This window comes from Molossus molossus, unplaced genomic scaffold (assembly GCF_014108415.1).
Source record: "Molossus molossus isolate mMolMol1 unplaced genomic scaffold, mMolMol1.p scaffold_m16_p_17, whole genome shotgun sequence".
In the NCBI taxonomy this organism is placed as follows: Eukaryota; Metazoa; Chordata; class Mammalia; order Chiroptera; family Molossidae; genus Molossus; species Molossus molossus.
In genome coordinates, this window is record NW_023425352.1 from 20,272,694 (window position 1) to 20,561,051 (window position 288,358).

General features: G+C 40.7%; 5 protein-coding genes and 1 non-coding gene across 10 annotated transcripts; 2 read left to right on the forward strand and 4 right to left on the reverse strand.

The window, feature by feature from the left end:
* Nucleotides 1-4,304: 4,304 nt before the first annotated feature.
* Nucleotides 4,305-14,279, reverse strand: GSTO1 (glutathione S-transferase omega 1). The gene is made up of 6 exons (XM_036265098.1): nt 14,117-14,279; nt 13,784-13,892; nt 10,327-10,549; nt 7,759-7,857; nt 5,875-5,981; nt 4,305-4,535 (listed from the first exon to the last, which is right to left on the reverse strand). The coding sequence occupies exons 1-6, from the start codon at nt 14,148-14,150 to the stop codon at nt 4,382-4,384; spliced, it is 726 nt and encodes a 241-aa protein (XP_036120991.1). The 5' UTR covers nt 14,151-14,279; the 3' UTR covers nt 4,305-4,381.
* Nucleotides 14,280-23,897: 9,618 nt separating this feature from the next.
* CFAP43 (cilia and flagella associated protein 43) lies at nt 23,898-121,071 on the forward strand. Its single transcript, XM_036265516.1, has 38 exons — nt 23,898-23,965; nt 25,826-26,079; nt 27,808-27,904; nt 33,366-33,533; nt 36,799-36,949; nt 42,858-43,017; nt 46,434-46,501; nt 48,277-48,408; nt 51,161-51,277; nt 53,588-53,668; nt 56,830-56,978; nt 59,269-59,372; nt 66,069-66,209; nt 67,335-67,507; nt 69,160-69,309; nt 71,361-71,491; nt 73,673-73,820; nt 76,333-76,425; nt 77,212-77,289; nt 82,408-82,533; nt 86,232-86,336; nt 87,375-87,491; nt 88,913-89,143; nt 90,662-90,868; nt 92,783-92,872; nt 93,142-93,222; nt 93,804-93,929; nt 97,463-97,582; nt 107,113-107,220; nt 111,060-111,146; nt 111,859-111,947; nt 113,894-114,107; nt 115,252-115,364; nt 116,350-116,509; nt 117,306-117,470; nt 119,655-119,735; nt 120,377-120,530; nt 120,905-121,071. Exons 1-38 carry the CDS (start codon nt 23,898-23,900, stop codon nt 121,069-121,071), a joined length of 5,004 nt encoding a protein of 1,667 aa, XP_036121409.1.
* A 4,770-nt stretch (nt 121,072-125,841) lies between these two features.
* Nucleotides 125,842-129,203, reverse strand: SFR1 (SWI5 dependent homologous recombination repair protein 1). Of its 3 annotated transcripts, none has more exons than XM_036265218.1 (5): nt 129,144-129,203; nt 128,547-128,913; nt 128,239-128,360; nt 127,245-127,652; nt 125,842-126,214 (listed from the first exon to the last, which is right to left on the reverse strand). In XM_036265218.1, exons 3-5 carry the CDS (start codon nt 128,332-128,334, stop codon nt 126,023-126,025), a joined length of 696 nt encoding a protein of 231 aa, XP_036121111.1. In that variant the 5' UTR covers nt 128,335-128,360; nt 128,547-128,913; nt 129,144-129,203; the 3' UTR covers nt 125,842-126,022. The 3 variants fall into 3 exon arrangements, with proteins under 3 accessions (XP_036121111.1, XP_036121110.1, XP_036121109.1); XM_036265217.1 differs by having other exon boundaries at nt 129,058-129,186; XM_036265216.1 differs by having other exon boundaries at nt 128,547-128,661; nt 128,781-129,186.
* A 38,526-nt stretch (nt 129,204-167,729) lies between these two features.
* LOC118632803 lies at nt 167,730-167,833 on the reverse strand. Its single transcript, XR_004960067.1, has one exon. It is a non-coding gene; the product is annotated as a U6 spliceosomal RNA (small nuclear RNA).
* A 5,971-nt stretch (nt 167,834-173,804) lies between these two features.
* Nucleotides 173,805-225,575, forward strand: COL17A1 (collagen type XVII alpha 1 chain). Its single transcript, XM_036265944.1, has 52 exons — nt 173,805-173,969; nt 179,335-179,397; nt 181,825-181,869; nt 182,867-182,971; nt 184,195-184,326; nt 187,213-187,260; nt 188,181-188,216; nt 189,293-189,340; nt 190,884-191,021; nt 192,172-192,330; nt 192,943-193,014; nt 194,749-194,820; nt 196,170-196,238; nt 197,226-197,387; nt 198,012-198,092; nt 199,417-199,461; nt 200,466-200,666; nt 201,162-201,368; nt 201,679-201,708; nt 202,069-202,095; nt 203,549-203,575; nt 203,675-203,737; nt 204,607-204,711; nt 205,478-205,540; nt 206,202-206,237; nt 206,859-206,912; nt 207,159-207,194; nt 207,674-207,709; nt 208,346-208,408; nt 209,599-209,634; nt 209,892-209,963; nt 210,753-210,779; nt 211,698-211,733; nt 213,718-213,753; nt 214,024-214,104; nt 214,987-215,022; nt 215,483-215,509; nt 216,443-216,496; nt 217,583-217,657; nt 217,965-218,015; nt 218,542-218,667; nt 219,173-219,310; nt 219,808-219,879; nt 220,188-220,328; nt 222,413-222,502; nt 222,602-222,712; nt 223,220-223,366; nt 223,646-223,990; nt 224,507-224,644; nt 224,879-224,941; nt 225,092-225,172; nt 225,508-225,575. The coding sequence occupies exons 2-52, from the start codon at nt 179,346-179,348 to the stop codon at nt 225,558-225,560; spliced, it is 4,248 nt and encodes a 1,415-aa protein (XP_036121837.1). The 5' UTR covers nt 173,805-173,969; nt 179,335-179,345; the 3' UTR covers nt 225,561-225,575.
* A 4,357-nt stretch (nt 225,576-229,932) lies between these two features.
* SLK (STE20 like kinase) lies at nt 229,933-277,946 on the reverse strand. Of its 3 annotated transcripts, XM_036265945.1 has the most exons (19): nt 277,171-277,946; nt 266,664-266,828; nt 264,555-264,603; nt 264,075-264,224; nt 258,440-258,512; nt 258,085-258,279; nt 257,277-257,358; nt 255,425-255,553; nt 253,719-255,083; nt 251,174-251,304; nt 250,853-250,976; nt 250,006-250,185; nt 247,431-247,523; nt 240,840-240,969; nt 240,089-240,213; nt 239,119-239,307; nt 236,494-236,619; nt 235,497-235,610; nt 229,933-231,912 (listed from the first exon to the last, which is right to left on the reverse strand). In XM_036265945.1, exons 1-19 carry the CDS (start codon nt 277,318-277,320, stop codon nt 231,766-231,768), a joined length of 3,717 nt encoding a protein of 1,238 aa, XP_036121838.1. In that variant the 5' UTR covers nt 277,321-277,946; the 3' UTR covers nt 229,933-231,765. The 3 variants fall into 3 exon arrangements, with proteins under 3 accessions (XP_036121838.1, XP_036121839.1, XP_036121840.1); XM_036265946.1 differs by lacking the exon at nt 247,431-247,523; XM_036265947.1 differs by lacking the exons at nt 229,933-231,912; nt 235,497-235,610; nt 236,494-236,619; ... (1 more) ...; nt 240,089-240,213; nt 240,840-240,969 and adding an exon at nt 244,462-245,147 and having other exon boundaries at nt 277,171-277,896.
* Nucleotides 277,947-288,358: the final 10,412 nt, after the last annotated feature.

Sequence of the window (288,358 nt, forward strand, 5' to 3'; positions counted from 1 at the left end):
AACAAGCTTCTAGGCAAAGAATGCCACCACAGAAATCATTTCTTCACTCTATTTAATTGAGTCTCTGTTTTGAGAATAGAAGTGGAGTTTGCATTTTTCAGTTTTGCAAACAATGTTTCTCATACCTATCTCTGATGGTGGCAATAACTGGAGAACATTCCTCTTAATATGTCAGAAGGCTAATTTACATTAAAGATGACTGATTGCTCAGCTATTATTCATTAAATTCAAAGAGTGAGATAAATGAGGAAAAAAGGTCTATTTTCAAATGGACCTAGAATCAGGACTTGTTGCCAGGAATTTAGGATCATAGGTAATCCTGTGTTCCAACGTCTTTGGGACATTTCTTTTTCAGTTTTGATATATAATTGACATACAGCTCTGAATGTTTTTAATGTGCACCACATAATGACTTGACACACATATACTATGAAATGATTACCACAATAAGTTTAATTAATATCTACCTCCTCATATAGTTACAAAAGGTATTTTTTCCTTGTGATGAGAACTTTTAGGATCTACCCTCTTAGCAACTTTCAAATACACCATACAGCAGTATTAACTATAGTTATCTTGTTGTACATTACATCCCAGGACTTATTTTACAACTGGAAGTTTGTACATTTTGACCACCTTCATCCAACTCCCTCCCCCATACCCACAAATCTAGGACATAAAAAATAAAGATTATTGTCAACTACAGTAGCCAGAGGAGGAACTTCATCTTCCCACTGGGGAAAGCAGAGTCAAAAGGAGACTTTCTGATTTCTGAGTCAAGCCCGATACCCAGCAGCAGGAGCTCCAAAGGCAGCAATGGCCTGAGCTCCAGGGCAGCCCACTCCCTCCCTCCTGGTCTCTTCTTCTCTGCAGTACCACAGCCTGGGCATCTCCAGGAGCAAAACCCCAGTAGACAACCCAATTATCCTGCTATACAACATGATCCACTGCTACTCCAAGTTCAAGGAGCTGGTGCCTAGAATCCCCCAGAACAAGAAGGTGAGCAAGATGGAAATCCTGCAACACATCATTGGCTACACCTTGAACCTGGAGATCACCCTGAACTTGCATCCCACTATTGTCAGCCTGGACCACTAACGGCCTTGGCAGAGCCAGGCATCAAGGAAGCCGCTGATCACCCTAAACACGGACATCAGCATCCTGTCCTTGCAGGCTTCTGAATTCCCTTTTGACTTCATGTCAAATGACAGCAAAGCGCTCTGTGGCTGAGTAAATGGTGTTTATGACTTTTATTTTTCTTTGCACAACAACAAATCCACAGGAACTTATTTTTCAACAATTTCACAAGGAAGACAAAAAGTTGAACGGGACTTTTAAAAAAAAAAAAAAAAATGGAAGCAAAATTAAGAAGGATCATATCATCTTCCCCCGGAAGATGGGGATTGTGATATTATTTATGAAAAAGACTTTTAATGCCCTTTCTGCAGTTGGAAGGTTTTCTTTATATACTATTCCCATCATGGGGAGCAAAAACCTTAACATCACAAGGAATTGCCCAATTTAAGCAGACTTTGCCTTTTTTCAAAGGTGGAGCATGAATACCAGCAGGATTCAGGATTCAGTTACTTAAATGAAGTCTCTGGTTAGAAATTATCTTTTTAATGCAAACTTACTGAAAAAAAAAAAAAAAAATATATATATATATATATATATATATATATATATACCCCTTGTGAACTCTAATTAGTTTTCTTATAGTGGCAGAGATGTATTTCTGCATACAAAGTATAATGAAGTACTTATTCATGCTAAACTTTTTATTAAACTGTTATTTTTTTTTTTAACTTAACCCTTTTATACAAAATAAATCAAGTGTGTTTACTGGGGAAAAAAATGGAGACTTTCTTTTTTAAGTACTTGATTCTGCTTTCCTATTCCTATTTCTCTGTACAGCTTAAGGGATCAAAGAAAAAAAAATTTTAAACATTTTGATATAGTTACATTTGAATGAACAAAGGCAGATTATCAAGATCCTGAAATCAGCCAAATCAAACATTTGTTAAAATAAAACACATTGAGTTTGGAAAAGAACGTCAACACTTTCTGTTAAATCCCTGTATAATAGTGGTGTGTCTAAAAGGTGCATATGTACTACCCTTTCCTGGCTCAACCTTTCTAAACGCTAGGAGCTGGTGAATAAAGACAGAATGGGGCAGAAGCACACCTAAGCTCTTATCTCTAGAAGGGTCTAAAATGACTGTAAGAGTTCAGGTTGGATTTGAATCTCTTCAGCATTGACTAGCTGGGTGACCTTGGGCAAATCACAGCAACTTTCTAAACCCTAGGATACTCGTTTGTAATCTAGAGTTAATGGTACCAATACATCAGGTGGTTTGGGGATGATTTATTCAGATACTGAATGAAAAATGCTAAATACTTAACATTCATCTATTACCTAGAAGGCATTCAACATTACCTATTCCTTTTATTATTATTAGAATGTAGCAGGGAAGACCCTTAGACCTCACAAAGACATCCCTGGGACCGAATTCCTCTGCCTGCTGTTGCCCTATAATGCAGCTAAACTAGTGGTGCCCAGGTCAGGGCTGAGAATTAGTGATCGTGGGTCGTCTTTACCTGTCTCCAGGCAAATCAGAAAATAAAACAATTTAGTTTATTTTCCCCTTTAAGTTCACGGTATTAGCTTTAAAGCTCTGTTCTTTGTTCTTGGATTACATAGTCCTAGTACTTTATGTTAAATTCTCTGATGAAACTGGTGAAGGTAAGTACTTGGGCTTTCTTTTAAAAGTATTAGGCAACACAAAAAGTTAGCAATCCTATTCTGGGCCCCGAAATTCGTGGGAAAACCCCAAAACTCAGAATTGACCTTAAACCTGTCTTCCCTTCAAACGCAATGCTGGCCAGACCGCCCCAGCCGGGGGCGGTGACCGGGCCACTCGCGGGAACACCCCGCGCAGCCAGGGACGGGATAAACTGCGGTGGACCCGCCCCCGGAATGCGACCCTACCCGACAGCTGGCGGCGGCTCCCAGAGCTCCAGCCAATCCTAAGCGCCTTGCTTTGGGGGCGCTCCGGCCAATCAGTGCCGAACTGCGTCAATGGGCGGCCGGGTAATGGGTTCCCGGGAACCGCAGTCGCTTTTCCCCACGGGTGTCCGCGATCTGGTAGTGGCTGTTCGTGGCGTGGCACCTCAGTGCCCGGGTCTACGTCCGTCTGAAGTCCGCCCGCAGCCGACCTGAGCCTAGAGAGCGGGCAGGCCGACCTGGCAGAGCCCAGTGCGCACGGAGTTTGGGCGACGTTAGCGGCCGAAGGCCCTTTGTGAAGTCAGCCGTTGTGGGCTGTCTCTAGGGCCTCCAGGTTGCCTGCATCACCAAGGGCGGGGTTCCTTTCGAGAGGCCCACCGGGCCCACCGGGCCCACCCTGGGCCTACTAAACTGACTCGGGAATCCAGCAGTGAGCCTTACGAGATTGTTAGGTGCTCTTACGTTTAATAATAAGTACAGGAAACCAGACAGTATTGGGGCCAGAGGGGCAACAGCCCCTTAATTCTGATAGTAAGAACAGGGTGTTGGGTGTGTTCTCCAGATATTTTCGCCAGCATTTTGAGCTCTCACTTAATCTTGGGACCTTAGTTCAATCATCTGTACAATGAAGTGAAGCTCTCCAACCTACCTTCACATGGAGGTGATGTGATGATGAAAATCAGTGAGAAGCCAAATGAGCTCTGGAAGTGTACGGAAGATGGCATTAATATTTCTGAATGGGGATATTACCTATTAATTAAGCTTTACATACTGCATTGAGGAATATGGTCTTCACAGTAGTTCATTACATGTATGGGACACCTGCTGTGTGTCCAGCATGGGATTTGGTACGGATTTGAAGGGTATAGAGATTGGATATTGTAAACCAAGTAGGAGGCTACCTAGTAACCTGGCTTTCAAGTGATGCAGGTCTGGTCTTCATTGGTGAGAATGGGAATAAAAGGAGTGAAATTCAGTTGATGATGGAAAGAATGAGGAATTGAAAGTTCTCAATTCACAATCTCAAAGACAAACTTGAAAGGGCATCTCTTGAAATGACCATGGGTTATCAAAGAGGAAATGTCCTATGGGCAGTTAGAAATGTAGATTAAAGTCTAAATCTCACTCGAGAGGATGATTTAGAGGTTTTCAGCATAGACTGACAGAAACCTTAGAGTCATTTGAGCATCCGAGCAGGAAATGTTTTTACATTTCTGCAGGAGGGCCTTAAGGAAATCCCACAGCTGGGCCATGATGTCAACTCAGAAAAGGTGATCCAAAGAGACGTGAGAACACTTGCTGAAGTAAAAGCATGTTATTATTCGTATTAGTGAAGGGAAATATCAGACACATCTTCTTTGTTGACTCCTGCCCCCATCAGAGCCCATAGTCACAGGCCTCCAGGCTGTTCTGCAAGTAGAGGTTTAAGAAACCTCGAAAGGTCTTCACATCAATGGGGAGGGCTGATACTGCAGGATCTTCCCTCATGGCTGCCATCCAGAGCTTAATTTTTGGAGTGTGATCTACACACCTAAGGGAGATGGAAAGCATAAAGGTAAGCTAGACTAAATAGGAAAGCATTGTAAAGTCTATGTGTCATCATTACCACTCTGAAATTTCACTTTGTTCTTTAATCTTTTAATGTAATTCTTTAAAAATATTTCTTAAAGTGCACCTAATCAGAGAATAAAGCGTACCTCCTCCTGTTGAGCTTCTCAGGTACTGCATTTTTTACAAATTGAAGGTTTGTAGCAACCCTGAATTGAGCAAGTCTGTTAGTGCAGTTTTCCCAAGAGCATTTGTTCAACTTTGTGTCTCTGTGTCACATTTTGGAAATTCTCAGAATATTCCAAACTTTTGCCATTATTTTTATATTTGTTGTGGAGATCTGTGATCACTGATCTTTGATGTTACTAGGGCAAGACCCTCCACCAGCAAAAAGATTACTGAAGGCTCAGTAATGACTGATGGTTAGTGGGTTTTTTGCAGTAAAGCACTTTTTCATTAAGGTATTACATTGTTGTTTTAAAAAAAAGACATAATGCTATTGAACAGTTAACAGACTACAGCATAGTGTAAACATAAATTTTATATGCACTAGGAAACCAAAAGATTTGTGTGACTCACTTTATTGAAATATTTGCTTTACTGCAGTGGTCTGAAACTGAACCTGCAATATCTCCAAGGTATAACTGTATTAGATTTGGAAGATATTGTACAAGTCTTTGTTTTATGGAACAGGAATCTTAAAGTGAAGTGACTTGCTGAGTTGGCATAACTTTTCCAAACTGAGAAACTGATAACTTTTTAAATGAGAACATGAAAGGCAACCCATCAATGGCCAGCTTGTGACTGAAAGGTGAAGGGATTAAGAAATACAAATTTGGCCCTGGCCGGTTTGGCTCAGCGGTTGGAGCGTCGGCCTGCGGTCCGGAGAGACCCGGGTTCGGTTCCCGCTAAGGGCACGTACTTCGGTTGCAGTTTGTCCCCGGCCCTGGTTGGTTGTGCGGGTGGCGGCCACTCGATGTGTCCCTTCACATCGATGTTTCTGTCTCTCTCTCCCTTCCTCTCTCTCCCTCCTACTCTATCTGAACAAAAAATGGAAAAATGTCCTCGGGTGAGGATAAAAAAAAAAGAAATACAAATTTGGTATGAAAACAGTCACAGGGATGTAAAGTACAGCAGAGGGAATAGGTTCAGTAATGTAATAAGTATGTATGGTGTCAGATGGATACTAGACTTATCAGGAAAATCACTTCGTAAGTTATATAAATGCATAATCACTATGTTGTACTGTAAATGGGAGGTTGACATATACTATTCCTATTATCATTATCCTAAATTATACACCAAATATTCAAATGTCTTACTCAGTTAACTCCAGTGCTTCCAACCGTTGAAACCAGGGCCAGATGAGGTAATCAATCATAGAAAGTGAATTGCCACCAAAGAAGGTTGTCTTCTTATTGGTCAGAACCTGAACATTAAACATCATAAGAGTACTTGTTATTTGTGCATCTAGTAAGACTCATCATCAAAGATGATGCAGGTGAGTTAAGCAGAGTGGTGAGCAGCAGCTTTTACCTTGACATATCCAAGTTTACTTTTTGTCTATTTGATCAGTTTAAGCTTTAGAATCTGTTAGTTTGGGATGAATCCAAATAATAATAAAAAAAAAATTGGAAAATGGAGAAAAACAAAATAAGTGACAGAATACAAGATCTTCGTAATGCAACAAAGAACAGTTATTCAGAATATAGAAAGAACTCCTGGGAATCAAGAAAAAAGGCAAATAACCCATTAGGAAATTGGACAAGACTTGCACTTCACAAAATAAAGGATGTCCAAATGGCCAATAACCAAAAGGTGCTCAACTACAATCTACCAGGGAAATGCAAACTAAAACCAAAGTGTAATACTACTACACATCCATCAGAATGGCTAAAATGAGTAAGACAAAGTTAGCTAGGCGTGGAACCACTGCTAATAGGAATGTAAATTGGTACAACCATGTTTTAACAGTAGCTACTAAAGCTGAGTGCGTGAATATTTTACAACCCAGTAATTCTACTTGGAAATGTGAACATATATTCACCAAAAGACATGTGTAAGAATGTTCACTGTAGCACTATTTGTAAAAAGACCCAAAGTGGAAATGTTTACTGTATATCAGGAGTAAAAAGGATAAAAAAAAATCATGGTACAGACAGACATACGCTAGAACACTATACAAAGAATAGGAGTGCACTACATGCAATATAGATGAACTTCTCAAACCTAATACTGTATGAAGAAGCCAGACCCAAAGAGTGCATATTATATGATTCCATTTGTATAATAAAAAATAAAACTAATACTTTTTTTTTTTTTTTTTTTTTATGGGTGCTGGTTCTATGGCTCTGTTCACTTTGTAAAAATTCATCAAGCTGTACTCTTAATGCTTTGGGTACTTCTTTGCATAATTTTTCAATAAAACAATTTACTTAAAATATACTGGAAATAACTGGATTGACTATTAACTATTAAATAAAATTTGAAAACCAAGCACAAACAATATGTATTCAAAATTTTAGGTGAACTGGTATCATGGTTTTGTCAAATGAGGGAAACTCAATATTATTTTATTTATCAACACCAAACCATTTATAAAACTTCTATAGTTTTTTTCAGGGTCTGCATTGTAAACTGATTGTTTAAATCTACCTGAGTATTTGGAATGTCTCAAGGCCAAGAGGAAGACCCGAAGGCCCGAAATGGCAGCTCTCCCCCAAAGGAGGTAAAACGCATCTGGACTTTGCCAAGTGTCTGTATCATTCATAGCAAACTCTTTGTGATGAGAAGTGTTTATTATATAATACTAAGTAAAAGAACACAGAATGGTGTCTATGCTCTGGTTACAGTTATATTATTATTTTTTAAATATATAGACAAGGACTGGAAATAGCATGGGAAAAAGAGAAAACAGGTGACACATTACTGAAATGCTGGTGAAGTTCCTTTTTTCCTTGTTATTTTAACATCAATGTAACAAAATGTTTTGAATGCGAGCCCATGACAAAATACTTTTAGGTGTTTGGGTTTATATCTTAAACACAGCTATGTCAATCTGTTATAAATAAAAATTTCTTATTTGGTATTATTACTAATGGCTATAAAGTGATCTGGGAAATGGGAATATGAAGAAAAGAGAGAAGAAGAGAGTAGATGAAGTGTATCATTTACTCCGATAAAAGCCAAGATACTTGATTGATTACCTCTTCAAGCTTGCTGAATTCTTTACGAAATTCTTCTTTTAGACCAGAGCGTTCTTCCTTATTTGTACTTCTAATAAAGCTTCCTACCAAAGATGGCACCTAGACAGAGAATAATTTCTTAGTTTATTAGTGGAAGGCTAAGTATACCAGCTTCACATAAAAACATGCCAGAGCCCTTATTGTCCCAATGTCAGAGTGTTCCAGAAACTTCAAGGGTGCACCCATTCCTGTGTTCACAGAGGTCATACACTGATCTTAGAAACAGTTTTGTAACCCAAGATGCAAATTTTATAGGATCTTATAAGTTACAAATAATAGAACCTACTTTGGCAATTTGAGCCAAAAACAACTTTAAAGGATATTGAATGTCTTATTGAATTGTCGGGAGGCTGAGCAAATAGGCTCAGAACGAAAGTGGAACATTCCAAAAGCATGCTCAGACTGGCCAGATGGAAAACACCCACTGTGACCTGAGCTGAAACTAGGTTACAGTTTATGCCACTGCCCGAAACAACTCTGCAGTAACTAATGCCACTAGTACCAACGCCACTTCTACTCTGGAATTTAATCTTGCAACCACCATAGCCCCTGAAAGCCAGGAGCTCTGCCACCAGCCATGTCATTGACAGAACCAGTGCCCCACACCAAGCCTATTTCCTCACATTGATCATTTCTGGATTAAACTCTACCATGTGTGTATCTGACAGGGAGAGCCTCGGTCCCGGGCCTTGGCCCCGGCTGCAAAGGGAGCTGGGAAAGAGAGTTTTTCTGATTTCTACCTTGAGGAGGACATGAAAAGACTGGTCAAAGGGGGAGGAGTCACCTGAAGACCTGACAGGTATAGTGTCAGGCTTTGTGATGAGGTGTTAGTGTGTTTAATACTTTGGTCTTTGGTATCGTCTCATTGCAAGAGGCAGAGGTCTACCCATCCAGTTTAAGTAAACAGGCACTCATACAAATACGGGAGAATCCCTTCAAATCCCATCCATGTCGGCACAGCTTGCCCTCATTGGGACTGAGGGTTTGCAGGCAGCCCTTCCATCCACATTTCCTGCCTGGCCTTTCATCATTGCTTCTCCTTAAATGTCTGTTCCATATTATTTTCTATGCATAGTCCCCTTTGCAGTGTTCTTAATTTCCACTTCCCTAAAACTGTATTTTTTATGTGGCTTTGGTTTGTCGTCTCCAATGATATATCTCCAAAGCTTCCCCACTTTTACTGTCTTAGTCTGTCTCAGTTCCAAGTTTCTAGGGGAGAAGATGACTGTGTAGGTGGGGACATTTCTGGTTTGCTGACCTGTGGCCAGGAGGGTGGGGTGATATGGCACCTAAGACCACCTCTTTTCCTGAATGTGAGCAGGAAAGTCATAGTGCGCATTTCCAGCTTTTAGCTCATTTTCTTTCCAAACAGTTACTTTTTAAAAAATTCTCCAACATCTTTCTTGTAAATGCCCTATTCCCTGTCTAATATCTTTGACAGTGGCCATCTCTACTATTCTTTTCCCCTCCATCCTGCTAACCCAGACAATTCCCTCTTTTCCCTCTTCCTTCCCCATCAATTTCCCTTTGCATCGTCTCCTTAAACAATACGTCTTCCCTATAAGTGCCATCTTTGCAGTATTTCTTCAATCATGTCTTTCTCTGGAGACAAGAGATTCCGGTGTATGCTGATATATGGCTGACAAGGTAACAGGATTATAGGAACATAACCTGACATTGCTTATTGTCTATAATTGGTCATGTCTTTGTGAATACTAACTGCTTGAACTAATCTACAACATTGATGCTAATTAAGATACAAACAGTTCTTCTACAGGAATGCCATTCACTCAGTCAGCTGAGAGCTATTGCCAACACGGAGGAGAAGCTCACTGCTAGACACTGTGGCTAGAATAAGAACTAACACTGAGATTTATCATGTGTTGGGCTCTGCTCTCGGTGTTTTAGATTAACTGATTTTTATCCTTAAGGAGGAAACAATTATACTCATTTTACAAATATTGACCTGAGACACAGAGGTAAAGCAATAAGTAACTTAGCAAGTTAAACAACTTGGAAGTGGCAGGGCTAGTCGCAAACCTAGGCAGTGAGCCAACAGTGACAGAAACACTGCCCTCACCCTCAAGGAGCTCACGCCCCAGTAGAACACACTGGCTGAGGGCAGGGAAATGTTAGTACTTGTGGGAACAGAGAGCTGGACACTCGCACAGTCTGGACAAGCTTCTACAAGGCAGCAGTCTCTGAGCAGATAAATGAAAGAGGATTTGGAGATAACCAGGCAAAGTGAGAAGGCAGAAGAGTCTTCCAGCAAGAGTGGATAAGGTGGTGAGTTTGAGAAAACTGAAAACATTCAGTATGGCTGGAATACAGCATGTCAGGAGAGTGGAGATGGATAACTTTGGAGAGGTAAACAGGAACTGAACAAGAAACGGCTTGTAGGACACATCAGGGCAGATGAGTATAATCCTGTTTTGTTTCCCTTTCCCAAATTACTGAACCATAAATGACCACTGATGTAGCTTAAAAAGACAAACATTTTTCAAATAGGAACTGACATTATACACACACCTTAGAAAATAGCTCAAAGACCATCTTTTGGCACGCTTTCTCATAGGGGTCATCTGGTAACAGCTTCTTCCCTGGATATGCTTCATCCAGGTACTCACAGGTGATGGCAGATTCACAGATCAGTTGACCCTGACTGTTTTCCAGAACTGGCACCAGACCTGTGGGATTCTTCTTAAAGAACCACTCAGGCTTATTTTTCAGGTTGATGTTGATGACTTCATGTCTGAAAGACACATAGAAGACAGTGAAGAGAAGGAAACCTTTTTTGAAACCTTCATTCCTGAATGAATCCTCACTGGTCCTACCAACCAGTTAGCTGATCAGACCCCAAATTTAGGAGTTCACTCAGCCTTAATTCTCCCCACCCTCTGCCCCCCTTCCTCAAGTCAAATGGTTCAGCAAGACCCTCAGCTAGACCTCCAAATCATACTGATTTTAGTCACTTCTCAGCATTATCATTGCTGCCTCATCCAAAACATTATCTGCCACCAGCCTCTAAATTTCTACTGTGGCCTCCCTACAATCCATTCTGCACACGTGGCCAGGTGGACCTTTGACAAAAGTAAATTAAATCTGGCCTCTCTCCTGCTTACAACCCTTCGATTGCTCCTCATTGCAAAGAGGATAAACTCTAAATCACTTTCTATGACATGCAGGGCACATTTGATCTTGTCCCTGCTTACCTGTTACACCTGTTTTCCTCTGGTCATTATGATCTGGCCATACTGGCCTTTCTTATATTCCTTGAACTTGCCAAATATGTTCCCACCTTAAAACAGTTGCACTTACTGGTCCTCTGCCTTCTCTGCCTGTCTACCCATTCTGAAGCTTCTGAGAGCCTCCATTACATGATTATCTTGTTTTACTTTTTTCATTAAACTGATATGTATCTGAAATTACCTGGATCATTTATTTATCCATTTATTATGTCAACTCCCTAAAATATAAGTTCCATGAAAGCAAGGATCTTATGTATCTTGTTCATATTAATAAACACATACACCAACACCTTTTTTTTCCCTATGTCTCCATCCTACTACAGTGGCAAGAACAGCATTTAGTTTGAGGATTTAAATATATAATCACCCATGGAGACAAAGGAATAGCCCGATTAAACATGTATGTGTGTGTGTATTAAAAGGTTCATGTGCCCTGGCTGGTTTGGCTCAGCGGTTAGAGTGTTGGCCCATGGCCCAGTGAGTGGCAGGTTCGATTTTGGTCAAGGGCATGTACCTCGGTTGCAATTTGTCCCTGGCCCTGGTTGGAGTCGTGCAGGAGGCAGCCACTTGATGTGTCCCTTTCACGTTGATGTTTCTCTCTCTCTCTCTTCCTGCCACTCTATCTGAAAAAAGTGGGAAAATGTCCTCGGGTGAGGATTTAAAAAATTAAATAAATAAATAATAAAAGGTTCATGTGCTGAGAGAATACTGGACACTCAGATATGAGAGTAAAATAAGGCCCTCTGCTAAAGAATTATCAACACTTCTGAAATTGTATACTATAAAAGCAAAAGGTAGATCCTGGGCTTTTTTTTTTTTTTTTTGCATTTATTTTCAGATAGAGTGGGAGGGAGAGAGGGAAGAAAAGAGAAAGAGAAACATCAATGTAAGAGAGACACACTGGTCACCACCCACACGATCCCAACCAGGGCTGCACCCGAGGTACGTGCCCTTAGCAGGAACCGAACCTGGGACCCTCTGGTCTGCAGGCTGATGTTCTAACCACTGAGCCAGCGTGGCCAGGGCTAGATCCTGGGCTTTCGTGATTAAAACAAAAGGTTCTCAGAACACATGGATTTGGTGGTAACTTGGCATTGTGAGTCACTAAGTCAACACACCTGCCACAACAAGTTGGAAGATGCACCTTTTAAAGAAAACCATGCTTTGTTAGGTTATATCATGTGGTGGAAATCTAATTCCTCTGATGAAAGTTTCCTGGGGCTCAACACTGGTCCATGAATGGAGTAGACCTCTGTCGTTTGCACTACCTGGCAGCTGTCACCGCTCTTCACCCCCTCCATACACACAGTGCTATGGTAAAAATCATTTCAATTTTCCTTTGGAAAACTCCTAGTAAGTAAGGTAGGGTTGTTTTCAACCTAGAGTTGCAGAGGGGCATGTAACCCAGGACTTGGGGCCCTGAAGTCCACTGCATTTTGCTGTTGGACTTTTCGATTATATGAGCACAAGATACGTCTTTTTTCAGTCCAACGTGAATTAGAGTTCTCTTACTTGCAATAAAAGAAGTATCACTGATATAGCAAATATTTGAATAAAATACAGTATTTTGGATAGATGTTACTAAATGTTGAGTCTTTTGCTATCTGTTCAGAATTAAATTTCATCCAAATAAGATGCCAATCTTAGTGAAGTGAGGACGAATCCATAATTTTTCTTTAGAATGCATTTTATATTTATTTTAGGGAAAAGAATTGCCTGCCTAGTTCTTCACCTAGAAAATTAAAATTCATTTATAAACTTTAACACATAGATGGAAAATTTCTTAAAAATGGGGGCTACGGCCCTGGCGGGTTTGGCTCAGCAGTTAGAGCATCGGCCTGCGGTCCAGAGAGACCCGGGGTTCAGTTCCCGCTAAGGGCAGGTACCTTGGTTGCAGTTTGTCCCTGGCCCTGGTTGGGTTGTGCAGGTGGCAGCCACTCGATGTGTCCCTTTCACGTCGATGTTTCTCTCCCTCCCCCTCCCATCTGAACAAAAAAAAAGGAAAAATGTCCTCTGGTGAGGATAAAAAAAATTTTTAAAATGGGGCTACGTTTTAAACTTCCAAACCAGGGGTATCTAATGTCTGTTCCACAGATTCCAAAGGTCATTGGAAGGGGGGTGGTTCCAAAGGGTATTTGGTGTTAGCAGAAAAAAAGCCAAGTGACTACTGCATAATTCCTGTGGCTAACTGTTATGTTAATAGCCATGCTAGTTTCAATGAGGCTTCAAAAAGACTGGATTTTAAGGCACAGACACTTCGACTCAACCAACAACCCAACCTATAGGATTATGTACGGTAGAGTTAACTCAACACACTGCCAAGAGAGTCAAGGTCTGAACTCTGTACTGGGGTTAATTATCACAGAATAACAACAAACAATATCAGATAAATCGAACATGAATGAAGAAGTCTGGTGAAAGCGAAAGGGCAGTGGACCAGGAATAAGGAGTCTACCAGCGGTAAAAGAGCAGCTGCCTGTCAGTAACTTAACTGGAGCCCATTTTTCTGATCCATAAAATGGTTAGGTCAATCTAAACGGAGTGTCCTAGACGGCTGGAGTCTATGGCACTTGCTGCCTTCCCAGGGAGAGAGTCCCTAACTTGCTATATCCTCCCCAAAAGGCTGAGAATACTAATTGATTTTGCAGTAAAGGGAGCTCCCGCGGCCCTGGTCTAGATGCCCACCCACGCCGCCCGCAGCAGCGGATTCCTGGCCGGCTCCCCGCCTGGCTTCTCACTTGATTCCCTTGGCCGTCAGGACGAGGCGCGTCCTCTGGGCGAACGGGCAGAACCTCATGCTGTAGACGCGGATCAGGCCCTCGGGGACCGGCCCTGGGGGCGCGCTTCCTGCGGGGGAGAAGCGAAGGCGGTTACCTCCCGAAGAGCGGCGGGGACCCCCAACCTCCCGCCACCCCCAGCCCGGCCGCGGAAAGGTCCCGGGCGCTGCCGCCCCGACCGTCCCCTGCGGGAGGCGGCCTTCCGGTGAGGCTCGGCTCCGGATCCGCCGCGCCGGGACCTGCGGCCGGGGGCCACCGAGATCACCCTCGCCTCTGGCGGCGGGCAGGCCTCACCCTTCCCCAGGCTCTTGGCTGACTCTCCGGACATCGTGGCGCAGCGCAGGTCGAGCTCGCTCGCGCCCGGTTTGCAGGCGATTCAGGAAGTAGTGGCCTCTCCCTCCCTCCTTTTGTCCCTTCCTCTCTCTGAAGCCGAATTGGAGGTGGGGTGCCAGCCCCGCCCACGCTGTTCCAAGGACCGGCGCCGCCCCCGGCGCCTAGAGCGAACCCGAGGACGGCGCCGCCGCCCGAGAGCCACCCGCTGCGTCCGGGCCCACGGCTGGTCTTCCCAGATTTGTAAGGGTCGTGCTTAAAACCCCGCAGCTGGCGGCGGTGCCAACCTACTGCGCTGGCCATGGGATGCACCCGTGTCCAGATGCGCGCGCGCACGCGCACACCCTCAGTCATTCCCTGACCCTGAACGACCGTGGTCTCTAGTCTGCCCTCCAAGAGGGTCCACGCCTGAGCCACACTTCCCATATTCCCAGCCCCTGCTGGGAAGCCCACTTAGGCCATCCTCTCGTGGCAATGAGCTGTCATAGCTCCCCCTCTGCTCCAAGACTTCCCCAACCTCAGGGCCTGGGCCCAGTGCTCGCTCACGGTTCCAGAACGTGCTCTCCGAGGGTTCCTGTCCTTGACGCAGTGACAGGTCGCCCAGCCACCTGGACAGCCTTTTCCTTTTTCTGTCAGAACTAACTTCCTGTGACTACTGGGACGGCCACTGTCCCTACTGTAACCATAGGACAGGTCCTTTTAATTATAACCCAATGGAAACAGCCCAAATCTGGATATTACTAACTTCAGATGGTGCTGTTTTCAAAAATCTATTAAACGTTGGGATTTTGAAGCCAGTAGGGCTCAGAGTCACACAAGTGGGCTAAGTACCTTTATTCCCATTGGTCTGTGAAAAATATCTGGCCAGAGTGTCTGCTCAAACAACCCCTCTTGGCTTAGGGTTAGAAAAAAAGGATTCCAGGCCACATAGTACAGATACAGGAAAATGGTAGTCAACGTTTTGCTCCTCTACCTGGATTTGAGAGCCAGTGACTCCTGTGCCATTTATTTGCAAGGCGGAAGTGGGGGGGGGTCTTTATTTTGATTAGCTCTGTTACGGGAGAAATAGAGTAGGTGATAAGCACACCTATCTCAGAGCCTTCCTGCCTAAATCTGTTCCTTACTCTAGCCCTGTATTTATTAGTTTGCTAGGGCTAGGGCAACAAATTACTGCAAACTGAGTGGCTTAAACAACAGAAATCTATTCTCACAATTCTGGAGGCTAGAAGTATCAAGGTGTAGGCAGCATGGCTTCCTTCTGAAGACAGAGAGAGAGAGAGAGAGAGAGAGAGAGAGAGAGAGAGAGAATATGAATCTGTTCCATGACCCTCCCTAGCTTCTGGTGGTTTGCTGGCAATCTTTGGCATTTCTCAGAGTACAGAAGCTTCACTCCATCAATGCCTTCATCTTCACATAGCATCCTCCTATGTGCGTATCTGTATCCACATTTCCCCTCTTCATAACGGCATAGTCATATTGGATTAGGGGTCCATCCTACTCCAATATGACCTTATCTTAATTGAACTAATTACAACTGCAATGAACCTATTTCCAAATAAGGTCACATTCTGAGGTCCTGGGGATTAGAGCTTCAACCTATGAATTTATGAATTTGTAATTCAACATGAATTTTTAATGAAACCATATGAATTATAACCCCTTATTATCCATGTGACTGCAGGCAAGTTCCCTCTGTGTTTCTGTTCCCTCACCTGTGAAATAAGGTGGTAAAAACCTAATAGCTCCCTTATAGAAGTTGAAGAGTTATTAAATTAGCAAATATATAGAAAGCAGTTGGAGCAGGTTTTGGCACAGAATACGTGTTAAATAAATGCTTGTTTTTTGTTTTGTTTTGTTTTATCCTCAACTGAGGACATTTTTCCATTTTTTGTTCAGACAGAGTGGGAGGGAGGGAGAGGAAGAGAGAGAGAGAGAGAAACATCGACATGAAAGGGACACATCGAGTGGCCCCACCCACACGACCAACCAGGGCCCAGGACAAACTGCAACCGAGTTAGAGGTACGTGACCTTAGCAGGAACTGAACCTGGGTCTCTCTAGACCACAGGCTGACGCTCTAACCGCTGAGCCAAACCAGCCAGGGAAATAAATGCTTGTTTTTATTGCAGATATTTAGTGAAAACAAGTTGACCACATTTTTGCTAAAGCATGAATCTTGCTTAACTCTTTTTCAGCAAAGTAACTTTTTAGAAGGTCTTTTAGCACATTAATGTATCATGCAAATTAACCCTGTAAATTTAAACTTGATCAGGCAACACCTCTGACTGGCCAAATTAAAAACTTTAGGTCAAGGTATTAGTTGAGAACTTTAACTTGGAATGGCCTGTCCCCTAATAAATATGAATAGTGTAATAATTTGTTGTAATGATTTCAAAGGTCCAATTCATTAATAAAGTAAATTCCTGCCCTGGCCGGTTTGGCTCAGCAGTTAGAGCGTTGGCCTGCGGTCCGGAGAGACCCAGGTTCGGTTCCCGCTAAGGGCACGTACCTTGGTTGCAGTTTGTCCCCAGCCCTGGTTGGGTCGTGTGGGTGGCAACCACTCGGTGTGTCGCTTTCACGTCGATGTTTCTCTCTCTCTCTCTCTCCCTCTCACTCTATCTGAACAAAATATCGAAAAATGTCCTCGGGTGAGGATTAAAAAAAAAAGAAAAAAAAAAAAAATAAAGTAAATTCCTCAAAGAAATAAATAGAAAAGAAAATAACATCCCAGAAAACAACAGTACTGTTAGCATTATGGTGGATCATGTCTAAGCCCTTTGTGGTTATGTGCATGATATGTAAACATCTGTACACACATTGCTGTTAGCCACAGGAAAAAACACAGTATTTCACATTTTTGCAGCTGTAATTGTCAACAATTAATCTGAGTGGGCTAACCTCAACTGATTCTACTGATTAAAGATCAAGAGTTAGAGGTCCAACAACTATGAGGTATCACTTCACACCTGCCAGAATGACTGCCATCAACAAATCATCAAACAACAAGTGCTGGCGAGGGTGTGGAGAAAAGGGGACTCTAGTACACTGCTGGTGGGAATGCAGACTGGTGCAGCCACTATAGAAAACAGTATGGTGTTTCCTCAAAAAATTAAAAATTGATCTGCCTTTTCACCCAGTGATCCCACTTCTAGGAATATACCCTAAGAAGCCTGAAACACCAATCAGAAAGAATATAGGTACCCCTATGTTCATAACAGCACTATTTACAATCACTAAGATCTGGAAACAGCCCAACTGTCCATCAATAGATGAGTGGGAAAAAATGCTATGGTACACATATACAATGGAATACTATGCAGCTGTAAGGAAGAAAGATCTCTTATCTTTTGAGACAACATGGAGGGACCTGAAGAGTATTATGCTAAGTGAAATAAGCCAATCAGAGAAAGACAAATACCACATGATCTGACTTATTGTGGACTATAATGAACAAGGTGGGCTGATGAACAAAATAGAGCCAGAGACATAGAAAGGAATATGGTTCAAACTGACAAACCTCAGAGCAGGGGGCCAGGGGAGATGGATGAGATGAACCAAAGAACTTACATGCATGTATGCATAACCAATGGACATAGACCACAATGCTGGAGGGGGAGGGGAGAGGAATGGGGAGGAAGGTGTCTGGGGGAGGAGGAGAAACATCTGTAACAAAAATAAATTAATAAAAATTGAAAAAAAGAAAAAAAAAAGAGCTAGAGGTCCTAGTGATGAGGAATAGTTTTCTACCTTCTAAGTACCATCTCTCTTTCCTGACGATATATACCCACTTGATACAACATTCTCTGACTTTTCAGGAATGTTACTTGAATAACTTTATACTTTTTAATATATAATACATTAATATTTATAAAGTATTTTTACAGAGTAAGTTAGGAATATTGAAAGTCACATGAAGTGTTTCATTGTTATTATTTTAATTAATTGTATTTAAAATGTCTTTTAAATAATTAAGGGCCCTTATCTTGTGATTACGAATGTTTCTTTTAAAATTAACATTCTATGACAGTCCATAGCAGGGAGAAATTGCTTTCATAAAAGAAATTCCATGCACAGAGACTGGCTGAATGATTGAGTGAAAGTATTAGTAGGGCCCAGAGTGAGGTCAAATGAAAAAAAAAAAAAAGCCATTATAATCCTCACAATAAGAAGCCATACAGCAATAATATATATAGGGGAATATTAAAAGTGCATTGAGAGTAGAATGGATAAATAAATTGTGGTATATTCATATAATGAATAACTATCCAGCAATGAAAACAAACTACAACTACAGCTATCAAAACAAATGCATCTCAAAGATATAGGACTGAGAAACAAGCCACAAAATAATATATATGGTATGACTACATATATTAACTTTAAAAACATGCAAAATGGCCCTGGCTGGTTTGGCTCAGCGGTTAGAGCGTCAGCCTGTGGTCCGGAGAGACCCGGGTTCAGTTCCCGCTAGGGGCATGTACCTCGGTTGCAGTTTGTCCCCGGCCCTGGTTGGTCGTGCGGGTGGCAACCACTTGATGTGTCCCTTTCATGTCGACGTTTCTCTTTCTCTCTCTTCCTCTCTCTCCCTCCCGCTCTATCTAAATAGAAAATGGAAAAATGTCCTCGAGTGAGGATTAAATAAATAAATAAATAAAAACATGCAAAATGAAACAGTGTATTGGTTATGGCACATGCATATGTGGTAGAGTTGAAAAGCAAGAAGTTATAAACAATTTAGAAGAGTTGTTAACTCTGGGGGAAGAAAGAGAAAGGAAGAGGACATGGCTTGGGAGGGTACTTCCCTGGTATCGGTTACGTTCTATTTCTTAAGCTGAAAGGTGGTCTCTGGACAATGGAATTGAGGTCGGAAAGCATGAGGTGAGAAGACATTAGGTGGAGACTATTGTCATTTGAAAACCTTCCTGTAGAATCTAAGTTTTTACTATATGCTATATTTGTAAAAAAATAAATAAATAAAATTTAAGAAACTAATTTTAAAAACAACAACAAAACCTTAACTGCTATTAAAAGGGATGAAGTAGATCTATACATACGAATGCAGAACCATGTTCAAGATATATTCTTAAATGAAAAAGGTGGTAAAACAGCTTAGAGGAGATAATTCCACTAGTGAACACACATTATCTGCCAAGTATCTGCTAAACATTCGACATGAAATACCTTTAATCCTCACAGTCACCCTAAGAATTAAATAAGAAACCATGTTACCATCTCATGGATGAGAAAATGGAGGGTGGAAATTACATGACTTTCCCAAGAGGAACATATTTTTGAATAGTGGAGCTGGCTTTTCAACTCTGGACTGTCATCAGAGTTTGGTCTCGACTACCGTACTCATCCATTCTAGGCTGTACACTTCTTCCTCTAATTGAGCAATATCTTTTTTTAAATATGTTTTTATTGATTTTTTTCTTTTTTTAGAGAGAGAGATAGAAACATCGATGTGAGAGAGAAACACTGATTGGCTGCCTCCTGCACACTCCCAACGGGGAATCAAGCCCGAAACCCAGGAATGTGCCTTGACTAGGAATCAAACCAGGACCTCTCAGTCCATGGGAGCTATTCCGGCTGGGCGAATTGAACTATATTTTAAAATCACTGTAGGCTGTGTGCGGTCCTGACATAGATTTATTGCTTGTGCTTAAATTTGTGGGGTGGATATCAATGGCTTGGAAGAAAATCCTGGAGATAACAAGAGAACATTCTTGCTACATAATTCAATGAAATGCTTCTGTTGGCACAGAGGGAAATGCTGGGGTGAGGGATGTAGGAGAAATGAATGCCTATGACTCTGATTTGAATAATTATTCAAGAGGGATTCTAAAAGTGGAGAAACTGTAGAAATAGCTGTCATTTATATTTTCTTTCTTATACTTTCACAAGAGTAATATAGGATAAAAATCTATTTCTAAATAAGTTTGAGTTCTTTTGTGATAAAAATTTAAATTTAAAAGAATTATTTCAAGTCTGGCTGGTATGGCTCAGTGGATTGAGCATCGGCCCATGGACTGAGAGGTTCTGGTTTGATTCCCAGTCAGGGCACATGCCAGTGGGGGGCATGCAGGAGGCAGCCAATCACTATTTCTCACATCGATGTTTCTCTTTCTCTCTCCCTTCCTCTCTCTCTAAAATAATTCAATAAAAATATAAATTTAATAAAGATTTCTTTCAATAAGTATAAAATAAAAATTCTGGGTGATGAGAAAGGATTCTGTTGCAGTTTCATTGGTAGGTTTTTCTCATTGTTATTTTATCTTAGATTTAAGCAAATACAATAGTATTCTTGTCTCCCTCATAATCATCTCTAAAGTACTTACTGACATTTTTAAAGGAAAAAATGCATTTTATTTAATGATCAAGTACAGAAATATAAATAAACACACACATAATATCTGAAACAATTTTACCCTTACCATATGGGATGCATTGTGAAATTTTCTGTTTCATTTTCTTTCATTAAAAAATTTAAAAAGCCCTGGCCAGTTTGGCTCAGCGGTTAGAGCGTAGGCCTGTGGACCAGAGAGTCCCAGGTTTGGTTCCAGCTAAGGGCACATACGTACCTCAGTAGTGGTTTGTCCCCACCCCAGTTGGGGTCGTGTGGGTGGCAACCACTTGGTGTGTCCCTTTCATGTTGATGTTTCTCTCTCTCTCTCTTCCCCTCTCTCTCCCTCCTGCTCTATCTGAAGATAAAAGCAAGAATTCCTCAGGTGAGGATTAAAAAAAAAAAAAGGCTGGTCATGACTTAGTAAACAGATCACACCACTAATATGTTCCTATAACTGCTCTAGAACACAAATTTGTGTTACTGATGCTAATTAATAATTTAAGGAAACTTGATACTTTCCCTTCTTAGAATTAGCTCACTATAGTAGTCCATGTACTCAGAGAAAAAAAATTAGCAGTCTTGTGACCGGGTAGCCAGCCTGACCATGATGTATGCTATCAGTGTGCATGCAAATCTCCTTCCTTCCCAGGCTCGGTAGCCGAAGGAAATACCTTGGAACTATGCAACAGAACCACATGTCTGTATTACACATTTTATGTAAAGCCCTTTTCATATACATTATTTTATTAGATTCTCATAACAACCCTGAGAAGGTAGGCAGGGAACATACCAGATTCACTTTACAGATGAAGTTGAATTTCAGAAAGCTTTAGTGACTTTCCCAGTTATCACCTACCTGGTAAGAAGCAGAGACAGAATAAGACCATAAACTTTTAGGCTGAGGGTTCTTTTCTCTAAACCACATAGTCCTAGAGTACAATCTGAAGTCAGATATTTTCCTACTTTATCTTCATTTTCTGGTGGACTCAAGTTTGTGTCATAGTGCGGTAGGCAGTTAGACAGACATGAGCCGGAGCAAGGATGATGGGCCAGGTACTGAAGGTCACCAGGGTGGAAAGTCCCCGTGCCCAGCAATGGACAAAACTGGGAAAACAAGGACCTCACCCCCAGGGTGATCTTTCCTCCTCTAGCATATCTCTGGTCATTTGGTTTAGACTCCCTGACCTTTCATATCACTGGTCATGTGGTTCCGACCCTCCCCTGACCTTTCCTCCTCTGGCATGTCGCTAGTCATGAGGGTGAGAGCCCCTTGAAGGGGGAACGATTAAGGGGACCAGAGAATAGCCCTTAAGTATTAAGCCCCCAGGACAATGAGGTTCTGAACCACATAAAATACATCTAGGCCTCAATTGTTTTTCAGCTCCAAGCCCAGAAAAGCTGCAAAATCAGACAAGCAACACCATCAACACCATTGCTAACACAGGACCAGCTGCATTGACCCATGACCCCCTACCCTGGTGCCAATCAATTAGTGGAGACCACAACCCTGGCAAGACACACCTGAAAAGCTGATGAATATTCTATTGAGGTCCTCTCCTGGGACCTTCCCTAAAATCCCCACCCTTAAAGCCCTTAGGACCGAGAATCCAGCTAGGCTATGAAGCAAGCCAGCTGCCTTTCCCCATTCCCTTCCCCTAGGCACGTTTTCCTCATCTCTCTCTTTCCCCTAAGCTCCAAGTGCCCTTCTTTTGCTCTGTAACTTGTTTTCTGATTCCATTTCTTCTATGGCTCACTTCTACCTCTGTGACTTTCTGTGGGAGACTTTTGCATGGCATCCATTTTGTTGCAGTCTGCTCTGCGTCTCTGGCCCCAGGGCGGGGTCTCTCTGCATACAGTGTCTGCATTCCTCTAGATAATGTTTACTCCATTCTTTTCATTCTTATCATTTGTTGCACTTGGGGTATTTACTGGAATTTGCTTCAGGTGGGATACTCATTAACTGTTTCACCTGTTTTTCCTCTATATATTATGTGAACTCCCCCTGAATAAACGAGACTTGATCAGAATCCTGTCTTGTCTCCATTTCTTGTGTCTCTTGTCCCTCCTCATCCTCACTCCCCCTCTAGAGTCCTCGTTGCTCAACCTGTGGGATGGGTCAACTTTCTAAATAAACTTTCTCTTATAGTTTGAGTCTTGGCTCTGAATTCTTTCTTGCCAGAACTCAAGTACCTAGGTTGCTGAACCAAGTTCTGGTCTGCCTGCACCACTACACTGCACCACTCCACCCCCAGCAGTCACTCCTTATCCTTTACCTCTCAGTGAAAACAGAACATGACCACAGAAACCACCTCTGACACTACCCATCCAACTAGGTGAGGACCCCAACGTAAGCTCTCATATAGCATGTTCCTTTTCTTCTCCATTCAATCTATAATTCTATATTTGTGTGATGAAGTGTAAGTCTACTCCCCACATACACACACACCTAACCAGTCTCTAAGTTCCAAAAAGGAAGGAATTTTACCCGTTTTGCTTATTATTTTGTTCCAAGTGACTAGCGCAATGAAAGGGAGATAGATACTCAGTAAATATTTGTGAATGAAATGAAGGTGAGACAATAGCAAGACAGGAAGAAGGGACTTAAAGAAGGGAAGAGAAAAGGAGAGGACTATGGCTAGGAAGGATCTGAAAGGGAAGGGGAAAAGCAAGGACAAGCTGCTGACCTTTTTGATCAGGTCGTTTTCAGAAGCTGTGCCTGTTTTAAGTAGCGGAGCGTACATCTGAAAGTGTAATATAGCGATGAAAAGCTTGGAGCGCTAGATTTAGACTAGACCTTGCTTTTATTTTTTTTATTAATTAATTTTTGTTACAGATGTTTCTCCTTTTCCCCCCACTGATTCCCCCCTTCCCCGCCCTCCCTGCCCTGTCCCCAGCTTTGTTGTCCATTAGACCTTGCTTTTAAATCCTACTCACTTTTGTAGCCTTAGGCAAGTTACTTTTCTCATCCTCACTTTCCTTATCTATAAAATGGGGACGACGGGGTAAATATTGACTGAAATAATGCCTGCATGGAATTTGAAACGTCTGGCTCAACCAGCACTCAATATTAATTCCTGCTATTGATATTTATTAATATTGCAATTACTTGTCACTGACTGGGTGCGTCCACTCCAGGCCTCTTTCCAAGGGACCCGCCCCTCGCTTTGCTCACCGCTCGCCCATTGGCTGATACATTGAAGTGCTTCCACCAATCCGCTCGGGCCTAGAGGAGAAGGCCGAAGGGACAGAGCCAATAGGCACAGGGGTTACGGTCTCCTGGATACGGTGCAAACAGTGGAGGCTGGGCGGGCCGGGCAGCCAGAGGCCTCGAAGTTACGGTTGCAGAGCTTAGCCGGGGTCTAGCGTTTGCTGCCCCGACCGGCTTTGAGAAACACGGCTGATGGCGCAAGGTCCGGAGCGAGAAGAGAGCACCCACAACGCCGGCAGCCACGCGTCCCTGTCCGTGAGGTGCGGCATCGCTGCCCAGCGTGATTTCGGTCTCGCGGAAATTTCCTTCCACTTTACATCCCTTTCCTGCGCTCTTCTTCCTCCCATTCTTTAGGCCCGCTGTCCCAGAAACATTGACCTCTTCTCTACAAACCCCAACGCCTTCCAGTAGATTCCCTCCCATCCCTTATTCAGCGACTTTCCCCATCTGGCTTTCCCTGCCCCAGGCGCTTTCATTTAACCCTACCCCGCTCTGGCTTACCCAGCATCATTCTCCTCCACTCTTCATTTCGGCCTCCTTTGGGGGGGGGAGGGGGGGGGCTCAATATTGCTCAGTATGGCCTTCAGTGATCCATTTTCCCCTGACTTCTCATAAATGTTCTTCCCCTCATCCCAGCCCAGTGACACTCCCATTTCATCCTGGTCGTTTTTGGTGATTTCCCCCCAAATTTAAGGCCGTCCATCTCTCCCTCCTAAATCCTAACCATTAACTTTGTATTTATTTGCATTCATGGTGGCCTTTGAAACTCATAAAGCACTGCACAGATAAAAGTGGTATTTCCTTCCTTCCACATTCCAGAGCAGCGATTTTCAACCTTTATCATCTCATGGCACACAAACTAACTACTAAAATTCTGTGGCACACCAAAAAATATACTTTTTGCCAATCTGACACCGGACAGCTATGGTTGTGTTGGCTGTTGTCATTCAAATGCAGTTTGAAAAAAAATGTTTTTCAGAACAATTTTTTTTGTTCTGTTTATTGTTTATTTTTAATTTGACAGTCTAAAGGGAGAGAGGTCAGTGACTCTAGGAAATAGTCAGGTATTGTATGTTTGCTTTTTTTTTGATGTATTGGGGTGACACTAGCCAACAAAATTATACAGGTTTCAGGTGCACAATTCCACAATACATTATCTGTACACTGTATTGTGTGTTCACCGAAGTACTACATGTATCCACCATGGCACACCAGTTGAAAATCACTATTCTGGGCTATTACCTGCAGTCTATTCCATACAGCTGCTCCTCAGTCCTATCTCTTCTCTCGAATCTCTTGAAATTTTTTACCACCATGTATCTTTAAGCATATCCTTAATATCTAAATAAAACTAGAATCTCCCATTATCTCAGACTCTCCTTACTTTTATCATATACCCACCACACACTCCTTACTTAAAACCATGTTCCTTTTGTGTTTTAACCTTTCATTCATGTTTGCTTAATTCCTTTATTTATCTGTATTTTTATATCTATATATGGCTACACATGCTTCATCTTTGTAAAGAACAAATTTTCCTACTCTGTTCACAACCACAAAGCAAGCTGCCCTTTTCCAAGTTGTTTTTTAAAGTTTATTTTTAAAGTCAAACCTAATTAGCCCTGGCTGGTTTGGCTCAGCGGTTGGAGCGTTGGCGGACCAGAGAGTCCTGGGTTTGGTTACCTCTAGGGGCATGTACCAAAAAATAAAATAAAATAAAATAAAACCTAATTATAAAAGAAAGGCCCAGGATAGACCCTGTTTTCTGTTAGAATCAAGCATCTCTCTCCCTCTCTCTGTCTGTTGTTTTCACTTTTTCCATTATAAAAGACCCCAGAAATCCTTCTGAGACGTTCTCAGGTTTGCTCAGAGAATTTTCTTCATTAAAAAAGTTCTCTGAAGAAGGCTCTTGAGACCTATGGAACTTTAAGTAGCACTTGGACTCAAACTGGCCTCACAGCCAATATAAGTGTTCTTTTAGCTCAGAGATTGTTTTGGGCAAAAAGGGGGTGAAAATAGAACAGATGTGTTTCAAAGATTTTGATGACCTTCTGTTTGCTTTGTCAAAAATAAGTGTTTGGAGTGTATTATATTGATGGTGATATATCTTTTCCCTAAAGATGGGTGCAAGGATTCCCTAAGCAGAATGTTCATTTTGTCAACGACAGCACCATTTGCTACCCTAGTGGCAATTTCATAATATTTCTCGATATTGAAACAAAACAAAAAACTATACTCCAGTGTATGAATGGAATTGTGGGCGTCCTGGCAACTAACATTCCTTATGAAGTTGTGGCTTTTTCTGACCGGAAGCTAAGACCTGTCATCTACATATACAGTTTTCCTGCATTGACCAGAAGAACCAAATTAAAAGGTATCTTGCAAGATTCTTACTTTGCCGTAACTGAAGGATATTGTTATAAGATATAATCAAACCTAGTTCTTATAAATGAAGAGTTTTTTGGAAGGTTTTTTGTTTTTTTGTAATAGACATTTTAAAAGAAGGAATAATGCTGATCACAAAGGATTTAATTAATTGGGCTTAGAGCCTTGCTATTCAAAGTGTGGTCTGCTTACCTTCAACACTGTCATCACCTAGGGTACTTGTCATAAATGCAGAAACTCTGCTCCCATCCCAGACTTACTGAATTAGAATCTGCATTTTAACAACATTCCCCAGGTGATTCATATATACATTATGCTTGAGAAGCACTGAGCTAGAAGACTCATTTACAGCACCAAATGCAGTTTGAAAAAAAAACTTTTTCAGAACAATTTTTTTTATTTCCTGATAGTTTATTGAAAATCTAGGTGAATTGATGCTGTATAACTTTGAAAGATAAATCTCTGAGCTTCAGTGTCCTTTTCCATGAAATGGAAATAATGGTAGTATGTACTATTGAAACTGTGGTGATAATAAATGGAATTGCATACACAAACACACACACACACACACACACACACACACACACATGTCAACCAACGTTATCTACCATATAAGTTATTATTGACTCATTCTTAGATACAGCTGACCCAGACCAGGCTGCTGCACATCTACCGGAGCCCATCTAACAAGACTTTCATTTAACACATCAAAAAACATGCATTTTAAAAAATTTTAAATGTAAAAAGAATATAAAATGTATACTCTTCATTTATGGGAGGAGAAATCTGCATTGCAAGGATAGAAAATTATTTAGTTAGGGCCTCTATCCCACAGAAAAAATATTTTCGCATTGAACGCTTTAAAAATATAAGTTGTTTTCTTTGCTGATTAGACTATGATAAATAAATTCAGTAAATGACAAAGCTTAGCATTATATTATTGTCAGTTAAAGTGAGAAGGGTCAAAAAGCAGGAAACAGAGCCGTTAAAAATACACAGAAGTAGCAATAGAGTAGCAATGAATGTAAAGTAGCAATGAATTCAAGTAGCAATGAATGTAAAGAAGACAGTCATAAGAAAAAGACAAAGCTTGCACCAATGGAACCATGCTGAAGAACAGCAGATAAAGAAGGAAGACCAGAGCCTCATATACAGGGACAGAAGCAGACACTTCCCTGTTACAGCATCCTCATGATGTACATTTTAACACATTGTTGCTAAGAGTTTTAAAGTCATGTTTTATTTTTTTCTACTGTAGGTACAAATGAGAATAGAAGTTTTTATACTAGTTCTAAGAACTGGATGATATTAAGCTAAGGGCCAGATATGGTCTAAGGTTTGGAGATATAAAAGTAAGCTAGAATTATTACACCTCCCTAATATATTTAAAGTTGTTTGAATAACTTTTCTAATCACAATGTTTCATATATTTATGGGATATTTTTTGGTTCTTGAGTTATTTCAAATCACACTGGGATATACATGGTACAGTATGCTCAGTCTAGAGACAGTGAACTAATAATCTTAATTCACTCTAATATTTTTAAAAAATGGATCTTAACTTTTGTTCATTATGTTAGAAATCAATCAGGAGAGCTCTTATTCCAAGAGCTAAATGTTTTTGAATTATGTGAAGTTTATTAGAAAAGGAAAATAAACTATAGACTGTAGTTACTCAGAATATAATTAAATACCTGAAATGGTTTTTATATTTTAGGCAATGTTCTTCTGGACTATATTTTACTTTCGTTCAGTTATTGTGGCACCTATCTGGCTAGTTATTCCTCTCTCCCAGAATTTGAATTGGCTCTCTGGTAAGTTCCAGCATCTTGCAGAATTCCTTTCATTTGGGTTACATTTGACGTGTAAAGAAATTTACAGAATCCTTTTACATTAGGTTATTTGTAAAAATCCTTCTGGATTTTATCAAAGGACAGATACATGAAAAATCTGAAACAAGGAAAAATGGAAGAAGTAAAAGTCCTAATTATAATGTTTAATATTACTTTTAGGCATAAAATTTAGCAGGGCACAAGCTATATGAGAGCTAAATTAATGATCATGTGTCTCTTTTTATTAATGTGTTATAATATTTCCTTTGTCAGGTAAAAATATACATTTATAAATACATAAACTTTCATCTTTTTTTAAATAGCACCTTTGAGGTGTTTGCATATTTCCCACTAACGTTGAAATTAAGATGGTCTCTGTATTAGAGCTCAGTTTGAAGTAATTATTTTTAGAGACATTAGAACTATTGCATGTTCAGAGAGTGGAAAATTATGCCATATTCTCCAGCTGTACAGGAAGTACCTGGGGATGAGACTTATCTGTGGTCTTTGCGGGGCGGTTCCATGTGCCAGCCTCAAAGCTGCATGCACTCTTCTTCCATCCTTCATATAAACACCTCCAGGGGAGTCCTATTAAGGGGACGTGCAAAATGTTCCGGGAATGATTGAGGATGCTCCTTACATATTAGTATTTCTTATATAAATTTGTAATAATCTAGGTTCCACAAGCCACATCCAGTTTATGTAGTTTCTTTAAAAAAAAGTTTAATTGAAGTATAAATTGACAGATAATAAACTGCATATATATAAAACTTTGTTTTGACTTATGAATAAACCCATGAAACCATCACCATAACCAAGATAATAAATATACCCATCACCCCAAAAGTTTCCTTGTGCCCTTCAGATTCTTCCTTATTGGCCCTTGCCACACATACCCTTACCCCTTCCCTGCCCTCTCCCCGACCCCAGCTCACTACTGATAAGCTTTCCGTCACTCTGGATTAGTTGGTGTTTTCTACAGTTTCATATACAGAAAGTCATACATTGTATATTCTTTTTTTTTTTCCCTGACATCTTCAATGCAACATAATTATTTTGAATGATCTCATTTTGAAACTCTCTTATGCTATGTGTATCAGTAGTTCGTTCCTTTCTGTTCCATGGTCTGGGTATACCACAGTTTATCCATTCACCTGTTGATGAATGTTTTCGTTTGCTAGGGCTGCATTAACCAAGTACCACAGACTGAGTGACTTAAAGAGCAGAAATGTATTGTCTCGTGGTTCTGGAGGCTAGAAGTTTGAGATCAAGGTGTCAGCAGCATTGGTTCCTCCTGAGGGCTATGAGAGAATCTGTTCCAGGCCTCTCTCCTTGGCTTGTGAATAACTCTTTTTACATTCGCACGTTTTCCTTGTATGTGTATCTGTCTCCAAATTTCCCCTTTTTATAAAGATAATACTCATATTGGAGTAGGACCACACTAAATGATTTCATTTAACTTAGTAAAGATCCTATTTTCAAATAAGGTTATATTCTGAGAACCTGAAGGTTAGGACAACAACATACACAAGTCAACCCAAAGAATGAATGGGGAACAGCCTTGTGAGGAGGGAAGGAAGAGGGTTCCAAGCAGAGGAATGGCATGTGTAAGGTCATGAGAACAAAATATGGCAGGTTTGAGGATTGACATAAGATGTTAATAGAGCATAATGATGAGAACAAGATATGAACTATGAGAGACAAGCCTGGAGGGACACTCTCAGGGCAGCTTATGAGCAGCCTTGTAAATAAGTGACCATAGAGAGTTTATCATCTAAATCAGAACACTTCTGAGAGTGAAAGAGGATGTTATTAATAATTAATAATGAATATAGAACAACAGGTCTAAACTGGGTTTGTCTTAAGCATACTGGAAAGGTAACTCATCCTATGTATAAGCCATTCTAATGGGCACACCTTATACCCTAAAAGTCATTGGGAAGCTATTAAAGTATTTTAAGCAGAGATGTGACATGATCAGAGCTACATGTAAGAAGATTCCTTCCAGTCATATCATGGAAGGTATATTGGAGGGAAATAAGACATGAACATCAGTTAGCAGGCTGTGGTGGTCCAAGTGAGAGATGATTGTGGGTGATGGGCAGAGGGACGGAGGGAAGTGGAGATATTCGGGAGGTGTCTAGAAGGCAGTTCCCTGGGACTTCGTGGCTGACTAAATATTGGGAATGGCGTTAAGGGCGAGTGACAGTTAAGTGTTATACCCAGAGTTGTGACCTAGGCAACTTTGAGACATTATGGTGGTTCAGAAAGATATCAAGGCAAGGGAGGAGGGAAAATGAATTGGGACAAGCTGAGTTGAGGGTGCCTGAGATAAATAAATGAAGATATCTAGTTGGCAGTTGATAGTATCAGTTAGGATTTAAGTTCATTTGCTGTCACAGAAACCCAAATTACCCTAAGGTGGTTTAAATAAGACAGAAGTTACTTTCTTTCACATGCAATAATCTGGGTATGAGATCCCCAGAGTCGGGCTAGTCTCGCACTAATTTGCTCTTCCACTCCTAGGGTGTTGCCCTCATCTCTAGTCTAAAGTGGGGGCATCACCCATGTACTTTTGAGAGGCAGTGAGAAGAGAAAAGGATCAGGGGAAGGCACCAACCTTTGTTGGAATGTATAGCCTGGAAGTTGCACACATCACTGACACTGATCCCATTGCCCAGATTACTGAATGCAATGTTGAGCTGCGAGGGAGGCTGGGAAATGTCCTCATGGTGGGTGACTATGTGCCTGGCTAAAAAGCAGGGGTTCTGTTACTTGGAGAGAAAAATGGAGAATAGATGTTGAGGGACACACAATATGCCTCTGCCACAGATACCTGGGACTAGAGCTCAGGAGAGAGGGCTGGAGGTAAACATTTGGGAGTTGTTAAATCAGGTTGGTAATCAAAAGTGACTAAGAACACCTAAAGTGGAACTTTGGACAAAACGTAGAAGAACACCAATAAAAAGGGACCTAAAGAGGAAGAGAAACCTCATTGGAGACCCAGAAGGAGCAGCCATAGAGGGAGGAGGTTTCCAGAACATGCCTCAGCCTGGGTTCCACAGAAATCAGAGCCTGTGGCAGAAGTTCATGAGCCACTTCTTTAACAGGGTGCCAGCTCAGGAAAGAGGCGTGCAGGGAGAGGGGAGGAAGGCAGGGAAGGAGGAGAGCCGATAAAGTGCACATTATTTTACCAGCCACCACTTGGTACCAGGTACAGTTGTTCGCTCCGTCTCACAGGTGGTCTTTTGAGAGGCTATATGAACTACTGTGAACATGGACAGTCCCAGAGCAATGACAGACAGTGGGTTAGGAAGGGGAGAGGAAGAGATGATAGCGTATTCATCAACCCCTGTTATCCCATCAACCAAAGGTCCACTGCACAAGGTATTAGCTTTTAGGTTTATTGTGACCCTCTGCATGTCATGCCCAGAGCCCATAGGGAAGCCTCTGGGCATGTGGAACGGACATGAGGTGAGGAACATGGGAGTGTACCTTCAGGAAGTTAGTTAAAGCCTACACAGTTGGACACCACCAAGTAAGAACAGGTTATCTAGGCCTCAGAAACAGTGGGAGACTGAGAGGTATGGGTGTCCATAAGTGGTGTGTGACAGAGAGTCCAAGGGTCATTCCAGAAGGTAGTCATAAGCAGAGTCAGATCCTGCAGGAGCAAAGTTAGGCAAGGACTTAGAAGTGCCTGTTGAATTTAGGATAAAGGTGGATATCTGTGGATCTGGGAGAGAGCTGCGTCAATGAAATGGGTAGGATGGGATGCGAATATTCTGGGATGAGGGGACAGCAGGAAAGAGGAAGAGGAGGCAATGAGTTAAGAACAAACCACTCGAAGCTTGGCTTGAAGAGAAGGGGAGAGAGACATGGATGTGTCAGATTAAGGGAGGGCTTTTTTTTTTTTTTAAGATGGTACAGGTGAACACAATCTAAGTATTGACAGAAAGGAGTCATGAGAGGAGGGTCTGATGATGCAAAAGAGAAGGAATAATGGATAAACGAATGTTCCTACAAAGGCAAGACCTGTAGGATCCAGAACACAGGTTGTGAAATTGGCCTTAGATAGGAGGGGCATGCTTTCCCTTGCAACAGGAAAGAAAAAGGAAAGAATGACACAGATCCTGACAGGTAGTAATACTTCATAGCAGGAATTTGGCAAAATTCTCAGCCTATGACCTCTATCTGTTTCATGGGAATCAAGGTCCTTTACTGAGAGTAGGTGGAGGGGCAAGAGGTTTCAGGAAAATGGAGAATATTAAAAAATACCAATTTAACCCGGCCGGTGTGGCTTAGTGATTGAGCATTGACTCATGCTCCAAGAGTCGCTGGTTCGATTCCTGGTCAGAGCACATGTCCAGGTTGTGGGCCCGATCCCCAGTGGGGGCATGCAGGAGGCGGCCAATCGATGTTCTCTCTCATCGATGTTTCTATCTCTCTTTCCCTCTCCCTTCCTCTCTCTCTCTCAAATCAATAAAGAAAAACAAATTTCTTTTTTGATGACCAATTTAGAGAATAGGAGAGAGCACTGACCAGAGAAACAGTAGGATCGGAGGTTGGATTGAGGCGCCAGTGGGTATGGTAACCAGGAATTTATAATGTCACTGACACACATCATCCTGTGATCTTTGTTCCTGTGTCTCCAGTAAGCCCTGGCTTTCAGTTGTATCCATCCATGACAGTTTTTGCCAGGCGTCTGAGGCAGAAACTCAAAAGATCCAAGAAACCGGCAATACCAGCAAGAGCAAGGTGGATGTGATGGACAGGGCATCTGTGTTGAGGATGGAAGGATGTGAGAGCAGGAGGAAGCCAAAAGACCAAGCAAGCTTAGTACATATTAGTTTCAGTTTCCCAGTCACAACTCTGAATGGAGTGCAGAAGGAATAATGGATAAACCTGTATGAGGAGATAGCTCACATTAATTTTTGTCTTTTTATTTCATCTAGCAAAGACCTTGATCACAGTAGGCATTTACGATATTCTCTCAAGTGAAATGAATTAATAAATTTTAAATTACTAGTACTATGATTTAAAAAGCTCAGTAAACAATCAGTTGGCACCTAGAACAATAGAGTATTCATATGTAATATAGAAATTTAGACACCTACATTTATTTTTCAGCAAATGTGATGATATATTCCATTTTCTAGAAGTGGATGAGTTAAATACAAATTTAATAAGTAGCATATGAGTCATATTTAATTGGTAGCATATGAATCATTTTATAAAAATAGTTATTTTGCTTTCTTTAACAGGTACAGTATAATGATAAGCATAATTATTTATAAATTTGATATTAATGTCAGATTATATGAATTGTATAGTAACTTAAGTCATAATTTATGTAAATTGTTTTCAAATAATTAGATACATGTTCTCAAGGTATGAAATTAAAATGAATTTTTTTTTTTTTAACCAAACACAATTTTTCTCTAAGGAACTGGGAATTGGGTGTCATTTTGTGCAAGAAGTCACAACCTGGTGTGGATGTGAGCCAGATGACTTTTAACCCCATGAACTGGCACCAGCTGTGCTTGTCAAGTCCAAGTTCAGTGACTGTGTGGACCGTTGAAAGAAGTAACCAGGAGCATTATCTCAAAGCAAAGTGAGAGACTTCATTACAATACAATACAATGGTGGTCTTTGTTTGCATTCATGTAATGCGATTGGATCAATTTGATGAATTAAGTGTCTTTATACATGCATCCTAAGTTATAATGTCTTTCTACAAATGTAATGACATTGGAGTGACTGCATTTCAAAAAGATCCTCTGTGACATGATTTCCCAATGAGTTTCTTTTTTTTCTTTATTGATTTTTAGAGAGGAAGGGAGAAGTAGGGAGAGATGGAAACATTGATGAATGAGAACACTGATTGACCGCCTCCTGCATACCCCAACTAGGGGTTTGGCCTACAACCTGAGCAAGTGCCCTGACTGGGAATCAAACTAGTGACCTCTTGGTGCATGGATCGACACTCAACCACTCAACCACAGGGCTGAGCCCCAATGAGTTTCTTTTTAAAAAAAAAAAAAAATTTCTTTATTGATTTTAGAGTGAGAGGAAGGGAGAAGGAGAGAGAGAGAAACATCGATGAGAGCGAACATCGATTGGCTGCCTCCTCCGTGCCCCTCACTGGGGATTGGGCCCACAACCTGGGCATGTGCCCTGACCAGGAATCGAACTGGCGACCTCTTGGTGCATGGGTCAACGCTCAACCACTGAGCCATACCAGCCGGGCCCAATGAGTTTATTTTATTTTGTTTTGTTTTGTTTTGTTTTATTTTATTATTTATTTATTTATTTATTTATTTATTTATTTATTTTTATTCTCACCCAAGGATATTTTTACATTTATCTTCAGATAGAGCAAGAAGGAGAGAGGAAGGGAGAGAGAGAGAAACATTAATGTGAGAGAGACACATCGAATGGTTGCCACCCACACTACCCCAACCGGGGCCAGGGACAAACCGAAACCAAGGTATATGCCCTTGGCCAGAATCGATCCTACGACTCTTTGGTCCACGGGCCAACACTCTAACCGCTGAGCCAAACTGGCCAGGGCCCAGTGAGCTTCTTTTAAATATCAAGTCCTGCCCTGGCCGGTTTGGCTCAGCGGTTAGAGCGTCGGCCTGCGGTCCGGAGAGACCCGGGTTCGGTTCCCGCTAAGGGCACGTACCTCGGTTGCAGTTTGTCCCCGGCCCTGGTTGGTCGTGCGGGTGGCAGCCACTCGATGTGTCCCTTTCACGTCGATGTTTCCCTCTCTCTCTCTTCCTCTCTCTCCCTCCCACTCTACCTGAACAAAAAATGGAAAAATGTCCTCGGGTGAGGATAAAAAAAAATAAAATAAAATAAAAAATAAATAAATATCAAGTCCTCCTAGAGCTTTTTCCAACATGGTTTAATTTTCCAAAATTTTATTTGCTCTTACTATTTCAAAACATGCCTATTATATAAAAAGAACATTTATGAGTTTTTGCTCCTATTATTTTGATGCCCAACTGAAATCTCAAAAATAAGAAACTTTTAGATATGGAAATTTTATATAAAGATTATACTTTCAGCCACATTATCTATAAACAAAAGGGTAGTTGCATAGAATAGATCATGGGGGTGACCTATTTAAATAGAACTGGGTCAAAGAGAAATTGTAGCCCAGGCCAGTTTTCTCAGTGGTTAGAGCATCAGCCCACACACCAAAGGTTCACAGGTTAGATTCCCGGTCAAGGTCACATACCTGGTTGCTGGTTTGATTCCCAGCCCCAGTCGGGACTCATGTGGGAGGCAACCAATCAATGTGTCCCTCTCATATCAATGTTTCTCTCTCTCTCTCTTCCTCCCTCCCCCATTCCTTTCCACTCTCTCTAAAAATCAATGGAAAAGATACCCTCAGGTGAGGAATAATAATAACAACAACAAAAAGTTTGTGGGTTTGATTCCCACTCAGGGCACATACCTAGATTGTAGGTTCAGTCCCCAGTTGGGATGCATACAGGAGGCAACCAATCGATGTTCCTCTCTCACATCAATGTTTCTCCCTGCCCCTCCCCCCACATCTGTCTCTAAAATCAATAATAAAAATAAATATCTTTGGATGAGGATTAAAAAAAGAGAGAGAAATTCTATGCCCAATGTTCTGGTGATACTTGATGATAATGGTGTCTTTGTTGAAGAGTTCAAAGATTCAAGATGCCCTTGAGCTGACTATACTCCCCCAAGTCAAAGACTAAGAGATGTTGGCCATATACATCTTTGAAACTATAATTTTTGAAAACTGCCTTCTTAAGAGAAATATAAATATGGTTAAATGTTCTAAATGGAGAACCCTAAGAGACGCCATTCTTTCCACTCAATACTGCTCATGTCACAATTTCATTTTTACAAGAACCCACTGAATAGCCAAATCTATCTCTAGACAGAGTCGATAACACTATACCTTTTCATAAAGTGGATATCTCTAGCAAATCCTTACCACGGTACCAGGGTACACAAATAATTTATCATACCCTTCTCTCTTTTTGCTTCCCTTCAATATCCTCTTCTAGTTCTGATGCTGAGTTGTATTTTTTTATAAACAAAGTGGGAGGCAAAGTGAGTGGATTTTCCAGTTCAGAAAGCAAGCAGGTCTTAAAAATACTTAAACCTTACACTTGAGTAGTAGATACTATTTTTTCATAATAATTTTACAAAATTATTCATTATTCATATTATATAACTAAGGAATTTTGAATATAATTCATAAAGCCATGAATTCTCCAAACTCATCTTGATAGCCATATTATGAGTTAAAAGTAGCTAAAAGTATGGTAAATTTTAAAATGAATTCTTGATATCAGAGGTTGCAGAGGTAGCAGAATACAGCCTATATGTATGTTTATTTTGACTCACAGTTGTTGTTTTTTTAATTTGAATTGGTTGCGAGCATCTAAAATTTGAGAGATTTCTCATAAGTATCCAGATAAAGGTATTTCCTCGAAATTTTGGAACCAGAATTCTCACATGTCAACAAACCCTCTTGGCTGGAACTGAGTGGTGCCTGCCACCTTTAGGGGGGAAAACAGTTTCCCATTTGCCACAATCACCACCTTGCCACACATCACCTGCCTGATCTTATCAACATTCAAATTTACAATCCTACTTTAGATGTTAACTTTGAAAATCCCTATGTATTTAATTTATAGCTGTGCATTACTTATCCTTTATGATATATATATTTAAATCTACTATTTGGCTTTTATCTGTTTTATTTTGTTTGTTTGTTTGTTTTTATTTAAAACACCTACGTATCTTGCTTACCACCAATAAACAGCATTCACATTAATGATTGGTTTCTGTTAATGTGATTATTCTGATGTTTCTTTTTCCTATAGGTCGGTAAAATTACCCATGGAAGACGGGTCATTTTTTAATGAAAAAGATGTCGTTTTCCCTGACTCGTTGCCCAAGGATCCTATCTATGGACCTATCCTCCCTCTGTCAGCCATTGCCGGGCTAGTGGACAAAGAGGCCGAAACTTTCAGGGTAATTACCTGCCATGTCTTCCTGTTTGTCTTTACATAATCATCCCATGAAACATGTAGGACGGAGAGAATCATCCTGGTTTTTAATCAAGATTAGCCTGGATATCATGAGAGATAAAGATGCTGGAGTTACGAGTTTGGGTGACTGGGAAGATAATGGCACTGCTAACTGAAACGGGAGCCCAGATGTGATTTCAGTTTTGGACATACAGAATTTGGGGTGCTGGGAAGCATCCAGATGGAGATGCCAGGTGGAAATTGGCAAAGTGACTTATTGTTAAGGAGAAGTCAGGGCTGCAGACACAGCTGTCAGAGTCATTCCCACAGAAGATAGTGGAAGCACGGAGGGGGAGGGGTGATGAAAAGGAGAGAGAGGGTAGAGAACCAAAGAGGAAACTGACTGCAGAGAGTTGAAAGGATAAAGACGAGTCTCAGGAGGAGTAGTCATAGAATAGGAGCAAATCCAGGAAAGAGCAAGTGGAAAACAGTAGAAGAAAGTTTCAAAAGGGAGTTTGTCAGCAATTGCACACTCATTCATTCATCCATTCATTCAACAACTTTATCAAATTCTTCCCATGTAGCAGGACCAACCAGGCATAATAATCCCTGCCTCTTAGTGCTTACATTTTATCAGGAAGACAGAGTAATAACACCAAAAGTAAAGAGATACATTAAATCATTGCAAAATGTGATAATTATTTCAATAGGATAAATGGGGGATGGAGGTGAGGATAAGATTAACATCTGCTAGTCAAGGAAGGCCTTTGGGGAGATGACACTTAAACTGAGATTTTAAGACCTAGGAGGCATTAATCATGCTATAGGTATCATTAAAGAGTGTTTAGGCAGAGGGAACTGTATATACAAAGGTCCCAGGGGAAGAAAATAATTCAGTATGTTTGAGGAGCTGAGAAAAGACCATGTAGCTGGAGCACAGTAAATGAGGGGGAGTGAGGTGTAGGTGATGTTCAAGAGGGGAGGCAAGGAACAGAGATGAAGGTAAGGAGCTTGATTCTAAGCCTCTCCACCCTGCATTATGCTGATGCTTGTGTTAAAGCTCCAGGCCAAAGATAAAAGAGCTAGAGGTTCCCAAATATTGTGGGGTTTTTGTTTGTTTGTGTTTTTGACCACTGCAGAGAATTAAGCTGTACATGTTTAAAATAATTCAGCGTGGTAGTTTATTTAAAAATCTCTGGCAAGCAAGAAAAAAGGTTGTATGCCCTTTGTGTTTCTTCTAAAGAATGACAATTATTCACTTTTTTTAAATTACAGAAAATGACTAATTCCTTTTAATAGCACAGAGCTTAGCCTTGGAAATACGACGACACTCAGCCTCAGTGGTTCAGCAAAGTAAACACAAATAAATCAGTCATCAGGGTTTACAACTTTAAAAAAATGTTTCTGTGTTTTGTATTTGATACCTAGTACTACAACTATTCAACTACCTCAAATATTTTTTTCTTTATAGGAGTCCTCAATCTTTCACATTTTGTACCAATATGATGAACCCTACATAGAACATTTAAATTCAGGCAGTTGTCCTTGTCATTTGAAAAATGCTATGGGCATGCCTTCCTTAAATATTTAAATGTAGAATTACCATTTTAAAAAATGCTCATAATTTAACAGACATCTTTATTTCCTAGGACTTTTGTACTCAGTGCATTTTAACCTTTTCCTAAAGACAGAAATTTAATGTTTAATTTTGACATCTCTAAGTTATACAGGGATTATTAATAAAGCCATATGCTTTGCATTTAATAAGAAATTAGCTTTCCCAATATGTATTCCTTAATTTATAAAGAAGGTGAGAAAAATGGCAAAAACATTAATTAATGTCTATACAGGGAGTGAAAGCATAAAACAGATCTCAAATATCTTGATTCTATTCCTTCCTTTGAATGGCATTTCTTGTGACCTGGGTACCAATGGCAAAGAATCAGTAATGACTTGATCTATATAAGGGGCTTAGGCACATTAAATAGTCCCGTGTCACATTACCCAACTTATTTAGGGCATTAGAAATGTATCTAGTTGTAGCATGGGGGAAATCAAAGGCAGATGTTATCTGGCCAGAAATTGGATTCAGAATAATTAATTTCATCTCAAGTGTCCAGTTTCCTTTTTCCATCTACCTTAAATAAAAGGGGGGGGGGGTGCTAAATAGGAATCTCTTTTATAAACTCCAGTATTCTGAAACATATTTGATGCTTACCTTTTCTAAAGTAATATTAAGTTGGACTCAAATTTTTCATGTTTGTTGTTCAAGTGACCAAAATGTTTGAGTCATGATTCCAGAGGACTAAACAAGGAGGTGGTGTTAGTATTTTTAAATACTATTGGCACCTTTTCTTTTACTATTCTCAAAATTTTCAGATTTCTACTAACATAATCCATGTAATATCACATTAATTTTTAAATGGCAGAACATATATATTCATGAAAGTCATAGAAAGACAAGCCCAGGTTTATCTTAAAGTAAGAAAAGATAGCCCTGGCCGGTTTGGCTCAGCGGTTAGAGCGTCAGCCTGTGGTCCAGAGAGACCTGGGTTTGGTACCCGCGAAGGGCATGTACCTCGGTTGCAGTTTGTCCCCGGCCCAGCTTGGGCCAAGTGGGAGGCAGCCACTCGATGCGTCCTTTTCACATCAATGTTTCTCTCTCTCTCTCCCCCTCCCACTCTAACTGAACAAAAAAATGGAAAAATGTCCTTAGGTGACGATAAAAAAAAGTATGAAAAGATACATATAATACTAGTTTAACATACCAAGACCAGATAATTCCAAGTTTTAATTCGCACCTGTTGCATATGCACAGATTCCCTGGTGGTGTGAGAACCAGATACATGTGTTAAGATTTTAAACCCACTGCAATACCAGGAAGAGGTCTGTCTTTTTTTTTTTTTCTTTTTATAGTCTAAAGTGATATGTCATCAAGACAACCCAAAAAACATTTAAATAATGGTGATTACATAATGGTGTTCAATAAGTAATTCTTTTCTATGAGTCAAATCTCAGACACCACAAAAATGTTATTAATTAGTAGCAGTTTAATCCCTTTGTTTGCCCAACTGGATGGCCACATTGTTATTTATGTTTTATTTTCTAACAATCTAAGGGTCTGAGGGCATGAAATAGACCCATTATACAATCAAAGTCAGTCTATCCTTAAAAAAATTATCATGATAGCCGGGCCAGTGTGGTTCAGTGGATGGAGCATTGTCCCACGTACTGAGGGCCTGGTTTGATTCCTGTTCAGGGCACATGACCCGGTTGCAGGCTCGATCTCCAGTACTGGGTGTGCAGGAGGCAGCTAATTGATGTTTCTCTCCCACATCAGTGTTTCCACCTCTCTCCCCCTTCCTCTCTAAAAAAATCAGTAAAAACATATTTTTAAAAATAAAATAAAAATTGTCATGATGATTGTTCATATATATGATTTCTGCTTTAGTCATGTTTCAAGGTCCATCCCAAATGATAATTCTCTCTCTCTACACTTCCTTCACTCCACCATAAAGAAGCAATTGCTTTCTTATGGATGTGCCTAGAATACTTAAGCACACCCCTCTAATCTGCCATGTTTTCTGATTCTGATATTTGTTGATACTAGTTCTTCCCTCAATAGTTGATTATCCTATTGAGAAGAGGAAATCCTTATGACTTGGTACAATGCCTGGTATATAACCAAACCCAATAAATGTTTGTTGAAATATCAATTATGCAACAAATGTATATAAGTTGAGAATCTAGTAGAAATAGTTACTTTGATAGTGTCACACCTGCTTTACCTTGAAACCACAAACCTTCCCCAAATTAAAAGAGCAGTATATAATATTTTAGTCAATTAATTGAATATTTATTAGAAAGGTGACTTGTGTATACTGGGAAGTTTTGAGTAGAAAAATCACTGCCTATATGGGTTTGAAGTGTTCCCCAACTGTGGAACCAATTCTAACTTACCCTGCTTTATTTTTCTCCATAGCACTTTTCAATACATAACATTCTATATATTTACCTTCTTAATTTATTTTTACTCTATTTATCTTCACCAGGATGCATGAGGGCAGAATTTTTTTTTTTTTTTTTTTTTTTTTTTGTATTTTGTTCACTGCTACATTCCTGTGCCTAGAATAGAGCCTGGAATGTAATAAGTATCTAATAAATATTTGTTAGATGAGTGAATAAATGAATGAAATAAGCATGGAACTCTCAAGGAATTTAGCAATCCTGGTAATTTGGCTAATGGCTTATTAAAAATGTTTTCTGTTCCTATAGGTGTCAGAATGTCTAAAGAAAACAAAGACATTATGTTGTAGCTAATGCAATTCTAAATAATAGTATAGCATAACAAAAAGCTCAGATAGTACTAAACATTATGTTCTCAATACAAATCAAACAAACAAATGCTCCATGTGTTTGGCTGGTTTAAATAGAAAGGAAGGAGTACCATATCATTGTATCCTGAGTTCACAATCTTAATCGTTGCTGGGTAGGTGGGGGGCAGGCACATACCCAAAGTAGCTGACAGCTACCTTGATGTCCAGGAAGGAGAGCAGGTGGTCCCAGGCTTACAAGAAGACCTCCTCTGTCCTCACAGAAAGGGGGAAAAGACCTCTGCTCTGCTGGACACAAGCATTTAATGCCACAGGAGACAGAATACTGAGGTACAGTCAGCCCTCATTTATCGCAGTTAATCCGTTCCAGACTCTACCGCGATAACTAGGACTCTCTATTTATACACAGTCGTCCCTGGCCACTTGGTGCTTCGTTGTCGTGACTTCACTCTATCGCGGGTTTTTCAAATCTAGTCTAGTCTAGTAATAGAATAGTAATAGTAATAGTAATAGTAATGTATAGTATAGTAATAGTAATAGTAATAGTAATAGTAATAGTAATAGTAATAGTGATGTATAGTATAGTAATAGTATAGTATAGTAATGTATAGTAATAGTATAGTGTATAGTATAGTATAGTATAGTATAGTATAGTATAGTAATGTATAGTATAGTAATAGTGTAGTGTAGCGTAGCGTAGTATAGTACTTGAAAAAGCCACAATAGAGTGAAGCCACGAACATCGAAGCGCCAAGTGGCGAGGGACAACTGTATTAGTATCTAAGGCAGCAAGCAACAGACTATGATGTGCTTTTGAATGGCTCCAAGCTAAGAATGTTTTCTTACACTTTCTAAAGGGTTGTTTTAAAAGAGGAAGGGGGCTGAATGTGACATGTGGTCCACAAAGCCTAAAATATTCACTACCTAGTCCTTTATAAGAAAAATTTGCCTTAGATTTCTGGCCCATGTTATTTTAGTCTCCAAAGCCAACTTTTTTTCTAGGTACATCCCGTAGGGTTTGTGCATTTTTCCTTTGAGTTTTCCATGGTATCAAAGTCATGTAGGATATTTTATGAAACGAATTGGAGAGACCACCAGAATCAGACAAGGAGCCCTCTTCTCATTTCCCATAAAAGCTAACTAAGTAAGGGATCTAGGCAGACCTCTCCATAGCCACTCCAGGAAAATCACATCCATGCCCCTTATAGAATCAGGAGGGAGAAATGTTGACAAAAGTCTTCCTCAAAATGGATGATTGTAGCTAGACAATGACATCTTTAGATTCAAGATACAAAAACAAAAAAGCCCACCAAGAAACAGTATAGAAGTTATTAAAACTCTGTGACACTAGAACTCAGAATGTGTTGGCAAGAATGCCTAATTTTTTCCTGCTGAATTAAAATGTAGAGAAGTAGAAAAAAAAGGAGATCAGTTAGCTCTTGGCAAATGGTGGGGCCAATAAATGTATGTATGTACATACTCATTTGTTTCCTCTTGGAAATTGTTTTGATGGGTACTTTTGTGGCTCTTAGGCCATAATTGTTGTCTTAACACAAGGTTTCTCATCTTTCCCTGAAGCCCAAAGATGATCTATACACTTTGCTTCACCCGACTATGCACTGCTGGACTCCAACAAGTGACTTATACATTGGCTGTGAAGAGGGTCATCTTTTAGTGATTACTGGAGAAAACTTGAATGCAACTGTGCTTGATAAGATAGATGAGAAACCACTAATGGGTGAGAAATGTTTTGCTTCATATTCCCAGAAGTATAGCCATTGGTGATGGTTTTACACTTGAAGATGAGTGATTTGTTTCCTGTTTTTCTCTTTCTTAGAGACATCTTTGATTTCTTCTTCTCCTTTATCCTATAGTTACCAAATTCTATTCTTTCTAGCTAGCTAATGTTTCTTAAATGTTACATGCTGTCGGCATTCTGCTATCACTCTATAATGCAGATTTCATTAATTCTCAAAATAGCTTTACAAGAAGATACATTTTTATCTCCATGATATAGATGAGGAAATAGAGGCATTGAGAGGTTAACAAACATGCCTGAATTCACAAAACTAGTAAACTGTGGAGCTGAAACCTGAACCAAGGCTGTAAGACCTCAGAGTCCAAGTTCTCAGCTACTATTTTCCATAATATGCCTCTTCTGTTTAATAAAGTAATATGTTCTTTTCTGACCTCTAGCCTCTCAACCCCTTTATCCATAAAGGTCTTCTAAGTCCAACTGCCATCTTGAACATTACCTTTATGTTAAGTGGTTAAAATTTCTAAGAGAACCTGATCTATTCTCTTTAGATCTGGTATCCATTACTGGTCCTCTGCCCAGAATTGGACCTGGGTCACAGAACGGGCTAGGTGTAGACACTTTGAGAAGGGAACCTTACCAGGGCAAGCTCCTCAAACCTCTCTATTGCATTCTGCATTTCAGTTGTTCTTATTATTTCACACCTTAATTTTTGCAGCAACCTAACACTGATTTCATTGACGTTAATCAACAACTGACTCAAACCCGGAAGCTCATCCCAGCCAAACTGCTCTTCTTTGAAGACCATTTTTAACATGTAACTCAAGGATTGCTCTACCTTGCTTTCAAGCTCTCTCTAATCTAATTCTACCTACTTCATTAGTATTAGTTCCTACTATTCCCCAGTACGAGTCTTCCATCCAGCCAGTCAATTCTTCCCATCATTTCAGACATGCCTCTTAGCTCATTCCCTTGTCACTTTGCTCTCTAAAACTCCAGTTCCGGGCTCAAACATCACCTCCTATAGCAAGTTGCCCCCAACTGCAGTGTCCCTCAACTATGCCCTCTCCCATTCCCTGACTCACACGTTATTGCTAAAACTGAGACCGTTAGATTTTACTTTTCTACCTCAGCCCCTCTTTCTTCCCTTTATTCTCACCTGTACCCTCCAGGCTTGGTTCACTCTCTAATCTTGCATTCCCACAGCTCTCAAATAAGTAGACCATTTTTCTGGCCTGCATTTCCAATGTCACCTACTCCCACTTGAGACTTTCACAAGTTCTCATCATTCCTGTGCTCTCCCCAAATTCTGCCTTTTGCTATTTGCAGTTATCTTTGTCTAGGATGTCCTTCCCTTTCTTGTTTACTGGTGAAATTGTCCTCCGTGGAGCCTTTCCTCTCCTTACCCCAACCTTCAGGCAAAATTAGGTACCCTTATCTGGGGTTCCTTCAGACTCACTGCTTTCTTAGAGCCTCATCTTGTGCTATTACAATGCCCCTTGTGCCTGTCTGTCTTTCCCACTAGTCAACTCTTTGAAGTCAGGGACTGTGTTTTACTCATCCATTGGCTCTAAATTTTAATCCCAGAGATTTCTACAGAGTAAATTAGCACCTGTATGTGTGTGTAAAATGAATTATAAAACAATGCTTTTCATTTCCAAACTCCTATCACACTTGTAGTATGTTATACCCAATTCAGGACTTAATCATGGCATTCACACGTTGTATACTATTTCTAATAATTTTCATGGTATAATATTATGCTTTCAAAATAGATATTTATCCAACCGCTACAATGTGCTTTACACTATGCTTTACAATTGACATAGATGGCAAATATATAATCTCATAATCTCTATTTTCAATTTCTATTTTAGTGAAGAGAATAAGGCAACTAGTTAATTATAGCCAGGTAGATTAGGGTGATTTCACTAAGGGAGAACTTCATGAAGTGCTGTGGGAATTCAGAGGAGGGAAACAGGCCAAGTTATTTTGAAGGTGGCATTTGAAATGGCCCTTGAAGGATAGGTTCACAGGCAGGGATAAGGGTATGTGGACTTTTTGGCAATGGTATCTGTGTAGACAAAAAACCTGGTGTAGGTGGAGACACAAGAAGTGGTCCAGTTTGTCTGGAGTGTCACGTTTTCACACAGGGGTAGTGGGGAACAAAGGATTATTTATAACAAACCTGACCTTGAATGTAAGCCTAAGATGTTTATATTTAATTCAACTGACAGTGGTAGGACATCAAAAAATCCTGAATAGGGAGATATACCCCAACTGGAATTGTACTTGGGGAGATTAAATGAGCCATCATTCAGGAAAGGAAGACCCTAGAAGCAGATGGCTATAAGAAGCAGGCTCCTAGACTAGGGGAGGAGTCATAAGAACCTAGGCTCACCCTGGACAGTTTTTCTCAGTGGTTAGAGCATCGGCCTGTGAACCAGAAAGCCCCAGGTTCAGTTCCCACTAGGGGCACTCACCTCGAATGCAGTTTGTCCCTGGCCCCAGTTGGGGTCGAGTGGGTGGCAGCCAGTTGATATGTCTCTCATATCGATGTTTCTCTCTCGCTCTTCCTCCCTCTCTCTGTCCTGCTCTATCTGAAGATAAATGCAAAAATATCTGTGGGTGAGGATTAAAAAAAAAAGAAGCTAGACTCTAGTGGCAGTTGGGCTGGGAAAGAAGAAACTGCTGGGAGGTGACTAGTTCTTGAAAGAAAGGACACTATCCTTAGCATCTGGCAAAATGCCAAGCACCTAATATGCAGCAAACAAATAATGTGATGGATGCCATTTGAATTTTTGATCTCATAGTTCTCATGGTTTATCTACATAACAAGGAATATGCTTTTGTTATTTCCCCTCAAGGACAATATATTTTTTTATTAAAGTATAATTAACATATAATATATTAGTTTCAGGTATAAAATATCCAAGGACAATATCTTATAAGTAACAAATGTTCTTATAGAACTTTTCACTTTCTTTTATCCACTGTGCTTTATTTACTGTGGTATAAATTTACATACCATGAAATGTACAAATCTTAAGTATAAAGCTTGATGTTAATAATATAGTTTTTATGACCTCTTAAAATTGCTAACAGTGCTTTCCTAATATATATATGTTTGCTAAATAATTCTACAATGTCATTTACATAGATCTGATGATACTGACCTTTAAATAACTCGTGCAATTTACATCACTAATCATGGCTAAGCAGCTTTTATTATTCATTGTTTAGGAAGCATCATAGCACATATTTTAATATGAAGTTGATCTTCAGAAAGAAAAAAAAGAATTACACAGAAATGAATAGTCCTAGGAAATCAAATGAGATAAATTACTTTGTATTGCACTTTTGTGTCGCCTGTTTTTCTTGTTTTTCTTTTCCAGAAGGTGAAAGAAATATTATCAGTCCAGTCACCATAGTGTATCAGAAGGGAGGTGTGCTAGCTTCTGGAATTGTAATGTATTTTTTTTTCCTTCAAAATGAATTGCTTTTACGAAAATATACAATTTCCATTTGCTGCCATTTACTATTATAAGCCATAATTTGGGATGTCTTGTTCTGTCTGATTAATTAAAATAGTTTTTTTTTGGCATGCTATTATAAAATTATGAAGAATTTTAAATATATGAAAAGTAGCAATCACAGTATAATGAACTAACATATATCCATCTCATTGCAAAGAGGCAAAAATAAAAATTTAAAAATCTATGCCTCCCCCAAACACCTCATATCCACCACCCATTTCCAGTCCTATTTGTGCACTTGGTGTTTTAAGTTTTCAGACACAAATGGAACCTTTTGTCAAAGCTTCAGCTTAGCCTCTGGTGTGTGCCTATTTAGCTTACCTATATCATACTGTTATTGTCCATGTTAGAATTAGTATCAATAGCCATCATTTACTTGGTGCTTATTTTGTGCCAGGCTTGTGTTATCTTTTTGTCCCTCACAACAACCCTATCAAGTAGAAACTAATGATGAAGGAACCAACTATTACCGAGTTCACTCAGCCTCAGTACATATGAAAAGGGATGAGACCATATCCATGCTGTGGTAATCAGGCTAAGTTTTGGAGCTGACCTACACTAAAATCTCAGGTCTATTGGTAACTGTCCTGAGACTACTGTTAGCTTTGTCTCTTCCAACGCCACAAATCACATCTCCAGGACCCCGAGGGCAGTAGTCAATGTTGTCAAGGTGAGAGATGTAGCTCCACCAATGAGAAACAATCCAGAGCTCATAAACCTACATTCAGCTTATAATACCCTCCTCCCCAGCTTGCAATGGACTACCCTCACCTCCTACATTTTGTCTACATTGTGGTCTTGGTGTTTTCTTAAAACAAATTTAAAGAAAAGATGGAGAATCTGCTCTGGCAAGTGATAGAGAATGATGATAAAAATGATGAAAGCACCTTGCATAAACATGCAAGTGTCTGAACCCAGCCATCTCACAAATGCTTACTCTTAATTATAAGAGGGATCTAATCTAGAAATTATGGATGAATTTGCCCAAAGCCTGTTCACTAGTGTAGAAGTAACTCAAATTCCTCTTGAGAGTAGTTAAATTTACCTAAATCTGTTCATAATCAACCAATCAACCAACCAACCAACTAACTTATTTTTATTGGATACTTGAAGAATATAAAGGAAACAAACAGCACACTCCCTATCTTTGGGTCATTTAGGGAGATAAGAAATGCACATAACAATGATTAAAGAACATACATTAAGACTAATGTCCTGCCCTGGCCAGTTTGGCTCAGTGGTTGGAGCGTTGGCCTGCAGACCAGATAGTCCCGGGTTCGGTTCCTACTAGGGGGACGTACCAAAAAAAAAAAAAAGAAGACTAATGTCCTTTGAAGTAGGGAGACTGCTGTATATACAAACTACACTATAAACTCTGCGCTATTTGTCTAACCTCCTGTATAATAAAGAGGATGATAAGAAGATAGATACTAGAAATTTTCAAAGGAGGAGAGGTCAGTAAAAATTTTAGGTAATTGAAAAATATGTCAAAAAGGAAATAAAATTGAAACTTTACCAGGAAACATGGTTAACAGTTGCCTAAATAAAGGTAAGAAGACAGGGCATTCTATATAATGTAAACATAACTGATTCCAAAAAATAAACAGTAGGTGGTTATAAGTCTTAGCTTGTCTGATAAGGAAAGTACACTATGCATTGACTGAGACTGATTTTCTGCATTTATATCATTGCTTTTGGTCTCTAGGATGGCTTTGTTTATTCTTTTATTATTAAAGATTCAAATTACACAGTAGAGGATTTTCTTCAGGTTGAAGAGCCTGTGGAACATTTGATGTTTTCTCCCAATTACAAAATGTTGCTGATTCAGACAGACAAGGTATGCTAGATGGTGATTTCTTAGAATGCAATTTTCAGATATTATCATCATTGCATGACAGGAATGAAGGATACAGTATGTGTCATAATGATACTCTCCAAGTCAGGACTCTTTTTTTTTTCTTTGGTACATGCCCTTAGCGGAAACCGAACCCAGGACTCTCTGGTCCGCAGGCTGACGCTCCAACTGCTAAGTCAAACCGGCCAGGGCCAAGTCAGGACTCTTTTAAGTTGCAAATGAAAAAAAAAAAAAAGAATTTAAAGGTTTTACTAATGAAGGAAGTTTTGTTTTTTGTTCGTTTGCTTTTGTGCATGTAACTGAAAAGGCAAGTTCACCCGAGTTCAAGAACTCCCATAAAACCACTGGCCTTATTTCTCTGCCATCTCTTGGCTCTGTTTCTTTTCTGCTATTTCCCTTCCCATGCAGAGTCACCCCTGTAGTGTCAAAAGAGCCTCCTATAACTCTAGTTTGCATTTCTATCTTTTTGTTGACCTTGATGGAAAGATACCAAATAGAAAAAATGTCCTTGAATCTAGACTCATTGTACTAATGTGGGCCGTCTCTCTCACCATGTGTCAGTTATTATGTCCAAATGGATTCTAAGCTCTGATTGGCCAGCCTACCCTTGGACCCTATGTAGCATTAACCTGCCCAAACATGGACTTAGATTTGGGTCATGAGTGGTTCTCTCTAAGGAAAAGATGGATTCTGTAAGAGAAAAGGGGAGGGGAATAAATGTAGGATAAAACCAAGTGTCCACATCAATTATACTGTTAGAAAGACTCCTAATTAATGGAATAACACAAGATTAGGAGCAGTTTATATTATTAGGCAACTATTTTATTTTTTATTTATTTATTTTTATTATTTTATTTTTGTTACAGATGTTTCTCCTTTTTTACCCCATTGACACCCTCCTCCCCATCCTTTAGGCAACTATTTTAGATGAATTAAAAACAAAGTTCAGCCCTGGCCGGTTTGGCTCAGCGGTTAGAGCTTCGGCCTGTGGTCCAGAGAGACCCGATTCGGTTCCCAATAAGGGCACGTACTTCGGTTGCAGTTTGTCCCTGCCCCAGCTGGGGCTGTATGGGTGGTGGCCACTCAATGTGTCCCTTTCACGTCGATGTCTCTCTCTCTCTCTCTCTCCCTCCTACTCTGTCCAAACAAAGAGTGGAAAAATGTCCTCGGGTGAGGATTAAAAAAAAAAAACAAAGTTCAATGATTTTCTGCCTAAAATAAATTTAAATTTAAACATGGAAAGATTTCAGTTTCTGATAATTACCAGAAGTTAAAACAACTGTACTATGTTTTAATAAATGACAAACTTAACATATTTAGAACAGGAAACAATAAAAAAAGGTAACCTAACAGAAGGGAGAAAGACCCAAATAGAACTTTTACCAAAAAAATATATATACTGACAAAGTAAAAATTAAATGAATATGTCTGACAGAAATTGGACACAGCCAAAGAGAGAATTACTGAACTGGAAAATAGATTAGAAGTTATCCAGAATATAACCCAGAGACACAAAAGGGTAGGAAATACAGAAGGGATGGTATGAGACATGATACAGAAAAAAGACCTAACGTATGTTTGATTGAAATCCCAGAGGGGAGAGTGAGACAGAGGCAATACTTAAAGAGAGATTTTTCAGAACTGATTAAAGACATGAATTTACAGATTCAAGAGGCCCAGTGAATCCCAACCAGGAGACATAAAAAGATATCTGCCTTAGACTTAACAAAGTAAAATTGTTGACAAACAAAGACAAAGAGAAAATCTTAAAAGAAGTCAAAGAGAAAAACAGATTATTTCAAAGGAATTCCCATTAGACTAACCACTGACTTCTATGTTGCAATAATGTAAGTAAAAATAGAGAATATATCTTCCATGTAGTACAGGGATCAGGAAACTATGGCTGAACCCCCAGTAGAATCTAAGCTCCATGAGGGCAGAGACTTTTGGTCTATTTTGTCCTCTGATGTAGCCCCAGCATCCGGAACAGTGTCTGGCACCGTGTATCCATTTAATATTTGTTAAAATACAAATGAAAGGTAAAATCAGTAAATACCTACCAGATTTTAGACTCTACAGAGTTAGTTTTTATATAAACAAAAACAAAAATATTCAAGTTTTTCAAACTTGAAAAACTTGTGATTAGTGGAAAGCAGACTTCTTATTGCTAGTTAAGTGACCATACCATATTACAGTTACTTGGTAGAGATGCATAACTTACAGGATAGATTTTTTTGAGAGGTGAATTGGGGAGCTGGGAATGATCAACAAGTCAAAGTGACAGCTTTGGCCATATCGTCAAAATTTCCACAAAGGGTTAATAAATGTTTTCATTAGTGTACACCATGATCTAGTGTGTGATAGGATTTAGTCCATCTTAACTTTTCTAGTTTTCCAAATTTTTCAAATTTTCTGCATCAATAGACATTATTTTTAAACTCATAAAAAAAGTTTTTGTTACATTTTATAACTTAAAAATGAATGCCTGGAATTGGAAAAAAAATAAGATTCCATTTATTGATTATTTTAAATGATGAATCAGTAAAAAAACAAATATATTATGCATCTAGATTTTAAGTTCCTCAAGGTTAGGGCGTTAAGGAGTTGGTTTCTAATATTCCATCACCTAGTCCTATACAGTGCCTTGCTCACAAGAGGCATTTAATATTTGTTGAACTGCTCACACAACAACTATATTAATTTTTCTTTTTTTTTTCTTTTGGCATATTTTAAGGGATCCATTTATATTTACACTTTTGGTGAGGAGCCAACCTTGGATAAAGTCCTAGAGGCTTCTGATGGAAAATTTCAGGCAATTGACTTGATCACACCTGGAAACAAATACTGCATGGTAAGGAATATTTTAGTGTCACAGGATTTAAAGATGAGATTTTGGAATTTCATGTACAACCTGATGCAAATAGGATATAGAGGGTATTCCTGAAGATGTGGTAGAAATACCAACCACTTTCATCATCAAATGTACTCCCCAGTTAGAATGACATCGCCATATTGGGATTCCATAATATTAAGTCTCTGCAAATGGCCAAAGCAATTGAAATTTTAGAGCCATTCTGTTTGTATTCACCAAACACATTTTCCAAGACAGACCTTTAAACACATTCATTGCTAATAAATCATCAACACTTGTTAAACTATTAGTATCTATCCCCTTTCAGAGTGATGCAGCCCTAACTAAGGATGAAAATGAAATAGATGCCATGCACAAAATGTGAACTTGATCTACTTAGGAAAAAACCTACCCTCTATATTTAGAAAAGGAACTTTTTCTCTAGTTGTTTACCTATTGTTTATCTCAAGAAACATATTTTACTTTTCATATGATTTATCAGCAAATCCATTAAGATTTTGGGAGTCTAGCAAATAAAAAATACATAGATTATGGACTAGTTAACAATTAAATTTCCTTCTAATCTTGAGATTCTGATTATAGGATTATTTCCTCTAGGTGTAAGCATTATGTATATTCTTAAGGTTATTTCAACTCAATTAAAAAATTCCATATAAGATTTTCACATTTAGGATTTAGATACCTGACCTACATTTTCATTTTACCCACTCCCTAGTAGTCAAAAACAGAACTTAAATCGTACCACATTGCAGTTACTTTAAGCTGCTTTCAGTCTTGATCCTATGAAGGAGTAAAAACTATTTGTAAAAATGAACAGTCTAAACTGTTTACAATCCAGCATAAATTGGAACCTCACAATAAGAAAAAAGCTGAATGAATTTAAAATCAGCAGTTCTTCTTAGCTCCATCAGATGGAGGTCATAGGGAAGGCTACTGCCCCTACAATTATAGGGACAGACAGGCAGATACAGAGAATCACAGCTGATGGAACAGATACCCAGAAGTAGAAACCACACTGGAGCCAGTACCTGGGGGGATTGCAACTGAAAAATATGCACATCTCAGACCTTATTTAAGAAATCTCATGGGAGCCCTGGCCGGTTTGGCTCAGCGGTTAGAGCGTCTGCCTGCGGTCCGGAGAGACCCGGGTTCGGTTCCCGCTAAGGGCACGTACCTCGGTTGCAGTTTGTCCCCGGCCCTGGTTGGTTGTGCGGGTGGCAGCCACTCGATGTGTCCCTTTCACGTCAATGTTTCTCTCTCTCTCTCTTCCTCTCTCTCCCTCCTACTCTGTCTGTACAAAAAAAAGAAAAAGAAATCTCATGGGAAATCCAAAGACAACAAGGTTTGTCTTTGGAACAAGCATACCAGAGGAAACAACCAAGATATTCTTCAGTAGAAGAATGGATAAATTGTGGTACATACATACAATAGAATATTATTCATCACTCAAAATAAATGAACTATTAAGCTGTGAAAAGACATAGAGGAAACTTAAATGCATATTGCTAAGTGAAAGAAGCCAATTTGATAAGGCTGAATGATTACTTCTACATGACATTCTGGAAAAGGCAAAGCTATGGAGAGAGTAAAAAGATCAGTGGTTTCTAGGGGTACAGTGGGGAGGGAGGGAGAGGTGGAGCAGAGAATTTTTAGGGCAGCGAAACTATTCTGTATGATCTTGCGATGGTGGCTACATCTCATTAAACATTTATCAAACTCACAGAATGCATAACACAAATAGTGAACCCTAATGTAAACTATGGGCTTTAGTCAATAATAATGTATCAATAATGGCTCATCAATAATAACAATGTACCACATTAATATTAGATGTCAATAATAGGAGAATTGTATATGTGGGGAAGGAGGTAAGTCTCTGTATTTTCTGCTCAAATTTTCTGTTATTTTAAAATTTCTCTTAAAAACAAAGTCTATTAATTAAAAAATAACAATGTATAATTTCCTATTTCAAGTTTAGTCACAAGGCAATAATCCCACTAAATTTTCAAGTGATTTTTAATCTCAATTATGTTACATAGAAAAAAAAATATTTTATTTTTTTAATCCTAATTAGTTGTTACTTGTCATATTAAAAATAGTAGTTAATATTTATTAAAATCAGAAGTATTGATGTTTAGATTGTGAAGTAATTATAATCCACATAAGTAAAATAAAATTTTATACTAAATAATCAGAGAGATAGACATACTAGAAAAGGATTTATAACATGCTTCTAAAGTAGTCTTGTTTTCCACTTAGAGTTTTTTTTGGTTTTTTTTTCTTTCACAGACAGTCACATATTCAGGGGAAGTTTGTATTTGGTGTATAGATGATGTTGCTTGTGTCAGCAAGATTTATCTAAATACTCCAGTAAGTATTAAAAAATGTTGAATTCTAATCCAATGCACTTTTGCATATTCACCTGTCAATAGTCTGTGGTAATACTTGGTACAGATGCCTTATTGCATTTTTACCATCTATATTTAGAGTAATTCTTGTGTATAAAGTATATTTCATAGCCCAGAGGATGGAACTTAAGGTACTAAATTGGTGTATAGAAAAGGACAAGTTTTTCTGTGGTTTCAGTTGCTTCTGGAATTTTAGTGGTTTATCTCTAATTTATGCTATAACTTCATGGCGGGGTCTCTGCTCCACATAGTCTCTCAGGGAGACAGGCTGATGGAGACTCCACCAACTAATAGCTCCTCAGTGCCATGCTATGGGAAGAGAGCGCTAGAGGGTCTTGAATCTGCAATTAAGTGCTTTTACTCAGAAACAAATATCCCTTGGCTATAACTAAACGGTCCCATCTAACCTCAAGGGGATTAATTAGAAATTAAAGAAAATTGCCATTGTAAGCAACTTGAGCCAAACATTAAAAAGTAGGAGTTTTGGTTCAATCAATTATAAAGTATAGAACTTGTCTGGCCTCAGGTGAGGGTCAATCCAGCAACTCAAATGATATTACCAAGGATCTTGTTTTGCTCTCTGTGTATTATGAGTTTAATTTCATGTTAGGCTTCATTTAGTGGTACCCAAATGCCAGAAGTGCCAAGCTCATATCAGATTATCATGAAAGAGAACCTATTACAGTGGGAGGAGAAAGAGAAAAAGAAGTTTCTCCTTTTTAGAAGGCTTAGTAAATATCTTCTAATGTTTTAATAACATCTCTGAACTAATCACTGTAGACAAGGGGATGAGAAATGCTAATTGGCTTAAGCTCTGCCCTGGAAATGGGGTTCAGATCTATTCTATTCAATCCTGAATATAGGAGAGAGTTTCTCAATGGATATTTAAGAAAGTTTCTAGTAGTTATGGGGAGGTAAAGTACAGCATAGGAATATATTTAATAACATTGTTAATAACTATGTATGGTGCCAGGTAAGGTATATGATTGTAAGGTATATGATTGTCTAACCTGTATACTGTATACCTAAAACTAATACAAAATAATCTTGAGAGTAAACTTTAATTAAAAAATAACAAATAAGTTTCTAGAAGGAGGGAGGCTATGTGAATGCTAGGTGGCAAACCACAATTTCTCACACCTGCCATAAAGTGATACCATTTTTTCTGCCACGTTCCCAGTTCACTGTGCATTTTACATAAAATAGTATTTCAAAAACATACAAGGACCAAGAAACAGTGTTAATTGTCTTTTTAAAAATTATCATCATTTGCTGTTTACACAGTTCTAGATGAGGTACAGATTTTGGTAGTAGGTAGGGAAATTACAATCCTTCCCATTATAAAACTGAAATCTCAATGATAAAACAAGATGAAGCATCATACCACATATAAGGTTACAAAAAGAAAAAGACACATAAGTCAATGGAAAAAATAAAACTAACCCCAAAAGGTAAAGATAAAAATTTTTACCTAAAAGATTGAAATGAGTAGACTCCATAATCTGCAACAAAGGCTTATATGTATTTGTTTCTATTAGAATTATTAGAGCTAAAAGAGGCCTTAAAATCCATCTTATCACACCTCCTTTTACAGAAGAGAGACATACAGATTTAGCAACCCACCCAAGGGCCTGTATAATTAGGACTTAACTTGTTCTTGGCCAAGGAGGGAAATAGGCACTATTAGAAGGCCTGCTTTCTGCCTTAGACATCTTCCCTTCACTTGACCAGTGGGGAGAGATTTGGACAACTTTCACAGTAAATTCGACAAACCTTCTCTAAGCCTCAAACCAGGCATGGTACATTCTCATGTGGTTCATCCCACACTGGGAAGAGTTGGGGGGTTTTCCACAGTGGAGGATACTGCTGCCCTGTGGGGAACTGATAAATGGATGGACCCAGTTATGCTGAGACCAGATCTCCCTGCCTATGCCCGTAACTGTGTTCCCCATGAACATTTTAGGTAGTGCTCTTCAGAGAACCCTGCCCAGAACCATGATAGCAGGACACCTGGACACCACCAGGAGCTTGCCTTAATGGCACCTGCAAGGGTACATATGACCCTCCAAATATTGCTGTACATTTTTAGCCTAGCCCACTATTGCCCTGGAATTGAGGATAATTTCATCTGATTATTTTGAGAACTCACACCACACACACATACTCACACACTTAGAGTTTTCATAAAGTCTTTCAGTTAAAAAAAAAAAACTATTTTGTTTTCAGTTTCACACTGAGATAACACTGAAGACTCAACCAGGTTAAGCCTTTGAAAATCCACTTTGAAAACTAAAATAAAAACTTGCTCAATTGGAAAACTGTGCATTTAAATGAGGCAGGACACCTGCGTTTTCATCTGAAGCTTTGTCACCAGCTATGAGATCCTGGGGCAAATTGCTGCTCTTTTCTTGGCCTCTATTTTTAATTCCGCAAAATGACTATCTGCTAAGATCTTTTCTATTTCTAACATTCTATGATTTTTGTTAAAAACAACCTAAAGACAACAAAGTTTATAGAGAAATGAATCTGATTTCTTAAGTGTCATGAAAGCAAGTTTATTCTCTTAAACATTATGCTCTGTAAATGATTGTGAGAAGAGCAGGGATCTGTGGTTCATCCTTTCGTGACTAAATACACAGTCCAGTGATAATGGTTATTTTCTGAAGTATTCCTCAGTCATACCAGCACCCCAGGACCTACCATAATCCAGCAGATGAATGGTGATTTTAAAAACCTATAACATTCTATAAAGATGTCCAAAAGGTGCTAGGAAATTATTTAAATTTCTTACTTTATTTTTCATGATTATTGGTGTAATTTTATAATCATTTAGGGATTAAAAATGAAGCCATGGCTTAAAGTTCAAGAAATTTCTTTATATTTTTATCATTCTAATTTTAGGATAAAATAATAAAATGTACAGATTCCTGTGACTTATGCATTCGAATAGCTCAGGAATGTGGAGTGTATGATTTGTCATACCACACAACACTGGCCGCTCTTGAATTCTGCAGGCTTTTCAAATAAACTGCAGATTCTGACGTGTAAGAGATCTGGCTTCGCGTGTTGTTGTTGTTGTTTTCCCACAGTGAAGTTTAGCATCTGGGGGTTTATTTTAAACAGACGACAGTTCTGGCTTGCTCTCCCGCCTCCCTCTCTGCGGCTGTGGGGGCTGTGGATGGCTCTGTCCACTTCATTGACATCCTGGATGCGGAATCCCCTCAGGCGGTTCACAGGGCCTTTCCCTCCGAATACGCAGTTCAGCACCTCCTGTAAGTATTGCCTGCTCCCGGCAGCAACTTTGTCAGACCTGTCTGTTGAGAATTTCAGCGAAGCCATCATTTCTTTACGTTTTAAGTTTTAAGTGTTTTGTTTTGGAAAGTAATATATTGATTCAGTTCAAGGTTCTAAAATACAGAGGGGTATGTAGTGAAAGGTGGCCTACTCTTGTCCCTGAACCCCAGTTCTCCTCTAAAGAGGCAGCCTGTTACCAGTTTCTCATGTCTTTTTTCCAGAGATACTTTATTATTAAACAAGCAAAAAGATGCGCACTTCCTTTCATTCTCACAAATAATTATCAAGCACTTAAGAGTGTGTGAGGCACTTCTATTATATTAACTTTATGAGATAGAGACTCGTATTGTCTCCACTTTACAGATGGGGAAGATGAACACAAAGAGTATAAATAACTTGCTTAATATTACACAGGTATAAATGGCAAATGTTGGGATTTGAACCCAGGCAGTGGGGCTCCAGATTCATTGCCTTCACTCTAGAAGGGACCAAACCATATACAATGTTCTGCATCATTTTTGTTTTTTGTTTTTGTTTTTTGACTTATTAGTGTATCTTGGAGAATATTTTCTATCCACACATAAAGGCCCTCCTTGTTCTTTTTTACACTGCATAGTATTTCATTATATGAATATACTATTATTTTTAAAAGACAATATATTGATGGGTATTTAGATGATATTTTGAAATAAGACTTTTAAGAAGACAGTACAGAGTCATTGGGTTTGGACTCATGTTGTTGTTATTATAATTATTATTTCTTTTATTAGTTTTCTTTTATGGTTTGTTTTTTTTGTTTGTTTGTTTTTTGAGAGAGAGAGATAGAAACATCGATGTGAGAGAGATACATCGATTGGCTGCCTCCTGCATGCCCTCCACTGGGGATTGAACCCACAACCCAGGCAATGTGTCCTGACCAGGAATTGAGCTGGGACTTCCAGTCCATGGGGCCATGCTTAATCCACTGAGCCACACCAGCAGGGCTCTTTTGTTAAATTATCATAACAGTGGTTCTTTTTTTTTTTTAAATCCTCACCCGAGGACATTTTCTCATTTTTTGTTCAGATAGAGTGGGAGGGAGAGAGAGAGAGAGAAACATCGAGGTGAAAGGGACACATCGAGTGGTTGCTACCCGCATGACCCAACCAGGGCCAGGGACAAACTGAAACCAAGGTACGTGCCCTTAGCGGGAACTGAACCCAGGTGTCTCTGGACCGCAGGCCGATGCTCTAACCGCTGAGCCAAACCGGCCAGGGCATAACAGTTGTTCTTAACAAGAACCGACATCTGTGCCCTGTCACAGAGTGTAGCTTATTGAATGTGATCCTCGTCCCACCAGTCAGGAAGGTATTATGCTTGTGCCTATTCCACAAATGAGGGAATTCAGGTTCAGAAGGGTTAAGAGAAGCACTTGCCAGGAAATGACCCAGCTACGCCTGGGGGAGCTGGCTTTCCATCATCTGTGCTGTCGCTGCAAGCATGCTGCCTCCAGCTCAGCGGGGAAGGATCTGTAACCTCCCTCCAGTTACACCCTGCTCCTCTGTACCATACCTTCTGTTGTTTCTTCTTTCTCAGATCCTTCTCTGTTATCCTAATTTTCATTTCCCCACTTATTCTAATTTTATGAAGGTTTAGAAACATTTCACTACATTCTTCCTCCTCCTGCCAGGTACTGGTCCTAAAGGGTACTAAAATGTATTCATCACTAATTTGAGAATTGCGTATTTCCACTTTAAATATCTAGAAAGCTTTATTGTCATATTTCATTCACTTATGATGAAATAGTTGACCATCTTTAATGAATCTTTTTTTTCAATATATTTTTATTGATTTTATAGAGAGAGGAAGGGAAAAGGAGAGAGAGAGAGAGAGAGAGAGAGAGAGAGAGAGAGAAGCATCGATGAGAGAAACATCCATCGACTGCCTCCTGCACGTCCCCTACTGAGGATCGAGCCTGCAACCCCAGCATGTGCCCTGACTGGGAATCAAACTGATGACCTCTCAGTGCATGGGAAGAAGATGCTCAGCCAACTGACCCACATCAGCCAGGGCTAGTGAATCTTCTTGACTGTGTTGAAATTTGGAAATAGCATTAGCCTAGAATGTAATGATTATGTTTATATGTAATCACTTGGCTTTTGTAAGGTCAGATCATATTAAAAATTACAGATGGTAAGAATGCTTTTGAATGGATCTCTGTGCTTTCATTCAATAAATGTTTACCATCTTATTAGTGAAACAAGTAAAATCAGATTTCTTCTTTTCTAGTTATGACCAGCGAGGAATGTATCTATTAGTTGGAACATCAGAAGGATACATCTTTGTTATCAATGCCACCCCCTCAAGCTTATTTGAGATTCTTGGATACGTAGGTACTACATAAAATGCTTATTAATTTAAAATATTGGTCACTTTGTTCCAAAGAATTTAAGGTGGTAAAAATGAGGCTATAGTGAGATAATTATCTGTGGCATATTTTCTAAAAGAGAAACATTCAAATAACTGTTTAAAGTTACTTAGGAGAATTCCTATGTCACATTTAGAGGTTTTTGATACATCCGCTTGTTACATAGTTAATACTAAATAAATGTTCTTGAATCAATTAGTGAACTAATGAATGCAATGGCCAAATATTTTAAAGTTATTACAAAAAGAAATTTGATTGTTTATCCCTGAAATATTTTTTTTAATAATATTTGAGACATCCAGTCAGGATGGCGGCATAGGTAAATGCGGTTTCGCCTCTTCCCACCACCACACCAAAATTACAACTAAACTATAGCACAAACATCATTCAGAACTGCCTGACATCGAGCTGAATCGAAGTCCCACAACTACAGAATTAAAGAAACAGCCACATGGAGACTGGGAGGAGGGGCGGGGGCGGGGGCACGGGCACGGACGGGCTGGTCCCACACCCATGTGTTGCGGATAAAAATCAACAGGGACGTCTCAGCTGGGAAGGTCCTCCCTGAGAAGTGAGGGGTCCCTGCACCATGCCAGGTGCCCAGCTCAGGGTTCCAGTGCCAGAAGAGAAGTCTGGCACTTCTGGCTGTAAAACCAGCAGGAACTGAGGCTGAGGCTTCTGGAACCCCAGGCAGCTTTCTTAAAGGGCCCACTCACGGACTTACTTGGACTCGCTCTCTCTAAACTCAGAAGGGAGGCAACTTGAAAGGCACCAGAGACATACAGGGAGGAACTGAGCTGTTTGGCCTTGGGATGAGGGCTGGAGAGGCAGCTTTCTCCCAGACAGACATGCTGGCGGAGGCTGATGTTCCTTTGGTGAGCCCTTCCCCCACGGGCTGGCAGACCGTCGCCATATCTGGGACTCCAGCAACCTGGCTCACACTTTTGTCCCTGCCCTACCCAAATTTCAGGCCCACCCAAGCTGTTTCCAAAGGCTTTACCATAGGATTGTCCTGTCTTGGATCCTGCTTCAGAGTTTCCTCAAATCTCTCAAACAAGCAGCATCTGGTCTCAGCAAAGGCCTGGCACTAGAAGCAGCCAGTCTTGGTTCACCATTTGGCTTTTCCTGGGCACCTCCAAGCCCAGCACAAGAAGCAGCCATCTGAAGATCACTTTGTAGCTTATACCAGGTGGCCCCGGATAGAACACAGGCAGTGCCCTGGCTGGTTTGGCTCAGCGGTTAGAGCGTCGGCCTACGGTCCAGAGAGACCCAGATTCAGTTCCTGCTAAGGGCACGTTCCTCAGTTGCAGTTTGTCCCCGGCCCTGGTTGGGTCGTGCAGGTGGCAGCCACTCGATGTGTCCCTTTCATGTTGATGTTTCTCTTTCTCTCTCTCTCTCTCCCTCTCTTTCCCTCCCACTCTATCTGAACAAACAAATGGAAAAATTTCCTTGGGTGAGAATAAAAAAATAAAAAGAACACAGGCAGTGGCTAACCTTGCCCCAGAGCCAGCACACCCAGTGGACAGCTTCAGACCACATTGAAGCACCACCACCCAAGCGCCTCCACAAGTAACACACTCAATGAGTGGACTCAGTGGGCACCAGAGCCCTGATGAAGTAAGTCTTGCTCTATGTGGTGGGCTCCTCACAGCTGAACATCCAAGGAAGTCAGAGACCAGTGGTCAGTGGGCACAGTCAGTCCTTGCAGCTGATCAGCCTGAGTAAATCCCTCCCATTGGCATGCCAACAGCAATCAAGACTCAATTACAGCTCTGGCTGGTTTGGCTCAGCGGTTAGAGCATCGGCCTGCGTTCCAGAGAGACCTGGGTTCTGTTCCCACTAAGGGCACATAACCTCAGTTGCAGTTTGTTTCCGGCCCTGGTTGGTCATGTGGGTGGCAGCCACTCGATGTGTCCCTTTCACATCGATGTTTCTCTCTCTCTCTCTCTCTCTCATCCTCTCTATCCCTCCCATTCTATCTGAACAAAAAATGGAAAAATGTCCTCATGTGAGGATAAAAAAAAGAAGACTCAATTACAACAGAAATGTGTACAGTCCACTCTAGGGTGCATCTCAAGGGCCTAGCTAGGGTGATAAGGGAGGCTGTGCCACTGGATCCTATAGGACATCTATAACAATAGGCCACTCTATGAAGCCTAGGAGACATAGCAACTCTACCTAATACATAGAAATAATCACGGGGAAGCAGCCAAAATGAGGAGACAAAGAAACATGTTCCAAATGAGAGAAAAGAACAAAACTCTAGGAAAAGAACTAAACAAAACGGAGATAAGCAATCAATCAGATGCAGTGTTCAAAACACTGGTTATATGGTTGCTCAAGGAACTTGGTGAGACATTCAAGGAACTTAGTGAGACCTTCGAGGAACTTAAGGAGACCTCTAAGGAACTTAGTGAGAATATCAACCACATAAAAAAGGACCAGTTAGAAATGAAGGATGCACTAACTGAAATAAAGAATAATTTACAGGGAATCAATAGTAGAATAGGTAAAGCCAAAAAGGAAACCATTGATTTGGAATATAATGAAGCAGAAAACACCCAATCACAACAGCAAAAAGAAAAAAGAATCCAAAAAAATGAGGATAGTGTGAAGCGCCTGTGGGACAACTTTAAACATGCCAACATTTGCATCATAGGGGTGCCAGAAGGAGAAAAGAGAGAGAGCAAGAAATTGAAAACCTATTTGAAAAAATAATGACAGAAAACTTCCATAACTTGGTAAAGGAAATAGACATACAAGTCCAGGAAGCACAGAGAGTCCCAAACAAGATGAATCCGAAGAGGCCCACACCAAGACACATCATCATCAAAATGCAAGAGGTGCAAGACAAAGAGAGAATCTTAAAAGCAGCAAGAGAAAAGCAATTTGTTACCTACAAAGGAGCTCCCATAAGACTGTCAGCTGATTTCTCAAAAAAAGAAACTTTGCAGGCCAGAAAGGAGTGGCAAGAGATATTCAAGGTGATAAAAAGCAATGACCTACAACCAAGATTACTCTTTACTGCAAAGCTATCATTTAGAATTGATGGACATGTCAAGAGTTTCCCAGACAAGAAAAAGCTAAAGGAGTGAAGGGTCTTCTTGAAGGAGAAGAACAAAAATATGAACAACAAAATGGCAATTAATACATATCTATCAACAATTGAATCTACAAACAAAATGAGCAGGCAGAACAGAAACAGACTCACAGATACAGAGAACTTTTTGTTGCTTGCCAGATGGGCCGGGGCTGGAGCGATAGGTGAAAAAGATCATGGAATTAAGTAGCACAAATTGGTTATTAGACTGATGAACCTCAAAGGGAAGGGGGGTGGGAGGGCAGGATGAGATAAACCAAAGAACTTCTATGCATATATGCATAACCAATGGACACTGACAACAGTGTGGGGAAGGCAGGAGGGGAGGGCAGGATTGGGGAGAAGAATGTCAATGGGGAAAAAGGGGGGGGGGACATCTGTAATACATTCAACAATAAAAATGAGTGTAAAAAGTAAAAATAAAAAATATTTTATTTCTAGTAAAAATATTTAAAGAAAGTTTTATGACATGAATCTTAAATGATATTCAGCTTTTTTCAGTAATGTTTATTTAAATGTCTAGGTAAACCACAGATCTGGTAGATGAGAGACACTGATATGATAAATAGTAAGAATTAATACATTTCTCTCTGGCTTTAAGTGCTAAATACATATGTCCATTTTCCCCAGATATATTTAAATTTTTTAAATGTGTTTTTATTGATTTTTTTAGGGAGAGAGAGATAAAAACATTGATGTAAGGGAGAAACATTGATCAGCTGCCTCCTGCATATCCCCTACTGGGGATCAAGCCCCAAACCCGGGTATGTGCCCTGACTGGGCATCCAGCTGGGATCTTTTAGCCCATGGGATGATGCTCAATCCATTGAGCCAGACCAGCCAGGCCCAAATACATTTTTAAAATCCATTCATTGAGTGCTCGCTTGAATATGAACCTAGGCCCTATAGGGCACAGAAAGGCCAAGGAGATAATCTAGTAGAAGTGGAATAAACAGAGTGCTGTGTAGGCTCAGAGGAAGAAGCAATTAATTCTGCCAGGGGTGAGGAAATATGAGTAGAGGTAAAGGGGAGCACTAGTAGCAAGGTAGTGCAGACGACAGGGGAGAGTTTCCCAAAGATTTAAAGTAGTGGAGCATGGACCGTATTAGTATTTCATCTCTAGATGAAGGGAGGAGCAAAAGCCCCTGGAGTGGGAAGAAATTTGGTGTCATAGGTAAACAGAAGTGTTTACTAGGTGATGATTATGGTGATGAAATCTGAAAGAAGACAAAGGGTGTTGAGTATCATTCCCAGGAGTCTGGACTTTGTTCTGTGGTGAAAGCAGTATCATCAGAGGTTCTCAAGATGGGACTAGCTTGATTTGACTTGTTTTTTTAGAGGATGACTCTGGCACAAATGTGAAGGCTGGAACAGAAAGGCAAAAGAATGGAATGAAAAGGATGAGTTAGGCAATTTTTCTAGTAGCCAGACATGTAATATCAATCATGCCAAGTAGCCAACATTTATTGAGGGATTTAGTGTTCTAAGCACTTGGCATGTGTTGATTTATTTAATTCTTACAACTTTTATGAGGTAGGGACTGTTATTATACTAATTTACAGATGAGGCAGTTGAGGCAGAGAGGGTAAGTACAGTTCCAAGTCATGCGTGCGGCTAGGTTGTGGTGGAGCCAGGACTCAGGAAGTCTGGCTTCAGGGCTCCTGCTCTTATCCACATGCACACACCCATGCGGCAGACATGGAAAGAAAAAGGAGGGGACAGCTATGAGGGACGGAATTGGTAAGACTTGGTTTATGTGTGAAAGGAAAAGAACAGCAATGACTAAAATTTCTAGCCTAGATCATGGAAGTTTGTGGTCATAAATTGAAGTAAAAACTCAATTTTTAAAAAAAATTATGGAGGTTGAAGAATAAGATGAGCTGAGGAGCTTTGTAGATTTGAAGTCAATAAGCTCTTCATTTGGGAATTTTTTTTTTTTATCCTCGCTCGAGAACATTTTTGTATTTATCTTCAGATAGAGCAGAAGGGAGAGGAGGACAAGAGAGAGAGAGAAACATCGATGTGAGAGAGACATATCGAGTGGTCGCCACCCACACGACCCCAATCGGGACCGGGGACAAACTGCAACTAAGGACAAACTACAACCGAGGTACTTGCCCTTAGCAGGAACCGAACCCAGGACTCTGGTCCGTGGGCCAATGCTCTAACCACTTAGCAAACTGGCCAGGACCATTTAGGGATTTTTAACACAAGTTTGGAGATGAAGATTTGTAGTTCACAGGTTAATGATAGAATTCTGATCTTGAAATCGTAGAAGCCATTGAGATGGCTTAAGAAGAGAGAGTAGAAGCAAACCCAATTGCTTAATGAGGCCAAACAGGTAACCTTAATATATAAATTAGATGACACAGAGTGCGGTAGGACCTGTGGCTGACCTCAGAGTGGATGCAAGTTCTGCCTCAACATTCCATTTTTTAACATGTCCAATCAGTCAGAGTATGGGATAGGAAAAACTATTTCCATTGAAGTTGTAAACAGAGAAAGATGAGGCAGTGAAGAAAGCTGACAACATGCCAGAGTAATAAGAAAACTGGAGTCACCCACTCTAGAAAGAGCTTGAAGGAAGAAAGCTGGATGAGGGTGTATATACTCGGGCAGAAGTGTGACTGGGCAAGGACAGGGAGGAGGCCCTCATATCTGCCAACCATGGATAACCCCTAGGAAAGTTACTTCTCTGGAATGGAGAGACAAAAGGAGGGAGGGAGTGGAGGTCAGAAAATGAAGTCAGTGAGTGACAACTCCTGTTTTAAGAAGTTTGCAGTTGAGAAAAGAGAATTGGATGGTCACTGTGGTGGGAAAACAGGGCTGAAGGAAGGTCCCGATTTGAACATAGGAGAGTCTTGAGGGCTGAATAGAAGAAACCATAAAAGACACAAGAAAATAAGAGGTAATTGATAGCACATGATCTCACAGGACATGGAAGGAATGATCTCAAATTCACAGATGAAAAGGGTTACATTTTGTTCCTACAGAAATGCTAAGAAATGAAGGGAGGATGGGAACAATCTAAGATTTAGATAAGAAAGTTGAGGTCAGGTTTGTGTTAGATGTTCTCAGTCTTCCTCCATAAGTACGAAAAGGTCATCCCCTGAACACCTGAGGGGCTGATATTGGGGGCCTGAGAAAATGGACACATCCAGAACAGCCCCCCAGGGAGAGTGATACAAAGAATACTGAAGACTGAGTGTATCCAATATTTGGAGTGGGCAAACCAGCTAGAGTGGACATTCAAGGGCCAGAGCATTTAGGTGGAGGCCTCCCTGCCTGGGAAAGTAACAGCTCATCAAAGGTGGGTTGAATCAGCCAACACAGATATCTTATCAGGAGATTCCTTTATCTGGTCATCAAAAATATCCCTGTCATAAAAATAAAAATTTCCGTCACTTATGTTGAAAGGTCACTTTAAATGTCTAGTAGATAAATTTGGATCTAAAGCTTTAATGAAGGCAATTCTATAATGTGATATCTTACTTGGGAAGGTAAAAGATTCTTTAAACATATCAATGACCACTTGTGGTATTGATTTCCATTTTCTTTCAGAGGTGGGCAAAGACATTTTACAAATATCCACAGTGTCTCTTTTGGAAACAGACATAATGGAAGTGATGGTACTTTCTCCACTTCCAGAAACTGGAAGAAGCAGGCTGGAAATATTTACTCTGCCTATAATACTACCACAAGGTAAAGAAAAACACAAGCTACCAGTTCTGCCCTGGGCCCAGACAAGTAGTTGCTATAATTTTTATTCTTTTTTTTTCCTGGTGATAGCTTTTTTTTTCTCTCTTTTAACATGTGAACAGGTAAAATACCATCTTTTGTGTATCTTACAAGGTGAAACTAATGAGGCTGCTAAACAGTGTGAAATGTGGGTTTTCTTCTAAGCCCTGTCATTCATATGAATCTGCCCATTTACCAGAGAAAAGAAACTGGATCAACTGGCACTTTAGTCAAATTGATTTGTCATTTTGTGATGTCTCTTTTTTGTATTTTAACTTTATATAGTCAAATTCATATATGTTACTGTAAAATTACTTTCACTGATAAAATTCTAAAGAAAGCTTTCTGGCTAGAGGTCTGATAAAATAGACACTTTTTCTGTTTTAAGTAACAAATATCTGGGTAGCTATTTTGCAAATATATAATTGTGGAATATAAGACAGCCAAAAACCTCAAAGTACTTTTATATTTTAATTAACCACGGTTTTGTTTATTTTGTTTTTTAATTTTTTTTTTATCTTTATTAATGTTTAGAGAGAGAGAAAGGGAGAGGGCGGGAGAGGTGGAAACATCGATGAGAGAGAACATCGATTGGCCGCCTCCTGCACGCCTCCCACTGGGGATCAGGCCCACAACCTGGGCAGGTGCCCTGACCAGGAACCAAACCAGCAACCTCTTGGTGCATGGGTCGACACTCAACCACTGGGCCACACTGGTCAGGTGAGCCAAGTTATTAATTAAGCATTTAAATTTTTAATTTAACTTTCATAATTTTTTATAACAATTAAAAAATAAAATCAGCCCTGGCTGATTTGGCTCAGCATTTAGAGCATCGGCCTGCGGTCCAGAGAGTCCCAGGTTCGGTTCCCGCTAAGGGCATGTACCTTGGTTGCAGTTTGTCCCTGGCCCTGGTTGGGTCGTGCAGGTGGCAACCACTCGATGTGTCCCTTTCATGTCGATGTTTCTCTCTCTCTTCCTCCCACTCTATCTGAAAAGAAAATGGAAAAATGTCCTCGGGTGAGGATAAAAAAAATAAAATAAAATCAATATATGGTACAAGTGATCTCTTTTCTTCCTTAAATCTTACAGTTTCTGCAACCTTTGTTGATGAAAGAGGGAGAATGAGAGATGAATTCATTCATAAGTTCCTATATGAGATAGAGCACTCTCTGTCCTCTGCTGTGTTGAATTTCCAAAGTAACAAAGTATATGGCTTCTGTAGTGAAGTGCCCTACATTTGCAGCTATCTTCTTCCTGAAAAGGTATGTCAAAACTTCAGCTCGCTATCATTTATCTTAGCAATCAAGATTAACACATTGTATTAATTAGACGTGATCCATGCTTTAACATTATAGTCCAGTTAACAAATGGCTTTATTGGCTCGGCAGTTAGAGCATCGGCCTGTGGTCCAGAGAGACCCGGGTTCGGTTCCCGCTAAGGGTACGTACCTCAGTTGCAGTTTGTCTCTGGTCCTGGTTGGGTCATGCGGGTGGCAGCCACTCAATGTGTCCCTTTCACATTGATGTTTCTCCCTCTCTCTCTTCCTCTCCCTCCCACTCTATCTGAACAAAAAATGGAAAAATGTCCTCGGGTGAGGATAAAAAAACAAACACAAACGGCTTTATTGTAATAACATAATTTCCTTGAATTAAATATATATAAGCATGGCTTATTAATCCATCAAAATATGTTGGAATAACCTCACACTTGTGCTACATATATCATACTTGTCAGATAAACATGCAGATGGCACAGTATTAGTTTAATGCTTTAAAAAAACAATCTAACCTTAGAAAACATATCCCGCAGGTACAGGGGCTACAGGCTTGCTGGTTTTCAGTAGAAATTTGCACCTAAACCCTAAGTAAAATTGCACAGAATTGTTAAACTATGTTTCTGGCATCCTTTCATCACACTCTTTTTAAACTTCTCCCATATGATATCACCTCCTGCTACATACTCTGGCCCAGATCATCAACCACCCTTCCTCCCTTCCTTCAATCAAAGCTCGTCTCTCCCTGAGTGGCCAATGTCAGCAAGGTGTGAGACAAAGAAATTAAGAAAGAAATGGCTAATGATAAGGAGGATTCAAGTAAAGATTCATGAAGGAAGTACTATTTGAGCTGAACTTTGAAGAATAGGTTAGATTAAGGCATAGAGAAATACTGTGGACCATCTTGGTGGGAGTCGGGGGAGTGGGATTGCTGAGGTAGGGAAGGAGCAGGATTGGTGGGGATGGGGAGGGGAAGAGCATTCTAGACAAAAGTCACGGCATGTGCAAAGGCTTGGAGGGGGGAGTGCATGAAACAGACAGGGGGCATATTGACTAATTTATTTTGACTTGAACGTGGGAATATATGAAAATGGTTAGTAAGCCCTGGCCAGTTTGGTTCAGTGGTTAGAGCATCGGCCTGCAGACCAATGAGTTGCGGGTTCGATTCTGGTCAAGGGTACGTACCTCAATTGCGGTTCATCCCCAACCCTGGTCCGGTCGTGTGACACAGAAGCAACCAGTCAGTGTGGCTCTATCACATCGATGTTTCTCTCTGTCTCCCTCCCTCCTGCCTCCCACTCTATCTAATGATAAATAGAAAAATATCCATGGGTGAGAAATTTTTAAAAAGTTTTAAAATTAAAAAAAAAAGAAAATGGTTAGTGAGAGAGATGGTCAGTGTAGTCTGGGATCTTTACTGGTAACTAACATATACGTAAAGACTTTTCTTAGCCAAAACGAACATTTATTTGCAAAGATAGAAAATGTGATACAAATACAGGTGCCCACTTTATCGTGTATCAGTGTATTTCCAACGACAGAATTTTCAAATTTGAATATGACTGTATAGGCACAACTGCAAACCCTAAGATGCTGCTCCCTGATCTGTTCTATAATGCAGTCATCTTCTTTGATTGGCAGGAACATAGTGGTATTTGCATTCTTAAGCCATACCAGAAAGTGCAGAGCAGACTATATGGACCTGGAGCACTCTCTCTGTCTGCGCATGGACTGTGGCTCATAACAAGAGCTAAATGTGGAACTGTGTGTATCCGAGACATTCACACTTTGGTAAACTTTTTTTCTTTAAACAATTATGGGATGTATGTCTTCATTTCATATAAGGGGCAGTAGCCCTTAGGGAAAGAATTGGAATTCTTTCATAGGTAAATTGAGTCATAACTTACTTATCACTGATGGTATTATTGACTTTAACTTTAGGTGTATTTATGTGTCAAGGTTTGGATTTTTGAGAGAGAAAACACCAACCAGGGACAGATCTGCAAAGAAAAAGCCCAGGGAAGCCTAGCTTTTTCTCACCCTGTGAGATTCTAGCAAGAGCCAGTGAGAGGGCATATACAAACTGCTTCGGAAGTGGTGAATTGCTGTGTAAACCTAGGGATTACTGTTGCTATCCTCCTGGCCTGAAGGGCCTCTGGGCTGGTTGCTACTGCCCCCCCCCCCCGACTCTTTATGTGATGCCGGAATCGAGTTGTACTGGTCATCAGTATAATTTAATGCAGTCAGTGATTTTTATCCAGGGTTCTACTCCAAATATGCAAAGTGTCACAATGACCCACATGACTCACACCTATGGGTCCAGATCAACTGGGCCCTGGTTGTGCCCATACAGCTCTCCTTACTCATATGTGCAAGAAAGCATATTTGGAACACAGTTGGGCAAAAGTGATATTATACAAGTAAAACCTTAAATCCCTCAGAGATTACTTTTTTTTTTAATCCTCACCCTAGGACATTTTTGCATTTATGTTCAGACAGAGCAGGAGGGAGAGAGGGAGGAAGAGAAAGAAAGAAGCATCAATGTGAGAGAGATACATCGAGTGGTTGCCACCCACACAACCCCAACTGGGGCTGGGAACAAACTGCATCTGAGGTACATGCCCTTAGTGGGAACCGAACCCGGGACTCTCTGGTCCGTGGGCCAATGGTCTAACCGCTGAGCCAAACTGGCCAGGGCCCTCAGAGATTACTTTTAAGTGAACAATTTGTAAACTTTGTTACACTGTCTCTTAGTCAAATGATTTGTAATGTATACAACAACTAACAGTGGCATGATATGGCAAGACATCAAAGATTTTGGGGGGGTTATTCTATCCAAAGCACCTAATATATGAGGTTATCCATGGTAGCATTGTTTGTAAAACAACCTAATGTCCATCAACAGAGGACTGGATAAATAAATAATGGTACATAAACAATACATAAGTAAAATGTGGAATATTACACAGCTGTAATAAAGAATGAGGAAATCCTTATGCAACAATATGGAAAGAACCCCAAGATATTTTTAGGGAGGAAAGCAAGGTGCAAATGTAGGTATTATTCTACAGTTTATGTTAAAATTGTATAAAATCTCATTTATATGCATAAAAAAAGTCTGAAAGGATATTGAAGATACTTCCTTTGGGAAGTGGTTGGGGAATGGTGACATGAAGATTTCACTGCGTGCACTTTTATAGTTTTTGAATTTTGGACCATTTAAATGTATTACCTATTTTTAAAGTTTTTTTTAAAACAAAGTATCAAGGTTGAGAACCAGTGTGACACAGAAATCCCAATTTTTAGTGAAGGGGCTTAGACTATTGCCCTGTGTACCAAATTAGTGATGTGTTTTGTTTGGGTTCTAATTAAACATGTTTGATTAGCATCCTCCATATGGGGCATGTTATCCTTTTTTATTCCCAGTGCCCATCACCCTCTCTCATCACACTCAGCCTCTTCACACATAAATGGAACCTGCCTGATTCTTGAAGGCGCCTGAATTTACCCCCTCTGCTTGCTCAAGGCCCCTCCCTTACCTTCATAGCCTTCAGCAATTTCATTCGCTTCTGTGTCCAATTTTCCTATTATACATTGATGATAATAATTCCTCTCCTTCTCCACTACCACAAATGGAGAATGAATCAGTATTGGTGAACGTGTTTTGAACTAGGGATTTTCAGTGCTCTGTATTACCTAGAGGCTAATGCCACCCCAACCACGAGGCTCTTAACAAACAGAAAAAGATTTATCAACAAGCAAAGTGCATGCAGTCCCCTTAGAAAAACCATGTAATTGAATTGTGTTTGTAATTTTTTCACTTTGTTCCTAAAACTATTGAGGAAACGTTTGTTCGTTGTCGGAGTCATTCTCACCAGGGGCATGGAATTCAGTCAGTGAGAATTTCAATGGATGGACAAAACGTTCTGGTAAATGGAAAAGATGATGGCACCCTTGTTTGCCTAAGATGGAGGTACGTACAGTAAACAGAAAGCAGCCTCACATGGTATGGTGTTTTATTTATTTATTTTGTTTGTTTTTTTTTAATCCTCACCAGAGGTTATTTTTTTCCCCTCAAATATTTTCAGACAGAGTGGGAGGGAGAGAGAGAGAAGGAGGAAAAGAGATGTGAGAGGAACACATCGATGGGTTGTCTCCCACACGACCCCGACCAGGGCCTAGATGAATCACAACCGCGGTACGTGCCCTTGGCCAGAAGCGAACCTGCGACTCTTTAGTCCACGGGACAGTGCTCTAACTGCTGAGCAAAACTGACCAGGGCCTGGTATGGTGTTTTAAAATAAAGATGTTGTTATTATTTAGGTACAGCAAGGCCAACATAACAGGAGACCTTTGAAAAGGTTGTTATACTCACAGATCCCAAGAGGAGGGTGTAGGCCACGCTACTGGAGGTCCACATGGGGAAGCACCAGGGTGGGTAAAGAGGCAGAGGAAGCAGGGAGACCATGGGCAAGAGCCTTTATTATGGTTTCCATGGGAAAGAGCAGACAGATTTAGGGCTGGCTAGTTAGGATAACTTCAGTGGGCTCTAAGGCATAGGGGCTGCCCTAGTTATCCGGCTCTTGGCCCTAAGATGGTTAGGGCAGGGAAACAGTGGTGAAGCCCAGTGGAGGAGATGGTCGGGTGTGGGTTCTGGGTTAGTGGGTTTGCATTAGAAATGTGGGCTACAGCATGAGTTGTTTACTGTTTCCAGGAACTGGCTAGCTCTGGGAGGGGAGTCCCTCCAGGGTCAGGATGGCCCTAGATGTCAAAGCATCAAAATACAAGAAAAGAAAAGATATGGTTAATACGTGTAAGATGATCAGTCCTCTCTTTCATAACACCTGTTGGAAGAGTACAAGAAATGAGGACAATTCTGAAGATTAGACAACTTGAAAAGCTCCTGTTTATCCCTCAAAATCCTTATATAGATATGTATGTATATACACATACAGAGTGACTTTCCTAATTAGACTTTGCTCAGACAATATTAATTTATTTGGACTTTGATTAGACTAAAATTAGTATTCTAAATAAATAAATACTACTAAAATAAACAGATGGTGACCAGGGGACAGAAAGCATGAAGGTGACAGCCTGGACTTGAAGTGTTGCCTTGTTTGATCTTGCAGTGGATAGAACTAGTCAATGTGTAGTTCATTTCCACAAAAATAATATCTTACAGTGCCTCATGTGATCAAAACAATAATAAAACATGGCCTCAGTGACATTTGAAAATGTTAAATACTTTGGAGATTTTATATCATAACAATTTTGGTAGCCACTTAGTTCAAAGACTCATTTGAAGACTGTATGTACCATTATGTCCATTTTATACATGGACTCTTAATTAACTTGTATTTTATATATAAGTCCTAACACATCCTTTATAGTCAGTGAGCAAATAGCATCTCAGGTAACAGCAAATGAGTGCTGGAGCCCTATTTATGGAAGTAAAGACATTTCCACCTATCACAGTTAATCATGTGGACTTTTGACTCAAAACAAAGTTGAATTTGAAACCTCAGTCCAGGACTTATTAGCTTGTAACCTCAAACACATCACAACCCTTCCAAACTATCTAGAACGATGTTATTTAAGGTGGGGTCTGCAGCACCTGTGAGCTTGTTAGAAATGCATATTCTTGGGCCCCACCCAGACTTCCTGAATCAGAATCTCTGTGGGTGAGGTCCAAGAATTTGTTTTAATAAACCCTCCAGGTGATGCTGACGTTTCCAAAGTTTTGAGATGTTCTGGTGCACTGAGTGTACCCTCAGTAGAATGGGACTGCGAGGATTGAATGTGATGGTGTGATTATGTGTGTGCAGCAGCGCAGCACCTGTACATTCTAAGGCTTAACCAGAGTGGTGGCTCTTCTGTGCTGTGGCCAAAGCAGGTACAGAGGAATTGTAGGGTAAGACTATGGGGACAGCATGAGAAAAGATCACCCAACTAGGCCCAGGGGCTGGTCGTGTCCGGGAGCCCATGCACAGACTCTAAGAAGTGGAGTCCTAATGTCTACAGAGCACTTCAGAGAATTGTCCACATAGCGCTTTGTGTAGAAATGGTTTTGTATCTGGAAATAATACTGCTAAGTATGATTTTTTAAAATTGTGATTTTATAGCCTGTGTGTTTTCTTTTTTATTAATATAGGCGATTTGGAGGAAACTTAGCCAGTGAAATTCTTGAATATTTCCAGCAACTTTTAACTTCTCTGGGCAACACCATACAGGAGGAGAATAATTATTTACGTATAAGACAAAGCAATTCCACGACTTTGGAATCAGGATCTGAACACGCAGTTGAGTTCTGATATAGTTTTTTTTCCTCCTTCTGTCTACGTGAGAAATGTCCAAACCCATAAAGAATTTTTATGACAATTTATTTGAGCCAAATTAACAATTGCCAGGACGCAAGATCTCAAAATACTCCACAGTTTGACAGTTTCCTTTATGTATCAAAAATTAGGGAGGGAACTAAGGAAGGTTACATGAAAGTGATTAAAAGCAAGGCAAGCATTTGATTATAGGATAGTTAACAAAACTAGATCCCCTGTTGAGGGTGGTTACGCTTATTGCAAAGGCGTGTTAACCTACATGCACAAAAACAATGGATAGGGCTTGCTAAAGCAAAGATAAGCCTGTTCCTAAAAAAGTTATATGCTGGAGTGTGGTAACTATCCCACCATGACCCACCCATTTAGGAATTTAGGATCATATCACTCTGTGAGGTTACTTTTCGTAGAATCCCTTTTGCATTCCCACTCCCTTTCTTTCTCTTTCAATCAGCTATCAGTTTGCAGTTACAGTTTTCGTTAAGCAGAAATTCAGTAATTTCCCTTTTTATCCAGGTACACCATGATTCTCAAAAAGAGCATGAGCTCCATCTAAGAGTGAATATTCAGCCTTTCTCAAAGCAATGGCAAATATTATACCATAGATCTTATTTAAACCATAGTACAAGATCCAGGCCTGCCTGAAAAAAGAGAATCTTACTACCAATTCTTGTGCTTGGTCAAAATGGGCTCATGTCTATACTTTTATGTCACATACATTATATAGGACGTATCTAGCCAGAGAGCAACATTCATTCCTTCAAGTCATTTAACAAATATTTATTGAGCACCTACAAAATGCTAGGCTGTGGGAAGTATAGGCATGAACAAGATAGAAAAAGTTTCTGCTTTCATGAAGCTTACATTCTAATTGCGGGTTGGGAGTGAGCAGAGAAAAAGCTAAATAAGCAAATAAATAAGAAAAGTAAATAGTAACATCTATTTAGTGAATAAAAATGGCTTGGTGTGATAGCATTTGTCTGGAATAGCCTCCCTAAGGAGAGGACATTTAAGCTGAGACTTAAATTTAAAGAGGGTGCCAACATGCAACATGGGGCAAAGTACTCAGGGCGGATGGGAGAAAGTGTTTGACATGTCTGAGGACCTTAAAGAGGCCTGTGCAACTAAAGGCAGCAAGAGAGAGAGAGGTAGGAGATGAGGTCCTCAGGGTGGAAAAGGGCCATGTAACAAAGGGCTTTGTGAACCAGGTAGAGTTTAGATTTAATTTTATGTATAATAAGAACCCATAAAATCTTCTGAGGAGAGGAGTTACAAGATCTTACTCACATTTTTGAAATAATGACTTTCCACTATGTGGAGAATGTTTCCCATAAGGGACAAGAGAGGAAGCAGGGAGATTAGTTAGGAGGCTGTGTCAGAGATCCAGGGATGGATGTGGAGGAGTGTTGTGGAGAGGAAATGGTACATTTCAGGTAAATTTCCAAGGTAGAGTTAACAGAATTTACTGGTGGATTAGAGGGAGAGGGACTTCTAGATTTTTTACTTGAACAACTATGCAGGAAATTATACTACTTGTGAACATGGGGAAGACTATGAGGCAGGGTACCTCTGTGGGAGAAAGAAGGTTACCCATGCCAACCTTGAGAAACAGAGGGGACTAGGAGAGAGCATCTTCTAGATATCCAGGAGAACAACTTAGGGAGATAAAGGCGGCTGAGAAGGGGCAGCCAGTGAGGTTACAGGAGAGTGTGATATCCCAAACTTTTTCAAGACATTTTGTTGCAGAGAGAGAACAGAAGGGGGGTGGTAGCTGAAGAGGGGGTGTGGTAGTCAATGGACAGTGGCTTTCCTAGGACAGGAGATACCAGCACACGATTGGGGAAGATTCAGTAGAAGAGAGAAATGGATGACGCTGAAGGGCAATGGAATTTTTTTTTTTTTTAAGTGTAAAAGCCTGAAGAAGGGGGAAAAGATTGAGATCCTAAGTACAAATGGTGGAGCAGGCCGTGATAGGCAGGAGCATTTGGTCTACAGTAACAGGAAGAAGGCAGAGAGTGTTTTGGTGAACATGAAACCTATCTGATCCTTTCTGCTTTCTAGGTGAAAAGTGTAGCTGATATAAGGACAGAGTGGTAGGAATTAAATTAATAAAACACTTTGTCTTGGACAGGCAAAATGTTTGTTATTATTTTTTAAATATGTTTTTATTGATTTTTAGAGAGAGAGGAAGGCAGAGAGAGAGATAATCAATTGGTTGCTTCCTGCATACCCCTTACAGGGGATAGAGCCCACAACCCAGGCATGTATTCTGACTGGGAATTGAACCAGTGACCTCTTGGTGCATGGGACGATGCTCAACCAACTGAGCCAAACTGGCCAGATTTTGTTTGTTTGTTTGTTTGTTTTAATGCAACAAGTGCAAAGAGATTCAAAACAATTATTTGAAGTAGTGTGGGAGGAGGAGAACTTGATGAATTTTAAATTTACGACATGTCTGTCTTTTTCTAAGATAAGTGAGACTATGAGTTTAAACATTGACTCATCACAAGAGGAATTAGTCCAAGCTGATAATATGAAGCAAATACCCTGGATACAACAAAAAAGCCAAGAGGTATTTATAAAATATGGGAGAGGTTTGAAATAATGCTTTGTAGGTGTGCCAAATAGATTAGTTTCCTATGAAAACCTGCTGCAAAGTTAGAAAATAGAACAAGGTCCTACTTAGCAGAGCATTCCATCATACAAGTGTAACTTTCCTGAAAGAAAACGCACACCCTAAACACAGCCCAATCTTTTAGATTAAATTATATCTTCTTTAAGAATTGTACATAAGCTAATATGAAATCCAACAAAGCTGTCTAAGTAAGCCAAAGCAAAGAATGAAGTGTGATACGTCATGTCGGAGAGTTTTAGGGAAGCTTCAGAGTTGATATAAGAAAGAGGTGGGAGAAACAGGAAAAGGGACATCCTGGCTTCAGATATGCAGGAAGGTGACAAAGGTAGTAGTAGTAGCTTGTGTCTGGATTTAGCCTGCTTATCTAGTCTCAAGTTCCCAATAAAACAGGAGGCTGGTTTTCCTTTGTCAACTATTTTCTATTTAATTTTTTATTACTTAATTATTTTCCTTCTGTTGGCCATATAATTGACTGAAACTACTATGTTGCTTCAGTCAACATAATAGCAATTTATTTAAGCAAGGTATGGAAGTGGTGTTATTTCATATACACTTTATATTAGTCTTTAAAAAATTTTGTTTCTAGAGAAGTACTATCTATTATGTATCTGTCTGTGTACCTATGTCTATATGTGTATGTATGGCTATTGATACGTATGTATATATCATATACTTCACTATTATTTTTCTTGCCTGTTTAAGTGATATGCTTGTCCTATTTAGGCCATCAAAAAGGAGATTAAACTGTTTTCCAACAAAAGGAGAGAGCTAAAAAGAGGAATCAAAGCACTTGCTAAAATGGTAATGTTGTGATTTCATATGTGAATAATTTGACTCTCAGTCTAAAATTACTTTTTGAGCTCTATTTTGTTCAATACAGCATGAGAAGATATGCCCATTTTCTTTTCTGTCTATGTAATCTCAGTTTCCTGGGGTACTTCAATAGGGTAGAAATTTTACCATACTACACTATATATAAATAGTGCTTTTCTTCTCTATGTCTTTTCCAAATACTGTATCCTATTCTTTAATAATTATTTTAATCAAAGTTATATGTTTATAATTTTACAAATTAAATAATGAGTTTATTTAAAGCAGCACCTGCCCTACTTCTTTTTTTTTTTTTATGGTTTTTATTTATTTATTTTAATTTTATTTTTGTTACAGATGTTTCTCCTTTTTCACCCCATTGGCACCCTCCTCCCCATACCCCCCACCCCGTCCCTGGCTTTGTTGTCCATGTCCATTGGTCATGCATACATGCATATAAGTTCTGTGGTTTATCTCTTTCCACCCCCACCACCCCTTCTTCTGAGGGTTGTCAGTCTGTACCCTACTTTCATGTTTCTGGGTCTACTGTATTCCTCAGACTGTTATGTTCATCATATTCTGTATATAAGTGAGATCATGTGGTATTTGTCTTTTTCTGCTTGGCTTGTTTCGCTTAGGATAATACTTTCCAGGTCCCTCCATGTCGTCTCAAAGGATAAGAGATCTTTCTTTCTTACAGCTGCATAGTACTCCATTGTGTATATGTACCACTGCTTTTTTATCCATTTGTCTACTGATGGACACTTGGGCTGTTTCCAGATCTTAGCTATTGTAAATAGTGCTGCTATGAACATGGGGGTACATATATTCTTTCTGATTGGTGTTTCAGGCTTCTTAGGGTATATTCCTAGAAGCGGGATGACTGGGTCAAATGGAAGTTCAATTTTTAATTTTTTGAGGTAACACCATAGTGTTTTCCATAGTGGCTGCACCAGTCTGCATTCCCACCAGCATTGCACTAGAGTCCCCTTTTCTCCACAGCCTCGCCAACACTTGTTGTTTGATGATTTGTTGATGGCGGCCATTCTGACAGGTGGGAAGTGATACCTCGTTGTTGTTTTAATTTGCATCTCTCTGATGCTTAGTGATGTTGAGCATTTCTTCATATGCCTCTTGGCCATTTGTATGTCCTGTTTGGAGAGGTGTCTATTCAGCTCCTCTGCCCATTTTTTAATTTTTATTATTATTATTTATTTATTTATTTATTTATTTATTTATTTATTTATTTATTTATGGCGTACCATTTAAACGTAATACAATGTGAATGGTGCCTGTCCCTAGAGTTGTATAATAATTTGGCTCTTGAGAAAAGGGTACATGGGAGCTACATTTTTTGAGACTTGGTTTTTCTTAAAATGTCTTTATCCCACTCTCAAACTCATGTGACAGTTTGCCTAAGTGTACAGTGATTTCCCCTAGGAATTTTGAGGGCTTGCTGCATTGTTTTCTAGCTTTCAGTGTTTGTTTTAGAAAATCTAATACCTTTCTGATTCCCAGTTCTTTGTCATTAACCAGATTTTTCTCTCTGGAAATTTATATATGGATCCTTTCTTATTCCCTGCTGTTTGGAAATTTCACAATTAATGCATCTTGAGTTGTTTGATAGATATTGGTTTACTGGTACAGATCTAGATGCTCTCCACCCTTCTCCACCCAATTCTGAGCCCCGAGAGGCTGGCTTTTGTGGGTGCCTCTGGTTTCTGTTTCAGTTTAGCCACTGAGTGGTATCAACAGGAGATCAGAGAGCAGGAGAAGACTAGGGTCAGGGTTTTATTCCTCCAGGGAGCTCTCTGTTGTGTTTTGAACTGGCTGTGACTGCCAGCCCTCTCTGACTGCTACCAATTTCTTCAGGTTTCAGTAACTACTCTCCCCAGCCTTACCCTTCAGACCTGGAAGTGGTGTCAGCTTCCTGTGGTTGCTAGCCTGAGATGCTTCATCATGCCTTGCTTGTTTCCCTTACCCTGCTAAATCTTTCTTTTTTAAAATCTCTCTCCCCAATTACCCCATTTAAATGTGCCAGCTGTTTCATACCAGGACCTAAGTTTGTACGTTTGATGTGTTATTATTGTTTTTTTCTTTCATATGCTGGGCATTGGTGAGCACTTTCAATAAGAAACCTTTGTTCTTCAGTTCTTTGTGTTCTTAAATTGTTCTTTGATAATTTCCTCCCCTTTGTTTTATTCTTCTGATTATTAATGAGGATGAACATTTTTTATAACTCTAAAGACTATTTGTATTTCCTCTTCTGTGAATTCCCTGTTTATATCCTTTGCCCATTTTTTCTATTGAGCTGTTGGTCTTTTTATTTTTGATTGTAGGAGTTCTTTATTTTTATTATTAGCATGTTTATTTATCATAATTAGGGTTAGCTAAGCTGTGATACTAATAAAACTCCAAAAAGCATAATAGCATAGAGATAAGAAGTTTATTTCTTTCTCAAAAAACAGTCCTGGGTAGGTGTTCAAATCACAGCTGCTCTGTTCCATGCAGTCATTCAGTGACTTAGGCTGGTGGAGACTCTGCCAGTTTCCCCACGTGGCTTCTAAGGTTGTCTTGCTTGATCTCATCTTAGGTAAATGGAAGAGAAAAGAGCATGGAGATGTACGTGGGAAAAATCCAGAGGTGGCCCTTAAAATTTGATGGAACCACATGAAATTGCTGTTTTCTTTTTTTCAGCCTAATATACTACAAATATTTTCTTTCTTTCAACATTTATAATGTGCCTTTTTAAATGCAGAATTTAAAAGTTATGGCCCAAGTGTATTGGATCATCTTATTTATAGCTTTTATTTTTGTGTCTGATTTTAAAAGGGCTTCCAAAGTCTTGCACATTTTCTTCTAATACCTTTTATTTCACCTGTAATTTATTTTCATGAATAGTATGAGGTGTGGATCTAACTTATTTTTTCAAATAAATAGTCCATTTTGTCAGTGCTTTTTATTGAATATACCTTCATTTCTCCACTGATTTGCAACTCCTTCTATTAATCCCTGGAGTCCCCGGTACACGAGATTGTTTCTGGATTCTCCATTCTGAAATTAAGTATTGATCTTTTCCTAAGCTAATTTCAAACTATTCTGATTGTTATAACTTTATAAAATACTTCTATATATCTTGAAAGTGATGCTTCCTTGCTTTCCTTTTACCAAAAAAATGTTGGCTTTTTTATGCCCACCTTTATTACACTTGAATTTTAGTCAACTTGTCAGGTTCCATGGAAAACTCTGAATTGATTTTGATTGAAAATATATTGCTTATAGTATAACTTTGGAAAGAATTTATTTGCTATGTAAACTTATATATATATAAGTTTATATATATATAAAAATATACATTTTTATTACAATTCTTATATATAATATACATTATGTAAATATATAAGTACATATCTATTCAATTTTTAAAAACTATTCTTTAATGAAGTTTTATAGTCTAAAAGTGACCATAATTTTCTTTTAAGGTTATTTTAGGCATCTTATAGTTTGTTTTGCTTTTTGTGAATGGACTATTTTTCTATTACATTTTCTAACGGGTTACTTCTGGTATATATGAATGTTACAGATGTTATATCTGATCATCTTGCTGAATTCTCTTTTCAGTTCTATTTTTTCAATTGCTTCTCTTGGATCATCTAGGTAAACTATCATATCTTCTGAAAATCATGTGTCTCTTCCTTATCAATCTTTATACTTCTTTTTTTTCCTTATCATATGGCAAAATATAATAGTGGTCCTGACAGTGGACATGCTTGTCTTCTTCCTAACCTTAACAGGAATGTTACTAACTCATAAGGGTGATGCTTGCTGTAGCTTCTGTCCCTTGTTACCTAAGGGTTTTTATTGTGAATTGTATTATGAAATTGATCAAATGCTTTGTATTTCTTAGATAAACATTGGTCATTTTAAGTAGTATACCAGATTCCATTTGCTAATATTTATTCAGGATTTTTGTTATTTCTATTTATAAGTAATATTGGTCTAATTTTCTTGTACTTCCTTTGTCTAATTATAGTATCAGGGTTATACTAGTCTTATCAAGTGATTTGAGTAGTTTTCTACATCCCCCCCCCCCCCCCCCATTCTCTAGAACAGTATGCATAAAACAGGAATTCTCCTTTTCTTTACTATTTGGTTAGAAAAACAAACAATCACTACCCCCTCACACACATATAAAACCATCTGGGCCTGATGTCTGTTGCGGAAGTTGATTCCTTCCTACTGTTTCAAGTTCTTCTGTGGTCATTAGTCTTATTAGGTTTTCTTTTTTTTTTTTTACCAAGTATAGATTTGATAAATTATATTTTCTAAGAAAATTATCCTTCTCATCTAGATTTTTAAATATATAATATAAAATTATATAATATTCTAATGTTCAAGTCTCTTAATTTTTCAGTTATAGTTCTCTATTCCTAATGTTGTGTATATATGCCTTTTATATTTTCTCTTGATCACACTTTCCAACAGCATTTCTATTTTATTACTATAGTATGGTTTTTATTGATTTAACTCTATTATTGTAAGAACATAATATATAATTTTATACCTATACCTTTAATTAACTTAGGATTTTATCAATTTAAAATTTTATTCATTTTTTTTCTACATTGTTCTGGCTTATTTGTCCTCATTTTGTTGCTGTTTTGAATTGAAAACTTGGTTTATTTTCTATTGTTTTCTATAATGAATGTAATGCCATAAATATTCCTCTGGGTACCACTTTGACTACATTGCATTGATTTGATTATGCAATTTTCTCATATCTTTTTTATAAAAGATAAAAATTCTTAAAACACATAGCCGCAATACCATTAGCACACCTAAATATCAATAATTCCTTAATATTATTCAGTGAAGTGATGAATTTACACATTTTGTTGTTGTTTATAGATGAATGAGCTTTTAAAGATTAAGTTTTAAACTGTTAATAATCACAATAAGCACATAACCTGATTCTGTACTCAGTAGTAACATTTAAATTAATAGAACATCTTTTTTTTTTTTTATTGATTGCTATGTACGAGTTGGAATACTGTGTCTTTAAAGATTATTTCTTCACTTGTCACCATCCTCTCTTATTTTAAAATTCAGGTTCTGAATATGATGAAAGAAAATGAAACAATAGATAATATTGCAAAATTAGACCAAGAGGAATTTGGCCTGGACCTGGAGGAACTAGAAAGGCTTCAAAATCAAAGTGAGGAAGAACTGGCAAAGGTATGGAAAAATCTGATTTAAGCATCATAATGAAGGAAGTAAAGAGAAAATCGGAAGGGAAACTTTTCCAGAATTATGCAATTAAAACAAAAACTTTTCCAGCACAATGTGAGTAAAGCAAACCTAGTGTGTATGAGTGGAATGAGTCAGAGAATTACTGAATTTGGGGGTTCGGGGGGAAAAGAACATCCAGGCCAGACAGATATCTGATGTCTGTCTCCCCTCCATTACATTCATACCAGACATCTTCCACCATGTCTTTGAACATTTTTAGAAATCCCCTCAGCCACCTCATGTCAACTTTGGACACTCTGAAATAATCCCTTAATTAAAGTTGAAATCTTTCCCCCTATACTCACTGATTCTTCTATTCTTTTAACGCCATCTACTGTATGGACAGATATTCTGAAAATGGTTAGAGAAGATTAGCACTTACCATGTGTATCTTCTCTTATCTCAGCTAACTATCCCAGCTCCTGTGACCATCATATAATGTAGTTTGAATAGCTTCATCATCATCACACAGTTTTTCTCTGATTTCATTATATTTGAGTCTGACACCCACAAAAGAATTCCAGTTATCTTCTGTCCAGTTTAGAGAAAAGCATAAACTGAAACCTCTACATTACTAGATACTGTACTTCTATTAATTCAGCCTTTGCATCTTTCTGTTGCAATCACGTTACATTTATTTTAAGTGAAAGCCTTCATTTTGTTTTATACAGAATGTTCTTAAGCTACCTCTTTCCCAGCATGCACGGTACATTTGATTTTTCAAGTGTGAATATATAAACACATTTTTTTCCCCTCTGAATAAGAGAATGAAATATATCTGGATGCAAGGACATTTAAGTGAATTATAATTGGTTAAACAACTACACAAAACGAGACTATTTGATATCTCTAGGAGAGAGGTTTCCAATGATATGCATCGGGACTCAGTCCTGTTAAACATGTTTATTAATGACTGGGGTAACTATGTAGAAATGAGGCAGATCTGTCAAACTGGGGACATGAGGCTGAGAATAAGAGAAAATATATTGGATAACCGAATCAGGATCAAAAGGACCTCAACAGGCTTACTCAAAGAGATAAAATTTACCTAAATGATCATTCATCTAGCCATCAATTCATTCTGCAACATTTTTTGAATACCTGTTACATGCCCAGGACTATTATAGTGAATAAAACAGATAGGCCCCGACTACATAGGGCTAATCCAGCAGAGAAAACAGACCATAAATAAACAAATCTCTCTATATTGTGTGATTAAAACAAACTGGATGCTGTGATAGATGTCGGGGATCTACTTGTGTAGTCAAAGAAGATCACTTTAAAGGGGTGACTTTTCAGTTGGGAACTAAAAGAGAGGGAGCTGGCTATGCAAAGTTCTGGAGAAGAGAACGCCAGGCAATGGGAGCAGCAAGAGCAAAGACCTTGAGGCAGAAGTGGCTTGGGTATTCCAGGAGGAGAAAGGCCAGGAAGGCTATAGCACAGTGGACAGGAGAGAGCCTCACTGAATGATGTAAGAAAGGTAGGTGGAGGCCAGCTCTCAAGTCAAAGATTCTGGCTTTTTAAATTAAAAGTGCAATAGAAAGCTATTAGAAACTATCCCATTTTTATTATAACAAATAAGCACCAATTTAGGGGCATTTTGAATGTTACTTGGTTGTTGCAACAATCCAAAAGGTGGGTTTTTGTTTTCCCCATTTGCACAAGTTGAGGCTTCAGAGCTAGAGACACTTGGCTAAAAACCCACAACTTGGATCTGAGTCAGGAAGCGCCAGTCTGCCCACCAGGCTTCAGGCTCTTCCTCCTTGGCCTGGCTTCACTCAGGTCTAAAACGCCCCTTCCTGTTCTGGCACCAGGTTCTTCCAGCCCATTCATCTGGACCACTCTGCAATGAGTCTGGGTTAGGTGCCTAGTCCCATCCTTACTCTAGCGTTGCTTCTATCTCCAAACTCATGTCGGACTACCTAGCCCCATGAACCTGCTCCTCTGGCCTGCTGACCTACTGACCAATGATGAACCCACCCTGCTAACCTCACCCCCACCCCATGCCTCTGCCGAATGTCCTCCCCACCCCCACCTTTGCCACTTATCAAATTCCTGCACATCTCTGGAAAAGCTTCCTGATCCTCTGAGGCAGGCTTTGGTGCAGAGAAAGATTCTTCACATGCTCATTTCCCTCATGTTGTTTATTTTTTGCGGAGCTCCGGGCTTTTGAAAAGATATCAGCCCCAGATTGGATGTGAGAACAGAACCAAACAATTCAGCACAGAACTGTGTTAGCAGATGGCACCATAAACCCAGCTAGCTTTGGGCACATTTGAGAACCGAACACTAGTCCATAGGAAAAGTTAGTGGCACCTACCAGTCAAGGATTCCAGTCCTAAAGGGACCAGGCTACTAGCCAGCCTCAGCCAGGATCTCAACATTAGGGAAAAGACCAAAACCCAGTAGATAACCTGGACTCCGTATTAGGGACTGAGTCTGAAGGGGTTGATCCAATAGCCTCAGCAGTGGAGAGGGGAGGGCTGGGAATCAGACAGGTTCTGACAATTGATAGGCCAAAACAGCTGTTTATTTAAAACTTATTGTTTAAATGAATTTAAAACTGTATTGGTTATTATCAATGGATAAAGATTATTTTAAAAAGAAATAAAATACAAATTAAGCAAAGTATTTGTTCAAACACAAATAAATGAATAAGTGAATAAATAAGATATTTTCTAATCTGGTTGGGGGGAGTATTATTCTTAGCTAATTTGCTAAAAATTCTGCCAAAGTGAAATGCAGAAACAGTTCTGAAGAGGACCCTAAGGACTAAAGACTGTTGGGTCTCATTTTCATACCAGCTCTTTTGGCAAACTGTATTAAAATAAAAATACTTAATCACTTAAATATTAAGTAATAAGATTACTTAAAGCTGATAAAACTAATTGAGGTATCACATATGTTTCAAAATGGGAAAAAGTATATAATGTGCTCCCCAAGAGCAGTAGAGGTAAATAATAGAAGAATTAAGTGCAGTAAAAACACAGCCCTGGCCTGTGCGGCTCAATTGGTTGGGTATCGTCCCGTCTGATTACCGGTCAGGGCACAGGCCTGATTGCAGGCTCCATCTCCGGTGGAGGGTGTACAGGAGGCAGCCAGCCGGTGGATGTTTCGTTGTCACATTGACATTCCTCTCTTTCTCTCTCTCTCCCTTTCTCTCTCTCTAAAAGTCAATTTCTAAAAATCTTTATAAATAAATAAAGATTTCAACTTAAAAAAAAAAAAAAAGACCCCAAGATATCTGGCAGTTTCATAAAATTACAAATGTCCTACTTTGCTAATAAAACAGGAAGACTTTGCACGTTGGGTTTACTTCAACCGGCCAGATCTGTGACAACGGGTATGTTAGCTGTCCAGCCCACCACAGCTGTGCAACTGTCCCCACACCCACCTTGACTCATGTATAGGACCTGCCTGCCCTTGGAGGTGTTTGTGTTGACACCTTTGTCCTCCAGACTAAACTTCAGGAAAGATTCTCAAAGACAGGGCACTGTCCCCAACAAAATGCATCTCCCTGTGGAGCAGCACGGTTGGAGAAAGAAGACCAAACTCGATTGGTTAGTGAATTTACAAATGAGATTTTTTTTTAAGAGGCCATGTTTTTCATTTTCATTTTTTTTTCTTCATCTATGTTCTTCAAGATAAAAAAAGATGTGGAAATGCATAACCTAGCCAAGAGATATTTGGCTGAACTTATTAAAGAAGAATGCTGGCATTCAATGGCTGTGAAAGGTCGAGCTCTTAAGGTAACAGATATACCTCCAGATATAAGGTACCACGCCTTAACTTAGCCAATGAGAATTTTCAGTAAAAGTCTCATGGCCGAAAAAACTTTTAATGATTTTAAGACAATCTATATATAAAAAGGCATTCAAAGCATACCTTGCCCCTTCCTGTGCTGAATTCTACCCGGATGTGTCCGTTTTTCTTGTCTCTCTGTTCAGTCCCCGTGTACTTTGAAGCTAGCATCTCTGAAGATTTGTCTGAGCACCTCTTTCCTCTGTGACACTACCTGCTCCAGGTCTTAATATCTGTCTGTTTCAAAATGCCACTCACCATCCTCACAGATTGAAAACTCAACATAATATTCCTCACATTTCTACCTGGGCCTGCCTTCACATTTTCTAATGTTTTTCATGCTTTTTCAATGAGATTCCTCCCAACACTATTTCCCTCTTTGTGAAGGGTGACTGAGAGTCCCAGTTTATACCTGTGGTCCTAGAGTAACTATTAAGAGCACCCTCTTCACTTCTAAATATGTCCTCTATCCCGTTTGGTTAATAAAGTATATGGTCAGACTACATTTTTTTATTGTGTATTGCTCAAAAACAGAGTTTTTCAAGCATGGCATGTTTTAGGCTGGATAATTCTTTGTTGTGGGGGCTGTCTTATGGATCATAGGGTGTTTTTGCAATATCCCTGGCCTCTGTCTATCAGACCCCAGTAGCATCCAATGCCCCAGTTAGTAAAAATCAAAAATGTCTCCTGATATTGCCAGATGTCCCTGAGGGGCTGGAGAGAAGGGGGAAGGGCAAGCAAAATCACTCCTAGTTGAGAACCACTGCTGCAGAAGTGAATCCTTCACAAAGCACAGTATTCTTATACAAAGTTTACACCAATGCTAATGGAATACATTGTTTTATTTTAAAGGAAGTTTTCATTTTCAATTTCACTCATGCATGATAACCTGTGAATTAATTTTAATCAGGAAAACATCCCCCACTCCATTCCAGATATACACACTTATACTAAAAATGGATTTATTTTGTGTTTTTTCCAACAAGTGCTTTCACATTCCCTACGTGGTTGAGAACTTCCCAATGAAAGAACGCACGGAAGAAGAGCTGAAAGAAGTGAATAGAGTTTTGCAGCAAAAGAAGATTGAAACAGAGTGTTTTAAAGTACAATTTTAAATATATGCATGCTATATAAGTGATATATTTTATTTCAAGGTCTTCTTCACACAGATTTGAGTTGGGATACAATTTAGAATGAGTTGATACATTGTTTGTATTTATATTTTCATTCCTTGTTAATTTGTAGAACATATTCTAATTAATATAGGAACCAAGTCCACACAATCTAGAAACCTGCATCTTATACAACACTGGCTATCTTTTAAATGTGAAGATACATTTTTTAAAAATGAAATTTGGAGTTGTGTTCTTATCCTACTCCACCCATAGTCTTTTTATTTTCTCATATCTCTAGAGATTGTATTTTAAGATAATTGAACAAAGATGAAGTAGTGTCTGTTTTGATGGAATTATACTTTTTCCTAAAGAAATTCTAGCTTTTTAAAAAGCAGCAATCTCTATCAAACCACTGAAAAAACACTGCCCCACTGGTATAGTTTTGTTTTGGCCAGAACCTTGTATCCATTCTTTCTCTGAAACATAAAATGAAGGTATACTTAATTCTTCTTAACCTACACCCGCCAGTCCTATGTGAACAAGTTCCTTTGTAAAATATGAAGAAAGGTGCATTTTTTAATGCTTAAGTTCCAACAAAGACTAAAAATATTTACAAACAGCTGTCATTCTGACAGCAAAATATAAATAGTATATTCTAACAAGGACAATTTTTACTCTTGATTTACCCAGTTTATCAGTTTCCAAAGCTTTCGTTTCTTTTGAAGCAGTTTTAACATCTATGCATCACTTTGAATTCAGTTGTTGACAAGACAGTTTAACATCTTTTTTTTTAGAGAGAGAGAGGAAAGGAGAGAGAGAGAAAAAAATATCTATGTGAGAGGGAAACATCTGTCAGCTACCTCCTGCACAAGGGAATCGAGCCTGCAACCTGGGCATGTGCCCTGGCTGGGAATCGAACCAGGACCTCTCAGTCCATGGGACACACTCAATCCACTGAGCCACACTAGTCAGGCAAGACAGTTTATTTTTATTTTTTTCATTTTATTTTATTTTTTTAAGCTTCAAGTTATTTTATTTAATTATTTATCCTCACCAGAGGACATTTTTCCATTTTTTGTTCAGATAGAGTGGGAGGGAGGGAGAGAGAGAGAGAGAGAGAGAGAGAGAGAGAAACATCGACGTGAAAGGGACACATCGAGTGGTTGCCACCCGCACAACCCAACCAGGACCGGGGACAAACTGCAACCGAGGTACGTGCCCTTAGCGGGAACCGAACCCGGGTCTCTCCAGACCGCAGGCCGATGCTCTAACCGCTGAGCCAAACCGGCCAGGGCGCAAGACAGTTTAATATCTTAACGTGGTTGTTGAAATAATTAAGTTGTCACAAAATTGCCCTTTAGAGAATTTCCTAATTGCATAATTTCCCTGTCATCTTTTTTTATATTTAGCTACGGAAGGAAATTTTAGAGGCCCAGTCTCCTATTACCATGGTTAAAAAGCATCATGAAGAGGAGGAGGAAGAGGAGGAGGAAGAAGACATGGCAGTAAGAGATACCAGCTTGCCCAATTACATGCTCGGCAGTCTGTGTACTGATTTTGGGGTACATGCTTCTTTGTTGTCAAGCCAGTTGGAACTTCATTCCAGAGAGGAAAAAATCAACCAAATTATATTACTGAAAGTAGGTGGATTTTTTCTTTATCCCTGAAAATTTCTGAAAATCCCTATGAGGTGTCTTACAAAGTCTCAAATTGAAATCCCATGCCAATCAAATGATGTCTTTATAGTATACAGAGAAATATCTAGATGGCTAGCATTCATATTCATAAAGCAAAGCTGTTTGCCAGAGTTGCTTTCACCCATTGGATTGGGTTTCATGATAGCAGGTTATCTAAAACAAAAAACAAAAAACACCCGACACTGGCTGATACCACAAGCAAACCATTCTTCTACTTAGATTTTCATTAATCTCAAAGATAAAAAGAAATCCTTGAATGCCATCTTCTAGGAAACCCAGATGTCAATCAGAACCCCCTTGTATGATCAAGATGTGACTGCTTGTCTAGCCCCTTAACCTGGGGAAATGCAATTTCCTCTCAAGATTTGTGTCATTTCTGGGGCTTAGGGATATGGTGCAGCATCCCTCAGGCTCTAAGTTCCTGCTCCTTTCTGTCCACCAAATAAGTCAGTCTTCGAACACATCTGTACATGCCTACTAAAGATTTTGGAAAATTCGGTGACTGGGAGTACACCAATGCAGATGGTCTGAAATTTAATGTTGGCCATTCCTGATCCTGAAAGTCCTTCAGCCATGTCTGCAAGTTGAGTTCTAGCCTCCAGCCATCTTACTCTGCTCTCTCTCTTTCTCTTCTCCTTCAACCCCTGAAATTAACTCTTTTGTTGCTCAGCTTCTGCTGACCTATGCCCTCAAAATCTTCTTTCCTGCTGCTTTATTAAGCCATTTTCCTACAAAAAGATCGTTTCAACACAAGAGAAATTGTGGTGCCAGCTGCTAAGATCATTTCCCCACCCTGCTTTAATGGTTTCATTTTCAGTAGGATAGATATGTAGACTGAACTCTGATGGTAAAATAAAGGTTACTTTGAATTGACCCATTGTCCCCAGCAGAGATGGGAACAACCCATTTGGACCCACTGCCACCTTATTAATTGGCGAATCTAGCTAACCAACTTGTGTCCCCTTCCTACCTGAGAGTAACCTGACTATATATAGGAACAATATTGCATGTGGTTGTGCTTGTCTGGTAGAGTCTCCAAACAACCTTTATAGGCCGTCTCTTCCTCACCACATCTCCCCAAACACAGTTCCAAAGAAAGAACATTTCCCATTTAAGTACTACATACTGCTTTTTAAATATTTTGTGATTATTTTGTTTTACAATATACACAGAGAGCGTTCAACTGTTCATCACTCCCTTCAGCATTTATCAACATACCTGCATATTGAGTTATAACATACATTTTTGGAAGTGGGTTGTGGTATAACAACCTAATCCTGTGTATGGTGGAATGCTACTGTAGGTTACTGAACCAAGAAATGACTTAATATAAACAGTATTTTAGAAAGATTAATTTACTGAAACTTGTAAAATGATTTTGGGGGGAAAGTAAAGCTATGGGGTCATGATACCAGTAAAGATATAATGTGATGTGTTTTCAGTAATATATTGATATTGCAGGATATTATTTACAAGGTAAAAACTGTTTTCAATAATGAGTTTGATACTGCATTTAAACATAAAGAGTTTGAAATTGCACGTGTGAAGGAAAGAAATGTAAGAATTCAAGAAATTATTTTAGATCTGGAATTGGATGAACAAGTCTGGCAACCAGAATTTGATGACTGTGAGAAGCCAGAGAGAACCCTTGTTGTGGAAAATAGTGAGGTACTGGTGTGCTGCATTATCCTTTCCCTTGTTTTTTCATGACATTTTCCCAAACTCTTCTTTATTCATCTTGTTTGCACTACTGGAAGCAACTATATTAGATAGCATTCTCCGTTACAAGTAACAAAAACAGTTGACATAGCATCAGCAATACTGAGGATTTCTTTTATGAGTCCCAGTGAGTTCGGGGAAGATTTGTTCAGCAAGTCTAGAAAGAAGCAGGAACCTCAGACTGGAGTCTTGTGGGGAGTCTAGAAGTTTTTCTTCATCTCTTAGCTCACTTCTCTCTGCATTTCAGCTTCCTCTGGCAGTTTCTATTTTGTGTCTCGTACACTCAAGAGAGTAGCTGGCCTGAAACAGAATCTCTTAGTCCCAACTCTGGATTTCCCTGGGAAGGGGCTCCCTTGGCATAGCTTAGGTCCAGTACACATACACAGTGAGTTTGGGTCACATCTGGGAGGGAGGCTGACAGAACTCCAGTAATTGTCTAGGTCATTAGGGCAACATGGGTCCCAAAGAAAGGGGCTTGCTGGTTAGTCTTCTTAAAAGGTGTTTGGCCCAGAGGTGGTTAACAAGTAAATGCTTAAAGAAAACAATTAAAATATAGCCATATTTCATTTCTAAAAGGTGAAAAATGGTAGTGAATACTCAAAAAAACAAAACAAAACAAAACAAAAACCCTTGTTCACATGAAACCAGTTAGATTACTTTGGGGCAAAAGGAAACAGTGTTGCTTAGAAGTAACAGCAAACAGCAAAACACAATCCTGGTTAAAGTGCCCTAGATAGATTGAGACTAATCTATCATTATTAGACCTTATAAAATAAGTACTAATATTACCCCCATTTTACAGAAGAGGAAACTGAGGCATAGAGAGCTTAAGTAGCTTGACCACAACTACAAAGCTAGTAAGTAACAAAGTTGGGGTTTGAATGTAATCATTATACCTCAGAGTACTTCCTCTTTATCTCTACACTCTACTGTACTTGTTTAAGGAAGTTAGTTCTTCCAGAATCAGACTCTTACCACATGACCCAAGATTCAGGGACCCCACTAAGGTCCTGCTCTGGGCAGTCACTTTTTGTGTGCATAACTTACCCCACCCACTTGCTTCCTCTCATATGCTAATCCCTTCTACATTTAGGAGAGTGATTTTATAAACCAAACATTTTGTCCTTCTCCTGCTTAACCCCTGCAGTGGCTGCTCATTTCACTCTGAATAACACCCCAAAGTTCCTTTCTGACTGCCCACCCTGGGCCCCCTCACTCCAGCTGCTCTCCCTGTCTCGCTCTGTTCTAGCAACACTGGCATTCTCACAATTCCTTGAATGTCCCAAGCTCTGACCTCTCAGGACTCCATCCTGCAGGATTTGGCTTAGATGACACTGCTTTGGAACCCCTTCCCTTCCCATCTGAATTGGGTCCCCTGCTATAATTTCTTTAGTGACACAGATGCATTTGGAGAGCTAATAGAGAAATAACTCTTTTTTAACCCTCTCATTTTAGACCTGATCGTCATTCCAAAACTAGGAAATTGGTTGTAAAATTTGCATATACCCTTTATTCCCTTAATACCTTCTAACCACCTCTCATTGTGTGGAAGGCAAGTTTGGTTGAATTTTGTAAGAATAACAGCAGGCCCAACCCATGTGGGTCAGTGGTTAGGCATCGACCCATGCACCAAGAGGTCGCTGGTTTGATTCCCAGTCTGGCTACATGCCCAGGTTGTGGGCCGAACCCCCATGAGGGGCATGCAGGAGGCAGCCAATCCATGTTCTCTCTCATTGATGTTTCTGTCTCTCTCTCCCTCTCCCTCTCCCTCTCCCTTCCTCTCTTTCTAAAGTCAATAAAGAAAAAAAAAATTTAATAAGAATAAAAGAATAACAGCAGGAAACTATATTTTTTTTCTTTCAGGTTACAGCTCAAAAACATGTTCCTCCATGGCAAAAAGCCAAAACAGAATTTATTGCAAACCGTACAATGGAGCAATTTCTTCTGTCACAGGTATGCAGTTTTGCTCAATACCTAAGACCCTCTTTCCTTTAGGGATACCTGTTCCTAATTTGGTTTAATAGTCTTGTACTTGAACTCTGCAATAGAAACACATCAACGCATTTGCTATGGTCAGAGGTCACGGGAATCTGTGTCCTCCTTCCCTCTCCCCACCATCCAATGCTCACCCTCCCCATCCTAAATGCAGTCATTTAACATTGAGTGGGAGGCTACCAGTGGTGCCACCGGAGTTTCCCGTCTCAGAGTCAGCTCTTTCCCAGGCCAACGAAACCAGACGCCGAGCCCTGATGGACATGATGGGAGGAGTTCTGGAAGTCAAGAAGGAAGACATTTTGAGAATGGTGAGAGTCCCGGATATTCTTATGGAAGGTGGAATGGGGTGAAGAAAACTACTTAAATTTGACCATTTTTGTCTATAAGAACCTGAATTTTAAAATTCGACAGCAACAAATACACAACCTCTAGTACCTTATAAACATACCACATCAGGCAAATAAGAAATTGAAAACCTCAGACTTGCCTTTCAGTCTGACAAAAAGCAAACAAACACAAACAACCACAGTGGTTTTGGTCTCTAACAAAATCAGGGATAACGCTGCACCTGTTATTCTCCTGAGAAACATTCCCTTTGATACCTGACATAGGTGTCCCTGGAGCTCAACTGCAGTTCTAGCTATGAAGATATCAACACACACCTCCAAACCTGTCATCTAAGAGTCTGGGTATATCCCAAACTGCCCAACCTCACTTAAGTTACAAAAAAACAGTTGTAACATTTTTTCTTGTATTTTGGTCAAAGTGTCAGGTCATTGTCTTGCCAGTGTGAAGAACTATTGTTAAAGGACTATTGGTTTTATCTGTAATGATAACTCTGAGCTTTTATTGTACTGCTACACGTACATGCTTTCCTTCATATCTTCAGGTGATTCCTCAGCCTGCTTTCATGGCAAAACCCGATGCTGTGTGGACTGAAGAGGAAAGAAAACAGTTCAAAGACTATGAGAAAAAAGTCAAGGAGTTAAATGAAGAAAGAGAGAAATATAGAAAGGTCAGAAGTGCAAAGAATCACTATACCCTACCACATCCAGGGTTTTGTTTCCATATATTTTCAAATTAAGTGTTCTTGATTTTTTTCATTATCTTTAGTAATTTAAGGATAGTGTTTCAACTGAAATTTTCAAGAGCATTTGGGGACGTAGATTGAGATGAAGTTAAAGAGTTAGAACAATTTAAAACAAAAAGAATATATTTCAATGTTTTTTTAAGTTCTTACTGATTTCAACATTTCCCACACCATTACAGTTCATTCTCCATTCATTCTTCAGATGTTTAATGAACACCTATTATAGTATGTTCAGGGCACTGCTCTATGTTGTCTATATCTATTTGAGTTCAGTAATCCTCTTGCTTGATTTATTCTCAATCTCAAGGAAAGGACTTGAGGGAAGAACGGCGCAATCAGTGCAGCACATACTTTACAGTTCTAATTTGAGATTTTTGCAGTGCAGTTCTACTTTTACCTTCTTCCATTGCAAAGAAACATTCCCACATTAAAATTGCTTATAATTACAGTGGAGATATAGAAGTTGATGGTATACAACCAAATAAATAATATTTATTTCTCTGTGAAGAAAGTAAAATCATACCATTATTTAAGGCAGGACAGTTTGTTGGCTTTATAGTGGATGTATTTCATGAATAATTTCTTAGAACCTATTGTTAACCTGTCCTGTTTTTATTCACTGCAGTCCTCTAACAGTGCCCTTGCATTTTATCCTAAGATAGTACTTACCTAAAAGACAAAATGAGTAGTTTTGAATGCAGTCGAGATTTCAAGAAATTAGGGAATATAAATAAGGGTGACATTTACTCCATGGTCTTGCACTGTAAGATAGTGCACTGCCCCCATCCTCAACTCCCTGCTCCCTGGTCATACTCACTTGGTAGAACCCAGCCTTGATTAAGCCCAGTACTTGGCCTTCTCTGCACCTGCACCTGCACCTGCGTCTGCAGTAGTAAAGAAAAAAAACTACTGACTGGTTTCACTCCAATGGCCTTAATCTTCATTAGGCCCTGAGAGCTTGCTTAGCGATGCTGTTTTATTTCCTTGCTAGCTTAGTCCCCATCACCTGGGGAATCTTGTTCAAAGTGCAGATTAGAATTCTGTCATTCTCAGGAAATGGAAGCATCCTCAGAGTTCTAACATGCAACCAGGTGGTGCAGCAGCTGCTGCTAGTGAGCCAACTGTACTTTAAGTAGCTAGGTCCTGGAGGACCACTTCACACACTCTCTATTCTCAAACTTCCAACACCCAACCCCCTGTCACCTTATTTTCTGTTTTACCTGGTGAAGAGAAGCAACTAAAAGAGATTTGCCTTACTCTTATACCACTACATCTTCCAGCCCCCTGCACTGAATCCATAGAATCCCTGCCTTGCTGTTTCTTATGGATGAAATGGCTTTGCATCAGCCCCAGCCTGGTCCTCCACTTGTGCACTGGGAACATCCCATCTCACCCATTCAGCATTATTACTCCAGCAATTTGCCCCCTTTTTCCTGCAGCATCAGTGTTTTCCTCTCTACTGGATTTTTCCCACCAACATAAACACATGCTATAATCTTTTACGTTGTATACACAAGAAAAAGAAAAAAAAGACTTCCTTGAAGGGATTTCTGGAGTTCTTTCTACATTCTTGTTACTTTTATGTTAGTCTGAAATTAGTTAAAAATAAAAGGTTAAAATAAAAAGACTCCCTGATCCCACTTTCCTCTCAATCCACTACTCAGTGTCTCCTTAAAAAACTCCAGAAACAAACTATGTTCATTCCAATTTCTCTCTTCTGAGTCTTTTATTTATTTATTTATTATCCTCACCCAAGGACACTTCCTCCATTTTTTGTTCAGATAGAGTGGGAGGGAGAGGAAGAGAGAGAGAGAAACACCGACATGAAAGGGACACATCGAGTGGCTGCCACCCGCATGACCCAACCAGGGCCGGGGACAAACTGCAACCGAGGTACATGCCCTTAGTGGGAACAGAACCCAGGTCCTTCTGGACCGCAGGCCAACGCTCTAACTGCTGAGCCAAACTGGCCAGGGCTCTCTTCTGAGTCTTTAAAAAAGGACAGAGGGAGGGAGGGAGGGAGGAGGGGAGGGTAAGGGGAAAGAAATTGAGCAAGTGATAAAACAAATGGGGCAGAATATTAATAACTGATTAAATTAGTTAAAATTATAAGGGAATTCTCTGTACTATTCCTGTAACTTTTCTTTAAATTTTAAGTCATATCCAAACTTAAAAATTACAAAAATATTTAAAGATAGAAATCATAAAAGTATGTCTAAAATTGATCTGCAGATGTTGTTTTCTTTAAAAATACAAATTTATAGCTTTTCACTTGACTATCTATGTCCCAGTAGAATTTTTAAAAAGAGGGTGGGACTTTTTCCCTTGATATAAAACTGCTTAGAAAGATAAAACGTACAAAAAAACAGTAGAGTACAAAAATCAAGATTTTTTTCCAGGCCCAATTGTGTGTCTGGAAAGTTCTGTCTTTATATAGAGCCAGAATTTTCTGGAAAGATTTGCTATAATTTGTTTCACTAGGCCTACTGCCACCTGCATCATTAGTAATGATCAGTGATTTTTAATTGTTTTTTATTTCAGTGTCATCTTTTTAAGCAAAAATCTCAGACTCACAATCTACAGTAAACCCTTGGTTTTGCGGACCTTGATTTAACAGACTTTGGATTTAATGGACAAAATTTCCAGTCCCTACATTATATGTGAAAATTAACACCCTATTAATTTTTAAATGCTTTAAACAAAAATTTGCCTATAATTAAATTAACAGGTTAAATTTTTGTTATTTTTAACAAATTTTAGCAAATAGGTCATATGTTGGAAAAAACACTGTAATAATTTTGTCGACATAAATAAATATTACATATCTACAACAATAGTCTACATATTTTAATCCAAGAGTCACCGCTCAAAAACAACGTTCAGTGAAGGATTAGCATGTGATCACACCACATAATAGGTTCTGTTGTCCCATGGTGTGACTTTCCGCAGCAGTTTTAACTCTTGCAGGTCCTTGTTACTACTATGTGCGCTAAGCCATGCCTCAGCCATCTGCATTTGTTATTCACAGTGACCGGTGAACACGCATTTACTAGACCTATTTAGTAAAAATTTAAAATTTTAGTAATACATATAGAGAACTTTTCTGTGAAATTTAAGTTTGCACACATTTTAATTACACAAACGTGTCTACATAAGTAAAAACAGGTAAACTAATTTGTCAATTTTTTAATCTATACATTCGGAAAAACTACTTTATTATATAATGGACTTTCATCTTTAACAGACACCCCCTCACTTGAATTAGTCCATTATATCATGGTTTTATTGTATTGAACAAATCCAGGTGCAATATCTATTATTGAAGGGGGCCAGTGGGCCCAGAACACCTCACAAGACTTGCCCGCCACCTGCCCCTCCCTTGTGGCAAAATGTGAACACCACTTCCTAGGAGCATTTGATGTTCCTAAACATTAACTTTGCTGTTGATTTCCTTTTAGTCCTTAGAAGCAGAACTGAAGAAACTTCAAAACTCAATTCAAGAAAGCACACAGAATTTTGATGAATATTTGAAAAGACTCTTTGAAAGGAGAGTAAAGGCAGAAATGGTTGTCAACCAGGTAAATGAAAGTTTATTTAAATAGCCTTATTCTTTAAAGCGTTTCCAGGTCTTCTCAGTGTTCTTGGGATATTGACCAATACCCTTTCTGGCACCAAGGTCCTGCGGTTCTGGCCCTGGCTCCCACTCTAGCCTCATCTGTGCCGCCCCCTCCCTCACTTGCCACACTCCCTCCTCTTGTGCCTTGAACATACCAATTTGTCCTTCCTCCCAACCCTGCTAGTGATATTCTCTGCCAACTTCTTTGCATCCTGGCCTGTATCTCTTTGTCAGGTCCCAGCTTAAACGCCAGTTCCTCAAACTAAGTTAGATCTTCCTATTATATACTTTGTTCTTTTGCTTTCTATCGTTTGTTACAAATGAATTTTAATTTATGTGAGGTTGCTTTTTAGTGCTGCCAACACTATAAGCTCCATGAAGGTAGAGACCGAGTCTGTCTTATTCATCCTTCTATCTCCATCAACTAGCAAAGGGCTGGGCTCATCTATATGTTAAATGAATGAATAACCCACATGCCCAAAAGATCAGATGAAAAATATAGCTTAATTTGATTCAGCAGTAAGAATTTAAATGAAGTGTGCAGTGACTAGAAGCAAGAAGACTAAGGAGTGAAGCCTTTAAATTCTGAGGGAAAATTATTCCTAACGTTGGATTTTATACCTTGCCAAAATATCAACTGAGTGTAAGAGAAGAAGAATATTTTGAGAAATGCAAGGTCTCAACAGTCTATATGCACCCATCCTCAAGGAGCTGTTGGAAGACGTGTCTCACCAAAATAAGGGGACCAACCAAAATAGATGAGGGTAGTTAAAGGTAACTTTAGGAGGATGTCTATATCCTCAGCAGCCCAACAGAAATGGTATACCAAAAGGGTTGCATTTAAGAGTTTAATGCAGGGACTTCTTTACTGAAATATAGGCAGGGCTATGGGAAACAGCAAGGAATGGTGAAATACACAGAGACTAGATGCAATGGGAAACCAATATCATCTCCGGCACTAAAGAGGCAAGGGAAGGGAGCTGTTACCAGGACCCAGCAAGACCTGTAGCCATGGGAGACGGGTCATTCCTCAGCAGTCATGGCCATAGATAGAACATAACATATGATAGTTAGTTGGGGGATGATTGGAAATGAATACCCCAGCATTACTCATAACAGCAACATTAATCATAATTGCCAAAAAGTAAAAATAATCCAAATGTCCAACAATTTGAATGGGTAAATAAAATATGGCTTATCCATATAATAGAATATTATTCAGCAATAAAAAGTAGTACATGCTATAACATGGATGAACTTTGAAAACATACTAAGTGAAAGAAGCCAGACACCCAAGGCCACATGTTGAATAATTCCATTTATATGAAATGTCCCAAATAGGCAAATCCATAGAGACAGTAATTTAATTAGTGGTTGCCCTGGGGCTGAGGCAAGGAGGCCTCTGGCGTGGGAGGGGGTGAAAAGAAATGGGAAATGACTGCTAAAGGATTTCTTTTCAGAGTGATGACAAATTCTAAAATTTATTGTGGTGATGGTTATACAACTCTGTGAATATACTAAAAACCATTGGACTATACACTTTAAATAAGTGAATTGTATGGATTGGGAAATACATCTTAATAAAGCTTTTTTAAAAAAAGATATGCTTAGAACATCTTTCATACAAGATAATGAGGAAACTATCAAAGACTACTAGGTAATATCAAAAGGACTCAGGAGCCAATCCTAAAAGCTCCCCTAAATGGAACAATTTAAAATTCAACAATGATAATAATTGCAATTAACTGAAACCCATCAAATTTGTTTAAATTTGTGCCCTGGTCGGTTTGGCTTAGCGGTTAGAGCGTCGGCCTGAGGTCCAGAGAGACCCGGGTTTGGTTCCCGCTAAGGACACGTGCCTCGGTTGCAGTTTGTCCCCAGCCCTGGTTGGGTTGTGCGGGTAGCAGCCACTCGATGTGTCCCTTTCACGTCGATCTCTCTCTCTCTCTCTCTCTCTCTCTCTCTCTCTCTCTCTCTCCCCCCCACTCTATCTGAACAAAATGTCGAAAAATGTCCTCGGGTGAGGATAAAAACAAAACCAAATAAATTTGTATGAACTTGTGACATTTTAAAATAAAAAAATGCTAATAGTTCACTTTCAGAGGATAACAACCAATTCATTATCCAGATAAACTGATAAAGCCCTGGCTGGTTTGGCTTGGCAGTGAGAGCATAAGCCCATAGACAGAAAGGTTATGGGTTTGACTCCCGGTCAAGGGCATGTATCTGGGTTGCAGGTTTGATCCCTGGTCCTGGTCAAGGTCATGCAGGAGGCAAGTAATTGATGTGGCTCTCTCACATTGATGTTTCTCTCTCTCTCATTCTCTGTCTCTCTCTCCCCCTCTCCCTCTCCTCCCCCTTCCTCACTCCCTCCCTTCTACTCTACCTAAAAAAAAAAAAAAAAAATCAATGGAAGGATATCCTTGGGTGAGGATTAACAAAAAATAAATTAAATAAACTGAAAAATAGAAAACATCAAGTATTTATTCTCTTTGTATATGAACTGTGCCACTAGACACTAGATAACCAAAAAGCAGATAAGGATAAACATCTCCTTACAAAATAATTTCAATTAGTAAGTAAAAAAGGAATAATATAAATAGAATATTACCATTTTGCAACTCTCAGTGGATTAATGGACCTATGCATTGAGCATTTATAACTGTTAACATCACAAAAAGAAAGACAACCTGATATTATGTCTCCTAATCAAAGAACACTCTATCACCTGCCAGCCTGCCAAAGGAACCAAACATGAATTTCATCAGACCTGTGATCCAATTGCCAATTTTCAGGAAATGAAGGACCGTGATAAATTCACCACAGATATACAGCTAGTAAAACACAGACTAGTGATTCCAAACTGGCGGTGGAATGAATGGAAGCTACACAGACCGTCTCCCAGGACCAAACTGGAATTACAACTATAACACAGACAGATCGACGGGAAAAAGCAACAGAAAAGCAGCTTGTGAGGACCATATACCCAGGGAAACTGACTCAATCCTGGTAGGATTTCGAAGGCACAATACGGGGGCTGGGAGCCCACAGACAGCAGTGGCCTTAGCTGGGAGCAGCCCCCGTGGGTTAAACACACAAGCGGCTCCAAAGAGCAGAGCCGGGACAGAGGCTAAAATAGCCACAGCCACTCGCCTTGGGCTCCGGCAGAGGGAGGGCAGACTGGACTTGAACTGTGTGGGGACACTCAGGATTTGGAGGGCGCTCAGAGCTTTTGCTGAGTTGCTGCAACGCAGAACAGTGGCCATATTGCTACTTCCCAGGGCTCTGGGGAGAGGCAGCAGCCCCTCCCTCGGAGATCCAACCCCACCATGTGGGCCATTGAAATGCTAATTGAGGCTCACTAACAACTAGCATCTGCCCCACCCTTGGGAAATCCCTTATGCTGAGCACCTGAGGGAGTTTTTCAATCAACTAACAACCCAAAACTCTTCAAATAACCTGGACTGCTAGCCTCCAGGCAAAAAGCTAGAAGATAACAGTACCATTCCTGGGCTAGCAACCCTAACCAGGAAAGTAAGACCTGACAGTGGTGTTTAAGGTGGGTCCTCCCTTGCTCATCTAAACCCAGGAGAGGGAGCCACAAACAGCAGAACACCAATACCCATACCCACAGGAAAAACTTGGCAGACTCCAAAGCCCACTGTGATAGCCAAAATGGTGAAACACAGAAACAAAAGCCAAATGAAAGAACAAGAGACCTCCACCGAAAATGATATCAATGTGGAGCAGTTAGGCAAGTTAACAGAGCTAGAATTCAGAGCCATGATCTTGAGGAAGCTCAACAGCATGAGTAAGGACATAGAGATGCTGAAAATAAACCAACTGGAAATTAAAAACCACCAAGAAGAGAGATTAAGAGTGACATCAGAAATAAAGAACACATTGGAAGGTCTAAAGAGCAGAGTAGAGGAATATGAGGACCGGATCAGTGAATTAGAAGACAGGGTAGAAAAAAATCAACCAATCAGAAAACCAAAAGGAAAAAACTATTAAAAAACAGGAAGACAGCTTAAGAGAACTGTGGGATAACTGGAAACGCAATAATATTCGCATCATAGGAGTCCCCGAAGAAGAAGAGAATGAGCAAGGGTTAGAGAATGTATTCAAAGAAATAGTGACAGAAAACGTCCCTGATTTGGTGAAGGAAGAAGGCATTCAAATTCAAGAAGCACAGAGAGCCCCAAGTAACAAGAACCCAAACAGGCCCACACCAAGACACATAGTAATTAAAATGCCAAAAATTAAAGACAAAGAATCCTAAAAGCAGCAAGAGATAAGCAACAGGTTACCTACAAAGGAAACCCCATAAGGCTCTCAGCTGACTTCTCACAAGAAACACTACAGGCCAGAAGGGAATGGCATGAAGTAATCAAGGTCATGAAGAACAATGATCTGAATCCAAGGCTACTCCACCCAGCAAGGCTGTCATTCAAAATAGAAGGTCAAATAAAGAGCTTCCCAGACGACAAAAGCTAGGGGAATACATTAGCACCAAACCAGCAAGAAATGTTAAAAGGACAGCTGTAATTAGTAGAAGAAATAGGAAGAAAAATATGACCAAACTAAACAAAAATGGCAATAAATAAGAACATATCAACAACCACCTTAAATGTAAATGGACTGAATGCTCCGATAAAAAGACACAGAGTAGCTGATGGGATAAGAAAGCATGACTCATCTATATGTTCTTTACAAGAGACCCACCTCAGAACAAAAGACTCACAGAGCTTGAAAGTGAAGGGATAGAAAAAAATTTTCCAAGCAAATGGAAAGCAAAAAAAACTGGGTAGCAATACCCATATCTGATAAAATACATTTCAAAATGAAGGCAATAACTAGAGAAAAAGAAGGCCACTACATAATATTGAAAGGATCTATCCAACAGGAAGATATAACCTTGATAAACATATATGCACCCAATATAGGAGCACCAAAATATATTTAAAATCTTCTGGAGGACTTCAAAGGAGAAATCGACAGCAATACAATCATAGCAGGGGACTTCAACACCCCGTTGACACCACTGGATAGATCCTCTAGACAAAAAATTAGCAAGGAAACAGAGACTCTAAATGAAGCACTAGACCAAATGGATTTAATAGATATCTACAGAAAATTACACCCCAAACCTACAGAAATCACATTCTTCTCAAGTGCACATGGGACATTCTCAAAGATAGACCACATGATAGGACACAAACTAAATCTCTACAAGTTCAAGAAGACTGAAATCATATCAGGCATCTTCTCAGATCACAATGGCATGAAACTAGAAATCAATTGCAACAAAAATATGCAAAGACATTTGAACACATGGAGGCTAAATAACATGTTATTAAACAATGAATGGGTTACCGAGAAAATCAAGGAAGAAATTAAAAACTTCGTGGAAACCAATGAAAATGAACACACAACAACACAAAATGTATGGGATGCAGCAAAAGCAGTTCTGAGAGGGAAGTTTATAGTACTACAGGCCTACCTCAAGAAACAAGAAAAATTTCTAATTGACAGTCTAACCTCACAACTTAAAGAATTAGAAAGCAAACAAAAAGAAAACCCCAGAGCAAGTAGAAGGAAGGAAATAGTAAAGATCAGAGCAGAAATAAATGACAGAGACCAAAAAAAAATTCAAAGGATCAATGAAACAATGAGCTAGTTTTTTGAAAAGCTAAACAAGATTGATGGACCCATAGCTAGACTCACCAAGAAACAAAGAGAGAGAACTCAAATGCACAATATCAGAAATGAAAGAGGAGAAGTAACAACTGACACCACAGAAATACAAAAGATTGTTAACAGCTACTATGAACAATTATATGGCAACAAATTCGACAATCTAAGCGAAATTGACAAATTTCTAGAAACACAGTTTCACAAAACTGGACCAGGAAGAGATAGAAAACTTGAACAGACCAATAACAACTAAGGAAATTGAAGCGGAAACCAAGACTCTCCCAGCAAACAAAAGCCCAGGCCCAGATGGCTTCATGGGGGAGTTTTACCAAACATTCAAAAAAGAACTAACACCCATTCTCCTCAAACTATTTCAAAAAATTGAAGAAGAAGGAAGACTTCCAAACTCGTTCTACGAGGCCAGCATAATTCTAATTCCAAAACCAGAAAAAGACACTACAAAGAAAGAAAACTACAGGCCAATATCCCTGATGAACATAGATGCCAAAATCCTGAACAAAATTCTAGCAAATCGGATCCAGCAATACATCAAAAACATTATTTACCATGACCAAGTGGGATTCATCCCGGGATGCAAGGCTGGTATAGTTTTGCAAATCAATAAATGTGATACACCACATAAACAAAATGAAGAATAAAAACCACATGATCATATCAATAGATGCTGAAAAAGCATTAGACAAAATCCAGTATTCATTTCTGATAAAAATGCTCAGCAATGTGGGAATAGAGGGATCATATCTCAACATAATAAAGGCCATATATGAAAGACCTACAGTCAACATCATACTCAATGGGCAGAAACTAAAAACATTTCCCTTAAGAACAGGAACAAGACAGGGATGTCCACTTTCGCCACTCTTATTTAACATAGTACTGGAAGTCTTAGCCACAGCAATTAAACATGAAGAAAAAATAAAAGGGATCCAAATTGGAAAGGAGGAAGTGAAACTGTCATTATTTGCAGATGACATGATATTATACATAGAAAACCCTAAAGACTCCATCAAAAATCTACTAGACTTAATAATGAATTTGGCAAAGTAGCAGGATACAAAATTAATGTCAAGAAATCGATGGCATTCTTATATACCAACGATGAACTCACAGAAAGAGAAACTGAAAAAACAATCCCATTTATCATTGCAGCAAAAAAATTAAGATACCTAGGAATAAACTTAACCAAAGAAGTAAAGGACCCATTTGCAGAAAACTACAGGACATTGAAAAAAGAAATAGAGGAAGATATAAAAAAGTGGAAGCACATACCTTGTTCATGGATTGGAAGAATTAACATCATTAAAATGTCCATATTACCCAAAGCAATCTATAGATTCAGTGCAATCCCCGTCAAAATACCAGCGACATATTACACAGAACTAGAACAAATACTTCAAAAGTTCGTATGGAAGCAAAAAAGACCCCGAATAGCCACAACAATTTTGAAAAAGAAGGACAAAGTAGGTGGGATCACAATACCAGATATCAGGTTATACTACAAAGCGACTGTAATCAAAACAGCCTGATACTGGCACAAGAATAGGCATATAGACCAGTGGAACAGAATAGAGAACCCAGAAATGGACCCTAGACAATATGCTCAATTAATATTTGACAAAGGTGGCAAGAGCATACAGTGGAGTAAAGACAGCCTCTTTAATAGATGGTGTTGGGAAAATTGGACAGCTACATGCAAAAAAAAAAAAAAAAAAATGAAACTAGACCATCAACTTACACCATACACAAAAATAAACTCAAAATGGATAAAAGGCTTAAATGTGACCCGTGAATCCATAAAAATTCTAGAAGAAAATGTAGGCAACAAAATTTCGGACATCATACGCAGCAGAATTTTCATTGATACATCACCTAAGGCAACAGAAACAAAGGAAAAAATGAACACATGGGACTACATCAAACTAAAAAGTTTCTGCACAGCAAATGAAACAACCATCAAAATGGAAAGGCAACCCACTGTTTGGGAGACCATCATTGCCAATGATACATCAGATCAAGGGTTAATTTCCAAAATATATAGCGTACTCATACAACTCAACAAAAGGAAGACAAAGAACCCAATTAAAAAATGGGCAGAGGAGCTGAATAGACACCTCTCCAAACAGGACATACAAATGGCCAAGAGACATATGAAGAAATGCTCAACATCACTAAGCATCAGAGAGATGCAAATTAAAACAACAACGAGGTATCACTTCACACCTGTCAGAATGGCCGCCATCAACAAATCATCAAACAACAAGTGTTGGGGAAGGTGTGGAGAAAAGGGGACTCTAGTGCAATGCTGGTGGGAATGCAGGCTGGTGCAGCCACTATGGAAAACACTATGGTGTTACCTCAAAAAACTAAAAATTGAACTTCCATTTGACCCAGTCATCCCGCTTCTAGGAATATACCCTAAGAAGCCTGAAACACCAATCAGGAAGAATATATGTACCCCTATGCATAGCAGCACTATTTACAATAGCTAAGATCTGGAAACAGCCCAAGTGTCTATCAGTAGACAAATGGATAAAAAAGCAGTGGTACAAATACACAATGGAGTACTATGCAGCGGTAAGAAAGAAAGATCTCTTATCCTTTGAGACGACATGGAGGGACCTGGAAAGTATTATCCTAAGTGAAACAAGCTAAGCACAAAAAGACAAATACCACATGATCTCACTTATATACGGAATATGATGAACATAACAGTCTGAGGAATATGGTAGACCCAGAAACATGGAAGTAGGGTACAGACTGACAACCCTCAGAAGAAGGGGTGGTGGGGGTAGAAAGAGATAAACCACAGAACTTATATGCATGTATGCATAACCAATGGACATGGACAACAAAGCCGGGGACGGGTGGGGGGGATGGGGAGGAGGGAGTCAATGGGGTAAAAAAGGAGAAACATCTGTAACAAAATTAAAAAAAAAAATTTTAAAACAAAATAAAAAAAAAAAGAAAATCCTAAATAAAACTTAAAAAACAAACAAACAAACAAAAAAACCAGACTAGTTGAAACTGTAGATAATTACAAATGAATGTAAGAAAAAGAAAGGGATGGAAGGGAACCTGTAGAGTATTAGAGACTTTAAAAATGTGACAATCTTTTTAAAAATATTTTTTCTTTATTGATTTTAAAGAGAGAAAAAGGGAAAGGGAGAGAGAGATAGAAACATCAGTGAGAGAGAACATTGATAGGTCACCTCCCTCATACACCCCACTGGGGATTTGGTCCACAACCCATGTGCCCTGACTGGGAATCTAACTGGTGACCTCTTGGTGCATAGATCAATGCTCAACCAGTGAGCCACACCAGCCAGGCTAATGTGACAATCTTTTTTAATGGATAAGTTATATTATGGGGCTTGGAGATACATTCTTGGGTAATAAAGCCATAAGGAAACATAAGAAAGTGATAACTGTAAATCAGGACAGTGGTTATTATTGGGGTTGAGATTATGATAGGGACACATAGAAGGGGCTTTGGGCAGTGGAAAGTTCTTTTTATTGAATTGGATGGTGACCACAGGGGTGTTTAGCTTTATAACAACTCATTTTTCTGTATATGTGTTTTATCTTACAATGAAAAGTATAAAACAACTGAGTAGTTATTGTAATAGTTTATATTCCCTTTTTCTTATAAAGGAGATTTCTTACTTGTATGTCATAAACTTGCTTGATGAGTGCCAGGTCTCTGGCCCTCAATAGAAAAATCCTTTTTGAGTAGGAATATTGATCACCCCCCCCCCCTTTTCACTATTTCTACAGGAGGAATTGAAAATAAATAACCTTCTTTTTTCTTTACTGTTGGATGAAGAAATAAGCTCCAGAGAAACATTCCTAAACAACTATATTACAAGGAAGCGGGAGGAGAAAGTAAGTATAGTATCTGATACCCAAGTACAGCATTTTTTGATAGATGTGCTCCTTGTTAACAAGAGCACACATGCCTAGATCCTTCCTTGCTTCCATATTCCTGCTCAACTGTGTGCATTCCATGGCTGTCTGTCTGGGACTTTGCTCCAGGTTCAGGTGAAAGCGCCCACTCCAATTTGTTAGTAAAGTTATGTGATTCTGCATTTGCAATCATTTAGTCACAAGAACTATATACCTCTCTTCTGACATATGGTTTATAAAATGAGGCCATATAACTTCATGGTTGAAAACACCTGCTTTTAACCACTGACTGGCTGTGGGACTTTGAGCAAGACATATAGTCTTTTAAGCTATTTGCAAGCTCTTCACTAGGGAATATTGTTCTCTCTGGACCATTTGGCACCTAAGTTTTACTAGTTTGACTGTAAGCAGTGGGTTAGTTTATAGCATAAAAAGCTGACGTATTCTGCCCTGGCCAGTGTGACTCGGTTGATTGGAGCATTTTCCTGTACACCGAAAGGTCACAATTTTGATTCCTGGTTAGGGCGCGTGCCAGGTTGTGGGTTTGATCCCCAGTTGGGGTGCATTTGGAAGGCAACCAATGTTTCTCTCTCTAAAAAAAAATCTGTTGTAATCTGAAAAACTTTATCTAATAAATAGGAGCATGAATAGGTATGTTTCATTGAAGAGACAATGGGAGAAAAATGCTTGTCACATAATTTTCAAAATATGTCAGCTTTTATTGGTAATATTAATAAAAGACAGTTATATTAATAAAAGACAGATTTAAAGTATCATATATGACATAGGTGCTTACTTTTTGCTAAGCGTCTGTTAAGCAGCATAGGCAAAGCACCTTCTAACAACCCTATTCATAACAACCCTTCAAGGTATTGGCATTCCTCGAAGATGTGGAGACCATCTCAGAGAGACTGGTAACATGCCTAAGTCACCCACTAGCATGTAATATAGTGGGAACTGTAACTGTGATAAACAAAGACCATCCAAATGAGAATAAACAGACTATTTATTCAGAGCTTGGTATAATAAGGGAATCAGCCGCCATATTTGTGTTTGGGAGATACTCAAAGGCAGGCAGGGATGGAAAGGCATAATGAAAGAAGAGAGCAGGCTTCAGGTACCCTCTGATCTGAAGTTGTTGACATGAAGAAGCTGGGGACGCATTAACTAGAAATTCGGCAACCTATGTGATTGGTTTGGGGAGTATATTGGCTTTCTCTGGTTGATCCTAAGTTGGAAATGGTGGCAAGAATTAAAAAAGCTGAAACTTATTTTCCACGTCTTTTTTTAAATTTATCTTTATTGTTGAATGTATTACAGATGTTCCTCATTTTCCCCCATTGACTTCCTCCTCCCCATTCCCAACCCCCTCCTGCCTTTCCCCACACTCTTGTCTGTGTCCATTGGTTATGCATATAAGTTCTTTGGTTTATTTCTTCCCACCCCCCCAACCCCCCTTCCCTTTGAGGTTTGTCAATCTAACAACCAATTTGTACTTCTTAATCCCTTTACCATTTTCACCCATTTCCCCACCCCCTTCCCATCTGGCAACCAACAAAACTTCTCTGTATCTATGAGAATGCTTCTGTTCTGCTTGTTCATTTTGTTTGTAGATTCCGTTGTCAATAGATAAGTGTTCATTGCCATTTTGTTTGTTCATAGTTTTCTTCAAGAAAACCCTTCAACATTTCATATAATAATGGTTTGGTGGTGATGAACTCCTTTAGCTTTTCCTTGTCTGGGAAACTCTTTATGTGGCCATCGATTCTAAATGACAGCTTTGCAGGATAGAGTAATCTTGGTTGTAGGTTCTTGCTTTTCGTCACTCTGAATATTTCTTGCCACTCCCTTCTGGCCTGCAAAGTTTATTTGGAGAAATCAGCTGACAGTCTTATGGGAACTCTCTTGTAGGTAACTAACTGCTTTTCTCTTGCTGCTTTTAAGATTCTCTCTGTCTTGAACCTTTTGCATTTTGATGACGATGTGTCTTGGTGTGGGCCTCTTGGGTTTCATCTTGTTTGGGACTCTCTGTGCTTCCTGGACTTGTATGTCTGTTTTCTTCACCAAGTTAGGGAAGTTTTTTGCCATTGTTGTTTCAAATAGGTTTTCGATTTCTTGTTCTCTTTCTTCTCCTTCTGGCACCCGTGAGATGCGAATGTTGGCACCCTTGAAGTTGTCCCAGAGGCTCCTTACACTATCCTCATTATTTTGGATTCTTTTTTCTTTTTGCTGTTCTGATTGGGCATTTTTTTGCTTCCTTATATTCCAAATCAATGATTTGTTTGTTGGCTATACCTTCTACTATTGAATCTGTGTAAATTATTATTTCAGTTAGCGCCTCCTTCATTTCTGACTGGTCCTTTTTGATGCTCTTGAGGCCCTCACTAAGTTTGCTGAGGTTCTCACTAAGTCCACTGAGCATCCTTATAAGCATTGTTTTGAACTCAGCATCTGTTAGGTTGCTTATCTTCATTTTGCTTAGTTCTTTTCCTGGAGTTTTGTTCTGTTCTTTCATTTGGAACCTGTTTCTTCATCTTCTCATTTTGGCTGCCTCCCTGTGTTTGTTTCTATGTATTACTTAATGAGAGACATGGGGCTAGCTGAGACCAGATACTGCTTGTTTGAAAGAATTTAGGAAAACCTGAAGCAGGATCCAAGACAGGCCAATCCTATGGTTAAGCAACTGGCAACAGCTTGGTGGGCCTGAAAGTTGGGTGGGGCGGAGCCTCAGGGAATCACCAGGGCGGGGAAAACTGTGTGAGCCAGGTTGCTGGAGTTCCAGATATGGCAGCATTTGCCCTCCCAGGGAAGGGCTCACCAAAGGAACAAAGGCCTCTAACAGCATGTCTGTCCAGGAAAGGCTGCCTTTCCAGCCCTCACTCCAATGCCAGACAGCTCAATTTTTTTCCATATGTCTCTGGTGCCTTCCATGCTGCCTCCCCCATGCTGGAGCCTGGAGGGAGCAAGTCTGAGTTAAGTCCGTGCTCGGGCCCTTTAATAGGAGCTGCCTGGGGCTCCAGCCACCTCGGCCTCCCTGAGTCTTAGTTCCCACTGGTTTTTCCAGCCAGAAGTTATGGGGACTTTTCTTCCTGGCACTGGAACCCTGAGCGGGGTACCTGGTGTGGGACGGTGACCCCTCAGTCATCAGGGAGGACCTTCCAGGCCAAGGTATCCTAATTTTTATCCGCCACATGTGAGTGTGGGACAAGCTGGTCGTGCCTCCGCCCCTCCTACCAGTCTTCATGTGGCTGTTTCTTTAATTCCGTAGTTGTAGGACTTCCATTCAGCTTGATTTCAGGCGGTTTTGAATGGTGGTTGTTCTGTAGTTCAGTTGTAATTTTGATGTGGTTGTGGGAGGACGCAATACCTCGTTTACCTACGCCGCCATCTTCACCAGAAGTCTCTCCAAGTATTAATAGTTTGAGGCCAATTGCTGCAGAGGTTGTGGGTCAGAGTTCTATTTTCATATTTGGTGTGGCCATTGTCCTTTAATGTATTTAGTCTCTTAGAATCCAGGTCTAGGCAACTCCAAGCCTGTGAGATTTTATCATCCATACTGCCCTGCCAGGAATGTAGCATCCTCTGTAGTCACTTCCACACTCACATGCAGAGCTAGCTATACTCAGAAACAGGTGATGGGATGTTTGTTCTTTCAAAGTCTCCCATTGGTTTAATTCTATAAATGTTATCTACAATGGATACTGCACTGACACATTTATCTTATACTAGGAAATTCCTTGTTCTTTTTAGTACCCCAGTATTTTTGTTTATTCTGAAAAATATTCACTTACAACTGGCTACTCCTAATGTTATTGTAGAGCCAGACCTTAGAGGCCATCCGGAAATCTAGAGAAGACCTCGATGCATACAAGGAACACTATGACAACTTACTGGCAGAAGACAAGGTGAGAGCCCTAGTCCTACCCACTCACCCATGCAGTAGAGTTGCTGCTGCCTGGATTTGAGGGAAGGGTAAAAGGAATATAATTTAATTTCCTCATAGATTTTCTCCTACTATAATTCTCAGTTATGAGTTAACTTCACTATGTCATTGTACAATTCTGAAAATAACTGTGTAAAATAGATTTTTGTAAATTTCTCTGGTTAAGCCTCTCTTGCACAAAAATGAGAGAGATCATCCAGACTCTAGGGCTTTATCAAACTTCAAGTTGCAGGCCCCACTGGTTGGTTATGATATCAATTTGGTAGACTATGACCAGCAGTTTTATAATGGAAAATAATATAATAGAAAAGTATATAAAGAGGGATGGAATGGAATGGAGTAGAATAGAATAGAACAGAACAAAATAGGACAGAATAGAACAAGAATAGATTAGAGTACCGTGCATGTTCTACAGGTAAATATTATTTTGTAAAACTTCAGTTCTGAATGATTTCTAAGACCTCTTATATGAAATAATATTTTTAATTCACTGATGTGCTTCCTATTCAAAATAAATCTTTGAGACATCTTTGCACGTTGAATGGTCGCTCCCTAACAAGTCTACTTTATGAACCATGGATTTTTAAAATCAAAGTGATACAACTCTATATCTGACAACAAATAAAATGTGTCTGAAACAATTGCAATCCTGGCAATGATCTGTTTGTGCTTAGGTTCTGGATCGCAGCTTTAAAAAGGAATTTTCTGAAATTCCCGGTCATCAGGTGGATATACTCTACAAACTTTTTAAACGCCGACCAAGGTTTGTTTCTCCTTTGCTATCATGTTTCTGAAGAAAAGTCTGTAAATAAACAGGAATGTTATTCAGTTTCATCTTTCTCTCCCAATTAGATGGAAATATTAAGTCTAACATATTTTATGTGAAAATCTTCAAGTGTCTTGATCATAACTCAGTTTTTTTTTATATTATTCTTATATCTTAAGGTAGGCAATGAAGAATAATCATTTCTTTTCATTATTTAAAAATAGTCAAGTTGGTAAGCATAGTGAAATTATAGGCTGTATTTTATACAAGAAAGTAGTTTCTCTTAAGTCATAGATGGCATAGACTTATAAAGTTTTTCCTAAGATTTTTTTCCAGCAAATATGTGTCCCTTGTGGAATTACATGTAAAAGGCTTCCAGGACAAAATAGGTTTGAGGAAACACTGGCTTTAAAAAAAAAAAAAGTTGAAGTTTTTTTTTTTTCTTTTTTAGTTATCCTCACCCAAGGATCTTTCTATGTTTATCTTCAGGCAGAGAGGGAGAGAAAGGGGGGGAGAGAGCAGCATCAGTGTGAGAGGGACACATCGACTGGTTGCCTCCCGCACACCAGGGACGAGCCACAACCCAGGTATGTGCCCTTGGCTGGAATCGAATCCGGGACTCATTGATTTACAGGTCAATGCTCTACCACTGAGCTAAACCGGCCGGGGCTGAACAGTTTTCTTTACAAGAACTGCTCAGAACTTATTTTTGGCCTTTGGATCTCCAAGTATAAAAAATAGAGTAAATGGTGTTTTCCAAATTTATTTGACCAAAAATTGCTTTTTCTCAGGGCATCTCATATGATTATATTCAAGACAAAATTAGAAAAATGCCAGTATAAATTCTTGAAAATAACCATTATCAAAAGAGTTCTGAAATATCTGATGTTTATATTGAGAGTAGCATTAGAATTACATCCCCGCATATTTCCAAATTTTATATATTTATATTTCCATAATTTTTAAATGTAATCTAGAAATCAGGAATTTGTCACAAAGGTATAGGCTCATTTGTGTCTGAGATACAAACATATTCTCTAACCTTTGACAGGTTACATGCAACCTGAAGAACATGCTTCTTATTCTGATTTCCCTATTTTTAAAGTAATGAGTTATAATAAGCCTTGTGAAGAGAGTAGCAAGACTTCTCATATATTGGGAGGAAGCAGTGGAAAAAGCATAAGTTTTCTTGTCAAACAGAATTAGCCTTAAATCCTAACTTCACCATCAGACCTGTGACATTGGACCAGTAGCTTCTCTCAGTGCCTCGCTTTCTCATCTAGAGAAAGAGGATAACAATAGTAACTTCACAGTGTATTGTAAAGCCTTTGACAGTGAGTTCCCTTCCCAACCACAGCCCAGGGAAACAAAACTAACCTAGTAATGTCAGTAAAAAGAAATGCTTCTCAAGTTGTGCGTGTATTTGAACCTAGTCTATGCTACTCACCTGCATAAAGGATCCCAGCAGAGGATGTGGGACAGAAAAGGGAACATTCACTCTTCTCTTGGGCATTTACCTATCAGTTTAAAATACACAGAAGGGTGTATTTTTCAATTCCCATATGTTCTTATTTCTGGTTATGGCCCTTTTTAAAGAACCCTTTAACATTTCTTGTAAAGTTGGTTGAATGGTGATGAATTCCTGTGGATTTTACTTGTCCCAGAAACTCTCTCTCTCCTTCAAGGGACACATTTTTAAATCAGGTAAATTTGCCAGTGCTGATCACAGTTAGGGAACATCTATAGTTTAGCCAAGGTCACATCTGGGGATCCAGAGAAAATGGATGCTTTTCTCTTTGGAATAATCCACTCACCCGCCTTCAAGTGCCAAAGGAAAGTGTTATGTAATGTCATACCTATGCTTAGGATCATATTATTTAACATTGATTTTTTTGTATGTGTGAAAATGTGAAAGATTGATGGGCTTTTATTGATAATACCAGGATTCACAAACCGAAAACGCACTCAGATGCAACCAGTATTGTGCCTTTTGGAGAGCGACCAGGATCTGGGAAATTGAATAAAGATGCCTTTGCCCAGTTAATGAAAGCTATGGATGAGTTGGACAATATTCATAACATGCCAGAAGGGTTGGACCCCTTGGTCTGGAATCATTTCTGTGTGACCAGACGAATGAAAGTGGAAAATGAACAAAAAGTATGTAATAACATTTTATTTCATTTCATTTTATTTAGTGTACTAATATAAAATATATAGTTTATGGTGCTCAATACTTCCAGAAAATCTAATTATTTAGGTTTTTCTGCTAGGGTAGTAGTCAGTAATATTAATAAGAATAATAATTATTAACCTTAGTGCTACTGATGGCTAAGTATAGGTCTGTAGTTGTATCTAGACACACACTGTCCAAAATTATAGTCACTTGCTATATGTGGTTATTGTTTACTTGAAATAAATATAGCTAGTCCTAATTGAGACATGCTATGGAGAAGATACACAGATTTAGAAGACTTAAAATAATGAAAAAAAATAAAATAAAATGTGTCAATATTTTTACATTTATTACGGGTTGAAATGATATTGTTTGGGATATGTTGTGTTAAATAAAATATATTAGTAAAATTAATTTTACCTGTTTAATTGAGCTTTTTATAACATGGCTACTACAAAATTTAAAATTACCTATGTGGCTTGTATTTATGGCTCACATTGTATTTCTCTTGGATACCACTGTTGTAGATTTAACTTCCCTTTTCTCTGCCTTGATCATGAGTAATCCTTATCACTTTTCATAGATTAGAATTACATTTCACCAGGAATCGCTTTATAGTTTTGCTAGAATATTTTTAAAATGTAGCAAAGGGTAACAAGTTGAGAGTGTGTTTAATTTAATTGGAAAGAGAATACTTCCTCTTGTTGGTTCCTGACTACCTCCTACCTCCCCTTGCCCAAATTCCCTAAGTTCAGTGCCACAGACATCAGATTGGCATATTTTTTATAAAGTATCTATGATTTTATAATTTTATCTAATGTGATGAGAACAAATTTTAAAATGAGATATAAGAAAAATTCTAGTTGTTTGCATATTTGATTTTCAGCAAGAAGCATATTTGATACTTTTCAAATTATTCATGGGACATACCATGTAAGTTTTAGAAATCTTGTATTATTACATAATGGCAAGGACTTAAATTTTTATTAATCTCTTAGAAAAATGAGGTTGTTAAGGTTTTGTGTAACAGTTAAAAGATGTATGTTTTCTAAAGTTCTTTAAAAATTAGTTTGCTTTTATTTCTAAATCTCCACATGTTCTGAGACGTGTGTGGCTTGGTTTTTTCAGGTAAAGCAGAAAGCAGCTGGTTTGATGGAAATGATGGCTTTCCTCCGGAGGAGAGTTGAAGAGGATGAGAAGATGCAACGGGAAATTGAAAAAGTGTCCCATGAATTCAATCTGTAAATTAAACCTTTCATTCATGTTCATTTATTCAAAGTCTAAGCTGGGACTAAGTTAGCTTGTGTTATCCTGGGGGAAGAATGCCAATCACTGGCTTACAGCTGGCAAAGATGTATCTATCTCCTCGGGCTTTAAAATTTCTCTTTGAAAAAGTGCATTTTGTTACATAACACCTTATTTCAGAATGGAACTTGCCTACATGTTCCATTGCTATTATAGCAAATAGGTAACGTTAGGGGAAAAATCTTAGTATTTTTTCATCTGCTCCTTCCATATAAAAATACAAAGAATTTGTGTCTGCTAATGAGTACTTTTGGGCTCAAGCCACACAAACAACCATATGGAAAATTAAGCAGATATTCAAAAATTTTCCATTTAGACACCTAACCAGCTAATATATTTTTCTTTAGGGGAGCTTGTTGTATTTTGCTGAGTGATAGAGTTACTGTTTTGTCCTTGCTTTACTTTTGGCTATATTTACTGTCATATTGATAAATACTTCTCTGATATCCCCAGATTTAACATTATACATAATTTTCAGATCTAGGTTATAAGGAGAAATATGAATTACTCAGAAGTTGTTTTGATAAGTAGCATGTAGATGAAACATTGTTAATATAATATCAGAAGTCAGTATATAGTCAGAACTTCAATAGATTTATTATTTCGTAGCATCTCTATTTTCTTCCACTTACCATCACAATTATATTAATATCTTATAATTATAAAGTAAAACTTTATGAAGGTATTTTTGTCCCTACCACTCTCTGAGCAGCAGAAGTGTGATTCCATATCAATGAGAAGAGGAAGCATAGAGACTTCTAAGAAAGCTCATCATTGGGAAAATATATTCCACATTAATTTCCGGCATGTTTTCCTTTGGCTGAAGAAAATTTAAGTTTGGATATTCTCAGATAATCGGTGAAATTTGAAATATAAATATATTACAACTAACTACTTACTTTGAAGTCTTTTTCAATTCAGATTACAGGAAGAGAAAGTGAAATTCCACTTGAATTTGACAATCCAAATTCTCCTTAAACAAGGACAAGTAGAACTGGAAAATTTCCAGTTATTGCTGGAGTATTCTGATGCAATTCTCATCAACAAAAACATAATTGAAGACCTGAATTCTGTCATTCGGGTAATTATCTTTTTTTTTTTTTTAATCCTCACCTGAGGACATTTTTCTATTTATCTTCAGATAGAGTGGGAAGGAAGGAGAGAGAGAGAAAGAAAGATTGTGTGAGAGAGACGCATGGACTAGTTAGTTGCCCCGCCGCATGACCCCTACCAGGGCCTGGGACGAACCACACCAAGATACGTGCCCTTGACCGGAATCCAACCGATGACTCTGGTCCGAGGGCTGACAACTCTAACTGCTGAGCCAAACCATCCAGGGCTAATTATCATTTTTAAAAGAGAAAAACAACAACATATTACTTGCTGTATCAAATTCTTTTATTCTTCCATCTTCATGACAACGGTGTTCATTTTCTTCTGGCATACAGAGTTTTCTGACATGATGCCTACTACATTTTTAAAAAAATCTTTGTTCTCCTTCAGGTAATGTGTCTGCCTTTGAGACTTTCTCTTTATCTCTGTTTTCAACAGTTTATCTATAGCTTCAGGAAGCAAGGCAGAGAGCCAGGCTGCAAATACATACAGATCGAAAGATTAGTGATTGGTTTGCCTAATCATTGGCATATAAATGCCATTCAAACTTACCTTATAACTCCTTCTGTTTATTAACTATCATACTTTATAGTGATCAAATTTTGCCCAAGAAGTACTTTTTAATATGTGCTGCATTTTAAAGCAGATAAAATTATCTCTGTGATCCAAGTATTTTCTAATTATAGAATACAGCTGCAAATATTCTGTATTCTTTATGCAGTGTCATATTATATGAATATCAGAACATACTTTTTTTTTTTAAGACTCAAGGACAAAAGAAAGTTGCTAGCATGACGGAAAGTAAAGATATCCACAAAGGAATATTTCAGATTGAGTGGGAACATAAGAAAATGGAAATGGAAATGGAAGATCTAAATCAGAAGGCTTGGGATATTCAGATGCTATTTTTTTCAAGAGAACGTCAAAAGGTGAGTTCTCCTTGCCCCACTATATAATTTTAATTTCATTTATTAATGCATTTATTTATTCAAAAAGTATTTGATAAGAAACCTCTATGATTTCAAGTATATTCTAAGCCAGTAGTATTTCACAGTGTGTCTACGAACTCTTTTTCTTTCAGTAATTTGCATTTGCTGCCTTGGGTTCTTTGTGATCCATTCGGTTGTATAGTTCTATCTTGCAGTTCACTGAGGATTTCCTAATTGTCAAATATAGTGGTTATTTTCCCAGTCATCACCATCCTTCAATTCTCTATAGCATTTGACCATCTTGATTGCCCATTCCTTTTGCTTTTATCATCCCTGTTTTCTCCTTTTTTGCTTCCAACATGTCAAAACTACTCTGCCTGTTTTACTAATTTCTCTTTTGCTTCTAACTCTTAAATATACCAATTTTTTTTAAGATTCTGCCCTTAGCCCTGGCCAGTTTGGCTCAGCAGTTAGAGCATTGGCCTGCGGTCCAGAAAGACCCGGGTTTGGTTTCTACTAAGGGCACGTGCCTCGGTTGTGGTTTGTCCCCGGCCCTGGTTGGTCGTGAGGGTGGCGGCCACTCGATGTGTCCCTTTCACGTCGATGTTTCTCTCTCTCTTTCTCTCTCTTCCTCTCTCTCCCTCCCACTCTATCTGAACAAAAAATGGAAAAATTTCTTCAGGTGAGGATAAAAAGAAAAAAATTTAGAAAAAGATTATGCCCTTAGCTCTGTTTGTGTTTCTTTCCATGCCCTCTCCTTCGGTGATCTTTGTTTTTCTAACTTCAGTGATTACTTTTAAAAGACTAATCTGCCTGGCTGGTATGGCTCAGTGGATTGAGCTTCAGTCCCATGGACTGAGAAATCCAGGTTCGATTCCCCATCAGGGCACATGTGTGGGTTGTGGGCTTAATCCCCAATTGGGGGCATGCAGGAGACAGCCGATTAATGTTTCTCTCTCACATCAATGTTTCTGTCTCTCTATCCTTTCCCCTCTCTCTCTCAAAAAATCAATAAAAACATATTAAAGAAAAAATAAATTCAAAGACTAATCCAACCTCTCTGGATTCTAATTCAATTCCAATTCAAGCTCTCTGGCCCCGACCTTCCTCAAACTGTATTTCTATATTTCACACCTCCCAATAGCAACTCTTCTTAATTTGCTTCTGTTCTTTTCAGCCACTCATTCAGGCTTAAAGTTGTAGACATCTTTGATTATCCTCTTTGCCTTCCAAAGATATATAGATGCTTTATCTATATATCCCTCATTCTCTATCCCCACTGCCTTTACCCTAGCTCAGAACTTTCTTTTTAATGATTTAGACTATTTTATAATAATCTCCTAACTGGTCTCTTCACCTTGGTTCTTTCTGTTATCTATCTAATCTATACTATATACTACCGTCAGATTAATATTCATATCCCACTTTAATAACATTACTGCTCTGCTCAGACATTTCAAACTGCTACTTCTTACCTGGCAAATGAATTATGAAATCTTTAGGTGGGTGTTCAGTGTCCTTCCACTTAACTTTTCAAATTTATTCCCAGTTCCTCTCATACATCAATGTTCTCAAACTAAACTGATTACTGTTATCTAGGATTCTGTCTCTGTGCTTTTGCTCATTACCAGTTCTTCTCCCTAGAATATCTTTCCTCATTTTTTTCACATCCCGAATATATTTTTCAGTGTCTAGCTTAACTGCCACCTCCTCCATAAAGCCTTTTGATTTCTCTGAGTCCAGAGAAACTACATCCCCACTCAACCTTGAATTTGGAGTCATTTTACATATTTTCTCGCAACTAATCAATTCTACATGTTCTTTTTCTTAACTGTAGGCCGCGTTATTTATATATCCCTCAGTGTTTTTAACTGGAACTAACTGATAATGTGGGACTCAACCGAGAGAATAAATATTTGGTGACTTGAATGAATGAATGAATGAATGAATGAATGAATGAATAAGAAAATAAACTGTAGGCATTTGTAATTATAGCTTATAGGTGAGCATTTCGGTGGGCTAAATACAGGTAAATATAGCATAGAAGTCAAGTGAATCTTAGATATATAGTTTTTATGAAAATAACTTTCAAAACTAAGAATTACTTTATAAAGTTATCTATTGAAAGAAATAGAGATAAATGTTCTTACATATATTGTAAGGTTTTTATTTCTTCTCTCAAAGTTCCTAAATGAACCAAACTATGAGACTCTGATTTCCATTCAGATTGGAATAATGGAGCAAACCATTGCTGTTTTAGATAAGGTAAGTCTCAAAGATATTGATCATTATAATGCCAACAGTTGTGAACATTTGAACAAAGTAATAGTGTTCCAAATCATGAATTCAAACAGAACTGAATAAAATTGAGGTCCTTTACTGATATTCAGAATGTAATTAGAAGTCCCTGAATAGTGTCTTTGCAACCATAACAAGTCTGGTAGACTGAAGCACTTCTTCTAATATTAGAATTAACCCCTTGGGGGATATCTGAGTGTGTGTGAATTTCCTATTTCACATTAGGTTATGATTTGTATGATAGAAATGTTGATAGTCTTTCCTTGGCATTGTAAGGGCTTTGTTTTTTCATAACTGATTAACAAGTGTTCAGTTTTGATTATGTAGCATATATAAAATGAAAACAAAGTAATCTCAAGCCTATATGTTAATCTTCTCTCATTCTTAAGAATATGCAAGGCTTATTTTCTAAAATGTGGTATTACACCATTCCATCTTTCAACAAATCATTTAGGTACCCTTCTATATGCAGGCATTATGTCAGGCACTAGAGATATGGTGATAATAGATATCTTAATGATAATAAATTTAAATTTTAAGAATAATGTCTATAAAATATATTTTTTCAAAATTATTTTTGTGGGGTGTCATGGGAACAAAAACTTCAGACCCACAAAAAGAATGTGGAAAACTGCAAAAAATTGCTAAAAAAACTGGGGAAGTTCAGCAATAAAAAAGATGTAGCAAATTATACTCTAAGCTGCAATATACGAGAAGAATTGGTGGCTGTCTCAGAGAGAAAAGACATCTGTAATGCCATGGGTAAGCATTTTTTCTTTACTCAACTGCAGGTTTCTTTAAAAGTAATTACTATGGGGGTGGGGGTGGGAGATAAACCACAGAACTTATATGCATGTATGCATGACCAATGAACATGGACAACAAAGCTGGGGACAGGGCGGGGAGGGAGGGGGAGAAGGGTGTCAATGGGGAAAAAAATAGAAACATCTGTAACAAAAATAAATAAAATAAAAATAAATAAATAAATAAAAGTACTTACCATTCCTAAAATCTGTACAGTTGCATAAAACCACCAGCATTCCTTATACATGTTTAATTCATTCGGAGTGCTATTTCTATATTTGTAAGTATAGAAAATAATCCAACTAATCCTTTCTTTTTCATTTCTGGGATAGGGTCTATACTGACTTGTGAAAAAATTGCCAAAGAACGATATGAAAACATGATGCAACTACAAAAGTTAACAAATATTTCAAAAGAACAAGCCGAACAGATTTTGGTACTGCAGGCTGAAGTTGAAAGATTAAGGATGAAAACATTTCCTGCTCTTGTCCCATTGTAAAAACAACTGGTGGGAAACATAAGGCCAAATCAATAATTTAAAAAATAATTTGATTAAAATGATTTTTTATTTTAACATCAGGAAATTTAAGTAGAGCCTCTTGTCAGTTGCATATTTTTAATAGCAAATTATTTAATTTTAGCCTTAATAATTATAAAAATGTCCTGCATAAATAAATGTATAAAATGTCATGAATTGTTGTTTTCAAGAATAAACAAGATTTTAACTCACTATTCATGATCTATTTTACTTGGTCTTAATTTGGTCAAAAATTATTTTCACAGTGATATTATAGAAAGTCTTAAAGACAAAAAGAAATTATAGCCACATGTGACATTTCTAATTTTAAAGTAACTGAAGTTATGAGACTATGGATGATTTTTAGACTGTCCTGTATTTCCTAACTTTTCTTCTATAATTAGAAAAAAATTGCCAGAACATTTAAGATTACTCCTTGTTCTAGCAATGAGAACATGGTGAACTATTTACTTTTACCAAGCCCTAAATCATTTGTAAATTACCACATATTTTCTTCTACATAAACATAGCATAATCATCTACATTTTATCTTCATTGTAACAGAATTCAATTTTGCATCCTACCCAGATTTTTAGCAAACAAATAAAAAGTGTCTTCTGATTTCCATGTAAAGTTTATTGCTGTATTCATGTAGATGAGAATTAAATAATAATGAAATAAACTGGTAAGACAACTGCTTTGCCCTTCCATAGCATGTGGACTGCTGCATTTCAAAATGATACCATTGAAATCAATGACCACAATTTTCAAGTTCTCTGTCCTGTTGCTTAGTCAACCATGAATATACTAGGTTTTTTTTCCCTTGGTAATAGAAATTCCATGTCACCTGAATTAGCTGCCTGCAGGCTTCATTTGCTATTAATATCATAAACTTCACTGGATAATGCTCTGTGGATTCTCAGGTCTTAACAAACCAAACAGCCTGAGTGATTTCTATTTCTTAATAGCCACCCTCGGTGACTGGCAATGCTCCTTACTTAAATGCCACAGCTTTGAGTTATGTATAGAGTGGAGGTTAGCAGGAACCTCTTGCCCCAAGACTATGATCTAATAACAGCACTTTTCAACAGGAGGTATCCTCTGGTTTGGGGGATTGGCTGTGGAAAGGCACATGGGTCATGGACCCAAAAACTACTTTTGATACTGTCCATGGTACTGATTCCTCTCAGCTTCTGCTGAACTAACAGCAAATAAATTCATATTTTATAGACCTATAAAATATCTATATTATTTTAAAGTAATATAATTAACTGGGTCAAACATAGCATGGCTTTAAGCATAGGACTTAAAAGTAGGGCTCGCCCTGGCCTGTGTGGCTCACTCAGCTGAGTCGTCCCAAGCACCGAGAGGTAACCAGTTTGATTCCATCATGGCACATGCCCAGGCTCAGTCCCCAGTAGGGGGCATGCAGGAGGCAGCTGATAATGTTTTTCTCTCATCTCTCTCAATGTTTCTATCTCCCTTTCCTGCTCCCTTTCTCTCTCTCTAAAATCAATAAAAACATACTTTTTTTTAAAAAAAAGAGAAGGTCTCTAATGCTGAGTTGCCTGGTTTCAAATCCTGGCTCTCTTAAATAACTACTTAGTTTTTAAATAACTACTTTATCTTAAATGTCCTCATCTTGAAAATTGTGATGTTGATCATTGTAATTCTCAAATGAGTTAACATATATTTTTTATTATTATTATTTTGCAATCCTCACCTGAGAAAATTTTTCCATTTATCGTCAGATAGAGTGGGAGTGAGGGAGGAAAAGAGAGAGAGAGAGAGACAGAGAGAGAGACACATCAATGTGAGAGAGACACATTGATTGGTTGCCTCCCTCACAACCCTGACCAGGGCCAGGGACAAACCACAACCAAGGTATATGCCCTTGGGCTGCAATCGAACCCATGACTCTTTGGTCCAAGGGCGGACGCTCTAACTGCTGAACCAAACCGGCCAGGGTGAGTTAAAATATTTTTTTAAACTGACAGCATATGCTAAATGGTAGCTTTCATTTTTCTGAATAAAAATGTAATTCCATGTTTTTTTAAATCAATTTGTATTTTTCAATTACAGTTGACATACAATAGTATATTAGTTTCAGGTGTGTACCCCAGTGATTAGACATTATAAGACTTACTAAGTGATCATCCCAAAAAAATCCCATACCCATCTGACACCATAGTTATTAAAATATTGACTATATTCCCTATGCTATACTTTGTATCCCCATGACTATTCTGTAACTACTAATTTGTACTTCTAAATCCCTTCACCTTTTTCACCCATCTTTGCAACCCCCCCTCCCACCAGGCAATTGTCAAAATATTATCTGTATCTGAGTCCTGTTTATGTTCTGCTTGTTTATTTTTAGATTCAACTTGATAGATATGTTTGTTTTTTATCCTTACCCAAGGATATTTTTTGATATTTTGTTCAGATAGAGTGGGAGGGAGAGAGAGGAAGAGAGAGAGAGAAACATCCATGTGAAAGGGACACATCGAGTGGCTGCCACCCGCACAACCAACCAGGGCCGGGGACAAACTGCAACCAAGCAATGTGCCCTTAGCGGGAACCGAACCTGTGTCTCTCTGGACCGCAGGCCAACACTCTGACCACTGAGCCAAACTGACCAGGGCCATATTTTTTTTTCTTCTTCTTCAAGAAGACCCTTTAACATTTCATGAAATACTGATTTTGTGGTGATGAACTCCTTTTCCTTGTTTTATTGGACTTTGCATTATTGTGCTTCAGATACTATTATTTACAAATTGGTTTGTGGCAACACTACTTCGAGCAAGTCTGTTGGTGCCTTTTCCAACAGCATTTACTCACTTCATGTCTCTCTCACATTTTGGTAATTGTCACATTTCAAACTTTTTCATTATTATATATTTGTTATGATCTGTGATCAGTGATCTTTGATGTTATTATTGTAATTATTTTGGGACACCACAAGCCATGCCCATTTAAGACGGTGAACCTAATGGATAAATGTTGTGTGTGTTCTAACTGCTCCACCGACTGGTTGTTCTTTTCCTTGGGCTTCCGTTCCTTGAGACACAATAATATTTAAATTAGGCTAACTAATAACCCTAATAATGCTATAAATTATTAAGCTTAGTAAGGAAGACATATCAAAAGCTGAGATGGGCCAAAAGCTAGTCCTCTTGCACCAAAGTTAGCCAAGTTGTACCGGGAAACCAAAAAAAAAAATTGTCACTCACTTTATTACAGTGGTCTGAACCATCTGTAATACCTCTGAGGTATGCCTGTAACTGTATCCCATTAAATGGAGGTGAAATTCAACAGAAATTATTTTTTTAAAGGGGACCCCACATGGGCATCATATCCCAAACTCTCCCATAAGCCTGATCCATATTCCATGACCTACCCCCTGTTGCTAGAGTACCCACTGTGCTGTTGGGGCCCTCAGAACCCAGTGAATGCCTTGGAAAATGCCCATTACTGTGCCCCCCCATCTACTCTCCTCAATTCTCTCAGAACCAGACTCCTACTGATGCTTCAGTTCCCCCAAGTGAACATGTAAGGGTGACTCCAGGGGGTGTGCTGAGTCAGCAATGCAGCTGCAGCCAAATGCCAGGACCATCAGTTGCTAAACCGATTCCCCTATAAGTTAGTTCCTCTGGCTCAGCAGCAGTTGATGGAGGCTAGTAGGCACAAAACAAAACAGCACAGCTCCTGGAGATTGCCAACCTAGGAAATCCAGGATCAGGGGGTGCCCATGTGAGGCCTGGGCCAGTCTTCTTGGGTTCACAGAAGCCAATGACAATGGCAATTTCTGGAAGGCAGGAATTTAGGGGTAGGAAGGAGGTAACCGAGTTTACTGTCATGGGCACAAACAATTAGAATGGATACAAGAGCAGAGTCCTTGGGTCTCCTGCTATGCCAAATATTAAGTTTGTTAGAACACAGGGTGGGGCTGGGCTGCAAGTGGGGTGCACTTGGAGGGGGATCTACAAGTAGGAAAGTACTTTGTTTTTTTGTTTTTTAACTAAGTAAAGCTGTTTTTGCCCTTTAAAGGACCCAAAAACAGAAATCCAGAAAGCCCTTCGGAAGAACTGGAAGTACATCAGCTTTTAAGCTTCCAAGTTTACATACAATAGCTTCAGCCACAAAGAGAAGAGCTTTCTCCTCCTGAGCACAATTCCAAATTCTGAGACTGGGCCAGCTTGGATCATATTTCTGTGAAGGACAGGATGGCATTATACAATAGGGCAGATAGAAACACAATCCTATGAAGGTGGGTTTCTGGCCGAGGAGTAACTGAACTAAGTAGATACTCCTATCTATTTCACAGATGAAGCTAGAAAGGTAGATGGATATAAAGGACCTTGTAGTCCATTATGTGTGGAAGTGGGAGAGGAGGATACGTGGTTTTGTAAGAGAGAGATGGTCATGTCACTAAAATGAGATGAAGAATACAAGAAACAAATTTGAAGAGACAGGAAGAATATAATTTTGGACATATACATTTAATTACCTGATAAACCATACAGATGTGGTAAATTGACAGAAACAAGGTTCATAAACTTAGCATATAGACAGGCATTTTTAGATCAATTTAGGTTTAGCCATTCATCAGATTAGACTATTTTTTAACATTTAAAATAAAACTTTTTATAATAAACAAAACAATGTATTATAACTGACTTCCAGAACTGCCCAAATTATTTTTTTAAATGTGATTTAAATTTTTTTTCACATTTCTTTAAATGTCAAATTTTCTTTGGCAATTATCCAAAATATTAAAATTTCATTTGAGAACTTATTTATCTAATAGAGCGCCCTAAATTGATGTTTATCAAGATACCTTTCTTGAAGCCTTAATGGTTTACATCTTCCCTTTAGAATGTATAAGTATTTTTTAAATTGTCATTCTCAACAATAGAGAAAAAATTATGAATTAAACACCTATAAATTCTTCTTCATTTCTGTTATAGTGCAGTAATTTATCATCTAACCCATAGAGGTCTATCAACTGAGTAAGGCTGAGTTTCTTGTTCTCCTCAGACATAGCTGACTGCAACTCATAAAGCAACAGTTGGCTACAGCTTCTCCACTTCTTTATTAACAACTGTAATTGAGACAGGTCATTCTGAAACAGGAAAAAAATATATATAAATGTATGTCAATAACTAGACAGGTATCCTATATTAACTTATTTAACAAAAGCTGTTAAATCAAGAGTAGGTTTAAAGGGTACCAATATATTTGGGCATGAATGAGCCTTCCAGCCATGAAAAAGTAGGATGGTTTTTACCATGACACTCCAATTGACTTCTATGCCTATTTTGTTTGGTGGGAGCTCTGGGCCTTCCTTGCCCTCAGAGAAAAATCAAATCATTAAATAGGGCAAAAATATGTAGACAAGCAACAATATAGGGTTGGTTTGTTTTTTTAATCCACTTTTTCTATTACAGCTGTACTTTTAAAAATGAGAATATTCAAATTAAAAATATTTTTCCGCATTCACTATCTCATAAAACTCGTAGTTATATATAGAAAAATCCTAAAAATGCAAGGCAGCAAATAAGATATACTATTCCATTATGTATTCCACATTGCTAGGGAGGAAGGAGAAATTGCATATACTTGAATGATCCAGGTAAATAAGGGTTATCTTTTTCTGAGCGCTTGAAGAAGGGCTCAGTCCATCTGGGATGAAATCTAAAATCTAATATATATTTGTTGTTTTTCAAACAAAATGCCTGGAACTTTTAATAATTTGGAGGAACAGAAGATCAGCACTAAAAATACTTATACTCTGTGGTCCACGTCTAACTTTTTAAATCATCCACTGTCAGCTGTCACTTCTGTTGTCATTGTACTTGCATCTAACATTTGATATTTCTAATACTGCTACATGCTGGAAAACTTCATATTAAACAAGGGCTGGGACTTTTAACAAGTTGAATCTGGTGTTTAGAGGCCTCTTCTCCTCTACTCTAAATCTGACATTTGAGTTAAAAGTTGTTGGAAGCCAGGTTTCTGAATATTTGGCTTATTGCTTATGTTAAAAATAATGTTCCCTTTTTGAAATGACTTTCCTATCATTTACCCAAAAATAAAAAATAAATTTAACAATTTAAAAAATAATTATACAATGATTCTGAAATTATTCTCACCTTTGATCTATACATTTTGACTAGTTTTAGCCTCCGAAGAAGGTCTTCTTTCTCCTGAATCTGCTTCACCAATTTTGCCTTGTCATCATTTAATACTTTTTGGGGAAAAGTCTCATCAAAGTCATTCTGGAGATCACTGCAAGACCCTGTATCAAGTGATTCAGAGTCACATGCACTGATATTCTTAGTGGTATTTTTCAAATATGAACTTTCTTCAACTTCACTGTCTTTGTGTTCAAAATTATCTTGAAATTCCAAACAGTTTTCTTCTGTTGAAGATGCTGGTTTCTCTGCAAAGGTCTGATCGTTTTCTTCATTCTCTACTTTAAGACGCTTTACCACACTGTAACAGGAATTAAATGAAAATCTAGTTTTCCTTAACCGTTCTCTAAGTGTTGCACTCATAGGCTGTAAAAGGCACAAACATTAATAATGTTAATTTTTAAATGACTGATGTAAATAAATCTACTAGAAATAAAGACTTATATTTCTATGGTACACACCACTAGATGGCTTTCTAACTCCATATATTGTAAGCAACCATCACAAAATGTCTTTAATTCCTGGAGGCTCCACCAGTTTTATTTTATTTAGCAAAGTCAGCACTCTTCTGCAACAGTAGAGTTGCAGAATCACAAACATCTGTTCAGCAACTTAGCACATGCCTGACACTGTTCTAGGTGCTTCAGTTACAAATTTTGGAAAAGACCTAGATCCTGCCACCAAGGACCTTCATGATACTACAGATTCAAACTTCTTCAATTTGCAATGTCGTAATAACCTAATCTGAAACTAAATAATTGGTTCAAAATGAAATGGGGGGTGGTGGGGGTGGAGAAAAGTCAAATACATTATTTTAAAAGACGTAAAATTATTTAATACTTATCAATGCCACACTATGTTAATTAACTATCTTCAGCAGGCTTAACACCACCACTGCCACGTTAACTAGAAATATAGAACTGACCCTTTGAAAAAACTAAGATTTTCATACTTGTTTTCTCGAACTACTGGTAGGGGGAGACGGCAGACTGGCACAGCCCTGGGGAGTGCTAGGTAAAACCACAGCTGAGTCTGAGGGGCTTTCCATCTTGGAAATGGAATCTTGGTTTACCTCTAAAAAAAAAAAATAATAATAATAATAATCACAAAATGGAAACCATATTAACCCACACCTCCATATATTCCCCAGTCTTTATCAAAGAATTTCTTATGATCGGTAACATCCGCAAGTAAGCCAGCATCTTCCTCTTTCACTTGGCTGCGATTCATGGCTGCTCTTTGCTCTCGTGTTCCTTTTACCTAAATAAGGCGGTGCTGGTCCGCAGGGTGACTAGTTCTTTTCAGGACAAGTGAACTAGCCAGCGTCTCATACAAACTAGGCCCTCCATCTGCGTTCATCCAAGTCCTTCAAGCCCTGTCATATGGGAGTTGGGGAGAACAAGGTTGGAGTTAAGAATTCTTTCATTTTGTCCCGCCGGCTTCGCCATGAAAGGAAATATAACTGGAATCCTGACTCCAAGAACATGATCAGACCTGTCACATCACCCGAAACCCTAAAGGCTGTGTAACTGGGGGCCGATAACCTCCGGGCCTGAGAGAGAAGGAACACGACCACGGATACGGTTAAGCCTGTCTGCGCCGTTTCCGTTTACGTAGCGAAAAGCCCCTGAAAAGGAGAGTAAACCGAAGTTTGTTTCCTGACACAAAGGCATCCATTTTACGGGGGATCCTCCCACCCGCCCACCATTGCAGAAAACCACACTGGCCCTGGAGACCCCAGGCCCGAGGTGCAGTCGAGAGGTCCCCTGACCGCGTGAAGGGAGCGCTATTCGACTGCACAGCGGAGCCCCGAAGCAGTTCAGCTTTCACACATTTGCCCGCGACCCGGGACGCTACCTCCCTCCGCCATCCCCACGGCGCAGAAAGCTGGCCTGGCCGGGGCCGCCGGCGCTCCCGTTCCAGGGGCAGGGCCTGGCGGGTGCGGGAGGAGCGCGTGATTGGCCGGATTGACTGCGGCGCGCAGCTCGGCACCACCCAGCGCCCGAGAGCAGCGACACTGCGCGAGCGCGGCCTCGAGTCTCCGCCAGGGGCCGACGGCGGGGCGGGGCCACGTGAAAGGCGGCAGAGACGCGTGATTGGCCAAATTGACAGACATCCGCCCAGCGCCCTAGAGCAGCGGGACTGCGCGCGCACGGCCGCGAGCCTCGGCCGACGTCGGGTGGGCGGGGCTGAGCTTCAGAACGCTCGAGCCATTCCGAGGGAGCGCCCTTTCCTTCGCGGCTTGCGCTCCCTCCTCTTTCCGGCAGAACTTTCTTTCCTGTTCCGTTGTTTTTGTTTGTGAAGTATGTCTGAGAATGTCTCCCCCTTCTCCTGGCTCCCGCTTGTCTCGTCTCCTCGTTCACCACCCCAGAGACCTTTCCTCAGAATTGACAGGACCCAGAGCCCCCGACGGCTGCGTGCTGAAGTTACCGCTTGTAGACGCGCCGCAGGCAGGCACCGCGAAAGAGCAGCGCTGGGGTAATGGCCTATTAGAATCCAGCGTCTTGTGAACTAGACTACTTAATTGAAGTAACTCCTTTCTGACTGAAACTAGGCCACTTAAGTAAACTCCGTTCTGACCGGCTGTTCCTGCACACAGCCTGGCGGTTTCTTTAAAAACCTGGGACTGAAACCCAGAGGAACCGTGAGGATAAGGGGATTAACGATGGCCTTGGAAAACTCGGAGGGACCTAAAAAGAAAGAGTAATGGTTGCCTTGACCGGACCTCTGTAACAACTCTATCATACCTGCCCCTCCCTCACCTGGACCTGGGTAACAGCTCTATCATACCTGCCCCTCCCTCACCTGGACCTGGGGTAACAGCTCTATCATACCTGCCCCTCCCTCACCTGGACCTGGGTAACAGCTCTATCATACCTGCCCCTCCCTCACCTGGACCTGGCTAACAGCTCTATCATACCTGCCCCTCCCTCGCCTGGACCTGGCTGACAGCTCTATCATACCTGTCCCTCCCTCGCCTGGACCTGGCTAACAGCTCTATCATACCTGCCCCTCCCTCACCTGGACCTCGGTAACAGCTCTATCATACCTGTCCCTCCCTCGCCTGGACCTGGCTAACAGCTCTATCATACCTGTCCCTCCCTCGCCTGGACCTGGCTAACAGCTCTATCATACCTGCCCCTCCCTCACCTGGACCTCGGTAACAGCTCTATCATACCTGTCCCTCCCTCGCCTGGACCTGGGTAACAGCTCTATCATACCTGCCCCTCCCTCGCCTGGACCTGGCTAACAGCTCTATCATACCTGCCCCTCCCTCGCCTGGACCTGGCTAACAGCTCTATCATACCTGTCCCTCCCTCGCCTGGACCTGGCTAACAGCTCTATCATACCTGTCCCTCCCTCGCCTGGACCTCGGTAACAGCTCTGTCATACCTGTCCCTCCCGAACGGCACCAAAAGCAGCGCTGGACTGCACAAATTCTCGAGGCTGTTAATTTGGGACACGTGTGCCCTGCAGCCTGCTGGTGAATAAAGCGTTCCTCTCATTTACAACTCAGCTATGTGTCTGGTCTTAACATGACCAGCAGTTGTTACAGGTACACACCCTGGTTCATCTAAACACCATGTGGCCTTAGGAAACCCAGAGGAACCATAAAGGTAAAGGGATTCGTAATAGCCTTGGGAACCCCCCCGCCCAAAAAATAAAAATAAAGAAATTAATGATTGCCCTGACCTTTGTAACAGCTCCTCATGCCCCCCCCCTTCCCCATCTGCATCAGTTTCCCCTTAACGATGGTCAAGGTGATGTCAAGGGGATGTGGTTTTAGATAAATGGACTGCAAGAACGTTCAGGGCTGTTGATCTGGGAGAGTGTGCCCGCAGCAGTGAATAAAGCACGCCTCTCATTTACATTTCCCTGTGCGTCTCTGTCTCACTGGCTCGTCATAACAGTTGGAAATCTCTTGAAGAGTCCCCGTGATGTAGTTGAGCGAGTTTCTAACCTGTGCCCCCGCGAATGCTACCTCAAAATGTAGGTTTCCTCAGTGTCAAATCTGAGAGAAAATGTAGTCCAGTGAAGTGTTGTGGTGCAATACAGAAGCAGAACAGTCCCTAAATAAGAGTATGTTGTTCCAGAATGCAGACGTTTGAAGCAGACAAGACCCTTGCTGAATACTGGGCAGTGACATCCTTGGTCCAAAATATCCTCTCGGTTTCCCTCTGTGATGATGTTTTGTTGCTGTGCAACAACGAAGTTAACTAAATTGGGTGGAGCACTGCGTTTAGGGAAAGACAGTTGAGTAATTTCTGAGTCACCAGGAAGGTGGGAATGCTAAGGGGCTGGTATTCTCAGCCCTAATGAATGGCCATTTTAAACATTGATGCTGTGTACTAACATTTATCTGATTTTGGCTTAGAAGAAGCCAGGACCCAGAAGGCTTTAACTGAGTCCTAAAGAGTCGGATATAAATATAAACAACCTAATGCAGTAATGAAAGACATAAATGGGGGAGTCAAATGGCCTTGGTTCAAATCCCGGAGCCATTATATTATTGTATGTGCTTTGGTTTCCTTGTGGGTAAAATGGGACTATAATATCGACCTTCTAGGGATTGGAGGATTAAATGAGGATTCAGTACAGGCAATGAGAACAGCGCTAGTATCTAAGAAGCACTCAATAATTGTTTTTTTATATAGCAGCTATATTCACCATTACCTAATTGGTTTAAAGGAATATGTCACATAATTCTTTCATCCCTTCACTTACCTTTCCAAAAAAGGCCACAGATATTTTTTGTTTTATTTATTTTATTTTTAAATTTATCTTTATTGTTAAGTATTACAGATATCTCCCCTTTGTCCCCCACTGACCCCCTCCACCCCAATCCTGTCTCCCACCCCCTCCAAGGCCTTCACCACTGCCACAGATTTTTTTTAATGGAGCTGTGATATGTGAGATGTCTCACAATTTAAGTCATAAATAGCAGAAAACTTGGAGCCTCCACAATAATATATATCCCACTCCTAAATTTTTCAAGAATTATATATATTAACCTAAAGGAATTTACAAAATGAAAAAGAGAAGTCATGATTTTGTGATATGGGTGTTATTCACCTAACCAAGCCACAGGTCTCATTGTGCACTTTCATTTCTCCCTTTACTCTTTCCTTGGCATCAGTTACACTGAAAAAAAGCAGAATGATTTGTCCTGACACTAGAAGCACAATGCAGACTCTGCATATTCTTTACACCTTGGGGCATAAATTTGGGTTGTTTTTATGATTCCCTAAAATCAGCTGCTCCAAAATCCTTTTATCATTACCACCTAAGCTTAGAGCTGTTCATGCTGGCTACATAAAGGAAAAGAACATCTTGTCTTGCAAATGTTCTAACTTGCTTATTATGTGAACTGGTATATTAAAATGAGATTGTTTTGGCCAGATTTTTAAAGAACTTCAGAATAAGTACTCAGAAAAACGTGTTTTCAGAAATGTGCATTTGTTGACTATATCTCTGACTTACAAATATATGTTTGTAATTTACTTACTCCCATCACGTATCAAAATGGAAACATGCATTCCACTCTCAATGTAGTGTAAGGCATCTGGGATATAGCCTCTATAGTTTTCACTGTACCTTTAAATAAAACCTAGCAAACATTTTCATGTCTCTAGGAGCCCAAAATGTATTGACCTTTAAGGAGTTTGGTGTTTGTGAAACAGGACGATATTCATTGTATGTTTCCTTTGAAACTTTTCAGGCAGGAAAAAATACTGCCCCAGGGAGCCAGAAGGCAAAGACTCCTTACCCTACCATGACAAACAATGTGAGCAATGGAATTCAATGATGATAGTAATTAATACCAACTTAAAGCAGGCTCTCTCATTGGGTTTTTAAATTTCTTCAATACCCACGGCTACTGTTAGTCACTTTGTTATTCATCAGGGAGTAGTAAAATGCATCTTCCGTTCTTTCTTCTCTGTGATTATTGTTGGTGGGATGATGACACAGAACAAAAAAATCTTTACAAAGTTTTTTATTATTTTTTAATAGCAAGAAGAGAATAATGAATAGTGTCTCCCTTTCCCTCCACCCTTCCTCTTTCTCCATACAAACACACAACACACTTTTAAGCCACAATTCAAAATTTTGTTTCAGTAGATACATATTTTTTTTAATTCTTGGCTTTAGCATTATTTTTTAAATCTTAACAGCAATCTAAGGCTGGACCTAAGTTCCATTCGTTGACTTTTATGTGTTGACAAAAATTAAATTTATATCATGTAGACATAGGTATTTTTTAAATTAAAAACATAAATACTATATATACTTTTAAAACCAGATTTAAATCTACTTAGGTGAGCAATTATGCAGAATACACATGATTAAGTTGATTTACAATGTCCATTAAGGCAAATTAAACAAACTAAATTTAGTATAGATTTATAACACTCACAAGAAAATCTACTAAATTATCTTAATTGGCTTTCAATATTTCTTAAGAGATTTGTGTATAATTTGAAAATTGCCTTCAAAAACTCTCCCCTAGGTTTCTTTTGCCATAAATTCAAGTATCATCTTATAAGACCTATCCACAGTAAAGAAGATGTGTTTTCTTTAGTACTCTGTCATCTCATAAATTTCTCTTTGAGAATAATTGATGAATTATTTCTATTTATTTTCTCTATTTACTAAACACCTCATAAACTTTTATAATGTGTAATGATTCGCTTGTAGACAATGTTGAAGACTGTTATCAAAGCATGACCTTTGTGGGTAAACTGTTTAATATTCTTTAGCCAAGTTAAAAAAGAAAAAGATTATATTTTCAACTTCAAGATGCAAGAGCCCTTATTGGTAGGCATGCCTGAGAGGTTGCCTCACTGAGTAGGATGTCTACAGAAAGCATGGAAATATGGGGATGGTCAACAGTATTAGTATGACAAAAACCTCTCCACCACCAGAAAATTCATCTGATAACTAATATTGAAGGTAACATACTGAACAAGAACCTAAAGAGCTCCTTTCACCCCTGAAGTTCCTTTCCTTTTATTCTCCCAGATTTGGCATTTTGTCAAGTCTGTTAGAGACCAGAGAAGTAGAGTGTCTATGAGTCACTGCTATTATACTAGGGTGTGTTCTCTTGGAGAAGAATAGAGTGATTCAGGTCAGATTAATAGCAATGAGGAAGAAGGTAGAGTGTATGTGGGTGTGAGGGTCCTGGCAGAGGAGTTAGATTGTGGAAAAGTAATGGTAATAAAAATGCCCTGGCCAGTTTGGCTCAGCAGTTGGAGCGTCGGCGTGCAGTCCATAGAGACACCGGTTCGGTTCCCGCAAAGGGCGCATACGTTGGTTGCAGTTTGTCACTGGCCCTGGTTAGTCATGCGGGTGGCAGCCACTCTATGTGTCCCTTTCACGTCGATGTTTCTTTCTCTCTCTCTCTCTCTCTGTCTCCCCCTCCCACTCTATCTGAACAAAAAATGAAAAAATGTCCTCGGGTGAGGATAAAAAAAAAAAAAAAAGGATTTCTCAGATCCTTTATTAACTCAGAAATGCCATCACTGCATTTATTTGGAGAAAAGGGACATTAGATGTCAGTAAATCCTTAAGCAACTTATGTCTTATAATCATTTTTAACTACCTGAAGTTTGAGAGAGAACTCCCAAGATAATTTCACAGTATTGAAATCTGTTTGAAGATGTCAGCAAAGAAATTAACTCAGTTTTCTTGGCCTCTCATTTTTGTTTCAGTCTTGAAAGTATAAACAGTTTTTCTCAATGATATTTTTTAAATATGGAGCAAGGGTGTCAATGATACCTGAAAAATGAGAAGTTAAGAGACCATTCTACTATGTACTAGGAGGCTTTTGATCTTTTTGCTTCTGCTTTTCTATCGCTTAGCAAACTTCAATGATATAGAAAAATAGTAGTAGAGAAAATCTGTGAATTAGCCAGAACCAGGAATTTTCTGGCCCAGTTCAAGATCTGAGAGCTAGATTGAAACATAATCCCTTTTCCACCATTCCCAAAGGTAACATAAAATGTCTTAGATTTTCATTATGGACCTTTATGAACAATACCAACTGCACTGAACGCAGAGCCCCTGACCGGCAGGTATTAATCACCAGGGAGTATCCATTGGAGAGGCATGATCAAAGGTTGGGAGGTGGCTTGAACAAAGGCATCTCTTCCTTGATCTTCTCCCTTCCACCTTCAAGATTGTGCCTAGTACCCATGTCCCCTACGTCGTGTTTAAAACACACAGCTCATTGATGACATCAACATTACCCAGCTCTTCACCTTTTGGCTACCAAAAAAATAATGTGTGAAGTTTAATAATAATGCTGGTGACCCTCAATTGGCAAATGATATCACCATTTTTTATAGTGTATCTTTCCTACAGATAGGATCTTGGAAAAGCAGCATAGAATTACAGCTACATTTACCCTGACTTGGTCCTCCAAGACTTTAACTAGCTATTAGAGTTTGTTAATGCAAGACTAAAACAGATAATATTTTTCCTTCAATAGTGTACACCTTTAACTCAAACTCTTCCCAACCACTCCCATCTGCCCAAATTTCCCCTGTGTGCCAATCAGATTATTATTCTAGCAGCTATCAAGTACCTATATCCTCTCAGTTATTTTTCAGTTGATATAAGTGGCTCTGAGTCAAATTATCCTTTTCTTACAGCCACTTATAAATTTTACTTTTAGCCCTGGCCGATTTGGTTCAGCGGTTAGAGCGTCGGCCTGCGGTCCTGAGAGACCCGGGTTCGGTTCCCGCTAAAGGCGCGTACCTCGGTTGCAGTTTGTCCCCAGCCCTGGTCGGTTGTGCGGGTGGCAGCCACTCGATGTGTTCCTTTCACATCGATGTTTCTCTCTCTCTCTCTCTGTTCCTCTCTCTCTCTCCCACTCTACCTGAACAAAAAAATGGAAAAATGTCCTCAGGTGAGGATAAAAAAAATAAAATAAAATAAATTTTACTTTTATCATTTTTTAAATCAAGAAACGTTGTTTTCCAGTACTCCATAGTACATAGGAATGATGGCTTAGTCTCTCCCCACTGAACTGTTTACTCCTTATATTCTGTTAGAACTTGTGAATCTATGTGCCCTTCTATGAATGCTGGATATTGAAAACTCAACTTCTATGTTGCTGAAGATCTGCTGTGAGTAGAACTCATACCAAATTCAGGGATAACACTCACCAGCATAGATGGTCTTCTCAGACTTGTGAAAGCCTGTCATTTGGTTGATAGTATGCCATGATACCAAAATACACGGTTTGGGTTTTGGAGGGCAGGTAACTAATCATGACTACATTTGTTAAGCAAATTCTTGTGAAACTATAAATTATAAGCTGCCCATAGGATTTTTTTAAAAAAGAAACAACAAAAGCATTACTACAGGTTGGCATTATCTGAAATGCTTTCCTAGCCTAATTCTGAGCTACTGAAATAGGGTGTTTTGAACCTGCATGTACAAGTTTAAGATTTTTGTGAAGCTGCCAAATCTTAAACATAACAATAATTAGCATAAAGCTTGTGCAATTGAGCTGCCCCAAAAGAAGTGAGTTTGAATCTTTGACAAGTTGTTCCTCTTTTTATTTATTCATTTATTTTTTTTGTGTGTGGTACGTGCCTCTAGCAGGAACCGAACCTGGGACTCTCTGGTCTGCAGGCCGACGCTCAACTGCTGAGCCAAACTGGCCAGGGCAAGTTGTTCCTCTTTTTAAAAAAGCAGTCTCACTGGGGAAAGGGCAGAGAGGGAGGGGAAGGGGGGAATCAGTGGGGGAAAAAAGGAGAAACATCTATAACAAAAATTAATTAATAAAAATAAATAAATAAAATAAAATTTAAAAAATAATAATAATAAATAAATAAATAAATAAGCAGTTTCAGCTTTGGCCAGTTTGGCTCAGCGGTTAGAGCGTTGGGTTGTGGTCCGGAGAGACCTGGGTTCAGTTTCCGCTATGGGCATGTACTTCGGTTGCAGGTTGTCCCCGGCCCTGGTTGGGTTGTGTGGGTGGCAACCACTCGATGTGTACCTTTCACATCAATGTTTCTCTCTCTCTCTCTCTTCCTCTCTCTCCCTCCCGCTCTATCTGAACAAAAAAAAAAATGAAAAAATGTCCTCGGGTGAGGATAAAAAAAAAAGCAGTTTCATCAGTACATCTTATTTTCAGTCTGAGACGTTTTCCTCAAGTTTGGAAGGTATTTAAAGCTGACTTTGTTTCATTCCAATAATTGTCTACAGAGATAGCAATTTATTTTCAGTCACTAGTTTTTAGGATGAATCAATCAATTACTTTTATGCACCTCTTCAACCCTGTCTGCTATGAATACTTTCCATTTTTATGGTACAAAAGAATCAGACTTACTGCTCCCTTCAACCTAGATAGAATTCTTCTGTGCTCAGAATGGGATTAAGTCCCCAAAATAAACTCTAGGAAGAAAATTCATTTCAGAAAAAGAAATGGATATCAAACAGTAGATGCAATGAGTCAGTACCTGAAATGACTTGATTTTGAGGAGTAAACATAGCATGTTATCACAGGTTTGAAAGACCACAGGCAAGAATTATGTGGACTAATGAGAGTTAAATTTAGGAGGCTGAAATTTTATATTTGATACTGATTAGCAGCTCTCAAGGCAAGCTTTACAAACCCATCACCTTCCAATCAATAACTGCTTAAGCTTAGACTACATACAGGAAGCTTTCCTGTACCACTACGTCCACGCATAACTGAAGCTGTCCTCAAGAGTTCAGAATTCTACCACATGATTTCACTTATCTGTGGAATATAATGAACAAAATAAGCTGATGAACAAAATAGACCCAAAGGCATAGAAAGGAGCACAATTAAGATTGACAGACCTCAGAGGAGGGGGTGGGGGAGGATGGATGAGATAAACCAAAGAACTTATATTCACGTATGTGTAACCAATGGACATAGACAACAGTGCTGGGTGGGGGTAGGGGAGCAGGATCAGGAGGAAGGTGTCTGGGTGGGGGAAGGAGAAACATCTGTAACAAAAATAAATTAATAAAAATTGCAAAAAGAAATAAAATAAAATGAAGGAAAAAAGGTTCAAAATTCAATGCCAAGAATTTTGTTGGAGAGAGAAGGAAGGGAAAAAGGAGAGGAGAGAGAGGGGAGGAAAGGGTAGGAGAGGAGAGGGAGGGAAGGGAAGCGTGACATCTTTACTACATATTTGTTGCTCTTTTTTTTTTTTTTTTTTTATTCCTCACCTGAGGATATTTTTCCATTTTTTTTTTGTACAGATAGAGTGGGAGGGAGAGAGAGGAAGGGAGAGAGAGAGAGAAACATCGACGTGAAGGGACACATCGAGTGGCTGCCACCCGCACGACCAACCAGGGCCGGGGACAAACTGCAACCGAAGTACGTGCCCTTAGCGGGAACCGAACCCGGGTCTCTCGGGACCGCAGGCCGACGCTCTAACCGCTGAGCCAAACTGGCCAGGGCCATATTTGTTGCTCTTAACCAGAACAAAAAACTCTTATGTTTTAAAACACTGTTTGTTATAACAGCTTACTGATTACTAGGCTTGAATACTTCATGCTATAAATCATTCTGTAGATTTAATCTGGGTTTTATGGTCCAAATACTCAAATACTACAAAACCTAGGCATATTTAATTGGGCCAAATTCTGAGAAAATAATTTCTTCCTTGATGAGAAATGCATACTTAATGTTATCAAGGCCTTTTGATACGATTGAATAAAAAGGATATGGAAGTGCAAGAATTATGATTAATAAAGATGTTAACCTGCATTATAGATATACATGTACTTTCATAGCTGATGGAGTATTATAATAGTCAGGTTAAACCAGATTATATTTTGTAAAATAGATAAGCCACATTTTACAATGGGTGAAATTTTAAGTGAGTAAGGCTGTAAAGCCACAGACCTTACTTACTTGCATTTTCGTTAGCAGTCCAAACACTTGCTTTGTTGATTTTTATTGCTGTGCAGTGAATTGGGGATGAAATGGGTTGTGGTCACAAATTGTGAAGGTGAGGTTGCTTAAATCGGTACTAAGCATGACATAATCATGGGTTGTCAGTTTAAATTGGGGCAAAGGGAGAAATTATTTGGGATTTTTGTTTGAATACAAGTTTTAGTGAATACAAATGACACAACTGATGTTTACAACTCTTTTTCTCTGACTCATTCATTCTGATGGAACTATGGCTGCAGCAGGGGTTAGTACTAAATCAGAGCAGCTGAGCTCTTTACTGCCCCTGCCAGCTAACCAGCTATGTGACTTTAGCAGATTCAATTAAGTTCTATGGTCTCAGTTTTCTCACCTATGAATTGTAGAGAGAAAGGTGGTCTTTTCCAGCTCTGATTTTCTCTGATTTTAGTATTGATACATTTTGGTACACCTGAAATTACTAGTTTCCACCTTTACTTAGTTCACCAAAAGTTGAAGTTACAGATAAAATTCCCTATAGAAACAACCATTATGATGATACTATGAAAAATGTTCTAGGAGCAGAAAATGGGAAAAAAAAGTATATTTTTTAAGTTTACAAAGACAGCCCTGGCCGGTTTTGCTCAGCGGTTAGAGCATCGGCCTGCAGTCCAGAGAGACCAGGGTTTGGTTCCCGCTAAAGTCACGTTACCTTGGTTGCAGTTTGTCCCCCGCTCTGGTTGGATTGTGCGGGTGGCAGCCACTCGATGTGTACCTTTCACGTCTATGTTTCTCTCTCTCTCCCCCTCCCACTCTATCTGAACAAAAAACAAAAAAATGTCCTCAGGTGAGGATAAGAAAGAAAAAAAAAGAGTTTATAAAGACAAATTGGATACTTTGGTATTTGCAACATAGATTTAATCAGCACCGGTGTTATATAGAAGACTTTTTTTTCTCCAGCGACCTTTCCTTTCCTCTTAGCAGCCTTCTCACATCATCTGAGTCCCAGTCTCCCAAGCCCAGGGCTTCCCTGGGCTAAGTCCCATTATGAAACACTTTTGCAGGAAATGCTCCTGGTTTACTCTGGTTACTTTTTCTGTCAACTGGAACCCATGCCCTTGCCTTTATTAACATTTGAAGCTTATCATAGGTGCTCAATAAATGTGTTTTCAATGGATAAATGTAAGGATGAATGGATTAGTTACTTAATCAGAAACTCAAAAGGTGAGAGTCCCAAATGAGGTAGGTAAGAAGAGTGAGAGTGTAGCAGTCTAATAGAGGAAGTGACAGAGGGAATATTAATAGCAGGTAGAACTTTCATTGTGCCCATCAAATTACTGATAAATTACTAAATGTATCTATCTTTTTAAAAAGTAAATGATAAAATGTAAACTAATATAGTCAATACAAGCAAAAAGGCCTAGTGAATTTAATGGCATGGTGAATAAAGAGTGAGCTTTGGGAGAAGCAGTTGAAAACCCACCCCTCCAGGCAAAATCCAATTTTTAAAATCTCTTGCATTGCTGGTGGGAATGTAAAGTAGTACAGCCACTGTGGAAAACAGTATGGTGGTTCTTCAAAAAATTAAACATAGAATTACCATATTATGAGATAACAGACAATGTATATATTGGTCTCTGCCCTCTCCCACCCCCCAGTTCCTGGCACAGTATTCTTGAAACCCTTGTAAAATTTTAGGTGATAAGAGCACTAGGACCATCCTTAGTTCAAATTTTGGTCTTTGACACGGGTTTCTGACACAGGGCTCCTAAATCCCTTGAAATTTTCTAGGTGATAAGAGTGTCTTTCTTTCTAATGAAGTGACTCTCTGGGGGGGCTCCAGGATGGCTCCCAGATGGGGGAAGGTGGCTGCTTAGTAGGAAGACCACGTCATGATTAGAAGCTTGGGATTTTCAGTCCCACTTTTGCCACCTCTACTTCTCTGGACAGGGACTGAAAATATAGTCAATAATTTATAATACTTACCTTAAAAACCTCCAAAAAAACCAATAATCGTATGGGAATTGGACAGCTTCCAGGCTGGTGAACCCCTGGGAGGGTGATCCACCTCAACTAGTTGGGAACAGCTCTTGTGCTTAGGACCCTCCCAGATCTCACCCTCTGTATCCCTTCATCTGGCTGTTCATCTGTATCCTTTATCATATTCTTTGATAAACTACGGGTAAACATGTTTTCCTGAGTTCTGTGAGCTGTTCTAGCAAATAAATCCAAGGGCGAGAGGGTCATGGGAACTTCCAGTTTGGCTACAAACTGTGGATAACCTGGGGGCCTACTACTTGTGATTGGTATCTAAGGTAGGGGAGCAGTCTAGTGGGACTGACTCCTCAACCTGTGGGATCTAATGCTACATAGGTAAATAGTGTCAGAATTTAGTTAAATTTTAGGACACCCAGCTGATGTCACAGAGAAATGCTTGGTGTGGGAAAGAAAAAAATTCTACACATTTGGTGACCAGAAGTTTCAGAAGTAGTGTGAAAGTAAAGAAGAGACACACAGGAGGAAAAACTGGATTTTTTTCCTAATACACATAATCTAGCAATTCCAATTCTTAATACATATCCAAAAGAATTGAAATTAGGGACTCAAACAGATGTTGTACACCAATGCTCATAGCAACATTATTCACAATAACCCAAAGATGGAAACAACCCAAATATCCATCAACAGATTAATGGAAAAACAAAATGTAGTATTACACATATAGTGGAATGTTATTCAACCTTAAAAAGGTATAAATTCTGCCTGGCCAGTGTGGCTCAGTGGTTGAGCATCAACCCATGCACCAAGAGGTCACTAATTCAGTTCCTGGTCAGGGCACATGCCCAGGTTGTGGGCCAATCCCCAGTGGGGGGGTATGCAGGAGGTAGCCAATCTATGTTCTCTCGCATCAATGTTTCTATCTCCCTCTCCCTATCCCTTCCTCTCTCTCTAAAATCAATAAAGAAAAAAAACTGTTTAAAAGGTATAAATTCTGATATATTTTTCAATATAGGTGAACCTTGTCAACATCATGGTTAGTGAAATAAGCTATGCACAAAAAGACAAATATTGTGTGAATCTACTTATATGAGGTACCTAGAGTAGTTAAATTCATAGAAACAGAAAGTAGAATAGTGGTTATTAGATGCTAGGGGATGAGGATACTAGAGAGTTTTTGCTTAATGGGTACAGAGTTTCAGTTTGGGATGATGAAAAGATTCTGAATTTGGATTATGGTGTGTGATGGTTGTACAATAATGCAAATGTACTTAATGCTACAGAATTGTACACTTAAAATTATTTAAATGGTCAAATATATATATATTACCACCATCCCCTAAAAAATCTCCAGGAATAAATATTTTTTCACATAATTGACATCAATATTGAACGGCTTCTCTGAGGGGAAAACTGTTCCTAAATCTAATCTAAACCTTCCAGATGCATGTCTTATCTTATTGATGCTCTGTCATTGGACCAAAGAATCAAAAATATTCACTAACAATGTGCTTCCTTTCTGGATGATGCCACCAGCTATCTTGGAATTGTGGTACCTTTTGAGTTGCTTTGTTCAGAATGGGATGAATTTTAACAGGTTTATCTTTTCTGCTCCTTACCCAATCCTCTTGTGAGAGGCAGCATAATTTGCAATCTGTGTAGCCAGGGAATGGAGTAAAAGTAAGGCAAGTTCATGGAAACCAACCTGTAACTTCAGCTACAAGAAGACAAGTCAGATGGTGCATCAAGAAGTAAATATATGTTGGGCTTCATACAAAGAACACTAATTCTGCTAACTGTACAAAAAAAAAAATAGTACAACCTCTGAAAAAGGTAGAGAAATGTGAATCTTTTCAGGGATAATACAAAAAGGTAAATAAGTTTTATTTATCTGGAAAGTTAAGATTGACATTTTATTTTGCACCATTTATTCATTTTATTTGGCTAAATATGTCTTGTCTCTCACTCCTCTTCAACATCACTGCTGCTGCCTGAGCTCAGGTCTGGCCTGGATGCCTGCCTCAAGAGCCTCCTGACTGGTCTCCTGGCTTCTAGACTTGCACACCACTCTCCCTGTGCCATCTCATTTCCCATGCCCATCTATTCTCTACATGGCTACCAGGATGATCTTTCTGTCAAGATAAAATCCAAATTCTTCATCAAATCATTAATACCTTTCCAACTTCATCTTGTGCCATTTCCAGCCCACATCCCCCACACAAACCTTCTCAAATGATGTACTTACAGTTCCCATGACAGTCCAGGCTCCTCTCCTTCTTATCATCTTTTTCTTTTCTTCTGCCTAGAAAACACAGACACGCATGTGCGTGTGCACACACAAACACCTTCTCCATCCGCCTAATTCCTATTCCCATCTGCAGACTAGGATCAAGAGTCAAAATCCCCAATCTGTCACCCCAGTGGCTCACATACTCCTTTTTCTCTCTCCCCCAGGTCTTCCAACTAGAGCTAGATGCCTGTCCTTTTTCATAGTACCCTGTAGGTAGCACCAGAAACTATTTGAAAGCAGTCCCCAGCAACTGCACAAAAGGCTTAGCAGATTTTCAGGGGGTTCAATCAGAGGTAATGTGGTAGGAAAGAAAGTACTAAGGAAGTTCTGAGAAGGTTGAGTCAAGGAAAACTTTATTTGGGGGAAAAGTGGTGTTTAAGTTATATTTGTCTTTATAACAATCTTGATAAAATCTTTCTTCTTACTTTTCAATGTCTTTTTTTCTTTTTTTTTACAGCTAATTTTGTAAAATATACTCTACAAGTATACAAACCTGATTATAGGAGACAGGTACTCCTTGGGTAACATAGTGATAGATTTATGATTGAGAAGTTTTTAAACACCTGATTAAAGGGCTATTGACAGGCTTACCAAATATAATGAGTTGTTATTTCCCACCCTTGTTGCTGTCTACTGAGTCATAAAGAAGGAAGTATAGGATAGCAGTTAAGGGAATGGACAGTGGAGTCAGATATACCTGGATTTACATTTCAACTCTGCCCTGCTAAGCTATATTAATGATAATCTCACTAAAACTGTTTTCTATATAAAATGGGGCAATAGCCCTGGCTGGTTTGGCTCAGCGGTTAGAGCGTTGGCCTGCGGTTCCCGCTAAGGGCGCTACCTTGGTTGCAGTTGTCCCTGGTCCTGGTTGGATCGTGCGGGTGGCAACCACTTGATGTGTCCCTTTCACGATGATGTTTCTCTCTCTCTCTCTCTCTCTTCCTCTCTCTCCCTCCCACTCTGTCTGAACAAAAAATGGAAAAATGTCCTCGGGTAAGGATAAAAAATTAATTAATTAATTAATTAATTAATTAAAATAAAATGGGACAATAGTATCTACTCCGTTAAATGTGATGATGCAGATAAAGTGTTTTCTATGGAACTTGGCAGGCAGTCTCATTTGGCATAATGGTAGTGAAGGTGGTGGTGCTGGTGGATTACCTTAAAGCCAAGGAAGGAAGCAGGTGGCAGGGACAGTAGAAGAAAGCTGCTGGATGAGGGAACTTTTCTCATCTCTTGCATTTAGCCAAATTTTCTCAAATTTGCTCCTATAGAATAATGGTGTTCTGTTCCAAGGTGCTTCCCCTGTAAAATTCAAATTAGGGTGATCTTTTCTAAATTCACAGAGAAAAATTAAGAAGTAGAAAGCTTTCAATTATAATTTTTTCTACATACTCTTCTTAAAAGTGACTGCTAATGGATGGTAGATAGAATAAATACGTAGCAAATTAATATTAAGAGGAAATACCAGTAAACTGATTTATTTTAAATGTTTATTCAATATTCAACATAAAATTATTTTATTAAAAGGGATTTTTGTGTGTGTGTGTAAAGACTTGTAAGTATTGTAGTTTGGTCACTTCTTGCTAATATTATTGTTCCTAGCTCATACTAAATATGGCTTTATTCCATGCTGTTCCACAAAACACACCAAAGTCATACCCATGCTCAACCACTTACAGCAGCGCACAGTCTGTTATCGCAAGCATCCCATTATCTGAAGTTTCAGTGTCCTGCTTATTAGGGCACCCTTAAAACTTTACTAAAATACCCATAGAGTGCCCAACCATTAATCTCCAAATCCACTTTTACATTAGAGGAAGACTGCCTTACAAATACAGAATTAAAAACAACAAAACAAAATCTTGGTTGCTGCATACTTGTTATTTATGCTATATATTCTGAACAAATTAGTATATCTATACCTCCTAGAGTTACTGTATATAAGGATATCCCAAAGAGTGGGAGTTAGAAGAAAATAGAAAATGTAGAGGAAATAATATGTACTCATTTAGCCCATGCTCAACACTAATCATCCTCAAGAAGAACCATGCTATTCACAGCTAAGAATTAAACAAGACAGCTGCTCAAACTTTAGAAAACACAAATGATTAAACCTTGATTCATCTTCTCAGAAATCCTCAGAGACTCAGAGCAACTTGTCTATTGCTTGTTCTTGATAGGTAGCTGAGGCTAGCACATTTCTAGGTGTTTCCTGGCATGACTGATTCCTGAGGACTGCAAGAAGCCAAGCTGCTGAATAGCCTTAGGCAGCCCTCATGTCATGGTGTGGCTCAGTGTTATTTCATCCATGTTTATTCATAGAGGAAAAGGATCTGGAAATCTCATTGTCCAGACACAAATATACTGGCTCAAAGAACATGGCCTGAATTTGAAGATTCCAGTCTAGCTTTTCCAGGTAGTCTCATATAGCTAAGGGCTGGATGAACACTTCTGTTTGAGTCCAGTTTGATTTTTGCAAGTAATGTTTCACATTCAAAGACCTATCATAATCATAAATTTAATTATTTGTACTTTTGTTCATTGCTTATCTCAAGTGTTGGCTTTATTACTGTGAAGTGAATCTGACATGCTAACAAGAATTGGAAGTAGCAGTCTCTTCCTCCTAAGGCTTTTGTACCCAGACTACAGTTGGATTTATTTAAAAAAGGTTGATGGTTAGCTTCAGTTTTAAAAAAGGAGAATTCAGAAACCGCTTTGTAAAATTTTCTAGGAAACTCTTTCTTATTATAGCTATGGAAGCCCTGATATTGCTAAATATATCATAAACAAATTCTTACATCCATAAACTCTTTTCTACCCTGATAAAACATTTGATAAAGCTCAACATTGATTTATGCTAAAAAAGCAAATTAGTAATTAATAGGAACTTCTTTACCTAATAGAGGATTTGATTTTTTTAAATATGATAAATACAATAGTGAAATGTTAAAAATGTTTTCTTTAAAATGGATGCTTGCTATTAGTACTTCTAACATTATTGTACTGAATGATGATATAATTCTTATTACAAAGTGTTATAAGGCCAAGAAAAAAAAGAATGTATAAGGATTAGAAAGAAAAAATAAAACTATTTGCATATGATATGATTGGGTATACAGAAAATCCAAAAGAATATGCAAATAAATTCTTCAAAATAATATGTGGATATAGCACAATAACTACATATAAGGTCAACACATATATGTAAAAAATTTAATTCAACTTCCAGTAGAAAATGAAATTTTAAAAGACATTATTTCCAATAGAATAAAAAACATCAAATATCTAGGAAAGACATAAAACCTCTACACATGCCCTGGTTTGTTTGGCTCAATGGTTAGAGCATTGGCCCATGGACCAAAGAGTCGAGAGTTCAATTCCAGCCAAGGGCATGTACCTCAGTTGCAGTTTGATCCCTGGCCATGGTCGAGCTTGTGCAGGAGGCAACCAATCAGTGTGTCTCTCTCACATTGATGTTTCTCTCTCTCTCTCCCTCCCTTCCACTCTGTCAAAAAAATCAATGGAAAAATATCCTCGGGTAAGGATTAAAAAAAAACCCTCTATACAGAAAACTATGAAATGTATAAACTGTAAAAATATGGACCATATAAACGATGTTTTATAAAACATAAAAGCATACAAAGTATGAATGTTAAAACATAAAAACTGTATGTTTATAAACCATATAAACTATAAAATGCATACAACTATAAAACATTCCAAGAAATCACAGACCTAAATAAATGGAGGTGTAGATAGGGCTCATGAATTCAAAAACTACATTTTAAAGGTGTTGATTTCCCTCAAATTGGTATGTGGACTTTGTGCAAGTTCAACTTAAAAAATTCTTGGTACATGTTTTGATATGGGGTGTGTGTGTGTGTGTGTGTCGGTGTGCTAAAGGACTGATTCTGAAGTTTAACTGGAAATGTAAAGGCTCAAGAACAGCCAAGATGTGTTGGAAAACGAGAAACAAAAAGGAATAACTTTCTCTACTAGATATATTGGTAGTGTGGAATTGGCAAAAGGATAGATAAATTCCAGTGGAACAGAGTCCAAAAACACACCCATGCAGAGGTAGAGACCTGATTTATGATAAAGATGTTGCTACAGGGAAATGGTGGGAAAAATTATCTTTTTAATAAATGGTGCTAGATCAAGTGGGTAGCCAAATGGAGGAAAATGAAACAACCCCTAACTCACACCATCCACAAAAATCATTTTGAAGGAGGATCAAGGTCTAAATGTGAAAGGTTAAAAAATGATACTTTAGGCCCTGGCCAGTTTGGCTCAGCGGTTAGAGCGTCGGCCTGCGGTCCGGAGAGACCCGGGTTCAGTTCCCGCTAAGGGCACGTACCTCGGTTGCAGTTTGTCCCCAGCCCTGGTTGGTCGTGTGGGTGGCAACCACTCGATGTGTCCCTTTCACGTCGATGTTTCTCTCTCTCTCTCTCTCTTCCTCTCTCCCTCCCACTCTATCTGAACAAAAAAATGGAAAAAATATCCTCGGATGAGGATTAAAAAAAAAAATGATACTTTAGGAGGCTTATAAGAGAGAATGTCTTCATGACCTTGGGAAATGGAAAGGTTTTTTAGGTGAGACATAAAACACACTGATCATTAAAGAAAAGATTAAATTTTCTGTTTATATAAAAACATTTAAGAGAGCTGAAATGGGTGCAACAGACTAAGAGAAGGTATTTACAACATATACAACTGACGAAGAAAATGAATAAGAAAAAGACAAACAATCCCAATTTTTTTTTAAACTATTTATTTATTTATTTATTTATTTTTCAAATCTTTATTGTTGGATGTAAAATGTATTACAGATGTCCCACATTTGTCCCCCATTGACCCCCCTCCTCCCCACTCCCGCCCCCCTCCCACCTTTTCCCATACTATTGTCTGTGTCCATTGGTTATGCATATAAGTTCTTTGGTTTATTTCTTCCCACCTCCCTAACCCCTTTCCCTTTGAGGTTTGTCAGTCTAGCAATGAATTTGTGCTTCTTAATCCCTTCACCTTTTTCACCCATTCCCTCAAACCCCCTCCCAACTGGCAACCAACAAAATGTTCTCTGTATCTATGAGTATGATTCTGTTCTACCTGTTCATTTTGTTTGTAGATTCCATTGTTGATAGATAAGTATTCATTGCCATTTTGTTTGTTCATACATTTTATCTTTTTCTTCAAAAAGACCCTTCATCATTTCATATAACAACGGTTTGGTAGTGATGAACTCCTTTAACTTTTTCTTGTCTGGGAAAGTTTTTATATGTCCATCGATTCTATATGACAGCTTTGCAGGATAGAGTAATTTTGGTTGTAGGTTCTTGCTTTTCATCACTCTGAATATTTCTTGCCACTCCCTTCTGACCTGCAAAGTTTCTTTTGAGAAATCAGCTGACAGCCTAATGGGAACTCCCTTGTAGGTAACTAGCTGCCTTTCTCTTGCTGCTTTTAAGATTCTCTCTTTGTCTTGAACCTTTTGCATTTTGATGATGATGTGTCTTGGTGTGGGCCTCTTGGGGTTCATTTTGTTTGAGACTCTCTGTGCTTCCTGGACTTGTATGTCTGTTTCCTTCACCAAGTTAGGAAAGTTTTCTACCATTATTGTTTCAAACAGGTTTTCGATTTCTTGTTCTCTCTCTTCTCCTTCTGGCACCCCCAAGATGTGAATGTTGGCACGCTTGAAGTTGTCCCAGAGGCTCCTTACACTATCCTCATTTTTTTGGATTCTTTTTTCTTTTTGCTGTTCTGATTGGGCATTTTTTTGCTTCCTTATATTCCAAATCGATGGTTTGCTCCTTGGATTTACGTACTCTATTATTGAAGCTGTGTAAATTATTCTTTATTTCAGTTAATGCCTCCTTCGATTCTAACTGTGTATCCATGATTTCTAACTGGTCCTTTTTTATGCTCTTGAGGCCCTCCCTAAGTTCACTGAGGTTCTCACTAAGTTCATTGAGCATCCTTATAAGCAGTATTTTGAACTCAGTATCTGTTAGGTTGCTTATCTCCATTTCGCTTAGTTCTTTTTTTTTTTTTTTTTTTTTTTATCCTCACCCGAGGACATTTTCCCATTTTTTTGTTCAGGTAGAGTGGGAGGGAGAGAGAAGAACAGAGAGAGAGAGAGCGAAACATCGACGTGAAAGGAACACATAGAGTGGCTGCCACCCGCACGACCGACCAGGGCCGGGGACAAACTACAACCGAGGTACGCGCCCTTAGCGGGAACTGAACCCGGGTCTCTCAGGACCGCAGGTCGACGCTCTAACCGCTGAGCCAAACCGGCCAGGGCTCGCTTAGTTCTTTTATTGGGGTTTTGTTCTGTTCTTTCATTTGGGACCTGTTTCTTTGTCTCCTCATTTTGGCTGCCTCCCTGTGTTTGCTTCAGTGTATTACTTAATGAGAGGTATAGGGCTCGCTGAGACCAGATGCTGCTCGTTTGAAAGAATTTAGGAAAAACCTGAAGCAGGATCCAAGACCAGCCAATCCTATGGTTAAACAAGTGGCAACAGCTTGGGTGGGCCTGAAAGTTGGGTGGGGCAGGGCGGGGCCTCAGGGAATCACCAGGGCGGGGCTACCAGTGTGAGCCATGTCGCTGGAGTCCCAGATATGGCGACTGTCTGCCGCCCCTGGGAAGGGCTCACCAAAGGAACAAAGGCCTCTTACAGCACGTTTGTCCCCGAGAAAGCCCCCTCTCCAACCCTCGCTCCAGTGCCAAACAGCTCAGTTCTTCCCTGTATGTCTCTGGTGCCCCTCGAGCTGCCTCCCCTCCAAGCTTAGAGGGAGAGAGTCCGATAAGTCCGTGCGCCAGCCCTTTAGGGAGCTGCCTGGGGCTCCAGCCGCCTCAGCTTCCCTGAGCCTCAGTTCCTGCTGGTTTTTCCAGCCAGAAGTGATGGGGACTTCTCTTCCTGGCACTGGAACCCTGAGCGGGGCACCTGGTGTGGGACGGGGACCCCTCAGTCCTCAGGAAGGACCTTCCCAGCCGAGGTGTCCTCCTGATTTTTATCTGCCACACGTGGGTGTGGGACCAGCCTGTCGCGCCGCTGCCCCTCCTACCAGTCTGGATGTGGCTGCTGCTTTAATTTCGTAGTTGTAGGACTTCCATTCAGCTTGATTTCAGGCGGTTTTGAATGATGGTTGTTCTGTAGTTTAGTTGTAACTTTGATGTGGTTGTGGGAGGACGTGATACCGCGTTTATCTACGCCGCCATCTTGACCGGAAGTTTTTTTTTACAATTTAGATAGACCAGTTTTGGAACACAAATTTCCTTACCATTTGTCAAATTTAACATTAAGATAAGATTTTTAAAAAATTTATCTTTATTGTTGATTACAGATGTTTTTCCTTTTCCCCTATTGACCCCCTCCTCCCCACTCCCGCCCCCCTTTCTGCCTTTTCCCGCACTGTTGTCTGTGTCCATTGGTTTTGCAAATATGCATATAAATTCTTTGGTTTATCTCCACCACCCCCAATCCCTTTAAGGTTTGTCAGTCTAACAAGCAATTTGTACTTCCTAATCCCTTCACCTTTTTCACCTATTCCTCCAACCCCCCTCCCATCTGGCAACCAACAAAATGTTCTCTGTATCTATGAGAATGCTTCTGTTCTGCCTGTTCATTTTGTTTGTAGATTCGATTGTTAATAGATATGTGTTCATTGCCATTTTGTTTGTTCATATTTTTTATCTTTTTCTTCAAGAAGACCCTTCAACATTTCATATAATAATGGTTTGGTGGTGATGAACTCTTTTAGCTTTTCCGTGTCTGGGAAACTCTTTATGTGGCCATCGATACTAAATGACACCTTTGCTGGATAGAGTAATCTTGGTTGTAGGTTCTTACTTTTCAACACTGAGTATTTCTTGCCACTCCCTTCTGACCTGCAAAGTTTCCTTGGAGAAATCCACTCACAGTCTTATGGGAACTCCCTTGTAGGTAACTAACTGCTTTTCTTTTGCTGCTTTTAAGATTCTCTCTTTGTCTTGAAACTTTTGCACTTTGATGATGATGTGTCTTGGTGTGGACCTCTTGGGGTTCATTTTGTTTGAGACTCTCTGTGCTTCCTGGACTTGTATGTCTGTTTCCTTCACCAAGTTAGGGAAGTTTTCTGCCATTGTTGTTTCAAAAAGTTTTCAATTTCTTGTTCTCTCTCTTCTCCTTCTGGCACCCCCAAGATGCAAATGTTGGCACCCTTGAAATTGTCCCAGAGGCTCCTTACACTATCCTCATTTTTTTTTATTCTTTTTTCTTTTTGCTGTTCTGATTGGGTGTTTTTTGCTTCCTTATATTCCAAATCGATGATTTGTTTCTTGGCTTTACCTACTCTACTATTGAATCTGTGTAAATTATTCTTTATTTCAGTTAGTGCCTCCTTCATTTTTGACTGGTCCTTTTTGATGCTCTTGAGGCCCTAAGTTAATTGAGGTTCTCACTAACTTCATTGAGCATACTTAGAAGCAGTGTTTTGAACTCTGCATCTGTTAGGTTGCTTGTTTCCATTTTGCTTAGTTTTTTTCCTGGATTTTTGTTCTGTTCTTTCATTTGGAACCTGTTTCTTTGTCTCCTCATTTTGGCTGCCTCTCTGTATTTGTTTCTATGTACTACTTAACGGGAGGTATGGGGCTAGCTGAGATTAGATGTTGCTCCTTTGAAAGAATTTAGGAAAACCTGAAGCAGGATCCAAGACAGGCCAATCCTATGGTAAAGCAACTGGCAACAGCTTGGGTGGGCCTGAAAGTTGGGTGGGGCAGAGCCTCAGGGCCCTTTCAGAGGAGCTGCCTGGGGCTCCAGTTGCCTCAGCCTCCCTCAGCCACAGTTCTCACTGGTTTTTCCAGCCAGAAGTGATGGGAATTCTCTTCCTGGTACTGGAACCCTGAGCAGGGCGCCTGGTGTGGAATGGGGACCCCTCACTCCTCAGGGAGGACCTTCCCGCCCGAGATGTTCCTCCTGATTTTTATCCACCACACGTGAGTGTGGGACAAGCCCGTCAGCCGTCAGCCCTCCTACCAGTCTCGTGGTAGCTGCTTTAATTTTGTAGTTGTAGGACTTCCACTCAGCTCTATGTCAGGCAGTTCTGAATGATGGTTGTGCTGTACTTTAGTTGTCCAAACAATCCCAATTTTAAAATGGTTATGAAACTTGAACAAATACTTAACAAAAGGGTATATTCAAGTGGCCGTTGATATGTGAAAAAGTAGGAAACCTCATTAGGTAGAGGTTCAACTTAAAGCTGCAATGAAATACCAATACAGCCCCACCAAATTGTTAGTTAGATGTGTCAACATTTTGGTAAAAGATTCTGTTTCAGAAAGAACTTGCCATGGGCCATTCAACCCTCAGCTACCCCCTCCACACACACACACACACACACACACACACACACACACACACACACACTGAGGATCGATGAGTCACACCCTGAATCAACACAGGACAGGATATGAAAGTTCTTCCTCCTGGCACAGTCATCTCAAAAGGCTCAGTACACCTTATAATGTGAATATGGACCACACTCATCCTGGAGAGGGTCTGGACAGAAGATTTCTCTCTGCTCCTCCCTCTACATTCCTCAGACCAGCACCTCAGAAATGACTAACACTATGACTAGATAGGATGATAACTGTCCTCACCTGCCTTAGTTCACGAAGAAGCAGGTAGTGGTGACTTCCAGTAAATATTCAGGACTAAAAGGGAAAATCTAATGACTGCATTTCAGTCTTAGAGTGAACTTTGCTGGATTTGTATTTATGATTAAAAATAAATCCACTTTTTAGTCACTAGAAAGAACAACATACTGGGAGTGTTGATTATATATTAGAAGAAGAGAAAGCAGATATACTCAAATGTATTCAGAAACAACCAAAAAACTTGTCACATAAACACAACCCATAAATAGAACTAATGAAATCCAAAATCAAGAATAACATCAAATGCAGTTCAAAGTTGTCATGAGGCAGAATGGGTTTACCAATATAAAGCAGATAGTATCAAAACTACCATTAATACAGTCTCATTCTGATACTAATTTTATGAAATCAAAACATTGAGGAGGATTAGATTGACATCAAATGACCCTAGGCTTAGTGAACTTCCTCTTCATTGAAAATTTTGATAATATTCAGGGTAATTACTAAGAAAATAAAACTATTGTTAAAACTTTAATATCTAGCCCGGCCAATGTGGCTCAGTGGTTGAGCATTGACCCATGCACCAAAAGGTTGCCAGTTTGATTCCCGGTCAGAGCACATGCCCAGGTTGTGGGCCAGATCCCCAGTGGGGGGCATGCAGGAGGCAGCCAACCGATGTTCTCTCTCATCAATGTTTCTGTCTCTCTCTCCCTTTCCCTTCCTCTCTCTCTAAAATCAATAAAGAAAAAAAATATTTTTAAACTTCAATATCTATTTGTATACCTATAATCATGATGATAATTACCTACTTAATCAAACAGTGACTTTAACAGCTACAACAAAGTAGTATGTTACCTGACTTTGAGTTACTACAAAGTGAGAAAGGAACTCATTTCATTCATTAATTCAGGTTTTCTTCTATATCATATTCCTCTGCATGAAGATCATGGGAGTTCTGAAACTAGCCAAAATTATATTTTCTTTCTCTATCACCCATCTTTGTTGTTATTTAGATATTTTCATCCACTAGATCATAAATCTTTAAAAATAGCCAACATCTAGACATTTTTTTTTTTTCTGATAACTTTCTTACCCATGAAACATTGTGACTTGTGGGTTCAGGTATGGCTAGAAAGGTCTCTGCAATACCAATAGACTTCTCCATTCTGAGGCCAAGTCTGTCCTCTGACAAATGCCATAAACTGCTTTCTGAAGTGCAAGGTTCTCAAATGTGTTTAGGTAAATAAATATATAGCTGCACAAATATAAACACTGCTAGTATAATGTAGAGTTTATCCATGGTGTTAGTGGTGTGTGGAATATTGGGACTCATCTGAAAATGAGCTGTGGGCTCTTTTCATTTGCTGTGTGGTGAATGTCCTTTGCTTTATTAAGAATTAATGTGTTGTCCGGCCAGTGTGGCTCAGTGGTTGAGCATAGACCCATACACCAAGAGGTTGCTGGTTCTATTCCTGGTCAGGACACATGCCCAGGTTGCAGGCCCAATCTCCACTTTCTATCTCTTGCCCTCTCCCTTTCTCTCTCTCTAAAGTCAATAAAGATTAATTATTATTATTATTATTTTTATCCTCATCTGAGAACATTTTTCTATTTTTTGTTCAGATAGAGTGGGAGGGAGAGAGAGAGAGAGAGAGAGAGAGAGAAGCATCGACATGAAAGGGACATATCGCATGGTTGCCTCCCGCACGACCCAACTAGGGCCAGGGACAAACTGCAACCGAGTTACGTGCCCTTAGCGGGAACCAAACCCAGGTCTCTCCGGACTGCAGGCCAATGCTCTAACCACTGAGCCAAACCGGCCAGAGCTAAAATCAATAAAGATTAAAAAAAAAAGAATGAATGTGTTGCTTTTCTTTCATGAAAATTATTCTTGCCTGTGAACTCCAATTTTTTAGGACAATCTTTTAAATTGTTTGGGGGTTGTACTGAGCCCTAATCTATATTGTTGCCTAATTTCCTTGTGAGTACCATGACCTGTGTTTTCAATATTAATTTATATTTGAAACCTACAGAAAACTCTGAGTTTGTACCATGTAAATAATTTATTACTTGTAGTGTTTTGTTTATTTTTTGTTTGTTTGTTTTTTTATCCTCACCCAAGGACATTTTTCCATTTTTTTGTTCAGATAGAGTGGGACGGAGAGAGGAAGAGAGAGAGAGAAACATCGACGTGAAAGGGACACATCGAGTGGCTGCCATCCTTACGACCCAACCAGGGCCCAGGGCTGGGGACAAACTGCAACCGAGATACATGCCCTTAGCGGGAACCAAACCCGAGTCTCTCTGGACCGTAGGCTGACGCTCTAACCACTGAGCCAAACCGGCCAGGGCTGTAGTGTTTTGTTTAAAAGATTGCAAAAAAGAATATGCTTCAAGTCTCTAGGCCAGGAGTTTCAGCAGGAAGGGACCTCCTGTTGTTGGTTTTCACATCCTGCCTCCTGTGCAGACTGAAGGAGTTAGTTCACAAACTCTTGTCCTTTTTTTTTTTTTTTTTTTTTTCAGTAAAATTCTCCACTCCAATAGAAAACCCTCACCCAGGGGTGCCGAGCATCTGGGATGCATAGATTTATACTCAGCTTGTAAGGATAGCTGCCTTAGAAAAGGCAGGTGTTTTAACTGGTTAAACAAACAAACACAGGAGTCCTTTAAGCCTCTTTTTTAGAACAAGTGTTGAAAAAAGTAATTTCTCTGGAAAATACTTTTTTCATAGATCTAAGCACCCTTGAAAACTACCAGATGTCAGCATGATTTTACCAAGTCCCTTAAAATGACGGAATATTCATTACACATTCCCCTGTGGGCTATAATGTACCTCCCACAAATAAAATCAAGGTGTGCCTGTATCTTGCCTTTACCTGAAAACATCTTGGGGTTACAGTTATGACATGTCATCACTCTGAGAGATTAGAGTATCTGACTTAAAATGATCTGGCAACAGAACCCAAAAAGAAAACATACAATAAGTTACAAGACTGTAAAAACTCAAGGACCAGGGGAACAAGCAAGATCTTGTTCCTTTACCTACCAAAGGAAAAACAGGGAACCATTCCCCATGGGAGAAACAAATGAACCTCAACTCCAGATCTTCATTTCAGGGCCTCATCTCAAGAACTAAGAGATTTAAAAGTGAGGAGTCTAATCACACTTTTCATTTTTGCCAACTGTTATATAGAAATGTGCTCCATAGTGAAATACAACCCAGCTGCTGCCATCCACATGTGTGGAGACATGCCCCCAGGTCCCTTCTTTCATCACACTCATAAACATTGAGCGTCCACTCCAAACTGGAAGCAGTTAAGAAAACACAGGAAGAGAAGTGGGAAAGATAGAAAATTGTTCTAGCTCTTCTTTTGAGGAGTCGGGGTGTATTCTATGCCCCCTAATTTGGGAACAAGACAACTTAAAATATCCTTCTCACCCTCTTATCCACCCTCCTCCTCTCCCCTCCCCTCTTTTCTCTTTGTTGCCCTCATAATTCCCTTCTTTATTTTACTGTTATTTTTTCATACTTCTTTTCTGTTCTCTTTTTTCTCACTTCTCTTCTCATCCCACTTTGAATGAATATTTTCTGAATAATTACAGTGAGCCTGATACAGACCAGGCCCCGAAGACACACAGATGAATACAACACCAGAGGTATGGCTGAGGGGAGAAAAACAAGTTTGGTTTTGAACTTGTTGAGCTTAAAGTGCCAGCAGGACGTCCATGGAGGGAAATGGTAATAGTTGGGAATACTAATCAGGAGCTTGGGGAAAAGGAACTGGATGCCTGGTGTACTATAGGCCCTATGTTTGGTGTTGTGCATATGGTGAAAAGAAAAACCCAGTCCATTTCTCCAAGGACTTTAAGAAAACAAACATGTGTACTCAAGTGTTAGAAGCACAGAGGCAAAAGAATAGGCATGTCCTGAGGAGATACAAAGAACAAGTGGTCAGATGTACCCCAGATAGGAGAAAGGAGTGAAGTCAGCCCCTCTTTAAGCACATCAGCCAGGGTGGTTTTTGTAGGTATTAATTTTGGGGTTGGCCCTTGAAGCTCTACTGATACCAAATTGTTCCAGCCAATCTCACCTGTATGATGTTAGCTTTTTTGATTTTTAGTCTTCTTTCTCTAACTGGATACCAATCTCTGTATAGAGAGGGGAAATCCAATGGTTACCTAGAAGGGCTCCTTCACAAGTTGTTACAAGAAGCCTGAATTTTTTAGCTTTATTGTCAGGCTCAACACTATGTGAATTTGCAAAATTGCCAGTAATCTCTCACATTTCTTCCCATACATTTCCTGGGCCCTAAAACAAGCCTGAGGGTATTCTGGGATGAATGCACAGGGTTTAATAAAACTGCCAGTTTGATGGGCTGCAAGAACTTCCTGGCAGCACAGGTAAAATCTCTGTTGTGTGAGATCTGACAAAATTAGCTTTCTATTTCAGAAACCCTTCCCAGCTTTTCTGATGAAATCCCCTTTGACTACCAATTTAGCAGATTTAGAACTAGTGGAAATTCCCTCCCACCCTACCCTACCCTACTCCCAATCCCATTTGTTAGACCAACAGAGAAAACACTCTACTCTTCCATCAGTCACCCATTGTGTCTATCTCTCCTAACCAAAAAAATCTTCATAGGCTGATTTAAATAAGTTAAGATTTACATAAACTTAACTCTCCCAGTCTTTTCTCAGATGCCTGAGTTAACCCAGACAAACCAAAAATGGAAATCCAAAGGTCACATACCTGCTACATTTTTAATCCCTTTAAAGGAAAAGTCTTCTTTTGTGCTTTTCCTGCGCCAAGAACATTGCTGTCTAGCCACAACTTATCACTAAGAAAACAGCCCTGGCCAGTTTGGCTCAGCGGTTAGAGCATTGGCCTGTGGTCTGCAGAGACCTGGGTTCAGTTCCCACTAAGGGCATGTACCTTGTTGCGGTTAGTCCCTGGTCCTGGTTGGGTCGTATGGGTGGCAGCCACTCGATGTGTTTTTTTCATGTTGATGTTTCTCTCTCTATCTCTCTTCCTCTCCTTCCTACTCTATCTGAATAAAAAATGGAAAAATGTCCTTGGGTGAGGGAAAAGAAAAAAACAGGCGGCCTTGAACATTGGTGTGGGCTGCCATCAACTTGAATATTTCTCCTCAGTGATGTCTGGGTTTGTTTTTCCAGGATTTCAATTCAGATTGTTGACTTTCTTCCAAAATTATTTATTAAAATTTTACCTACATTATGGTAATATATTATTAATTAATCACGTCTTAAAACTTATTTATGGCCCTGGCCGGTTTGGCTTAGCGGTTGGAGCGTCGGCCTGTGGACCAGAGAGTCCCGGGTTCGGTTCCTGCTAGGGGCACGTACCAAAAAAAAAACCAAAAAAACTTATTTATGATATTCTTGTAAATTATAAGGGATTACTATGAAATACTTATATTGAAGATAAAGCTGCTTCTTGTTACTTTTTGGGAAAGGGAAAGACTTCTTACTGACTCTGTTGTTTTGCCCATTTAATTAAGAGACTTTAAGTCTCTAGCTATAGGCCAAATAGGTGGCAGATTTGAGATGATCAGAAATGATAACATTTTCTCTTAAATTTTAGTATCTCATTTCAGGTACTCTTCCTGCTGTGACTGTTTTATTTAACATATATTAAATGAGCACAATCTGATAAATATAACTGTATGAGACCAAAAATTACCTTATAAAACATCTGATATTATGCTACACCAACTATCCCACCCTTTCAAGCACCTGGTAGGTATGTAGAATGGCTGAGCCTACTTCTTATTTCCAAGAGAAATGAGAAGATGGTAGAAATCATCAAGAGTAGAGTTATTCTGTTTAGGTTCAGCATCACTAACAAGTTTCATTGAAAATTTCTATAACTTGCACAGAATTTTAGTGGCATGGATTTGGTGTGCTAATTTTTGGTAATTCCTCAAGCTCCTTGGTATTTAAGATAGCGAAGAGCCTAGAAAAACATCTTAAACAATTTTCCCAAGTGCCATAGCAAAAACCATGAAGCAAACAAAAAAATCTATGTCCTAGTTCTGACTCTGCCATTAATTCCCTTCAACAACTTAATCTAGTTCATTTGGGTCTCAATTTTCTCATTTGCATCACCATTAGGTGATTTCTAAAGACCTCTTTAAACTCCAAGATTTTATGATATTAACATTAAAACTATGCCCATTTTTACTAAAATTAGTCTCAAAGATTCTATCATCTTCTGATAGCATTTAATCTCTTCATGGTACATGGTACAGTGTGAAAACTATGTGGTCTTCATAATGAGGAAACTATGGTCTTTACAGTTACGTGAATCAATCTTTGTAAATGTGAATACCTCTTCCTAAGGTCACATATTTTTCAGAGTTCTATGTGATACTTGTATTTTTGGAGCCATTGATTGAAAGATTAGTCATTGCTGGGGGCTAATGTGACTCCGGTAACATTTAAAATAAATTTGTATTTTATGATTCACAACAATACATACATATATTTGGAGAATACTATTACTTATATATCAGTGAGGACGCTTTCAACTCTAATAATTGAAAATACCAACTCAAATTGGCATACATGACAAAGAAGTTTCTGATCTCATATACAAGAACTCCAAAGTAGAGTGGCTCCATGTTTATTCGGGGGTTCAGTGTTGTCATTGAGGAGCAAGACTGTTCTCAATTCTTATCTCTTCACTGAGGTGATTCTGCCCTTGAGATTGTAGAGATTTAGCAGTTCAACATCACATCCACACATAAAATGTCCTGGAAAAGAAAAAGCTGCTTCTTTGTGTCCTTGATGTAATTAACCTTTCCCAAAAGTCCCTGGACAGACTTTCTTCATGTAATTGGCCAGAAATGGGTTATATCTCCTTCCTAAATCCAACGTTAATGAGGGCAATGGATTAAGATGAACAGATTGGAGGAAGAATAGGAAGGCAACCACCATGACCACTATAATACATTCTCAGTCTACACAGAGTGCTGTGTGTAGAGCCGTGGTAATAACTCAACATGTACTGCCCACTTTCGAAAATCCTTGGTCAACTCCTCTCTGTAAGACCAAGGTTTGTTTACGCTCACCACGTTAGTAATGATTTGTATTCTTCTGGGGTGGGGGATGAAATTAATAATTCTGAAGTAAATCATCCTAACTTGTATGTGCACCTTTCCTAGAGGACAAATCTCTAATATTGCAACAACTAAGATGTAATAATTTCTTACTATTTAATGTTGCTACTGAAGAAAAGCAGAGATCTGCCTACTAAACTAGTCTCAAATGAGATCACAGAGATTATGATTGAATATTATCACCACCAATCATTTCTGCCACAAGGTAATGAAAAAGAGTCAGAATATTCCTTTTTCTTTTTCTGAAAGTCACTTGAGTGCAGGCAAAACCCACTGCACCTGCTGCCCATTAAAAAAATGGGTATTCCAAACAGGTAGATCAAAAAAGAAAAAATCTCACTAGCAAGGGCTGAAACACCTATGAGGAAAATAATTGGATAATTTTAAATATTATATTGGAAAGAGAATAAATGAATAGTGAAATAACCATTTGATTGTCTTGGTCTCTTGGTGTCCTAAAATTCCCAGTCTATTGCTTTTTTTGTTTGTTTAATTTAGGATTTTTTTTACAGAGGTCTGGAATGTAGAAAATCAAAATGAGCATTGTTCCCACACTATCAACAATAAAAATCCAGATTAAATACAAAATCATAAATTCCCTTGAACCCATCAGAGAGCTAAGGTTGCAGGACAATCAAGCAGCCTGAAGTTAAGGAAAAACAGGTCTTTCAAAACACATAATACAAGTACTGGTCTCCACAGGGAAAAGACTCGAGTCACCTTCCGAGGAGGTAAGAAGAATTCAGGTAAAAATTTTAATCAATTTCAAAAGTCCTCTTTCAAGTATATATGAAACATTCATAAAGGAAGACTTTTCTAGGACATAAAACAAAGCTCAACAAATTTTAAATGACTGAAATCACACAAAGTATGACCTCTGACCACAACATAACTAAACTAGAAATTAATAACAGAGAATATTTAGGAAATTCCCCAAACATTTTACAATTAAATATGTGTCAAAAAAAGATTTAGGCAAAAATTTATAGCAGTAAATGTTAGAAAGAAAGAAAGATCTAAAGTCAGTTTTCTAAGTTTCCAACTTAAGAAATAATAAACAAAGCAGAAGGGGGAAATAATAAAGGTAAGAGCATAAATCAATGAAATTAAAAACATAAAAACAATAGCGACTTCTAGCTTCAGGTTTCACATGTAAGAAGCTTGGAGGTTGTCACTTCATCCTAACAAGTAAAAACATAAACAGACTGAAAAAGCAACAACTCTTCTTGGATCCCAAAGAGAGGGGAGAACATAGGGCAAACCACTCTCCCCAAGATTGGAGGCAAAACAGGAAACAGGCTTAGAACGGACTCACCAACAGGAACCAGTGCTGGGAAGGACACCTGAACTGTACCCGAAAAACTGCAGGAGGCTCAGGGGGAACAACTTTGAGACTTAAAAACTCCAGGGCCCTCAGTCACAGGGGTCTCCACAAAACTGTGAGCTTTACTTCCAGGAATTAGACCACATTCCCACAGAAAATATTGGGGGGAAATCCTCTCTTGCTTCTGGCAGGAGGAGAAGAAAAGGAGCTATGTTAAAATACAATAGAGCAATTTGTTCTTAACAAGGCCTGTCCTTAGGGGAAATTAGTTGACTAGAGTTTAACCTGCTGGAGTGACTATTATGAGCCTGACTGACTTGTGGGAAGGGACATATCCAGTTCTAGCTATGCTTTCTCACCTGAGGATGGGGAGAAAAAACCAGAAGCATTTGTGAAGTTCACAGTGCAGAGGCATAGGCTCACTAAAGAATGAGATGTAACCATGGGACTATAGAAGGCTTCCCTCTGCCTACATCTTACTATTACATTACTAAAGTCCTATTGAAGGCAGTTTCTTTTTTTTTAATCCTCACCAGAGGACATTTTTGCATTTATCTTCAGATAGAGCAGGAGGGAGAGAGGGAGGAAGTGAGAGAAACGTCGACGTAAGAGAGACACATTGAGTGGTTGCCACCCACACAACCCCAACCAGGGCCGGGGGGAAAAACTGCAACTGAGGTACGTGCCCTTAGCGGAAACCGAACCCAGGACTCTCTGGTCTGTGGGCCAGTGCTCTGATCACTGAGCCAAACCAGCCAGGGCAATGGCAATTCCTTTTAGCCAGTAAATCATGTCCGGCTAGCAAGAATAAATTACATAGCACACCAAAAGGCAAAAAACACAATTTGAATAATCAGACAGACATCAGAACCAGGGATGTTGGTATTCTCAACTGGGAATTTAAAACGATTATTAATATGCTATGGGCTCGAATGGATAAAAGTAGACAGCATGTAAGAACAGATGGGCAATGTAGGCAAAGAGATGGAAATCCTGAGAAAGAACCAAAAAATAAATCTTAAAGATTAAAATAAAAAACTATAACAGAAATGAAAAATGCCTTTGAAGGGCTTGTTAGGAGACTGGACCCATATGAGGAAAGAATCTATGCGCTAGTGGAGCATCCAGGTTTCAGCGGAAGCATTTTGGCTCCAGAAGCTGCTGCCTGAGCTGCTGGAACAGCCGCTCTCAAACCTTGGGTCTTAGGACCCTTCTACTCTCTTTTGAAGCCCCCAAAGGGCTTTTGTTTCTGTGGGTTATGTTATATTGATCATGGGTTTTTTTAACTAAAAAATTGAAAAGTTATCTATTCATTAAAAAAAAAAAAAAGAATCTCTGAGCTAGAAGATATGTCAATATACCCCTCAAAAACTAAAAAGCAGACCAATATCTCTCATGAGCATAAATGCAAAAGTCCTTAACAAATACTAGCGAATCAAATTCAACAATGTTCAACAAAAAGAATTGTACATCATGACCAAGTGGAGTCTAGCCCAGGTATGAAAGACTGCTTCAACACTGAAAATCAATTAATGTAATACATCACATCAATAGGCTAAAAAAGAAATATCACGTGATTGTATAAGTAGAGGCAGACTCATAGACCAATGGAACATAATAGAGAGCTCGGAAATAGACCCATAGTTATATGAGTAGTCAATCTTTGACAAATTTTCAAAGGTAATTCAATGAAGAAAGGATTATCTTTTCAACAAATAGTGTTGGAACAACTAACTGAACATTGTATGTTAAAAAATAAACCTTTATCCATACCTCTTACCTTATACAAAAATTACCTCAAGATGATTCATAGATATAAATGTAAAGCTGAAAATAATAAAACTTTTAGAAAACATATATAAGAAAATTCTTGTGAACTTGGATTAGGCAAAGATTTCTTAGACATAGCTCCATTAATATGCTTCATAATGGGGAAAAAATGATAAATTGGACTTCCTCTCCGAAAGACTGTGTTAAGAAAATGGCAAGTCTAGCCTCAGACTGAAATGAAAAATTTAGAACAAGATCTATCTGATAAAAGAATTGTATCCAGAATATATAAAGAATTGTGAAAATTCAGTAATAAGAAACAACCTAACTTGAAAATGAGCAATGATTTAAACAAACACTTCACCAAGAAGATATGTGAATGGCCAACATTGAAAAGTTGATCTACTTCATTAGTCACCAGAGACATACAAATTAAAACTATAATGTAATACCACTCCACACTTACTAGAATGGCTAAAATCAAACAAATAGACAATGCTAAGAGCTGATAAGGATGCGAAACGGTAAGAACTCTTTTTTTTTTTTTATCCTCACCCGAGGACATTTTTCCATTTTTTTGTTCAGATAGAGTGGGAGGGAGGGAGAGAGAGAGAGAAACATCAACGTGAAAGGGACACATCGGGTGGCTGCCACCTGCATGACCAACCAGGGCCGGGGACAAACTGCACCGAGGTACGTGCCCTCAGCAGGAACTGAACCCGGGTCTCTCTGCACCGCAGGCTGATGCTCTAACCGCTGAGCTAAACCGGCCAGGGCACAATAAGAACTCTTATACATTGCTGGTGGAATGCAAAATAGTACAAACATTTTTTTTAAATAATTTTCAGTGTTTTATCAAGTTAAATACATTTTTACCTAAGCCAGCATTCAACTCCTAGGTAATTACACAAGAGAAATAAAAATGTATGTTTATACAAAATCTGTACATGATGTTTATAGCAATGTTATTCATAGTTGACAGAAATTGACCACAATCCAAATGTCCATCAGCATGTATAATAATTGTATATCCAAAGAATGGAATATTACTTAGTAATAAAAAGAGAAAAACTAATAATTCACATAATGACATGGATGAATCTCAAATGCTAAGTCAAAGAAGCCAAATTCAAAAGACTGTCTACATATGATTCCATTATATGACATTCAGGAAAAGGCAAAACTATGAGGATAGAAAACAGTAGCTACCAGAGGCTGGAGAAGTGGGTGGAGTATAATAGAGCACAAGGGAATCTGAGGATGTTCTGGAACTGTTCTAGATCTTAAAAGTGGTGACTTGACTATATGCATTTGTCAAAACTCATAGGACATTAAAAAGGGCAAATTATACTGAATTTAAGTTATCTAATTTATATGTCATTCTGGCAAATGGCTAAAACACCAGGGTCTCCAAAACACAAGTTAGGAATCACTGGCATAGCAATAGTTCAGAAATTCTTAGATGAGTTATCATAAGTAAAATGTTGAGTCAATGAGTTATCAGACAACAAGACCTGATTTTCAGCATGAATCTATGTACTAGAGATATACCCATAAGGAAAATAATGGTAACCACAAACCAGATAATAGGGTGTGCTCTTCATCTTAATAAAGATAGTTCTTGTGTGGACATGTTTCATGAGAACCAAACCTGTCTTCTGAATCATGGCCTACAGTACAAGAGAATGCTCATCACCTGACACAGACTTTTCAGCTCTTCAGGCTAAATACCATTAAAATTCAGTAATAAACCCATCTATCGTGTGGCTTCCTGCTGTTTTTGTTGAATTATTTTTTCTTACTTCCCAGTAGGGTTCAAGCTTCACACATATTTTTAAACAACAGGTCTATTTATATTAAATAATTCACTTTGAGAACACATCTTTTTCTATGAGCAGTATTGAACTTTTCATCTCCTTGATGCTTCTGACATCCTTCCCATGTCGTTTATGAGTGAATAAAAGGCAAATAGCTTGGGTTGCCCCAGTTCTTAGACGGCTTGACACTGCCAGGGTGAGCAGGTAAATATTGCCAAACATAAGGCTAGAAGTGACTTCCCACCCAGACAGGAGGATTTTCATTTCTTCCATGAATGAGAAATCTTTTGGAATCTAAGAAGTATTTTTTATCTGTTTATTAAAGAATACTAACTAGAAAAACTAACACTTCACATATTTTTCTTTGGTTCATTGCTGTCTTTTAACAAAACTAATCTATAAATGTTAAATTGTTAGAAATAAGTTGCAGATAATTTAGTAGGGCATGTGTTAGGAAAAAAAGTGGTTTTAAACTAATAAATGTATCACCTACAGATGATATGTTCTAATATTGTCCTATTGTCTTCATATCTAAATTCTTCAAGACCTAAAATAAACCATTGTTTAACCTCACATTTGTAATGTGTTAAGTAATGAGCACAGGACAAAACAGGAGTGGGGAATGTTGGTGGCAAAACAACACCAGGTGTTAGACCAGTGTGATTAGACCAGACCTCAGTTCAGCAACCTTGGTACTTGAGTTCTGGCTAAGAAATAATTCAGATTCAAGACTCAAAACTATGAAAGAAAGTTTATTCACCAAATAAGGCAAAAGTACACTTGAAAGTAGCGGGTGGCCCAAAGAGCTGCCCCAGGGTATTATTGGCAAGGGCTCCTTTTAACCCCTGGAGGGAGTTAACTACTTTCTTTAAACTGATCTTTTGGGGCCTGTCCCATCATCTCCTGTTCCTGTATGGAAATCTTGTGGGGCTTTTCTCCAGCCTCTTATTTCTCCTCTAAGGGAGTCTACTGAATGACTAGCTACATGTCAGGAGAGAAGAGGTCAGGGGAGAGTCGGACCTGCATGACTGGTGACAAGCTAGGGGAGGAGAGGGTTCCTCAGACACTAGATCCTAACTTACCAAACATATTTTCAATACTTGCTCTCCTAGTTTTGCCCATTGCTAGGTACCCAGGACTTTCTTCCCTGGTGGCATTCGTACCTGATGTATTGTCCTGCTCTGCTCATGCCTGTCTAACTGCCTACTAAAGAGAAGAATCCAAACAAAGGGGAATTTTTTTTTAATCCTCCACTAAAATGTAAACTTTAACAGGTGGTCCTTTGAGGAAGGTAAGTTGGCAGGGAAGAAGGAAGTTGTGGTCAGCGGTTGGCTTGGGAAATGCCAGCATCATCCTAGGCCCTGCCCTCTCTCTCATCCTAACAGCAATCAATAAATACCTTGTCTCTGCCCAGCCTCACTGATATTGCCCGCCTTGGTTTCCTCTCCTTTTTCATCCTTGTATTATCCTTACCAAAACTATTGTCATAGTGTCCTGATCCAGTCTCCCTATTTCTTCTTTTCTGGTCCACTCTCTACATTGTCACCAAATTAATCTTTGTTCAGCCCAGCTCTCATCATTTAATTTTTTTTTGTCTTCCCATACCTCCTCCTCACCGACAGAATGACATAGACACTCCTCAGGCTGGCATTTCAGATTTCCCACATCCAGCTGCATATTCTACACTTCTGACCTCTCCTCACCTACTCTTTTTTACTGTTTCACCATTCTCCACCTGAGCCTTACTGTTTCCTGTATCTGGGCCTTCATGCTGGACTCCCTGCTTGAAATTCCAGCTCCATCTTTGGTTTCTTACTACTATCCATCTTTTAAAGCCCGGCTCAAGTGGTACCTCTTTCATGAAGCATTGGCTAACATCTACGGCTGGAAGTGGATTTCCATAGTTCCTAAATCTCTGATGGTTTACATTCTTCTTTATATTGTAATTATTTGTGTATGTGGTGAATAAACTCATATCTCTTTTTTTTTTTACATTGTTAATTCCTTGAAGACAGATTTTATATCTCATCCTCAATTGTATCTATACCCTCGGTGCCTTCTTCATGGTTGACCTTCAATAGGTATTTGTTTACTCATTCAACAAATATGCGTTTTGAATGGATTTGAAATTTGAAATGGAAGAAAGGAAACCAGAGTGCTTTGTTATTATAACAAAGGCAGCAGGAACAATTCAAGAACCATTATAATAAACAAGAAAAGCTGATGAAGACCTTAAGCCCACATTCAAAGGACAGGATTTGGTACTATTTCTCAGCTGCAGCCTTCCAAAAGCCAAATGCTCCATAGACAGTGACATATGCTGTTGTCATAATTGTTTACAGGGAAGTCTTATTATTCAGGAGTACCAAAGAGAAAGCTAAGAGGAAATATGGTCTTCTAGTCTTAGAAATGCAGTAGCAACCTGCAACAAATAATCATATTTATTTTAATATATAGGAATTCAATTTTTTTAATTAGTGAATTTACTGTCCAACATAAAAGCTGAATCAATGATTGTAGATAGTGGAATTATCTCACTAAATATAAAACAATTTTCTCCCTTTTGTTTGGTATGGAAGATTTCATGAATTTTAGTGTCATCTTTATGCGGGGGCCATGCTAATCTCCATATCATTCCAATTTTAGTATATGTGCTGCCAAAGTGAGCATTATTTTCTCCTTTAGTGAACTTCTCTTCTTATTGTCTCTTAGGAACTCAAGGCAAATATGTCTCAAAGATTTAGGATCCCTTGATGAACATATGATTTAAAATATATCACTATCATGTAATACTCCTGTGGTAGGAGGGTCATGAAATAGAAAGAAATACATCTACAGGGTACATTCCTTTTCACCAAACAAATACAGAAAAATCTGTGGTCACAAAGATTAATGAGGTAGTGAATAGTCATTTGACAAAAACATCCACCCTAGTCACCAAAAACTGGTCACTTTGCAGAAACTCATCAGCCACAGAAAATGGTGTACACCTGTACTCACAGTGCTCAGCAAGTAATAAAAGTCTGGTCACAAGGTGCCAGTCTGAGCTACACATAAACAGACATCTTTTCCCCCCAACCTAGTTAAAAGTCAGTACATAATTTTTAGAGGATGAATATTTTTCTGGTTGCCTCTTTTTTTTTTTTTTAATCCTTACCCGAGGACATTTTTTCCATTTTTTGTTCAGATAGAGTGGGAAGGAGAGAGAGGGAGAGGGAGAGAGAGAGAGAAACATCAACGTGAAAGGGACACATCGAGTGGCTGCCACCCGCACGACCCAACCAGGGCCAGGGACAAACTGCAACCGAGGTACGTGCCCTTAGCAGGAACCGAACCCGGGTCTCTCTGGACCACAGGCTGGCGCTCTAACTGCTGAGCCAAACCGGCCAGGGCTCTGGTTGCCTCTTAAGGAAATTTTCTTTCTGGTCTATCAAAAATTGATTAAATGTGATTCATTAAACACACCTCCAAATGGAGCAGGAAACAAGAAACACCTTTCCGGTGTCTTAGTCACTGCTTCCTCCTAAATCTGACTCTGTTCCTTAATTTTAACAAGAATTTTGTTGCTTTCTGGCTAATTTGAAACATTTAAAAGACAATTCCCTTAGTACCAGGATATGGTAGGAACTTAATATATGAATGTTGAATGAACATAAGATTTCTTTCACTTCATGTACCAAGATAAGCCTTATTAGAAATGATTTTGAATAAAGGTTACTTTTAATTTAAAAAAAAAAGAAAACAAAAGAAAAGAAAGAAAGGAGGGGGTGGGAGGGAAGGAAGGAAGGAAGGAAGGAAGGAAGGAAGGAAGGAAGGAAGGAAGGAAGGAAGGAAGGAAGGAAGGAGCCACTTCTGGAGCCACTTACCAAATGTGAGGAAGGAGAAAGAAAGAAAGAAGAAAGAAAGAAAGAAAGAAAGAAAGAAAGAAAGAAAGAAAAGAAAGAAAGAAAGAAAGGAAGGAAGGAAGGAAGGAAGGAAGGAAGGAAGGAAGGAAGGAAGGAAGGAAGGAAGGAAGGAAGGAAGGAAGGAAGGAAATTATTTTGGTCCTGGCCGGTTTGGCTCAGCAGTTAGAGTGTCCACCTGTGAACAGGAGAGTCTTGGGTTTGATTCCAGTCAAGGGCATGTACCTGGGTTGCAGGTTCAATCCCAGCCCTGGTCGGGATCTTTTGGGAGGCAACAAATTGATGTGTCTCTCTTGCATAAATGTTTTTTTCTCTCTCTCTGTCTCCCTCCCTCCTTTTCATTCTATCTAAAAATTAATGGAAAAATATCCTCGGGTGAGAATTAACAAAAAAATATATATATTTTGCAAAGCACAATAAACTATGAACCTTGCGTAATTAGAATATACACAATATATAGAATATAATCAATATATATAGAAAATAATCAATATAGAGATATTCTAGAATACCAGTTATTACAGGAACCCAACAGGAAGTAAAAACCAATCGTGCTGATTTCAATGGTGGGTTAGCATGTTTGGTTTTATGTAGTAGTTAAATAAATTGAATAATTAATCAGTCTGTGGTTGCCAGATCCTAATATAGATTTTTATCTAAAATCATCAATAAATTATACTAATACCATAATGCTGTTGACTGAAAATATCCCCACTGTTCAGATGGTTTTAGTTCTTAAAGTGCTCATTTGCCCTCAGCCTATTCTGTTTTGATATTGCCTATTTCCTTTCAGTTCAAGCTATGGACATACTTGAATCTTAATAATACTCAGGCAGTGGGAAATAAAGGTTCAAGAGTCAAGTGGAATATAGATTCTGCACTGTACAGGAAAACATTTCCTAGTTCTCCTCCTGTGTCTTTCTTTATTCTCACAATACTACCATCATACTCATAGTACTTCTGACATCAGACATAGGGTAGGAAGGAGTTTCCTACAATGTGACACCAAACAATTCTCTGTGACACTAGCCAGGTGTCTTATGTTTAACTTAATTCTGACACTATCTGCCTAGAGATCCCACAGGTTAAGGGCTCAGCCCTGTGAGATATCAGATGTGAATCATAAGTGGTAGGCACCCAGGTTACCCACAACTTCTGTCCAGTTGGGCTCCAAACTGGAGGTTCCCATGTCCCTTTCCCCATAGATTCAGTTATTTGCTAGAACAGCTCACAGAACTCAGGGAAACATTTACTTACAATTACCAGTTTATTAAAAGATACAGATGAACAGCCAGATGAAGAGATGTGTAGGGCGAGGTCTGGGAGGGTCCTAAACTCAGAAGCTTCAATCCTCATGGAGTTGGGGTGTGTCACCCTTCCAGTATGTGGACGTGTTTACCAACCTGGGAGCTCTCTGAATCCCATATATTGAGAATTTTTATGGAGGCTTCATCATGTAGGCAAGATCAATCCTTTAACTCCTGTTAGAGTCCCTCTCCCGTCTCCTGGAGCCACTTACCAAATGTGAGATCTTTGGCCTGGTTACTCAGTTTCTCCGAATTCTACTTTTCTCAACTCTAAAATAAAGATAATAAATACCTCTTAGAGTTGCTGTAGGGATTAAATAAGATAATGTATGGCCCGGCCTGTGTGGCTCAGTGGTTGAGCGCCGACCCATGCACCAAGAGGTTGCTGGTTTGATTCCCAGTCAGGGTACATGCCCAGGTTGTGACCCGATCCCCAGTGAGGGGCACGCAGAAGGCAGCCAATCGATGTTCTCTCTCATCAATGTTTCTATCTCTCTCTCCCTCTTCCTCTCTCTCTCTAAAATCAATAAAGAAAAAATATTTTAAAAATAAGATAATGTATATAAAATATCTGACACAAAATAGACTGTAGAAAATATTAGTTCCAGTCTCTCTTCTTTCTTAATAATTCTAACATTCATACAGTGCCTAGATAGAGTTGTTCCCAAATGTCAATTTAAGAACATTTGCCAAGTACCAAAAACCACCTCCCTACCATGGCCTGTGAGACCTTCTGTGATCGAGCCTCTACCTATTGCTCCAGCTGCTCTTCCAGTGCCACCCTCCCTTCACTTGGTGCACTAAAATGTATTGGCATCACTAATCCTCAAACTCACTATGCTTCTTCCACTTCAGAACCTACTCAAATATTCTTTTTCCTGTCTAGATTCTAGAACACTCTCAACTCCTCCTTTCACCTGTGTAATCTCTATTCAACCTTCATCTGTTTAAATGTCACTTTATTAGCAGGACTTTCCTTACATTCCTCCTCAAGATTATGTCTCCTCTTCTGCTCTCTCATAGTATCCAGAATTCGTTCTTCATAGTTAGTTATCACATTCTTAATTATATATTGGTACATAATTATTTGTTGTGTAAATAATTTGTTATAAATTGTGCCCCTACCAATTCAAATGCTGAAGCCCAACCCCCAGTACCTTAAAATGTGACAGTATTGGGGGGATATGGCCCTTAAAGAAGTAATTAAGTTAATATGAGGCTGTTAAGATGGGTCCTAATCCAATCTGACTGGTATCCTTGTAAGAAGAAGAAATTAGGCCACGTGAAGACCCAGCAAGAAAATAGCCATCTGCAAGCCAAGGAGAAAGGCCTCAGGAGAAACCAAACCTGCTGACACATTGATCTTGGACTTCCAGCCTCCAGAACTGTAAGAAAAGTAATTCCTGTTGTGTAAGCCACCAGAATTTTGTTATGGCAGCCCTACCAGAGCATTACATTGTTTAAGGCCTATCTTACTCCACTAGACTGTGACCTCCTTAAAGACAGAGGATATGTCTACATTTCACTGCTGAACTCTCAGCATATAGTTCAATGTCTGGCTTCAAACAGGAGCTAATATATTATTATTTAATTTATGAATTAATAAATAAGCGAATGAATGATGAAAGGCTGGGTCGATTTCATGCTGTCTTCCAGATTTTTCAATGCTCTTCTATGAGACTGACAGCAGACATGTTGAATAAGTATTTATTTGGGGCAGGCAGGAACATTCCAGAAAGCAAGAATCCAAGAGTGTCACATTCTAGGACATTGAAAGGGTTCTGAAATATGTGACTCCAAAGCAGAATATTGGGAGCTGTGGAGTGAGAACCCCAAAGGTGGTGCTCAAATTCCTCTATGCAGCTTGAGTGCTCACAATAGCAGGGTGCACCCATGCATTGGTGCTCTGCTTAAGGAATTCCATGGATCCTCTCCAGGATCTTGGAATAATGCCTCAGAACTGGGAATCCAAAGCTGACACTGGGTCCCAAGATGCTATGGCTTCAAAGAAGCTCCTGAGTGAGTTCTATGTTCAGACTTCCCACATTACCTATACCAAGAGTTTCAGGCTAATCTTTAGGTGTCCTGGAAAGCTAGATGCTCTCCAGGTATTCATAAGAATTACCTAGATCGCCCTGGCGGGTTTGGCTCAGCGGTTAGAGCGTCGACCTGCGGTCCTGAGAGACCCGGGTTCGGTTCCCGCTAAGGGCGCGGACCTCGGTTGCAGTTTGTCCCCGGCCCTGGTCGGTTGTGCGGGTGGCAGCCACTCGATGTGTTCCTTTCACATCGATGTTTCTCTCTCTCTCTCTGTTCCTCTCTCTGCCTCCCACTCTACCTGAACAAAAAATGGGAAAGTGTCCTCGGGTGAGAATAAAAAAAAAAAAAAAGAATTACCTAGATCAGTGCCAATTGACCCTCTAGGGAAGTCCAATGGTCCCATGGAACGCACCTGGAGTTACATGGCCTCTGGGAGTCCACCTGTGTATGGAGACTATAGGATTGCTGATTTGAGAGTCAAGATGATCCTTAACCCTCCCAACAGTATCTCTCTCCAATATTTACGTGGCTACATGCCTAAAATTCTGTCACTAACATGTCACTCTTTGGAGTCAGTGTTACTATATCTGGTTACCTCATTTAAAAAATGAATCCCTGCCCTGGCCGGTGTGGCTCAGCGGTTAGAGTGTTGGCCTGCACACTGAAGGGTCATGGGTTCGATTCCCAGTCAAGGGCATATACCTGGGTTGCAGGTTCATTCCCCGGCCCCAGTCAGGGCTCATGTGGGAGTCAATCAATCGATGTGTCTCTTTCACATCAATGTTTCTCTCCCCCCCTTCACCCCCACTTGGGTGAGAATTTAAAAAAAGAAAAAAGAATACCTATTTCCCCAGTTGCTCCATATTTTCAGTCATTAACATCTTATTCTAAATTATTCATCCACTGTTTCTTTCAGGTAGATTTGACCTGGCTTGGGTCAGAATGGGGAAAAGAGGTCAAAGGTCTTGAATATCCATCCTGCCAACTTCACAGTTTTACTAGGGCTCAGACAACTTGACCACAGGCCCCTACATGCCTAGCTACACCACCAATCGTGCACATTGAGGGATTTTGACTATTCCATGGCATCAAGGAAGGGGAATACCACGCTGTGGCAGTTCTCTGGCTATAGAAGATAAGAAGTAATAAAAGAAAAATTCCTTTATGCTAACCTTTGTTCCATTTTCACCATGGGCCCAGAAATGGTTACTCCTCCTAAACGAGTAGGAGATAATTTCAGCCTCCCATAAAGTTTGATTCCTGGAGGCAGATTTTTTTTTTTTTAAATCCAGCAAGTGTCAGATAATTGGAAGGGTGGAGTAACGCCTTAAACCACGACACACCTTTGTCAGGACTTGTCTGGGAGCAAAGGACTGAAAGAAACAAGAGGGAGAGAAGAAGTGAACATTTTTTAAAGATCACTCAGCTTTAACACACCTTGGCTGGGTCTGGATAAAAAAAAAAAGTGGGAACTGCAAACGTCTAGAAGAAAACATCAGGGAAAGAGAGAGGGGGGATTTATTCAAAGTTGTTACCTGTTCCTTCAAAATCTCATATTAGGTAAGTAACAGGAAAATCTTGACTTTTCTCTCTTCTTCTGAGGCTTTGATTTGAGGTTTGCCATTTAGAATTTAAACGTTGGTTGGAGAAAATAAGATTAAGTTGTTGAGTTTCGAGTGTTCTGGTTGACTTCAATTGTTCTGATTAATTGATCATAAATGATTACTTCGGTTTATGCATTCTGCTTAGAATAAATCTTTTTAAAGGAACAACAAAAAGATTCATCAGTGGTAAACAGAAGAAAAAGGCCAGTTAAGATCAACTGGGCTCTCGTGGCCAGATTTTTTTTTTTGTATTATTTTCAGTATTATAAAATAGTTTGTGTTGTTTTATTTAGAATACGATAAGAGTTTGCAATTTCTTCTCTCTCTCTGATGCCCTTAACAGCAGGGGTGAAGTGTAGGTAAGGGGGTCCTCCTAGAAGTAGCCCCTGAGCACTAAGAGCTGATGTGCTCCCAGGCCTCTGTGCTGGTCAATTAAGCTCAAGGGGCTGGGCAAACGTTGTTGTTTATCACACTCTAAAATTACTACTTGTTTAATCTAAAGTAAAGTGAAATATCTGGAATGATATAATTAATCCTGGAATTTCTGGAGTCAAATGCAGAACAAAAAAAGAAAAACATTTTTTGTGTATTCACACTTTAACTGGCTAATTTGGGCCCCCAAAATCATTTTCAGGTAAGAATTACAAGCATGGTGTCTCACTGGACCACATTAACTACTGACAAATTACCACTTCACTTTTTGAAGTATAAGCAAAGCCTCTGGCACATTACTTCTTTTGAGAATCAGTGATTAATCAGTAGCCTACTAGTTGGATTTGTTATGTCCATAAAATGTAGTGAGATTTGATAAAGAGTCTTTTTTGAAAAGCAGAATTATTCTTTTCTATCTCTGTATGCTTGTCCTTAGAGCTAAGGCACAGAGGTAAGTCAGAACTAAACTAAAGCAGGTGTTCAGCCTCTTCCGAGAATCAGAAGCACCCACAAGAATCTGAGCAGAGTTTATATGAGGAAAGCTAAAGTGAACAGTTCTGCTTTAAGCTTAGACATACACTCCTCATTTTAGTGAAACCGAACTGACCTGAGAACTGACCACATTCTTAGGTGATGCTTGACCAAAAGAAATCTGTGTCTGTGTGTTTTGGCTCATTTGGTGTTATTAACAGAAGTAGGATTTAACCAAACATGTCTGTAAACAAGCTGGTGCCCAAACTCTCCCACTCCCAAGCTATGAAAATCAAAGATGCCAAATATTGCAAGTGGGTCAACCCATTGCTGGGGTAGAGACAAAAGCTTCTGAGACAGTCGACTCCAGGGCATTGGTTTTCTTTGCACTCAAACTGTTTGGCCCTTCTGTGTTTCCAGATCAATAGTTAGTAGATGGTTTTCTTACAAGTGGGCCATTTTGTTGTTGTTGTTGTTTTAAAATTTAAAGTGTACAGAGATGGGAATAATAGGAGCTATAAAAATACTTGTAATACCTTAGCAGAACATAGTGACATTTATTTTTAAAATAGAAAAATACTTAGCTTCTCTCTTCCCTTCTTTGTATAAAAGACTGAGTATTTAATGAGTTGTCAGAGTAAGATAAAAGTCTCTGCCATGGTTTACTATCGCTGCCCTTGCTTGTGTGTGTGTTACATCACATCATCATTGGACTAGTTTTAGGTGACTGTGATATCATTTAAATGAAGTGGAAAGGGAAACTCATAAAAGTAGAAAAATAGTTTTGAATTGTATTTTCTTGCATCAGAAAATGACACGGGATTATTTTTAACATCTTCCACAGAGCATTAATTATGAAATAGCCATGAAGCAGTCCCTTAGAACTATGGAAGAAAATTATTTGGAATTGAGAACTTGAGCAATCTGCTCATCCTTAGTTCTAGTGAAGCAGCCCAAACATCCAAGAAGTTAAAAATTATTCTACTTGACTATGCATCCATTAAGTAGTGTTTTGGAGGAGAGCACACTAGTGAGCACCGTTCAGAAAGACAGGATTGGGCTTGTGCCTGGGCATGTAATTTCCTTTCCCTCATGTTAGTTATACTTTTTAAATCTATTGGCACTTAAAATGTTTAAAAAGGAAGTCTTGTGGAAATACTGTAGGTCCCACAGGATGATCCTTGTCTAGGTTTGTGCCTCAACCCCTCATTTCCCATTTGATAACTCACAGAAAGCTTCCTCTCACTTTTGGTTTAAAGGAATGCATCTCCCAATACCTTCCTGCCACTTCAGACTATCAGTCTGGGGGAGAACTCTGGCAAAGTCAACAGAGCTCCGTCTTGTACATTTTAGGCCCAAGAACTCATTCTGTTTGGCCATGGGACACACATTGGAGGGGCTTCAGGCTGGGAGAGGCAAGGGGCATCTGCCTGCACCCACCTGGGGCACATTCTATCCCAGGGTGCCTGCTGATGAGGAGCCTCCTAGACCCAGAAGGAAGGCACCTGATTTCTTAGCAAGCTCTCTGTGCCCTCTGGAGTTGGGAAACCCCTGGCTTTTTGCTGATTTCAAGGCTCCGTAATTAAGATTAAGAAAAAGATAGAGGGGCAGAGGAATGTGTGTTACTTTTCTGGGTATCAAAACAACAAGAAAACACTTGCCAGTTTTGCTACTTGGACATTTTAACTCTTTTTTTTTTTTTTTTTTTAAACGTTTTTATTGATTTTTTTAGAGAAAGAGGAAGGGAGAGGGAGACAGAAACATCAATGTGAGAGAGAAATATCAATCAACTGCCTCCTGCACACACCCTTCACTGGGGATCAAGCCCGCAACTAGGGCATGTGCCCTGACTGGGGATCGAACCAGGACCTCTCAGTTCATGGGACGATCCTCAATCTAGTGAGCCACACTGACTGGGCAAGAACACTCCAACTCTTACCAAAAGGAGCTATCATCAGCATGCCTTGGTGGCCACAAGTAAAATAAACCCATCCTGCCCTGGCCAGTTTGGCTCAGCGGTTAGAGCGTCGGCCTGTGGTCCAGAGACCCTGGTTCAGTTCCCACTAAGGGCACGTACCTCGGTTGCATTTTGTCCCCGGCCCTGGTTGGGTTGTGCAGGTGGCAGCCACTCGATGTGTCCCTTTCATGTCGATGATTCTCTCTCTCTCTCTCTCTCCCTCCCTCCCACTCCATCTGAACAAAAAATGGGAAAATGTCCTCAGGTGAGGATAAAAAAAAAAAACCCATCCAATCCCAAACTTATAGCTGCCGGCAACTACTTTCATGAAAGGATCAAAATAAGCAATAATTTGTGGGAAATAAAAGTTTCCATGGATTGTTATAAACAGTTTCTTTCAGGATAATGTTTCATATTAATTCAGGTGCCATCCTAGGCGCATCCACTGGCAACCAGGTGCACTTGATTGTTCAATCTTCAAAATGCCTCCCAGTTCACAGCTAATGACGAATTAAAAAAAACAAGTGGAGCTTCAGAGGTACCAAGGCAATTAATGCTTAAGCAAAGGATTTAAAGAGGATGTCGAGTTGTATGTAGGTTTGCACGACACAGTCCATACAGGTTATTGCTGGAATGCAGAGTCATAGGCCGGGTCTGGCCCTCCAGCGAGGCTGGTCTCCTTTGTTGAACTGTTTATGGGCCTCTCCTCTTGGCTTTGGGACACATACCTGCAAAAATACCTCCTGTGGCTTCTCAGATCCACCTAGGAATGTTTCCACGATGCTTCATTCCTTGCCTAGAGCTGCGTTTAAAAAACTTCAATGAGCAAGAAGTTGGCACATCCAACCAGGACCTGAAACTGTGCCGATCTTGGTTAACTCTGCTGGGTAGTTGACCAGCTGGTCTCATGTGGTCTTGCTTTTCAAGCTGGGAAGTTACTCAGGACTAATTATAACTTTCATGGGTCCTACACACTTTTGCCTTTGGGATCCCTTCCTCCATTTAAAAAACAATTTTTTTAATTGTATTTATTTTATAACTGCATTGGAAGAAGGTAATCCAGATTGGAGTGTGTCCATTTCTCCTCCTGATTTTAAAAAGAAATTAAGACACTTTTTTGGGATATGTAAAAGTAGGATGAGATTAGGTGCTAAAATCACCAGGTGAGCAAAAAAGCTTGAAAAAAGAAATTTTCAAGCAAGGGGTGTCCTGCGCAGAAGTGTCTTACCCCAGAATTCCAGAATCCAATTTGAACTTTATCCAAAAAGTAGCCTGGGAGGAAGGAAAGGTTGGGGAGGTGGGTAAGAGGACCAAAGGAAACCCAGATTTCAAGTCCTTTCAGAACCTGAGACTGGGACCTACAACCAAAATATCCCAGTTGGGCTATATCGTCCTGTGTGTTTAGGCTGAAGCCCCACCCCAACCCTCCCCTTGATGCTAGCCCGGCCTCATCCCATCCACACTCAAGGACACAATGGACAAGATCTCAATGATTTTCCTTTCCAGAGCAGAGTAAGCATGAAGGGAGAGCATAGCTAACATACACGATATGTATTTTCCAACGTATTTCAATAGATTTTACATGTGTTTTCTTCATATATTTTTCTATTTATCTCTACAAAACACTCGAGGGCTGGTTTGTTATAAAGAGAAAGTTTCATATTTTTAAAAGTGTAAAGTTTCATATAAACATGACTGTTATGATGGTTATTATCCTGATTTCATTTCATCAAACATCATTCTCACACCTGAACTCTAAATAATAAAGCATAAATGTCATATTCATAGAGCTCCATATAGAACACTGACCGTTAATGGATACATCAAAATGAGTTAGCTGAAAGCACTAAGTGCATTGACAAAAAATGTTTTTTTTTGTTTTTGTTTTTTTTAATCCTCATCCGAGGACATTTTTCCACTTTTTTTGTACAGATAGAGTGGGAGGGAGAGAGAGGAAGAGAGAGAGAGGGAAACATCGATGTGAAAGGGACACATCGAGTGGCTGCCACCCGCACGACCGACCAGGGCCGGGGACAAACTGCAACCGAGGTACGCGCCCTTAGCGGGAACCGAACCCGGGTCTCTCTGGACCGCAGGTGGGCGCTCCAACCGCTGAGCCAAACCGGCCAGGACGACAAAAAATGTTTTATAGTCAAACTTCAGGGTACCACATTTTCTACGTAAACCCTCTAATGCCCAGCAGGGGGCAGGCAGCCTGCTCAATTAGATTCTGAAAAATAAGATCTCAGTACAAGGAATAGAACCTAAATTGGAATTATTAAATTACTCTCTGTTATGATACAAGAAGTGGAATGACTCACAAAAAATATGTACATGAAAGAATTATGCTTTGAATTCCAGGAATTGAGTTTTAGATTCTCAGCTTGCATAGTAGGGACCTATGCTTATGAAAAGTCATGGTAAGAAGCATGGTTGTTTATGGTTTCTGGCTTTTCCACAGGCGGCTATGGTATGGATGTGACCAAGAAAAGCAAGCGGGATGGCACTGAAGTTACTGAAAGAAGTAAGAGCATGATATATATGTCACTATCAAAGTAATACAAATTTGAAAAGAGTACATAATTCCATTGTATCATTTTTTTTTTTCTTTTTAATTTAGCGTGGGTTATTTTGACATTTTAAAAAACTTTATTGTCTGGCCGGTGTGGCTCAGTGGTTGAGCATTGACCCATGCACCAAGAGGTCGCCAGTTCAATTCCCAGTCAGGACACATGCCCAGGTTGTGGGCCCAATCCCCAGTGGGGGGCATGCAGGAGGCAGCCAATTGAGGTTCTCTCTCATTGATGTTTTTATCTCTCTCTCTCTGTCTCTCTCCCTTTCTCTCTCTCTAAACTTAATTTTTAAAAATGGAAAAAAATTTTTAAAACTTCATCATTTTAAAGGTATTTCTAAAAAGACTTTATTCCTTCCCATGTGATGCCTATTGTTGATTTTATTTTAATTTACATGTAATCAAAATGTGTTCTGCTTTTTCTTCAAAGATGAAAACTGCCATTTTGATGTATAGTTTTTATAACCAGCATTTTTAATGGTTGTATAATATTTTGTTGAATGAATTTGCTATCATGTATTTAATCATTTTCTTATTTAGGAATACAGGGCAACAGAAAATCAAAATAATAATATCCCCATTATTGAAGGGACAAAGTTGGAATAACACTAGTGTCGTGGTTGCAATCTACACTGAAAATTGAAAACAGACACATTCCTTTTGTGAAACTGCCTGAATGATAACTTCAAAGACATTTAAACTGTCCCCTTAGCAGCTCTAACTCTTTCACTTATCCTGTGACTTTCATATAAACTCCAACAAAAAATCTGGCTCCTCAGACTTGGAACTTTAGGTTAAGAAATAACTTATTTTTATGTGTCAAAGAATCCCAAAGGTCCATACACTGAGAGGTTTAGTGAAAGCTCAAGACTATTATTCAAATCAAGCTGCCATTTTAGTCTGGAGAAAACCTTTCCTTTAATGTATGGAATGCTGTTTCTGCTACACTCCTAACCCCATGTTCCTGCTAGGACATGCAGTATGAAAAGGAAGGTGAGTAGTAAGACCGGTGTGGGATGGAGCAGTTGTGAGCAGCACAGCTTCAAGTGGCACAGAATGACCCTGAACCATCTTCCAACCTTTTCTCCTTTCACCCTCCACCCATAACCACATGCATGTGTACATGGCAACGTGCATACACATGTACCTGGGAAGGCATACACTGTACACACACACACACACACACACACACACACACACCATTTAAAAAACCAGTGACCTGCCCTGGCCCGTTTGGCTCAGCGGTTAGAGCGTCGACCTGCGGTCCGGAGAGACCCGGGTTCAGTTCCCGCTAAGGGCATGTACCTCGGTTGCAGTTTGTCCCCGGCCCTGGTTGGTCGTGCGGGTGGCAGCCACTCGATGTGTCCCTTTCACGTCAATGTTTCTCTCTTTCTCTTCCTCTCTCTCCCTCCCACTCTATCTGTACAAAAAATGGAAAAATGTCCTCGGGTGAGGATAAAAAACAAAACAAAAAACAAAACAAAAAAAAACCAGTGACCTTAGCAAGATTGTGCTCCTTTATGTCCAACACAGAGGGAGATAATGGTGATGGTCATGGTCAGAGTACAAAACTGGCCCCACTATAGTTTGGGGAATCTATCCATCGCCCCATGCTGCCACAGGGGAGAGGGTGACTTGGGAAGGTACAAAATCTTTCTTCTGTTATTTAAAAAAAAACTCCAGAAGCTTTTATGACTTTCATAGGCTCACCATCACTTGGAGTCTAGAGAAACTCAATTTTGAAAGGCAAAGGGACTGGTTCTTCAAGTCTGTCTGATATTCATCTATCCCCAATTTCACCAAGCACCAAATGTGGCTTACTGACCCCCCTTCCTTCCTAAACCTCCTCACACTCAGGGATGGCCTTGCAGATTTTAGAATGGATTATGATGTCCTTGAGACACCCCAAAATTCATTTTTAAAAGGGGCAAGGTAATTATCCACTTTATAGTGAAATCAGCCAGGATGATGCACTGGCCCCCGCTGGACTGGGTGACCATTTGGAAGGAGCAGTACAGAGGAAGAGTGTGACTTCAGACACTTCAGAGTAACTTGAGGTCCTAGCCCTCCTTCAAAGCCAATCCTAGCCTAGACTGGATCTAATTGTTAAGCAAGTGACACGGACACCATGATAACTCATTTTTCAAATCAATGGTTCTAAAGGGATATACACTTATTTTCCAGGTACATTAAACTCCATTGCTATTGTATATATTGTCAGGTATAGTGAGAAAGATCACATACCTTACCACACAGTATACAAAAATCTCTGTTGAACCTAATTTGATGTGCTGAGCCTATGACAGATATGAGACTTTGTCAAACTACAGGGGTTTCAGTGCATCACATAAGATCTTATCTTTCCCTTGTCTTTTCTAGTTATCACCGAAACAGTAACTACCAGACTTACATCCTTACCGCCAAGTAAGTGACTATCTCAAGAGCTTTCTTCTCAGTGGGTCCCGTGTGAAGGACCTTACGGGGGCTCTCATGCTCCAGTAGAGCAAATCCAAAGTATCTGAAATCCGTTTCTGCTTTTCAGTTATATTGGCATCAATGCATATACCATAAAATCCACCAGTTGGAAGTGTATCATTCAGTGGTTGTTAGTATATTTACAGAGTTGTGCAGCCACTGCAAAAATCTAATTGTAAAGCATTTTCATCAGGCCATAAAGCAATCTGATGGCATTAATAGTCACCCTCATTCTCCCCTCTCCCACCCCAGCCACAGTAGAAAACCACACATCTACTTTCAGTCTTTATAGATTAGCCTGATCTGGATGCTAAAATATTGAAAATCGTATCCAACCTGAGCACAGGTGGGAGCAAGGAACCGCCAGTGAGGCTTCTGTTTGAGTCCACTTCTTCCTCAGGAGGTCCTTAGTGGCTTCTATAATGAAGTTCTGAGCCCTAAAGTTACTCCTGCCCCTCCCAGGAACCCTGGCACACAGAGGAGGGGGTTGTGTGGCAATCCCACCCATCAGCAAGGAAGGTCGGAACATGATGAGCTGCCAGAGGGAACACCAGCAACTCAGCTGTTACTCGTCCCTACAACACTTCTAGGGGCTACATGCCTGGGGCACTGAGAGGCATTTGAAAAAAGCAAGCCCAGCCTAGTCCCTGGCCTCAAGGAGCTATTCATCACTTGTTACCTTTTCTAATATTGAAATTTTCCTAATAAATGACTTGCTATGCTCCACCCAGAAGACGTTCCTTTTAAATCAGGTGTAAATTTGCTTTTGACATTGGTATCAGAAACAAAACGAGAGCCTGGAAGCTTGCACCGTAGATGGGAAAGGGAGCCCAAACCCAGAGGGTCAGGGTTGAGAAGCCAGGGAAGGCTTCCAAGGGGCAAAGGATGAGGGGACCCTCTGGGCTGACTCCACCCATAAATTGTCACCTGCTCCTTGTTTCTGCAGAAGGGGGGACCAGCAATGGCTATGCTAAAACGGGCTCTCTCAGTGGAGGGAGCCGGCTGGAGAAACAGAGTCTGACCCATGGCAGCAGCGGCTACATAAACTCAAGTAAGTGCCTGCGGGTGGGAGTGGGGGAGAGCAGACAGGGAGAGACTGTCCTGCGAGGAGAGGGACCAAACTATCATACACCCAAATGACTCAAAGAGCTATGTAATTGACACAGAACCAGGAAGGTGAGACTTACACATCATCTGCATTTGATGTAGACCTACAATGAGATCAATTTTCATTATTTCCCTAATATAAATAACAATAATCAATTAAGGAGGCTTCATGGGGATGTGGCTCCTTTCTCACTCCCTTCAAGCTCTCTCTTTTTTTTATTTTTTTATCCTCACCCGAGGATATTTTTCCATTTTTTGTACAGATAGAGTGGGAGGGAGAGAGAGGAAGGGAGAGAGAGAGAGAGAAACATCGATGTGAAGAGACACATCGAGTGGCTGCCACCCGCACGACCAACCAGGGCCGGGGACAAACTGCAACCGAAGTACGTGCCCTTAGCGGAAACTGAACCCGGGTCTCTCCGGACCGCAGGCCGACGCTCTAACCGCTGAGCCAAACCGGCCAGGGCCAAGCTCTCTCTTTTAGAGAAGGGTATGCATATCTGAGGGTTTACAACTGGAATTAACAACTAAAGAAACTGAACAATTGGGTCACTGTGTAAAGGGAATCTGATCCCACACTGTGAGTTTCCACTGGGCAAACACCCAACACAGGAGTTGTTCCCCATGACCCACTCCTTCGTTGTAGCTTTCAAAGTGAAACAAAACAAAACAAGGCAGGGGGCGGGGGGAGCACACACATAACCCATGAAGCCTTTTCAAAAATCTTGGAATGACACTAAAAAAGAAGACCCAAGACAGGCAAATGGTCAAGGTGACCAAAAGAAGCACCTGCCCTCCTCTGTTGAGGAGCCTTCCATGTGGGATTATGTTCTAGTCTCTCCAGCAGTGAGCTCCAATTAATGCCAGGTCTTCAAAAACAATCCTGCCGGAGCCCCTCCATTTCCATACACTTCGGCCATGTGCACCAAGGACCCCCTACTTTCCAGTGGGCAACTTGGGCAGGAAGGGGAAGAAGGGCAGGAACAAGGACACCACCCCCATTTCTAAGCAGCCGAGGGAATGCTGGGTGGACCCTTTCAGTGCTAACATCCTCCAGCCCCTCTCTAGGGCCCTTTTCATTCTGAGCAGCCCGATGTACTTAGTTAATATAACTGGCTGTCCACCCACTGCAGTGCTGTGAGGACTGACATTCTTCCTGGCTTGCAGGTGGGAGCACCCGAGGCAATGCCTCCACCTCCAGTTACAGGAGAGCTCCTTCACCCGCCTCCACTCTGCCCCATTCGCCAGGCTCAACCTTTGAAAGGAAAACTCACATCACCCGCCATGGAACATACGAAGGTATCATTCCCGCCGACTTTAAAAGAGAACCACTCTTCTCCCAGTAACTTCACTCATCCTCTGAAGACTGCGCCTCTGAAGTACTGGCACCTACATTCACCTGTGTCTGCCCCTCACCTTTCTCTCCACTCTTCCTTAATTTCTTTTCAGGAATTTTTAGGTGATCTCTCACCCCTTCGTCGTTCATTAATCACTTTCTCATGTGGTGTTTTATCAAATATCGACCATGTGTTTGACACCATGCAGAATGCCTTGATGGATGCTTACGTGGATCGGACATGTCTTCAAGGAGCCTATGCAGCAGTTCTCAACCTTCCTAATGCCACGACCCTTTAATAGCTCCTCATGTTGTATGTGGGCGGATCTGCATGTGGCAGGACCTGCCTGGAGACAGAGCAGCGGTGTCTCGGTTCCTAAGACCACTGGAAATATGTGTTTTCCAATGGTCTTAGGCGACCCCTGTGAAAGGGTCGTTTGACCCCCAAAGGGGTTGTGACCCACAGGTTGAAAACCACAGGCCTATAGTCTAATAGACAAGTTAAGACAACAGATAAAAACTATAATGCAAAGTACAAGGGGGGGTTGTCATCTCCACTGAGTCTCCAGGGAAGAGTCTAGGCAGGAGGTGGCATCTGAACTGGGCCTTCACGACGTGTAAGGTTTTGATATCCAGAGGTGGAGCGAGGGGGCACTCCGGGCTGTGGGCGCAGCAGCACAGCTAAGACAGGAAGGAGAGTCGACGCCTAAGTAGCAAATGTCTGTGGTGATTGGGTAAGAGTGCTTGAGGGACTCAGTGTCAGTGCTAGGCTAACATGCTTGGACTTTATTCTGCATGTAGTGAAAGCCACAGAGATTTTTGAGCAGAGTCTATCATATTTGAGGTCCAGGATTAACACTCTGGAAGCCACATGCAGGAAGAATAGGGAGAGAAGAGGTTGAACATGATGACAAGTTAGACAGTGCTCTATAGCCCAGGGAAGGGAAAACTTGACGGGGACTAGGGTGTTGGCAGTGGGAGAGGAGAGGAGAAACTGGAGGTGAGAGGTATTGCAGAGGGGGAATTGACAGGTTTGACAATTGTTTAAATGTTGGGAAAAGGGGAGTGTCAAAAGTTTAGAAATTACAGAAGTAAAACCAATGAATCACTAAAGTAGTAGTAAAAATTTGTGTGCACACCAAAAAGACAGTTTGCAGACTGGGACCACTCAAACCAAACAGAATGAGGCTCCAGGGTATCTTGTTACAAAGCAGCTTATGTAGTTTATTCTTCGTAGTGACTGGTTATACTATTAGAATCTTCTTAAGTATTAGTGGTTACCTCATATTAACCTTGGAAAACAGCTTAAGTTTTGCTCATGATTTTCAGAGGCATAAGCAAGAAGTGACTCAGGTTAAGTTAGTCTTGCAAAATTAGCTAAAGTAGCTTTGCTTGAATGATTAAACTGGTTTTGTCTACTCAGGGAATTTTTAAGGCTGGTCTCCATTTGTTTTTTACTTTAACGAGAGAAAAAGGAATTAGTGATTCTGTTGAAATTTGAAACACAGGTGATGGGGTTCATGTTGGTGCCAACAATTGCAGCAGGGAGCCCACGTAGATGAGTTCAGTTATTCGGTCCTTAAATAGAGCTGCTGGCGTGGCCTTCAGCTGGGGGCACCAAGCAGGCAGTGGAACTCATAGGACTTGAGCTCATGGAAGAAATTAGGGCCAATATACCCAGTTTGGAGTCATTGACCAAGAGATGTTAGTAAAAGGTAGAAAACGGAAGGAGTTGGCTGAAGAAGAGAGTATAAACAGTCCAGAGAGACCCGGGTTCAGTTCCCGCTAAGGGCACGTACTTCGGTTGCAGTTTGTCCCCGGCCCTGGTTGGTCGTGCGGGTGGCAGCCACTCGATGTGTCCCTTCACGTCGATGTTTCTCACTCTCTCTCCCTTCCTCTCTCTCCCTCCCACTCTATCTGTACAAAAAATGGAAAAATATCCTCGGGTGAGGATAAAAAAAAAGAAAAAAAGTCAGAAGACATAGCAGAAGAAGAGACTTTGAGGGGAGCAGGAGACCAGGAACAGGCAGAGTCATTGAAGTCAGTACAAGAAAGGGCTCAGGGTCAAGAAGGAGAAGGCAGGAGGTAGGTTACTGGCGTTCTGGTGATCCGCAGAAGCAGTTTTAGTGGAAAACAAACAAGCCCGACAGCAAATGGGTCTAATGGTGACTGGAGACGCAGAATTAGGGATGGGCCCCCAGTAAATGATTTAAGACCCAGAACTGCCAGGGGGGCTTGGGGAGCCCCAAATCCAGGCGAGGAGGGTGGTGTCACCACAGTGCTTTCTGATGTGAGGCCTGCACAGGGCCTGGTACATTCATTTTAACAGGGTCCACATTCAGGACAACCTTCACAAGGTCAGAGACACCCTAGTGCTAAGAGCATATTTACTTGACCAGGGACAGGCCACCAGCACTGGCATAGGGCAAACAGTTGAGGAAATGAAAACAAAAAAGAAATAAAAAGCTCCTTCATTTCTTTGTTCAAACCTTGCTCCATTGAAGTAGACCAGGGACCAGACTGAAGGGCCACAACCAAGTCCGATAGGCAAAGCGGATTTAAATGGGGAGCCTGCTGAGGAGCACCTGTCGTCCTGCAGAACACATAGGCTGCGAGGTTCAGAAAGGAGGGACCCAGCACCACCCTCTCGGAAGCTGTTTGGGTTCAAGTGATCATTGGTACAGGCAGACCTCAGAGATATTGTGGGCTAGATCCAGACCACCACAATAAAGCGAGTTGTAATCTTTTTACTGGTGGAGGGTCTTGCCTTCAATTTGTAGAAAACACAACACCTGTGAAACGCAGTAACGTGAGGTGTGCCTGTACTGAGTGTTTTATCCTCTCTCCAGGGAGCTCCAGCGGCAATTCTTCTCCGGAGTACCCTCGGAAGGAATTTGGTATGTCCTTTCCTCAAATGAGACACTGGGAAAGGGCCTGGAATGTGAGGGGAGGGAACATGAGGTGTTAAATGTTTTCTTCCAAAAAAGTTTAACCTCTGCGGACCTGTTTTCCCTTGCTTTTTATCCTGAAACATTTAAGGGGACTGTCAACCACATTAACTTGCTGTTGTAGCTTTTTTTGCTCGTGAGGCTAATGAAATAGCCAGCTATTCGTACAAGGCTCAGGCGTAGACAGATAAGCCCTAAGTTCAAGCAACAACTGTAGAACTTTTCCTTCCACAAAGACCTCCCAGCAAAGAGGAGCAGGGGTTAGAACACACAAATGCCAAACATCCCAGCACTTCCTCCATAGCAGGCTTCAAAGGGGCACGTGTTATGCCAAGTGAAACCTAGGTATCTTCACTTGGCATTAAGTCTTTCATCCATGTTCTCAAATTCTCACTGTGCATATGAATTGATGATATGATCATTGATTGTACAGTGGTTATAATTTTATTTATTTGCTTCTAGTGGGAAAATCAAAGCAATCTCTAACAAAAAAACTAAAGGAAAGATCTGGCAATCTTTTGATACATTTGATCAGTGTGGAGTCAGCCAATCCAAATAGATCATGCTCCCAAATGGGTTACCTCAGCTAACTTAACACTCTGAGTATGAGCTAACTTAACATCCCTTTAGCTACCTTAACACCCTAAATGCACTGGGGCCTTGCAAAACTTGCTCTGCCTTTTGGCTACATGGTCATCGTTTATTAAACACCTACTGCCCATAAGGACTCCTATTTGGAAAAACATACTGTGAAAACCAGCTACTTCCCCTACCCAAATAGATCTTACCCTCCCCCCACCACCGACATCAAAAATATTTAGCATGCCACCTCTTATCCGTACCTAAGATAACTTTTCTTTGTTTCTCAGCATCTTCTTCAACCAGAGGACGGAGCCAAACACGAGGTGAGTTCTATCTCTGGGTTCAATTCAGTTCATTGAGCAAGTATTTTCTGAGCATCTAATGTGTGTCCTTGAGCAGGAAATGGGAGGAGTAAAGAAGAATAAATAAGGCATGTTCTGCCCTCAAGGAGCCTACAGCATCCTGAGAATCTTTCTGGCTCTACCAGGATGGGAAGGGTAGATTTGATGGTAATCTAACAAGTACATGGAAGCAGGAATGAAAACACATGGTAACCACCTGGGCAGTAGTTAGTTCTGCTGTGGATTGTCTGAAGATGCTGGTGCTACATCTTGTTTCACTTCTAGCCTTCTGGTTGACTTTAACAAGATGCGCTGTGATTGACTTTATGCATCAAAACTGAGCAAGAGCCCTTCTTTTTCAAATTATTCCAGGGGCCAAAGGGCTCTGTGACAGTTTTGGACTCTCCATATCTGTCCAGAGACAAGGCTAGAGGAGAGAAATGTAGTCCTGGGGAGGGCTGCCCTTGATGGATCTGGTGAGGAGCAATGTCAGGGCCACGTGGAAGGCAGAGTTCTTCACAGGCCTCCAGGGTTCTTGATGACCAGCCTAGACTTCCTATGGGCCTTGTCGCAGCAGTGGCTTGAAAAGTGAGGACCATACCAACCACCCACAACTCTAGGCTCATAGTTGAAGCTCATAATGTTAAACTCACTTTCTGCCCTTTCCATTTCTGAAGAGGCCAAAATGGCTAAGAAACACTATAGGTTTTAGAATCCTATCACTACTACCTGAGAGTCCCTGGAGGCAGGAGAGCAGCCTGGTTTGGGGCACTGGGTGACTGGAAAGGGACTGGCCATTGATGATTGTTGGCCCTGTTCAGCCTGGTGTTTCATCAGAACATCTCCAGGTGACTGGAGGTGTAAGCAGTGGGCAGGTTGGGGTGTAGAGAGAGCACGTCTCTTTTTGAGCAGCAGTCGGTCCTGAGTATACCTAGGTTTCCTGTTCCCGGGACACAGATCTCAGAGCAGCCTGAAGACTTACCCACTGTCCAGAGCTCAGTGTCACGCATGTGACCCAAGTTCCTTCATTCACAACCTTCTCCTCTTCCCTCATACAGAGAGTGAAATCCGAGTTCGACTGCAGAGTGCATCCCCATCTACCCGATGTAAGTGGTCACTGTCTTGCTGAAAAGAAACGATCCAGGAATCCAGAGCTCCATGTGCATGTGTGTGTGCAGTCACACAATCATTAAATGTCTCTAAGGGCCTTCTGTGAGAGGGACCCTGGGCTAGGTGCGGGGGGCGGGGGTAAGGAATAAGTCATAGTCCCTGCTGTTTTGTTGTTCGCAGATTAATGGGGAAACAGTCAATAACCAACCATGACAGCTCAGGGAGTAGAGGGAACAGGGGCCTGGGAAGCCTTTGTGGGTTAGTGTCACTTGAAGGGAGACTGAAAGGTGGATCAGTTAGGCTCCACGGGATGAGCCAGCAGAGACATTTGAGGAACACGTGATGAGACTTTGGAGAAATGTTCAGTGTGGCTGAAGAAAAATAGCAGGAGGGGACCTCATGGGATAGTTAAGATTAGAGAAGGTCAGAAGTAAAGTATGAGAATTTGAACATGATCTCAAATGACAGGGATTCCCCATCTCTGTCTGCTGACTGTGTTAGATTTCTGTTCTTCTTAGAGATTATTTCACTTTAAAAAAAAATTTTTTTTTTATGGTATGTGCCCCTAGCGGAAACCGAACCCGGGACTCTGGTCCGCAGGCTGACACTCGACCACTGAGCCAAACTGGCCAGAGCTAATTCACATTTTGAAATAAGCCCAACTGTTAGGATGGGAGCCAAGTATAGAGTAGGAGGAGAAAGAGCTGAGTGAGTGGCTCAGGAATCAGAGGCGGGTACTTGCCCAAAGAGCTCAGGGCCTGAGGTCAAGGGGTCTGACTTTAGGCCTGATGCTCTCTCGCCTAATCAATTCCAGGTTTAGAGGTGCTGAGTCCAGAGGGTGGGGATATCAGGGAGGGGGTCCTGGGTGGTCCTCCAGCACAGGTTGTTTGCAAATCTCTTTGCCTCCTCTTAAACATTGCCCTTGCACGATGCCTCTCTGCTCTTTCCTCCTCTCCTGTTTGCCACATTGAGAGGCACAGGGAGCCTGCTCCACTGGATCACCTTGCTACAAATAACATCAGCCAGACTTGAAATGAACTCACACAAAAGCACCATAATGTTTAGAAGTTATGGGCCACAAATTCCTTTGACACTACAGAACATACAAGGTCAGGGACCTGACCCCTGAGGCATCCTATGCAGGGGTTGAAATCACTATTGAACCACTTGTTTCAAGGGGCCTGGTTCTCTAACTGCTCTGGGTATAAATTTACCTTCATCCAGGATGAGAGTGTCTTTCAGCCACAGAATCATCCCTGTAGTGTCTAATGAGGTATAATCAGGAAATATCTACCAATGACTTTGACCTCATTATAGAGGAACTGTATTTATGGGGCCATTAATATTATAAAGTGCCAGGTTAATAAGTGCTATAAATTGACAAAATGTGAAAATTATAAGGCTAACCAAAAATGTCCCAGCATGTGAAGCAGATGCCACCCCCCCTAGTATTCAGAATGCCATGAAGGTAATTCCCACTGCAGCTGGACTCGAGAAAGAATCCTGGGCCTAGCGGAAAATGTGGGGATGCTTTTACAGGGACAGAACTGGATGAAGTTAAACGACTGGTCAAGGGGAGCCGATCAGCAAGTGTGAGCCCCACTCGGAATTCTTCCAACACACTCCCCATCCCCAAGAAAGGCACTGTGGAAACCAAAACCGTGAGCTCCCAGTCAGGTAAGCCCTGCAGCCCGGGGCTGCCACCGAGGGAAGGGAACAAGGTCGTAGACTTGGCCTGGCCGGGAATTCCCCTACCCTGGCCGGCCTTTAAGACTGTGGCAAAGCACTGCCCTCTGTGCAGAATGAAAATGTAGACTGATCCACCACCCCATGTGCACCCTGAGTTGGGCTCTACATCCTAGAAATTCTCTCCAGGAAGTTTCACATCTCCTGGGAATGTGTTGTCCAGGTTCCTCAAAGGAAGAATATTGGGGAAAGTTGTCATGTTTTTTTTCATTCATTTATTCATTCATTCAGTGAATGCTTCTTATATGCCTCTTCCATGCCAAGCAGCAGGCACTGAGGAAAGGCACTGAACAAGGTAGACACAGCCACTGCCCTCGTGGGGGTGAGGGCCTCTGGGGAGTCGGATAACCAAGAGATCATAGTCAGGTCAGATGAGTGTGCTCCACACTCATGCATCACATGCCTACCAAGTGTAAGGCAGGTTCTGTGGGAGGCAAAAAGAAGACAAATGAGAAGATCCTTGGAGGGAGATGAAGAAAGAAGCCAGTTCTGCTAGGATGGGAAGTTTTCCTGTTCTTTGCTACTGGAAAAACAAAACAAAACAAAAAAAAACCCCTGAGACTGTGGTCTTCCTTTTGTTTTTTAATACAACAGAAACCTCAGAGCACTGTATGACCTGTGTGGCTAGCTTCCTTCATTATAAGGAATAGGCAGAATTGGCTTCAGATTTGAAAAAGCACCAAAATCCCTTCCCGGGGGCAGAGTGTCCCTTGGGTCTTGTTGGCAAGGAGAGTTTAACAAGAGAAGGCTGCCATCCGCGTGGTGCCACCTCTGAAGTGAGGGCTTCCCACCTGTGCTGCTGTGTGCCTGGGATTCTGTCGGCATTCGCCGTGGAGCCTCACTCACTATGGAGCCTCACTCGCTGCTCCTTGTATCTTTGAAGTGAGAGTGAGAACATTAGTGGAGACAGCACACCAGGAGGTGCGGACAGGAGACTTAGAAGGAGAAAAGAGTGACCCCAGAGCAAAACTCACCTACTTCAAATTTCATCGAGGGCCAGCAGATGGAGCCCACTGGGTCACCTCAGCACAGGGGGCTGGTTTGTGTCTCACTGGGTGTGTCTGTCTGTCTGTGTTTCCAGTGTCTGGTACCTATGACACAACCATCCTGGATGCCAACCTTCCCTCCCACATGTGGTCCTCCACCTTGCCAGCAGGGTCCTCCATGGGGACCTATCACAACAACATGGCAACGCACAGCTCATCCCTCCTCAACACCAATGCCTACTCTGCAGGATCGGGTATGTGATGCTCAGTGTACATCCTCCCGCCCCTGAGCCCTCCACACCTTCACCTGGAGCTGAATAACCCCGCTGGCATTCATGATCCCCAAGGCTTCCTAGAGGGGTGTTCTGTGGCCATACATCCCAAGGTTTTTCCACTGGAACTTTAGTTCAATTCAATCTCTAAGGTGTTTCTTTTGGTGGGTCCCCTATAAAAAGACCTATGTTATACAGTGCATCAGAAAAAAATGCAATGGGAAAGAACATGAAAACAGATGCACGGAACCTAGTTTCACTAAATACAGATTAACTGTGTGACCTTGAGCAAGTTATTTAACTTCTCTGGGTTTTAAGTTCCGTTGCTGTAAAATGTTCACTAACAAATGGGGCTTTGACCACAGCTAATGTCCACTCGAAACCTAACCAACTTCCAGCCACCCCTTGGCTATGATCTAAGGCACACCAGAAACTAATGTATGGTTCTCTGCTGCAAGGCAAGAGCCTAAGATTTTCCCAAAAACAAATTTAACAAAATATAAAAATGCAACCCTGGTGTTTCTTCTGGAGCTTCTATGGTACCCCCTCGTTCTGGGCTGGATGTTCCTCACACCAGTCAATCCTTCCCTGCAGTCTTTGGAGTTCCAAACAACATGGCATCCTGCTCCCCTACTCTGCACCCCGGAATCAGCACCTGCTCCTCAGGTCAGTGCTTGCCAGCTTCAGTCGCCTTTTCCAGGTGGTTTGCTTTTAAAAACAATAGTAAGCAAAATGAGGAAGACCTAATAGTTTCTAGAGAAGACACCCTTTCCGCCCAGGAACATGAGGACACTCCTGCATGTATACCAATGCAGAAGCAGTAACTAAGGGGCTGTGTTAGAAGGCAGAGCCTGCCTTCAATCAGGAAGACAGCTTAGTCCCCAAGGGAGAGGTCTAAGTGCCGAGGGGCACTAAGTCTCACTTACATGCTTCTTCTGAGAGGTGGAGAAATGGAAGCAAAGAAGCTAAGTGAGGCCTGGCTTAGGACATTTCAGGTAAAAAGCACTACATTAGAAGGTTCTTAATTCAGATCTTTCTATAAATATAGTAGTTCACTGGGAGCTCAAATTTATTCACTCTATTTCCACATACATTGCAACAGCCTGTATGTAAGTTACCAGCCACGTCTTTTTTTTTTAAAGGAATGTGCCTCCTTCCTACGACATTATGACTAATAAATATAATGATGTGGGCCTCCTTATTTACTTGGCTAGCATATCCCCAAGTGCAAATTTACATTCTGATTTTCAATACCTCCAATTGACTAGCATCTTACCAAACCCAAAAGAGACCTAGTTCGTGTTTTATTTCTTCTGCCTTTGCTTTTGTACTTTGCAAAGTCCCGACTGAAGATATTGAATCCATAATCTTATACCCCAAACACTAGATAGGATGGAATAAGAGAAGCTGTTAACTGGGGAGGAGGGAGCTTCTGTACACTGTTAAATACAACCAGCCTTTGAAATCAGAATGCGGGTGAGGGGAGCTTGATGCATTTGAGTGGGAAGAAGTGTTCAAGGGAAAACGAGGGCTCTGCCAAATCCATGCCTTTTGGCCCCCAAGTGTCTGTATCCTGTGCCCACAGTTTCCATACTGTACACCAAGGCACCCTAGGGTGCCATAGGGAACAGGGAACCCTGGGATATTGTTAAATTTCAAGGGTATTTTTATTTTTTTATTTTTATATTTTTATTAGAATTAAATTACAAAGTATTATTCAAGGGCCTTAAGTGAATTGCAATTCAGAAAACACTATCAGCTAAGACCCAGAGTATTCTAAAGAAAAAGAAAAGTTGAGAGTTTTTATAGTAAGAAAGCACATTCTTGAGAAGAATCAGTTCTGCATTCTTAGCTTCTGGATTAGTCCAAGGGTATTTTTTAAAAATATGTTTTTATTTATTTTATTTTTTTAGAGAGAGAGGAAGGGAGAGAGAGATAGAAACATCAATGTGAGAGAGCAACATCAATCGGTTGCCTCCTGCACGCCCCCTACTGGGGATCAAGCCCGTGACCTGGGCATGTACCCTGACTGGGAATCGAACCAGGACCTCTCAGTCCATGGGATAACACTCAATCCACTGAGCCACACCAGCCAGGCATTCCAAGGGTATTTTTAAAAGCAGTGAAATCTGTCAGACCCTGTGTGAACTACCACTGTAAGTTGTGTGGAACTAACTACTCAATAAATGGAACTGTTAGTAACTTTTGGCCTGGGGTGGAGAGGTGGGGCATAAAAAAAAGTTGCCGTGTCACTTAGAACTGAGAAAGTATGGGAATCTCTGTCATATGCAGAGGTGTTTGTTTATCATAAAAGTGGTGTGGGGGACTGGGGTGGGGGGCTGCCTTAAGCTGAGACCCTCCTCTCTGCACCTGCGCTCACCTGTCTTCAATTTCTTTCAGTGTTTGGCATGCAGAACAATCTGGCCCCCAGCTCATCTGCCTTGTCCCATGGCATGGCCACCACCTCTACAGGTCAGTAGCTGAGGTTTAGAAGTTAGGGGCTGGGAAGTAATGCCTCTTTGCAGCTATAACTCACAATATCCCTCTTCAACAACTAAATCAGAGGGACCGAGATGTCACTAAAAATCAATCAATCTTTCCCACTAAAGAAACAGCCCCCACTTCCAACCTAGAGATACCTACCTTGATTATGTGGTGGCTCAGACATGTGAAACCCCAGGAGAGCATTGCTTTGGGTTGTCATTTGTATAGCCCTGTGACCCACTACTGTCCTTAAGAGCCTACTATCACTGCAAATCAATCATCTGGCTGTTTTTATGGTTTACTCCCTGTGCAAACCTGGGGGAGGGTGGACAGAAGAGACATGAGCCTCAGTCCTGGTCCTCAACTTACTTACTGTTTAGTTGAAGTAGAAAGTATAATAAGCATAAAACAATTGGGGGCTTCTATAAGACGACATGAATCAAATTGTGCAGAGCAGGTGTTAGGGTTGCCGGAGTTCAGAAGAGAAGATAATGTGGGGAGGTCTAGGAGGACTTCATGGAGGAGATGACCTTTAGAACTGTCCTAGAAGGATGAGAATTATACCAAAGAAAGTTCTATCTAAACTTTCATTGTTGCCCCCATGGCTTGAGAGAGTTTACTTCATTATTTATTATTCTTCATTTCATTATTCTTTCATCATTATTATTATTTTTTTTTTATCCTCACCCGAGGACATTTTTCCATTTTTTGTACAGATAGAGTGGGAGGGAGAAAGAGGAAGAGAGAGAGAGAGAAACATCCATGCGAAAGGGACACATCGAGTGGCCGCCACCCGCACGACCATCCAGGGCCGGGGACAAACTGCAACCGAGGCACGTGCCCCTAGCAGGAACAGAACCCGGGTCTCTCTGGACCGCAGGTGGACGCTCTTACCGCTGAGCCAAACCGGCCAGGGCATATAAAGACTTTTTTTTTTTATCCTCACCCGAGGACATTTTTCCATTTTTTGTTTAGGTAGAATAGGAGGGAGGGGGTGGGGGGTGGGGAGAGAGAGAGAGAGACAGAAAGAGAGAAACATCGATGTGAAAGGGACACATCGAGTGGCTGCCACCCACACGACCAACCAGGGCCGGGGACAAACTGCAACCGAGGTACGTGCCCTTAGCAGGAACAGAACCCGGGTCTCTTTGGACCGCAGGCCGACTCTCTAACCGCTGAACCAAACTGGCCAGGGCTCATCATTATTCACTATTGTTGTCTTCCTCTCACATGGGGAGGCTGCCTGTCTGCCAGGGCTGGTCAGCTGCTTCTAAGTTGCGTCAAGCTGCCTTCCCACACTGGTCCCACTCACTCACTCAGTGGTTCCTCTTTTGCAGCATATGGTATAAAGAAAAACGTACCCCAGAACCCTGCCGTTGTGAGCACTGGCGTGTCCACCTCTGCCGGTGAGTGCCATCCCCAGCTGCTGGGGCAAGCTGCAGTGCAGGGAGAATTTGCTCTTCAGTGACACATGGCATATAGGAAGAGGGGATATAACCCACTGATGGTCTAAGGTCCCAAATGGGGCCTCTTGGTTATTTCCAGAAATGAGCAGAGATGAGCATCTCCCTGACCTTACCTTGACCTTTCTGTCCAAGGGAGGCAGGAAACTTCACCCTGTATACCTGCCTAGGATCAGACACTTACACCCAAGTTCTCACCCTTGTCTGGAAGCCTCCGTCCTGCTCCTGTTACATGTCACCAGGGAGCTGGTCAAAGCTGCCACACCCTCCCTACTTTCTGTAGAATCTTTGTTGATCTGGGCTCATGGCCCAGGGTCGGCTATTTCCACCTTTGCTCTGATCCTAGTGCATTTCCTTCCAGTCACTGTTCTAAGTGCCTAGACCACGGGATAAATAAGACAGGCTAGGTTCCTAACCTCACCAGGCTGACAAGTGCAGTAGAGGCAGATAAATAAGTAGAAAAAGTATACAAGATAATTTGAAGGAAAGAAATGGGTGAGGTAGTAGAAAAAGGAATGTGTGTATATTAGAGTGGTCAGGAAAAAACCCCAGACCTCTAACACTTGAGACCCGAAGGATAGAAATGAACCCACCCAGTTAAGGAAGGGCCTGTCTCAGAAGGGGACTTTTGTCCATTCACTAAATATCCCATAACATCCAGGTGGGAGGCAGCCCATAAGCCAGCCTCTCAGTACTTCTGACATGGACCCAACCTCCTCATGTCCAGGCCCAGCCAAGTAGGGGAGGTTGTCTTTGGTCCCCAGATGCTTCCCAGCAGGCACTCTCAGGGAGACCAGAGATCCCTGGACACACCCACTAATCTCTCTTTTCCTCCCGCTCCTTCCTTCTCCTTCCTCTTCTGGTCATTTCTTCCCTCTGCCTTCTCCTGGCACCTTTTCCTTCCTCCTCACCCACTTCTTTCCTCTCTAGCCTGTACCACAAGTGTCCAGAATGACGACTTCTTGCACAAGGACTGTAAATTCCTGATCCTGGAGAAAGACAACGTGCCTGCCAAGAAGGAGATGGAGCTGCTGATCATGAACAAGGACAGCGGGAAGGTCTTTACTGCCTCCCCTGCCAGCATCGCTGCAAGTAGGTGGGAGCCCAGGTGACTCAGACAGTGTAGGAGACCACGTGTCCCTAGCAAGGTGATCTGAGATGGTTATTATTTATTCATTTGTTTATTTATTTATTTATTTTTATTCCTCTCCTGAGGATATTTTTATGCTTATTATCAGATAGAGTGAGAGGGAGGGAGAGAAAGACAGAGAGAAACATCAGCATGATAGAGCCACATTGCCTCCCGCACGACCTGACCAGGGCCAGCGATGAATGCAACTGAGGTTCATGCCCTTGACCGGAGTTGAACTGTGACTCATTGGTCCACAGGCTAATGCTCTAACCGCTGAGCCAAACTGGCCAGGGCTGTTTGAGATGTTTTAATAGTGAAAGCACAGTCATCCTTTCAAATGAAAGTAATGCCTGCCTACACAGGGTGTTCCCAGGGTCTGCCTTGAAATGCAGACAAGGCAGAGGGGTTTGGGGGCAACAACAGCAAGAGTCTCAACCACAAACGCAGATGGGAAAATTAACCCCAGGAAAGCTGGGTCCTCCTCCTACCAAGCTAACCGCTATGTCCCCATGTGGGACAGGATATAGAGTGGGGTTGGAGAGTGGGGAGCGAATATCCCAGATTGTCACGGGTTGTGTGCACAGCTTCTTTTTCAGATGACACCCTAAAAAAGGAAAAGCAAGCTGCCTACACCACTGACACCAACCTAATCTTGGAAACAAATGGTAAGACCAAATTTGATTGCTCTCTACCTTGCCTTCAGCCAATCTACATTTCATTTATTTATTTGTCTCCTGAGACCTCACTACTCTAAGTCCCTGGACCAGCAGCAGTTGGCAGTACCTGGGAGCATGTTACAGATTCCCAGGCCTCCTGAATCAGAGGCTACATTTTAACAAGCTTCCAGCTGATTTGTGTGTACACAGTATTGAAACAAAAGCTTTCCCGTGGCGTTTAAGGTCTATAGTGGGGTGTTTTTTTTTTTGGTTTGTTTTTTTTCACCTTACTCATCCTTTCTTAATTTTCAGAAGTAAAAGAAAATTACTTTGCAAAGCACTTGGCTAGCTTTATGTTTTTCTTCCCAAATATCTGAATTCTCTTATAAACGCATTGCTTCACTACTCTGGGTCCTGAACCATCTCTCCAAATCATTTCTGGGGAAGAGGGGAGGGGGCGGGTGAGTAAAGGAAGGAAAAAGTACATCATAGAACATTTTTAGATAAATACAAATGAAATCAGTTTCAATCCTGACGATACTTAACCCTCAGTTCCTTACATTTTAGGGGTGGAAATGGGGCAGTGGAGCCAAACACCCTTTCAGAATCTGATGAAAGCTGTAAACAATTTTCTCAGAAAACTGTGCACATGCCCACAAACACTCAATAATCAAATAGCATCAGGAACTCATGAACAGCCCTCCTCCTAGCCCATCCTTGCTGTTGGGTTCCCTCCACCGCAGGTCAGGAACTTTCATTCAAAGTCCCTTAACCAAAAAAATCAAGAGTCCTTTCTCACAAGCACATTTATGGTTTGAAAGCAAAGGTCCCTCCTAACATGGTCCTCTGAAAACGTCTAGGGCTTTCAAAGTTTCAGGTCACAAGAGGATTATAAAACTGCACTTTTCCACCATTAATTGTTTGCCAAGCCATGTCTGCATTGATTTAATTACTCGAGGTGCCTGGGTGGGGGGGGGGTGGGGGGGCATATCTACCTGAAGCCCTGCCCAAAATCTGCACAGAGGCTGTCTTGTGGGCTCCTTGCATTTAAAAGCTCAGGTCAGCCCAGCCAATGTGGCTCAGTGGTTGGGCGTCAACCCATGAACCGAGAGGATGCCAGTTTGATTCCTGGCCAGGGCACATGCCCAGATTGCCTGCTCGATCCCCATTGGGGGTGTGCAGGAGGCAGCCAATTAATGTGTCTCTCTCATTGATGTTTCTCTCTCTCTCCCTCTCCCTTCTTCTCTCTAAAAATCAATGAAAACATATTTAAAAAAAAAAAAAAAAAAAAAAGCTCAGGTCAAAAGCTGTGTTGTTGGTGTTTGTCTTTCAGGAGACGTGAAGACCGTGTCCACAAAGGGCAAGGCGGCCTCCGCAGGTAGGCGAGACCAGGGTCCCCAGTGACAGAAGCCCACGGAACTGGTTGTGGGAATGGAACAGATAAAGCCCGCTGGCCTGAAGCCAGTGCACACCTGAGCCGCCCAGCTCTGAAGAATGTCCCTGAAGGCCTGAGGGGAGCAGGGAGGAGGGGGCAGGCCGGTGCTAGAGGGGCTGCAGAAGGACTTTAGCTTAGTGGCTGTTGCTCACAGCTCCTCCCCTGCATTTCTAGTACCTGTTCTCTGCCGGCAGGTCCAGGTCTCCCCACATGGCAGGAGCAACACAGCAAGGCTGCAGTTGTCTCCCCCCCCCCCCCCCAGGCTTCAAGGTGACACTGATTCACATGCGTCTCCAGCCCTTTACACTTCCCTCCCTTCCTTCTACAGCCTTATAAGAGAGGCAGAGCAAGGGTTGGCACCCTATTTTAGACACTAAAAAACCTTTTTACAAAAAAAGATTTACTGGGCACACCTTAAGTGCTGAGTGTAATGCTGGGCACTTGGGGATTACAAAGAAAGGATTGTGAATACTGAGACACGGAGATGGGTATGCCTTTGGTTTGGGCCTAATAAAATGTAGGAGGTTGTGGCAAATCAAAGTTCATAATGAAGATTTTGTAACCCAGCACTCTGTGCTACATCCTTTGCTCATTACCTTTCATGCCTCTGGTTTCGCTCAACAACCATCCTATGAAGTAAATAATCTTTTACCCTCATTTTATGTTTTAAAAAATGGTGGTGGTGGTGGGGGGGGGAACAGAGTAGTTAAGTGGCCATCCCAGGGTCACACAGCTCAAGTCTAGGATTGTCAGACTTCTGCTTTTCACCAGCCACGGGCCTATGTCCGTTCTAGGAGCCAGCCTCAACCCTCACTGAGCTGCAGAGGAACCTGGAAGACCCACCTACATTCTTTCAGGCCCACAAGAAGTCACCAAAAGCCATAGAATTTAGAGGAAAGAAAACAGAAGCACCTGCATTCACCTTACTCTTACCCTTCCTTCCACAGAAATCCACAGCTACGACCGACATAACGGAGTTGGTGGCGTTAAAGTTGGCGGTGGCGGCAGTGGTGCTGGCGGGGGTCCGTTGGGGGCAGCACCCGCCTGGTGTCCCTGCAGCTCCTGCTGCAGCTGGTGGAAATGGCTGCTGGGGCTGCTGCTCACCTGGCTGCTGCTCCTGGGGCTGCTCTTCGGCCTCATTGCTCTGGGTATGTGGCGGTGGTGGCGGGGCAGCAGGTCTCACCGCCCACTCAAAAGGCAGGAATCAGCCAAAGTCCCAAGTGTTGGGGCTAAGAGGCCAGACAGCATCAGTGCAGAGCCCTTGTTACTGCAGAAGCGGAAACTGAGGCTCCAGGAAGCACCTGGCCAAGGTCCTGAGGCCACTTAGCGGCAGAGCTGGGATTCATAGCAGTTTTGTCCTCCAGGCTCTGTCGGCCTCACACCAGCTCCCAGAAAGAGTGAGGGCCCGCACTGGTCACTATCTCAAATGAGAAGACTGACCCCCACCCCAGGCCAGGTTTCTTTAAGGCTCGACAACAATTTTGAGTAACTAATCCAGCTGGTAGCATTCCAGCAAAATGTCCCCAGTGGCATGAAGAAGCTCCCCAGACCCCAGAGCCTCTAGCTCAGGCTCCCTGTGGGGAGTGAGTGTGTGCTCGGAAGGCACTGGCTCTGACCTCGGCCTCTGCTGCCCCCTGATTCAGCGGAGGAGGTGAGGAAGCTGAAAGCGCGTGTGGACGAGCTGGAGCAAATCAGGAGCAGGATGGTGGATTATGAGAGGATGCAGAAGAGCAACAAAGAGCAGCTACAGGGGATGGCGCCCAGGGTGGACAAGTCTCAGCGGGACTCCTACAGTCAGGAGGCGCTCTGGCTGTTCATAAGGGAAAAGCTGATGACGGAGCAAGAAAACGGTGAGCGCATCACAGGGCGAGGGGCCGGCCTGCTCCCACTCACTGCTCCTTTGCCTGTGCGCAGAGTGGGGCCTCTCGGGGGACTCCCACACTCCCTTCGCACCCAGGACCAATATTGTGGATCCATTTTACTTTTGGGAAAACTGAGACCTGGAGAAAATTGCCCAAGATCACACAACTAACACATTTCAGAATCTGATTGCTAGTCCTAACCTCGGTTTCTTCCCACTGTACCACAAAGATCCCTTTCATGTGTGGGTATGTCACACAGAAGATGTGTAACTAACTCAGGGTTTACTTTCTCTTGTAGGCAATCTCCGAGGAAACCCTGGCCCTAAAGGTATTGTGGGGCATTTAGTCCGTTCTTTCTCATTTCCTGAACTTGGAGCCATGTTTTCTGGCTGGAGTGGAAAACTTATTTCCAAATTGAAGGAAGAGCAGTAGACAAGTCTTATGGTGTCTGTTAAGAGGGTTGAGAATTGGCTTTACAGAATATCTCGGAACAGAAAGGGACCTAATGCATCCTCCAGGAGAGGCCAGTGCTGTGCCAAGTGACACAGGTGGAGACTGAGGAATCCATGCCCCATGAGAACTCGCCTTGAAATGCTGTTCACCTACTGTCAGCTGGTCTGAAATACTATGAGAGAAAGGCCCTTGGGTTCTCGGCCAATTCACAATTTTCTTATCTTTCTTATTTTAGGTGACATGGGAAGTCAAGGCCCTAAAGGTAATTTTTACCTGAAGTATTGGTAGGGGTTGATGGTTTAAAGCAATCAGAAAGAACCCGCCTCACACTCACCTGGCCATCTCCCCTCTGTGGTAGGACTGTGAATTGCAGAACAGCCTGCAGACCTTTGGGCTTCGGTGAGGCAGGGGACTCCAAGACGGAGCCGTGCTCCACAGCGCTGTCCTTTGCCCCTTCTCAGGGCTCCAGGGAATCCCAGCACGAGGACTCTCAGGCAGCCGGTGTCAGGGGCCTACCTCTTCCCCCAGCTCCAAAGGGCAGCCTGAGGACCTTCTACTACACTACCCTCCCGACCCCCTGGAGATTTCTAGAAATACAGATCCCTGGGCCCTGCTGAGAATCAGATGTTCCTGAAGGAAACACTCTGGGGCTAGGCCCACCCTCCCCCCGGCTTTTAATTTTGATGAACCAGGCCAGGAACTACCATTCTAAGTGAGCAACCTGCTCGCAGGGGTCTTAGCCGAGGGAGGTTGAGGATAAAACCCAGCAGTAAGGGACTGAGCTCCTGTGAGCCATCTAGTAGGAGCAACACCGCCTGCCTTCAGGGGCGGTGTGGCCCGTAATCACAGGAACAGGTGCCCACAGTGTTAGTCAGTTGGGGGATAATGTCATGCTAACTTGTATGTCACACACTTATGTGCTGTAAGAAATTGATGTATTTCCTCAGAGAAGTGATTTGGCAATCAATGGGACAGGCCCATGGGTGGGAGGAAGAGGTTTCCAACCCCAGGGGCCACAGCAGTACCCCTCAATCTAGCCAAGTGGAATTCACACGCTCCAGTGTGCACGAGAAGTGACAGAAGATTCTGGGCCCTACTCCCAGAGCCTCTGATGCAGATGCAGTGGGTGTAGGCAGATGGGGCCGAGTCTTCGGTCCTGATCACCGCAGGTGGTTCTGAGGCCAGGGGTGCAGAGTTTATTCTGAGAATCGCTGTTTAAAGTGACAGGGTCACCTCTGTGAGTCCCAGCTCTGTTCCCAAAGATCCCTGTGCGGGAATTGGGGTTCCTCCACTTGGTGGTCTTCATCTTCTCTTTGGGATTCCCTGCCCCCAAACACAAAACCCTGGGTCCCTGCCGCAGTCCACCTTCCCCAGGACTCCAGTGTGCAGACCACAACACCCTGACCGTGCTGGGGATGGGGACTGCGAGTCCTGGAGCCCCCGAGTCTGCGGTTGCCATAAAATGCAGGCTGCCCAGTTAAATCAAGTTACAGATACACAACCAATAATTTCTCATTGTAAGTATGTCCCAAATATTACATGAAACATACTCACACTAAAAATGTATTAGATGTTTATCTGCAACTCTGACTTAACTGAACACCTGGGTTTCTGCTGCTGCATTTGGCAATTCTGCCTGAATTCCACCTGGTGGCTCCTTCAGGTAATGGCTCAAGTCTTCCAGCTGACTTCTCTCTCTCATCTCTGCCCCACAGGAGATCGAGGACTCCCTGGGACTCCAGGTGTGTAATCTCTGATGGTGTGGCTGGTAGGGTGGGCTGCTCAGGCCTGGCTCCCAGGTTCCAGGAGAATAGGACTGAGGTATTTTCCCGTGTCCACAGGTATCCCTGGGCTCTTGGGACACCCAGGTCCAGAAGGACCAAAGGGACAAAAGGGCAACATAGGTAAGAACTGCTTCTCTATCCACTGCTTCCTTTCTCCCCCCCCACCTCCCTCCTTTAATAAACATTTATTAAGCGCCTGCTATGCGTCAGGCCTTTTTAGGTGCTGAGGATACATCAGTGAACAAAACAGAGAAACCCCTGCTTACATTTGGGTGGGGAAGAAAGACAAGAGACATGATAAATACATGAAGTTCGAAGCAGGATAGGAAGTGGTTCAGAAATGGGAAAGACAGCCCTGGCCGGTTTGGCTCAGCGGTTGGAGCGTCGGCCCGCGGACCAGAGTCCCGGGTTCGGTTCCTACTAGGGGCACGTACCATAAAAAAAAAAAGAAGTGGGAAAGACAGGGGCTAGTGGGACATTGGGAGTCCTGGGGGCGCCCTCAGGAAAGGCCTCACTGAGACGGTGCCCTTTGAGTAAAGGCTCGAAGCGAGTGAGGGAGCCGAGCATGAGGAGATCTTGGGGAAACAAGCCACAGGCCCAGGTCAAGGGTGTGCCCACTGGTCAAGGAGCAGTGAGGAGGGGGAGGGGTCCTGGAAGCCTCGGCTGGAACCCAGTAGGAAGACCTAGAGTTCAGAGGGAGGGCAGTGAGCGAGGCCGCCTATGTGGGGACCTGGAGGCCCTTGTAAAGGCTTTTCCTCCCAGGGAGGCAGGAGGCCACTTGCAGGCTTGGCGCAGGGATGGGACATGATAACTCTTGCATTTCCTCATTGGGTCTGGCTTCTGAGTCGAGCCTGGGCTGTAGGGGGCAAGGGGAGGCGCAGGGGACCAGTGCAGAGACTCCAGTCAGATGTCCTGCCAGCGAGATGCTGCCTGTGGAGCCTTCAGCCGGGCTCAGGGTCCTACTCTGACGTGTCCATTTCTGTTTCTAGGAGAGCCTGGCATGGAGGGACCTGTGGGCCTGAGAGGGCAGGTGGGCCCCGTGGGACCTCGTGGTGAACCAGGGCCACCTGGATTTGGAGAGAAAGGGGACAGAGGTAAGAGGTGATTCCTTCCCCAGGAGGGTTAGCTACGACCATGCTTCCTTCTTCCCTCTCTTCCCACTCCCCCCTCCTTCCTTTTACTGGCATTTGCTGGGTACCTTGAGCCAGGGTCTGTGCCAGGCCCGGAGGAGACAGGTCTAGTGAGAGCGTGGGCCCGGCTGCAGCTCCAGGCCTCGGGTTAAGAAGCCTGCAGTCTCAGAAGGCATGGAGAACATGGTCCCAGGGAGAAAGGGGCTCTCCGCGTTGGGTGGGCAGGACCCAGGGCTGAGGTGAAGAGCGGGGCAGGACTGAAGGAAGGAGGAATGGAGTGCAGGCCCTCGACCCTTTCCTGGCTGGAACTCCCGGGAGAGGGCATGGAAAGCCCTAGACACAGGCCCAGCCCTGGAAGGGCCTGGGAGGGTTTGCAAGTAAATTCTTAACCATGACTCTGTTTTTATCAAGAAAAACCAAACACAGAGCCCAGAAATCCTCTCAGTGCCAACAAATCATGAGCAAGAAGCTTTATTTTTAGCTTCCCTTTCTCTTAAAAATATTGCTCAAGAAGGCAACAAATGCGTATTGAGCCCTTGGGTGCCAGACCTCATGGAGCATGAAGGCTGTGAGGGTAGAAACTGAAGGTGTTCTGCTGGTTCGTGGCCTCGGGGAGGCACCAGATGGATCGGGACCGCTGGCAGGGTGGGAACCATCCTCCAAATGACACCACCAGGCTGGGTGGCAACTAAACTGGGGGGACTCTTTCAGAATATTTGTTTCTCCCCAGGGCCTGCTGGTGGACCAGGTATTCCGGGCCCACCTGGTGTCCCAGGTTCTGTGGGTCCCAAAGGTAAGTCAGGTGCCCAAGTTTGCCATGTTCAGGATGGATCACAGAGGTCCAGGTCCTGGAGTCCCAGACAGCCCTAACCCCATGCCTGAGGCCTGTGCAGAGACTATGGCCCAGAGAGGGTCCCCCACAAAGGAGTCAGGGGTCAGGATGGGGCTAGGTTTGGCTGCATGGTGGATTTGGGGCCACATTTCCATCTATTTTCAATGGCTCCTTTATGTGGTCCCTAAGTGGGTGGATAGATCAGGAAAACAGAATCAGACAATTTCCTCACCGGACTGGGGCCCAGATGCACACATTCAAAAGCAACATATCTGACAATGCGGGAGAAAGGGCTTCTCAAGCTGATGCCCACTGGTCACTTCTCCTCCTTCCCCTGCCCCAGTCCAAATGTTTTACTCTGACTGGGAAGGAGCAGAGGCCTCTCGATCCCACCAGCTTTAGCTTCCTTCCTGAGGATGACTTTGCACAGGACTTGGGTCATCTTGGACTCACTGACTCTGGGGTCCTGGCAAGAACCCATATAATGTGTGAGTTACACACATACATACAGCCCTCACCTGGAAGTGAGTCCCACCCCTCCACCTGACCTTCACCGTGGGGTCAGATGTCCCTTGCCTGTGCCTGACCCTTCTGATAATTGTTGTTTTGTCATCCATCCCAGGTGCCAACGGTTCTCCTGGCCCACAGGGTCCCCCAGGTTAGTGTACTCCTTCTCATAGTAGATGCTATTTCTGGGGCAAAGACAGGGATACCAGAAGGAAAAACAAACATTGTTTAAGCAAAAGAAGCAATTATTAAGAGCAACTGGAGGCATAGAACTCAGGTCCACACTACACTGTGACCCCTGCAGCTGGGGTCAAGTACTGCTGGGCCCTGTGAGAGGCACCCTGACCTGGTTTGGAGCCTGCGGCCCCGGCAGGTTCGGCAGCAGGCAGCTCCCATCCCTCCCTCATCTGAGCAAGCTCCTGCCTCTACCTCATTCCTACCGGCCAGAGCTCGTCCTGCTCTCTGGGGAATCTCAAGTTACAGCCCACATTGTGATGCAGGCCAATGTCTCTGCCAGGGTCCCACGAGGTGCCCTTACGACCAGGGCCTGGTAATCACTGGGGCAAAGAACCTGGACCAGGATGATGTAGATGGGAAATGGGGAGGAGCATGCAGAGAGAAGCCCTTGGTTTTTACTCCAGAGTTTGTACATGCCTGGGTGGGTGTGTGGGCATGCATTTGCACATGAGTAGGTGCATGTCTGAGTGCATGGGTGTTGCTGTGTGTGTGCATGTCCATCCATTCCCGAGCTCATGGTTTTCTCTGCTTGCAGGCCCTGTAGGTCTCCAAGGGTCCCGAGGCGAAGTGGGACTCCCTGGTGTCAAAGGTAAGCTGGTGGGGAGAAGCTGGGGGGAGACAACACCCTGGAGGTGTCAATCACTCAGGAAGAAGGTCTTGTGGGGACAGAGAGAGTCAGATGGATATGACCAAAGCCTGTGGAGGCTGACAGACACATGAGGAGAAGAGGAAGTCAGAATGGTGGGACGGGGTGCCTGTCTTCAGAAATAGACACTGCCCTTCTCGGTCTTCCTTGCCAAGGCTCTTTATATTAAGTTGTCCATTACTTTTTCAGGTGACAGAGGACCTATTGGACCACAAGGACTCAAAGGTATGTTGCCCCTACTGCTGCTCAGACATCACCAGAGCCTGCCTGACTCCTAGGAAACCAAATGTGACCTGTGCCCCAGCGTCCAAGAACACAGATGTCTCTGGCTCCTAGACCCTGAGGCTGGGAGGATTGTGCCTCTCAGACAGGGAAACTGAGGCACAAAGAGGTGCCCCAGAGCACCGACATCACAGTACTGTGATTGAGTGGCCCTTGGGTGGCAAGGATGTGCTATTGAGGTCCTCCTGCTCTGATCATCCTGTGCCCAGAACGCCCATTGCATGACAACCAAGGCTAGGGTCAGTTTGTGGGTGGAATCAGATGTGCCCCTTTGGCTTCATAAATGGCGAGTTCTTGCCAAGATTCTGCTGACAAGAGCTTCCAGGTACACCGAGAACTATTCTGCAGAAGCGGTTCCTCTGACTGGGTGAGAACGTTTTCCTTGCTCCTGACTAATGCTCCCTGCCCCACGTTTGTTTTAGGTGACCAGGGTGAGAAAGGATCTCGAGGCCTCACAGGTCAGTTATACATGGGAATCCACTTTGATCATTTAAAGACTTTTTGTAAATTAATCGGGCACTGAAGATGGAAAAAAATACAGAAGTATGGGACAGAATCTCTGTCGACTTCAGGGAATTGGCCATTTAATAAGACAAGATGAAATGAAGCCCTGCCTGGAGAGAAGCCAGCATCAAGATGAAGAGCCAGGACAGTAAATGTCTGGGGCAGAAAAGGGAGTTATGATTGTCGCGGAGTCTTTTGTGGAATCCATTTGAGAAAATTAAGCTCTTCCCAAAATAGCAGAAAGTTGACACTACTTGTCCCCGCTCATCCACTTACCTCCTGCCAACTTGCATGATTAAAAAGGAAAGTAATAGTAATGACACTTTAGCTACAAGGGGCAGCTCTCTGTTGCCAAGGAAATAAGACCCACACACGCAGCTTCAGACCAGGTGTGGCTCTGGGCCAGTTTACGCCGCTGCCTGGGTGGCCCTGACCATAGAATCTAGGCAGACATTGTGTCCCCAGCTTCTAGGTGGTACCCCAAGCTCGTCTGGTTGGGGAGGTGGCAGGCAGGGAGGGTGTAGCATTCTACCGCTGTCAAGGATGCGAAGTTTGAAAGCCTCCAGCCAACTAGCCCGTTTCCTTTGCAGGGGAGCCGGGCTCAAGAGGCCTACCTGGTGCTGTGGGTGAGCCTGGAGCTAAAGGAGCAATGGGTAGGTGACACATGCAGTGGCTCTGTCCCATTCGGTCATCAGAGCTCTGGAGTTGAGATCCTTCTAGAGCCATCTCTCCTGCCCTCTGACCTTTCCACTCCCCGGTAGAGGTTCTTTTTATAGGCTGTTTCTGGGCGCACATTGCGCCTGGGGCTCAGAAAGTAGCGGCCATCTCTGTGTGTTCCTCACTGCTGGGGGCGGGGAGGACTGGCCAGGCATGGTCTCCACCCTGATCCCCGCCCCAAGCCCCTTGGGCCCCAGGGGAGGACGGGCGATGTTGAGGTCCTTTGGAACCTGCTATTCTCCAGACATAGCCCTGGCATCCCAAGGCTGGTCTCGCGGCCAGGTCCAGGGTTCAACCTTTTGCTGACCCTTACCAAGGGGCCTGCCAGCAGGACATGAAGCTGGCCAAGGACCCTCAGAGGACCAGGTGTTTAGCACAAAATCCCAGAAGGGATTAAGCCCCACCAATGGTGGATGTGATTTATTTATTTTCTCATTCATTCAACAACTTGTTAGGAAGTGCTGACTCTGCAGGATTCCTTGCTGGGCAAGTAGGATGATTTACTTCCCTCAAGGGGAATAGATTCTGTATGAGGTGACAAGTGACATGAGAGAGACAGAATGTAAGGAGGACACAGTAAAGAGAGAGAATGTTTCCACCCAGAAAGGTGGAGGCAGCAGCATTTCAAATTATCCTTAAAAGTAAGGAAGATTTTGATCATGATCAATTTGGAAAATTACATGCAGAAAAAACAACATAAGTAGAAAAAGACTGAGATGGGAAAAGCAAGACATGGTCACAGAAGGACGTCAGAGAGGTTGGGATCATTGGAGCAGAGGGGACAAGAACTTGGAGGACCTTGACTTCCAGGACCTTAAGTAAATGAGGCTGGCATTTATTGAGCATCTGGTATGTGCTGAGTCCTGCCAAGGGCACTAGAGATGCAATAAAGTCACTGAACGGTTCTTTGCAGGAAGACAGTTACTGGTTTGGGAGGAGAGGGCGGGGAGGAAGCTGCACCCAGAGGATGTGACAGAGCCTGGGCTTTCTTTGCATTTGACGGCCACGGGAAGGGCCCAAGAGCTCCCCACCTGGGAGACAACTTGATGTGAGCCTGATGGGCGGGAGAGGGATGGAGTCCCAGAAACTCCTAGAGTCACTGATGACTATGGTTCTGCTTTCCTAGGACCCGCTGGCCCTGATGGACACCAAGGCCCAAGAGGTTGGTCACTTCCCGGTTTCCCTCACTTTCACTGCCTCTCCTGCCTACCGCTCCTTGCCCTGCCCATGTCCTCTAATCATAATGCCAGGGTGACGCATGTCGTACAGAAACAGGCAGCCAGGTCTGATCTGCCTGCTTTTCCCCACCTGTCTGCAAGTTAGTTACTCAGTAAAACCCCAAGAAAGCATCCACTCAGATGTGTTGTCTGGTTCAGCTTCCCCAAAAGGAAAACAGCATGTTGATCATACTCTCTCCAGGTGAACAAGGTCTCACAGGGATGCCTGGAACCAGAGGCCCACCAGGACCTTCTGGAGACCCAGGAAAGCCAGGTAATAGAGCGGGAAGAGGGAGCCACGGCCCTGCTCTGTGTGCGTGTGCACGTGGACACGCACATGCCCATGTGCCTGCATGCCTGCCTTGTCCCTTCTCCCTCCAGCAGATAACTGGCACAACTGCTCACTTGGCTAAGCACAGTGGCTATGTGTCCTGACACCTCTGAGTCAGCAAGTCTGGCAACTGGGAAGAGAGAGGTTAATGGTTGAAAGCAAGGAGCTCTAGAAAGGGGCAAGGAGTCTTGTTTAAAATTGCAGACTTTAACACCACCTCAGTACCTTGCTCATCTGAGCTTTCCACCTGGTCCACCTCCCCTCGGGCCGTACCTGAACCCTCACTAACTCCCACCAGTCTGATGAGAGAAACTCTCCACTGAAGGCCCAGTGGGAGCAAGATCCTCAGGCTGCAAGAGAAACCAATCAAAACACATCAAGAAAGTTGTGAGGGACAAGGCATTCATCAGTGGGCTGGGGTGGGGGCGGGGGCTCCTGTTTCCTTTGTTGGGTATGCAGATGGTGAGCACCTAGAAGGGAGCCTGGGGGCAGCATGAGGGTGTCAATGAGTATGTGAGTTTTCTGAGTTCATGAGCCCAAACAGGCGAAGAACCGTAGTCCAATGCGGCAGTGGGTCCCCTCACTGCACAGTCCAGTGCTAGGAGGACCCTTAGTCTGGCTGCCCCAGACTTGGGGTTTGTCCTCATGCCCTACCATCCCACCTGCTCCTGAATTCAAGGGTGTGGCTCCTCAACCCTTCAACTCCTCCCTCGTATGTTTAATTTTCTGTAGGTCTCACAGGACCCCAAGGACCTCAGGGTGAGTCATCGGGTCACTCCCGCCTCCAAACACCACCCCCAACAAGCCTCCCACCAGCCTTCCAGCGTTTGGCAAACGCCTCTCCTCTAGTCACCTTGACTTTCCTCTCCTCCCCTCACTATCCCAGTGAAAATGGGTCAGGTCCTTTTACTGTGAGTCTTGAGAAGCACCTTAGGAAGGAAAAATATGCATAGAACAATCTAGAAAGCCAATCTGGTAGAAAAGAAGTTAGCTCGTGTGCAAATTCTGCCTGCCTGTGCCCTGTTCCCTTCAGCTTAGGGCCCAGGCATTGCACTGGCCCCACGCAGCCCCCAAGCCGTCGCAGTGGTGGAGTGGGAGCTCACCTCGTGCACAGGGGCCCAGTTTCTCTGGGAAGCCCAGGCATCCAAGTCTGTCCTGTGGTTGAACCCATGTGTACTGTCACCACAACCAGCCCCGACTCCTACAGGGAATTAGGCAAAGATGTAAAATGAAATCAAGCAGCAGTTCTCCCAAAAATTGAGTGCACAGGGACATCCTTCAGACACTCCCTGGTGGAGTTCAGCAGCCAAAGCCAGGAGGAGGTGTGACATCAACTGTAGAAGCCTAGCCCCTACTTCCTGACTCCAGGGACAGGTGGGGGGACAGCAGCTGCTTTGCAGGCCGCAGGGGGACTGGGATTCCCCAAAGCTGAGTCCACGAGCCTCTGCCTTCCCGAATCCCAGTTCTTACCCCATTCTCCAGAGAAGAAAGGGGGCTCAGGGCAACAGGCTCCCTGAGGGGCCACCTAGGCTGGGGCAGAAAGCAGAGAGAGGCAGGGCTGCGGGTTGTGATCAGTCATTGTAGCTACACTGAGTAACGGAGCACCAGTCACTACCAGAGGGTGTTGGGATTGCTGGGCCTTCATTACCCTGACTGACTTGTTTTCAATCACCTCAGGTCTTCCTGGAACCCCTGGCCGACAAGGTCCTAGAGGTAAATGATTTCCCAAACCAGATGTTCTTTCTTTGCACTAGTCATTTTTGTGGGAGGGAAGGGATTGGCAGGAGGGAAGCCCCTGTCTGGGCAGTACCTGGATCAACAGTGGCATCTAGTGGCTTCAGCAGAGGCTGGGAGGCTGGGGAGCCAGGGATCTGTGCTGATCAACGAAGCCCTGAACCCAGCCTGCTCACACACCTCCCGCCCCACAAGCGGGAGCCTCACCGTGGTACCTGGATGTCTCCAGGCCATTGTTGGAGGAGGGTCTGGAGCCGCTGCTCCTATCCCCACAAGCTGGTCCACCCCCTGACTTGTCTCTGAAATGCCCCCACTAGTGTTCAATCCCTCCCTTAGGCTTGGTCCCTGTAACATGTCTCTCCTGAGCCAGGAGCAACCTTAGTTTTATCAGTCACAGGACTTTAATGCAGGCAGGGAGGAGCATCTAAGATGCTGCTAGGAGGGGAAGTCGTTCTTGGGGATTGACCAGGGCCAGCATAGTGACCTCTGTGCATAGAGCGGAACTCTTGTCCTGTTCTGTTCCTCTGCCATTGTCCAGTTCTGCACCATTAGACCCCAACCCTGAGCCAGTCCAGAGCTAAGTGGTGCTCAGGGATGGTCTTCCTCCTCCTGTCCGGGTGACCTCACATCCCTGAGCCCTGACGTTCTGTGCTGCTGTGCTCTGTCTTGAGCAGTCACTGTCACCTTGTGGGGACCTGAGGAATAAAATACCTACTTTCCAAAAACTATTTCCAATGACTGGTTAGGCCCAGGAGTTTTTTTAGGACAAATAAATATAATTCAAAATAGTAACACCCAGGGGGTATAGCTCAGTGGTAGAGCATTTGACTGCAAAATAGTAACACCTGAGTTCACACATCCCCCACAGATCTCAGGGTTCACAAATATACTCATGAATTGATGGCACCTTTAGTAAGACACGAGGTTTGGGGATTCCCAAGGAGACCAGGCACCCTGCCCTTCCAAGGCCTGGGAATTCCTGTCCATAGGGGACTTCAGACCCTCCCTGGACAATGTGCACAAAAGATGGACATTCACATATTATTGGACTAGGCTCCAATGAAACCAAACCAAGCACTTTCTCCTCTTTTGGCCTTGACCCCCAGGGCTGGCAGAGGGCAAACAGAGACCAGCTCCCGGCCCCTCCCCAAGAGGGACATCAATAGCAGCTTCATGAGTGGGTGATTGAATTGCTCACTGACCATGGGAAGTGACAAAAGAGACCCCTGAAAATCCCCAGTGGAGGGCTTTTCTGTCCTCTGCTTCACTCACTCGGTTCCCCGGACTCCGTGCAGATTTCCAATCCCAAGAGATGCGTCATTCAGATGGCATCTGCTGGTAGATAATGTTTGGGAAAGTGTGAACTTGACATCCCCTTCTTGGGGGTCCCCTATACACATGTGCATTTTCAACCCTCCAAGACACCACAGGAAAGAGATCTGTTAACTTTCCTGACTTACCAGCCACAGAACCCCCTTCTAACTCTGCATAGACCCTACTCCTGTCCCAGGAAGCCAGCATCCTGAGGGGCGCCTGCCTGGACGGCTCACGCCTCCAGCCTTTGACTCCAGTACGTTTCCTCCCCAAGCCCATTCTCAGCAAGATTCCGAGATGTCCACTGTGGGAAAAGAGTGTGGGAGTGGGAATGACTCAAGTCAGCCCCATTCTGGCCTCGCTGAAAGGCAAACTCTTCAACATTCACTAATGAAGCCCCTTCGGGGAGTCCCAGCTTCTTCTAAAAGCTAATGTGGGCCAAGATTGATACTCCAGCCTCTAGGGTGTCTGGTGCAGAGACTGGTGCTTAATGTGCCCTGCGTGCTCTCCTTAGCTCAGGAGAATGCCGCTAGCCTGCAGGTTAGAGGCCCAGGAGTCGGTCTCAAATGCAACCAGAAGCCTTGGAAATGATTGATTGAGCCACTAATTGATCCTGGGAACAACCGCTGTCCTTTCCCTCTCCTCCCAGGTGAACCAGGAGCTCCAGGCAGGATCGTGACTGCAGGTAGGCAGGCCCTGTACTGTGTATTCTCAGGCACCGGGCATCTGACCTGGCTCTGCCTAGCACCCTCCAAGAAGCGCCAGTCAGTGGACACAGTGCTGTGGGCAGGATCCTGTGCTGGGCTCTTTACGTCAGCAGCAAGGCGGTGGGTGGAATTTGGAAGTAACGAGAACAAGAGATGCTGGCCCGGCCCGACCGACAGCCCGGTCTGAAGCCCAGCACCTCTGAGCCGGAAGAGTGGAACTCAATGTTTTATGTGTCTTCTGTTTTCAGAGGGGGCATCGACTCTCACTGTCCCAGGTCCCCCAGGACTTCCTGGAGCCATGGGACCCCCAGGACCTCCAGGTGCTCCAGGTCAGTCCATTTTCTTTCTTTGTTCCCAAATCAGCAGCAGGCCTAGGTTGCATTTGTCTATACCAGCATTTGCTCAAATCCTGAAATCCAGTATAGGAACCAAGGGAGGAGAGGGAAGAGGAACTAGAAAGCCCACTCCCAGACAGCCAAGCGAGCCCTCATCACATACGAGCAAGTATTCCGAGCGCCACACAGGCCTTGCTTCACCAGACCCCACAGCACCGGTGGAGGCCCCAGCTTGTAAATGACCTGCCCAAGGTCACTCGGCTAAGAAGTAACAGAGTCAGGATTTGGCCCCGGTCCTTCTGTCTCCAGAGCCATATTAGAGCAGTTGGACTCGGTCCTCAAATTGTTTCCCCTTCTAAACCAGTTTGATAATGTGCATCAAGGGCAGCAAACATGCTAGGAATCTATTTAGAGAAAATATTCCCAAATTGTCCAACATTCATGAAATAGCTACAAAAATGTGAAGACTTAAAAGAAAATTGTTAGGACCTGGCCAGTTTGGCTCGGTGGTTGGAGTGTCGGCCCATGGACCAATGAGTCTCGGTTCGATTCCGGTCAAGGGCACGTACCAACGCAAGTATGGACCAGCCTTCCCTCCTGATGAGCTCCAGTGAGAGAAGGGACACTGGGGCAGTGAGACGCCCCTCATCATTGAAGGACAGTGTCCGAGGGGGCAGTCCTGCCCATCCTAGGGGCTCAGTCCCTGGCAGATGGACCAGAGGGCTGCTCTCCAGTAGGCAAGCTGACCTCGTTGGGCTACTCTTCATGCCTTGTGAGGAAGCTAAGTGTGCACCCAGGACCTGCCTTTTCCTCAGCTCTTAGCATTATGACCCTGGAGGTGTGACAAAACCTTTTCTTCCCCAAACCCGTTTCCAGGTCCCGTTGGCCCGGCCGGTCTCCCAGGACAGCAAGGTATGTCGCGCCTGAAAGAGCACATGGCCTGTCAGGAAGGCTTCCTTCCCGGACTGGACTTGGGCCCCGGTCTGTAAATGAAGCGAGACATGCATCTGGGGAAGGGACTTGAGGGGGTGACATGGTTCTTCACCAAGGGCCCTGTGAACCCCTTTCTGTATCTCTGAGGGGGCAGGTCCGCCAAGCGGGATTGAAGCTCTGTGGCCACTTGGTCAGGGTCAAGCTCAGCTATGTTCATGGTCCTTGGGCCTCTTGTGACCAGACCCTAAAAATCGTGCCACTGTCCAAAGATTTCTCCAAATACCAAAACACTGTTAGGCTTAGAGAAGGCCAATCTGCTTCCCCGGGCTATGTCTTGACTGACAGCCGAGTTCACAGTCAGCCCTCTGGCCTGCCCTGCCCCAGGCACCTGGGCTGCTGCAGCCATCTCCGGCCCCCCTGACTCTGCGTCTCCCCACAGGCCCTCGAGGGGAGATAGGACTCACTGGTAAGTCACTCCTGAGCACCAGCGCTCCATCTCCGATATCGGCTCCCTCCGCTCTCCAGGGCAGGCACTGTGGGGGTGGGGGTGAGAGGTCAGGACCCCGGGCCTGCGGCGGCTGCGCCAGTGAGTCAGCGGAGCCCCGATGGGGGTGAGGATGGCCGTCCCTCTGGAACGCAGTGCCAGCGGAGAAGCAACAGCAGGGGCTTTGTCAGCCGTAGGGGGTGATACGCGGGGGATGGGGCAGCTCGAACTCCAGGAGGACCAGGGTCATGCAGGGCCTCTGAGCGAGCCAGGCGTGGTTGGCGTCACTGGCAGGAGCCCTGCATCCCCCACTCACTGGGACCAATGACAAGGGTCCGTGGGTTCTCAGCATCAGGCCTGACCTGGGAGGGTGGACTCCTGGGTCCTCCTGGGTCCTCCTGTTCCCAAAGTCCTTTAAAGAGCCCAGGCAGAGATGCTGCTGGGCCTCCCCCTCAGCACCTGGGTGGCTGAACAGCAAAGACAACAGCTAACCCTGGCCCAGCAGTCGCATGTGCCAGACATTGTGCCAAAGCACCTCACTGAGTCTTCACGGGGCCCCTGAGACATAGGCCACAGGCTCCTGGTTTACAGAGGAGGAAGCTGTTGCTGAAAAAGGTTGAGAACTTGCCAAAAGTCACCAGCTAGAGGTGGTGGAGCAAGGATTTGGACTCAGGCTCTCGGACACTGAAGCCATGTTCTTGCCCATCATTTGATATTACTTGTATTAGCTATCAGGGAGTTTGACTGCAGCCCCGCCCCGCCCCGCCCCTGAGCAAGGGCACCCCAGCAGAGGGAGTCTAATGTGTGGGGTCTGCATGTGGCCCAGGGTGTCTGGCACTGATGGTTCTGGTGAGAAGCTGGAGGAAAGCAGCCCCGTGTCAGTTTTTGCTCATTTCTGTTTTCTTCTCTCTGCAGATGGTCTTGATTTACGAGGTCCCCCAGGCCCACCTGGGCCACCTGGGCCACCAGGTGAGCATCTTAGGGACCCTTGGAAGGTGGGGAATCATGGGCATAGGGGAATCAAGGCTCAGTAAGGAAGCCAGATCCTGCTCCCAGGGACAGGATCGGCTCTAACTTCAGCACTGCCTCTTCCTCACTTTCTTCAAGACCTCCCATTCCGGGTCCCCTAGGCCCCGAAGGAGACCAAGGTGAGAACAGTGTCTCAGGGAGTTCAGGAGCCTGTATGTGCCCCCGTAGGCCAAACTGGTGGCCAGGGGCGTTTGGATGAGTCTTGATGAGCTGGGGCATTTCTTTATTCTCTTGCCGTGTCCCATTCGGAGCTCAGCATCCTGGAGCTTGGGGTAGGAGGAGGCGTGGTGGTCGGAAGCTCTAACAGAATTCCCGCTTCTGCATTGGCCTGATGGAAGGAGAGGCCAAGGCGCCCTCTACCCTCCCCTCCCGGGAGCCCCTTGAATTCTCAATATCTGATTCACATGTATCTCACAATTCTAAGCCTCCTTCCCTTGGCTCCCCCAGGCCCGAGGACACCAATGCACAGTAGAGCTGCCATCAAACAAAACCTGGGGTGGGGGTGGCAAAAGCTGACCTTCCAAGAGCCTTTGGCGAGAATAGATCCGAGTATGTGTCTGTGAATGATTGAGGATTTACGTGAGCACGTGCGTGAGTGCGTGTGTGTGCACATGTGTACGTTGTACTACTCTAGGTGCTGCTGCCCAGTGGTAGCACAACCCCAGCCCTCCTGGGCCTTGCGGAGCCTCCGGAGGGGAGGTGGTGTCAGCTGGGACCTGGGGCGAGGGGCGAGCACAACGGTGTGCCCCTCAGGCCGGCAAGGCCCCGGGGTTCTCCGCCTCAGGTGCAGTGCCGAGCCCCGCCCCACTGCTGCTCTGGCTAAAGTTGCTTCCGGCCCTGGCTGACCGCACTGTGTATGGTGTTGGCTTCCAGGAGCACAACGGTGTGCCCCACTGTGCCCCTCAGGCGGGCAAGGCCCCGGGGTTCTCCGCCTCAGGTGCAGTGCCGAGCCCCGCCCCACTGCTGCTCTGGCTAAAGTTGCTTCCGGCCCTGGCTGACCGCACTGTGTATGGTGTTGGCTTCCAGGTTCCAGTTCTCTGGGATTCGACCTGCAGGGGCCACCAGGCCCACCTGGCCCTCAGGGACCCAAAGGTGACAAAGGTCAGTGAGGGAGCAGCCAAGAAGGCAGCGAGGAGTAGGAGTAAGGCTGGCTCCCAGAGCCCCAATAGGGAACAGCATGTGCTTGTTGGTGCTAAAGCCTTGGGGGGAAGAAGGGGATAAAAGGAGAGGCTGGAGGGAGGGAGGGTATAAGGATGCGGGGACACACACATTCTCTGTCCAAAGGGAGCTTGCAGAAACAGACATGGAACAACTGTTGGGCCATATGCTGATGGGTGTGGTTGGGCTTAACCAGGGAAGGCTTCCTGGAGGAGGTGATGCAAACAAAGCTGCTTATTTTGAATTCCAGGTGATCCCGGATTCCCAGGGACTCCTGGCATTCCTGGCGGTCCCTCTCATGGTAAGAACCAAAGGTGACCAAAGTTCCTCTCCCCTTCTTAAAGCAAGGCTGATCATGCCAGTGAGGACATGGGTTCATCCATTCATTCATTGTCCATGATTCGGTGTTGATTAGAAACTTTCTCCACTTGCTAGGATCTCTGAGCTGCCTTAAGGTTACATGCTAGTGGGGGCAGCAGGGAAGAACCCCTACATGTAAAGGTGACTAACAATGCCAGTGACAAAAGATGCAGACAGAACAGGCTCTGGGAGCTGGGAGTGTTCAGAGATGGGTGAGACTGTGGTGTGGTGAGCAGTTTGCCCAGAGAGATGAGGGTTTGGCCTGGAGCGCTCCTAGCTCTGTGCCCCGTGCAGTGGCTGCCGCAGGCACTCCTTTGCTCTCCTTTTTGGGGGACCCTTCTTTTTACCACTCTCCTCTTTATTCCACTGAGAAAGACCCTTCCTCCACAGACGATGGGAGCAGTGCCAGGGCCCCTTTGTCTGACCCCAGGTGGAGAGACCGGCTCAGAAGGCTTTCTTTCTTCCAGGGGGATCATCATCTGACACCATGTTCATGCAGGGCCCGCCAGGCCCACCGGGGCCCCCCGGGCTTCCTGGCTCCTTCAGCAGCTCTGGCCTGGAGATTCAGCAGTACATCTCTGAGTACATGCAGAGTGAGTGCCAGGGTCAGAGTGGGCTGTGTGCATGCGTGCGTACCTCTGTTGGAGGTCAGCAGTCTCTATGGCCAGGCCCAGGGCTTCCATCCCTGCAGCCGAGACAGCAGGCCCATGCCCCTGCCTGCTAGCTGTCCACACACGACCTCAGCCTCGCCCCAGTAGAGACTTGCACACCCACACGCTTGTCCACATGCATACACAGCTACACACTTTCACGTGTGTGCATTCCCCTGACCTGTGGATGTGTGTGATTTCCACAGATGTGGGTGCCAGAGCTTTGCCAAGGAGTGGCTGACTAGTCTTGTTGGCACAGTCCTAGAGTAATTCCTGACCCAGCGTAGGCTTCTGCCTCAGTTTCTCCATCTAGGCTCTCTGCTGGCCCTGCCTTGGGCCCATCTGTGGGGTGTGCTAGGCACTTCATCACGTGCTTCAGGTCACCTCCATGGGGAGGAGATGCCCACTTGGGGACAGGCTTGACTCTGCTTTATTTCTTTGTTGGCAGGTGACAGTGTTAGGTCCTATCTATCTGGAGCTCCGGGTCCCCAGGGCCCACCTGGTCCCCCTGGGCCTGTCACCACCATCACGGGTGAGACTTTCAACTACGCAGAGCTGGCCAGCCTCGTCGTGAGCTACTTACAGAGTAAGCCTCTCCCACCCCTGGAATGACCCTTGCCCTCGGGGTCCACTGTTGTTCCTGGAATCTTGTCTCAATTTGCTGTTGGCTTTGCCCTTCTGAACATGACATTCAAACCTGAACTCATGGGAATCAGGCTCCTGGGAGCTGGCTTCAGAAAGGATTTGCTCAGATGAAAAAACACTGCCTCGCCGTGTTCAGTGAGCCTTCTCGTGGTTGACGGTGTGTCCTAAGTATGTGCCATGGGCCCCTTCGGGCTGCTGGCAGCTTGTAGTGCTCCAGCGAGGGCACACTCTCGAAAACAAACTGCATTTCTTGCCAAACCAAACCAAAAATAACTCACTTTTTCATGCTTTAAAAACAGCTTCCTAATGCCGTGCCCCTCCCTTGGTTTATCTCCCCCAAGTGGAAACAGCCAGTTGACCAGTCTTTGTGATTCTAGGGTAATGGGGGCGTTGCTTAAGTGCAGATACACAGGTAACCCCAGGTTTCCTTCCCGACAGCTTCAGGGTACATTATCAGCTCATCGTCGTCTGCCTCCATCACTTCCGAAGACATGCTGGCTGCCCTACAGCGTGAGTTTCTTGCAGTGGGCTGGAGTGGGAGCCCTCTGCCTCTTGCCTGCGCCCGCCCGCAGGCACGTGTTGTCTCTGAGCTCGGGGGGCGACAGCACAGGGACCACTGCCTCGCTGCCCCAGCCACTGCCGGGAGGGGGCAGCAATCTCCTGACCACCAGTGCCAGGCAGCAGGCAGCTGCCCCTTCAGATACCTGGGAGCTTGCTGATTCTCCACTGTGGGCCTCGGCAGCCAGCCGTGTGGGGAGACCAGGCTGTGGCTGTCCCATGGCCTGGGTGGGTCCATCTAGCACATCTTCTCTTTCCAGGGGATGATGTGCGTCAGTATCTACGCCAGCACCTGATGGGCCCTCCGGGTCCCCCAGGGCCAGCAGGAGCCGGCAGAGATTGGTCCCTCCAGTCTCTGGACTATGCAGAGCTGACCAGGCACATTGTCAGCTACATGTCGAGTGAGTGTCTGTCCTTTGTGGGCAAGGGTAGTCAGGAGTTCACGCTGAACTTCCTGAAACAGCCCACTGACCCGCTCCTGCCAGGCTGCACCAAACCCAGAGGGAATGAGCAGCATTCAGAGCTGTTCAAACCCATGGCCACAGAACGGATCAGAGCCTGCGAGGGAAGCCCAGACGAGTGTCATAAGCAACATCCTGTGTGGAATTTGCACATGACCCCTAGCAAACTTCTCCATATACACCTCTCTCCACACACACTTCTCTCCACACACACCTCTCTCCACACACACTTCTCCACACACACCTCTCTCCACACACACTTCTCCACACACCTCTCTCCACACACACCTCTCCACACACACCTCTCTCCACACACACTTCCCCACACACACCTCTCTCCACACACACCTCTCTCTACACACTTCTCCACACACTCCTCTCCACACACCTCTCTCCACACACACCTCTCCACACACACCTCTCTCCACACACACTTCCCCACACACACCTCTCTCCACACACACCTCTCTCTACACACTTCTCCACACACTCCTCTCCACACACCTCTCTCCACACACACCTCTCCACACACACCTCTCTCCACACACACTTCCCCACACACACCTCTCTCCACACACACCTCTCTCTACACACTTCTCCACACACTCCTCTCTCCACACACACTTCCCCACACACACCTCTCTCCACACACTTCTCCGCACACACCTCTCCACACACACCTCTCTCCACACACACTTCCCCACACACACCTCTCTCCACACACACCTCTCTCCACACACACCTCTCTCCACACACTCTTCTCCACACACACCTCTCTCCTCACACACTTCTCCACACACTCTTCTCCACACACACCTCTCTCCACACACACTTCTCCACACACACCTCTCTCCACACACACTTCTCCACACACACCTCTCTCCACACACACCTCTCTCCACACACACCTCTCTCCACACACACCTCTCTCCACACACTCTTCTCCACACACACCTCTCTCCTCACACACTTCTCCACACACTCTTCTTCACACACACCTCTCTCCACACACACTTCTCCACACACACCTCTCTCCACACACACCTCTCTCCACACACACCTCTCTCCACACACACCTCTCTCCACACACACCTCTCTCCACACACACCTCTCTCCACACACTCTTCTCCACACACACCTCTCTCCTCACACACTTCTCCACACACTCTTCTTCACACACACCTCTCTCCACACACACTTCTCCACACACACCTCTCTCCACACACACTTCTCCACACACACCTCTCTCCACACACACTTCTCCACACACACCTCTCTCCACACACACCTCTCTCCACACACACCTCTCTCCACACACACTTCTCCACACACTCTTCTCCACACACACCTCTCTCCACACACTCTTCTCCACACACACCTCTCTCCACACACACTTCTCCACACACACCTCTCTCCACACACTCTTCTCCACACACACCTCTCTCCACACACACTTCTCCACACACACCTCTCTCCACACACACTTCTCCACACACACCTCTCTCCACACACACCTCTCTCCACACACACCTCTCTCCACACACACTTCTCCACACACTCTTCTCCACACACACCTCTCTCCACACACTCTTCTCCACACACACCTCTCCACACACCTCTCTACACACTTTTTTATACACACCTCTCTCTACACACACTTCTCCATACACACCTCTCTCCACACATACTTCTCCATACACACCTCTCTACACACACACTTCTCCATACACATACATTGCTCTATATACACAAGCACTCCCCCACACCCAGCAGGCTGACGGACAATGGGCCCTTTTGGCCTATGTTCTTCCCAGGACCTGGGGCCTCTCCTCGGTGTCATTACCCAGGATTGTACCTCTGAGTCCCTCTTTCTGCCTGTCCCTTCTTACTGGCCCCCTTTTCCCTTTCTTGCCCCCCACTTCTGTTCACATTGTTTCTGTCTGGCTTCCTCTCTTACAGGGTGTTCCCATCTGCCTTTCCCTATCTGATCTGAATCCATCACAATTTGGGATTTTGTTCCTCAGGTTCTGGAGTCAGTATTGGGCTTCCTGGCCCCCCAGGACCCCCTGGTTTGCCAGGACCATCCTATGAGGAGCTCCTCTCCTTATTCCAAGGTAATGTGGAGCAGGGGACATCTGTCCAAGTGGTCTGGGATGGAAGGCAGAGCCCCTTGGCCCAGATGACCAACTCCTTGCTTTTTCTTGTTATCTCAGGACCTGAATTCAGAGGCATCGTTGGGCCTCCAGGTCCCCCTGGGCCACCAGGGATCCCAGGCAACGCATGGTCCAGCATCAGTGAGGAGAGCCTCTCGACTTACCTGCACAGTAAGGCATGGAGAGCAGGGGTGAGGCGGGCAGAGGGCTGTGGCCAGCCCTGGGGGCTCTGTGGGCAGCTGTGGAGTTAATCCACTTAGAGTTACCCCGTCCTCCGGAAGCATGTCCAGGGCTGGGCACTGAGGCCCTGGAGAGGGATATACAAGCTTCGAGGCGCTTTCGGCCCCGAAGTGGGTGAAGTGGGGAGAAACAGTGCTCCCAGGTGCAGCCCTTAAACAACTCATGAGCCAACGCGTCATCAGCGGTCAGGAGCCCGGCACAGTTCAAGGCTCAGTGGCAGCAGGGCTGAGGGGAAGGGAGTAGGGTCTGGGTTGAATGCAGCTCAGGACTGGGGCTGGGAAGGCCAGCTGGGGGCAGTCATTCCCTGCTCGTGTTCTGGGCGACAGTTGTTCCCTCCTCATCCCCCCTTTCCAAGAGGGGCTCCATGGGCCCCTAAACTGCGAGTTCAGCATTCTCAGCAGGGCAATCTCTGATCTTTCTCTCTTGCCTCCCACTCAGCTGCTGGCTTGTCATCCATCCCAGGCCCCCCGGGCCCCCCAGGCCCCCCCGGCCCTCGAGGGCCTCCAGGTGTCTCAGCAGCGCTGGCAACCTATGCAGCTGAGAACAGCGACAGCTTCCGGAGTGAACTGATTAGCTACCTGACAAGTAGGTGCCCCTGATGCTGCTGGTCCTTCGTATGCCCCGTTCCCATACCTTGTTTCTCCTGTTGGAACCAGAAGGTGAAGGAGCTTGGGAGGCCAGATGCACGAGAGCACTAGTCGGAGAAAGCCATTTCTTCCCAGACAGCACGATCCTGCTCATGTGCAAGTGCCTTGAAGTCCATACCCTGCCTAGGAGTGCAGAGACCCTGAGAGAGCCCTGAACTCCCACTTCTTTCTCTCTACCCAGACCCGAGCTCCCACTAACACAGCTTCCTCCCCACAGGTCCTGATGTGCTCAGCTTCATTGTGGGTCCCCCAGGCCCTCCTGGGCCCCAGGGACCACCTGGAGACAGCCGCCTGGGGTCCATGGATGGCTCCTACAGCCAGGGTGGCAGCTCATCAGTCAGCCGCAGCACCTCCTACAGCTCTTCCATGGGCATAGGAGGGACCAGCGGAGGCTCCCTGGGTGAAGGGGGAGCCTTTGGCTCCGACATTGGCCTGGGCCGAGGCTATGGCGCAGCAGCAGCAGGTGGCACGTATGATGGAGACAGGGAATTGCTCAGGGCTGGCTTGGCTGGAGGTCTAGATTACAACGAGCTGGCTGTCCGGGTGTCCGAGAGCTTGCAGCGTAAGTTGGGGCACTTAGGCCTCAGTGCTGGGGGGGAGGGGGCATGTGAGCATTTCCATACCCAGGCTCCAGAAACTCACCCTCTCGTTTCAGAGAACCCAGGCTGTGAGGCCTGCAGTTCTGGAATCAGATAGACAGGGACTGAAGACGGGGCCCAAACTTAATTCTCAGCCAGCTTAGTTCAAGGGGGTGCAGTCAGGACTTGAACCTCTGCTTCAGGGAAGAAAGAATGTTGGGGTCTTTGTGCTTTGCTCTCCCACTAAGTTGTGTGGGGCAGAGGGAAGCTGTTGGCTAGAAAGCCCTCCCTTGCCACAGCTCATCAGCGCAGTTATGCAGGCCACAGGCCTCTGACGAAAGCCCCTGGCGGAGACCAGTGCCCCTCAATAGGAAAGACACAAAGCCACAGGCTTTTTCCCTCCTGTCACTTAACCTCATCTAATTGTGTTGAGAGCTAGACAATCGGAGGGTGCTGTACCCCGACTGTGAAGACTGTGCCCACACTTCCATGCTTTACAGGTCAGGGCCTGCTGCAAGGCATGGCCTACGCTGCCCAGGGCCCACCAGGCCGGCCCGGGCCTCCGGGGCCTCCCGGCATCAGCAAGGTCTTCTCTGCCTACAGCAACGTGACTGAAGACCTCGTGGACTTCTTCCGAAGTAAGGGCTTCCTCAACTGCTTTCCCAACACGCAACTTGCTGCACAGTCTCACATGGAGCCTATTCCACAGAAACCAAAAAACCCCAACACAGATGCTAAACATCTGACAAATTCTAAACTTTGTTTTCCTCTTACAAGCTCAAACTCTACCACTACCTGTCTGTGGACAAATCACTTTATCTCCCCAGCTTCTTGGTGACTGCTAGTCTAAGGCCAGTTTTCCCCCCTTGCAGCGCACGGAGCCATTCCAGGACCCCCTGGGCAGAAGGGAGAGGTGGGCTTCCCAGGACCCAAAGGTAAGTGGTAGCAGGAACAGCCAACAGGAGCCTGTGTAACAACCTCGTGCTGAAAAGCAGCTCCCTTGCCAGTACTGTGCTGGGTGCTGAGTGCTGGGCTCGGGCTCTGCCCCTCCAGCCACTGTACTTAGCATCTCTCTCTCCTCCTAGGTGAGAGGGGCCCTGCGGGGCCACCTGGCCGACCTGGGACTCCTGGCCCTAGAGGACAAAAGGGAGAAAAGGGAGACAAAGGTAAGCTTCCGCTGCCACAGAGATTTGTTCTCTAGCAAGCCTGGAAAATGAAGGCAAAGATGACTTACTAAAGGCAGACCCTGCCAACAATGCAATTTGCATAACAATCAGGCAGCTGGGGAGAAAGGAAGGAGATGCCAACACAGGGAGGAAAAGGAGAACTGATCTGGTAATGAAAAAGGGTAAACAATTTAAACAAAAGTGATAGTTTTACAAAAGAATTTATCTTTCAAGCCCCGTTTTGCAAGTAGTCACAGTTGCCATACTTGCCCAAGCTGAACTCCCCACAGGCCACAAAGTATTTTTTAACTTCCTACTCATCTTCTAACTTTCAGGTGACCAAGTCTATGTTGGACGGAGAAGGAGAAGTATCGCCACCAAGCCTTGAGCTGCTGTTGGTGGAACAGCCCCCAGACCAGTTCTTGCAATGGCGTATTGTGCTTAGGTCAACGTCTCTCTAAACTTTACAGTCTTAAAGGGTGAAAGCTGGAGTCTCAATGTCCTACTGACACAGTATAGCCAGTCAACTAAAAGCACTTATTTTAGTTTGACACAATATATACATACATAAATGATTCAAAGACACACAACCTGAAACAGCTTCGTTGGGCAGACCTGAGTAGTTGCGGTGCTGTCGTATGAGACTGACTTCTCTGCTATCCAGAGCTGAGCGCCTTGGCTTCTTTAGCACTAGTTCAAACTCTAATCTAGGAAAGCCAGTTACATAGAAGTTGGCTCAGAAGTCCTTGAGCTTTGCCTAAAAGTGAGCCCAGAAAATGGAAGATGGGGATGGATGGCAGGAGCGCCATCCTGGGGGGTGACATCTGCTGGGGGTGTGTTCTGGTTAATGCTATAACGCTGTGCTGTCAACTCCTTCTCCTGTTCACTCTGCATTCTCTAGTCACAGAAAAGAGTTGGCTAAGAAACAACTCTTGCAACTGAAAATTTAAGAAATTCACTTCCCCTGAAGATGGCTACAGAGTTTCTAATAGTTATTTCTCACTACATATATCCCCACTTGCTTAGAAAGTGTGTTTGATTATAGCTATAATCTGTATCCATAGGTCCTCGCTAGAGTTTATAGATACGGTGTACTGAACTGCAGCAAATAGAAAAAGGAAGGGCAAGGGGTAAGGAAGAGAAGAGGGAAAATAGAATAGCTACTACTGGGGCACGATGTCGCCTCTGTTCTGCACTTAGGAAATGGCATGGGTACCGGGTGCAGTTGGTTTTTAAGCACTTTTCAATGTCTAAATGTCTTAAGTGGTCTATTGGATGAAAAATCATTTCAAAAGTAAAATTTCCAATTAAAGGATTTTTTCCCTTTTTTTACTACTATGTAGAATGTGATCCATCTAACCAAAGTTAAGACAAAAGGAAAAGAAAATATTTTGGGTTTGACTCTAACACTATTACAAACACAATATTCTGGGACATAATTTCTGGCATTTTGTTTAATCATCGAGATCGCTAAAGGCAAACCTTTATCTGTAACGGATAACTCAATTTGGGCAATTAGAAAGCATCTGAAGGGTTTCCCTAAGCATAAGTTACTTAAAATAAACAAAATAAACACATATGTAACAGATGAGCAACAAGATTATTTTCAATAAATGGGTGATTTATCCTGGTGCAAAGGAATTGTAATTGCGGAGCAAGTAATATGGAGTACCAAAACACCTGTTAGGGAAACACACAAATACCAAATGCCCCACAAAAATTCATAGTAAAATTAGACATGCAAATTCAGGAGAGGCTACCCTTGGCCAAATTTTGAATTTGTTACAAACTGTGACGCTCAATTGCTAAATAATTTAAAGTAGGATTAAATGAAATCTATTTCTACACCTCTAATCTCCTAAAAGACTGTACTGTTTATTTTTTATGTGGCCTCTCCTGACTATCTCTCACATTATCCTGGGGGGGAAACACAACACTTAATTCCACTATATCAAACAACTGCTGGCAGCAACCACTAGTCAAGCACCAAATTTTTTTTTTTTTTTTTAATCCTCATCCGAGGACATTTTTCCATTTTTTTGTACAGACAGAGTGGGAGGGAGAGAGAGGAAGAGAGAGAGAGGGAAACATCGATGTGAAAGGGACACATCGAGTGGCCGCCACCCGCATAACCAACCAGGGCCGGGGACAAACTGCAACCGAGGTACATGCCCTTAGCGGGAATAGAACCTGGGCCTCTCCAGACCGCAGGTCAACGCTCCAACCGCTGAGCCAAACCGGCCAGGGCAAGCACCAAATATTCTACATGGTCTGTTTGCCTTGTTTTTCTTACCCTGATGGTTACCTGCTCTGAATCAATATAGGAATTCTAAAAAATGAGTTCATAAGGCCTTCAGAATTTCAAACTTTTTACTTCCTAATGAAAACTTGTGTATAATAAATTACTACAATTTGCCCTTTTAATATTTTAATTTTTCTAAGTCCATTTAGTTTTGTAACAGTAGCTTCAAGGATTCACGTATTATATACCCTTTAATGACTCTTATCGTGATTAATCAGATGTCTGAGTTATTTCCCGTTTTGACTAGATTTACCTTTCAAAGCTATCCAAAAGTCTTCACAGAGTTCTAAGACCACGTGAAATAAGTGAAAGTCCAAACCTGTTTACCTTCTTCAGGCAGAACCCAGAAAGAAAACGGGCACATATGTCCTCAGCTGGATGGCAATGACTCTGAGCTTCTTTTATTTCTATTTTTTTAAAAGAAGTTAAGAATGAGCTCAACAGTGTACAACGCTCCTGGATTAGAGAAGGACATGCTTTGCCTCCCTCCAGCCAAACTGAACACTTGCCAAATGATGCTGCCTAGTGTCTACTGAATTTTGCATGAACGTATCAGTGGCAAGAAAAGGTTATTTTTAGCAAAAGTGAGGTCATAGCTTGTGAAATGTTTGGTGAGAAAAATAATCCATCCCAAGGGAAAAAAGGAAATAAGTATGTTGGTGGAAATATTTTAAGCACTTTAAATAGTCTGAGAGGGTCAGAAGACCTGGAGGACTGCAACTGTTAAAATATAACTAGGACCAAAAAAAGCTGCATAATGTTCTCACACATGACAAACCAGTTTCAACAGTTCTCAATAAAAGACTGCTTTATCAGCATAGATTAAGAAATAACTTTATTTTTCATTTGTCAATCCCATGATTGAAAAGACACATTGCTCCCCAGTAGACAAGAGGCATAATCTGAAACAAAATTCTTTCTGAAATGTAGCTTGTGAAGTTGTTATACTGCAAATCAAAGAAGGATCACAAAAAGCTGCAGCCAACATTTAAAACTGGTGTAACATTCTATCCGAAGCTTAGTAGCAGAAATTTTAAAGCTATATCAAAACCATGTCACCCACAGAAAAGCAACAATAGAGGCATTAACTGTTGTGGCTTAAACTTAAGCATTTAAAATATCCCATTTCCTATAAAAGATCATTTCCCAGAAAAGAATTGATTTATTTAATCAGAAGACTATTAGAACTAGAACTAACTCTCCTCTTTCACCTCAGTTCTAGGTTTTCCTTTAATCAACACTATCTCTAGCTAATCATTTGACACAATTTGGCTTCTCAGAAGAGACTTTGTCATTTAAGCACAGTGTGGAATGGGAGAAAGTGTGTAGTTACAAGGGAATTTAGCAGAGTACAAAAGACAGTTGCTTCTGAAACTCGCTGATGCTTGAGAAATCAGAGACCCTCCATTAAAGTGGGTCTCATATGCCTGAGAGCTTTGTGCTTGAGGAAACACTACTTAAGAGGTAGCTCTGGTTCTGGTTTATATTTAATTACAATTAGCTGTATCCTGTCAGAGGAAAGTTCTAATATTTTCAGCAAAGTATAAGCACTCAATTTTCTCCTTACCCACCCTATAGCTTCCCCATAGAAAAGAGTAAGAAAAAGCTTAATTGTGACTCTATATAGAATAGTAGCTAATTTAGCAATTCACTCAACTATGGACTGACAGGACTAGGAAAGGCAACCTGGTGCAATGAGCTCTATGAGCTGGACCTGCAGAAGTGTGGCGGTCTGGTGTATTCACAGCACACAGGGAGAAGAGGAGGGTGAGCATTAGGGTACACATATGAATTCCTTTTATGCATTTCATAGCCCATTCTGCCACAGCAACACCAACTAAATCAGAAATGATTTGACTGTATTCTGATTTCAATGAAGTCTGCACACCTCCCCCACTCCCCACTGACACTTCATGCAAGAGAGAAAGATCACTATTATCAATTTGAATATAGGGTCTAAAAAGAAATAGGCAGAGATGGGTACAAACAGCATATTCTATAACAAAACACTTTGAAAAGATTTATGTAACTTTGAGTATTAAAGTTTCACCTCTATATATGTATCATTTTGTAGCCCTGCGCCCACATCAATATGGTCATATTTGAAAGAAGCCTCAAGCATAAAGACTGAATCCAAATGGCAGTTTTAAGGGAAATGCAACCAGTTGCAAATAAACTTACCAGAGTGTCAACCGTTCTACTCTGAGACTCTTTCCTTTACTCAATACTCTGAACGTCATTGAAAGGAATAAAAAGAATCAAATATTCAGACCAAATGAACTATGTGCCACAAACTATGTAGCACACAGAACAGCATTTAAATGATACTGAAAAAATGTCCACTGCCTGAAGCATTAACTTTTTAAAAGCCTAAATAAACTGAAAATTTCAAAGGAGAAAGTGGTTTGAGAACCTTCCTCCTCTCTCCCTCTTAAAATAAATCATTAAATACATTGAGTAACTTTATACTGTCATTTTTATCATAATATAAACAATTTCCATCATCCTGAATATTACTTCATAAAGATATATATTTTAAAAGACTTTCAAAACATTTTTCAACTCAACATTTGAGAATAAAGGATCAAAGGAGTTTTGTATACAGTAACACATTCATGTGATAAGTGTATGAATTTACAACCATACATAATATATATGTATACATATATTTATATTTAAAAAAAACTTGGCCAGAAGTTAAGGCTACCTACAAAGTTGTCCAAGCAAATTATGCTTGTTAAAATAATTACAAAATGAAAATCATGCATGCATTTAAATCATCTAAACCACTGACAAAATAAGGTTCAGCATTCAAAGTTTTCAAATTAACTGCAAGAAAGTGCTACAGATATTTACATTTTCTTAATATGAATAAGTGTTCCCACAGTAACAAATTTTCACTAGCATCAAATGTAATACAACAAAAACTGAAACTTGTACAATTTGGTACCTAGTACTCTTAAAAGAGAAAGAGGTTGCAGATGGCAGGCAGCAAGCATCACTTAGAAATGTGCTGTCTCACACACCACAGTACAGTTCATAATACTGTTTGACCTGACACGTGACTGAAATTCTAAGCCTCAAGAGGGACTAAGAGTGAGCATTTCATTAATAATTACACATATCAGCAACCACATGACAAAGGTTTCAGGCTTTTCCCACTCAAATCAAAGTAAATAATTTAAACATGGAACAAAATAAAACCAAAATATAAATGACTTTATTTTAAAACAAGTCATGTCCAACATTTGGCTAAATATTTTACTTAATATTTTTTAACGTATTCTAAATAAATGCCTCTTTTAAAATCAATTTCAGAAAATACATTTATAAATATAACTCAGAGCCAGCAGGCCTCTGACAGTTTTCAATGAACAAAATTTGCTAGTCAGTTAACTAACTCATGTATTATTTTAAAAAATAAGCTGGGAGAGCTAAATCTATATATATATTTTTAATTTGGTGAGTTTTACATTTCCAATATGGACATCTAAATGCCTTTTTTTTTTTTTTCATGTTTCTAACTTTGTACAACATGTGTTAGGATGAAAATTTCTATCAAATAATAATAGAAGCAAGATTTAAAAAACAATAATGATTAATGCTATGGATGTTTTAACCCTGTCAAATCAAAAAGAAAATCCTATTTTAGACTTAACTGAAATTTAGTGTTTTAGGCACTGTCTTAATAAAACTAGCACCCTTGATTATTAGGTCATGCCTAAACAGGTAAATTATTTTAGACAGAATACTGATAATTTTTCTCTTTTAGAAGAATTTGTTGATATTTAAAGATAAAATTGATTTATTTAATGAGTCAGTATTACAGTGTGAGCAATTCATAGCTTTTTCATGAGCTGATTCACCAAAAGAAAAGTATTCCAACTCTCTAGCGCAGAGTTTCAACTAGAGATTTCAGGCATCGTTGAAGAAAAAAAGATACTAATACTCAGTGATATAACAGGTTTTTTTTAAAAAAATTACTTTAAACATTATATCTCAAGAATTTTTTAGGTAACAGTGTCTAAAGAACTCAGTTTTTAAGATTAATATACAAAATCACCTTAGGGAATTGCTGCAAGATGCTAATATGCCAACACGGCCCAGCATCTATCTAGTTCCTTTCCCTTCATCTTTGCTAAACAAACAAGACAAACAAACAAACAAACAAAAAACACCTAGAAGGTGAGGCAGGTGATTGTCTTCATGCACTCTCTAATGTAGACTGTGGCAGAAGATGAAGAGAACAAAATGATATATTTTAAAAGCCAAACCAGAATGCTTCCCATTGTTATGATCCAGTGGAATGCAAACTAGGAATAGGATAGAATTTGGAAATTCGACTCTGTGTTGATGGATTAAGGCATTCAGACTCGCCGGTCATTTTAAAGAAAACTTCCTGTTCCTGCAGTTTCCTGGCAAATTCTTCTTCCAGTGTCTTAAAAGGGAAGGGAAAAGGAAATTATGTACTGGCATTACACAAAGAATTTACTCTAGCAGCCAAGATAAAACTATCTGCCCAAAACACGTTCTCTGTAAGTTATTCTGCAGAAGACCAGACTGCTCAATAGTTAGGATCAAAGGCTGTGCACAGCCCTAGGCTCAAATCTTGGCTCAGTTATACTAATGGCTAACTTGGGTCAATTACTTAACTTCTCCATCTTACAGAATCATTTCATTCTTCTGCTATAAATAGGGAAAACACCACCTACCTCACTGGGTTGCTACATGAGGGTTAAATGTGATGACAATGTACTTAACACACACTTGGTACTCAATAGATGGCACCTATTATTAACTATCATCTGTCACTCCTATGTGAATTTACCATCTTCTAATTTTTATTTTGATTATTGACGTGCATGTTTTTTCTCCCACACTGGACTATAAGCTGTTTGAAGGTAAAACCTAAACCAGATTCATCTTTAAGTCTCCACAATACAGAGCAAATATAAGTGCTTGATAAATATCTGAGGTATCGATGACTTTGCAGACAAGTGATTCAGGGATAAAGTGCTGCTACAGAGGTACAAAGTATAGAAGATGAAAGAATATAAGAAGGTTTCTCGGAAGAAATGAAACATGAGCTTAATCTTGAAGGAAAGATAAGAAATTGATAGACAGGATGGGGAAGGCATACCAGACAAAGGAGAGCTGAAACAACGCAGAGGCAGGAAACTCAAAGCCAGTGTAACGGTGATTATACCCAAATACTGGAACAGAACCTGGGAACCAAGTGGTTAGTGGGGGATGAAGCTAGAAAGGTTGACTGTGGCCAATATGTGGCATGATGAAGGCTTAAAAGTCAGACTGAGGCATTTACATGTTTTTTTCTGATAGAACTAAAGACTTATCAATACTGTTATGACAGTATCAGAGATGTTTCTTGAGGATAAATATTCTGGTGATGGTAGACAAGCAAGAAAAAAGGAAAGGGAACTACAGACCAGAAGGCTCGTGAAGACATTACTGAACACTTTTAAGCAAGTAGAAAGATGACAATATGAAAAAAAGAAATATTTTTATTAAATATGGGTATCATGGAAATGAAAAATAATTCAGGTTTCTAGCCTAGATGTCGATTAAGAGAACAGGAACGTGGGAAAAACATCTATTGGTGAATGGGGCTGGAGAGAAAGGGAAAAGGTGAGATGGAGATGAAGAAAAAAGGATGTTGAAATTAGTTTTATCTCCACTGAGTTTACACTCCTTAGCCAACATTCAACAGGTGTGTAATGATCATTTACAACGTGCAGGAATTATGCTAGAAGTTAGGTATATATCAGTGACCAAAGAGATAATGTCCTTACTTTCAAGAAGCCTACATTCTTGTGAGAGGAGACAAACAATAAACAAATGTATCTGGTAGTGACGAATGTTATGGTGAGGGGATAGAGAGTGTTTGAGATAGGCATGGAGTCTATTTTTTACACAGTGATCAAAAAAAGGAACCTCTGATGAGATGATATTGGAACAAAAGCCAAATTGAAATGAGGAATAGAACATCCAGGTGGAAAATGAGAGTTCTGAGAATGAACTAATAATATTAAAATAAATAATAACAACACAACCATTCATTGAACCTTGAATCTGACCATGCTCAAATACTGGGACTACTGCTGTGCACACATCACTTTTTAAAAAAAATATGTTCTGCCCTGGCCAGTTTGGCTCAGCGGTTAGAGCGTCGGCCTGCGGTCCGGAGAGACCCGGGTTCGGTTCCCGCTAAGGGCACGTACTTTGGTTGCAGTTTGTCCCCAGCCCTGGTTGGTCGTGCGGGTGGCAGCCACTCGATGTGTCCCTTCACGTCGATGTTTCTCTCTCTCTCTCCCTTCCTCTCTCTCCCTCCCACTCTATCTGTACAAAAAATGGAAAAATATCCTCGGGTGAGGATAAAAAAATAAATAAAAATAAAAAAAATATGTTCTTATTGATTTCAGAGAGAGGAAGGGAGAGGGAGAGAAACAGACAGAAACATCAATGAGAGAGAAACATGATGGGCTGCCTCCTGCGCGCCCCCTACTGGGGATTGAGCCTGCAACCCTGGCATGTGCCCTGACTGAGACTCGAACCGGAACCTCTCGGTCCATGGGGTGCCTGAGCCACAAAAGCTAGGCAAGAAACTAGATTTTTCATGAGAACAGTTAGATAATGCCATGGGATCTGGTTATTAGCAACTCACTTGTGACTCGTTAAAGTTCAGCTTGGGAGTTTGCGGTGAGAGGCAGACTACAGAGTTAAAAGAGACTAGAGAAAGGGTCTTCTCACTGTTTACTCTTCCATGTCTTTTGAATACTGAACCACATGTATGTATTGCCCATTCAAGAATTTAACAATAAACAAAATTTAAATTAAAAAGCCACACTATCGCTCTGATCAGTTTGGGTCAACAGTTGGAGTGTCGGCCTGTGGACCCAAAGGTAGCAGGTTCGATTCCCAATCAAGGGCTCAAGTCTGAGTTTCAGATTTAATCCCAGGCCCCAGGGCTGTGCAGGAGGCAACCAACTGATGATGACACGTCACTGTTTCTCTCTCTCTCTCCCGTTTCCTCCTTCCCTCCCTCCCTCCCCTTCTACTCTATCTAAAAAAAAAAAATAGATGGAAAAATATCCTTAGGTGAGGATTAACAACAACAACAAAAAGCCCCACTATCAACTGACTTGGTCATTTCACTTCCTCTAAAAACCTTTCACACATAGTTAGATGCTAAATATGTATTTCTGTAATTAATTGATTGGATGACTAGAAGAAAGAAATGGTTGAAATGTACAGTAGGCAAGATGCCCAAGAGAAAAATAAAGGTTTAAGTATGAGAGTTAACAAAGGGAGAGGATCATATAGTGATAGCAAAAACTGAAATGGTTGACCAACTGGACAAGGCTAGCAGGAAGTCAAGTGCAAATAAGGAAGATGGTTGGCTGGTTAAAGGAGGGGAAGCCATTCCTATTTTATTAGACTGTCAATTGGCCTTGCAATCCAGCTCTCATCAATCTGTCTAAACCAAGCTGTCATTACTTCCTTCCTTCCTTCCTTCTTTCCCTTTCTAATGCCTACACACAGGAACACACTGCCCTTCATGCTCCAATGATGGGGAGCTACTTAAAATCATTTTCACTCATTCTCTTCTCTATACTTAAATTGCCTCACCCCATTTATCTACCTAGCAAGCACTTACTTATCCTTCAAGCCTTACTTGGCTTACAAGGCATCCCTACAAGGCATCTCTCTACAGCTTCCCTGACTCCCCAGGCAGATGTAAGCACTCCTCCACCTTTGCTTGCACCTTGTGTCCTCTCCCCCGTATCTTGAACATAATTCCTTCAGAGCAATGATCCTACAGATCTGTAACCGCTTGTCACTACATTCTGAATCTTTAGAGGACAGAGACTTTGTCTCTTCACCTCTGTCTCCTATACCTGACACATACTAGGTAAAGAGCCAATAGCTGGGAGGATGAGTGGGAAGATGAATGAATGGATGGATGGACACAAACATATTTTTAATTAAAGCTTTTAAAATTACCTTTTTCCTAGGTCTCAATTTCTCTCTCCATTCCTTTAACTCCTGGCTGTGTTCCTCATCTAACTCTTTTAGTTTCTGAGTTTCATGCTCAACCAATAGGTGGCATTTTTCATTCTGAAAATAAAGTTTGGATTAAAAAAGTTCAGATCAACAAAATAATTTTTCACAAATACAATTATCTTCCAAAATAATAAATTATTCATCAAACACTATTACTGAGGTTCAAATTCTCCTCTAAAAGCCAAGGGCCAGGAATTATGAAATAATTCATAGCTTCATTTTTTTTCAAATTTAGAAGCTAGGTCTATTACTAAATGAAAAGAACTTAAATAGAAAGAATTAGTTTGATCCTGTTCTTCACTTTCTCAGGTCTGCTCATAAATCTGACACTTCAGCAGGCAGCTGTGTGCACCTGCCCCAGGGGTGCCAGAACGTGGGAGTCAAGACTCCTCCACTCTGGTAAATGAAGCAGAAATGTACAGTATCCATAATGCACACACTACTTTTAAATGTTAAACATTTTAGGCTATAAACTAGATAGGCTGGGTATTCCAGGTAAGGTCCAAAAATAGTCCTCTCTAAATTAACCTTTAAACTTCTCGTATGTTTAGTTTATTACCTTTTTCATAAACCTACAAGAAAATGAACTATTTCTCCCTCAATGAAACTTCAAATTCAGAATCTGATAACAAAACTGCCTATATCATTTTGAAAACTTTGTTAATCTTTTTTGCAAAATATACTAAAAATACTTAATACTACTTTTAAAAGACTCAACTTCTTAGGTTATAATTTAGCTTCATGCTACATTAACCACAGTTATATAAAATCCGAACAAGTGCCTATGATACTAAAGTGATCTTCATTTGGGTCTACATAGGAAACAAATCCCAGCATTTTCATGAGTAAAATGCAGTTCACTTTGGTTAGCTATTCTTTTCCCAAAACCTGTGCTGCCCATCTACTACCAGCTTTGTCCTGGTGCTCCCGTATCTACCTGCAGCTGATGCAGCTCTCGGACATTGGCTTCACACTGCAACTGAAGATCCCGCATTTGATTTTCATGTTTTTGATGCTGAGCCATCCTCTCATTTTTCTGCCGCTTTTCTTCTTGAGCAGCAAACTGTACATAAGAAAAATAAAAGTAAATATGGTTAATAAGCAATGTAATTTCTGCATCTTCCAAAGATATAATTAAGGAATTTACCAAAAATTAAAGTAACAATAAACTACAGCTGCACGTAACAATATATGGTGATGCAAAGCTGGAGTCTATATTATAGAAAGGGAGGACTTCTGATTAAAACCTCGTTCCTCTTATACCTCGGCTGGGAAGGTCCTCCCTGAGGACTGAGGGGTCCCCGTCCCACACCAGGTGCCCTGCTCAGGGTTCCAGTGCCAGGAAGAGAAGTCCCCATAACTTCTGGCTGGAAAAACCAGCGGGAACTGAGGCTCAGGGAGGCTGAGGCGGCTGGAGCCTCAGGCAGCTCCTCTTAAATGGCCCACGCACGGACTTATCGGACTCAGTCCCTCTAAGCTTGGAGGGGAGGCAGCTCGAGGGACACCAGAGACATACAGGAAAGAATTGAGCTGTTTGGCACTGGAGTGAGAGATGGAGAGGGGGCTTTCTCCAGAACTAACGTGCAGTCAGAGGCCTTTGTTCCTTTGGTGAGCCCTTCCCTGGAGCGGCAGAGAGATGCCATATCTGGAACTCCAGCAACTTGGCTCACACTGGTAGCCCCGCCCTGGTGATTCCCTGAGACCCCGCCCCACTCAACTTTCAGGCCCACCCAAGCTGTTGCCAGTTGCTTAACCATAGGATTGGCCTGTCTTGGATCCTGCTTCAGGTTTTCCTGAATTCTCTCAAACAAGCAGCATCTAGTCTCAGCTAGCCCCATACCACTTGTTAAGTAATACATAGAAACAAACACTGGGAGGCAGCCAAAATGAGGAGACAAAGAAACAGGTCCCAAATGAAACAACAGCAAAAAAACCCAGGAAAAGAACTAAGCGAAATGGAGATAAGCAAACTAACAGATGCTGAGTTCAAAATACTGCTTATAAGGATGCTCAATGAACTTAGTGAGAACCTCAGCAAACCTAGTGAGGGCCTCAAGAACATAAAAAAGGACCAGTTAGAAATGAAGGATGTACAGTCAGAAATTAAGGAGGCACTAACTGAAATAAAGAATAATTTACACAGATTCAATAGTAGAGTAGGTAAAGCCAAGAAACAAATCATCGATTTGGAATATAAGGAAGCAAAAAATACCCAATCAGAACAGCAAAAAGAAAAAAGAACCCAAAAAAATGAGGAGAGTGTAAGGAGCCTCTGGGACATCTTCAAGCGTGCCAATATTCGCATCTTATGGGTGCCAGAAGGAGAAGAGAGAGAACAAGAAATTGAAAACCTTTTTGAAACAACAATAGCAGAAAACTTCCCTAACTTGGTGAAGGAAACAGACATACAAGTCCAGGAAGCACAGAGAGTCCCAAACAAGATGAACCCCAAGAGACCCACACCAAGACACATCATCAAAATGCAAAAGGTTCAAGTCAAAGAGAGAATCTTAGAAGCAGCAAGAGAAAGGCAGCTAGTTACCTACAAGGGAGTTCCCATTAGGCTGTCAGCTGATTTCTCAAAAGAAACTTTGCAGGCCAGAAGGGAGTGGCAAGAAATATTCAGAGTGATGAAAAGCAAGAACCTACAACCAAGATTACTCCATCCTGCAAAGCTGTCATTAGAATCGATGGCCATATAAAGAGTTTCCCAGACAAGGAATAGCTAAAGAAATTCATCACCACCAAACCATTATTATATGAAATGTTGAAGGGTCTTCTTGAAGAAAAAGATAAAAAATATGAACAAAATGGCAGTGAACACATATCTATCAACAATTGAATCTACAAACAATGAACAGGCAGAACAGAAGCATTCTCATAGATACAGAGAATATTTTGTTAGTTCCCAGATGGGAAGGGGTTTGGGGGAATGGGTGAAAAAGGTGAAGGGATTAAGAAGTACAAATTCGTTGCTAGACTGTAAACTTCAAAAGGAAAGGGTTTGGGGGGGTGGGAAGAAATAAACCAAAGAACTTATATGCATAACCAATGGATGCAGACAACAGTGTGGGAAAGGGCGGGAGGGGGGTGGACGTGGGGAGGGAGTGGGAAGGAGGGGTTCAATGGGGGAAAAATGAAGAACATCTGTAATACATTCAACAATACAGATTAAAAATAAAATAATAATAATAAAAAATAAAACCTTGTTCCTCCTATCTGCTTAGTGACCTCAGTTAATTTGTGTGTGGGACCTATGATTGTAGAAATATAGTGAGACCCTATGTTTTTACTTAAAAAGCTGTCCAAATCATCTCATTCCCAGGGCTAGTCTTAGGACCAGTAAGTGTATCAGGATCTGGTATGGGGCATGGGAGGGAGGACTCGGCCCTCTGTGGCAAACACCCTAGGAAGACTAAGTTGGTACATGCCATATACCTAGCCCCAACCCACAGAGCCAAAATGAACATCAACAAGCACAAAGTGCTCTAAATGTTTATAACACAATCTTGTGATATTTCTAAAGGTCATTCAAAATTTTTACTTAAATTTGTTTACTTACCTGTTTAATTTTTTCACGGTCCTGATCTGGTGTGGCCGTTGAGTTAATTCTCAAACTTTTCTTAAACATGGCCATTCGAGTCTTGGCTTCACTGCGCTGAATCTTAGGCAGTCTTGCTCTTTCTTGAGTCTGTCTATTTTTCAATTCCTCAATAAGTCGTTGATTATAACGCTGCATTTGTTCTGTTTCCTAAGAAAGTTTTAAACAGAATCCCGTCATGTAGATATAATTTAATACTCAGTACCCACATGAATACTCAAACACAATTGCTATTTTGTTGTTGTTTCCCAAAATTACTCTCCCTGGCTGCATGCAAATCAGCTCATTAGTCCTGGCTGGCATTGGTCAGTGGTTAGAGCATCGGCCTGCAGGCCAAAGGGTCCCAAGGTTTGATTCCAGGTTAAGGGCACATAACCTGGGTTGCAGGTTTGATCCCTCGACCTGTTAAGGGTACGTGTGGGAAGCAACCAATCAATGTGTCTCTCTCTCACATCGATGTTTCTTCCTCCACCTTCCTTCACTCCCTCCCTTCTATACTTTCTGAAAATCAATGGAAAAATATCTATGGGTGAGAATTTAAAAAAAAAAAAAATCAGCAAAATATTAGGCAAAAAATAATTTATAAGAAAAACAAAGCTACTAATAATAAGAGTCTTATGTTGAAGTTCTCTTTTACTAAGTACAGGGAGTCCACATTTTTGAGATACTTGAACCATAAAGGGAGCCACAATAGCTACCTTTGAGAGATCAAGATGAAGATTATCAAGGCCATTAAGCATTATAATTAATTACCCCCCTAGCAATCATAATCAACACATACTTTATTACTCCAACCTCATCAAAGACATTTTAGGATAAAATAAAGAAATTTGAAATGCATTCTCTAAGAAATATAAGTTTCAAAAATTAAATCCTCACTCTGCAAACTTTAAAATGAACAAAAAAGTAAATAAATTTTCCTTTCATTAACCTTCTCATGGCGCTTAAGTAACTGATGTCTTTGCATGAAATACTGATCTTTAAGCTGCTGTTTGAGCAACTGGTGTTTTTCTTGTAAGTGTCGTTCTTCAAGCTCCCAAATTGCAGCTTCTCGAGCTAAAAGAAGAAAGCAATTTTCAAAATGTCATTTTGATCTTTTTACTAATGTACTTTTTTCTTCATTTTAATATTTACATAAATTTACATAAAAGTGTTCTAGATACACTACCTTATACACACACTGACAGTCTGAGCTATAAACAAAATGTTACCAATGTAAAGAGAATATCTATGACCACTTTCAGTTCTGTTTCAATGCCCTATAACAGAGAATGCCCCACACCCAGTACCAAAATTCCATCTAATCATCTTCATGAGAAATGTTTTTTTAATCTAAGCTATTTCTTAGGGGAAATAAGTGCTTAAAATCCCATTCTATAATGTAGTCATTAAGTATACCAACAATTATGAGACATAATGAGTATATAAAATTATTCAGGTATATTTCTAGCATCATCTGGACAAAAAGATGTTTTAAGGATTATATATGTTTATGGTCCCTTCTACTGTCATAAAAAAAATGCTGTATCTCAAAATGTTTCTTAATTTTATAATTTTTTCCTCTTATTTACCTCAAATTTATTTTTCCCTTTGCCACTCTAGCAAAGAAAAGCATTTAAATAATTTTTAAGGGATTGAGATATAACTTTATGTATACACATATGCTGCATAGTTTCATATACCTCTCATGAGTTGTTGTTTGTTATTCAGGCACTCTCTTTCAATATTGGCTAACTCTGCCTTCTGCTGTTGGATGATCTTTTTCAGTGAGCCATCTAATTCTTGTTGTTGCTTCTGAACAAACTCTTGTTCCTATTAGATATAGTTAACCATCAGTTAATAAGTATTTACTGAGCAAGACATCTATTTATGTATATGACTGCATATATTAGTGGTTATCAAAATGTCTAAACCAAGTTTCTAAAGTTAGTGAAATGTTTAAATACCAATATTATATAGAGTGTGAGCATATATATATATATATATATATATCATCCAATTTAAGGCCATTAATAAAGTACTAGACTACATATTATTCTAAACTCATTATTAAGAATAATACAAACAAAAGAAGTCTATTCTCCACTCATAATTAAAATGCCCTCTTATAATGACATCTTTGAGAAAATAATAAATTTACATCTTCTAAAACTGACTATCCATTGCAATATGGTGTGGATAAAACAAGAACAAACAAGAAAGACCTTTTAGAAGAAAAGGCAGTAAAGAGCAAATAAGTAAAACAAGTGTCAGAATTTTAAACTCTATTTTCCTAACAAATAGAGTTAAGAAGAATACCATGCCTACACTAACAGAGAAAGACAGTTTCTATATTGACAGCCTCTGCTTAAAAAGAATAGTTTGAGGACTTAAACAGTGCATTGCTAGAGAAATGTGAACTAGGAAAGTGAGCTACAAATATTTTATAAATCTATAAACAAAATTCCTTATAATCTGAGAATTCTACTTACATGTTTGGGATTCACTTACTCATTCAACAATTATTTATTGAGTACATACTATTTGCCTAAATGCTAAACTTATGCTTTAAAAATATCCTTTGGTTACTGTGCAAAAAAGGAAATGTTAAAGTGACTTATGATCTTTATGCTAGAACATACATTTACAAAAGAGAAGGAACAACATACAAACTGAAGAATGTCAATTTTGCCAGGAAGTGTCTGGATCTCTATTCCTCTCTTGGCAGTTACTGCAGTTTGGGATTAGCTCAAGGGGTATTCTGATAAATTTGAGTGTGGATTTAAAAACTTAGTGTTGAAGTGCCACTTCACCTATAATCCCTTCTCTCACACATCCTAGAGAAGATAAAATCCCAAGATCCTTTTTGGAACTACTTTTTAGGCCTCAGTCTCATAAATAAATCTAGATCACAACCAGCCTGGCATTCCACGCACAAAGAATAAGTCTAGCCGTATTCCTCAAGATGTTTGCCTTACTACCGTTTCTGGAGGTGAGGATCAGGTCTTATCATTCATGTCGTCCTGTTAAAGTAATTCAGAGTCACAAATACTCTTGTCTCGGTTGCATTTTAATTTGTAGTTTAGCATAAATACAATCCTACAGTAGCAAAAAGACTAATGAACTGCCTTTATAAAATATAATTTCCAATTACTACAGACACCTATATAAATTTATCACAGCAAAAAAATAAATAAGACTAAATGAATATTTAAAATCAACTATATAGGAGAATAAGGCCTTTTTTTTAAATTAATTTATTTTTGTTACAGATGTTTCTCCTTATTTAAAGAGATACAAAATGTCCATGTCTATCTTTTAAGCAGTTACAACTAAGAAAGTCATTCAAGCTTCTCCTTGTCCTACAGTAAATATCACTTGTAATAAAATTGTTTCTTTAATTTTATTATAAAATTTCTATAAAACTCATTAAATAAACTTACTATAACCTGCAGACATATCAAAGGTTTTTCTTCTGTTCAATTTTGCCATTGGTTTGCATAAAAAACTTTTTTCAAAAAGTATGTGTGTATATACAGAACCAATGGGTCCAAAGTAACTATCATAAATATAAATATTACATTTAGACGCAAAAAAAGAAATGAAGTGCAAAAGTACAAGATGGGGCAAATAAATATTTATGAGAAAATTAAAAAGGTAATTATAAACCAGTGCCACTTAAATGTAATTTCTTGCCAATGCAATTTTGGTCTCATTACTATACTATATTCATGTCTAGATAAACAATATAAAATTCAATTAAAAGAAAACCTTTATTAAGCAAGTATCGGGCCCCTTCCCTTAATATTGCACTTTCAAAAGTTCAAAAGTAAACCACACAAAACTCAAAGTTGGGAATAAAAGGTCCAGAAACCATGCTATATAATGAATGACTGTAAGAGCTACAGAAGCATGCTGGGAAGCAGCTAATAATAAATGAGTGGGGGAAAGAGCTAAGACTGTCTATAGAAGAGGCAAAAGTAGCATTGCTCTGCTCTGGAAAGTAAAATAAGAATCAGTAGTTAAGAGTCAAGGTAAGACAACATAAGGAAGTGCTTCCTAACGACCAGAGTTAGCAAAACAAGCTGCCTTACAGAGCTATGGACTTGAATAATTAATGAAAGTCTGGATGATTACACAGTCAAGGATAATGCACAAATAATTTTTTTATATTAAAGCTAAAAATTCCTTAAAAAGCCCCATACATACTAATTAATATATTTTATTACCTCCAAAGAAATAAAAATTTAACATTATTGCGCTTTCATTACATTTTCTAACTTCAAAAGCCAAGTACAACATGTTCACAATGAAATTTTAATTAGAAATTACTCTTAGGCTCTAAATGAAAAGTGATGTTGCATTCCCAAAAGATTATACAAATTACATTCATCCTATAAAAAACTAAGAGATGAATCTGATCACTAGTAACAAATAATCTTAAAGTGGACACATAAATTGTAAAATGAATGCCCTTTAAATGTATAATTTTGAATTTTGATAAGTAATTTTATCATATTAATCAGATAACTATGAACATGAAAAATACAACTTTGAGTTCTAGAAAACTGTAAGAAAGGATTATGATATATTGGGCTATTTGTACAGAATTTGATCATTTTAACTCAAAAGAAAAGCTAAAAATGGTAATGATCAGAAAAGTGATCGTAATGCATAATTTCTCCCTCTCAAAAAAAATTATTTTGCTTCCTCTTTTATACTTTATAGAGTCCCACAGCTGCCAGTAATAAAAAAAAATAATAATAATAAGTCTAATTTCAGGAGAGGGGAAAGAAGGGGTTGAAATCAAGCTGTATTCTATCTACTCAGTTGTGTAATATCAAACATCACAAACAAAAATTATAGTGTTAAATGAGCTAGTTGCTTCCCTATAGAAACTGTGAGAAAGAATACAGCCTGGAATTCCAGACTTAATTTAAAACTACAAGGAAAACAGCGACTCACTATTCATTATGGACAATTTGAATAGTGAAAACTAGAGTTAAATGGAACTAAAATCACCACTTTTAATATGGCTTTTCTGACCATATCCATAATTAAAATATCTACATAAACATATATGCAACCAAAATGTCACTTCACACAAAGATAAAAATCTAATCACAGCATTCAATTTCTCACATGTGCAAAGTTCATAAAATACTATTGTGAAGTTATTTCTTGAAAAATATGAAAATCTCAAATTAAAATTTGCGGTAGGGTAGATAGAAAAAGAACACTGTATTGGAAGTGTTCGAGTTCCAGCTCTACCGTTAATCTTTTTGTGACTAAGGCCGATCACTTAGACTTCTGTGCCTTGATTTATTTCTTCCTTTGTAAAATGAATACACTCCATCCCTACATTAGGGTGGTGGTGGTGAGAATCAAATGTGAAAACTCTGAAGAATACTGTACTATCAAGGTCATGTCAGGTTATTACTGTTATTGTCATTACTGACTTTATCATCTATCAATCTTCTAAGATTTGAACAAATTAAGCTAACAATGAAAAGGCACATGTGAGCCAAAGAAAAAGCAGGTAAAACAGGAGAAGGCATCCTCCTACAGGCACGCGGGACTTACGTCCTGCATTTGGGCGTTGAAGACTGCACAAGATGACAACTGAAAAGACTGAATCATGACCTGAGCAACACCCTGTGGATCAGAATACAATGCACCTCTCAGGTGAGAATATAGCTGAATGACTTTTTGTAAACGGAAAAAATAATTATACAAATGCTGAGTCTCTTGAGACCTGGAACAGAGGGGCTTCTTTCTCCTCTGTAAAATGAAGGATTTGAACTAGATCAATGGTTTCCAAATTCTAGTTTGCTGGCATTGTTTCATATATTAGTCAAACCCCCTTTTAAAAAAACTCACCAAAAATACATAAAATTTATAAAACAGATAAAAAGTGGTGCTGCATAAGTTACAGTGGAAGCAGGGGCCCAAAGCCCCACAGTCCTCTTTCTGAAGAATTCTCGAAGTGCTTCTTCCAAACTCAAGAGCTCCTGGAAGCACAATTTTAAAACCACTGGACCAGATGATCAAATACATTCTAGCTCCATGACTATATGGCTATTATTTATAAATACTCAAAAAAGTTTAAAGTAGACTCTGTAATCAAGTTTTAGCACTTTCATTAAAAGTAGTAGCTAAAGAGAAATACTTATAAATTTGTTAAAACTACTAAATTCTTCATTAAATTTACAAAAAGAAAATTATTATTGCTTTTAGCTTTTGTTGGAAAACACAGGCTAGCACCCAAAATTATATGAATAATCACCAATAAAGTTTTACTAAAGCATAGGATCACCTAATTCATTCAATACTAAATTCTCAATTTCAACTCTATAGTCTGATATATTACCTTTTGGAATTTAAAAAGTCTATATACCATATTACTGTTATCTGGTTTGAAATCCAAATTATCCAAAAATATGTGTACAACCAGCAAGGACTTCCTTTTCACCTTGTGACAAGACATGGCCAAACACCAACTAAGCTAGGCTGGTAAGAGTTTAGATTTGGCACAGAAAGGGTAGCTAAATAAGAGAGGCAGCATGGTACAGTGGTTCAGTGTATGAAATGTGGAACCAAACTTGCCTGGACAAGAATTCTGGTTCTACCACTAACCAAATGTGTGACCTTGGAAAAGTCACTCAACCTTCCTGTGCTTTAGTTCCTTCACTGTAGGATGGAGGTAATAAGAGTAACTACCTTATATGTTGTGAGGTTAAATAAGTTTACACAGGCAAAGCATTCAGAGCAGTGCCTGACACATATAGTGAATAGTGTATTTGCTATTTAGTGATCTCCACACCGACCAAGACAAAACTTTCTATTATTAAAATGTTTAATTCTGAGATGTTTTTCTTATTTTTCATGGTGTTAAAACAGTTTCTACTTTGAAATGATGGTGACAAGTAAATGGAAGTTTTAAAATATCCTTACTTGGCAAAAATAAAAACTGTAACGGTAACCCATCTGTCATGGTCCCCAATGTTTTTGGTTATTTTTTATGTTTCTTTTCATGGGTCTGTAAAATTTAAAAGTCTGACAACCACTTTTGAAACTACATAAAACCACATTAAAAAAACAATATAAAGCACCAATTAATATATAATCCCTGTCTCTTCTTTTCATTGACATATGTACAAATTAAACTCACTTTTCTTTGCCTCCAGGCTGAGTGCAAACTTAATTAAAAGATTATTCCTAGTATAAAAAACCTTGAAAAGTCATGTGAAATACTTCTATAAGAATATGTTGAAAATACAAATTTATCTAATTTAATAAATAATTCACTCATCTTAATTGGCTCAGCCTCATAACCTAGAATCAAATTTATATGGGTAAAAAAAATAGTCTACATTTTTTAACTGCTACATCTCAAGTTAAAAAGAAAAACAACAGACTTAATATTTAAAATTCGGTCTAAAATTGTGGCTCAGTGGTTGGAAGCATCAGCCAGCTCACAGAAGGATGACAGGTTTGATTCCCAGTCAAGAGCGAGTACCTGGTGGTGTGGCTTCAATGATACCCTGCCCAGTCAGGGTGTATTTGGAAGGCAACCAATCTATGTCTCTCTCTCAAGAAGATGTTTCTTTCTTTCTCTCTCTTTCTCTCTCTCTCCCTCCCATCCTCCTTTCCTTCTTTCCTTCCTTCCTTCCTTCCTTCCTTCCTTCCTTCCTTCCTTCCTTCCTTCCTTCCTTCCTTCCTTCCACTCTCTCTAAAAATCAATGGAAAAAACTGTTAATCCTCAGGTGAGGATTAACAAAAAAAAAAAATGGGGTCTTAAATTGCTTTTGTTGTTGAGTCTAACAGTAATAAATGTTTGATCTACCATTTAACATTACCATTGACCATTTTTCTTTTAACTTTAATTTTTTTAGAAATAATGGCCTTTTAATAGGCATTCTTTTCATACTCACCCTCCATATTTTCCTGTCCTGAAAGTCTTTTATCAAGCATTGACATTAGTACTTAAAAATGTAAACTTCCATCATGATTAAAATAAGAATACAGTGGATTATACATTAACATACTTGTTTATTTCATTTTGGAGTCACCTTTCCAAACATTCCACGTAACTTCATATTAGCAACTAAACCATCACCATTAGTGTGCATTTAGTACTACATACAGAATGCCCTGGGTACCTTTATATGAGGAAAAGTCTATATCATATAAGAATTACAGTCAGAAATTACCCTTTCAATCATGTTTTATTGATTGAGCTGTGAGAATAATGCTGCTTTCTGTTTTTAGTAGCATTAAGCTGCTGCTGTTACCTGAGCATGCTGGCTTTGTGCAAGCTCCTCTTTCCTGCGTTTCATGAGCTCTTTTCTCAGCTCTTTGGGTGCTTTCTCCACTTCATTAATAACCTACAGTGTATAAGCATGCAGGAGGTGGGGAAATAATACTTTCTCCACAGCAAGCATTTATGTGAGCAGACAAGGTACAAGTCAAATATTAAAGCTGTTAAAAAGTTTAACATGCATTAGCATAGGTGTTAGTTTGGTGAAAAAGAATGAAAGGACAGAACATGCTTAATCTCAGCGCAGAAAAGGGACATTACACCATATAGAAGTTAATTAGTTGCTTAATTATCCCTATATATCATTCCCTCTTGAAGATCCAAAAACAATCAGTAAAGGATTACTTACAGCACTGATGCTGAACTAAAGGTAATAAACTCAATTGACCTTTTTGAAAGATCATAAAATTATGAACATATCTATTGACACTGTTTAAAATATTGAACATAAGGAAAGTTAATGCCACTTATAAAAGTGAAACATTTCATAATTGGCTTGAATAGACCAAAGAAATAATTTTAAATAAAATCCACGAAATGAGACCAAAAGAAAAACAAAAGGGAAAGTAAGCCTTAGAATACACAAAGGAGAAATAAATGGATTCTACATTTTCTTTTTTCATAAAACACACCATTTTATATACAGTGTGCTAAAAATGAACATATCTGATGACTTTGTTTTGGATTAGAATAATAGTCTCCTTTGCTAACAATTTAAGCCAAACATAATTGTCAAGTTTAAAATCAGTAATATAAGCAGTCATAACAGTTTAATATGCTATGATTTATTATACCCGATAAAGCATATTATAAAGCGAAATATATTTTAGAGCTCATTCTTTTAAATCATTTCAAAATTCTACATGTATTCCACCTAAAAACAGACCTGTGATTCGATTATGAAAAATGACCATGTGTTTACAAAAGTAGAAGCACCAAAAGCAACCAGATTCCAAATCACCACATGCTATTGATGGTCCATGAAAGAGACTGATTTTGATTTAACATAGTGTATTTAAAATTTCCCATCAGTAACTGCTCATGAAACCAAATCACCATTAAAAGGAAGAGACTCCCCAAATGCAAGAAGTTTAGTGATAAGAAAAAAAATACACAATTATTTAAAATATGCATTATCATAATCTCAAACATATTCACTGGCTAAAACTCTCCTATTCAAAACAGTAACAATAACTAGATATTTTTAGGTTTTATATGTTTAGGATTATATCATATATTTACCTGTAAAATTTGATTTATTTAATCTGATATTTAAAATAACCTCTCTATGAAAACTATCCATGGTTTCAAGAGAATTAAAGTGTAGCCTCAGTAAAAGTCATATATCATGATATACAGAGCCATTCTATGTAAAATATGTGACAAAATAGTAATTTTTAGAAATGGTAGCCACATGAAATAAAATTATATACCATTTCATTCACCTTTACCTAAAGAAATCATAGAACATACTATATTTATTAATGTTTGATTCTATCCTTTTTAAAGTAGATCCTCAAGTTCAGCAATATGATGTTCAATTTTCTGCATAATTTAAATGTTAAAGTCAATGAAGCTGGGTATTTGAAACATACAAAAGTGAAAATGCATTTACTAGTTTGGTTGAGATATTTTGGCTCCAATCTAATAGAAATTATCATAATTATTGTTCTTGGGGTCTTTTATAATTATGAAAAGGTGAATTCTCCTTCTACCTTAAAGGTACAGAATAAATCATAAAATTATCTCTGAAAATTGCTAATATATAAAACTCTCTTAGTTTTATTTAACTTGGGGAGAAAAAGACACACTAATACAATATGTAAATCTCCTTTCTCAATCAATGACAATTTTTCACACCACAAACAGATTCTACTACAATATCAAACAGTTAGTTTCAGGGAAAATGAAAAAATTCATTCTACTCAAATGACTTTACAGATATTTTCTACCTTTTAAATCATTTCAAAATTCTTGATGTATTCCACCTAAAAACAGACCTGTAATCCAACTATGAAAAATGAACATGTGTTTATACAAGTAGAAGTACCAAAAGCAACCAGATAATGAGATATTTCAAAATATCTCACAATTTGATGAATTTATAGATACTATGTCAAATTTCAGGTTACTTACTTTTATTTTGGCTCAATGTCCAAGAAAGGCAATTAAGTTAATAAAAAAATTTTTATTAAATATTAAAAATAATAAGGTAAATTATTTCTACCTGCAAACACAACACTAAGTTTTCTTTAAAAAAATACTTTTGTAAAAGATCTTACATGCTGTATTAATAAAAGAGAAATGATAGTTTAGAAGAAAAATGAAGACTTGGTTCAATGTTTAGCTGGACATTTTGAACATTTAATGGTAGTTTGTGAACTTAAACAGGCCATTATAACCCCTTCTACACCCGCCTCCTAAGCAGTAAAATGGGATAACACCTGACCTTACTACTACTCCATATGACTGTTGAGAAGACCAAAAAAATAAGTGCTCCTTAACTAGTAAAAATTGCTTTCATAATTAAAAACAGTAATTATACTTACCTCCTTTTTGCGGTTCTTCAATATATTCTGAAATTTAGACAACTCTTTCTCTTGTTCTGCTTTAATGCGTTTGGCTTCATCTCGCAAGCGATTTGTGTGTTCTTGTTCTAGACGTTCAATAGTCTGTTTCTGCTGTTTTTCTAGATTCTCAATTTCTTGGTCATATTGTCGTTTTTTGCTCTGTAAAACAATGTAGCTCAAGATCATTTAACTTTTCTATCACTCATATTAACTCATCATAATGAATATATTTACTAAGAGGACATAACTAGCATTTTAATTTAGTTATGTAATATACATAACCTTTGTAGTACTGATCAACTGAACTAAAATATGAAAATTTTCAAAAAGATGAGCATTTTTTTCTTCTAACATAGAAAATAAATACAGTTGACTCCTGAATGGGTTTGAACTGCACAGGTCCACTTATATACAGATTTTTTTTTTTCAATAAATATACAGTTGGCCCTCTGTATCCCCAGGTTTCACATGTGCAGATTCAACCACCAAAAACTGAAAATAGTATTCTCAATTCACATTGGGAATCTGTGGATGCAGAGGCCCTATTACATGCATTGTTCTATGCCATTTTATATAACGGTCTTGAACATCTGCAGATTTTGCTGGTTTGATTGCCGGTCAGGGCACATGCCCAGGTTGTGGGCCTGACCCCTAGTGGGACACACAGGAGGCAGCCAATGGATGTTCCCTCTCATCAATGTTTCCATCTCTCTCTCCCTCTCCCTTCCTGTCTCTCTATCAATAAAGAAAAAAAAAGCTAGTTTAGTTTCTTCTTAAGGCACCAAATTTCATAATTAACCAATGGTACAAATATTTAAAACTTTACCATCATTTCTTGTTCAAAGCGCCGGAAAATCTGTTCTCGTTGCTGCTGCAATTTGCTATTGAGCTGTTGTTGGGCTCTTTGCTCTTCTTTTTGAAGAAATCTTAATTCCCGAAGTTCCTGACGTCTGATAAAATGCAATAGCAATGATAGAGGAAGATAAAAAAATTACAACTTTGAAATGCTTTTTGAAAAAAAAAACTTTAAAAATAAAAAACAGTCCAAAATTAGCCAAGTTTTTATTCATTTCTCTAGTCTTCAGACTTTGCAGAGACTAAAAAGAAGTCACAAAACTAGTTTTAATTATGTTATTTCTCTACTCACCTAAGAAACCTCAATTCTTCAGTTTTGGAATCACTATCTGTAACTATCTTTGATGTTGTTACACTCACTTCTACACCATCAACAACAAATTTGCGTGTTTTCTTCAGTGTTTTCTTTTGTCTTCTTGTTTCCTGAGTAAGATTTTATTTTAGTTAGGCTTTATATGGGAAATACTAGAGATAGAAAGCATTTTCTTCTTTAAAAAAAATGAAGAGCCATCAAGACTACAGGTAAGACTATAAGGTAAGAATATAAAACAATAAGACTCACCTGTGGAACCAGTTATATCATCTTATACCTCATTTACCTTTCACATGACTTTACAAATGAAATTTAATTTTTTTCAAGTGAAATTGTGACTTTTCATGATGTGCATGTATAATTTTTATGAAATCACATCATAACAGGCACAGTGGTAAGGATCAATTCACATAAATGACTAGTTAGTGTAACTTTAACATGTTAACCAATTTTTTCTTCCTCTTTTCACCTTGTAGGTTTTTCAGATACCTCTGCTTCTCAGTTTTAGAACCACTGACAAAACAAAATTGAATTCCTGGGGCTTATCCCTTAAAGACTCTAAATCAACAGGGCTGAGTTGCTTGGAATTTGTATTTTGAAAAGGCTCCCTAAGTAATTTTTAGAGGACTGGGATTCAAAATCTGTTTCATTAGTATCAATTGCTTTCCTCCATCTCAGGGCTGGAGATGAATGTGATGTTCGAGTTAGTAGAAAGACAGCATTTCTATTGCACCTCAAAAGAATTATATTTGCCTGTTAGCTATTGCTTATCAATCTTTTTCAAATTATAAGAGAAAATTTATTTAGAAAGTTACAAAGGTAGTAGAAGTGAGCCAGTTGGGCTGTGCAAGCTCAGGAAACAAGCTACAAAGGCAGAAGGAGGGCCCTTAGAGGTTAGGAGAGGGAAAGGCAAAGGTAACATGCCTGGGGGAAAGGAGCTTCCCAGGGAAAGTGGCCTGCCATTCTTTCTTAAGACTAAACTCTTCATTCCTCAACTGGCATCCAAATGCTTTTCAAATGTAGATAGAAACAAAAGATGTATAACATTCCCACAAATAAATCTGGTAAACATGTAAGTATTGAGAGCAGAGAGCAGATAACTACTTGGGGGCGGGGGTGTGTGTGTGTGTGTGTGTGTGTGTGTGTGTGTGTGTGTGTTTTAAATCCTCACTCAAGGATGTTTTTCATTTAATTTCAAACAGAGTGGGGGCGGGGAGAGAGAGAAACATGTGAGAGACATATTAACGGTTGCCTCCCGCATGACCCCAACCAGGGCTGGGGACTGAACAGCAACCAAGGTACATGCCCTTGGCCAGAATCAAACCCACAACTCCGAGGGCCAATGCTCTAACTGTTGAGCCAAACCAGCCAGGACAATTACTTGATTTTGATATGGGGGGAAAGGTTAGAAAGCAGAGGAGTTGAAGTGGAATGTGAAGATTTTAAATGCATTAGAATTAGCCCAGCTGGTGTGCCTCAGTGGTTGAGTGTTGACCCATGGACCAAGAGGTCGCTGGTTCGATTCCCAGTCAGGGAACATGCCCAATAGGAGCTGTGCAGGAGGCAGCCAATCAATGATTCTCTCATCGATGTGTCTGTCTCTCTCTTTCCCTCTCCTTTCCTTTCTCTCTAAAAATATCAATAAAACATATATTTTTTAAATGCATTAAAATTTTAAACTTTGTCTTTGGCACTTTCCAGTCATTTTTTGCAATGTCTTATTGTTCTATTCTCCAGGCTTCCAGTATCCTCACATTCCTCTCCCTAAGCCCTGGACTATGGCATCCTCGCCAGGTTTCCTCTAAAATCTAAAGTGGGCTTGCCCCCAAAATAGATCTACCTCCCTATAACCTCCAAACTTTCAATTTCTTTGGTTCCCACTAAAATATCCATAATTAACATGACCTTAATTCTCATAGAAGTATCTGCACTTTTTAAAAATATTATATATCTTGCACTGGCCAGTTTGGCTCAGCGGTTAGAGCGTTGGCCTATGGACCAGAGAGGCCCAGGTTCGGTTCCTGCTAAGGGCACGTACCTCTGTTGCAGTTTGTCCCCGGCCCCGGTTGGGGTCGTGTGGTGGCAGCCACTCAATGTGTGTCTCTCACATCAATGTTTCTCTCTTTCTCTTCCTCCCTCCCTCCCGCTCTATCTAAAGATAAATGCAAAAAAGAAAAAAAAGACCATTCTTTCTTAATTCTCTCATATATTATTGATTCTTGCTAAAATAATATCTACATATATGCAATAAGAGAATCCAAATCACACTAAATAACTATATTATACTGTTTATATCAAGTTGGCAAAAATAATTAGATAGTACCAAAAAATTTAAAGGTCACATCTCTCTTTGGTTCTTTTCAATTGATTGCCTTCGTAGGCCTTAATAATTGTATAGGAGTAATACTACTGATTTAGTGCTGTCTTATTTTTAAGACATTAGTTTCACATAAATTCTAAAATGACAAAGAAAAACTGAAACAAGGACAAAGAAAAACCAAAACAAGGATCCATGTATACTTACTTGTAAAGATATTGATCCACTGTCTTTAGTTTTACTTAAGAAGCTAGAGATGGATAAATTCAAGTCAATGCTGCTATTATCAGCAGTGGAACCAGTGCCTGAATCAGTATCATTTTCCTTTTGCGTCTCAGATTCTGGTAGCAACGTGGTTTCAGTTTTTGATAAAGTACCTATTTCCCCTTTATTTTCTGCATCTTCAGAGTTGATATTAATGCTAGGTATTGGAACAGGCTGAGGTTCACTGGGCTGTGAAGTGGCAGTAACTTCAGGTTCTGTTTTAACTGGCACTTCACAAGGAATCTCTTTTTGCTCTGTATCTGTCTGAGTAGTGGCTTCATGGGCATCCTGTGTTTCACTTCCTGAAGCATTCTGGTCAGTATGAATCACTTCACTTCTGATCTCTATTTCTTCAGTGCTACTTGATTCAGTAATTTCCTCAGCTTCATTTGTCCTGGGTTCCTCACTAGTCTCCACTATGTCTTCGGAACTGCTGATTAACTGCTTCTCACCTTTACCTTCTAAAGATTTTTTATCTAACTCATTAGTTTCAACTCTTTCTCTAACAGAAACTTCCTCAGTACCACCAACTTCAGGACCCTCTGTGCGTTTACTTGCTAGTTCCTGGCTTGCTTCAACCATTTCTTTTCCGTCATTACTCCGAGCGTCCTTAGCACTGTTTTCAGCCGCCTTCTGTGCAACATCTAAGGCTTCATTTGTTCCTATCACATTACTTATATCACTAACCACATCTTTTTTAGTTTTCTCTTCTTTGGCCAAATTCTCTTGGGTGTCTTCCTTTGTAAGCTCAACTTCATTGTCAACTGCCTGAATATCTGCCTCATTTTCACCAGTCTCTTGAGAAACTAAATCCATTGTTTGAATAGCAGTATCTTTAATTTCTTCTTCAGATTTTATAACCTTATTTTCAAGTATCTGTTGCTTTTCCTGATCCCTTTCTTCCTCAGGTTTCAGATTCTGTTCAATATTTGTTTCTAAAACTATCATATTATTCTCTTTTCCTTCATTGACTGAATTCATGTCTGCTGCTTCTTGGTCAGGCAGATTTTCAAGCTTGGGTCTCTTCTCCTCTCTCCCATTTTCCTTGATTATTGTTCTCTTATGGAGTTCAGCCATAGCTTCTAAGTGAGTATCATTAATATGTTCATCAATACCCTCCACAGCTTTTTCAGGCTCACCAGTAGTGGGTTTTTCATCAAGAACTCTGCTGTTAAATTTATCTTCAGGAGTATTGCGTTCTGTTTTTTCTGAGACAGATTCCAAAATGCAAGCATTTTGTGAAAGTTTATCTTCTTCAGAGCTGGCAATACTAAGGTCAGAGGAGGCACGCTTACTTGCAGGTATTGGCTAAAAAAAGATTTTATACATTTTTAGTGTTAAAACAAGATGGTAGCCAAAGCAATGTTTTATTTATTTATATTTTTAAAATATCTAATTTATATATAATGATTTAATATCTTTATTCAGTAAATCTGATGAAGTTATAAAAATAATTTAAAGAACTGACAAATCTTCACATAATAAGTATGACAAAAATGGATAGCAAGAGTAAATTGGCTATTAATCTTTACCTCTAAAATTAAAGATTTTGTACTGCTACCCATTAATTAATCCTTAGATACAGGTGCAAACCTCAAAACCCAACTCTAAAAATTACCTAAATAAAATGTCCTTTCTATTATACTGACCAGAGAATTTTCTGTTTCTTCATCATCTTCCTCCTCTTTGCCATCTTCAACTTCTTCTGTTACTTCAGCCTTTGCCTCTGCAATCAACTCTCGGATTGGTTTATTGGAATCCACAGTAACAAAGGGATGCTGTTTGATCATTAAAAAGAGCATGCTCAATAACACCTCAAATGCTTACTTATAAAGTAAGTTTCAAAAACATAAAGTGTATTATTATGTGGTAAAAATATGAATACATAGGTAGAAAAAATACAAACCACGTCAAATAATGTTACATCTGGGGAAGGAAGAAGTTAAAGGGGACTGAACCGAAATAGGGGCTGCCTGCAACCCCTACTGTACCTTTTCTAAAGAATCTGAAGGAAATATGTGAGAAATAACAACACATTGTATCTGGATAGTAGGTACATGTTCTTAGGTATGTTTGAAAATTTCATAATCTAAAATTTAAAGTTAAAGTTTCAAGTTAACTGTGTAATACTAGTTCTTAAAAAGTAATAATACATGTAAATCCAGTAAAAAGCCTCAATAAGTTACAAAAAGCTTTAAAGTTCTGTTAAAAGTGTCTACAAACACCTGCTTTTTTGACATGGTTCTAATATTCTTAACAGTAAGAAGACACTTTATTCATCTCTGTATACTCAGCACTTAACAGTGTCTGTCACAGAGTAAAGCCTTCAAATGTGTAGGTAGTAAAATAATAAAAGTAAGTGTGTCCCAGGGATATACATGTTGCACAGAACAAGGCAATTTTTCCTGCTTTCCCCCCCCCCCACATAAATACATCAACCTAAAACACTATCAAGTAGGAATCACACAGTAACTCAACTAACAGTAAGTGCCTCAAGATCTGCCATTCTTTTTGTTTACTTGTAATATTAATTACCTGACAAAGTTTTATTTCAAATAGCATAAACAGATCCTCCTATAAATCAATATTATCCAATCACTTTAATGCCATTTGTTAAAATGAACAACATTTACTGGACATTTATCCTCAAGAGTAAAAAAATTCATTAGCAAGCTGGCCAGTTTGGCTCAGCGGTTAGAGCGTCAGCCCACAGACCAGAGAGACCCAGGTTTGGTTCCCGCTAAGGGCATGTACCTCGATTGCAGTTTGTCCCTGGCCCCGGTTAGGGTTCTGTGGGTGGCAACCACTCGATGTGTCTCTCTCACATCAATGTTTCTCTCTCTCTCTTCCTCCTTTTCTCCCTCCCACTCTTCCTCAAGGTAAATGCAAAAATGTCCTCTGGTTGCCCTGGCCAGTTTGGCTCAACAGTTAGAGTGTCAGCCGGCGGACCGGAGAGTCCCAGGTTCAGTTCCCGCTAAAAGCACGTACCTCGGTTGCGGTTTGTTCCCGGCCCTGGTTGGGGGTTGTGTGGGTGGCAGCCACTCAATGTGTCTCTCTCACATCTATGTTTCTCTCTCTCTTCCTCCTCTCTTCTTCCCGCTCTATCTAAAGATAAATGCAAAAAAATATCCTCGGGTGAAGTAAAAAAAAAAAAAAAAAAAAGTCCTCTGGTGAGGAGAAAAAAAAAAAATGCATTAGCTTGTGCCCCTGTCCCCAAGGTGCTTGCTTTTACTAGAAAAACAAAATGGAAGCAACAAACACAGTGGAAATAACTAACAAAATGAATCAAAAAAGCACGGGAGGAATGACTTATAAGTTAAATGCTTTTTAGCAATGGTAGCATATATGTTTGTAAAGCAAATGTTTACTACTACATGTGTTTGAATTTCCACAGGGAAACTCAAGTGGAAAGACAGCACAATGAATGAATCTGAAATTACATTCTTAAAAGGATGTTAAAACAATTATATGGTTTCTTTTGTCATACTACTCTTATCTTACCTGCAGTAGCTGAGACGTTGTCCACCTGGAATCTACATTTTTTTCCAAGCATTTCTTTAGAAAGTCCTTAAAATTTGAAGACCTTCAAAATAAAAGTTTAACAATGACATTCTAATTTACTCTCTTGTTATTAAAATCAAACAAAACTCTAATAAATTATGCTTAAGTTTCATTATATATGCAATAATATTAATTCAACATAAAAAAGTTAATGAGAATATTAAGATTTTATAAGTTATTCATTTATAAATACAATTTAGACATATATCTAAGTAGGTTCAAAGTTTTAACCACTGAGATATAACCATATATTCACAAGTATGCCAAAAGTTCACATACATAGATCAAATGAATATATGCCTCACTTTCTCATAGTACAGAAAATACTTTTTTCATGTAAAACAGAAGTCACTGGTATTTTCAAATTTATGGGAAAAGCCCTGGCTGGTGTGGCTCCACGGGTTGGAGCATAGTCCCATGCACCTGAAGGTTACGGGTTCAATTCTCAGTCAGGGGCACATGCCTAGGTTGTGGTTTGATCCCCCGTCGGGGCACATGCAAGAGGCAACTAATGAATGTGTGTGTTATCTGTCTCTCCTCCCCCCCCCCATCTTCTTCCCTAACATAATTTTTTTTTTAATTATGGGAAAAGTTAGTTATAAGAGTTTAAATGGTCCATAAGTCTTAAAACTATACCAAAAATCAGTTTTCATGTAGTCTTTGTACCATAGATTTAAATACCCTTGGAGAGCTGGAAGAATAAACATCAAGTCTTACTTCTTAAAAAGCTTTGTTTAGAATATTTTACCATTTTGATGGCTGTGCTAATGTAGGGGGCTCAGATTTTGCTATTTTTAGCAGCACTCGCATTGGATTTAACTCATGATGAGGTGGTTCTATCTCAGCCATTTCTATTAAAGTTATACCCAGGGACCAAACATCAGCTTTGTAGTCGTAAGGTCTGTCCTTCGATGTTTCACACATGACTACCTCAGGAGCCATCCTACGAAAACAGAAAATTAAAAGTTAAGACATTTAACTTAAGAACAGTGATTTCAACCCACATAAAAGATAGACAGTATCACCAATTATGTGGAAAGATTAATGAGTATAGTAACTGCTGACCTAACTAACACTGTAAATCCATAAAAATGAATACATACCAATATGGTGTGCCAATAAAGGAATCTCTTCTTTGAATTGTCCTTGTGTTTTTAGCTGATACTCCAAAATCCGCTTGAAATAAATAATCATACAAAAGTGTTAATTATAGTTTTTAAGCAAAGTTCAATGTAGTCAACAAAGTTTAGGAAAGCATATCAAGTCTTTCATAAAGCCATTATTAGTAAAGGATAAGAAAAATATCTTCTCTACCAACCTAATCTGACCACCCTATTTCTACCACACCCACACCCAAAAATTGCCACAGAAAAGACTCCATCATTAATATACTTAATACCACCATCTTTATACATCCTCAGATCACAAATTCTCCAGAACTGAAGAAAAAAATAGTAACTTTAAAATAGACCAGCCAACCCAGCCGGTGTGACTCAGTGGCTGAATGTCGACCCATGCACCAAGAGGTTGCCAGTGACAAAAGGCATCTTTATTTTCTGTACAAAGGGGAAAATTAAGTTTGTATGTGCTTTGTATTTCTACTGATAATGATGTGGCAGGTACACAATGGTCTGTTAAAATATCATTTTACCTACTAATTTCCATTTCCAAAGACGTGATCCAATAAAATCATAAAAATTTGGGTACTGTAATGTGGTTCTTGAGGATAGTATGGTTCTATACTTCTGTATACATTTAACAAGGTATGAAACAAATGGAAAGTTCTCTGTATTTACAAATTAATAAAACAGAAATTGAAACTTTTTTTAATCCTCATCCGAGGATATTTTTCCATTTATCTTCAGATAGAGAGGGAGGGAGGGAGGAAAAAAGGGAGGGAAGAAAGGAGAGAGAAAGAGAGTAAAACATTGATGAGAGAGACACATGGACTGGTTTCCTCCCATACGGCCCTGGTCACTGGGGACCGACGCAACCAAGGTATGTGCCCTTGACTGGAATCGAACCTCCAATTCTTTGGTCCACAGGTCAATGCTCTAACCACTGAGCCAAAGTGGCCAGGGCAGAAATTGAAACTTTTAAATGTCAACCAACTCAAAACTATTTGGCATTCCTAAATCTTCAAAATATACTTATTCTTTAAAGTACACATTATTTTACACAAAAGTATGTTCTTGTATTCAAATAAGACTTTAATACAGTTACAGAAAAACATTCACCAAAAATGGATCAAAATTATAACATAACTATTTCAAAACAAGCTATGAGACTTCAAAAAATGATGTAAGACAGTCCTGGCTGGTGACACAGTTGGTTGGAACACTGTCGCATACACCAAAAGTCTGCAGGTTCAATTCCCAATCAGGGCACATACCTAGGCTGTAGATTCCATACCCAGTCAGGGTGTGCACGGGAGGCAATCACCAGTGTTTCTCTCTTGTATCGATGTTTCTTTCTCTCTCTCTCTTTCTTTCTCCTTTCCTCAGAGTAACATGTCAGAATTATAAAAACTCAGAAATGAGGTGGCAGAACTTGAGAAAATTAGAAATAAAAATCATGTTAAATAAAAAGACTAGCCCTGGCTGGTTTGTCTCAGCAGTTAGAGCTTCAGCCTGCAGACCAGAAAGTCTTGGGTTCGGCTCCTGCTAAGGGCACGTATCTCGGTTGCAGTTTGTCCCTGGCCCCAGTTGGGGTTGTGTGGGTGGCAACTAGTAGATGTGTCTCTCACATTGATGTTCCTCTCTCTCTCTCTCTCTGTCTCTCTCTCTCTCTCTCTCTCTCTCTAGCTTCTCCCTCTCTCCCTCCCGCTCTATCTGAAGATAAATACAAAAATGTCCTCAGGTGAGGATTAAAAAAAAAAGACTAAATAAGAAGAATGCAATAGCAGATAAACACAACAACTTTATACCCATTACTACTCCACACTATTAGGATAGCTAGCATAAAAAATACAGAAAATAGCCCAGTGGGTGTGGTTCAGTGGTTGAACATTGACCCATGCACCATGAAGTCACCAGTTCAATTCTCAGTTAGGGCACATGCCCAGGTTGTGGGCCAGATCCTCAGTGGGGGTCATGCAGGAGGCGGCTAATGTATGTTCTCTCTCATTGATGTTTTTATTTCTCACTCCCTTTCCCTTCCTCTCTCTCTAAAATAAATAAAGAAAAAAAAATTTTTTTTAGATATAGAAAATAGCAAGTATTGGCAAGGATGTGGAATGTACTGGCAAGGATGCTGGCATGAACATGAAATGGTGCAGCTGCTATGGAAAATAATATGATGGTTCCTCAAAAAAATTAACACAGAATCACCATATGATCCAGCAAATTCACTTCTAGAATACCCAAAAGAATTTAAAGCAAGAACTCAAACAGGTAATTTGTACACCCATGTCCATAGCAGCATTATTAACAAGAGCCAAAAGGTAGAAGCAACCCAAGTGTCCATCAATGGATGAAAGGATAAACAAAATATATATACATATAACAAAGTATTATTCAGCCTAAAAAGAAAGGAAATTGGCACATGCTACAAAATGGATGGACACTGAAGACATGCTAAGTAAAATAAGCCAGACACAAAAGGATAAATATTGTATAATTCCACTTATATGAGGCACCTAGAGATGTTAAATTCATAGAAGCAGAAAGTTAACAGTCCTTGCCAGAGATTGGGGAAAGGAGGGATTGGGCAGTTAGTGTCTAAGAGAACAAAGTTTCGATTGGGGAAGATGAAAAAGTTTTGGATTGTGGTGATGGTTGTACAATAATGTGAGCATACTTAAAGGTACAGAATTGTACACTTAAAAATGGTTAAACGGTAAATTCTGTTTAGTATATTACACCATGATTTTTTTAAAAAATGAAGAAAGATAAAAAGAACTTGAGAGAAAGTTATAAATATTGCTAATAGGCAAATCCCACAAGCACATAAAAATCCTTAAAGAAGAAAGTCAATATAAGGGAACAGAATACTCAAATCAGTAATTTCAAAAAATCTTCCTGAAAAAAAAAAACTTGAATATTATAAGAACATATATATTTTTAAAGTCTAGTCAAGTTAAAGAAAAACAACTTCTTGGCATCTAGATAAAAAGAGCACATACATCACTTGTAAGAGAAAGAAAATCGGATTATCACCATAGTTTTCAACACTTTATAACAGAAGAAAACAGGGTAACATATTTCAGATAATCAAGAATAAAAATGTGAGATAAGGATTTTTTACCCAGCAAAGTATAGAGTAGAACTGTTATCATTATACAGAAACTCAGAGAGCCCTTCCAGAAAAATCTACAAGAGAATGAACTTCAGACAACCAACATGACCAAAGAGACATCAACATAAGGACTGATGATGATTAACATTAAATACAGAAAGGAGGACTGAAATGACTAATTATGGTATATTCTAAATCTATCATCAATGTCCTTGAGAACCAGAATAGAAGGAGATACAGATGTAATATGAAAGAGGTTTGTTAAAAAAAAAAAAAGCAAAGAAACAAACAAAATACCTTTATGCTGAATTTGAATAGGAAATATGTAGGAACCCATTGAGAGCCTAACTCTGTCCTTTGAAAAGGCCTAGAACAGCCCAGCAGGTGTGCTCAGTGGTTGAGCATAGACCCATGAACCAAAAGGTCACTGGTTCAATTCCTGGTCAGGGCACATGCCCAGGTTGTAGGCCAAATCCCCAGTAGGAGGAGGGGCATGCTGGAGGCAACCAACTGATATTCTCTCTCAGTGATGTTTCTATCTCTCTCTCTTCCTCTCTCTCTAAAGATTGAAAAAAAATTGTTTTTTAATGAAAAGGACTAGAACAATGGCCAATCCAAAAACTATTAGGCATCTCTAACACTCAAATTGTGGTCTTGAAATACCATAACCTAATAAAAGAAACCAGGGCTTCTTGAAGAAATGGATGAATTACAGGTCTGAGGGAGGAAATACGCAATAAGAGCCTGAATCACCTCAACCTAACAAATAACAAGGAAGCTATCAAAGACTAGACTCATGTCAAAAAAGATTAACAAGCCAACATAAAGAAGCTCCCAGTCATCAAAGATAGTACACTGTGGGCTTCAATAAGGATAAAAATTATAATAGACTTGAAACCTATAATATAAAATTAAATTCATGAATTAATAATATTTTTTAAAATACTGGCCACCAGCTAAGGATCAGAAAGAATCAATTGTCTTAAGCTAAGTTGTTTGTGTGGTTTTCTGTATCTGTTTATTTCAAAATATAAAGGTTAAAATTTAGTATATCAAATTATACCTGCTTAGATGTCATGACAAAGTAAAGTGATTATTATCACTGGTATCAGTATGGTTTTTCTTTTTTTTTTTTTTTTGTTCAGGTAGAGTGGGAGGGAGAGAGAGGAACAGAGAGAGAGAGAGAAACATCGATGTGAAAGGAACACATTGAGTGGCTGCCACCCACACGACCAAGCAGGGCCGGGGACAAACTGCAACCGAGGTACGCGCCCTTAGCGGGAACCGAACCCGGGTCTCTCAGGACCGCAGGCCTACGCTCTAACCGCTGAGCCAAACCGGCCAGGGCTCAGTATGGTTTTTCAACATATTTTGTCCTTTAATGTGTATTTTGTCCTTCCAAATACACAAATTTAGACTTCACCACCAGATTCTTTTTATATTAATATCTTGGGTGTACTGAAAGAGGGCTAGATCTTCCATGTGTGTGTGTGTGTGTGTGTATGAAATTAATTAATTTCACTTTTAAACCTACATCTATTTCTTCTTATAAAGTTGTATTTATTCCCTTAGTGAAGAAAAAAAAGTAAAAACTACAGTCCTTATACTTCTTTTAGGCATCCTTTTCAGACCTAAGATTAGGCCCTGGCCAGTTTGGCTCAGGGGTTAAGAGCACCAGCCTGCAGACCAGAGAGTCTCGGGTTCGTACCTCGGGGTCGTGTGGGTGGCAACCACTCAATGTGCCTCTCTCACATCGATGTTTCTCTCTCTCTCTTCCTCAATCTCTCCCTCCCACTCTATCTCAAAATAAAAGAAAAAAAAAACAGACCTAAGATTAGTTACTTTGTTAGTTTAATCAAGATATTATATGTATAGAGTATAAAACTAAACATGGAAAAAGAACTTCATTACACATGAGTTTTAGAATTAAAAATGAAGTTATTATAGAATACTATGGTGCACTCTAAATGTATTATATTAATAAATAATAAGTCTACATACAAAAACTTAGGGGAAAAAAAGAATTAACCAGTTTTTAAAAGCTTGCCTTTGTGAAAATAAACATCCGTTCTTTCTTACTTTCTTTCTAAACCTTACTTTCTTTCTCAACCTTCCTAATGCTGCGACCCTTTAATACAGTTCCTCGTGTTGTGGTGACCCCCAATCATAAAATTACTTTTTGTTGCTACTTCATAACTGTAATTTTGCTACTGTTATGTCTTAGACGACCCTTGTGAAAGGGTCGTTCGACCCCCAAAGGGGTCGCAACCCACAGGTTGAGAACCTCTGTCTAAAGTGTATTTATATTAGATTACTATACTTAGAAGTTCTGAAAGTTAATGAATAATTATTTATCCAAGGAAGTAGTTTTAAAAAGTAATATGGAGTAATTCTCCATGTTTCACATATTTGAGTCACAACAAAACAATATTAAGTCACATACATACAGGAGGAAATCTCAGAGCACATATTTAAATGTTTTATTTAAGGGAATAAACTTACCCAACTTAATATCTCCATCTAGGGTAAAAAGAATGTTGCCAGCCTTTAGATCTCTGTGGATAATTTTATTATCATGTAAGTAGTTCAATGCCTCTAAGGTCTGTTTACAAACTACTTGTATTTGGGACTCAGTTAATGGTCTCTCAAGTTCTGTAAGAAAAAAGTAAACAAATCTGCATTTTACACAGTGAAAACATGTCAATAGACTCTTATTTTTACCATCATTGTTAAAGCTCATATACAGTGAACTTATTTTAGAAGAACTGAATATCTAAAGAATTACTTCCCTCACATATTATACTCAATACTTAATTTTAAAATTGTATTACAATTATCTAAGAATATAAAAATATAATTAAGCTGATTTCTTTCTTGATTGAACTTCACCTAACAATAAGATATATGTATAAATGTTTGAAATCCATCAATTTTTATTAAGTGTAATTTAAGATATAAACATAAAGAAAAAAAGGTATTTACCAAGCATCACAGCATCCACTGCTCCACCTGCACAAAATTCAATAAGGATCTGCAGGCAAATAAAAAAATACGTGTCTAACACAACACTGAGTTAAGAGTATTTTTTTCTTCAATTTAGCAAAAAGGATAAAGAATAGCTATCAAATAACCTAGGCTATGGAAACAATATTATGCTAACCGTAAAGATGTTTTTGTCAAAAGTGTCAGGAGTCTTAATGATACACATTTAAGAAAGCACAAAGAGAACATATTCTAGAAGTATGTGCTGTTTTGTTAATCATCATTTTCAGTGTCCCAGTTTCTCTCTAATAACCAGGCACAAAATTTTTCTTCAAGGCAGTATTTCTTTTTTAATTTATTGAATTGAGAGAGAAAAAGAGGAAGGGAGGAAGAAGGGAGAGAAGGAGAGAGGTAGAGAAAAGAGAAACATCAATCCGCTGTTCTACTCATTTAGGCATTCACCGGATGCCTCTTATGTGTGCCTTGACCAGGGATCGAACCGGAAACCTTGGCATACAGGGCCAACACTCTAACCAACTAAGCTACCCAGCCAGGACCAAGACAGTGTTGTATATTAATTTCATCTCTACTGAATAATTTTAATACTATCATTTTTAAGGTAACTATTGTGATGAAATGTAGTATTTTTTAGCTTTACTAATAGGAATAATTCCTGAAAATATACAGACTTCTTTGAGTTGTCCAATTTTTTTTTTAATCCTCACTCGAGGATATTTTTCTATTTATCTTCAGATAGAGTGGGAGGGAGAAAGAGTGAGAGAAAGGGAGAGAGAGAGAAACATTGACATGAGAGGGACACATCAACCGGTTGCCTCCTGCACTGGGGACAAACTGCAACCAAGGTACGTGCCTTTGACCAGAATTGAACCCGAGACTCAAGGGTCTGCAGGCCGAAGCTCTACCGTTGAGCCAATATCTTACTTATTAATTTGTCTAAGAGTTAATTTCATTATAATCTCTGAAAACATTTTGCTAGAGACCTGAACAACCATATTAGAAGATAATACACTAATAATAACTATAACTTTCAAAAATTACGTATCTTAAAAAATTGTACCACTTCCTGATAAATTTTCCTTCTATATAATAACACTTTACTTTTACAGATGCTTGCCAATTACAAATTGTTTTCAAATGCATTATATAATTTAAAAAATAATTTGCGAGGCAAATCATTACTCAGCCTATATAAGTGAGTACACAGACTCATAAAGGTTAATTTATTTAAGCTCCTACCTAGCAACACCAGGATAAAAAAATATAAGCCCTCTGATTCGTAGTCAGGTATTACTTGTACTACCTATTCTCTCAAAACACTTTGCTTCTTCCTTCAAGGAGAAAAACAAAAACTCCATTTCAAAAAGCCCTCTTGATTAAATTAGTGTTGGTGCAGAGCAAGGTACTGGTTATCATAATGAGTATTAATATTTTATTTATATACCTATTTGTGTCTAATATTTTCTAAAAATGAACATAATTCATACATAAAGACTGGGCCACTTATATCATGTATTAAAGCTGGGCCTGATTATATAAGTATTTAACATTTCTAGCAAGCATTTTATAAGTTATTATATGATTGTGAAAAGGTTTGGGTAATAAAACTATAAACACTTTCTAGGAAAAGAAACTTTATAAAAATTTTTAAGTAAATGCTTAAATTTCAATTACAAATAAGAGAAAGCCATCTAATTTCATAGTTTAGGAAATACAATATTCGTAACCAAATTTCTCCATTTGGGTCCAATGTCAAACAATCATGAAATATGGTACAATCTGAAATACAGGGGTAGGCAAAAGCAGGTTTACAGTTGTGAGCAGTGAAACAGTTAATAAAGCCACTGTAATAACCATAAACTGCATGTCTTTCCCATACAAATAACTGTAGATCTGCTTTTGATCATCCCTGTATCTGTTGAAGCTAAGAATAAATATGTTATTAATGACCATCTCATCAGCAGATCAACTCTCAACACAAGTATCTAAACAAAAGAGGTTATACATAAAAGAAGCTTTTGCAACTTATAAACTTCTTTAAGACAATTAACACATTTTGACTACTCCTATAGATCAACAGAAAATACTTACCCAAAGATTGTTCTCATAATAGAAGGCATCTAGAAGCTTGACTATATTTGGGTGATCACAAGATGCTAAAATATCAATTTCAACCATGTAATCTTCAAGTTCTTCTTCAGATTTGGTGTCAATCACTTTTGCAGCAGCTAAAACATTGGTCTCTTTATTCTGGGCCTAAAAATGTAAATATCAAAAATGCCCTAATGCATACTTGTTTTTTTTTTATTTTATTTTCTATTTTTTAATAAACTTTATTTTTTAGAATAGTTTTAGGTTCACAGCAAAGTTGAGCAGAAAATACAGAAAGTTCCCATATATTCCCTGCTTCTACACATGCACAGCCTCCCCAGAATGGTACATTTGTTACAATTAATATTCTATACTGACATATCATTATCACCCACAGCCCAGTGTTTACATTTGGATTCACTCTTGGTGTACATTCTGTGAGTTTTGACAAATGTGTGACATGTATCTACCATTATATTATACAAAAGAGTTTCACTAACTTAAAATCCTCTATGCTCTACCTATTCATCCCTCCCTTCTTCCTAACCCCTGGCAATGACTGATTTTTTTTTTGGATACTTGCCCCTAGCGGAAACCGAACCCAGGACTCTCTGGACCGCAGGCCGACACTCCAACCGCTGAGCCAAACTGGCCAGGGCACGACTGGTCTTTATTCCATAGTTTTGCTTTTCCAGAATGTCATACAGTAGGAATTATATAGTATGTAGACTTTCAGATTGGCTTCTTTCACTTAGTAAAATGCATTTAAGGTTCCTCCATCTCTGCCCTGGCCGATTTGGCTCAGTAGTTAGAGCTTGGACCCGCGGACCAGAGAGTCCCGGGTTCGGTTTCCGCTAAGGGCACGTACCTCGGTTGCAGTTTGTCCACAGCCCGGTTGGGGTCATGTGGGTGGCAACCAGTCGATGTGTCTCTCTCACATCGATGTTTCTCTCTTTCTCCCTCTCTCCCTCCCACTCTACCTGAAGATAAATGCAAAAATGTCCTCGGGTGAGGATTAAAAAAAAAAAAAAGGTTCCTCCATTTCTTTTTATCATCTAACAGCTCATTTCTTTTTAGCACTGAATAACAGTTCATTATATAGATGTGCCAGTTTATCCATTCACCTACTGAAGGCATCTTATTATTGGGTTGTTTTCAGCAATTGTGAATAAACTGCTATAAACATACATGTGCAGGTTCTTCTGTGGACATAAGTTTACAACTCCTTTGGGTACATAGCAAGGAGTATAATTACTAGATCATATGGTAAGAACATGTTTAGTTTTATAAGAAACTGCCAAACTGTCTCCCAAAGTGGCCAAATCATTTTACATTCCCACCAGCAATGAATGAGAGTTCCTGTTGCGCCACACCCTTGACAGCATTTGGTGTTGTCAGTGCTTTAGATTTTCACCATTCTAACATAGGTGTATAGTGGCATCTCCTTGTTTTAATTTGCAATTTCCTTAATGACATACGATGTTGAACATCTTTTCATATACTCACTGACCATCTGTAAATCTTTGGTTAGGTGTCTGTCCAGATCTTTTTTTTTAATCCTCACCAAAAGACATTTTTCCATTTTTTGTTCAGATAGAGTGGGAAGGGGAGAGAGAGATAGAGAAACATCAGCATGAAAGGGGCACATCAAGTGTTTGCCACCCACACGAACCAACCAGGGGCTGGGACAAACTGCAACCAAGGTACATGCCCTTAGCGGGAACCGAACCCGGGTCTCTCTGGACTGCAGGCCAATGATCTAATCGCTGAGCAAAACTGGCCAGGGCTGTCCAGATCTTTTGCCCATTTTTAATCAGACTGCTGGTTTTCTAATAGTTAAGTTTTAAGAATTCTTTCTGTATTTTGAATAACAGTCCTTTATCAGATACCTCTTGCAAATATTTTCTCCTAGTTAGTGACTTGTCTTCTCATTATTTTGACATGCTTATTTTGAAAGATAGCCTAAACATAAATATTAATTAAAGCATGCTATGCACCATGCTAAATGTATATCTTAATCAGATCTTAAAATACTAATTAGGTTTTTTAAGACATTTCAATATTATATACGTTATCACTCCGGCAAAACTGAATCTATTACTTTAAAAGAACAAAAAACAGAAAAAAAAATCAAACTTTTAAAAGCTACGAATAAGGGTTTCAATAAATAAATAAATAAATAACGGTCCAAATCCTATTTTTAAGAAATTATCATGAGGTAATTTTACAAAATAAAAAACATGCATATATGCCCTGGCCGGTTTGGCTCAGCAGTTAGAGCATCGGCCCAGGGACGAATGAGATGGGTTCAATTCCGGCCAAGGGCATGTACCTTGGTTGCAATGCGGTGTGTCCTCGGCCCTGGTTGGGGTTGCGTGGGAGGCAACTAATTGATATGTCTCTCTCACATCAATGTTTCTCTCTCTCTCTCTCCATCTCTCCCTCCCTCCTAATGTGTCTAAAGATAAATAGAAAAATGTCCTCAGGTGAGGGTAAAAAAAAAGAAAAAAACATGCATATATAAAAATATTCATCAAAGTACTATTTACAGTAAGGAACACTGAATCAGCCTAAATGCCCATTCACAAGAACCTGCTTAAATCATTCAATATAATTCTACAATGAAACATTATGCAGCCAAAATTAACTGACTAGTCAATGATTATTTCTTAAGATAGAATAGTACCCATAAAACATCAGTGAATGGGAAAAAAAAACAACTTACTAAACATGAGAGATATGTAATTTTACAGACACTACACATCCATTTTCACATATGGATAGCTACATAAGAAGTATCTAGAAACACATCATTAGTGAACACGGTAGAATTTCAGGGGCTTTTGACTTTTTTTGTATTTTGTATCATATTGTTTGAACTTTTAAAAATACACATGTATTATTTTTACAGAAGCAATAAAGAATTTCTGTTTTTTTGCTAATCCTTACCAGAGGATATTTTTTCCATTGATTTTTAGAGAGAGTGGAAGGGAATGGGGGGGGTGGGGAGAAGGAAGAGAGGGGGTGAGATGGGGGGGAGAGGGAGAGGGAGAGAGAGGGAGAGAGAGAGAGAGAGAGAGAGAGAGAGAGAGAGAGAGAGAGAGAGAGAAACATCGATGTGAGAGAGACGCATGGATTGGTTGTCTCCTACACAAGAACCAACTGGGGCCAAGGATCAAACCAGTAACCCAGGTACAAGCCCTTGACCGGGAACCTTCAGTGTACAGGCCAACACTCTATCCACTGAGCCATACTGGCCAGGGCTACAATAAAGTATTTTTAAAAATCAGTATATGGGAGATTTCTTAGTGATCTATTAACTAACCTTGGCAATGATAAAGAAAAGAATAAACAAAGCAGGAATCAGCCTGTATATGGGAATTTTTCGTCAAAAGAAAAATTCTGTATATCCTAAATTAAATTCCAATGGATAGGAGAGAGCAAAGACTGGAACAATTAGTTAATAGCTGTGAGCCAACTAACAAAAGACAGCACACACTCCTGAATGTACTATGTTGGAACTTTGAATCAACCTCCGCAGTCTACTAGACAACTATGCATGAACTTTCAGGACTGCTGCCTCTAACTAATCAAAACTAGTAAATATTTCTTCCTTATATGTTGTGCAACTATAACAATACTGCCCCCACTTCACCTTTTCCTACCCCTCCTTATCTGTAGCCAATGTAAATTCTTTCAAAGCAACCTACATCTTTCTTCCCCAAAACAGAATGTATAAAAACGCTTATCAATGACAGCATGCACATGCTAGTCATTCCCATCGAGCCATGCTACTGGTGGTTTATATTTCATGCCCCAGGACCTGGTCCTTTCCTGGCTAGCACTTGGCTCAATAAAACCTTTCTTTCAATAAACTTCTGATTGTGAAGTTTTTTGTTAAACATTTTCTAAGTACATTATTGTAATATGTTTTACTTCCTTAGGAAAAAACAGGCAAAAATACTGATTACTAATTAAGTAACCCTAATGTTTAGGGTTCAAAGAATATGTTTTGCACAAAAGAGAACTTCAGCCCTGGCCGGTTTGGCTCAGCAGTTAGAGCATCATCCCATGTACCAGAGTCGCAGGTTCGATTCCAGTCAAGGACACATACCTCAGCTGCAGGTTGATCCCCAGCCCCAGTTGGGGTTGTGCAGGAGACAACCAATTGATGTGTCTCTCTTACATCGAATCGATGTTTGTTTCTCTCTCTCCCTCCCACTCTATCTAAAATTTAAAAATCAATGAAAAAATATCCTCAGGTGAGGATTAACAACAACAACAAAAATCCCTCTGTCCTTGTGACACTTATAATTGTGGGGAGAGGACAGTCAATAGGCAAATAAAAAAACTGAGAGTGCCCAGCCAATGTGGCTCAGTGGCTGAACATCAACCCATGCACCAAAAGGTCACCAGTTCTATTCCAGGTCAGGACACATGTCCAGGTTGTGGGCCCAAACCCCATGGGGGGAATTGAAGGAGGTGGCAGGAGGATTGGGGGGCATGTAGGAGGCGGCCAATCAATGTTCTCTCTCATCGATGTTTCTCTCTCTCCCTCTCTCTCTAAAATCAAGGGGGAAAAAGGTTTAAATAAATGGAGAGTATATTACTGATTAGTACTGTGGGGAAAAAAATAAAGTTAAGAAATAAAGATGAGGAAATGAACAGGGGTACACAGAGAAGAAGTTACAATTTAAATAGGGTAGTTAAGTTAGACTTCACTGAGAGGGTGATATTTGAGCGTATCAGTATCAGTAAAGTTCAAGGATTATCTTTATATTGTTTTTATTAAGTCTGTGATTAAATTGGAAATTTTAGTATTTTTCAAAGAAATGGGGTATAAAAATCTCAAATTTCAAGTATGCTATTCTACATAATAGTATCCATTATGCTATTAGATATTATTCATTGAACAATTACCTTGTGCCAAGCACTGTTCTCTACACTCTCCATTTATTAGCTTATTTAATATTTGTACCAATCAGGGTCCAGCCAGGAGAAAGAAATCATATTGATTATTTTAATAGAGAGAATTTAATATAAATAATTATTGACTCTGTTGTTAACTAGGTAATTAAAACCATAGAGAGAAGGTGAAGAGTCTGGGAGGTGAAGCTAACAATTGCGGGGAAAAGCTACTACCCTAGGACCAGGGAAGCCAAGGCAAGGGATTGGAATTATTAAAACTCAGAAGCTTGGAAGAAAGGTTCTGCAGGGCTGAAACAGATCCCTGAGGAGAGAGTGCTGCTCAGCTGCTGCTGGCGTCACTAAACTTGGAAAAGGGGTCTTATGGGACTAGGGTACTTTCTGAGGAAGAGGAGGCCAGCCAACTGGAGCTGGGGTTATGAAGGATTATGATGAGGCTAGCACTGTGAGTGTTGCAAAAACTACAAACTGGAATCAACTCCTGTTGCTGGAGTGAAGAATTTCCACTAGGATGATGGTCATAGTAACAGGAAAGCAGACAGGAAGCCCACAGAAAACAAAGAGAAAGGTGCAAGGCCTTTCTTCCTCCACCTTCTTGCAGCCTTCCTCTAGTGCTCCACAACGGTGAAAACTAAAAGTGAGCAGCTGGCAAGGTAGAAGAGTGATTTGCAAAATGGTTAAAATCCAGAATACACAAATAAACAAGAGAAAGACATCCAATAGGAACATGAACAAAAGACCTGAACACAAAAGAAGTCCAATCTACCAATAAACCTATAAAAAGAATTACTTACTAGTAGTCAGAGAAAAATAAATTAAAACCACAATAAAATATATAACATTGTCAACACTGAAAAACTCTGACAATATCAAATGTTGGCAAGGATACAGAGCAAGGAAATTCTCATATGCTGCTGGTAGGGGTGTAAATCAGTAGTTTGGCATCATCTAGTAAAATTAAAGATACACTACCCTATAATCCAGCAATTCTACTCCTAAATTAAGTCTTAGCGAAAATCATGCATATATGCATCAGTATTGTGTATAAAAGCCAAAAACTGGAAAGAACTGATATACCCATTATTTACTATTAACAGTACAATGGTAAATAATTGGTGCTCTAACCATATAATGGAATTCTATGCAGCAATGAAAATGAAGTAACTATAGCTCTAGATAACAAAGATGAACCTCAAACATAAAGAGGCAAGACATTCAATGTGATTCCATTCATATAGCGTTCAAGTGCATTCAAAACTAAATTATAGTATTTAGGGATACACACCTAGATGGTAAGGTATAAAGAAAAGCAAAGAGCCCTGGCCAGTTTAGCTCAGCAGTTAAGAGCATCGACCCGTAGACCAAAGAGTCTCAGGTTCAATTCCAGTCAAGGGCACGTACCTTGGTTGTAGTTCAATCCCCCAGGGTCATGCGGGAGGCAGCCAATCAATGTGTCTCTCTCACACTGATGTCTCTCTCTCTCTCCTTCTCTCTCTCTATCTCCCTCCCTCCTTCCACTCTATCTAAAAATTAATGGAAAAATATCTGTGGGTGAGGATTAAATAAAAAATAAATAAAATGAAGAAGAGCCCTGGCCGGTTTTGCTCAGTGGTTAGAGCGGCGGCCTGTGGTCCAGAGAGACCTGGGTTCGTTTCCCACCAAGGGCACGTACCTCGGTTGCAGTTTGTCCCCAGCCCTGGTTGGGTCATGTGGGTGGCAACCACTTGACGTGTCCCTTTCATGTCAATGTTTCTCTCTCTCTTCCTTCCTCTCTTTCCCTCCCATTCTATCTGAACAAAAAACCAAAAAAACAAATATCCTCAGGTAGGATAAAAAAAAAAAGAGAGAGAGAGAAAAGAAGAAAAGCAAAGAAATGAATAACTTAGATAGGGTAGTGGTTGCCTTTAGGGGAAGAGAAGGGTCAATTCAAAAGGGAGGTGGAAGGGATTCTGAGATGCTGACAGAATTCCTTGATTCTGATGATTAATATTAGCTCAGTTTATTATTATTTGCTAAATGTACATGTATGTTTTTAAACTTTTCAATACAAGGTTATATATTTCAGGTGTTTTTTTTTTTCAGGTTTTTCTCTTTCTCTCTCTCCCTCCTTTCTTCCATTCCACTCTTTCTAAAAATCAATGGAGAAATATCCTAGAGTGAGGATTAACAAAAAAAATAGTAATTTTTTAAAAAGAAAATTAAAAAATAAATAAGTCTAAAAAAAAAAAAAAGGTGCATACCCATCAGTGCCATAAAAAGAATCACTTTCATCCAGCACACAAAAGGTCTGCTTCAATTCAATACATAATTTTATGTCACTCCCTTTTTCCCCCATTAAAAACAACAGAAAACCACCCTGACTGATTTGGCTCAGCGGTTGGAGTATCAGCCTGCAGACCAGAGAGGCCCAGGTTCGGTTCCCGTTAGGGGCACGTACCAAAAAATTAAAAATAAAAATAAAATAAAATCTAAAAAACAACAGAAAACCAAGTATAAAAAAGAAAATTGTAAGGAATAGTATATATTTTCATTTATATGTCAAATAATACTAAATTAAAAAGAGAAAATTAGCCCTGGTGGTTTGGATCAGCAGTTAGAGTGTCAGCCCACAGACCAAAGGGTCACGGGTTCAACTCCAGGCCAAGGGCAAATACCTGGGTTGCAGGTTCAATCCCCAGCCCCAGTAAGGGTCATGCGGGAGGCAACCAATGTGTCTCTCTCACATAGATGTAGATGTTTTTCTCTTTCTCTCTCTCCCTCCTTTCTTCCATTCCACTCTTTCTAAAAATCAATGGAGAAATATCCTAGAGTGAGGATTAACAAAAAAATATATAATTTTTTAAAAAGAAAATTAAAAAATAAATAAGTCAGAGATTTAAAAAGAGAAAACAGGTTAAAAATAGGAGAAGACAGATTTGTGTAGTGCTAAACTGAGTGGAAAGAATACAACTACATGATGGGAAAAAGTTTCAAAGAAACTAAGTAAACAAGATGATTGCCTGTTTATAATTTAATCTTTGTAACAGTTGCTAATTTCCACAAGTAAATGATAGAATCAATTTCAGAAATAGTTTTCTACTTCATATAATATTAAGGTTTAATAGCTTTTTCCCACACACATGGGGTATCTTGGAAAACAGAAACTTGCAGGAAAAAGGGAAAACAGGTCAGATAAGTTTAAATTTTCTTTTAAAGAAATCTCAGAGCCTTGGAAACATAGAACAGTGAAATAAAAATATGCAAAGAATTCGTGCTCTTCAAATATCGCACTAAAATAGTCATCAAGTGCACAAAAATTATCCTTGACAAAATTTTGTAGTGTTCAACTACATGGAGTAAGTCTTTCATTTTTCAGAAATTTTTCAATTAATGTCTCACTATAGAAAGATATATTACACTTTGCAGAAAGAGTCATTAAATAATTAAATCACATAGCATTGGCATGTCCACACAATCATCCTATGCCATGGGAAAATAAGAATATGGTTCACTATTTTCATAGGTCCTTTTTCCTGTCCCATCTTATATTTTACTTGAGTTCTAAATATAGTAACAGTAATTTCTACCATTTACTGAGCCCTTTTCATGTGCCTTATATTTACCATATCCTTTCACATTTTCACACACTGAGGAGCAGGTCTTACTGATGAGGAAAGTAAGACATGGAACAATTAAGTAATTTGTCCAAGCTCACAGGCTGCTGTTGAGGGAGCCAAGATACAGTACAATTCCAGAGCCAGTGTCTTAACACTACAGTGTTCTATTCAATAAAACATTTATACCACGAAAACTGCCCATAATCACCTACCGCCTTCTAACCACCAGATTTCAAATGCCTTGAGGATTTATTTTTGCCTCTCTTAGATAACAGCATATTCACAGAACATTAAGGAATAAAGAAATCTAAGCAAACATTTGGGGAAATCTATTATTCTTCAGCTAAGAAAATGGAGGTCCAGAGAAGTTAAGCGTTCTGTCCAAAACCACAGAGCTGGTTTGTGTCAGCCAGCACTAAAGCACAAATCCCAGGAGTGATCTTCCCACTGCACTAAAAGCCCTTCCTTCCTACCATACCTCTATACTGGAAACTCTCACTGAAATCCACTCTACCCTCCACACAAGTACTGAAGTTTACTTTGTCAACTTTCACAGCATACAATAACTTCAATTGCACTTACATGTAGGTAACATACATTCTTTCATTTCAACAAATATACAGAGATACAGTATGTGCTAAGGCAACTGATGAACGCAAATGTATATCATAATTCTGGCCCCTGGTTTTATCATAAAAATATAAATATATTAACTATAATATGTAACAGTGCCATAGTAGCCATGTGAACAATGTGTTCTGAAAGCACACAAAGAGTGGATATTTCAGCCTGAGTAAATAAGAAAGACAAAAGGCTGTGAGATGCATCTGAGGCAAGGCAAAGGCAGAAGTGTCCTGGTGCTTAGAAAGGAGGGAAAAAAGGCTACTATTTTTACAAGTGGACAATAAAAAACAACAGTAAATGTGGGGTCAGAAAATCTGAGTTCAAATCTAGACTATGACATGTGCGACTTCTAAGTCTGTGTCCTCATCTGTGAAATGTAGATGCTAATGACCTGTCTACCTCACAGGACTCTGATGAGGCCAAATTATGTGAAAGTGCTCTAAAAACTGGGAAGTCCTGTATAAACATTAGTTATTTATGTTTTCACTTCTAGGCAACCCTGTGGATCTTTCCCCCTAACCTGTGTCTCATAAAAACCTCACCCTTCAGGATGAAAATATTCCAATGACATCATTCATATAACCTTATGGGGTAGCAAATAGTTAACACTAATGCCTTCAGGTTGAAACATCCAAGATTCTTTCCACTGAAATAAATATACATATACAATATGTGTGTGTTTTTTTTAATTTATTAAGCAATGGTATTGACTTCCAGTCAATGCTTACTCTGAAACTAGTACCAGATGCAGGTTTTCGTCTGGAAATTTTCTATCAAAAATTCCACTCCATTTTGTAATATGTTTTCAAGCAACCAACTCAAGAATAGTCTGCATGTAGCAATCACTGTGCTCTCATCCCAAGAAATTGATTATGTATTAGCTATAGACACAACCAAGTATATATCCTGGACTTTAAAAAAGAAACTGTTTTAGTGCAATCATACATATGATGGGAAACAGCTAGTAGACGAATATAAATCCACTGAAAAGGATAATGAGTTCCTATAATATGTATAACGATTTTATAATACTTGAAGGCTACAACCTGACCCCTGCTTTAAAGAATGCTCTTATCTCCTTTAAAGTTTGCCAGAGTAGCCTATATAACCTTGCTTCCCTTTAGCGATCACTCTTTAAACTACATCCAGGCCCCATTTTGTTCAACCTTAAACCCTAATGTCTTAGCTGCTCCTTGGATGATAGCCTAAATAAAGTTCCGAAGTCAAACGATGTACGTTTCGGAAGTCAAAAGACAGGCAAGACACAGGAAAGGAACAAGGGGAGCGAAAGACCTTCCTGCCACCCCAGGACAGTGGCCGTTTTATCTTACAAGTGCAACTTCCCGTTTTCTCCCTCTTACCTTGTACACTTTCCCAAAGGCTCCGTCACCCAATTCTCCTATAATTTCCCAAAACTCCTCCGGGTTCAGGTCCCTCTTCACATGTTCGTACTGCTTCTTCTTCTTCTCGCTCCCCAATTTGAAGATCTTACGGAAATTGAAGAAGGACATTTTCCCTCCCAACAGGGTTCCTGGCACTTAAGGACTAAAACAACAATAAAAGGCAAAGTTTCTCCTCCCTACTCTCCCGCGCGAGCCCGGCGGGCGGCGGCGGGCGCGGGCTCTCCTGGCTCCCGCCGCTCCGGCCGGGCGTCCCCGGGGAAGGCGGGGCGCAACTCGGGCTCCGACCCACCGGGTGGGCGGGGGGGGCCGCGCGGGCGGTCCCTCCGCTGAGTCCAGCCCGCGGGCCGCGCGGTGGGCACCTTGCCCCGAGTCGGCCCTGGGGTGCGGCACCTGCCCGGACTCTCGTCCCGACCCGGCCCAGCCCGGCCCGACGGATCCCAGCGGTCCGGACGCCCGCGGTCGCCGCGGCTTAGGCCCGTGTCACGGCGAGTCTCCAGGGGCGGCGGCCACTCCAGGCAAGGGACGCGGCCGGCGACCTCTAAGGCGGGCAGTCGACAGGCCAAGCTTTCCCGCCTCGGGACGCGAGCCCGGGGTTTCCTCCGCAGCTGTCCGCTCCTGCGGCGCGAGGCCCGTGCGTCCCCTCGGCTCTGGGGCGCCGCCGCCGCCGCCGCCGCCTCCAAGCTCCCTCCCCAGCCGCACAGCCTCGTTCTGGAGCGCGCGCCGACGCCGACGCCAATGTCGCAGCGCGCCCGCGCGCTCCCCCGGTCGCGCGCCCCGCTCACCGCGCACTCGCGCGGGGGCGTGCCCTCTGGCCTCGCGCACGCGCGTTGAGCTCAACTTGCTGGCGGCCTCGAGGGTCTCACAGGCGTTCGGGGAAGTGTGCCACGTGGATGCTTGCGTTCGCCCTTGACTACGAATTGCTCCCCGTTTACCCTCTAAACCCCCAAATCTTAGCCCTCGGCTTTGGTGGAGTTGCCCCCGCGGACACAACCCTGTTGGTTTTGCTAGCGGATGTTGCTTGCCTCCATTCTGGATCTGGGAAAATTTGTAGAGACTGAAAGCTGAGCTGTCCCGTTGAGGGCCCCAAAGTGGACTTTTTCGTCTCAAATGTGCCCTGGAGTACAGTGAGAGGGGAGTATATGTGGTGCCTGGGAGCTTCGGAGCCAGAGGTTACCAGCTCTGTGACCTTGGGCGGTAGGCTTTCCCAGACTGTTTCTTCGTTATGGAGACAATGGATGTAAGCCCTTTTGCAGTGTCTGCACGGGCAAACGCCCAATTTTAGTTCTTGCTGTAGTTACAAGTGTGCAGGTAAGATAGCCATGGATATATAAAAGTCGTTTTAGCCCACTTCTCGAATGATGACCACGGTTCTCCTTGAGAGCAATCAACCTTCTGTCCACTTCAACAGCCATATTCCCAAGCCTCCCTTAGTGACTCCATCTGGACCACTTACTAAGGCCTTGGCTTCCTGATCTGCCCCTGGCCTCTTGGACAGCACTAGTGGAAGACTGCCTGGGCCATGTGGGCGTTGGCTGGAATCCACCAAATAGTGACCTGCCTTCCTGTCCTCCACCAGAAAGGAGCACTTTCAGGGTAGTGGCTTGTTGTTCATCATTGTATCCAAGTACCTGACAGCATTCCTGACATATAATAGGAAGGCAGATCCCTTTAATGAATGGAGGTTATCTGGAGCAGAGGTTGCAAGTATATAAATGCCCAACCATTTTGCCCTCCAGCCCCAAAATAGTCTAACAAAACACCTCTTCCGGTAAGAAAGTTAAAATGGTTTTATTTCTCAAGATCCCTCTTTTTTTAAAAAACATAGTTTTATTAAACTATAAGTGATATGCAACAAACTATACGTGTTTAAAATATATACTTTGATATTTTGACATGTATACAGCTGTGACAACAATAATCTATTTTTAATTATCATATATGTAGGTGGCACTAGATGTAAAGGTAATACATACTCATTGTGAAAAATGTTTAAAATGGCCCTGGCCGGTTTGGCTCAGCAGTTAGAGCATCGGCCTGCGGTCCAGAGAGACCCGGGATCGGTTCCGCATACCTTGGTTGCAGTTTGTCCCTGGCCCTGGATGGGTCGTGCAGGTGGCACTCGATGTGTCCTTCAGGTCGATGTTTCTCTCTCTCTCTCTCCCACTCTATCTGAACAAAAAATGGAAAAATGTCCTCAGGTGAGGATTAAAAAAAAAATTATACCACAATAAAGCTGCTTTTTAAACATTGGATATAAGTATACAGATAGATAAATATTTAACCAGATTTTTTCTATGCATATTTTTTAATATAAAAATGGTGTCTAGTTCTTCTTCTTCTTCTTCTTCTTCTTCTTCTTCTTCTTCTTCTTCTTCTTCTTCTTCTCAGACATGAATGTTTTACCCTTAAACTCCAGATTTGCACAAAGATGTTACCTTCTCTCCTATACGACTTTGGTCATACTTTAAAAAAACAAAATGGTGTCCAATATGGATCATGGATATGTTTTCATGCCAGCACAAATAGATCTATCCAATCGTTTTTCCTTTATTTTTTCAATATTGATGTTAGGGAGAGGAAGACAGAGATAGAAACATGGATGAGAGAGAACATTGATTGGCTGCCTCCTGCATGCACCCCCGCAACTGGGGATCAACCCACAACCTGGGCATGTGCCCTGACCAGGAATGGGAATCAAACCAGTGACTTCCTGGTGCATGGATCAGTGCTCAACCACAGCAGCTTGCAGAATTTTTAAACCTTTAAAAGTGAAATTTGACCAGTAGCCATGTAAAGTATTCAATACACAATTTTTTCGTTCCACTCACCTTAAAAATAATTTAAGACATTCTCACTAACAGTTTAGTGAAAGGAGAACTATCTTCACAATTTGTCAGGTAACTAACCTTCACTGAAAATAATAAGGATATCGTTCAAAATTAAAAATTGAGCCCTGCCCAATAGTTCAGTTGGTTGGAGAGTCCCTGATGGGCCAAGGTTAAAGGTTGATCACCATCAGGCTACTTATAGAAATCAACCAATAAGTGCATGGGTGAGTGAAGCAAGAGATTGATCTCCCCCACCCCCCACCCCCCGCCACTTCCTCTCTCTCTGAAAATCAATTTTAAAAATTTTAATTAAAAATTGAATATGGCCCAGTGGTTGAGCATCAACCCATGCACCAAGAGGTTGCCAGTTCAATTCCCAGTTAGGGCACATGCCCAGGTTGTGGGCGAAATCCCCAGTGGGGGCATGCAGGAGACAGTCAATCGATGTTCTCTCTCATTGATGTTTCTATCTCTCCCTCTCCCTTCCTCTCTCTCTAAAATCAATAAAGAAAAAAAAAATCTTTTTTTTTAACTGAATATGTATGTATTGAGTGCTTACTACATGCCAGCACTGTGCTAAGTGCTTTACATGCATCAGCTTTACATGCATCATCTTATTTTAACCTTTTTTCAACCCTATGAGGTAAGTTCTAAAACAGCCCCTATAGCCCTGACCAATTTGGCTCAGCTGTAGAACATCAACCACGGACCAATGAGTTCCAGGTTCAATTCTAGCCAAGGGCACATACCTTAGTTGCAGTTCTGTCCCCAGCCCTGGTCGGGGTCATACAGGAGGCAACCGGTCAATGTGACTCTCTCATGTCAATGTTTCTCTCTCTCTTTCTACCTGAAGATAAATGGGAAAATATCCTTGGGTGAGGATTAAAAAATAAAAAATAAAACAGCCCCCATAAAAGCAAGGAAAACTGAGACAGAGTTCCTCAGAGATAGTAATGATAGATTTGAACTGGAATCCAGATGTTGGTAAACCAAACTCACTATCATTGAACAACTAAGAGAGTCTCTTTAGCTTTACTCAGTTTCTGTAATAGGTATCTCATAGGATGATTGCCATCCACTGTGATGTCTCCCCCTTAGCTCCCAAACATGAATATGTGTGAGTGTGTATATGTAGGTATATGTGTTTATATGTGAATATGTATGTGAGTGTGTGTATATGTGTGTATGTGTGGAAGTGTATGGGAGTGTGCATGTTTGTGTATGAGCATGTGTGAATGTATATGTATATGGGTATTTGAGGGTATATTTGTGTTTAGGCATGTATATATCTGAGTATATATGTGAGGGTATGTATATGTTTCTCCCTCTAGACTGAGAGCACTCTGAGGACAGGGATTGTATTTTGCTCATCCCTACATCTAGCCCAATATATTCCCCAATATATTCCTAATCCATAAATTTGTGTTGAATAATGAGTGAAAATGAAAGAGCTTTATACCTACTGAAAGCAAATTACGTGTCAATTCCTTTTCCTTCCTTATTTCTAATTTAGGCAGCAAATTTACTACTAAGTTCTTAAAATGCTGCTGTGTAGGTTACATGGAAGTAGCAAATTCCTTTGGTGCAAGGAATGTGGTGTAAATACATTTGTCTATCCTCCTGGAGTTTTATTTTTAGAAAGAAATGTTTTCAGGTATTTTTAAAGAGTAACCTGCCATCATGACAGTTATTCTCCTGAAATAGGATTGTATGTCATTCAGAAAATTCCAAAGCATAGTTTTGTTCATTTTACTTTAAAAGTAAACAAACCACCTGGTGAGCTATTTTTGTTTCAAAAATGGAATCTAAAAATATCTTCCCTTCTACTTCGTGTCCCTTTCTGCGTCATACGGAATTATTGCTCTCACACTCCCACCCTCTCCTCATCCCTAGCTGCTTCTGCTGAAATGAATCATAAACATTTGGCAGTGTAATGGCAAGTCTTAACATATTCAGATCTGGGGGAATTAAAAAATAAAAAGTGTACAGACATACTTTTTTCACAAGTGGCACTCACATTCTATTTTAAAATTTTAGATACCATAGCATCTTTTGAACATTAAGGATTTGAGTGGTCAATATTGAATTTATTTTTCAGACACTAGCTACAGCCTTCAGGCAGCCAATCCTTTGGGGTTAATAAAAGCCTTTGTGCTATTCTGTTGCCCATACTTTTATGTATTGCAGTTTTTCTTTGTTTTATAAGGCAAACTAGTTGGATGTGATCGTCTTAAGCACTGGCTTAAAATTATTTGTCCTGTCATTAACTTCATTAACTAGCTCTGTGGGCAAGACACTACTCTACACTTTGAGGCTTACACATGACTTTTTTAACAGAGCTGGCTTCAGGGAGATGAAACAATTCAGAATGACCCAGAAAATAGGATAACTGCTAAGGTATGATTTTGGTAATAAATTGCTTCTTCAATATGATCTCTAAGAGCCGTTGTAACTGTAAAATTCTGTTTTCATTATGCCCCTAATTTTATTTGCCTTATAAGTATACTGATAATTGTGACCATTTTTCTGACACAAGTGTGACTGAAGAGTAAATAAATGCAGTGAGGAATTTTAAAAAGAAGGGCTTGTCTGTCAGAATTCATTGAGAATCCTGTTTCTACCGAAAACTATTTTTGGACTAACCTTGGAAATGTACTTAGTAAGATAAAGCCTGACAACATGCCTTGGGAGTTGGGTGGGATGTTTTCAGAGTAATGTCAGTGGCTATCTTCCGATAGAAATTTTCAGGTTTTCCCTGTAAGGAAATAACAAGTTCTTACTATCATCTCACAATCTTCCTCCTTAACTCTTCTAATCTTTCAGAGCAGCAGGTTTTTAATGAAAATTTTATTACTGCACATTCCTGTTTCACAAAGCTGCCACAACAATTAGAGACCAAAATCTGTGGCTTATTACAGTCATGAGACACTGATATTTGTCTGGGAAATTCTAAAATTTTCTATTTCTGTAGCTCATGTTTCATGCTGCTGCAGGAGGAAATTAACCAATATAGATTCCTATCAGAGCCATATCTGTTTTCAAGTTTTTATCCATGTGAACTTTATAAAATGGCATTTCTAACAAAAATGAACCAATTATTTGTGATTGAGGGTTTAGCTGAAAAAAAAATAGCCCTGGCCAGTTTGGCTAAGCGATTAGAGCGTCGGCCTGCGGTCATGAGAGACCTGGGTTCGGTTCCCGCTAGGGGCACGTACCTCAGTTGCAGTTTGTCCCCAGCCCTGGTTGGGTTGTGCGAGTGGCAACTACTCGATGTGTCCCTTTCACATGGATGTTTCTCTCCCTCTCTCTCTCTCTCCTTCCCACTCTATCTGAACAAAATATCCAAAAAATGTCCTCGGGTGAGGATAAAAAATATATATTTTATATATATATATCTTATATATATATATTCCAGGGTTGACTTTAAATAACTATCATGTATTTATTTTATTTTATTTTATTTTATTTTATTAAATAACTATTTAAAATTGCCACCTTTTATCCACTCCTTCACTCAACAGATGGCCTCAATTTTCTACTATTTGTTAAGCATTATCCTACTATATACCCCAGTAGGGATGACTGGAGAATCAGAATCAAAATGGACCAAAAAAACAAATAAACAAAATAAAATGCAGCCTTTTGGAACTTATTATATTCTCGATAGTTAAGTGAGATGTAGACAAATAAAAAAAGACAGATATTATCTTCTAACTCAGTGATTATCAAGTGAAGGTGATTTTGCCGACCCCCGGGATATTTGGCAATTTCTGCAAACTCTTTTGGTTGTCACACTGGGAAAGGGGTGCTACTGGTGTATGGTAGGTAGGGGTCAAGATTACTGCTAAACATCCTACAAAGAACTATCCAGCTCAGGTTGAGAAACCCTATACTAATCTTTAGTATTAAAGATCATGCCCAGATGATATGGCTCATTGATTGAGCGTCCGCCCATGCACCAATAGGTCACTGATTGGATTCCCAGTCAGGGCACATGCCCACGTTGTGGGCCACATCCCCAGCAGTGGGGGGCATGCAGGAGGCATCCAGTCAGTGTTATCTCTCATCAATGTTTCTCTCTCTCCCTCCCTCTCTCTTCTTCTCTCTCTAAAATCAATAAAGAAAAAAAATGTTTATAAAAGATCAGCCCTGCCCTGGCCAGTTTGTCTCAGCGGTTACAGCATCGGCCTGCGGTCCAGAGAGACCCGGGTTTGGTTCCTGCTAAGGGCATGTACCTCAGTTGCAGTTCATCCCCGGCACCTGTTAGGGTCATGTGGGTAGCAACCAGTCGATGTGTCTCTCTCTCAATGATGTTTGTCTCTCTTCCTCCCTCCCGCTCTATCTGAAATAAATGCAAAAAAAACGTCCTCAGTGAGGATAAAAAAAAAGATCAGGATACTGGGCCCTGGCTGATTTGGCTCAGCGGTTAGAGTGTCAGCCCACAGACCAAAGAGTCTCAGGTTTGATTCCGGTCAAGGGCATATACCTCAGTTGTGGTTCAGTCCCTGGCCCTGGTCAGGGTCAGGCAGGAGGCAACCAGTGGATGTGTCTCTTTCACATCAATGTGTCTCTCTCTCTGTCTCTCTCTCTGTCTCTCTCTCTCTCTCTCTCTGCCTCCCACTCTGTCTGAAAATAAATGGAAAAATATCCTCGGGTGAGGATTTTTTTAAAAGAAAAGAAAAGATCAAGATATTGCTTACTCTTGAGGGGGTAGTGACTAGAAGAGGACATAGAGAGAGACCTCTGGATGCTGATTACATGGATGAGTTTATCATGCAAAAATTCACTAAACTCAGCTCTTATGATTTGTATGTTTTCTGTATGTATAATTTTTACATATAGCCACTACAGGTTTTTGAAACTCCTCCTGTCAAGAGGTATGGGGTGGAGGGGGATGTCTATGAATCTTGAAGCTATGATTGCTTAACCAATATAATATGGCAGAAGTGACAAAGCCAGTTTCCAGACCCATTCCTTAGGAAATTGACAGTTTCTACTTCCTGTCACTTGTACACCCAGTCTTGGAAACTAGCCACCATGCTCTGAGAAAGCCCAAACAACCCCTGAAGAGGCCAATGTGGAGAGACCTGTGAGGAAAAAAACACAGGTCCCAGGCCCTCAGTCCTGGCTGAGCTCCCTCCTAACAGCCAGCATCAACTTGCTAGCATTGTGAATAAACCACCTTGACATTATCTTCCAACCTCTAGTCAAACAACCCCAGCTGACATCAAATGGAGACGAGCCAAGCCTTCCCCATAAGCCCTGCCCGAATTACAGATTCATGAACTAAATAAGCCATTGCTGTTAATTTAAGACACTAAGTTTTAAGAAAGTTTGTTAGGTAACAATCTATAACTGAAATAAATGTTAAGTAAATCAAAATTTTACTTTAAAAAGGAATACTAGCTTGGCCGGTGTGGCTCAGTGGTTGAGTATTGACCCCTGCACCAAGAGGTCGCCAGTTCGATTCCCAGTCAGGACACATGCCCAGATTGGGGCCAAATCCCCAATGCGGGACATGCAGGAGGTAGCTAATCAATGTAGCCAATCAATGTTCTTTTTCATCGATGTTTCTCTCTCTCTCTCTCTCTCTCTCTCTCTCTCACTCTCCCTTCCTCTCTCTCTGAAAATCAATAAAGAAAAAAAATTAAAAATGAGTACTGTAGCCCTGGATGGTTTGGCTCAGCAGTTAAGAGTGTTGCCCCATGGACCAAAAAATTTTGGGTTCAATTCCGGTACCTTGGTTGTGGTTTGGTCCCTGCCCTGGTTGGGGTCATGAGGGAGGCAACCAATCAATGTGTCTCTCTCACATCCATGTTTCTCTCTCTCTCTCCCTCCCTCCCTCCTACCCTATCTGAAGAGAAATGGAAAAATATCCTCTGGTGAAGATTTTTTTTAAAAGGAATACTATAGCCATATAACTTGGGGAAATTTTTGGTTAAATAGTTTTAAAGTTTGTGTTACTGCAGATTTTTTTTTTTAAATCCTCACCTGAAGACATTTTCATTGATTTTTAGAGAGAAGGAAAGGGAGAGAGAGAGAGAGAAAGAGAGAGAGAGAGAGAGAGAGAGAGAGAGAGAGAGCGAGCTAGGGCCAGGGATTGACCCTGCAACCTAGGTATGTGACCTGACTGGGAATCAAACCCACAACCTTTCAGTACATTAGACAACACTCCTACCAACTGAGCCACACTGGCCATGGCTTACTATAGGACTTTTAATGGGCTAATGTGTTTTGTGAATACAAGAGTATTTGGGGGCTGCCCTGGCCGGTTTGGCTCAGTGGTTAGAGTATCGGCCTGTGGTCCAGAGAGACCAGGGTTCGGTTCCCGCTAAGGGCACGTGCCTCGGTTACAGTTTGTCCCCAGCCCTGGTTGGGTCATGCGGGTGGCAACCACTCGATGTGTCCCTTTCACATCGATGTTTCTCTCTCTCTCTCTCTCCCTCCCACTCTATCTGAACAAAAAAATGGGAAAATGTCCTTGGGTGAGGATAAAAAAAAAAAAAAAGAGTATTCAGGGGGATGGGGAAGAGGGTGTCAATGGGGAAAAAGGGAGAAACATCTGTAACAAAAATAAATTAATAAAAATTTTTTAAAAAGAATATGTTCAACATCATTAGTTATAAGAAAATGTAAATAAAACCACAGTGAGATAGCACTTACAAAATACTAGAATGGCTAAAATTTAGAAGATTGGCATCATTAAAGGAAGTGAGGTAACTGGAACTCACATACATTACATGGTGGGGGCATGTATAAAACGGTACAACCACTTGGTCAATGTCTTATAAGTTTAAACATACATTCACACCAGACAGTAGGATATAAAAATATATGTTCATACAAAGACTTATACACAAATATTCATTGCAGCTTTTAGTCTAATAATAAAAACTATTAAACAACCCAAGTATTCACTGATAGGATAAGTGATAAATAAATTATGACATATCAATGAAATGAAATGCTATGCAGCATTAAGGAGAAATAAACTACTGAATCATACAACATAGTAGAAAACACATTATGTTGAGCAAAAGCAGCAAGACACAGATGAGTGTATACAGTATGATTCCATTTACATGGAATCCAAGAACAGAGTATAAACTGATATCACGGAAGTCAGAAAGTGGTTAGGAGGGTGGTCGAATTGATTGGGAAGGGGCATAAGGAAACTTGGGGTATAATGGAAATGTTCTAGCTCTTATTTTGTGCCATGCACACACTAAGATGAATGTTTAAACCTATCAAAATTCTTCTAGCTGAACTCTTAAAATCTATGCATTTTATTGTATGTTAATTATACCTCAATAAATTATTTTTTTAAAAAAACCCTGCTGGGTTAGCTACAAAAACAAACAAACAAAAACAAGAGTATTCTGTATTTCTCAAACATGTTTAACCCCAGAATCTGTATTTTAAAGTACCATCTTGCAAGATTGATGTTAAATGTACCAGACTTCAAAAAATCTGGCCCTAGCCAGTTTGGCTCAGTGGTTGGAGTGTCAGCCTGTGGACCAGAGAGTCCCAGGTTCAGTTCCCGCTAGGGTCACGTACAAAAGGAAAAAAAAGAAAACCAGACTAAGCTTTCAGTAATTCAGCAAACTGAATTTTTAACCCTTAAAATTGCAGAGTTCATATCAGGATAGTTTGAACTGGAAAATTCATATATAATACAGTCAATTCCAGTAATCAAGTGAAATACCTTAAGTTTGCCTAGTAAAATTTTTTTTAATTATGAAAACTTCTAATGACAGTTTAAAAACATAGGTGGTATCTCAGCCATTATTTCAAAGTCCCTGAGATCAATGGCCACATAAGTTTAAAAAATAAACAAGAAAACATGTAAACTCTGTTTTTACTTGGAAAGTAATAGTAGCAATGTATACTTACATGTTGAATGTTATCAAATGCTTTCCATGTTTCCTTAAATTCTCACCTGATCTTAAATTGAAGTACACAACATACTTCTAATATACTGATACAAATTTATTGTGTTGCCTATTTATTTGTCCAGGCCTTATTAAAAAACAACAACATTGGACTGAAGTAGATACATTGATAATTTATATACTGTCTCACGTCTAGTGAAATTCAAGTTTATTCTTTATTGTCATCATCCAAAATCAAGTGGAGATTTTGTTTTGGTTTTCTTATCAAAGACCAATTCCCAGTTGTTCCTCCCCACACATTCAGTTCCCCCATGTCTCAGCTCAGATGTATCCCTTCAGCATGAGGGAATTTTGGAATAGAAACTACAGCATTATACAGACTAAGATATTGATCACTTTCTCAGGTACCCCTTGTCATTATTCTCC

Excerpts from the sequence above, each read along its gene's own strand:
- GSTO1 (XM_036265098.1), bottom strand. The coding sequence starts at position 14,150 with ATGTCCGGAGAGTCAGCCAAGAGCCTGGGGAAGG. Across the intron at positions 7,858-10,326 it reads TCTTTGAGCTATTTTCTAAG|GTGCCATCTTTGGTAGGAAG; the intron begins GTGTGTGTATAA and ends TTCTCTGTCTAG. Across the intron at positions 5,982-7,758 it reads AATTCAGCAAGCTTGAAGAG|GTTCTGACCAATAAGAAGAC; the intron begins GTAATCAATCAA and ends TTTAATGTTCAG.
- CFAP43 (XM_036265516.1), top strand. The coding sequence starts at position 23,898 with ATGGCGCAAGGTCCGGAGCGAGAAGAGAGCACCCACAACGCCGGCAGC. Across the intron at positions 26,080-27,807 it reads CAGAAGAACCAAATTAAAAG|GCAATGTTCTTCTGGACTAT; the intron begins GTATCTTGCAAG and ends TTTATATTTTAG. Across the intron at positions 119,736-120,376 it reads CCATTGCTGTTTTAGATAAG|ACCCACAAAAAGAATGTGGA; the intron begins GTAAGTCTCAAA and ends CAAAAACTTCAG.
- SFR1 (XM_036265218.1), bottom strand. The coding sequence starts at position 128,334 with ATGGAAAGCCCCTCAGACTCAGCTGTGGTTTTACCTAGCACTCCCCAG. Across the intron at positions 127,653-128,238 it reads CCAGTAGTTCGAGAAAACAA|CCTATGAGTGCAACACTTAG; the intron begins GTATGAAAATCT and ends TGCCTTTTACAG. Across the intron at positions 126,215-127,244 it reads TCAAAATGTATAGATCAAAG|AATGACCTGTCTCAATTACA; the intron begins GTGAGAATAATT and ends TTCCTGTTTCAG.
- COL17A1 (XM_036265944.1), top strand. The coding sequence starts at position 179,346 with ATGGATGTGACCAAGAAAAGCAAGCGGGATGGCACTGAAGTTACTGAA. Across the intron at positions 181,870-182,866 it reads ACTTACATCCTTACCGCCAA|AAGGGGGGACCAGCAATGGC; the intron begins GTAAGTGACTAT and ends TTGTTTCTGCAG. Across the intron at positions 199,462-200,465 it reads GGGCAAGGCGGCCTCCGCAG|AAATCCACAGCTACGACCGA; the intron begins GTAGGCGAGACC and ends TTCCTTCCACAG.
- SLK (XM_036265945.1), bottom strand. The coding sequence starts at position 277,320 with ATGTCCTTCTTCAATTTCCGTAAGATCTTCAAATTGGGGAGCGAGAAG. Across the intron at positions 264,225-264,554 it reads AGTGGATGCTGTGATGCTTG|AACTTGAGAGACCATTAACT; the intron begins GTAAATACCTTT and ends TTTTTCTTACAG. Across the intron at positions 250,977-251,173 it reads GAAGAATTGAGGTTTCTTAG|ACGTCAGGAACTTCGGGAAT; the intron begins GTGAGTAGAGAA and ends GCATTTTATCAG.